Raw genomic sequence first — 264,438 nt, forward strand, 5'->3', positions numbered from 1 at the left:
ACCCCCTTCAACAACTCGCCACGGATCGACTTGGCCTTCTCATATGCCGCTGTTTCTTTTTCCTCTAATTGCTGGAATTCGTCACTCTCTGGGGGATGAACTGACTTGAGCTGGAAGAATGCATTTGCCATGAAGAAACAGGCAATGTGGTGCATTTCCAGAGCGGACCGCACTCGAGCATTCAAAGTCGATAAGCGGAGGTTTGCCTCTTCGTCGACTTCCTTCTCATTACTGACGGCTCCTTGCTCCTTGTTAACACCCAAAGACACACGTGCCTGATCATATTGTGTATGACATTCTCGAACGACGACAAGGGATTCGTTGTAGGCCTCTTGAAAAATTTTGAGCGCCTCTTTACCTGCCTTGGCGTTTTCTTTGAGTTGTCCTCTCCTTAACTTTGCCATGAGACGAGCACGCTGTGCCGTACGCAATTGACCCTCGTGCTGATCGATCATCACGTCCAGAACTTCCTCGACTGTGCGCAGGGGTCCGTCTGTCTTTCGACCTAATGCGCGCCTGTTGCGGCCGCCGACTTCGGGGTGCAAACAGGTTTGGCGCAGACGGGTCAGCCAAGTCCGCATCTTTTCCACCACTGCAGGTGATTCTGGGTCCCATTCGTCCGTCAGAGGCGCACCTGTACGATCAAGGTCCAGGTCTTCGCAAAGGTCTTGGAATAGCTGGGTATAGTGCTGTTCTTCGATAGGGGTAAAAGGGATGGTGATGGTGTGACGGTTCTGGGGCGGTAGTCGTAGGTCTTCCCGCACAAAGTCCTTTGAATGCCTCATTACGACTTCCCCAAGCATGTCCCGTAACAGCGGTCGATAGTACGTGACAAGATGATCCCATAGACGAGGGGACCGACACCACGGGGCATACCGGAGAAACAGCAACAAGCCAAATAGATCCCGGTGGCCCTTCCGCAGCGGAGTGCCTGTGACGGCCCACGCATGGTCCCGCGGGATAAGGCGTGCCACAGTGGCCGCCGCAGATACACCGCTTTCCACCATTTGCGCTTCGTCCAAACAAACACGCCACCAGGAAATCTGCGTCAACGGGCTTTTCGGCGGCTCCTCGCGCGTGTTTTTGTTCCGCAAGTTGCGGTCAGGCTTCTCTGAGACATAGTGGACCTCTTTCGCAATGACGTTGTACGTGGTCAGAACTACGTCCTGGTCAACGAGGCTTTCGAGGTACGATTCGCTGGATTTCTTGAAGCTGCTCAACCCTTGGTAGTGGTACACGCGTAGACTGGGGGCATGTTCCTGGATCTCGCTCTTCCACTGTTCGAGGATCGATGGAGGCGTAATGATGAGGGTTGCGGAGGACGGTAGCAACCCGGAGGGCTCCACGAGCTGCGTTGGTCTGGGGTGCAAACACATTAGAGCAATGACCTCCAGAGTCTTACCAAGGCCCATCTCATCCGCCAGAACTCCGCCTTTCGGTGCCACAAAATGTTGCCTGACAGCGGCCAGATCTGTAGACGCAACACCAAGGGCGTGATTGACAAAACAGGTTTCGCCGGAGCAAGTTATATGCTTCTCGAACCCATGCAGAGATTGATCGCTCGGCGTCCCTTGCCGGGCCTGAAAGCTCCCGTCCGCTTGCTCGGCCACGCCTTCTCGTGCAAGAAGCCATCTAACAGCACGTCTCTGGAAGGGAAACAACGTCGATTCCAGAGCCGGAATCTTGAGTTCGGCAGAATTGGCTTCAGACTTCTCCGGGACATGCACGTTGTCGTAGAACTGCCGGGGTTCCCACGGTACAAACACCGGCGAAATGGGCCTCGTCGGCGGCATATACTTAGCGAGAATTTCAAGTAGTGCCGGATCTACCTTATCCCTCAGGGCGACTGTGTCTTGCCACAGAATGGAGACCCCAAGTGTAATATCCTGACCGTCCTGCCGGAGGAAGGCATGGGCGCAAGCAAGCGGCAGTGCTGCAGGATGTTTGTATCTCGCCACCGAGTCGAGCTTCCTAGCATCTTCCAAAATCCGCATATCTTCGGGTGGCAAGTCCTTTGTCAAAAATCGCTTTTCACGAGCCCATTTTCCACCGGCGAATCCGATTTCATAGCCTCGTTCGCATCGAGTCACGTCCCGCAAACTGACTGCCAGGAAAGAGCCATCGGACCCAGTGGGGAGCCCCGGATCGGTGGTTATATCTGTGTACCTGGCATGAGCGAGCACGATATAGTCGGAAAACGGAGCAGGAGGAGTCGAGTCGGCGTCTCTGGATATTCGTCGTCTTTTCGAAGCCCGCTCCTCGACCTCCTCCATTTCCGTGCCCGCAGCGCGTGAGTCAATAGCGAGGTCGTGCGTGGTGTCGGTGGGGAGGCTCATGAAGGCGAGGGCGAAGGCGCAGGTCAGGCAGAAGATCGGAAAACTGGAGACTTCCTTTGTTATCGATAAGGAAGGCGAGCCGATTCACGTGGGCGGGGCGTCTCGCGTAATCACGTGATTGTCTACTAAGCAGGCACGGCGCGCCGCTTCCTCCGTGGGCGACGTGCCGGATTTCTGCCTCTGGGCGTAGGAATTCCGAGTTATGTTCCTGGTGCCTACAGTACTCCGTACGCTCCAGGCGCATAACGACGGGATGATACCTAAAGGGGGCAGGGGAACAAAGTTCGCCAGGCTCTCCATCGGGCGACGACGGCGCTGATTAGGCATCAGTTGGTGCCTCACTCGACCATATACCACGGAGGTGTTGCTTGCCTCTTGCGGTAAGCGGTGGCCTGCCAACTACCAATGCTACCCCGTGCTATTACTCGTACGAATACTACGTACTCTTCACTTTGATACTTGACTGCCTAGTCACGTCAGTATATGCCTCGGTACTCTTGGCGTTGTCGCCACCTGCGCCATTCACAGCTCAACGTCCCTCCTGCGATATTTTGCCACTTCATAGATACAGAGAATCTACGTGTATACGAGTGCCCAGCAATTTATGACTTCTTGTGCGCACGCTACACAAGGGTGTACCACTAGCCGGACGAGGAGCTGTCCTCGTCATCTATGATGCCTGCCGGCTGCCTCGGGGCTAGTCTCGAAGCAGGGCGCCCTGCTCTACCTGGCTTGGCCTTTGGTCCTCTCCATCCTTTACAAAAGAGAGAGTCAAGCAGAACCGGACGCACCTTGCAGCGGCGCATCCGGTGCCTGACTCGGGCCACCCGCATCTCTGGTTCCACCGTCCCTCCCTTTGGACTCCAGCGTTTCAATATGCTTCATCAACGATTGGTTGAAGTCTCTCAGCATCACGATCTCATCGGCCTGCGTCTTGAGTCGGGCTCTCAGCTGCTCTAGCTTGGCTTCACTGCGCAATCGGTGGTTTCGTTGTGCTTTCCTATTCTGTTCTCTTCGCTTCTATCAGGGAATCGGTGTTAGCTGAATCAGCCTTCAGACCAAGTGTCATGGTGGATTGCGGCGTGAAGTGGATTGCGACCGGCGAAAGCCGAAGGGTCAAGCGGAACTAACCTCCTTCTTGTCCTGTAGACACATCTTGCAGGGACTCTGCTGACCAGCGCATCGACTGTGGCCTGGGCATTTGGTCTCGGCGCTTGGACTCTCTTGAGCCGACGAGTCGGTCCCTAGCAGGCGTAATGACTCGCCAGGACTGCCGTATGCTTCCGGCGCGAAGTCAAGTGGACATTCGAGTGACGCTAGATCGTCTGCCAGGGTGTGAGGGACATTGCTCGGCATCACAGAGGGAGTAATGTGAATCAGCTGTAGGTTGTGTTAGGGAAACTCCGGGTCATAAACTCGGCACCGTCATCAGCCTCACATCAGAGAAATCGGTACAGATGTCCAATGCCATGTCATAGTAGTCCATTGTCTGCCAGTAATGCCCGGGAATGTAACAGTAGGAATTCTCGTCCGGACGTTGCTGTTGTGGCTGAGATTGCTGCGTGTACAGGTTGCTGGCGTGGAAGACGGAGACGAAGCTGTTCATATCTGGAGCCGTATCTTCAGATCCCTTCCCCAGCGCGTCGACTTTTTCTCGCATCGTCGACAAATGGCTAGTAACTGGGTGTGCTGTTTGGTCACTTGCAACACGAGTGAGTGCCAATGGATCGTACTCAGGCCGAGCAATGAGGGAGAAGATTCAATCTTCCAGACCAGAGGTTGTGCAGTTCGTGCAGAAGAGAAACGTAGCGGAGAGTTGTATTCTTGTAGATGCAATCTGCTTGAACAACTCGCAAATGGAACAGCAATGTGGTCAACTTAAGCAACGGCAGCCTCGTATTGCACGCGAATCGAGTCTCGGTGCGCGGAAATGCGACGCGCTCAACTCTTGGATGGGAGCTTTTCCGTGGAAGGAGATCGTGAGGTCGTGAGATCGTCGATGGATCGTGTGCAGAGGGATGAGGTTACGACGTAGTTCTTGGAGTTACGAAGAGACAATTCTTCCTGTGTACTGGATCGAGGTAAGAACTGAGTGTTTGATTAATCAGGATCCTGCATCAGATACGTAGCAAAGCGCCACTCCAGAGGAGACGTGGCGTCCTATTTGAGCTGCTGGCAAACAACAGGAAGCCGGTATGGATAATGGTGGATTGTGCCGAGCCACGTGCTAAGAAGCCGCCATGTTGAATACGGCCATGGCATGGAACGAGCTGGCGAGCTTGTCCTAAAACAACAGAAAATTCCTCGGGGGAGAGTCGACATGAAGGGTGGGTGAACCACGGAGTGTACTTGATCAGGCGTCCTGTCGAATGGCGTTCTTCCAGAGTATCACTGGTGGAGGACGGTGTCGTTAACGGAGAGCCGTGAACCAGTCGACCCATGATATCCCTGCTCTCCGCCCCCGTGTTGCAGGGCGGGATTCATGCTCTGATCAACCTTGTTAATTTACGAGAGAAGCTATCCGGAGGAGGTGTGAGGAGACCGAGGCAGCCAAAGTCGTTATTGGATGGAAGTAATACAGTGGATACTTGATTTTGAGCAGGGGTCGATCGAGAGCACCAACAGTTGTCCTCGTCCACCACTTCAACAGATGCACGGCGCTCATCTCCACGGTAAAATCTCGCCTGTCCGGAGCACCAATGCAGAGTGAAACTGTCGAGAAGGAAACGTCTTGCTTGCACTCAACCTCTTCGGCGTGCCACGTCCGCATGACGAAGATGACCTCCTCGGTTGTATTCAACACCATTCAGGAAACCGTGTTTGCACCACCTAGCCCTCAGACAAGGACGGGGACTTATCTTTTTTGAAACCTTGATCGACTTGTCCTTCATGAACAGGACACGAAATCCTGCAGAAAAAGAGAATGTGTAAGCGTGCCCGGCATCAACATGGTCAACAGCATCAGAGAGCAGCTTGGTCTCCAGACGGGATGCTGATTAGATAACGACGTGTGCGATGCAAGAGCACAGTCTTCACCAACAATATTCGCAAGATTCTGCAGTATGGCCTTCCAATGGTGCTCTCGGTCCCGAGCCGTCGAATTGGAGTGGTCAAGACAGGGTCAATATTGGTGGCGGCCATCTTCACATGGCCTAGCGCTCACCATTGGGATGCTTCGGTGTCATTGCTCTGCCTGGTGAGATTGCCGAACCCTTTGTGCGTGTTAAGGCCCCAAGTTTCGGGGTCTAGGTCAAGGGACAAGGGACCTTTCGTTTAGCTTAATGCCGGGCACCCAAGGCAGGGTCTCGAAATGACTCAGCCGTGCACCTCAATAAGTCAGCAATCGCTTGCATGCAGCTTGTCCTTGGTTCTTTGACCAGGAACATCACGTGGCGGCCGCGGAAACTCCGTTCATGGCGTCAGGACATACGGAGAGTCGAGTGTACACTTCATGATTGAGGTTGTATATCAGAGGCGATTCAATGTTACATCAAGTGGTAGTCGGTGTGGCTCAACGTGCTGCTTGTCGCTTGCAAGTATTGGCATTCAATGATGAAGACGAGACCTCCCTCATATCGTCCATATCCGAGCCTTGAAACCCCTCTTGAACACGGTATCTCGGAGTGCGTGGCACTCGTGTGGCAGTTTGTAAAGATGTATGTGATCCAGGGGATATTGGTCGGCTGATACTTCTCCTCGTAAGACCATTTATCATTTGCGCTCTCTATGCAGTGATGACTGCATTCACGTCGAGTGGGAGACGGGAAAACGCCATGCCGACAGTCCGGTGTGGAGGAAGCTACAGACCCGGATCTGGTTTGCTCGAAGAAGTCGCACACTCATCCCTAGGAGCCGTGGACAGGCGGATCAACGCGGACGGCCTGGGCTTTGGGAGGCGTAAGAATGGCGCCAGGTATCGATGCATGGAAAGATTGACGGTGGTTGTAGCCCAGTCCCAACCTATTGCAAAACAATGAAAAGGGAGCTGCTCCGGCAGTTGCCCACCAGTCATGATGAATGTGGAACCGCATTGCCGGGCCATGGACACAGCGTACCCTCCAAAGGCGCTTGAGAAGGCCCCGAGCACAGTAGCCCAACCCTGCGTCAGCGTCTCGTCGTCATTTGAATGGGACGCTACAGTTGGATGTAAGCTTCGGGAGACATCGAACGAAAAGGGTCGCCCTAGGAGAGCTCTGCCACAACCCATTTCGAGACACAGGCAGGAGCACACCATTGAAAGCCCCAGTAAAGTGCTAGTAAGGTCGGTTGATGAAGACAGTGTTCGGGTCCGCATGTGATGCTGTACGAGACTGCATCTGTTGCATGCACTTCTTGACGGGTGGGATGCTCAAAGATTGGCCGACTGTGCTCATACCATGACTTGTTTGAGAACGGGACATGGCCTGGTGTCGTGCCGGCAGACCGCCACGGTCAGTGGAGCAGCGCCAATAGGCAGCACCAAAACGTCAGGGGCGTGGCAAGATTGTTGACGGTGTGACAGCTTGTAGGTCGACTCGGTCTGCAACATGGAAGCCCTACCCAAGAACAGGTATCAACGACCCGAAGGTAAAATTAGCGCCTCCACTACGCATGGATTGACCGAAGGGGTCTGGGACTGGAGTGCGGTCCCAGCGTATTGTTCGCTGCTCGGGACCGGAGCCACATACGAGTACCCGGTAGGCTGTCTTGGAAAGAAGAGTCAGATCTGCTTCCTTCCCTAGCACCTATGCGTGGGTGGGCGCCTATCTCGCACGCGGCGTTCTCACGCGACGGATATAGATTGAGCGGCCTCGTTCGCGATGCGTCTGTTCTCCTTCGTTGCTGTTGATGACACTCCTAGGTACTCGGAAACGCTCACTTATCTGCGACTGCTGTGAGTTCTTCCCAGAATTCAGTCAGCACGTGTCTAGGCCCGCCGCTCCCTGCGCCTGTGTTCACAGGGGATTGACGACGAAGCTTCCTCGGGACAGCAATCAGCGACGAGGAGGACGAGTCCTGGTGTACTGAATGACAAACCCGGACGTCTCTTGATGCGTGATCGCATGATGCCAGGTGCTGGAAAGCGAAAGTCTCTTTCAAGGCCTATATTAATAATGGAGACTCTGGGTTTGCCCGCCGCCTTGCGTGGCTTGACCTTTGATGTTGTCATCAGACATATTACAAAGCCCCTCGATGTGAGGCTTTCCGCCATCCCTTCGACGGACGAATATGTTCTGCAATGCTAACGAACGAGACTCTGAGCTGAAGATCATCGTCTGCACGTTATTGAAAGCGCTAGGGGCCCAGTTTGTTGTTGCCTGCAAGATCGCCTTGCAAAGGTTCCAAATGTTTGCCACGCTGAGGCTGAGCCGGTTCAGCCCGGAACAATCGTATCGCCGTGTTCGGACGAGGTTGAAATAATCAACTCCGCGAAACTGATGCTGCTGCAGCATCTGCAGTATCAGGAGCAGTTAGGAAATGGTCTGTCGCAGTGTGCCTGCGTATTGTGCGGTTGCCACTTTGCAGTCCTGGATCAAGTTGGGGGCTACGTGTGCTACACGTCTGGAGTACGAATACAAGGCGTAGAAGTCGCAAGGGAGGCCTGGTACAAGCGCCTCGTATAATCAATCCATATCCACATCACTCTCTTCGCCATCGACATCGCCATTTGCGTCTGAATCGTCGTCGTCCATGTCATCATCACTTCGTTCAGCGAGCAAATCTTGTGTAATTTCGTCGTTGAGATCTCGTCCTGCGCTTCTGGCAGACTGCAGGGTCCTTCCAGTGTCAGGGGCTGAGGGATGCGCTGATGACTCGTGCGTCCGGCGTTTCTTGCCCGTGCCGTTCGTGACTGGCTGAGCAGGAGCTGCAGCGAAATTGTTCGGGGCCGCATGGTGGCGATGGAGACGGGCATGATAGACTCCCAGATCACGATCCCCACTCCAAACCTCCAGGCGTCTTCCCGTCCTCCTCAGGAGCCCTGCCCACGATTCCACTTCCTCGCCGTAATCATCGGGCTCGTACCCAACAGGGAGAGACTTGGCTTCGGAGTCGACGTTGGTGTCGCCAAACCATCTGCGGCCAAGCAAGCCGCCAAAGCCAGAACCGCCCCCCTCTTCTTCTTCTTCGCTGTCATATGTTGGAGGGAGCTCGCTGATTCGCCTGGCGGCTTTGAACAACCATCTGCCCCCCTGTCTGATCTGCCGGGCCTCTTTGAGGGCATGTCTGCGACGTCTCCTGAGCGCCCATTCGACTCGGCGCTGTCTGTGCTCCTCTAGCTCTCGCTGGTAGCCTGTTCTAGCCCTAGCCTTGGTGCCTGCTGTTCCGCCGCCAGACTCAGCTCGGAGCGTGTCAATCTCATTCTTGCCGCGCGGTGTGCCGAACTGACCGATGACTGGATGGTTAGTACCACCGGGTTGCAGAGGCTGGGGCGTTGCTCGGTACCGATCGACAGTGTCCGGTGTACCGGCATTGCGTCCTGCTTTGAACACGCTCCTTGGACCATCACTCTGTCTGGGGATCCCTCTGACGCGGGTCGGAGTGTTCTTGCCCCTGACACGCTTGTATCTCCCACGGCCGGGGTGAGGATCAACCGCCTCCCAATCATCATCGAGACTGTCAGCTTGACCTCCGAGCGCACTGGCCATGACATGTCCATGTGCATTCAGGGCTTCTGGAGCAGGAGACCGTCCTACACCGGGACTAGCGCGTGAATCGACGTCCGAGATCAGTGAGTCGTCGTCCGCGTATGCAGCACCCCTCTTTAGGCGTTTGAGAGCTTTGTGATCAGGGTTCCCTGGGTCGGCCATGACAAGAGGCGGGTCGTTGGCGTTCTCGGCCATTATCCGCTTCCTTTCTTGGGTCATTTTCTCGGCAAAGGCAATCTCTTCTGGAGGGTCAACGTTTTCAGCGTCTCCTTCTTCCTCCGTGATCATGACCAATTTGGGCACCAGCTGTGGTACGGTGTCAGGGTCGTCGGGGTCTTCATCGTCTCTGTATTCGCCCGGGCCGTATGGATTTCTCAGAGCATCTTCTTTGGTGAAGTTCGATTCGAGATACCACCACATGAGCCACAAGAATGCTCTCGCCCTACTTGCAGATGAGATGGTTGGGCGCATGGCGAGGTCGAAAAAGTCGACTTTGTCGGTGAAGTGTGTCTCGCTGATTCTGGGTGCAACTTGGGATAAGACGAAGATCAGGTTAACTGGATTCGTTCTTGGAACTTGCTTGGCCTTCAGCTCCTGAATGCTTCGAGGCTCAATGGTGTCTTCACTGGCCCCTTTCAAGATACTCTTTAGCCTGGGAGCGTCCTGTAAGGACTTGTAGTCTCTCTGGCTCTTGTACGCCTGTAGCGAAGGGATGGAGTGATATGTTCTCAGCTGGGCCCTCATCTCGGGGAAGAAGTTCAGAGTGGTGTTCATGCGGCCCACATTGACCAGGAGGCATATCATGGCCATGTTATGTGCAGCCTGCCTGTCAAACTGAAGCCTGTCTTTCAGAATCTTGCTCGTCTTTGAACTTCTGGCCATACAGTCGACGTAGATGTCGGAGAAGCAGCAGCCAGTCTTGCCATCACTGATCCGTGTGAAAACGGGTTGTGTATCCTCAATGACCAGCTGCAAAAACTCGAACTGGATCTCTTTGCGCCACAGCGGTGTTCCATCCGGCTTCTTAATATGCCTAACCTTGCTACCCGAATACACGGAGCCCACGGTGCCGTTGGCTTGTCTTCTGGTGCCAACTGCCGTACCGATCGTCCGGAGGTCTGACTCAGGTGTTGCTTCTGACTTCTTGGTCCTGGAGTGAGTGGCGGAGACGACGCTGCCCTCATCTTCGGTCCCTTCGTGGGGTTGCTCGTGTATCCAAATTGCGCCCTTCCGCGGTCTTGCTTTTCGACCTGAAGAGGTTTTCTGCCGGCCGATTCGACGACTGTTTGTTGGGGTAGAGCTTGCAGGGGCCCCTTCGACAGACTCGATCTGCTCGTGGTCAAGATCTACAAGACCAGGTTTCGTCTCGTCGGCTTGGTCGTCGATGGTGTCGCCGTCAGATGGCGCCGCGGAGGGCTCGCGGGACGTCATCCTGGTCAAATTTTAGGCAAACAGGCTAAATAATGGATAGAAAGGTAATAAAATCACCATAGTCGACGTGTCTAGCGAAGAGGCCATGCGCAACTGTCCAAGGAGAAGGAGACAGGCGTCGCGACTCCCGAAAGCGTGAGTCGCGGCTCGGAAAACCTGCCTCGCTTCAATCTGAAAGCTTTGCCTGATGAGATTCACCTCACTCTCACTTCATCCACGTGTCACGTTTGCTTTCGTCTCATCATGAGCCGCCCGGAGATTGGCGCATGTTAGACCCTGTGTGGATCCTGTCTCTGCTCACCAGTATACCCTCAGTTCGTATTCGTAAGTGCACAACCTTAGCGACTTGCCGACTGCGACCAGGACGTCTTTGCGATGCTTTCGCATTCGAGATGCGGCCGAGCACTAAACAAGCCCTAAGGTACGCAGAATGACCAATTAAAACAGTTCCATTTACTGCATGATCATTCCAAGGGCGCAGTGAACTGAGAGAGAGAGGGAAGTTCGCTTACACGCGGGTATATTGTATTATTTATGGTGGTCTAGTAGAGGCTCGTTGCCTCTTACTGCGAGTGAGTTACACAGCGTTCCGTGAACCTCGCCAACAATGCTCTCCCGTCCCTCACTCCCCAGCCCACAAGACTACGACGTTGACCTCGGGACCGGTTTTGTCACCGCGAGCCCCGCAGAGCTGCCAGCCTATTATGCACCATGGTGCAAGCTCATTTCAGATCTTCCCTGCCTCCTTGAATCGACCACCTTCCAGACAAAAGTCGACGAGCTTGAGCTTCTCAGCACGAGTCACCTCATCGCCCCGGCTCATTGGCAACGTGCGTATGTAGTCCTCGGCTTTCTGACTCAGGCCTATATCTGGCAAGACAAGACGAAGCCTTCAGAAATTGTTCCAGCCAACCTAGGCGAACCTTTCCTCCAAGTCTGCGAGTACCTTGGTATGAGACCCGTCTTGAGCTACGCTGGGATCTGTCTATGGAATTGGACACCACTATCTGAAGGTGGCCGCGTGGATACAGCTCAAGCACTAAGCGACTTTCAGAGTGTCACGTCCTTCGCTTCCTTTACTGGAACACGGGACGAAGACGCGTTTAATCTGGTTCCCGTAATGGTTGAGGCACAAGGTGCCAAGCTCGTGCCAGCGATGCTCAAAGCGATACTGGACGACCGAAAGGGCGTCTCGCAAGATCTAAGCTCGATCTTTGACATCTGTGCCACAACGCTCTCAAAAATGGGAGACCTCTTGGCTGTTCTGCACAAGAACTGTGATCCAACATTTTTTTACCAGAGGATACGCCCCATGCTAGGAGGTAGTGCTGGAGCGGAGGAGCGGGGACTCCCCGACGGCGTCACCTTGAGACGCAGTAACGGGCTCCACGAGATTGTCAAGTGCGTCGGAGGTAGCGCGGCGCAGAGCACTTTCTTCCAGTTTCTCGATCACATGCTGGGCATCCGTCACGAGTCCAAGATGCTGGTTGAGATGAGAGCCTACATGCCGAAGAAACACAGAGACTTTCTGGAGGCAGTCGAGCTATTGCCTTCGCTGCGGGATGTGATTGACCGGCACCCAGAGGATCCAGGTCTGCAGGCGGCCTTTCGACCAGTCATTGAGGCATTTCAACGCTTCAGGACAAAGCATGTCGCCGTCGTCTCGAGATACGTTTCCCTACCTGCTGCGGCCCAGTTGCAAGGCAAGCCCGCCATTGAGTCAAGAGGGACCGCTGGCTCACTGCCAATACCATTCTTGAAGCAGTACCGAGACGAGACGACTTTCAAACCCGCACACTAATACGTCCCAGTATCGGATGGACGCATGGGAGTGGCTCGTGGCAAGCTGCGATCCAGGTGATCTGTTTAGACGATACAGTCGATTGCACTCATCAATCTTTGTCGTTGGGTCCATGTACTTTGTCTCGGCGGTGCACTCGGCAGTGGCGGACGGTCAGACAATTATCTAGACACTACACTGCCTTCATCATTGACGCTCAGCCTCACCAAGTAAACCCATTCTGCCTTCTCTCAAGTCTTGGTGGTTTCAATCTCGTCGTCGTGAATACAGACCGTACCTATGCATCGCGGAGTAGACTTGAAGCCGACCATCGTTTCGAGGCGTTTACTCGGACTTAAGCTCCTTAAGATCGTGCACAACGGACCTGAACCTTCGACCATACTCCGTACAGCCTTTGACAATGATAGAGTTGACTTGTTCGACTGAGAACTACTCATTGTTCTCCAAATACCGAGGTCGAAGCCCGCAAGCACCGATTGTTGCATGCTTGGTGTCGGGCACAGCTTCTTGCTACTTCTGTTACGACACGCCCAATCTTCTGTTGGCGTGTGAGCTGCCATGGCAGACCTGAGTCTAGTGGTTCCGAGAATGAATACCAGTGCAGGTGCAGGTTGTCGGACATGTAAGGTTCGACGAATCAAGGCAAGAGAGTCTCTCGTCCCATCACTGGCTCCAAGTAACCAGATCAGTGCGACAGAGGTCTCCCGACGTGCCACAGATGCGTCAAATCCGGACGAGTATGCGTCAAGGTCCGTGCGACGAGCGACGACTTCGCCATTCACGTCGAAAACCGATATGCGAGTGGGGTGGTAAAGCGGCCCAGAGGTCCTCGCTCGAGGGTTGCGCGGGCGTTGGACGTCGACCTTCAGACCCGTGCCCTGGTATACTACCTGAATTACCACCTGCGCACACCGTCAGACGTGGGAAAGCTGGTGGGTAGTGTGCAGAACAGTATTTGTCAGTGGGCTTCTGTTACGAAGCACTCACTTATCGACTTGGCGATTTCTTCCATGGCTCTCGCCGTCTTTTCGCGAACCCAGCACCTTGCTGCAGCAGCGACAGAAGCTCATGAGAAGTACGACCAGTTACTGCGAACCGCGCAAGTCGCGCTGCCAAATCTGGTTCACCGGGATGTCGACGCTGCCCTGCTTGCCATCTTTCTCATGAGCCGGTACGAGGACTCTATGCACACCCCTGATGAAGTGCAGTCCGCTACAGCCTTCAGAAGCTATTCCCATCACGACGGCGCGACTGTCGTTCTGAAGATTTGGCACGAAAATCGTGTCGAAATCATGCAGCCGGCCTCGGACATCATCAAACATTCACGCCGCGGAATCATCAGGTCGTTCCTCTTGCGGCAGATGGCAGTGCCGGTCTGGATGGCAAATGGCGCGCATTTTGGCGAGTATGGGCCAGAACTCGAATACGACCAGCTACTTGTAAGGGTGGCCAGCCTTCGACACCAATTGAAGCACATCCTGCAGGAGAGACTGCTGCACGACCGTCGTAGTCAAGAGGTGTACTGGCGGGCGCGGACCCTGAACACCGACGCAGACACGCTGAATAAAGCATTGCAAGACTGGTCCTCACGGCTTCCCAGCACATGGTGTCCCCGACGACACCTCATCCCCGCCCACATTTCCCTACCCAGGGAACACTTCTTCTCTCCAATCGTTTACAGTTACTCGAGTGTTGCCTACGCACCAGTCTGGCTGAATTATTTCGCGACGACGATGCTGCTCAACAGAGCGCGGCTGAGAATTCTTGAGATCACTCGACCTTCATCGGATGATCTTGCTGGCGAGCAACAGCGTGAAGAGGAAGACTGCTGCTTGCAGATCAGGGTAATGGCGGACGCCTTGTCCTCGAGCATACCATTTGCACTTGAGAGGTTCGCCGTTGCACCAGCCTCCAAGACAGCAGAGGAACAGGAGTGTATTCTGCGTGAAGACGAAGAAATCAAGCCCTACCATGGAAACCTCACCGCGTGGCCTTTGAGCGTTGCCTCGAGCATCGGCGGGCTTGATGGAGGAATGAAGGACTGGTTAAAGGCTGAGCTGGTACTTGTTGGGAAGACAATCGGTGCCGGTGTACTTGTTTGCGCGATATCGGACGACTGGCTTGATCTCTGATCGCAGAGAATAGTGTCACACCGTGTACAAAGTAAAACATGTGGATTGTTTCCGGGACACTGTGTCACGTACGGTATGTAGTAAGATGGGGGCGGTTAGGCATGGATGGTATTGTGTACCTAGGTAACTAGGTATGATGGAACTGTCTCCTGTAAGATAATGACCGCAGTCACGTGCCTTGCGTTATGGCGTCACAACAGACACGGTACTGGGTTAATTTCATATTGACGGAGTTGACCCGATGTTCGTCCCACTCACCGTCTCTCTGACCAAGTGGACAAGTGGACAAGTGGGTGACAAGGTCCATGCGTAGTTGTGATTGTTCCGCCGCAGACAACATGGTCAATTGGATCCTGGGCGACAAGTTCTACCAGCGATATCCTCATCTAGACGGGGTGAAAGCTCTCTGGGAGACGAAATGGAAGTTCCCCTGCTCGCTGGGTGTCTACCCTTTCCACGACGGCAAGCTCGAAGACTTTGAGCCAATCTTCGAGAGCCTGATCAAGGGTAACGTGAACGATGCCTACACGGACAAATACACAGAATATTTCTTCCCTGTCGCTGGAAAGCTCACCGACGCAGCCATGTCAGCTCAAGGATCAGACCGCCTCAAAGCGGCCGCATTGTTCAAGCGAGCCGCCTGCGTCTACCGAATATCTCGATATCCTTCCCTCGACGCCGGCTCGGGAGTCAAGAGGAAAGCGTTCGAGTTGCAGAAGCAGGTCTACTTGAGAGGGGCGAGCCTGTGGGATGCTCCTATGAAAGAGGTCAAGATACCACACACTGCTGCCGAGGAGGCAGACGGCAAGGAGATCCCCCTCTTCGTCAGACTACCTAAGGGAGCGAGCAGCGAGCGCAAGTGCCCTGTCGTGCTGTTGATAACAGGTCTAGACGGTCATCGGCCAGATAACAGGTGCGCCACCCCAGGTTTTTGTGAGTGCCACTAACCTGTTCAAACTCCACAGCGAGCGCACAGATGAGTTTCTCGCCCGAGGCTGGGGCTGTGTCATTACCGAGATCCCCGGGACGGCCGATTGCCCTGCGGATCGCCGTGACCCGACGTCTCACGAACGACTATTCACAGCGATCCTCGACTGGATGGACAAGCAGCCCTACTTCGACATGCGGAAATGCATGGCCTGGGGCCTTTCCGCCGGCGGATACTGCGCCAATCGACTGGCACATACGCATCACTCGCGACTTGCCGGCGTGGTCGCCCAGGGAGCGGGATCTCATCACTTCTTGAGTCGAGAGTGGCTGGAACGTGTCGACGACCACGAGTACCCCTTCATCCTCAGCGAAGCGTACGTCGCCAAATACGGCTACAAAGACTGGGAAGAGATGAAGGAGAAAGCACAAGGCGATTACAGCCTGGTCACGAACGGCATCGTGAACGGTCCTTCCTGCAGGTTGCTTCTCGTCAATGGCACTCTGGACGGTCTCGTGCCGATCGAAGACAGCATGTTGTTGATGAATTACGGGAAACCCAAGGAAGCCCGGTTCTATGAAAACATGCTGCACATGGGATATCCACCTGCAAACGAGAGCATTTGGCCGTGGATGGAATCCGTCATGGCAACGGCTGCGGCAGTGTGAATAAAACAACATGAGCCACTCTAACACTAGAGCATGCGAGTTTTGCAGACTCAACTATGTGCAGTTGACTGCCTGCGAGGCTACGAGACTTCCACTCCAGGTCATTCAGAACCCCTGGGAGTAAAGCAATTCCCAGGCTCTCGCGATAAACACCTTGCTGTCATTGACGTGCTTGACCGTCCAGGGCGTGCTATTGGCAGCATGAAGCTCCTTACTGTCCATCCCGGCCAACCCATCGAGTTCATGAATGGCCAAGTACTTCGGGGGCTCTCCGTCCATCAGAGCGGTCTGTGGCCCAATGACATACCTCGACGACCGACGATAGCCAGGCAACTTGTGCAGCATGTCGAGGTGTTCGTCCTGATACCATTTGTGAAAGTCGGCCTCGTCCACGGGATCCATCTCGACCGTCACGCAAAACCGAGGAGCAACTTGAATGAAAACGCGTCAGCAACACAGTAACTTCAGGGGACAAGCCCCCACACCACTTCGCAAGGACACAGAACTCACTCTCACCCCGACCGTCCGGGTCATAATCTTGGATCAACTTGTAATTCCGGGCATGAAAGTCCCCGACCTCCGAGGTGGGTTTATTGGCCGTCCAGAGCCCGCTGGAGTGCCGCACACCGTCCAGATATTCCTTGGACCTCAACGGTTCCTCGAGATCAGTTTGGTACAGGACGAGGTATTTGCGCGGGTGGTGCTCTTTGGAGGCGAGCGGAAAGTCAAACGTCTCTCTGTACATGGCCGCTCGCACGGCCGTCTTGGTGTTGACTAGATCGGGGACCTGCAGCGAGGAGAAGAAGAAGAGTCAGAACGAAAATGGACTGCGACATAAGACCAGATATCTTACGTACATGTTCTTCCGTGTACCATTTCACCCAGAGGTCGTCGTCGACCCCCGACTCTGGCTTCGGGCGGGAATTGACCCACAAGAGGTACGGTTGAGGCATGATGCTTCAGCCTGATCGATGATCCTGCGGAGCGTAGCGAAGCAGTTATAAGATACTATGTCTGGATCTTTGTATGCACTAGCCTTGAGTCGCTTGTATTCATGTCCCCTCAAGCTTCCTTGCTGGGGTTACAAGGGTAATCGCAAAGTGGTGTCTCTCAAGGTAAACTTATACTTCCGTCGCTACATCTATGCCCCGCATTCGACTAGTCCGTAATTACTCTATACCCGAGGCAGTCAGTCCCCATTTTCCAAGCCTTGTCATGCCCTGTGTAGGATAATTAGCCCCCGACTATGTACCTGCTGTACTGTATTACAGCAAGTACCTAGGTGGGGATGGGTAGCGACACTCTGACTCTGGTGGGTACCTACCTAGGTAAAGACACAATGCTTACGCGCGCGTGACATTGGATGAACCGCGAAGTCCGTCCTGTAATGTACTGTACTGTACTGTACCGTGCGCGCGGTACTGTGTACCTACTGGGTGTAGTCCGTACACTGGCTGTCTATCACCGCTCGACGCACACGGGTGATCCGTGGTCGTGGACTCATACCCAGGATGTACTCACTGTGGACATTCTTAATCTACATACCTACCTAGGTACATCGGTATTAGTAGACTCTCAAATTCGATAGGTAGGCACGCTAGGTACGCACGGGACGCGAGTACGCCTTACGCCGACTAAGTGAAGAGGAAGTACGGAGTACGACTTAGGTATCGTGCTCCCTCTATTTTTTTTGGCATTCATCCATCCGCACTCATTACACGGACGGTTCGGGATACTGTAGGTCGAGCTCTAGGTCTAGCTCTGTGTGTGTGTGTGTGTGTGTGTGTAAGTACCGTGTCGTACCTACCGAGACATAATTCGTTTTGGTGGCCAAACGAGAACTCGTGCAGTATCGCCGTATATATAAATTGATGGTAACGCCATACTCGGGGACCATACTCACGGGTTACAGGGCGAGGAGGCCGTTGGTTGGACCACTTTCTGCGTGGGAATCAGTTCGGGAACGTGGAAGGAATGTGACAGGGGGGCGGAATCTAGGGTTGAACAGGAGGAGAGGAGGGATGAAGAGACGCTATGTTGTCAGAGCGACTTTGCGACGGGATGGGAGCGGGTTGTGGCAGGAGGGAAAATACAATAGAGTATAGTCGAGGTAGACAGGTAGATAGATAGGTAGGTAGTTAAGTAGATGGATAGATAGACGGCACAAAGGAGACTTGAGGTGTCGGGGGGAGGTTGTGGGTCTGGCCCAGGCGCCTTTCTCTTGCGGCGCAGTGGTCTCAACGCGTCCCCATCCTTCGGTTCGACAATGCTCGTCTTCACAGTCTTTCGAGTCCTGCCACGGTGTGCATTATCTCGACCGTGACCGTTGCTGGATGTGCTTGCGTCGCCGCCCTGCTTGCCGTTAAGAAGGGAAACTCCACGTCTGGGCATGTCTGTAATCTGTAGCAGTAGACGCCGTAACGATTCGGAAGGAGATTCGGGACGCCGAAGTCGCAGAAACGCAGCATGGTGAGGCAGTGACATTTTGCACCTTCACTTCCATCTTCGCTGCCAAGATTTTGAATAGCACGAGCGTCAACTTACCAGTGTGACAGAGAAGCATAGCCCACATGGATAGTGCACTTCTTTGGCAGCGCAATCCACATCACTACGCCGTCGGTTTGTCAGATGATATAGGGTCTCCTGCGCCCCTATCCTGCAAATCACCACTCATGTCCCGAGAGAACTCATGTCCCGAGAGAACTCATGTCCCGAGAGAACTCATGTCCCGAGAGAATTCATGTCCCGAGAGAACTCAAGGACATCTCAAGGCTACAGCAGTGACAACACTCACGCACGGTATCGATACACAATATGAAATTGCCCAGATACTGAGGACGCTATAGCTCCTCGGACAAAAAATGAAGTGCAAACAAGAAGTCGACTTTTTCTCCAGCATCAGATGTGCCTACCGGACAAGTATATGTTCAGACGGAGTGCGAGGCGGGTGAGACTTTCGCAATCTAGTGGTTTGGAGGTCAGGTCATCCAGGTTCGCTGCCACGACCTCATGCTCGTATATATGCCTCCATCATGAGGAAGTAAATCGTGGGACCCCGTGCGAGTGTCGTGGCCTATGCGAGAGCCAGCTGACAGCTCATCCTATTGAGGATGAAGAATGAGGAAGAATAGAAAGTGAGAGGGATCAAAATGAGAGGTGAGCGGAAACAAACGACAAGCGCTAAGAAGCCAAGCCCGCCTTCCCTTATTGGGTTAGCCTCATGTTCCCCTCCCCAGCTCGGTTCTTGAACTCAGCGTCCACATTACTGCATACGTTACAACCTCCTCGCCATCGGTCAAGCCCACCTACAATTTGCAATACTGCGCGATTCGTGGATCGGAGATTTGATTGACCGCAGCTCTGCGTTCACGGCGCCAAAATCCCTGCCGCAACCTCCACAGCCCTCGCCGACTTCAGCACCCATGAACTGGCCAGCGTCAAATTGCCGTCTTGTACTGCCTCTGTGACGCCAGGCCATGTAACAGGAGCATATCCCGTGTCCAAACCAGGCGCAAACGCGACATGCCTGTAGAACTCTCGGGTCGGCAGCCCACCTTGAGAAACAAAGCCACGGCTGAAGTCCCGCAACTTGGAGTTGATGATCTTGAAGTCCGCTTCCGTGGTGGAGTTCTGTATGAAAGCTGTGATTGCCGCGGCGGAAGCATTGAATGTCGCAATGGCGTCCTCAAGCGGAGACAAGTCCACCGAGCTGGTCGCGTTCTCCGACTCCACCAGGTCGCGGAGATCGTTCAGATACGACGTCAGGTGGATGCCGTAGTTCTCGACATTGAAGGGGATGATGGCGTCGTTGGCAAGGTGATAGACCAATATGGCCAGGTGCTGACCTACAGCCTTGTGCGTGGTGAAATAGGGGTCTCCAAAAGTCTTCATCCAGTGGAAGGTATCATAACTGGAGTGGTAGTGGTAGATAGGATCATTAGGGCCTTGTCCGGCACCAGTGTCCAGTGAGGCAATGCCGTTGTGTAAGAAAGCCACGTAGTCGCTGCCTGCCCCTAGGACGTCGAATTCGCCATCGCTCAGGCCGTACCACACGTCATACAGTGTGAGGTTGCTGTAGCCGTGATATGGATATACCACTTTCTGGAGGGATTCCGCGACAACATCGTGCAGTTCAGGGGTAGCAGATAGAGCGGGATCAGGTCCAGCGACGGCTTGATCGACATTGAGATAAGCGATCGCCGAGTCTTTCAGCCACGGGATATACTCCTCCACCCATTCAGTGCTGCCGACCGAGGCATACTCCTCGGCGTCCCAGCTCGCCAAGATGATGGTCCGCTTGGGCTTCCATCCGGTCTTGAGCAGTGCACCAAATGCTTTGGCCAGCTCGATCAGCACAGCTGACCCGGAGTTCGGGTCAGAGCCTCCGCCGACAATCCAGGCGTCCCGATGGTTGCCGAGGATGACGACTTCGTCCTGGTTGGTTCCATTGATGATGCCGATGCTGTCCCAGATCCAGGTGATTTCATCTCGCGCCACGTTAGAGAAGGAAATCGTAACGCCCGGGGCGGGGCCGGTCGAATAGGTCGCGTTGAGCTTGCCTACCCAGTTCGTCCGATTCACCGTCTTGCCATCGACTCCGTGACCGTCCAGAGCTTGAAGAAGTGGCTGCGCGGTTCTCCACGAAATTGGCAGAGAGGGTATTTGTGGTATGACAACAGACCGATCAGCACGCGGAGAGTCGAGTTTGGAAGCATAACCTGGCGTGTCGGGGTCGCCAGAGTAGGTGGACACAAACTCAACACTTCCGCGTTGTACATAGGTGGGGTTCCGTGCCGGTCCGTGAGGATATGCGGCGTAGCCGTTTGCTTCGGTGATGTTTCCATCGTCTGCCGTGTCGGTGAAGAGAATGACACCGATCATGCCATAGTCCTGGGCATTCTTTACCTTGAGGCCGCGGAATGGCCCTCCGTAGCGTGACAGGGCGATCTTGCCTTCTAATGGCACTCCCAATGCCCTGAGGCGCTCAAAGTCGACCTTCTGACCTCGCCCGACATAGACGTACTCGGCGCTCGCATTACCAGAGGGAGAATACCCGTTGAAAATCGGAACCCTGTTTGGATAAGACGTGACTTCATCTTCCGATAGCACTTCCTCTTCAAGCTGGGGCGTATAAGTCGACCCGTTGGCAAGCGTCGCGGTCAACGAATGCGACACCGGATAGTTTAGGTACACATCTACCTTGATCAATTATGCAGCTGGCGGACAGAGGAAAGGGACCTACAATATGAGGCTAAGCCGGAAGTGAATCCGAACTCGCTCCAACGATCGGCTGTCCATTGAGCTTGCGACTTATTCGTTCCTGCCAGATGTAGGCCGTGAGTATAGTAGTAGCTCCAGCTCTCAATAGTAGCATTGTCAAATGAGTTGAGTAAGATGGCCTCGTTTGGTTCGAGGATTGGAGGAAACGGGGCTTCCTGACGCTTCGAGAGAGCTTGACGAGGGTCAAATACTCGGGGATGGAAATGCTCTCCTGTATGAGCAAGCACCGAAGTTGCCTGAAGAACAAGCAAAGGGAGCGCTTTGTTTACCTTCATGGCGAACCATCAACAAGCATGCTTGGGATGAGAAGGTATACTTCCTGGGGAGCCGGAGCTGCCCGGATTATATTGCTACATGCTCGGACGAAATCATTGTCAACCTGCATAACGCAAACTGCGCTTGTAGGTGCTGCCTTCCTCTTGAAGTATGGCGACAGATCCCTCGCCAAGCTTCTGGTGGGAGAGATTCGACATTTTGATAGGTAGCAACAGATAGGTGCAGGGACAATGCAACACAAGTCGAGATGGTGTTGAAGCTATGCATGGTGATCATTCTTGGCTCTTGTGAGGTATATACCTCGCAGCGTTGCTCTCCACGTCATTGGAAAGGAAGCATCTTGCTGAGTCGAGTGGTCCTCGTATTCGCAGTTCGGAGAGTGCAGTTTCTCTGGGGGTGACAAGCTTCCCTGGCGGTGATGCTAGAGGTGGATGCGATGTTGTGATCTGCGAGTGACCTTGGGGTCGAGAGGGTACGGAGGAGGAAGGAGGAGGTGTAATGAAATGACGCCACTGCCGACACCAGCCGGAGAGAGCCGGTCGTAGCAGGTATCCACCCACGTGACTTGATGAGGCACCAGGGCACGTGCGGGCTACGGGGAAGTAAGAAGCAGCTGGGGTATGTTGCTCTGTACTCGCCCGTACCTTGATCTTGGCATCAAGCCACTCTGTCGACTCGCGAAAGGGGCTAAAGTCGCCTCATGTTGAACACTATGTGGCAACATCTTCTTGGATCTCTTTCGAATCTTATTCAGATCGTTTCCGAACGTTAGGCTTCAGACGACCAGAGTCATCAGCTACAGCAAGATTGAATTCTACGAGCCACCTGGAAGAATAGTCGACCTCTCCAGTCAGAGCTCGAAATAAGCATCGACATCTCTCCATCAGGTAACTTCGACCTTGGTACAATCACTCCACATTCTCGTACATATCATCCTCGACAGCGATGGTAGGCTGTTTTTCCTTCCTCTCATCATTTTGTCCAGCTTCTGATAGCTGCAGGCCCAAACTCCCGCACAACGCCGCGCCAATGAAAAACATGCCAAAGGCGTGGAGCGTCGCATGGGAAAGCCCGAGTCCGCCATCAAGAAGAAGGAGGTCAAGAAGAGCCCTGTCGGAGTTGCTGCCGTCGGTATGTTTGCACCCCTCTGCTTCGGGGCGAGTCGAATGGTGGAACCAAATCGTTGAGCAATGATGTTTTGTCCGCCTTTTCTTTTGCTTGTTCCGCGTCTGGACCATCGCGATGCTGACTGTTGAAAGTGCTGCTCATTTTCGTGATCGTTGCGCCCTTATTGATCGAGCAGTTAAAGGTGCTCCCGTATCTATGGAATTTGATCTTGGACATGTTGGCGAAGGTTGGCTTGGTTTCACGATGATCTCCACGAATGTATCTTCAGCCAGTGGCATCATGAGCGAAAGATTGGTTTGAATCTCAGTGCTGGGTCAGTCCCTGCTGGACTTGAGGAATACTTCGAGAATCATCAAGCGGGAGTCGTGCTTCAGAATGAAGGAGCAACCCTGACTTGCTTGCTCCAGAGTTTGATTCAGTATATGTGTACAGATTATTATTGCCCTCCTTTCAGCGCTTTCAGACTCGCGAGCGCTTCGAACAGCCAGTCTCTTCGTCCACTCTCTTTCTCTCAAGACTCTAATAAGGAATCCCATTAGTGATCAACTGAAACTCGTCATACACCCGGGTTGTCACGTTCGCCGCACTCTTCTTGATACACCCGAGCATAAAATCTGCCGCCTCCCTCTCGCTCTTCTCTAGGACAAACCGGTTCTTGAAATTCCGCATCGTCTCCGGTTTGAAGCAAGGCAGCCCGGAGTCCAGCATCAAACTCACCAAGTGACTCAACTTGTCGCAATAGGGACGAGATGCGAGGAATGCCTTGATCGTAAGTTCCTCGAACCAGCGGTATGGCTGCGACGTAGCCGGATCGTCACCACCCATCACCGCAATCATTTCTGGCGTCAACTTAAAGGGTGCGCGCTCAAATTTCACACCTCCAGGGGCGATGTCGAAGCAGAATCCAAAGTCAATGTGTAAGATGTGACCCTTGTCATCAACCATGATATTTCCATTATGCCGGTCTTTGAACTGCAACAGGTACGTGATGACAGAGTATGCAGCCATGGATTTCACAAATTCAGATCGTGCTTCTTGATATCGTACCGAATGCTCGCCACCGTATTTGGTGATGAAATAGTCGTGGAGTCCGTTGACGGCTTCGCGGCCGAGCATGTCTCGACTTATCGAATTGGGGAGCACGTCGATGACACCACAGCCAGGTGCGGTGGCGGTGACCCGGTAGGGGAAGACGTAGACGTCTAGGCCGACAGAGTTGAATATGCCGCGGAAGGCGGCGACCATTTGCAATGCGAGGAGGTCTTGCCGACAATCGTCTCCAACTTTGAAGATGGCACTCTGCCAGACCTCGTAAGTCGACGGGTTTGTGTCAGCCAGTTCGGCGCTGGAGATATCACTGGTATTCCTGCGACTATGGCCCCTCCGGGCATTCTTCTGAGTCTGCTCTTGTTGGGCTGACTCTATCAACTCGTTCATCTCCTCGGTTGGCGTTTCCTTCTTTTTCCGGATCCGGAACGTCGCCATGTACGGCGCCTTGGCATGGGATTGCAGAGGCTTGCCAGATTTGCGATCGATGCCTACTACAACACCGTCCGGATTACTGGGCAGGTACACGCCTACATCGACCTTGATCTTGCGCAATTCTTCCTCAATCTTCGCTTTCTTCTCTGGTTTGGATTTCTTGATGAATGGCTTGAGCTTGCCCGAAATGTCGGTCACTTCACTAAAGAACGCAAACTCTCGCTCAAAGAAGTCCTTGTCGGCCCCAGAAAAACTCGAAATCAGGCTGTCCATGACTTTATCCAGGGTTGGCTTCACCGGGTCTGGTATCTGTGAGTCTTCATCTTTGTAGGCATTGGCCTTGATGTTCCAGATGATCTGGTGAGCGAAAAGCTGCGAGAACTTGCCCGTCTCGATGATGTAGCGTTCAACGTAGCCTAGCGTATCATACCGCAGGCTCTGGACAATCTGGGGGACGTAGAAGAATGTCACATCGACGGAATGGCTCTCGACCGCTCTCATGGCATACTGAAGGATGAATGGATGGTTCCCAAAGGCAGGCATGAAGTAGGTGACAGCCTGTATAGGATTCACTGGGTTCCAGTATAGCAGATACTTTAATTGGAAGGACAGATCCGACGAGAGACCGTCTCCGAGCACTAAGTCCACCGCGTTGGCTTCGTGCAAGGCCTTTTCTGGCTGATTCAGGAGCAGGAAACGGACATCTCGGCGGGTCTGCTCATTCGTGAATCGGCTCACCAGCTGGATGGCCAGGGCAGGATCCTCCGCCCATGCGACACGGACGAACGCTGCGATTTGATTGTCCAGTTGAGCAGCCTGTCCGCCGTGTGCAAGCGGCGACAGCCAAACGCTGAGCCGCGTTACTTCGCTTGTGAGGAGTGCTTCAAGTAGCTCCTGCTTTTGTTGAGGGTCTTTCCTTGTAGCCGATGCTGGCAAGATGGGTCCCCGACTGGCCTGTAGCTGCGCCAACACATCTTGCATCACCCGGATCTCGGCTTTCAGTTGTAGACGGTTGCCGCCAAACGACCAACAAGGGGGCTTTGCGAACCATTGCAGACCGACCGACAGGATAAGATCCTTCAATTTCCACTGGGACAGTTTATTCAAGCATGTTCCTAGTTTAAGCATCCGAAGTGCAAAGAGAACCACGTGAAATTGAAGGTCGCGCAGAAGCGGATGTCCGTGAACATGAAGGAAGCCACGGAGAGTGCGCTCAAGCATCCGGATGAAGGTCCGTTGAGTATTGGCACTCCCCAGCCTGATGGCGTTGAAATGACTTTCAAAGAACTGCAGCAGCCTGAAATGCGGTGAAATGGTGTTGTGGGCCGTCTGTGCTTCCTTCTGCAGAGCCGCCCTGTCGGATGGAGCAAATTCTTCTTTGACATAGAATGGATCGATATGCTTGAACTTGGGATTGAAAATGCCCTGCCTCCGATCGATAGTCCTTTCCCAGGCTTGTGCGACCTCAGTCAGAATCCTCGGCTCCATTCTGATGTTCTCATGGATGACACCCAACCACAGCGAGATTCCAAGCTTAATGGACTCTTTGGTAAAGATTGCAAGAGGTATATTGACCAAGAGGTGCACAATCGCCGTTTGAGATTTCTTGCTTTGACAAAGGAGCGCTGCCGCACGCCGTAGCACATCTTTGACCTCGGAGTTTCTCACGTGTGCCTTCTGAAGTATTCTGTTCTGGAGATCAACGAGCGCATCATGTAGAATCGATGTCGAATCAGCAGCGGCCCGTCCCATCGACGACCTCCGGCCCGTCGCATCATCGATGTATGTGTTTTCTCGTTGATGATCAGGCACTCCCGTGAATCGATATTCCTGCCTTGTAGTGTACTGAGCAATGAAATCGGAGGCCATGTTAATATTGGCGGATTCGTTCTTGTGGTCAAGTGCGTTCAGCCTGTAATCCATTGGAGGGATCATTGAGCCCATTTCGAGAGCAAAAGACCTGCCCAATGAGATATGGCCATATGCGCCTGTATCATCGAATTCGGAGAGATAGGTCTGAAGGAGGCCCTTCACATCCAGAGGCGCCACCCCCATGACCATCGTAACCCATTTCCGAGCATCACTATGCAGATTTTGTTCAGTACGTCGGCGGAATGCGTAATCATCGGACAGCTCGACCGTGATCTTGCCTCTAGTGGAGGTCAGCGTAGGACGCCACTCGTACTCATCAGTATCAGCATCCAAACAACTCGACCACATTAACGACAGTAGCTCGAGCAAGGCGAACAAAGCCGATTTCTGGCACAAGGCCGAAGGTGCAAAGGTGATGATGTGGTTGGCTGCAGCTCTGGCGACTTCTTGCATTTTACTGCTTCGATGACAGCAACCACTGAGAATTCGAGCAAGTTGTCGTGAGACGTATGGAGCGCTGAAGTCGTCTTCCTTTGCACTAACAGCCTTTTGGGTGTATCTGTCCACGACCTTGTTGGCTATCGAGCTCAGGCACGCTCCCATATGGCTTGTCTGCGTGCTCGGGTCAACGAAGTAGTCCAAAATCTCTGCACAGCTCCCGGAAGAAGCGCGGAGACTCTCGACCAGGAAGACTGCATTCAGAAACACAACTTTCTGATAGCTCAGCTTGCCGATCTCGGATTCCTTGTCTGGTATGACCGCGATCAAGGCCTTCTTCTGCGCCTGCATATGCTGTGGATTCATGCCTCTCCTCAGTACCGTGTTGATTTCCACGTCCGACTCCAAAAGTTCCGCACGGTCGTCGTCCACAAGAGGCATTGAGTTCATTGCGAGAACTCGTAGCTCCTCGTAGTGTTGTTGCCCGATGCGCGACTGTAGAGTAATCCCATGCACAGCCACATTATACCAGACTTCCCTGGCCATGGCCAGGATATCAGTGTCTTCAGCAAGGGTGCTTTCTATTGTAAGAGCAGGTTTCCGGGAAGCCAAGATCGACAGAGGCTTGAGAAGAGGTGCTATCTCCTTTGCAGCCTGTTCCACCTCTGCGGATTGCTTGAATTCCCCCTCAACCACATCCCCCTTGCTGAGGATCCGTTCCAGCAATTGCATGGCATAGATCTTGAACAACGGCGAACGGTTGTCCAAGTTCAATGCCAGGTATTCCTGTGCGTTTCGGACAGCTTCTATAAGGGGAGTGTTGTTTTGGACGACAGCCTCGTGATGCAACCGCGTGTATAGCTTCAAGAGTGTCTTGAATTCGTTCTCTTTCCCAGAAATGGAAAGCTTTGCGGCTTCTTGGACAATGTGAGCATCCACCACCACACTGATCCTCCCGACTTTCTGTAACATCATCATCTGTACGAGTGCGATGATTTTACTGTCGTTGCATTCGGTAGCTATGACCACGATGGCATGGGCAACATTCCCGCACACCAGTGATGTCTCTTCGTCCCCACTCAATGACAATGAGATCACGCTTCCAGTCCGTAGCCGGGTGGTCGACGACATAGACCCACTGTGGCCGTTGGCTTCTGCGGTGCCATGGAGTTGATGGGTCTTTTCTGCGCCTGTTTGTGAACTGAGAACGTTTCCCAAGGAGTATATTGTTGTGATCACGGCATCTTGGGACAGCATGCGTAGAATATGTGATAGACTTTGTGCAGCGATGGTCACCGCATCTGGTCTCGAAGTGCCCCGGACAATAAATCTCAACAGGATTCGAGCATAGTTGTTCGCACCTTCGGGCACGTACTTGGCAACGACGGCTAGGCTCTTTAGCACAATATCCGCGAGGTCGGAATCTGTCATTTGGACTTGGTTTGCAATGGAATCTTCCAGCCATGCAGCGAGGTCTTCGGCATCCGCAATATCGTCATCGAGGACCAGGCAGTGCAAGTATGCCTCCAGTGCGTATGCTTTTACTGAAAAAGCTAGGCGTTGCTGCCACACGGAGCTCAGCTGTAGGTAGTCAGAGCCATCCTCCAAGACGCGCATTTGCTCAGTGATGGTATCCACCAGATATTCAATCATGTCGTCGGTGATACTGTCATCTCTGGCGCGATTAATATGAGTGCCAGCAATATACTGGTCGAGGATATCTCCGCATTGCACTGTATGTTCATCACAAAGCATTCTGGCGGTGCATGCCAGTACCAGCTTGACAAAACCTTTCTGCAGCATCATAGCTCCGACAGGTAATCCCTGGGCAGCAAATCTCCTCAAGTACTTTCTCCAGTCTCGTTCACCGGCCTCGGAGGAAGCCGAGTTTCGAATGGCTGATGAAGCAGTCTCGAGGGCTATGAGGAATCGCTCCGAAAGAGCTTCTTTTAGGTTCCGGATGAGCTCGACTCTCTCATAGGCAGTCCAAAAATTCTCATGGATGGCAGCGGCATCCAGAAACCCAATCAAGGATACCGTGGCCGCTGCGATCTCCTGAGTCTCGGTTCCTTGCTCTTCATCTTGTTCACCGACATTCAGCGAAGTCAGAGCAGAAGCTGACTGGGACCAGTTTTGTACATATTCTTTGATGCTAGCCGACACAGCTTCTTTCAGCGGAGGGAATCGGAGGCCGAGGACGAGGAGAGCCGTGGTGAGTTGGTACGTGAGAGCGGTCCATGGGGCTGGTCGGATTTCCTGAATGAATGGCGAGGGGGAGAATAGTTGCGAGTAAGACTCGGGAAGGTATGCCGTCAACTGTTTGACAAGGCGGTCGGCATGCGAGAGATCATGTAGGTCGTGAGCGCTGGCGCATAGGGCAAGCAGCACGTCAAACTCGCGATGGCTCATGGGCACCCGAGACGTGGGCGCGATCGAGCGAAGGACTCCATCAAAGATGCCGCCACCTCCCGAGGCTTTGAGCGAGGGCATCGAAGAGGTGAGTCGTTTGAAGTCGGCTTCTCGCGTCGACGACCGCACCGAAGAGAGGGCCGCGAGTCTGGAGAAGGCCAGCCGCCGCAGTCCTCCATGGCCGCTGTAATGATGTTAGTAAATCAATAGTAGGTGTGAAGGAAGCGACAGCGTACACGTCCATCTCGCCGTAGCTGGCCGCGTCAGAGCATAGGCGGCGACTTGGTAAGGCCACATTAGAAGTCACAGAAGAATCAAAGGAAACATGATGACGGGGGTCTCCACTGCGATCTTGTTGGCCTTGGCCCGAAGCGGCAATGCTCGTACGAGTTACCTCGTATCGATGGAGCTCATGGGGAGTAGAGACAATTCTATTGGGCGTGCCTATTAGCTGGGCTCGGGGCTACACTGTTCGTAGCTAGTTAAGCGGCCAATGTGGTCCAGGCTCCCCAGGCGCCCAGGCGCCCAGTCCACAGCACGTGATATGCTCACCAATTGCTGCGGCTGCGCTCCAATTGCAACTGCGCGTTGCGAACCTCCTCGTTTTTGAATTCCGGTCTCCTTCAACAAGCATATTCGTCTTAGCCCATTCTTCCGCTCGGACCTCAACGGCTAGAGAAAGGCACAAGCCAGGCTCAGAAGCTGGAGCGTGATACTCCAAGCCTGATAAGGCACGGATGGTCTTGGACCCGTCGAATTTTCCTTCGAAGATCCGTCTGAGGCCGAAGAGGTTGATCCGAAAGGTGCTAATCCGCCCTCGTTTACCGGTTAGGGGGGCATGTCTCCCAAGACGGAGAGGAGCAGCCTGAAGCGCAATAGAGTGAGAAGATCGCATCTTATGTGTCCCCTTGGGTCTGACACGGCTGGAACAGCGCAGCACAGGCGACGACCAGGAAATCAAAAAGCCTCGTCGTTCACAGAGAATCTCCTCACAGTCCCAGAAAGATCCGCAGCAGCAGACACCGCTCAAGAACCATTATCTACCTTCTCCCTTGACGAACCACGAGTCCACCGCCACCGAATACAAGGAGCACACAGCAACTCCTCCAGAAGGCCGACCAAGCCAAATCCGCCATGTCACGCCCCTAGCCTCACCGGCGCTTCCTCAGTCCTCGCCTCCCCAAGACACGCAGCCATTATCACAATTCATATACCCTCCGCGGGATATAGAACCTGATTTGACTGACGAGGATGGTACCTGGGGTTACTTATTCCCACTGACCGACAATGGCCATCGGTTACAGATGAAGCGGAGAGCCTTTTGCCCCGCCCCAGCAAGACCACTCGAAGTATCGAGGCAGACTGTCAAGAGCAAGAAACGAGGCAAGAAGGACCTGATTGAGGCAGAGAGTGAGTACGAGCAGGGGAAGAACGAGAAAGGATTCCCAGCCGGTGGGTATCTGATCGGGAGACACCCCGAGTGTGACATGGTCCTTGATATCCCGACGGTATCGAATCGACACTGCTTGATTTTCAACGAGTCGCGCAACGGTGATATGATAGCCATTCTTGAAGATTTGTCAAGCAACGGCACCTTTGTCAATGAAGCATTGCTGGGCCGCAACAAGCGACGAGAGCTCGAAGATGGCGACGAAATCACGATTTTGGACGAGGCGAGATTCGTTTTCCGTTACCCGAGAAATCGAGATTCTAGTGCTTTCAATTCGCGATACAGGATACTACAGCAACTAGGAAAGGGTCATTTTGCAACTGTCTTCCTCTGCGTGGAAAGATCGACAGGATTCAAGTTCGCGGTCAAAAAGTTCGAGAGACGAATGGGAGAGTCGCAGAAGTCGCAGACTGAAGGCCTGGAGCAAGAAATTGCCGTCCTGATGAGTGTCAGCCATCCAAACGTTCTCTGCTTGAAAGAGACCTTCGACGAGCTTGATGGAGTATATCTGGTCCTGGAGCTGGCTGCCGAAGGCGAACTCTTCAATCTGATTGTGACCAAGCAGAAGCTGACCGAGGCCGAGACGCGCAAGGTCTTCATCCAACTATTCCAGGGGACGAAGTATCTGCATGAACGAAACATCGTCCACCGAGATATCAAGCCTGAAAACATCTTGTTGACCGACAAGAACTTGTCCGTCAAGTTGGCAGATTTTGGGTTGGCCAAGATTATAGGAGAGGAGTCTTTCACGACGACGCTCTGCGGCACACCAAGCTGTGAGTATATGTCCTTCTAAACGGCCAGGCACTTGTTAACCGCTCTTAGATGTCGCGCCGGAGATCCTTGAGAACACCCGACATCGGAAGTACACCAGAGCAGTAGATGTGTGGTCACTGGGCGTGGTCTTGTACATCTGCCTGTGCGGCTTCCCACCCTTTTCCGACGAACTATACTCACGGGAGAACCCATACACACTTGCCCAACAGATCAAGATGGGTCGCTTCGACTACCCTTCACCCTACTGGGACTCGATAGGCGACCCAGCACTCGACCTGATTGATCGCATGCTCACAGTCGACGTCGAAAAACGCATCACCATCGATCAATGTCTAGAGCACCCCTGGACCCGAAATGCCGGTTACATCAACCCTGCAGATTCCCTTGACGGTCTGACCGGCCAAATGAGTGCATTCGACTTTTCGAAGCGGAAAATCCAGCGCGAACGCACCTTGCTAGCTAATATCAACGACATCAAAGTGAGCAAAGTCGTTGAGCTCAACGGCGGTCATCCGATTCAAGGTCAACCCAGCCACATTCCTGGCTCACCCGCTCATGTGAAAGTATGGGAGAAGAATCCAGCTGGTAAGAACGTCATGAGTTCAGCGGGGGCCAAGAAGACGGGTAAAGCGTCTAAGAATGAGGAGGGGATCGCGAGAGAGGAACATCCCGCAGCAAATCGGCAGCAGGCCGAGTTCATGGGCATGGGCGGCAAGGGAGATATGCAGTTGTTCGCCGACGATGTGACCTCGAGGTATCTCCCGGAAGAGGTGCCCAAGCGCGGGAAGAAGTAAGCACAAGCTAGCACTACCTCGGCGAAGTCGGCTTTTGAAGACACTTGGACACGACGATTTGGCCAGAACGAGTCGACCAGCATTACTGCCTTGGCGCTGGTTGTATAGCGCGATAACCGAACAGATATTCATGCTTGGATTCCCTGCAATCGATATTCTGCCACTCGTCCAGGGCGATTGGATGAGATGGCACAGGTCATATACACAGAACGTCCATGACAAGGCGATAAACACTGTATCTACGGAGTACTGTATATTCTTCCGAGTTCCAAGGACACCCAGGCGTGCGTCGCGTTTGCCAGCCGCCCACCCAGCCATAACATCAACCCACGGATCGCGGCTTGATCAGATTATCTGGCAATCGATTACTCTACCTAGGTATCTACCTAACCTAGGTAGTTATGCTGCACTGATTATCTACCACCTTACGGAGTACAGCTATAGCACAGCACAGTACAGTACAGACAGCACACTGCTGCAAACGGCGCGGCGAGCGTCTCCCGGGCCATACCTAGGTACGCATACCTAGGTTATGGAAGGAGTACAGGCAGGACTACGAACGGATGGAACGGGAATCGGAACTGGAACTGGAACTGGAACGGAATTGTCTAATACGGAGTATGCGAGTATGCTTGGATGGAGTGTATATCAAAAGTTGGAAAAAAAGCTCGGGCGCATGCACGTACGCACGCACGCACGCACGCGGTCAGTATAGGTAATGAATCGACGATATAGTCAGTACTAGTAAGGTATCGATTTTCGAAGCCGATGTCAATGTCAATATCAATTATCGTATGAAATAGTAGGTAAACAGAACGGTGTGCAGAGTTTCGATGGGTGAAAAAACATCCAGTGCTATCTACTACGTACTATCTACTACGTACTATCTACTGCGCACTCCGTGCTCCTTACCGCGAACAGCGACCTGTGTACAGGCATCATCACTCTGACTTTCTTCTAGGCCCAACTCAGCCCAGGCTGCCGCTGTTCCCGTGTGGAATGAATGTCGTGGATGGCACGGTACAGTACCTTTGATCGTGGACAACTAGGTACTGTAGCGAGCGACCGGGTCGCCGCCGGTTTACACTTTATACCTTGTATTCCGTACTTCGTACAACGTAGATTCGTCTCTGTACCCGCAGGTGGTTATCTGAGGTAGATGCAGTTACTCGATCCAACGGGTCGGACAAGGAAGATACTGTACTGTCTGTACGCATGGCTTGCGTAGGTGCCTGCCGTCTAAGGTCCACGTAGGTATGCAGCACGGGTGCTGGAGAGGTATTGCATGTACCGCCTGTACTGCATGTACCGTATGTACCGCATGTACCACATGTACCGCATGTACTGGACCTATGATTGTATCGGTCGTAGATATGGCGATCTTCAGGTGAGAATGGAACAGCGGCAAGGAATTCGAACGAGCGAGCACGCATGTGTGAACTCTCAACGTGGCCTATGCATGGCTCATCTGTACAGACAAAGTAATGCTCGACGCTGGGTTCCACGACGTGCAGGAGGTTGTAAAGATGACTCCACGACGGTAATTCCCCCCGGATGACAATGGTTCAAGGTCAAAATCAAATCAGTCGGTCTTGCGTCTGTGAATAGTCCCATTGTACGGAGTACCCACTGTATTAAACTCCCAACCTCGCTTGCTTCTATGCAGGAACAGCTCGATGAAATACTTTTCCACCCCCAGATCGCCCCAGCCCAAGCTCAATATTGCTTGCTTCTATCATTCCGTGCTCGTTCCTCCATCTTCAAATTGCCCATCATCTTCATCATCTAACTCTTCAATGTCGGGAGCCAACTCCGGCTCGTCTGGCATGATGAGTTGTCTGAGATCATAGCTCTGTGCCGGCATAGAACCAGGAGCATTCGCACTGGCCGTCCCATCCGGCGCTGGGATCGGAGGGAGGCGCACAGCACGATGAGGACTGACGATATCCGCGGCCATTTGAATTGCCAGAGCTTCATGTGCTAAACTTTGAGCCGCGGTACCTGCGATTGTCTGTGCAGCTGTCTGAACCCCCTCCTCCACGCGAATATCTGGTAGTGCCTGGGCTGCTAGAGATCCCGGGCGGAATTGATCTCTCAAGCGCTGGATGCGCCGGATCAAGTCTCGGGCCAAGGCGCCCATATCTTCTAGTTCTCGGATCTCATCGGGGTTGTTGCTCAATACGTCCGACCGTGACGCTGACTCCGGCTGCGATGAACTGCTCGACTCCGCTTGTTGCGGGCCTATCGCGCCAGGATACTGCATGTTTAAACTTGTGAAGAACTCGACCAAGCCTTCGATTGCTTGTTCTGTGGCCGAAAGATTCCCTGCAGCCGCCTGACTCATTCTTCTCTCCTCGAGTGGTTTCCGCATCTTATCCTTTCTCTTCTTCAGTCTTTTCATCGACTGCGACTGAGCCTTCAGGAACGCTTCCGATTTTCGTTTGCATTTTCCGGAAACCATCCTGTCCCAGCGGCAGTTAGGGCAGAAGAACAAGGCAGTACTAGTGGCAGGGGTGGTGGCTGGCATGATGGTCATGCTATTATCTTCATCTGTCGGTGGTCGTTGGCACCCTTTGCATGGACACGGCGGCTCTAGAGAGCCACTGCAGTCGTCACAAATGTAAACCTTGCATCCGACACACTGGTCTATGGGTGCTGTGCAACGTCTCCTGTGATCGCCTGGAGCCGTACGGATTGCTGGACAGAAAATTGCTTGGCAACCTCGCCATTTGGGTCCCGAGGGGATCGCAGGACGTGGAGGCCGTCGCGGTACGGAGTTAGGCTCAGGTGTCGCTGGGATGGAATGGGCCGAGGGTGCAGGAGACGTTGATCGGGAGTGAGGGCTGGTACTGTCCGAAACGGGTGACAGTGGCCGTGGCGGCCGGTCAAAATCTGCCAAAGCTGTTCGCAGCGGCGTCGCCGCGATGCTGGCCTCAGCAGGACGAAGCGGCTCCGCGGTATCTGCCACCACCTCGGAAACAGCCACTGGCACGACTGTGGACGCAGGCATTGTGGCGGCTCGCGCAGCCCTTGGAGTGCTGACAGTGCTCTCTGTTTCCATATTGTTTTGCTCTCGTGCGGGTTGCTTGCCTTTTCGTTGCTTCATCAGGGTCGCAAGCAACTTCGCGGCCGTCAGCTTCGACTTGTATTCCTGCTTTTCAAGCACGAGGTCTCTGTATCCGCATATCCTAGCTTTCAGACGATCACTGATGTCATGCTTGACACAGATAGGAGTGGCGCAAGCCTTGCATTTTATCTTCCAGTGACCCGCGTTGTGACAATCGTCGCACAAGACCCGGGGCACAGACACGGCAGGATGCTCTCCCGTAGCGAGGGTTGCGACCGTTTGGAACAAGCCATCGATGGACTGCCATCGGCCGCCAGGGCCTGGTTGGTTCGAAACATTTTCTGGTCCGGCTGGTCGGTCAGGGTTGAACTCAGGATCCTCCCATCCTTGTCCACGTGGAAGCGGCGCCGCTCGGATGCGATCAATGTCTCGAGCTGCATTGTTGCTGTAAGTGATCCCACCACCTCCGGAAAATAACGGCTCCGTGCAGCACCACCTGAACTTGAGATTGGGTAGACTGTTGGTATTGGCAAGCTGATTCGCATTGGTTCCTGCAAGGGATGGCAGATCTTGATCTTGCATGGAACAGGGCGACACAGCACAGCCGGGGGCCCACCAGAACTTGTTCCTGTCTTCCTCGCGAGAGTTCCTGTTTCGTAGATAAGGGCGGTCGAAGGCACAGCTGGCACACAGTGTCTTTCTACATCCTGCACAATGCATCATGACTGAACACTGCTCACACCGTTCCAATATTTGGGCGTCACAGTTTTGGCAAGTGATGTTCTCCACGAACTTCCGATGCGAGTCCCGCAGGTGCGTGGGAGTGACTTTCCCCTCTGGACCTGTCCCAAGGGGCTCACCATTCATACCTTCCTCATCGTACTCCCAGCTCCTGCAATCTCGTTTCCGCTTCTTGCTGGCTAGATTGCTGCCCCTTGGGTTTTCAACGGCTCCGAGCCAATTCCGACTCCTCCATAGACGGTCGTAAACCACCCACACTTCTCTCGGATCCTGTGGCATGCGCATCTTCACGTACCCTCGTCGGCGGTAGCATCGTGCCCCGGGTGTGGTGCACCAGGCAGTATCCGTCCAAATCCCGAGTGTGTGGCATGTAGTTACCAGTTCATGCGTCGGTTCACTATCGCTCTCTTTGCGCGCCAGACTGCTCGGGAGGTAGGGCCTCCTTCTGTGATGCCGACATCTGTAGGTGTAAAGACTCTTCAGAGCGAGTGTCTCGAAGCCGGGTGGGGGACCTTTGGAGTCTGGCGTGTTTCGGGCCAAAGCATGCATGGTTAGCCACGGGTTGATGTGGTATTTCAAAGAGACGTTCTTGCAACCCCGGACCGAGACGTGTAGAAGTGTCTCTCTCCTCAAGATAAGCACGGTTGATGTCAAGGTCGTCCCACTCACGGCGGTGTTGTCCAACTCAAGACTAGCTAGCCTCGTGCTGAAAGGGTTTATGACCGTCAGGATGATCTGGTCCAAGGCATAGTTGCTGGACTGCCTCTGCCCAATAGCCCCACTGGCCGTGATAGTCGTCGTGGCAGTAGCTGGTTGGTACAGGCGCCATGAAATGTACCGCCAAGAGGTAGGAGACCGTGCGAAGAAGTCTCGTAGGTAGGGTGAGGTCTGGTACAGGCGGAAGATGGTCTCAGTCGGAATCTGTGCAAGGAGTGATCGGAGGATGGGTGGGTTGCAGGTAATTAAGAGTTCGAAAGGTGACAGGGTCGTCCGCGCTGGCACTGGGTCCGGCAGCGATCCCGGGGTAGGACGTGTTGTCGAGGCCATCTCGAGTGGATTTGTAAAGGAATCGACTGGCCGGGCGTCGAAGATGTCGGTATCTCCGAACACATATTTTGCTTTCAATGAGACAGTGGGCGAAAAGAAGACGGCGGTGAGGAAGGGACAGCCTTGAGGTGCATCGACAGCCACAGTCTCGAAGCGGTAGCTGGTTGCCCGATATACGTGAGTGAACTGGATGAGTACGAACACGGCGTTTGAGTGAGAAAGGCGCAGTTCAGAATGCCAGCGAAGGACTCTGAGTCATGTGACGCGCTAGGTTCTTACCGGTCCCGACGCCCTGCACGATGCCTAAACTGGTCGGCATTGGTCGCCTAGACGCCTCCAAGCGGACTTGTCTTCCGGTGACCGAGCACGCCCAGCCAAGTCCGCAGGCGCCTAATCGAGACCTACGAATAGGGAGAGCTTAAGGATAAAGATACCACGGAGCACGTCCACAGCACTTCCTCTAGGATCTGAACCTCGACACAATCGACTGATCATAAGCCCTCATCCCTTCTCACCAGCACGATTCCCAGAGTCCTCGCTGGATACCTCAACAACTCCCTCACCCTCTCATCCCGATCATGCATCAGATACGTCGTGATAGCAGTGCACTCGGTCTTACATCTCACGCTCAGCCACCACTGTCCCAGCTCGCTCATCATCGCCAGCCAATGTGCCAGAATCAGCAACGCTCGTGTATCTCTCTTCAGCAGTAGACGGAGAAAGTCGTCTTCTACGACGGCAACGAATTCAACCAACTTGTTGAAAGTGGTCAAGCTGGGTTTCAGTCGCCGAACATACAGTAGGTGTTGCAGTGCTTCGTAGTAAGGGTTCGTCTCGCACGAAGATTCTGCTGTCACTTCGCAGATTTCCAAGAACAAACCGTGTGTCTCGTCACCGCCCTTTGGAGTCATGTAGTTTGGTGGCGGCTGAAATATTTCCGAGTCCATAATCACCGGGCTCCAGATGGATTTCCACATGACCTCCCCCAGTTGGCCTCGCAGTGCCTTGATTCCGTGTTGGATGGTCAACCATGTAAGGCATTCTCGCCGTGCTTCTGGCGGTGCGTATATGAAGCTTTTGCTGGGATCAAGTAAGGGCTCGTTGAGCATGAACTGGTGCACGCAGATCAGCATGACGGCAGATATCAGCCCGTCCATATTCTCCTTGGTAGCACCGTTCGACAGCTCTTCTCGAAACAAGTGCAGTGCCTTTTGCCAATGGTAAAACGCCGCCAACTGGCTTTGGGCATGTTGAACTGGATGTTGAGCCGCAGGAAGAAGATGACAGAGGTGGTCAGCAGACACTCCATTGATTGCATGCATCAGGTAGGGCGTTTCGAGAGCAAGCTCCATGGCAGGACCGCGAGATATCTCTTGCCCCATGTCCGATCCGATACAGCATACTGTGACCGTACCAAAATGATGGAATGTTTGCATAATTGGCGTCATCTGGTCCGGAACTTCTAGTGGGAACTTCCAAGGCAAGCTGCGCGTCAGGCTGAGCGGAGTAGAACGTCTTGAGCTTGACTGTGTGCTGCTGCCGCTCTCGATCAAGCAGTTCGTCTCGATGTTTTTCGTCAAAGGTTGACGAGAAGTCGTGTGGCGGGCCTTTGATAGGATGACACATTCCCTTCTACGCGGTTCCCCCTCTCTCTCATACGAGTAGTCACAATCAATCCCGCGATTTTGGCATTGAAAGCAGCCCCCGTTCCTGTTCTCATCGCACTGGAGGAAACAAGTTGATCAGCCTTGGCCTTGTATGAACAAACAGACACACGAACCTTGATTCGTCGCTGCTTGCAGGACTTGCACCCTGTCCGACTTTTCTTATGCGGCCTCCTTGTGTGGAAGGTGACCCTGTCTGGTGTGGATACGCCTTTGGACGCTTGAGACGTCGAGGCCAGTGTAACTTTGAAAACTGATTTCATCTTGATTCGCTGCCTTGTGCCGGCGCGCTGTCCCAGGTCTGCGAAAGGTAGCCCTGGTATTGTCCAGGCCGGCCTAGAACGCTTCAATCCCGGGCGCGGATTCTTGCTGCGTCTTTGAAGGTGAGAAAGGTGGAAGAAATGGGATTCAGGTCAATACGATATTTGCCATTCTGAACAACAGGCAGCCACTGTCCCTCCAGCTCCAGTCTCGTATCCCGACTCTGATACGAAGACGGACTATATCCGGCGGTGGGTTTCGTTCTCAAAAGGGAAATCATCGTATTCGGCTGGCAGAGTGTCCTGTGTTGACCAACCGAATCGGTGGATCCCGTCTCTGCCACGATCTAAATAGTCGCCGAGAAACCTTAGGGGCATAATCATGATGAATCGAGGTGCTGCTTCTGCTTCCAGAAGCCTAAGATACGCGATCCGTGCAATACTTCGACGCAGTTGCGCCTTCTATATATGCATCGATAGACCGCCCCCTCTTCCTGTTCCTGGAGATATGCAAAACCAGGTTGGACCCGACGCCATCAGATGCCCTCGCTATGCGAAACCATGTCTCGTCTACTTCAGCAGAGTTGGGAGAGCTCGTCACCCCAAGCAACAACCTTCGCTTGCCCGTTTAAATGCTCCTTGGAAGAACTCTTGCATTGCAGTGTAGTGGAAAATAATGCCGAAGACAACGGCCACGTGCCAGATATTGTGGCTGCATCCAACGTAGTCGAACGACCCGGGCCACCACTTCTCTGGGACTTGGCTGGCATAAATGAGTGCGCCGGTAAAGTATACCATCATGCTTTTGGCAATCGGCGCATAGAAATAGAAAGTCCACTCCGGGCCCCGAGTATAGTTCAGCTGGAGCACAGGAGCAAAGCCGGTCACAGCTAGAGTAACAAAAAACGTCACTCGGAACCAGGCCATGTCAGCTCGATTAAAGCTCTCTCGCCAGGGAAGGATGGCTCCAGCGACTCCAAGCACTGTGGTTAAGGTCATGTATATCGTCCTGGACACTGGTTCGCAATAGAAAGCCGTCCATTCACTGCTGAGAATGCTCGCGGCGACCAGAAGCGAAATGCCGGTATAGTCGACGCACGCAAATCGATCGTACAGGCACTTGTCTGAAATGCTGTTCATGGTGTGCCACATTGCCGAGCAAATCAGGCACTTGCAGGCAGCGGCGAAGAAACAAGCGGCGACCAGAACATCCATCTTGCTGGAGAGAGGAAATGCGGCCGACGAGGGATAGAAATAGAATGCCACGGCAAGCACAACAACAAGGCCAATGCCGTGTGACCAAATGTTGACCATCTCATTGTGAGCGTGGAAGACCGAGCCAAGGCATTCGAGCGGTGTCTTGTGGAAGCGGTAGCCCTTGAGGATATGGGGGTTGTTCCGCCACGGGATGGGAAGATCTTCGTAGTGGATGAGCCTTGTTTCGGCAGCGCGGGTCAGGGCATGTGAGACCGACTCGGCAAGAATGTCTTTTGCGCGCAAGGCTTTATCAAGGCCGTCCTCGAACATCTCCCTCGTGGCGTTGAGCGAATCATCGACCTTCTTCCACCCGGTCTCCAATAGTTGAGTCTTTGTCTCGTGCACCCGAGACTCCAATTCGGCCAGATACGACTCCATCAATCGCATGCCTTCTTGCGCCTTCTGTTCAAGGCCTTCACGAGACGGCATAATGTCGTTGTATCGGGTCTCGAGGGTGTCCACCAATATCAGGGCACGCTGTCTGGCAGCACCCCATAACAGCTCTCCAGAGATGGACGGCGCACACGAATCTCGGACATCTCTCAGCGCCTGGTAAGCACGCTCCAACTGGGCGTCGAAGGTTGTAAGACTCTCTTGTCGGCACTTTTCCAATCTGTCCAGCCGATTCCTTAACTCGGTGAGGAAGAGATCTACGCGGACATAGACGACGTCGGCGTTGCAGACGCTCGACTGCCGCCGGCTAGAAATCGCATTGTAGGAATGTCTTCTGCCTCGACGTAGCAGGCTTGTTCGTTCGTCGAAGCCGGACGGGCTGCACTCACGGCTGGTGGATGTAGCGTCGAAGGTGACCGTCTGTGTTGCGCACGACATCTTGTCGGACTGGCTCGTAATAACCATGCGGCAGCTTGTATGGTCTCCGACGACGATTTAAATCATGGAGGAAGAAGAGTTCGGCCTTGGACCACAGGAATCAATAGTTCGGTAAGAGGCGTCGATCGGCCGTCAGCGGGAGCTTGTCTATGTCAGTGGCGCAGCGAGCGTGTCGCGTGCGTGCCAAATCGGCAGACTTTTGATGTGGCAGGAGGAAGGCGGCCTGGGAGGGAGGAAAGCAGTAAGGACAGACGTGAAGAGTGAACAATATACACTACAATTACATGGAGCAGATATGCAATGTCAGTCGTCGAGTGGGGGAATGAATGAGAGGATACCACCGATGCGTTGGGAAGGGCACGGAGGGACAAAGTGGAGTGGCAATTCATGTCTGATGGTCAAATGTCAAAAACTGACATGCGGAAAGGAGGCTGGAGGATGACACCATCGGCGTCATTTGATTACCGTGTACGATGCCAATTATGTCACTGTGGCTACGGATGCACGTGACCAAAGTGGGTTTAAATGACAGCGGTCAGACCGAGCAGCAGCAGGGCGGCCGCTTTTCGGCCCTCCCACTGCGGTCATGCAGCATATCTCACATGCGAGGCTCGTCGAGTCCAATTGGTGCCCGTTCTACAGCATTCGCTGTCTTCCCGCAAGCACACTGGTGGACTTAGGGGGGGGCATGCTGGCATGTGCTCGATCTTCTGTCCACGGCTGTTTGCATTTCCTCACGCGTGCTGGTCATGAGTATTTCGGATTGGCTCGAGCATCATAATCTTGGGCTACAGTAGCTCTCAGATGACCCTCAGGAACGCAGCGATCCACGCTCTAGAATGCTCCCTCTGCGTCCGAGATCGCCTTTTTCCGAAATCGCCCTTGGATCCAGCAACGGTACATCTTGATGCGCCGCTGCCGGTTGACAATCAGCCGTCGGTCCACGTCCAAATTCATGATGTCGAATCCCCTCGCCCAGATCTCCTCGAGTTCCTCTTTCTCAAAGAAGTAGACTCTGGTGCCGTCTCCACGAACGTAGAAGTTATCTTCCATCCATCTTCCCGCCTTGAAGCGAACCTGGGCCAGATCCCCTCTCCCGTAATCTCTGAACAACACTTCTCCTCCGGGCTTCAGAACACGCCGGATGTTGCTCAGTGCTTGCTGCCACTGTTTCGGGCTGAGTGCGGAGAAAACGAAGATCATTATCACAATGTCAACGCTGCTTTCTTCAACCCCGGTCGGTAGTGTCTCTCCAGCCACATCCCAGGTCTCGGCCCTCATGATCCCACCAGAGTCTGCGTAATCTTTTGCATTCCTCATTGTCTCGACGGCTTTCTTGCTGAAATCGACTGCAATAAGCTTCAGCCGCGGGTTCTCGTTCATCCTCAGAATAGGAAACGCAGTGTTCCCGGCTCCGGCGCCTACTTCGAGAATGACTTTGTTGCCTGCGTCAGGGTCTGTGACTTCTTTGAGTACTGGAAACTCCTGCGCTAGCCACTTCCTATCCTTGAAAAAGGTACTCGTCTTCTGCTTGTAGAATAAATCCCACCATTTTTCTGGGTTGTCGTTGAAGCGCGCTCGGTCAAAGTCAGAGACGGGCGCTTCACGTTGTGCGGCATATTGCGCCTCGCAGAACTCATAGTGAGCAGCGTCGGGAACTACATGGTCCCAGGCATTGTACTGGAAAACATCGTCCTGCTCTGACAGATAGCGCTGCCCAAACTGGAAGGGGTCTGTCCGCTTTGCGTTCGTCGCAGGGTTGTGCGACAAGTGCGGCGGAATCGTCTCTGGGGTCGGTTGGGAATCGCTCAAGTCAGTGATATCTTTGATGCCATTAACTTGTGAAGCTAAGTCCAGTGAAGCGACCGCGTCCTCGAGCCCCCTGTCTGGCGCCATGCTTTGAAAGGTTCGAGGAGAATAGGATGTGAGCAACTTCAGAAATATTTCACCGTGGAAAGTCGACTCCGATTGGCTGCGCATCATGCACGATCATCCAAGATATCCAGACAGCCTCAGCACCCGCGCTCTCACTTCCTATCCTGCTTACGCAGCTCTGCACACACGGCTGGACGCTGATCCTGATACGAAGAGGCGCGACCATGGCAGTAGGGGATCAGATCAGAGATCCGAGCCTACAACCGCTGCTAGAGACATCGCGGGCGACCCTAGCAAAGACACTTTCCGTCCTCTCCTGGCTCGAAGACAATGCGACAGCCGCAACTCCCTCACCAGAGCAGAAGCTAGAACTCGCACAGCAGCAGAAGATACTGAACGCGTACCTGGCGAAATTGCGCGGTCAGCAACGGCAAGCAGCCTTTGGGGCACGAGCGACCAAACAAGAGACTGCAGAAGCGAGGCAAGAGGTTGACCGGCTACTCCTACAACTCCAGAATCTGTATTACGAGCAGAGACATCTGATGGGTGAAATCGGCGCCTGCGAAGGTTATGATCATGCCTATACACATCTACCCCTACGGCCCCTGGATGAGTATCTGGCTATGTTTCCCGAGCAGGCTGAATCGTCGGAGCAGGAGTTGATGCCACTGAGGATCGAGCACGAGAAGCAAGAACGAGAAAAGATGGAGCAAGAGAGGCTGGAGTTGGTCAAAACCAAAGAGGCGTTGGTCAAAGAGAATACGAGGAAGAAGGATGAACTCAAGAAGATGGATGAGAAGCTTGAGGGGATGATTGATGGGATGAAGCCGTTAGAGGAGGCGCTGCAGAAAGATCTATGAGAGACGACACCTTTGAGAGCTCGTTCGCTATCCATGCCACGGCGTCTCTGGCCAAGGAGACCTTCTCAGATCCCCCACTGGCTTACCGCCAAGCAACCTTCTGCAAGCTGAACGGGCGTTCCACATCTCGGGCATTACTCCCAGCAGTCTGTGAGGCGGACTTTAGCCGGCACAGTCAACTTTTCAGTGACAGACGATCCAGCACGCTCGAACTAGGAGATTGGCGTCACGTTTTCGATGTCAGGGATCTCATCGAGAATGCAGCTAGCACGAGCCGCCCACGGGTGCAAGGTACTCGCTCCCTCAGAAGCGGCGACGTGCTGGAAACTGTGGCAGATAATGTTCTGCATCATCCTGGCGGGCGAAAATCTCCGGAGAGTGGTCAGCGACCTACGAAGACGAGGGATTGGATGCCTCGGTGCATCAAATGTTCTACAACTACGGGGGTCCAGGTGCCCAGGTGCCCAGTCTACGTCTTGTTGAGCAGAGGACTGCGGGCTTTCACACAATATCAGGACATGACCGAGTCTGCAGCACCCGCCACAGGCGCCAAACGTTGAGACGCCGGTTGTCGAGACTCCAGCAGTGCATTCCAAGCAAGACCAGGGCTAGAGAGTGCCGCCCATGTCGGTTGTGCTTTTGGCTGATCACCAATACTGGTTTGGCATGGAACGATGAGCACTAAAGTAGCAGACTTGCTTACTTTTACCGTACTGTGTGTGTTTTTATGGCCTATGGAGAAGGGAGGATCATGTATTCATGCTCGGGTCCCATCTCCGTTATGAGCAATCTTGAACGGTTTGGTCAAGACGAGTGCCGGAAGCCGAACTGTCGTAGAGGAGTGAGAATGGTTCCGACATTGTTCACCATGGCCCAAGGGAATCACCGTACCGTTCCAACAACTCAGCATCTTTGATTTGGAACAAGCAAGTCCAGTTCTCGCCGATTTGCATCCTCTTTGTAGTCTTTTAATCAGCCAGATACTAGCCATAGATAGATCTTCTTACTACCTCACTAATCCGGAGAAAATTTTGCAACAGGCGGAAAGTATTGCGTAGACTTGAGAGACCTCAGCTTCTTTCATGCCCGCTACATGTTATTGCGCGCATTTATAAGTTGCAGACAACACCAGCTGCACCTTAAGTCAGCATCTGCTGCACTGAAAAGAACTGTAAGAACAGACTTTGCAGAATCTGAAAGGAAGAACTGTGTGAAGGCGTGTGTTGTAGAATTCTCCAGGTCATGTCGCCGTCGGTTGAACTCACAGCTTTCATCCCGCACCGTTTCTGGGGCTGAGCCAGGCAGGCGGTTTTGTGGCTGGGCGGGCAGCCTGATCTCAATTCCTCGCCTTGAACACAGCTGACAATCCTCTCTGATCTACCTTGGTGCTGGGAGCGGTCTTGCCTTGTGCCTGGCTCACGTATGTATCAGAAACACCAGCAATAATGCCTTCCATTTCCTCTCTCTGCTGCTCCTCCAGTGACAGGCCAAGCAAGCTGGAAGCGGAAACTCGTCACGCCCGCATCATTGCCGTCACGAATTACACAAGTGCGAGCAGCACTCGTCACCTTCCACAGCGCTGGGACTACCCACTGGAAGAAAACCCGCCCGCATACGAAGATACCGTCCAACAATCGTTGCTCGTTGCAGACGAGAAGCAGCCCATAGGCTTCCAATTGACCGTGGAAGCTGGGAATGGCACCCCTCCTCCTCCTGCCTCCCCGCGTTCCTCCGTCATCTCGATCCCCTCCACACGCCTGACAGACCTCACGGCGGCACAGACTGGTGAAACAGTGAGGACAAGCTGGCGCGAAAGTCTAGCGCTGGACAGAACCTCGACGAGCGGGAGTCTACCACCTTACTCTTACTACGCACGGAGGAGTTCGAGTCCGGCATCAACAGGCGTAGTCGTGGGTGAACGCGAAAGAGACGCCGTATGGCAACACCCAGTCATGGCGAGCAATTGGCTCGAGGTACTGAGCCAGGGTTCCTTGCCGCGAAATTTGCGGCAAAGAGACGATCGTCAGCCAACTGGAGAGAACACAACGGGAGCTGGATATGGCTGAAATATCGCCTGCTAGGCCCTAGCCTCTGTCCGGTGTTCCTATGGTTGTCACGACAAAGCCTCCTCGTACGGCAAGCTGGATCGAGATCGAAGCCTGATAAACAGCTCACAAGCCGGGGTTGTGCGATGTCTGCGTCGTGAATATCGAGTCTGTGACGAAAATCCCAGTTTATAGCCTCGTGGGCGCTCACCCAGTAACTGAAGTGGACACATTTCAGTCACCCGCCCGGTACCATCAGTGGCGACGGCAAGCAATCTACTGTCTGGCCTCCGAACCTTGATAGGCAGGCTCGACCATTTCAAGCTCCTTCATTACCAAGATGTTACAAAGAGCTTCTTCTATCTCCAATACAGTCTCTCTGCTAGAGGGCTATACTCCCAAGAGCAGATCTAGGTGGTAGCTTGCCCAGCTCTCTTAGCTGTACCCCTAATCGGCGCTTGCTCCGCAAACCGGGTCGGTATTCGAGAGGCATGCGACGGAGCGAGTGTCAATGACCTCTCCTTGACCACAGCTCTAAATGCCACTTCCAGAGAACGCTCGATTTCGCTGCGAGTAAGAGGAGCATGGCATTGACGCTTTCATGTTGTGAGAAGTGAATGAACATGGAGGCATCTAGAGGAACATTGGAAATAAAGAACTGCTCTCACTATCATTCAACTCTAGGCCGCCGAAGCCTGTAAACCGCGTAGGATGTACGGGTCGGCATTCTGATATGATTCTTCCCTCTGCTTCCTTGGCCATTTCTGCAATCGACACCGCCTTCATGAACGTGATGCGGGTATGTTGTATGGGCTCAAGCAACCACCAATAAATCGGTTCAGCCTCTCACGTCTCTCTACCCAGAATCCGGGGTAAAAGCGAGACAAGCATGATACTGTAGGTGATGACGTAGGGCGCCTAGAACATTTCGGTGATTTGCCGGCCAACGGCTTGTTAAGTTGCTTGTAGGCTCGAAGCCTACAGTCCAGGCGCTGGGCAGCCACTGGGAGCATGGGACGCAGAATCGCTACTACCCAAGCAGGGAATAAGCTTCCTGAACGCACATTCACCGTCGCAACCCAAGCATTTTCACCCATCTTCGCGGGGTTGCGAGTGATCGACAGTGATGAAGATCTTCCCCAGCAATCTCTGCCGTCTCTTCTTCCGTCAAGATGCGCCGGCCACCCCGAGCAAACCTCCTTCGACGCCGAGAACGTGGACGTGGTCATCGGCACTACAGTACGAGATCGATCGCAGTTCACGCCTTTTCGCCTCCTGCGCTAATGCGACGACACCAGTCACCGCTGAGGGGGACTGCGACGCATCGGACATCTTTCTTGGTCAAGGATGCCATCCAACGCCACGGCGTCGTCTAGCTCATACTCGTCAGCCGGCCAGGGAATCGAAGGTGGCTATGAGGGTGATAGCTTGACCCTCAAGGTCCTGATCGCCTTCTTCCTCGGCCTCGCCTTGTACAATGTGGTCGAACTGCAAGTTCTCATCTTCGGCACATTCGCCAAGTTCAAGGGCTTGTATTTCTGGAGCTTGGTCATCTCCGGCTGGGGCATTATTCCCTACTGCGTCGGGTTCCTCTTCAAGTACTTCTCGATCCTGACCGGCGGCGCACGATGGTTCTCGGTTTTCCTGCTCTCCATCGGATGGTATCCCATGGTGACAGGCCAAGCAATTGTGCTCTGGTCGCGCCTCCATCTCATTGTCAGCGGCGACAAAGGCGAGAAGATTCTCCGCTACACCAAGTGGATGATTATCGTCAATGCTATTGTCCTCCACATTCCGACGACTGTCCTCACTATCGGCTCCAACACCGACAGCCATCCACAAGCCTATGTCAGTGGATACAACGTGATGGAGAAAGTACAGATGTGTGGCTTCTTCCTACAAGAGGTCATCCTGTCGTCCATCTACATCGCCGAGACCATCCGCATCCTCCGCACTTCAGTCCAGGATAGCACAAAGAGACTGATGTATCAACTCATGGCCATCAACATATTGATCATTGCCATGGACTTGGGTCTCCTGGGTCTTGAATGTGCTTCCCTGTACATCCTTGAGACCATCACAAAACCAGCCTTCTACTCGATCAAGCTCAAATTGGAGTTCGCCATCCTCGGGAAACTAGTTCATTTTGTGGGAGGGAGAAAATCCTCACTTCCACTGACGAGAGATGAGAAGCGCAATCCTTCCGCCCTGAATGGTGAACCCGACATCTCCGACTTCGTTGACTTGACCAAAATCAACACCGACGTGACAAGGACTTCGCAACCGAAACGATCAAGTACACGAAGCAGGGCTGATGCTCGAGACATCGACCTCGATCTGGAGATTGCAAGGCTTGAGCATGTCGAGACGCTGCCGTCTCAGACGGGGATGCGGAATGGTGATATTGCACCTATGCGACAACGAAAACTCGAGACTTTGGAGCAGAACTACAAGGACGGTTGATGGTTTGCGATGTCCATGACACCGCTTTCATGCATGGATAGCAGAGGCGGTGGCGGCGACTGCTCTCCTACAGTCGAAACTGCGTCTTCAGAGCTCCGATTCAATTGCAGAGAGACAATTACGAGCGGGTCAGGCTACATCCTTGACTGCGATCACCCGCATAGCTGCTTCATTTCACTACGGTATGTGGCCTTCCGTATGATGAGCACCCCGACCTCAGCATATCGGTCTACGCAGTTCTGCCGGCAGCAATCAAGAACACACTGAGGCGCCACGTACGACTGCCGAACGGGGACATCAAACGTTCAAGTACCGTTCAGCAGGCCTGGGGATATTATCGAGCCACAGATGGCCAATGCCGGAACTTGCCGAGCTTGGAGCTTGGGCGCAAATGGGAAATGTCGACAAAGCGCCGCTTGCTCAGAGCTGGTGCTTACTTCCGGATTGAGGGGAATGGTCTTCCCTTTAGTAGCCCAGCAAAACCCAGTCAGCAAGGCCCAAGCCACAACGAATGCTTCTTTCAGGTCACTACAAGAGATGTGGAGGAGGCGAAATCGACCGAAAGTCATAAATTGGCTCTTCGTTAACGCCAAACGACAAAATCAAAGTTGAGAACATCGATCCTCAGGGCATTTCTATTCCGAGGACCGCCAGCGCCTCAGGTGTGTTCCTGGGGGATCAGAATGAACGGCACGTACTCCATGTTTGAGCCCCAGAGTTTAAATAGCGGTGAATCTGCCGGACCGCCAATTCGCACACTGGCCTTGGCCTCGGAACATCACACAACACTTCCGCTTTGACGGACACGCTTTTCCTTTCTACCCCAATATCAGACCTTGCTCGACTTTCGTCCCATACCCATGACGAAATCCCGCATCGATGCTAGACTACCCCTACGAGAATGCCGTTCGTTCGAAGGCAAACAAGTCGACATAGCCAAATTCCCCCTCCGCCGTGCCACATCCGCGAGACTTTGTCTCCGCATATTCTCGTTGTTCAGCCGAGCTTCCTGGTCTTCAAGGTCGGTGGGTTGATAACTGTTTGCGAAGCCGCCTATGTCACAGAACACTCCACGTTAGCCTTCGGTCAGCAACCTCGAAAGCGATTATCATGCCAAGTCTGGGTCTAAATGCGCAAACGCCATACCTATCCCCGTATGATAACGACCCTCGACAAGGACGATCCCCGGTGCCCAGCGATCATATAGCAACCGTGCCATATCCTCATCTTTCGCCTCTACGTCCGTGGTCTGGTCGACTCTCCTTGCGAACGAGAAGTTTCCCGTGCCGCCTATGCCTGTCGAATAGCGTCGGCCATAGCTGAACTGAGCGGCTGTGGATGCAGATCCGGAGTCAGAAGTCCACAGTGGGCGGCGTGCGTCTCTCGCTGATGCGTCGGTGCGGTTCCCTTTTGCTCAAGAGTCAGAGAACGTTCTAGACAGGAAGGAGGAAGTGGCGAATGCCGCATTATGTGCTAGGTGGAAAGACACAGCCATCATACCTGCGCCGCCACGTCCGAAATGGACATAGCTCACGTTGTCCTTGGTCTGGAATGTCATTCTGCGGTCGAGGTCCAATGTAGTGTTTTGGGATAATCGAGGCAGCTCGTCCACTTTGGACTGGAACGCCCCGAGTTGCGACTTGTATGTTGTGAGCACGTACGCGCTCACAGGTCGAAGGGCACGATATTCACAACGACAGGAGTGCAGCGTGGAGCAGAGATGCCGAGTCGTCAAGCGTCACCGACTTACTCGAGAGCGGGTGCTGTGTTTGTGTCTGTGTCGATGTCAACCCGTTACTCGAAAGAGCTCCCGAATAGAGTCTCCTCTGAGCTGATCTTCCCAAGCGACGGAGGCAACACCCTTATATTACCAACTTGTCTGCATGCGCGAACACCGACGGGTGAATTCGAAAATGCTAATTATCTCACACCGAATTGCATGGCACACCGCACACCATGCAAATCAGCGTGATGGGTGATGGATGGATCGACGGATCGACGGGCCTGCTCGACTCAACGGCTACCCTGCATATACTGGTACACTGCGCACATTTCGTTATCCTCTATCATTTGACTGGCACAACCCGCGTCCCAAAAATAAGGAGATCAAGGAAGGCAATACGAGCAGGTCAAGCCATCACGAGTCAGCCACGACCAATAGACAAGCATACGAGCGGAGCGGACAGGAATCCTGCGCCCACGTCCTCATCCTCATCCTCATGCTCGATCGGAGGATAATTACTTACAATGTATGTTGTATGTCCTTTGAGTGGATCGGGTGGGTCACGTGAGTATCTCACGAATACGAGTGGTTAGTCCTTCGTGGCATGGCGTGGCGTGGCGTAAGCTCATGCTCATGCATGTTACATGGGATCGGCAGAATGGGAAGTGCGTAGCAGTGGTAGGGCCACAGCAGTGGTAGCGCATCGGCCAGGAACAGGTGTCACATTGTAATCAGGGCATCAGCGGCAGTGGTGGGACAGCGATACCGATCGACAGTGGCGGGCCCGGGGAGTTCATCGAGATATGGACTATCAAAGACAGAAGATGTGGTGGCAGGAGGCATACAGTGAGTGTGCCTACCACTTACAGTTTCCCGGGGCGACAGGTGCTGTTCTCCGTAGCTAGCTGGTAGCTGCATTCTAGACTTGCAATCAATCATATTTTCATCAGACTAGATAGACACCCAAAGGTGCACTTCTAGCAGAAGAGATCGAAAAGGGCAGGCAGGCAGACAGACAGGCAGACAGGCTATTGCAAGCTCCATTTCCCAATGCGTAAAATCACTGTAAGACTTGCTTGCATGCATGCATGCCGTTGCAAGGCTCGAGAAGTGTGAGGTGTGAGTGTGAGGTGTGAGGTGTGAGGTGTGAGACGTGAGGTGTGAGACGTGAGGTGTGAGGTGTGAGGTTTGAGGCGTGAGGTCTGATCGGCCGCGGCGGCGGCTGAGCGTGAGATTCATCACCGTTTTGTGCGTCTGTGGCTCAGGAGTGTACGAGGTACGAGGTAAGTCACTACAGCTTGGTGAGCTCGTAACTCGTCCTGGTAATCAGAGTCAGAGTCAGCTTTCCGCCCAATCAGCCTTAGGATCAGCCTTGGCCCACTGGGGCATGATACATGGATACCTCCATCTCGGTCAGACGGGCGGCGTATCTCGTGTAGCGTCACCGGCGAACAGGGAGTGCCAGCGTCGCAATGACAGCTTAGAGGGGCTGCAATGCCTTTTGTTGTTTGTGCACATGTCTAGCGAACCAGAGAGAAGGGAAAGGGACGGAGAGTCATAAGGACTCGTATCTCGTAAGTAAGTACAGTATGGAGGGGAATCGGTTGCGTCGTGTCGCATTTGAGGTTGACTGGGTTGGATTTGATGGATATTACTCCATACCGTATCCGGAGTCGACCCAAGCGTCACGAGCGTCACGAGCGTCACGAGCGTAGGCTGCGTATGTAGACCATGTGCGCGTGCGGGATACTGTAGATTGCGGTGGCGATTGCGGGTTTGAAGAGTCTGATCGCTACAGCATCACCGGACTGACGAATTGTACTCTGTATGGAGCAGATTCCAGTACGAGTTCTCTTGATCTAGCTCGTACGTGTTCAAATGATATACCCCAGTTCGTGGTGCGTGCAAACAAGGGCATGAGGGCATAAGGGCACTAGGGTGATTGATACCTAGTTACAGACGCCTGCGATGTTCATTGGCTGTTTCCCCCTACCACACTGCACTTGCACGGGAGATGTAAGCTCAAAGTCAAGGTTTGGTCAAGAGATACTGAGCTTCTCCCTCGCAGGGGGGTGAATGTGCCGTAGTCGCTGTGTCACCTGTTTGCGTCTGTGGGCGCGCAGGAGGTGAAGGTGATAAGGGACGATCTGGTCATTGGCCCGTCCCTAGAGTAGATGCTGTGGTAAGACCTTTACACAGTACTCGGCAGGGGAATGTAGGGTCTTTGACTATCAGATGCGTGCCGTGTACTCGTATGTATGGAATGCAGTGTGTGGAGTGCTTGTGTCCCTAATTCCCTGGTCTTTAGGGTGACATAGATTGTACAAGGAGGCACGTTGACCAAGAGGATCTACCGCGTCAGGTACTGTAAGTAGGTATTTATATACCTACCTATGCTTGGTACGTACCTAGGTATGTGGTGTGCACGATCTCGCACGATATATCGCGCGCAAAGAGAGACGAACCTTGAGCTCCTGACTCCCCAGTCCTTGCATATTCATAGTCGTTACAGTAACTGTGCCAAGTCGACTCGCGCTTGCCGAGCACAGTGTTTGTCCGGTGCACGGCAGAGCTGTTGAGAAGAAGTACTATAGCTGACAGAATGTCCGCTCGGTGTGCCTCTTGACGCTCCTCGGTTTGGCTTGCTCCACATGCATGTGGGCACAGTATTGGGGATCAACCATCGCCCCCAGCCCACATGTCAATCAGTTGATATGCTGCTCGTATGGCCATAGACTCTTGGGAAGGTCAAATGTTTCCAGGCGTTGAAGGATTGCTTCTGTACGAGTACCGTGTTCGCATCCTGCAATGTCGCATCGTCGTTTACGCTTACTATAATCGCGTGCGCCTGCTCGTGCACCAGGCGCATCGTAGCCAGATCCGACTTGCTGACGGAGCGACCTTGGACGACGACGTGTCGGTCGACTTGGACACAACAGCACGAGTATATCGAGCACACGGTACTGTCTCAGTCGGGGCCAGAGTAGAATAGGTCGAGGCGGGCGGTCCAACTACCCAACGGTTGATGGGAGGAGGCACCAGAAGGAGATCCGGTGGATTGTCTTGATAGGAGTCCATGACCACCGTTGGTCCACCGTTGGTCGGCTGAGACGCCAAAAGACGAATGTGTACCTGACGGGATGCCCGGTAGTATGGTCAGAAACCCCTCGGCGGGAAAAGGACAGCCAACTTGACCACCATCTGCTTAAGGGACCGATTGAAGTCGATTCATACTCATGAATTGGAGTTTAGGTCGCTTACGTTCCACCACGAGTCGAGATGCATGGCTTTGTACTCTTCCTCCTCCTCGGGTCTGATGAAACCAGTATGATTGCTTCGTTGGTCTCCTGGCCTGCTATCCGGCTTGGTGTGGGCATATGCGAGGACGTCGAGCCATGTAATGACGTTGGGTAATATCACCACCGTGGAAGCAGAGAAAAGGAAGAACTTAATGTCAAAAGACAGTAGGGCGGCCTTCACATTGTGTTAGTGACGCGCAGCGACTGTAGCCCAGTCAGTTTATCTCCATGATGTCTTGAAGCCGTAGAAGTTCGTGCCAAGGCCAGCGGTGGCTGAACAGAGACGATAATACTGGTTTCGTTGAGTGCGTCGAAAGTCTAGAGGCTTGTCGATGGGCTGATGACCAAGAGGGGAATCGAGGTTTACCCATGGACCACCGAGACTTGCTTCGTTCAGTCAGAATCCAACACGTAGGCCAGGAAGACGGCTCATAATCCAACATGACCTTCTTTTGTCTCTCTTGGAAGTCATTGTTCTCTGGCTCCTGGAGATCGTAACCGTTACGAAGAGCCGAGTGTATCGTCCGCAGACGCTCCAAATGATGTGCAACTCCCGAATGAGACATACCTGTTACATTGTAAGCCAACGGCGAGATGATCTTGACGGTTACCGAGAAAGTTCGTCTCCTCTGTATAGTCGTGATCACTCATCCGGGGCTCAGCGTTCGCTCAAAGCCTGAGGATGCGGTGGCGGCAGACTGTCCGCCCTGTACTGAGAAACCGGGTTGCATGTCAATTGCCACCACACAACAGGTCAAGGTGGACATTCACGCTACCAGCCATTAGCTCGGTGTGACGCTAGGCGGCCAAGGTCGATGCCAGAGCCCGGACATCCAAAGTACAGTACAGGGACGGTCAAACAACCTCTGGTGATGTCAACCGCCTGGAATGAGAACTTCTTGCCACGGGCGTGAAACAACGTGCAATAGCCGTGCCGTGATGCCATTAATACCCGACATGGCTTACCAAGCTCGTACCTCGCCGGCTCACAGGTCAGTGCCCCTCGCCCATTACAAGCGAGAAGGATATGGCAAGGCTGCATGTTGTGGACGTACGCCGTACTTGCAGTAGTAGGATGGTTACCTCCTCTTCCCCATCACGCACCTTGATGTATCTCGACTCGGGCAGTCATGCCAGGCCTGCCCGAGGATGTGGTAGCACAGAAGAGAATGGTTCATGTGCGCATCGAGAGTCGAGCCACATAACTGTCCAGTCGCGTACAAGAACATCGAACTCGCCTTGCAGTGCATGGGCCGCGATGGCATTGACTTGTTGTGCTCATTTGCCGGAAATCAAGGATCTGTCGGCGCCGCCGGGTTGTGGCCAACTTCGAGGTCGGATCATTTCCAAGTTCCCCGGGCGTGCTTGCCTTGAGTCAAGTGGATGCTGGTCGATTGCATAGCACTGTGTAACATCGGCTACTCGGGGAAGCCTCGCAAGAGGAGGAGGGAGGGTCATAGAGAGAGAGAGCAGGGATTCGATGCAAGGCGCGGATATCCTCAACCGATTCCCCGTGCCGTGCCGCGTGTGGAACGCGGCTTGGAGATTCAAATCACCACTTGATCCAAGGTGCGAGTGGTGCGAGTGTGCAAAGAGTGAGTGATTGAGTGGGTGCTATCGATGACGCGTACAAAGGACTTGGTCTATACAAGGGCCGGTCGCGCTGTTTCTGTCGCTGCGTTTGTCGCTGCGTTATGGCTCGGAAACCTTTTCCATCGAACTCGGGTAGAAAGCAGATGACTTCGGCGTGACAGACAGCGGACAAGGGTAGTAGTCCAGGATGGCATGCAAGGTTCTGGTTATCGAAACTTTGTCGACGCCCAGGGCGGGTGCGTGGAAAGAGAAGACTCGATTGGACTTTCAGGTGAAGCACAGTACGTACAGGTAGTGCCTCGTAGAGGAACCCCATCGAAGACGCAGGAGGAAGAAACTGTGATGTGATGCTTCGAAGGATCTCGAGCACCGCGCGAGGCTGGAGCAGCGGCGGCGGCGGCGGCGGCATACTGTGTACGAGTACTGGGCGTTCACTGTACTCCGTAGCCCGGATTGACTACGAGGTACAGACCCTCGCCCTGCTTCCTCCGAGATTAGGATCGCTGAGTCCGACTCCCCACTGCCGCGATCGAAAGCTGCAGGGAAGATGCATGACTTTGAGGTCAATCCTCCAGGGAGGCTCTCCAATCTGCTTGAGGCCTTCAAGGCAAGGGGCAGCGAAGCCAAGCGCGGCGCCAGGGTGGCTTGCAGTGCAGACCGATGACCCTGTGGGAACTCGTCCTGGGTACTGAGTACTGGTTACTGGGCACAGGGCACAGGGCACAGGGCACAGGGCACAGGGCACAGGGCACAGGGCACAGGGCACAGGGCACAGGGCACAGGGGTCCTAGTACCCAGTAGTCACAAGTACTGGGGTACTCCGTACCGGCCCCCTCCTTGCCTGTCTCGAGCCAAGTGCATCTGCGGGCATACATTTCCGCAGTTCCCCTGGCGCCACCCCTGCCCGCCACCCCTGCCTGCCACACACAAGCAAACCCCTGGGTCCACCATTTCCCCCTGGGACTACCTCGTAGGCGGCCGATGTCATCCCACGCCAGATCGGTTTCCTCTTCGTTCCTCCTGCGCACACCGACGCCTGGCGCCTGAATAATGTGACACCGCAGTGCTCGCCTACACGGTACTGTTTGAGTCAGTGTTTTGGATCCTGTTTCTGAACGCAGGGGTCCCACGCCCTTGGTTGGCAACAAGTGTCTTCCGCTTACCCAGTACCGCGTACGCCAGCCAGCCCGGTGCGAGGATCTTTGCGCATCTGACCTGTCACTCTCGACACCACGGTTGACACATCCAATGCCGAGACACCGTGCTAGACACGACTACGTCGTGCGTATTGGGTACTCTGTACGGAGTAGATCTACGGATTCTCGGTGCTTTGGCCATAGACAGATAGCAACGTCTTACCCTTCTAGGCATGAGTAAGGATGCCGCTTTGAGCCGGACGTCCTCGTCTCGACCTACGCAGTGTGAACAAGTCCGCCGGACTATGTCGCTGTACCCAGTACATGTCGAAGAGCGTGACTCTGGGTCAGAACCCTGACCCTCAAGAGCACGAGTGTCGAAGTCGCCATCGTGTCGGCCCGGGGGGAGAAGAGCCGGCACCTTCCAACTACCTAATTAGTACGGATATAGAGTACAAAGTCGTTGGACTGTGGGCGGAGTACTGTGAATGCAGTAAGAGTGCTCCGTGCTCGGTACTCTGTACAGTCCAGTAGGGCTTAACGGGCAACTTGCATTGACCGACCCCGAGCGGCATGGACGGTCCGTGCCATCAGCTACATCGGCTCCTACAGTACTCCGTACCGAGTACGAGTTACTTGTCGTCCGTCGATGGAACATAACCCCATACCGGGTACTCGTCTCCAGACTCGGACGAGTGCTCCGTTCGTTCTATGGACCAGGGATCCAATCTTGACTTCGTCCGCAATATTACTACTGAGGGTCGGTGTTTCAGTGGCTTCGCGAATCGCCGGGCGTTCGCTTGGGCGGGAATCCGCCGTCCGAACAATCCACCGATCATCAATCAATCTGGCAACCAATCAGTCATACGAGACACAGGGAGAGTGCGCAGAAGAAGGACCTCGGTACGGATTGTACAGCAACTACGGAGTACTCGTAGTATGTAATTACTCCGTAGCTATGATTGAGCCCCTATAGCCAAAGGATGGCCCCATTTGTCCTGCCCAAGACTGCGAGCTCACCCGTCGCCATCGCTGTCTTCTGCACAGTACGGAGTACTGTGTGCGAGTACTGGGACCCAGTGCCCATTACTATGCTCCGCAGCCCTTGCACTATATTGCAGTGCTGAAGGCAGATCTGACACAGTGCCCGGCTCCATACAGGATACATCCGTCGCCGCGTGAATGGCCCTGCACTTTCTTTATCACTGTGGATTATACCCAGTACTCCGTACTGTGTAGACCATGTCCTCTTTCTGTACCAGACCGCTGACAGTGGTCGATCCCCGCCCGCGACCAGCAGAAGGACCATCCATACTCCGTAGTGTGCTTCATTTCCTCATCAGGAGATGTTCGTCCGGCACCGAAGGATGATTCCTGCCGCCCACGCCGCCTTACTGTCCGTGTACCCTCACCATGCTGAAAAACTGGCGGTCGGCTCCCAGGACCCCCCGGGGCCGGAGACCAGCTACTCAACGAGTACCGAGTACTCCGTACGGAGGAAAGACGTACCGATTTTGTCCTGCCGGCTTTGTAATGTGTACAGAGTCCTCGGACTCGGTACCTCGCCACTCCAGGGCTGACTGTGGCCGTGGAGCGCCTGAGCCTGAGCCTGAAACGCCCGTAAACGCCCGGCAGCGAGGATCATCAACATTATTACATACCGAACTTTCTTTTGTGCTTCTCTTCTTCGTCTTGAAAGAGAAGATTCTGGACGTGCTGACCCGCGTGGGTTAGGCCAGCAAGCCAGCCCTGGCATGCCCTGCCCTGCCCTGTCACGCCTCACGCCTCCCCAATCGCGTACGAGTACCGACGGGTACCGCCTCCTCTCATCTCGTCCTGGCGTTGAAAAGATGAAACCGAGCCCTGGCACCCGGCCTTGCCTCATATGCACTACCTCGTACTGTGTACCCAGTAAGCATCGGAAATCAATCAGGAAGTTCCAGGGCTGTTGTAAAGATCCGATTGGATCGTTCCTGACCCGGGGGGGCCCAGGTCAACGTCATGGGGAAGCAGGCCGCTCCCTCCGACAGAAGCAAGCGAGCAAACAAGCAAGCAGAAGCACCATCACCGGGTAATCATCATCAGCCTTGCATCGGTCGGTGTGAGACCATCAGACCCTCCCTGTGGTGCCTGGACCTTTGTCTTTTGTTTCCATGCATGGGTCCGGCGGTTGGCCGTTGATCTCCCATCTCCCTTCCTGTAGTGCCCTGGGGGGGAAGCCCAAGATGATGATCACCCGCAGACGAATCGAAGCTTCGAAAGTACGGAAGCTCAGTGAAGGGAGGGTACAGTAGCCTTTACTGTACCCCGTACGGAGTACTCGTACTCGTTACTCGGCGCCACAGTGCTTAGCAGTCACTTGCGTTGATGGGAAGGACCAAATCAAGTGTCGACTCCGTGCTGTGGCTCCGTGCTGTGGAGTAGACACAGGTCACCCGACAGTACAGTGCCGTACTCCGGGTTCCTGCTTTTCTAACGCCGCCCCCCGATATTGCCCTCATGAGTAATAGCCCTTGAGATGACTTTTGCTCTGATTACTTCGTACTGCGTACTTGCTCGCAGCGTTAGGGCGGCAGCGGCGAGCGTCGGGACGACTTGCCCGTTCACGGGTTGGTGCACGTTATTGCGCAGCGATCATATCACGGGTGCAAGGTAGGTCATTATGGTTGTCAATTGACACCCAGGCAGCCTGTCAGGTTTGCCAACCCTACAATCTCCGTGGAATAATAATAATAATGCGTCGCTCCCACGTTCGGCGGTTTCTGTCGCCGACGAAGCGCTGCGCGAACCGGTATGTGGCCGTGCGTGTATGTCCTTACACCATCGCGCGCGTGAATAATCACTTACCACTGCGCTATCATCCCTGGGTGCTTCATCGGAGCTCGTCCTGCGAGAGTAAGCCTGACAAGTGGCTGAATGCTCGCCATCGAAGTAGGAGAGACACGTTTGGCGCGCAATAGCTTCGGAGGTAACAAATAAGAGGACGTTTCATCTTGAGTGGACATAGCTTTGTACGAGTATACTGTGTAGAGTGTTCGTGGGGCGTATTTGTAGCGGTAGCCCTAAATCGGCATCGGCGGGCCTTTTGGATCTTCAACTGCAACCGCATCGGGTTGTTGCCCTTTCGGCCGTTCTCCTCCGAGTCATCCATGCGCTTCTGCATCTATTCCATTTCTCCCAAATAGGAGAACGTCCCCGGTGTGTGGCGTCGTGAAACAAAGGAAGACAGTGACAACCAGCACCTCCCAGCGCCATCGCTAAAGAAACGGAAAGAAACAAAGAGGACTGCACAACCCTCGGCTGGTAGCCATACACCCTGAACGCCGTACCCGCTATGTGCACCAATGTACACCTCGGACACCAAAAGCCGTGGGGAAAGATATAATCAAGTGATTGTTGTCTCCAATGGCCGAGAGCGCGGTGCTGTTGTACCCGTCGACAATTGAATTTCGCGTGTGCTGAATCAGAATTCGTGGCTGATAGAGATATGAAAAGATGACATGCCCTCGTGTGCAAGGTCGTGTCAAAGTCCCTGTGGCGGACTATTTTGTGATAGATTAAGCAGAAGCTGGCAGTCCTTCTCGAGTTGCCGCGCATCCCGGGCATCATCTCGTAAACGGTGCCTCACAACTGGCCGTGGCCGCCGCATTCTGATGCCTCTGCGAGTTCGGACGGGCCCACCCTCTTGGAGCATTTGTTTGGCTCGAGTATATGTGATGGGAGGGGGGTTGTTGGGACCTGAGTCGCTGTCGATGTCATGCCTGCCAGGGCGCCCAACATCGAACTGGATCCGAGGTATGTCGTCGCTGTCGTCGGATAGGTGTCTTTTCGATTTTGAGGCCGGTTGCGGGTCAGGATTCATTAGTTCGTAGAGATCCAATGCAGACCGCGGGGACTTTCGCGGTGGCGTCATCGGTCGGGGTGCAGAAGACGCTGCTTCAGACTGGGGTTCCAGGTCCAAGGTTGGTAACGGGCTGAAGGAGTGAGACTGTATCCGGAAGTTCATCAGGTCTTCGACGTGAGGCGAGGATGGACGACAAGGCTCCTCCAAAGGGTAAGTCGCAAAGCGATCATTTATATTCTGGAACGCCAACTCCATTCGTGCCATATGGTCGGCTTCAAAACCGCCGTTGCGGACTCCCAGCTGAGCGATGGCAAATTGACGTTCATGGGTCTGTTCAAGCATCGACGAGTCCGAGTACCTTTGCAGTTGGGTCGGGCCTATCAAGGCGTAGAAAAATACATTCTGCTCAGTGAGATCGGTATACCAGCCAGGACCTTGTTCCCTGAAAGTCGTCGTTAGCGAGAAACAAAGGGACGCTCGATAGAGCTGGAGACATACTGCCGCGTGAAAATGTCCCATGAGACCATCGTTCCGCGACTCAAGGTCAAATCATGGGATTTGGTCAGATTTGATCTTAGTAGAAGCCGTGGTCGAGGAATGGACTTGTATTATAGTCGCATCAGGCTGACATCAGGGAGCGTCGAGAACAAGGACCAAAAGGTGGGAGCATTGAGTTTCCCGACAAAGCAGGGGAAGGTTGCAGGACACGGTGATATGCCTGTCAGCCCTATCGAAATTTAGCAGGACCAGTGTTTTAGCTGATTCGCCTGGCTCAGCGTCCTGACGGAATCTGGTATTGGCCGACAAAACACGGATTGTCAGTCCTCGTTACAGTCGAATTCCAGACCCAAATACGGAGTATTCAAGAATGATCTGAACGAGGCTCGTTCGGTCGTGGAGCGGGAAGTGACAAGTGACGGATGGCTCGGGCGGATCAGAATCCGATGTCGAGCTGGGTGGAACCAATGGATGCTGACAGGGCTGGGCAGAACGGACAACAGCTTTGTCCCCCGTTCAGTCAGTCCAGGAGTGAAACTCGCTCAGAATGAGTAGCTGTGAGAGGCGCCGTTCGCAGGCACGGGTTTAAATTGACGGCCGCTGAGTAGATCCTAGGTTGGGGAGAGGCACGGGAAACATATACAGGAGTCGAAGCCACCAATGAACATTGGTGGCGTATGGAAGGCAGCGCAGACTCCAGGACTGCAGGAAGGTCGGCGCGTTCGATGGTGAGTGAGGATTGGAGGATGCAAGCTGAACGGTCTTCAGAGGTGATGCGCACTGAAGCTGGTAATGTTCTGGATCATCACAAGATGCAGGTGGCGATATCTGAGGATAAGATGTGGAAATCGAGGTACTATCGGACTGGGCTCCCCTTGTCTGACAGGCACATAGGCGAAAATCAGCGTCGGATTACTGAGAACGAGACAGTGGCCCGAAGTGACAACTCCCTCCAGGCAAGCAATGAGGAAGTTGCGGAATGTTGGGTTGATGGCGGAGCTCGCGCCCAGCTTTTGACAGCGGGCACAGCGGGCTCACCACATGGCAAGTTAGATTTCTCTTTGGCTTCTGATTCAGAAAAGGGCGAGCTGCAGTGCTGGGTATGGAGATCAAGCAGCTGGACGGGTACGCTTGGATGGGTCTCGTTCATGGGTATTTTGGGATGACCCCCATGACCATCGACTAGGGAGTCCACGACCATGCGTGCCGGGGCGGCTTTTGGTGGATTGCAGTGGGGTTCGGTGCCAGATGGTGCTGTACGGCCCGGAGCAGTGGATGGGGCTTCCTGGACGTCAGCGGTACGATTGGAAGACAGGCTCTCGACCAGGCCAGAAGGAGTTGGTGACAGTCTCGCGACACATTTGCGAAGAGCGCCGTTCCTCTGGACGATCGTGGAGAAAACAAAGATGCGCAGGCAGACTAAGCTCGAGATAGTCTAGCGGCGACTTTGAGCTGCCGCTTTGTCGCCCAAGTTGGTCTGGCTTGGGGGGCTGATGCAAGGAAGGAACCCACCACCGCGGAAGGGGGTTCAAGCGCCTGCAAGGGTTACCGGTTGCCCCCATCAACATTTTTTCAGTTGGCAATCATCAGGCTCGGGGGGCCTCCTCCTTAGGCCCCGAGGCCTCAGAGCTTCAGCGTTAGGGACCTTGCTCCCTAAGGCCAGCATCCCCGGTGCACCACACACGACCTTTTTTTCTTTCTGTCGCCGCTCCTCCCCACTTGGCCTGCCAGCCTCATGCTTCTAACACAATAGAGGCAAGATTCCCGCAAGAGGAGCCTCTCAGCATTGAAGTAAATACGGAGTAACGTAATTGATACTCCAGTCTTCTGTGACTCTTGGTGACTTGAAGCAACAAGCACGACAGAGTTTCTACGACACTTTGGCCGGTGGTAGCCATGTGAACTCTATGTGAGAGCCTAATTTCTGCAGGCTGGACACTGGGACACAGAGCAGGTGAAGGGGTGCGAGGGATCGGTGATTGGTACGAATGCACAGCGCTCGCGAGACAAATGCTCGGGCACCTCGAGCTAGCAGCCGGAAATGTCAAAACAGCGAGGTTCCCACTAGAGGGCTACTAACTCGTAAGGATTGTCTGACAGTCTTCTGGCAGATCACCCAGACTCAGCCGACCAGGCACGGCAAGTGCCGGACGGAAACACCTAGCCCAGTACCTAGTACACAGTAAAGGTTGCATGATCGAAGACGGGCCGGCCTCAGGTGCGGCATCGCTGTTCCAGTTTCAGAGACAAATTACTCGTGCCGTGAGCAGTGACTTTCCTTGAGGCGAATGAAGGCGCGGGCCTTGTTTAGCCAAACTCCTTTCGAGACGCGATCATCATTGGTACGGGGAACCAGGAGAGCCCTTCCATGGCCCATGGCAAGGAAACGTGGGCATGTGCGCATTATTCCTGCCTGGCAACCGAGATTCTTGGTTATGGAGATGGATCCAAACTCCTTCGAGCTGGAAGACTTCCCCACGATCATTCACGAGCTAAGTCTCAGATGCAGTTCATTCCCGCCGAGGACGCCACCGAAACGAAAGACGTATGGTCGCTGAGCAAGGATGGGCACCAGAGGACGGAACTGGGGACGGGGAGCGAGGAAAAAGGAAACAGGTGCCACATTATTGACGTGAAGCCCGAATGAATCTGTCCTCCTGTCGTCTGTCTGCTGCACCCCGTTGCCAACACACGACCAAGCAGATGTTCACCTCGCTGCGCGGAAGCCGGACGTCCCTGAAACCAGCGCAGAGAGAGGTGCAGTTGGGTCCTTTCGCCCCGCAATTTCTTGCAAGCCACATCCCTGGGCAATCGAGCCGACCACTCCTCCTGCTCCAGGACACACCACTACTCCCATCCGGGACATACCATAGTACTATCCGGCCGCCATCAGTACCCTGACAGGGGCGCCAACAGGCAGAGACTTGACACGTTCGAATTTCTTCGTCGACGCGCCGAGCGTATACGAAGCATGTTTGCCGCTTTGACTAGGAAGGAAGTTCAACGCGGCCCTGAATCTTCATGGAGTACATGTAGGATAGTGTCTGGCGACCGGCTCTCCAGTAGCGGTTGCAGTTCTGATGGTTCCTACACAGTACTCATGCGGGGAGCACGGAACACCACAGCACTGCGAATCATGCACTTTGCATCAGCGTGGCATAACATCCCTGACAAGTGACTTTGCGCAAAGTACGAGTTGGGAGAGTGCGATCTGACTGTGTCCGCTCTTCGAAGCACCTTCCTGCTGAACTTTGTTCTGCTGGACGTCTGCACTTGGTCAGAATCTGGCTGTGCAATGCTGGCAGCACAGGCGACCCCTGAATCCGAGGACTGCCCCTTGTGCGACCGAGAGGTCAACCGCGATGTTGGAGCGGCACGTGTGTTCTCTATTTTCTTCTCTTGGGTGACGAGTGTGACAACAGTATCGTGACGTCACACTCGCTTGTCCCTCATCTGCGAGTTAGCGCTGTGTTGCGTTGTCACTAACACGGTTGTAGCATGAGAAGCGAACGCACTACCGTCGTTAGTGCACAGTAAGAACTGGTCCCTGACTGTACTTTGTACAGCACAAGCCCTGTGGCCCTGTAAGTCAACTGTGAACCCGCCGGTATGCGGTGATAAGGCCGACATCCAAAATTGGGAGACTCCGATTCCAGGCTTACAGCACTGAACAACACACAATCAGGAATAGCAATTTGTCGCGGGAGATCCCCATTGAACTCGGAACGAACATATGCGGCGCCGAGGCCGAGAACTTCTGCCTTCCGTTGTCGCAGCCTGAATTGACCTGTCAGCAACACCTCAGTTGGCGGCCTAGTACCAGTATAGCGTCCTGATTCCTGGCTCACGAGCAACCTGAGGTGGGCCCCCTTCGTAAGGCCCGATGCCAGTCGCACAAACTTGCCGGTTCATCTTCCCCGCTTGTTTCAACCCACATCCTGTACGAGGGTAACGGTCCGCTCCAGGAAAGGCGAAGGCTGCGGATGGACGAGACTTTCCGGTGCCATTCCACCACGTTCAATATTCCGATTGTTTGCATCGACGGCAAGGCTGGCGACATCACCCGAAACCTGTGTGCCGCGCTACCATCACGCCTTGGGATAAACAGCGAGCAAAGCACCAGCAATGGCTGATGATGCTTTGCAGTCCCTTCAACGAGCCGTGTGGAAAGCCCGACTGCCTCTGCAGATAAGACTAGCCGCTTCAGAGTGCCGCACCTTTGATGGAGCAGATCCCTATCTGGTAAGAAAGTGATCCGGTGCTCCAGGTTTGTCGAAAGCCCGTCAAACCACGACCAGAGGTCAAGTACGCGGCGGACTGATTTACGTCTGCTAGATTTCTCTTCCACGCCTGTCGTACCTACCCCTGCTCCTTCCACGGCTGCACGCCTTCTTCTCGAGTTCCCTTATCGCCGAACCCGACTCAATCTCACCTTACGCTGGCTTCTTCACCTATGACGATGTACCCTTAAAATGGCATCTGCCTTTGGGCCTTCTCTACGATGTCTACGTCGCGTCCACCCAGGACGCCCGACATGACCACTTGACCCCGGCGCCTCTGCCTTTCAAGCTGACTGTGCATTTCACCCCGGACGATGAAAAGCCAATGCTTCCGGAGGCAACCCCTGTGGTGTTACATGACTCTTTTATCAACTCGGTCAAGGAGGCTGATTTTTTGCGATCTGGCACTGCAAAACCCATCATGACTCTCTCCGCCCAAGAGAGCAAGGCTCTGTGGACGTCGACTCAAGAAAACGACCTACCAACGTTCTCCAAGATTCACAGCTCCCTGGTCCCACCACCAGGGCAGATGCGACATATTCCCCTGCGACTCTACCTCCCGTCTGCGCCAGATCAGGACCCAAGCAAAGCTCAGATCAAAGTCCTCCAGTCACACGTTTCCCCCACGATTGCAGGTGCAAATCAGGGCGCCACGCCTGCGACCTTGCGAGGCGGTACTGCGGGACAGTCCCAAACACTGGGGACGGCACTGCACCAGTTGGCACCTAGCTTGTTTCCGTCTAGGAGGACTCCCATTCTTGCAACACCACTTCTGCATGGTGCACCAGTACCAATGAGTGCAGCATTAGAGGAGCTCGTCAGATGGGGTTGTTACGCCGATGGCTGGGTGTCTGTGGTTATAGCCATGCGCACCTGATATTCCACTACATAGTACTGCGGATAATCCAGGGATAGAGCACGAGTAGTGTGATATCTGACGCCTGCACTGCGTACACAGTACAGCGTGTGAGCCCCACCAACGTCATGCGGTGGCTGAAGGTTGACACGTGCTCAGCCACAATCCAGGTATCAGCCACATCAGCCTTGAGCGATGGCCTTCAACAGCCGCCCACCCGCAATTGACGTGTCAAGCAACTCATCACACGTGGTGCAGGAAAAGCATCTTGTCCTACCTGACAAAAATGCTCGTCGAAATGCTACTATAGCGCTGTCTAGGAGAAAGAGCCTGTCTTGGTAGCGGCCAAACTCGAAGCGTCGCTCCTCCGACTCGATCGTCAGCATGCCGCCTTTCCCAGGTGAAGAAACACTGGCTACAGTGTAAGGCGCAACCTTGTCTGTGTCTGTTACATGCGACCGCAGTCTAACTCTGACACTGTGCTGCCAGGTACGCCGATCTACATTCTTACTTCACAGCTCCCAGCCCTCGGCCTGCTCTCCATCGCTTCGATAAAGCGTCCTACTTCTATGTCTACTACAACTCCACCAGGCAGACCAGTCGTGTCGAAGCCGCGATCTATGCGGGAACACCTGACCAGACCGCCTTCAACGGCTTTCTAGACAACGTCAAGGTGATACACTCCCACAAATTCCCGACCAGAGTGACGCTGCTCGTCGATGGCGACACCACCTCGAACACTTCACCCACTTCTCCCCGTACAGCGAGAGATCCGGACGAATGGCGTCTTGCCAGTTCAGATCCACGAGATCCGGGCACCTCGAAATACAAAATACACACCGTCGACATCTATTTCTGGAACAATGACGACTCGAAATTGGTCCTGGACATCTTCAAGAGACTGCTCCATCCCAATCAGCTGGACATTGAGGAGGTCCAAGAAGAGCTGCCCCACCATGACATGGTGAGCCCGGTGGTTCAAAACCTGGAGAATGTGGCTATATCCGATCCGGCATACAAAGATTGGCAGTATGATCACGCCTCGGGACCTCATAAGCCCGTCCAGTCACCATCCCCAGCTGCCGTGACTAGCCGATCGTCCGCTCCCGGTCAAGCAACGTCAATCTCGCCTGCTTCAGCCGCTGCGAGTGCGGGAGGGAGATCATCCGCCAAACAAGCACCAGTGACAGACTATACGCCTTTAGCTTATAATCCAGCAGCGCCCGCGGCACCAGAACCGATTGCACATAGAGAGGACACCCCCCCTCCAGTCGACGCCGCCGACGGGACAGGCCTGACTGCGGCCGCCAAGCATGACAACCCATACGCCCCTCCGCCGCACCCACAAGCGTTCGGGGGTCCGCCATCGGGGGTTCCTGGCGCGTATGCGCATTATGGCTCTCCGCCACCGCCGCCGCCGCCCTCATTTGGGCCTCATGCGACCACATCACCCGCGCCGTCCTTCGGACCTCAGGCTGCAGCGACTGTGCCACCGTCCTTTGGCACTCAAGCCTCGTCGACGTCACTGCAGACTTCTCCCCCAACATCTGTGTCTACAAACTTCGCACCACCCCCAACAAGTGCAGGCTCCGACGGTAGCCGCCATCCGTCAATAGCTGCCCAGACATATGTACCCCACGGGCAGGATCCGAACTCTCACATCTTTGGACAGCCGCCAGTGCAGACCCCTGGCACACAATTCTACCAATCAATCAATGACCAACCGCATAAACCACTGCAACATGTACAACCACAGTATCCGGACTATCTGGCCGCCGGGCAACCCCCAGCTCCAGCCGCGCCTCCGCTGGGGGGATACTCTACGTACAACTATGGCCAAGCACAACCACCCCAGCCTGCTACAGGTGGCTACGATGTACACAACCAGGTCTACCGACCCACTGAAACGGAACATCAGACCCACCACCACAGCAGACCTTCGAAGAGTTCAGGTTCGCAGCACAAGCCCACGCACACGGAGAAGATCGAGAAGGGCATTGGCAAGTGGATCAAGAAAGTTGAGAAGAACTTTGCATGAGATAAGGCCGACCATTTCGATCATTTGACACCGTAGTAGTCGTGGTGACTTTGGCTTTCTGGCACAGATACACTCTGAAATTAGCAAGCGTGGCGATTTGCAAATTGCAATGTTCCCTTCACCCTCCGCGGCCAAAGCGATCATAGCGATCATCACTTCATCGTCTGTACCGTGCCCTCGACAGAAGTCTGGAGATCAGCTTCCAGCTCTTGACAGCCTGTATCTTCGACCTCTTCGGAGCTTTCCAAAGGGGATATATACCCTGGTAGGTTGTCCCCAACACTGCGGCGCCCACTCTGCCACTCTGCCTCTCTCACACACATCAGTATTCGCCACCACGAAGGAAGGTGTTGGAGTCCTGTTGGTGGTCCTCTCCGCATCGACGGCTCCTCCTTTTTGTAGAATTGGCGGTCGACGTGGATGACTGTCTAGATTGGTTGACACCACATCACACCGCGAAACTGAGCTTCTCAGAGGCGTCGTGATAATATACACAACCCGCGGGCAGCCCGGCGGGTCGGATACACACTAAAACGTGTGCCTCTGCGACGTCTCGCTTCTCAGTGAAATGTACAGTATTGAGGCTAGGGCTCCTCGCATCTCGCATCATCGTGGGAATGGGTCTTGGACGGAATTATCGATATAATGTTAACTCATTCATTAGCTTTGGTTTTTTGCGGATTCATTCCCTCTCCGCACTCCCCCCTGGCGTAAACGCGTTAATTGCGATTGCTGTGTACTGACGATAGCCCATCTGCGCGATCTGTCGTTGTTGAGGCTGGGCAATAATCATATGAGCGTGGCATGAGCGTGGTATACATTGGGTGGTCGCGCGGATAGTTAACAGTCACACTCAGGCCCGACTCGTAGCACGCACAAGTTAGGGTGACGAGTCAGTTTGGACATGCACCAGCACGTATGCACCAGCACGTAGACCCAAGGTTCAAGGCGTCGCGTACACAGTAACATTATTACAATCCATATATAAAGGTATATTTCTTATCCGCGTACCTCGTCGGATTGGTCTTTTCGTCCTCAATCTCCTCCAGCGTCATCCTCGCGAGCTTGGCTTTCCGTCTCTTGTTCACGGCCGCCAGGGTGAAGCGGTAGGCCAGGTACCCAGCCAGCGCGATCGCAATGAACGCCAACGTGACGTAGAATGGTCTATCGGATCGGACGGGAAAGGAACACAGTCAGCACGCCGGTTCCATACACATAGAGACTACACGCAGAGACAGACAGACAGAAGGTACAGACGGATAGACAGGCAGATCCTGTCTATGCCCACCCAGCATGGATATTATTCGCAAATGGACAAACTCACATCAGGTAATCGGGCGCGTATGACTTGCGAAACAGCTGCGAGCCAATGACGCCGGAGAGGTTGCCGAACCCGTTGACGCCGAGCACAAGGGCTCTCTTGCCGGGCTCGGGGGTGTTCCCGCTCAGCCAGGCCACCGTCAGGGGTGCGGAGACGTAGCTGCCGAACAGCAGGATGCAAAGACCGGCGTATTTGGCTCCGTGGGTTTGGGCCGTTACCGTGATGATGAGGCCGATGAGCGTGATTAAGAGGCCAAAGAAAATGTGGTAGCCTCGCTCCTTCCTATTGCGCAGAGGTCAGCAAATAGGTGTTGTATGTGTTGTGTGGTCATCGGATAGGCCAGCAGGAGACTGGGTCGTGTCTTGCTGTGTTCGATCGTGCACCTCCTGCTCAAAGCAATACTCGTGGTTCTGGTTATTGCTCACCTTCTATCAGAGCTGACAGCGAAAAGGTACAGTCCGACTGCCCCGCAGACGTACGGCGGCACCGACATCTGAGAAAAATCAGTTAAGCCAAGTCGAACGGCGCCATTCGAGCTTGTTTAGCAGACGTACCAGATTGGCCTCGATCGAGGAATACCCCATTCCAGCCACCACAAGAGGGAGAAACACCGAGAAAGCCTGGCCCGGCACACTGGCCAGGATGTTGAAGAACAGGACGTACCACAACTTCCAGTCCTTTGCCGTCTCGACTACATCCCTTTTATTCAATCGCTCATTTTCGAGGCCGCTGTCGCCGTAGGTATGTTGGGCGTACATGGCGTTATCTAGTCGCATGCGCTCTGCCGCATACGCGCGGTTCTTTTTGCTCAAGAACCATGCGCTGCCTGGGCCGAGAGGCATCCAGAACCATGCAACCAGGGCAATCACGCATGTAGCAACGCCCTCGATGATGAAGAGGTATTGCCAATTCTTGAGGTTACCGGTTTGGATGTGGAAGACACCGTAGGCTCCAGGAGTGTTAGTGATTGGTTCAGAGTTAAAAGGCATCCATGTACTTACCTATGCAACCGGAAAAGGCTCCCGCAACGGCGTATTGGCCGTAGAAGAGGCCGATGCGCACAGCGAGGTCGAATCGCGTGTAGAAGGTTGAAAGGTAGAAGACACCTAATACAAGGCACGGCACGAGCGCGTACGGTAAGCCTGCTGTCATCCGTGTACACCCCCAACGGGCGAGCTAGGGCGAGCAAACCTACAGCAAGGGTAAAAGCCGGCCTCAAAGAGCCCGATCAGCAGTCGTGTAGCAATGAGTGCACCTGGCGAAGAGTCAATAGCGATGTTTCTCCAACGGGCTGCGTTTGCTGACCTCGGCCCTTGACCCATGCTTGACAGATCGTGAGAATCCCCCAGCAGAACATGATGATAGGGACCCAATACTTGGCGCCGATCCATCGGCCCACTGCCGCCGAGGGAGGTTGAAACAGCACAAACGTGATGAAGAACAGGCTGACGGCCAGGTTCAGGTCGTCAGGATGGGCTCCAATGTCCGTCGTGAAGCCTAGACCGAAGTGATCATCAGCCGCGTGCGATGGGCATAAATGACGGGTAAACGTGGCTTGACCAACTTGACTTACCCTGTGTTTCGGCATTTCCCACGTTACCCTGCTCTGTCTTAGCACCCAAGAACTGTACCAATCTTGAGGACTCACCCGATCCAACCCATTGAAGAGGTACAGCAAGGATAAGAAGGGCAGGAGGCATATATCAAGCTTCCGATTCAAAGCCCGACTCAAGGCCTTCTCCTCCTGGGTCGCTGGAACATGTCCGGCTGGGAGATTGTCCTTTCTGCGCGGGTCTGTGTCAATTGTAGGAATGCTTGTTTCCAGGTGGTCTAGTTCGTGTTTCTCTGCCATCGTTTCGTGTGCTGGGGATGGAATCCCCTCGCAGAGTTTAGGTCGAGAAGATGAGGGTGAACGCGATCAAATGTCCGTTTTCGTCTGGAGCAAGTGCTCCTCATTTTATATCATCATTGTTGCCGTAACGGCCAAATTCCTGGTCGCGGGTACAGTAACCGTTGCATTGACCGATCTTTCGGTAGCGACATCCAGAGTGGAGATTATTGGGGTATAGAGCAGGCAAAACAAGTCAGAGCCATCTTTGAGAGCAGTGAATGAGACGCATCTCCCCAGGATCTTGCTTCGAGGCCGGAGAGAAAGCTTCTGTGCGGGGTGTCGCCCGGCGAAGATACCTTGGCGGACCGAGACCAGTTAGAACCGTTCTCATATGTCCGGCTAGGGTACCCTGAAGATCTGCACGGGCGGACGCCGATATACCCTATTGGGGCGAGGTTCAGGGTACTTTAGCCTGTGTGTACTCTTTTCTCTAAAGTACCAATCCATGCCCGTGGCAGAGTGAAGGCAGCCTCGAGTTGTTGACAAAGACTTGCTTGGCTCCCAGCACGGACTCACGATGACGGTACCAAAAAAGGATGCTTATGAGAACCGCCTGAAGACTCTCGATATAGGGTTCAACGGTGTCTCAGTGTCGACTGATCTCCGAGGGACGGTAACAGGTTCCTAGACATGTCTAACGGCGATGAAGCTGACAAAAGCTCCAGATACTGCAAATCAGTGCTTTCCACCCTAAGCACGGCATTGTCCTTGCAGAGCCATACGAACAATTTGATGGTACCAAATTTCGAGATACTCCATACGTACGTGAATATCGCTCTCGAATGCTAAGGTCAATGAAGAATGGTGTTCCTGGGTTTGGCCTGCGATTCGAAGGCGAGGTCCAGGATCTCCAGGTGGGTCTTGACGGTCTGGGTCGGGCGACAGTATCCTACCGCACGGATGGAGGTCTTGCAATCACGGTATTTCTGCGGGTCGGCGAGGACGGAGAGGTCGTTCAATCCGCGGAGATCAGGTCATTGGCCGACTCAGCGTGCAGAGTCAGCTTCATCATGGACTGCGGTATCAGTGTCAACAGAGCGTCATATGGACAACTCACCGAGGGTGGACCGATTCCAATTCCAAGATCGGAGAACAAATTCAACATCATCAGAGACAGGCAGGGCTTCGTCATCACCAACACACCATTAGGTGCACATCTGAGGGGATGGCTTGACGGCGATGGCCAATTAGTCGATACACAACACACCAGCCAAGAGGAGACCTTTGTCAACTCTCCGGTCGTCAAGAAATATACTGGCTTTCTAGAAATTCCGCCTCAAGGGACCCGTGTCCTATCAGCCAAGTTTATCTTGCAACCAGGAGTTGTCCCTCATGCACACCGGGACACAGAGTGCCCGCAGCGAGTCGGTTTGCCGAAGCTCTGGAAGACGCGGGAAGAAGCCGGAAGGTTCATCGTCCGCAGAAACCTAGAGTATATCCTTGGAAACTGCGCAATTCCTGTGCCACAGTCCAGGCAAGCGGTGTGCCTCTTGACAGATCATGTTGCTTTGCCCCTAGGGTGGATGCGAGACAATTAGTATGTATCATGATCCGTGGCCGGTCGTAGCTAACCAGTAGTAGTTGGCAGGTCCGGTTCCTGATCGACACCTACCTCAACCTCAAGAACTTGACTTGTCCAAGCAACGCAGAAGAATACGCCCAGGTGATTAAGGCGACAGTGAAAGGTCATTTGATCTGGATTTTCCGGTATGCGCAGAGGCCGCACAAGTTCTGGCACAGGTCGTACCTCACGACTGGCCGGCCCAAAGATGGGCCGGTATTCCAGCTTGACCAACAATGTTATCCGCTCCTCGAATTATGTGACGTGTGCGAAACGTTTCCAGAGGAGCGCGAGCTTGTTGAAGAGATTTTGCGATCAGACGCCGTGTCACAGGTCTTGGACTTGATCGAGACAAAACGGGATGCGCGAACTGGTTTGTTCCCAACGGATGAGACGCCGGGTGACGACGCAGTGGAACATCCCTTCCACTTCTCAAGTCACGTTTTGCTGTGGCATTCGCTATCAAGGCTCGCCAAGGTTGCTGCACAGTTCATGGCAGAGTCTGCCTTTGAAGCACGCCTGGCGACTCTGGCTATGGCTGTGCGTACATCGACGCTCGATCACTTCCTCTGTCCAGAGCCAGCATCAGGAAAGCCAACCTTCTCGTATCTGGTTGATGGCGCCGGTCAGCAGACATTTTACCACGATGCTAACGACCTCCCCACCCTCTTCGCTCCTTCTTGGGGATTCACCAAGACAGACTCCGAGAATCAAGCGTGGCACAACACTATGCACTTTGCCTTCTCGACGGCCAATGAAGATGGCTACTATGCTGGGGGAGCATTTGAAGGGTTAGGTAGTGTACACACGCGCAACCCCTGGACATTGGGATATTTCCAACAGTGGAGGTATTCTCAGATGAGCGGAGACCGCCAAGCTGAAGCTATCGCATGGGACAAAATATGTGGCGTGATGCTCTGGGATGGCATGTTTTCAGAAGCAGTTGACGGGCATTCCGGCGAAGTAACCAGTAAAGCATGGTTCAGCTGGCCAGGGTCGATGATTGGAAGCGGGCTGCTTGAAAAGGGCAATCGAGAGCGGTATCTCTGAGAGACTCTCTTGAGGCCCACACATGCGGAGTGATGATCGATGACATTGCGATCAAAGATGGTCGAAGCATCAGTAAAAGGAAGGTGAAAGGAAAGTGAAAGGAAAGTGAAGTGAATGGAGTGGCTGTATCCGCCGCGGAAGGAAAGTGTCCCGAGACTACAACCTCAACTTCCTGAGCGCCAAGCCCAAGTTCTAGACCTCTGGTCAGTTGTAATTAGACGGATGCGCATTCATGTCGAGGGCCGCAGACATTTGCTTGACTATCCCTCTTCCTCGTTACCGCTATGTCGAACGCGAATGGAGCGTCTGCCTGTCAACCCTCGTCGGAACAAGATTGCCCCAGAGTTGAGGAAGCGGGTTGCTCAAGCGTAAGGGAGCTCCGCCCAAAGCTTTTGCAGTTGTATTAGACTTACACGTAATCTCTGTTCAAAGGTGCAATAGTTGCAACGTCAGGCGAGCAAAATGCTCCGGGGGCCATCCATGTGAACGATGTCGCAAATCAGCGCGAGATTGTGTCTATCCTCAGGCCGAGCAGACAGTGTCCATCCCACGAAGGGAACACGATGAGCTCCGGGCCAGGTGCGCTCTTCTCGAGCAAGCACTCGCAGAAGTAATCCCGTCTGAGAGGGAAAGGGAGAAACTGCTCCAATATGCTCAAGCCAAGACCGCCGCTTCAGAACATCCTCCACCGAATCTCGACCATGACCTTACCGCAGAGAGTCAGCACCTTCGAGAAGGGCGAATATTGACGGACCCGGACGGCACCATACGCTATCTAGGTGAATCTTCCGGTGCCACTTTTCTGAACCATTTACGAGAATACATGGCAACCGTGTTTCCGCTGGCTTTTGAGGCAGCTTGGCCGGGGTCGGCGAACCCGGATACAACAGCTTTCATATCCGCGCTCGGCCGGTACCAGACCCACGACAGTCGCCCACTCTTGACCTCAGCTGTGGACCCTCTCATCCTAGCCACTAGAGAGCAAGCTGCGGCGATGCTTGCGGAGTTTCGAGAATCGGCTCAGGACGGTCGAGGCGCAGCCGGGTCTGGTGGCATCTACTACTGGGGGGATAGCGAAGCTGTCCTGAAAGACTACCTAGCTTATGTGGACGGGGTTAGGACACTCGAAGTGAACCAAAATGTCGTGGCTGCCAACGCCATGTTCGCCGTTGCCTGCCAGTTGAATTCAAATTGTGCGCCTGACTGGGAACCCGGCTTCGGACAGACCTTCTTTGCTAGAGCCAGACACCTGGTTGGGAACCCTCTTGATGCCTCGATGATCAACGATGCCACTGTGCTAGCCCTTCTGGGGTTTTACCTGCTGAATAGCAACCGTCGAGATGCCGCATATATCTACATCAGTGTGTCCATGCATATCCTCATCGTCCATGGAGTCCACCGCGCGTGGATGGTTGATGAACGTGGCAAACGGCTGTTCTGGACCGTTTATGTGCTTGACCGATGGCTGAGTTGTCTGATGGGAAGACCGGCACTCGTCCCAGATGAGGCGATCAAGTTGGATCTGCCTCGAGAAACCGCCAATTTACCACCAGCGGCCGGTCTCCGCGCACACGTCGAGCTTGCCAGGATTTCAAACTATATTGTCTCCAATGTCTATGACGTTGCACGCGAGGAGCCTCTCATGAGTACTCTGTGCATTCAGAAGTCTCTGAGCTTGTTGACGTCTTGGTCTGACACTCTTCCGACACCGGTGCAAGGCAGGGACGAAAACTTCAATAGCGACCAGGCTGTAGTTGAGCTGCACATGGCGAAGAATCAGCTCATTGTCCTCGCAGTGCGTCCTTTGCTCTTCATCAACGTCAAGACGGTCACTGCGGAAATGCTTCTCAATGCCCGAACAACTGGTCATCAGATATCAAACAAGTCCGAGCTCGATCTCTGCGCCGATGCTGCCAGACGCAACGTGCATCTCTGGAATACGCTACTGAGTTTGCAACGACCTGCAAGACTGTCTGTTTCGAGCGTCCACTATCTGTTCAATGCCGCTCTCGCATTGCAATTGTATCGACTCCTAGCCGATAACGACGCTCAAGGTGACTATGATGCAATCAGCTTTGTTATTTCTGTGCTTGGTGTGGACGAGGGCAGCAACAGGGCCTATGCCAAAGATTGCGCACAGGTGCTTGCAGATTTCGGATCGCTCATGAACAGATTAGGCAGTGTCGACTTGTCAAAGACAGCTTCCAGGGGAGGAGATCTTCGAGCTAATGGACAAGGTCTGCCATCTCATTCCGCCATTGTCCTGTCTTCGAGCAACGGGGCCAGCTCAACAAGCTACGCAGAGTCGTATCGCCACTCGCAAGTCAGCCCAGGGTCCACACATGGCGACATAGACGCCACACGATTGAATGCATCAACTACGTATGACCGCCGTGCCTACAATGAGTTGCTTTCGTGGCTGGAGACCGACAATCTGCAGCATCAGTTCGACTTTCCACACCGATTTGGCTGAATGATGCAAATCACCCATCTGCTCCAAGAGAGCAGATATGACAAACGATTTACCAGCTGCAGTGCTAGGGGCTCTCATGATTGAGACGCACTCCGCTGGATATCCACCGACTCGACGGTAATTTGTCCTCAGACACTGTTCGTCCGGAGCGGCTTATCGAAGGCCTGGACAGCATGGCTGATGGTCACGTGGACTCAGCCAAAAGACGTGTGCCACGACACCAAGCAAAAGACAGAGAGACACGGGTGAAGGGCTTATATAATCCATTCCTGTCGACGTCGGTCGCAAACCACCATCCCCATTGGCGTGCAGCTGTCCGCCTTAGGACTTAACCAGAAAGGGTAACGTGATGGCGGCTCTTGATACTGCTATAATAACACGCTGCTCCTTCAAACAAGGGCGGTTGCCACAGGACCCGCAACATAGGATATCTCGCCATGGCTCCAGCTCATACGCCAATCGATCGCTTTCTGCAAGGTATAAATACAGCCAACCTTGAGCTCATGTTGAGTGCCTTTGCTTCAAACGCCGAGGTCATCGACAATGGAAAGAGCTTCAGGGGGGATGCAATCCGGGACCTATGCGAACATGAAATCATTGGCCATCACGCGGAAGTCAGCGTTCTCGAACAGGAGCATCCAGGTGACGGCCGAGCCTACGCCCACGTTACCATTGACGGAGATTTCGGCAAGGATTTCGGCATCCACGATCCATTTGAACTGTTCCTCGCCGCAAAATTTGACAACGACAAGATTCAGCATCTCGAGATGGGTGACTTGAACCCTAAGAGACCAGCCATGCGTGCTGTATATGCGTCAGTCGGCAATCCAACCGATCCGTTGTCGTCGATCCGCGTTGACCGCAGGAACGTCCCAGAAGTGACGGAGGGATATGTCCGAGTCAGAATGCAAGCGGTAGGACTAAACTTCCATGACATCTTCACATTACGGGGTGTTGGCATGCACGAGATTCGCTTTCCAATGATTCTCGGCAACGAAGGTGCCGGTGTACTCGACGATGGCACTGAAATTGCAATCTTCCCCAATCTGAGTACCGACCCGGACTTCAAAGGCGACGAGACCATCGACCCGCATCGACACGTATTCGGAGAGCTTGTGCAGGGAAATCTGGCCGAGTATGCTGTCATACCGAAACGGAACGCCGTTCCCAGACCGAACAACCTAGACGCCGATTCAGCTAGTGTGATGGGAATTGCCTGGCTGACGGCCTATCGGATGCTGTTCAATAGGGCCCATTTGCGGGCCGGGCAGACTGTCTTGGTGCAAGGGTCGTCTGGTGGTGAGTCCACCCTCGACGCTACTAGTGTGATATGTGTCAGAAGCCTCGAGCTAATGTGCTATACAGGCGTAACAACGGCACTCATCCAGATGGGCTCTGCGGCAGGCTATCGCGTGTGGACGACAGGCCGCACGGAAGCCAAACGTGCTCTTGCACAATCGCTCGGCGCCGAGCGGACGTTTGAACCTCTTGCGAGACTGCCAAATCTCGTCGATGCCGTCTTCGACACGTCAGGAGCGGCAACGCTTTCTCATTCGCTGGCATCCGTGAAGCCAGGTGGCACAGTGGTGTCGTGCGGAATCCATTCGGAAGGCGGCTCCACAGATGTCGCAATCGACCTGATGCACCTCTTTGTGAACCAAATCTCCCTGACTGGAGTCTATACAGGGACAAGGGAAGAATTTGTCGACCTCTTGAACTTTGTATCTGCCAAGGGAATCAAGCCGTACATCGGCAAGGTCCTGCCTTTGGAGCGGGCAGGCGAAGGGCTGCGCGATATCTGGGAAGGCAAAACGGACGGCAAGATCGTCATCACCATCTGAACAGACTCCCACTTGTACCTGTCAATGGGGTAGATAGAATACAAGGGTGCTTCGCTTCTAATGTGGAAGGCTGATGCCCGCTGGTGCTGGTGATGCCGGTGATGCCAGAATTGGCTTAGTTACATTCGCACCGGCCCGGGGGAAGTCGGTGACAGCATCCAGCTGCTTATCGCGCCCATTGTTCTATTGACTCTCTGCCTCATTCATGCTGAATAGATCTCGTTGAATGCTTCTGGCTGGCCTCGGAAGCCCTTGCTTCCGGCAGCCTGTGGAGATAATTAAGCACAAGGCGCAAGAACCATTGTGACGCCCCGGCTCCAATATCACCAAGCACCTCCTTAGCTACGTCAATCCCGCAAATACTATCATGGCTCTCTGGACCGGGTTCCCTACGCGTATTGGATTGAAAGACATAGCAGAGTCATCACCGCCGCCTCGAAGGCCACTTACCTGCCGAGCCAAGAGCGACGACTTTAAGCGGAAGCTCTCATGCCGGTTCATCCTTCCCGACGAGGTACCATTGGGTGACACTTATTCCTGCCAGATTGTGGTCTAACTTCGGCAGATACTCGACAATGCAGTGACGCAGGACCACGACTCTGAACCAATTCTCCTGCAAATGCCATACGAGATCCTGCTGGCAGTCTACGACAGCGTGGCCCACGCGCCGTCCCAAGTGGCACTGGCGTTGACGTGCAAACGCATGGCACGAGCGGCGCGAGACGTCCAACTCTGCCTCTCACCCACTTCGGCCAAGTACGCGGGGTTTCTTCCGCGGGCTGTGTTTGACGTGCCGGAGCTTATGACGCAGCTGAAGCCATGGATGCCGCCAGAGCTCCGTCTCTGCAACCACTGTCTGACCAATCGACCCCGGCACGAGCAGTACTGGAACACCGTGGCCGGCTGCGAGGTGAGCAACTTCTGGATCACCAAGACCGGGTGGGAGTTTCGCGACGCCAGCTGGCACAAGCAGGTCCACGACATCTGTCCGGCGTGCCATGCTTCGTGCAGCTTGAGCGATTTTGTCGACTGCGATGGGTGTCGAGCTCTCGGGCGGCTTGGCGACGTGGATTGGTCGCGCGTGTCGGATTCGTGGCGGAGAAGGACCGAAGAAGAACTCCGGGCCGGTAGGTTCGCTACGGGGTCTTATTGAAACGCGGAGGGGTTGACAGTATGCCGACTGAAGGAGCCGAAGAACGAACGCCGGCCCCTGGCGTGCGGTCGATCAGGACCCGGTATCGAAGGAGCCGCGGCCGCAGATTTCATGAAAGTCCCTATGCACGGCCGCTCTGACGTCGAGCCATACTCTTGGATGGACGGGGTGTTACTTGAGCTTGAGATTCTCGAGGCAGTCAACGCCTCAGGGAGTGGATACCAGCAAGACTCTCAGTCGTTCGGCAGGCGGTCTTAGGCATCTGAACAAATTGACGCTCTGCTACACAAGGACATGGGCCTAAGATGGACCAATGGTCAAAATACGACCCGTGCTTTCATTAGGCCATGACGAAAATCACAGCAGAAAGCGAAGTGACTCATCTATGGAGGCAGCAGGGGCACGGCTCCGGTGGATCGAAGACTCTGGGTGGAGGTTCTGACGATGACACCACTGCAGCCTATACGCTCAATATCTGAAGCTATAGCTGGAGGGACGACTACCCGCTGTATGTTCTATAGCTAGGGCCCAGTAACCTTCGCGTGCCAGACGACACATACAGCCAAGATAGATCAAGATCATAGGTCTCTTCGAGGCGATCCTACGAAGAATACAAGGCGCGGCAGCAGACCGGCGGGATAGACGGACGGTTCAACATTGCGACCATCGGACAGGCTTGGTAAGTTTCGATCGGGCACGGAAGCGCGCAGGCGACGGACCGGGACACAAGATGATAGAGTACATTACTACGTAACACACATTATATATATTGCAAAGACCATACGTGTGATCAGGCCGGGTTGTATGTACCTGTACTGTGTACACTCCGTCCGAAGCCGAGGTCCGACAGCATTTGCATTCGGCTCTTACTGATTGACTGATTTGTACCCAGTAGTGCCGGTACAGCACTATATCCATCTGCCAGTCTACCGCGTGGTGTCTTCTTCTTCTACTTCTTCCCACGCAATACCCAGTACACGCTGCAGTATACATCGGTATATACGGGACACTTCGCTCCTGTGATGGCCAACATGTCCGGCCGAGATGAAGCAGCAGCAGCAGCAGCAGAAGCAGGAGAAGCAGAAACAGAAGTATTATCCCCCACGCCCCAAGCAACGCTCGACCACTTCAACTCCATCCCCTGGGTGGCATCACGGCTCTCAGACCAGACCTTTCGACCCGTCCACCTGTCCCGCACGCTCACGCACGCAGGAAAGGGACATACTCTGATGGCCTCGACATGGAACACCCCAACGACGATATCGCACATCTTGTCGACCTATCGCCCTCCTCTGACCACCAGCAATCAAAAGGGTGAGATACGCCGCTTCTACACCTTCGGGGGTGGCTTGAATGCGCATCCGAATCTATTGCACGGCGGCGTCATCGCCACGATCCTCGACAGCACGATGGGCAATGTGATTGGGCAGGAGTTGCCCGCGCACGGGGCCACGTATACGGTCAAGTTGACCGTCGAGTATAAGCGGCCCGTGACCACGCCGGGGACGGTGATGGCGCGGGCGTGGATCGTCGCGATTGAGGGACGGAAGGTCTGGGTCGAGGGTGTGGTCGAGGATGGGGAGGGGAATGTCCATGCGAGGGCTGAGGGGATGTGGTTGAGAGCGAAGGGGAAGGCGAATGGAAAGCTCTGAGAGGAGCTCTCTTATTGTTGGGATGGATGGAAACTACGCATTACGAGTGCGTGCATGGCCGTGTCACCTCTGCGTCCGTCTAGGACAGGACAGGACCGGACGGGACGAGGAGAAGATCTCGTGTCTGCTGTCTGATGGCCGCTCACCCGCTACCCTTGCACTTTCACCCGCACCCGCACCCGCATCCTCGACGGCTCTATGACTCCGCCCTGCTGAGTACTCGGCGCACCGATCCCAGCTACTGAGGCCTGAGTCACAGGCTCGTCAAAACCCCCGGCCTCCTGCATACCGCCTCCTCCATCCGTCTCTACCGCCAATCCGAATATAACCACCTCTATGGGTCGTCTGGTGGCCCGACTGCATCCATGTTGGAGTCCTCCGTCTCCTTCACCTCGTCGATGTGATATGTCGACCGGAGGTTCTGCATGAAGTACTGAAATTGCGGCTCCGACTGCGGCACCCAGAGGCCGCACACGGGCAGTTCGACCTTGAACTCCCATGCGTTGGGCTTGATCACCTCGCGGAACATCCAGTCCGGATGGTCCTCCCACACTTGGTCATTCTTGAGGTAATCGTTTGGGGAAGGCCACACGTAGAGGTCTGCACCCGTCTTGAGGGGTACTTCTTCGCCCGTCTCGGGATCGCGCATCTGAACTCATGTCAGCACTTGGCTCGGACTACCGAAATGCTCGAGCATAACAAGGGACAACTTACAGTGGGGTAGTCCTTGTAGTACGGGTCTTCGACATACACCCAGTCGCCGCAGCACACCGTTATCTCAGGCCACTTGGGAGTATTGATGGGCGTCAGGCACATGCCGTCCCTCTTCTCCTCGCAGAATTCGAGGTAGTTGGCCTTTGCCGCCAGGGCCATCCGTGGGCATGTGTGAGAGTACTTCGGGGCGTTGGCGTCGACAAGCACCGTTTTAATGGCGCATTTGTCGTCGTTGCAGCCGATCACGACGTCTTGGAGGTTGTAATCATCCCGCTCGTTGAGGGCAGCGGGGCGGGTGCCGTTGAAGATGCCCGGCCAGGTGCCATTAAGAATGGCGGGGTGGGTGCTGTTAAGGAACGCCGGGTGAGTACCGTTGAAGGGCAGGGCGGTCGATTCCTGCAGCGGGAGGAACGCCGCAACTAACACGAGCACCACCTTCATGAACATGGTGCCTCTAGGGCTGGTGGTGGTGGTAGTGGTGGTGGTAGTGGTGGTGGTAGTGGTGGTGGTACCTGAGCAAGTGGATGGATGGGTTTCAGTTGTAAAAGGAGACAACCTTAGTCAGTGTGACGAGGATGAGAACATACAGCACAAAGAGCAGGGAGACAGTGTCTTCAAATACTTTTTTCCCGATGCTTGAAGGTCCTCCCTCATATCCCAAAGTTCGGGCTACGGAACAATTTGTAGCTGCAGGTCCTCAGACACATCATGGCGGCGAATGGAAAAGAGTTCTTGATACAGGTACCTGCTCACGCCAAAGCAGAACCAGACATTGCTGACTTCGCTGCTCTTTGGAACTCACTAGCAGTAAGGCATGGTGGTGCCGCGTATGGATGACGGCAGCCTCTCCACCGCCATATCATTACACATGGTTTGACTGGACGATCGCCTGGAGTCAAACCATGACGAAAGCAGGATGGATGCTGTTCGAGGGAGAGGCACTCCTGAATGGCAGTACCATGTACATCCTTTGGGGACAGATGAGGACCTGGAAGGCAAAGAGCAACGTGCTTCAGACTTCGTACATAAGGCGCGCAGAAGTTCCTATGATCGACCGTAAATCTGTACGGCGGGCTTGGAGACAATAGTAGCGCAGCGTAAATTGCGACGCGCTCAACGCGTCCCCGTTCAGCATCCAGGTCACGTTCATGTCCATTCATTCCTCGCCTCACTACTGCACGTCCACATTTGGTTTTTGACTCCTGACATCCGCCAAACAATACCCTAGCCTGCGCGACAGGCGCCAAACATGGCATCGGTGAAGAATCTCCTCCGGCCATGGCAAAAAGACGAGAAGTTCGAGGAGCGGCGCAGAGTCCCGTCTGGCTACAACCCGCTCTATTCCTACCGTACTGCTCGCGGCCAGGCGAAACACTACCTGCAGCAATTCGCAGACATGTACTTCTTGCGCCTGGCAAAGCTCAAACCAGTGGTGGAAAACGTCGCTGCAGCCGACTGGAAGGACTATGAAATTGCGGGAGAAAAAGCACAACGGGTAGACAGAGTGCTTGATGTCCGCCAGGGTCAATTGTGCTGGGTAGTCGGGACAATCTACATGGACCTGCCGCTGAAACCCAACATCCTCGAGGACATATCGAAGGAACAGTGGCTTACCGGGCTGAAGCTGCAGCATACATATCTGTCACAGGACCGGGAAGTGCAGGTCATGCTGGAGGACGAATCTGGCCGACTCCGTCTGACTGGCCCGATGTTGAACAACAATCTACTAGTCACAGGCGTCATTGTCGCAGTCATTGGAACGGAGAACGCGAATGGCGACTTCGAGGTCTTGGACATACGTATTGCGGACTTGCCTAGACAACCCAAGCGATGGGAAAGAGACGAAGCGGAAGGCACGAAGATGGATGTTGATGAGCCGGCCAAGAAGATCGCCCTGGTCAGCGGCTTAGAGATGTCCGGCACAGACGGCGACGCGCTGCATCTCTCGCTTCTGTCTGAGTTTCTGCTGGGAGAGGCGCTGGACGAGGAGGATCGGCAAGCAGCCAGCAGGATATCCCGGCTGATTATTGCCGGGAATTCGATTGCTTCAGAGTTAGCAGATGATACGTCCTCCGACGATGACGAGAAACCAGAACACCGCAAGTATGGCTACGACGCAGCAGCCTATAACCCGGTTCCCACCGCTCAGCTCGATCGATTCCTGGCTGAACTTCTGCCTAGTATGCCCATCACCATAATGGCGGGTGAACAAGACCCAGCCAACGCGAGCTTACCGCAACAACCTATCCATCCAGCGATGTTCCCCATTGCCCGAGCATACTCGACTACCAACATCGCCGATCCCGAGGAAGAAGACCCAGGCTGGCTCGACAGCGTCACGAATCCCTGGGACGGCGACGTCGAAGGATGGCGTTTCATGGGAAACAGTGGGCAGCCCGTCGACGACATCCTCAAGTACATCGACGTCGGTGGGCCCGACGGCAATGGCGCAGACGGGCGGTTAGAGGTCCTGGCCAGCATGCTCAGGTGGCGGTGCGGAGCACCCACCGCGCCGGATACACTGTGGTGCTATCCCTTCCAAGACCGGGATCAATTCGTTATTGACGAATGTCCCCACGTACTCTTTGCTGGCAATCAGCCCAAGTTCGACACCACAATCATCCATGGCCCTGACGGCCAACAAGTCCGACTCATCGCGCTCCCACGATTCCGCAAGACTGGCGAGCTCGTCTTGGTCGATTCGGAGACCTTGGAAGTCGAGGTGGTGAAGTTCGACATTTATGACCCAGACCAGACAAACGGGTCGTGACGAAGGCTACTTAAGCTGTGCTGCGCGGCTCCGGAATTCTCCGCCTTATGGCACAACGAGATTTTCTGGTTACTTTTAAGTATTGACAGAATGCATTTCACAGGCACGTCCGTCTGATGCGATCGTGTACTTCGGAATACCTGACACCAAGATGGATAGATCGTTAACATGCGCATCAACGAAACTACCTGTAAGTCGAGCCATCGCGTCGCGACTCAAAAAGCGCTCTCGGTCTGAACATCGCTCTTTAGGCGTGTTTACGGAAAAAGTGGTCCTAGTACCATACAACGCGCACCATGTGCCCAAATATCACGAATGGATGAAAGATCCCGTAAGTCAGCGCCCATTCGACTCGACTGAATTTGACTGCGGAATACGGATTCTGACCGTCTGCGTCCGCGTCTACAACAGCAAATCCAAGAAGCAACGGCTTCAGAACCGCTCACCCTGGCAGAAGAGCACGCCATGCAACGAAGCTGGCGCAGCGACGCCGATAAGCTCACCTTTATCATCTGTCGACCCTTCCGTCGCAGGCATGCCAATCAGCGTAACGACCTAGCAGACCATGGTATCGTCGCCCCTGGAGGTAAGACACGCCTTGAAGATGAACTCGATGCCATGGTCGGGGACGTGAACCTCTTCATCTCGGCCGTTGAGGTAGAAGAAGAACGCCCCGACGACATAAACGAGATACACATACACAATGACCCGCACGCTGACTCCTCCGCCACCTCTACCGATACCTCGAGGCCCAACTCCTCGATCGCGATCGGCGAACTCGAATTAATGATCGCCGAATCAGCCTATCGTCGGAAAGGTCTCGGTAAGGCTGCCTTGCTGACCTTTCTGGAGTATACCGTCCGCCATGAGAGCCAGATTCTCGAGGAATTTCACCGTGGACGGCGCACCGCCCCTATAGGAGTGCCGACTCCCAGATCTGCGCAACGGGAAACAGCTGATGCAGCCAAAGGCGGCCCCAAGTTCGGCTACTTCACAGTCAAGATTGCCAGCTCCAATCGTGGGAGTATTGCCCTTTTCGAGGCGTTGGGGTTCACCAAGACGAGCGAACAGGAGAGCTACTTTGGGGAATTTGAGCTGCGATTAAGCAGGGAGAGGCTGGTTCGGGAGCACGGGGCGGAGATCCAACGGACATATGGAGAGGGATTGTACGAGTGCTCTTGTGGGGAGTGCTTGAGGCCAGAGGAGCCAGCGCCGTGATTGATCTTCCGCAAGGGCATGGCATGCAGACAGATAGTGAGATAGACAGTCACCAAAGATAACGATTCGGCCTCGTGCGAACTAGTCTTCAAGGCCTCCTTGACGAACGACCGTGTTGTGCCGTATTGGCCGCACAGGTGGCATTGGACACGGACATACCGAACGGAAGAGTACTTCGTCATGCAGCGGGCTTTGTTTCATTCCATTGCCATTGTAGCCCGAGAGTCATCCACGCGCGCATGGATAATGCAAGCAGCCTCTTCGATCCGTACATTTCGATCCGTACAAATTTGATCCGAGTAGTCACGGTTTTGTCGCCGATCCATCATCTCAAGACACTATCTGCGCGCAACCGAGGCCCGTACCTGCACCCGCGTCGCAAACACTCCCATACGCATAACAGAGGCAACAGATGCCTCTCGACCCTTCGATTGAGCAGGACCACATATGATCTGCTCCAGTCCCTGTAGCTGATTTCTTCACAAGCACCATGCTCGGTCGTTCATGCCGGTCGGCCGGCCGATTCGAACACAACGGAAAGATGAGAGGAACAGAACGCCAGAGCTCAGTTCTTCTTAGGCTTCTTGTTCTTCTTGCCGATTTCTTGGAAATCCATCGCTGCAAGTGGAGAGGAATCAGTCAGCATGGTCCTCGAGAGTGGGTTGTAATTTTCGCGTCCAGCCTCAAAACCGGAGCCGGTCTCCCGAGCGCGCAATGCGGAAGCCCAGTCCTCGCACTTTGGAGGAAAAGCACAAGCGCCAGCACAAACACAAACACAATGGGCTCGAATATTTCCATCCCTTCACTGCATCTCCTGTAGCGGCTTGTCTTGCCCTGTCCTCCCTTGTCTTGTCTTGTACCTCGCTTGCACAAGTTTCGTGAACCTCCACCTCCATGAAAGTGAACCCCTGCTCTTTGACCGCACAACCCGCAGGGTATGCCCTTCTCTCGCCCTTCTTCGCTAGACTCAACCCCGCGCGACCAATAAAACATAGAAATAGGAAAGCACCCAGGAACTTACTAGGCGGCAGACTCTGCTTGATCTTATCGGCCTTGTCCGAGTCCTTGAGGATGAGTGTGTACAGGAACCGCTTGCCACGGAGCTTCAACTTGATATCCTTGCTCTTGTTGGATTTCTTGAGACGGGCGCCTGAGGGCATCAAAGAGATCAGCATTGGTCCTGACACCTGAGGGCGAACCAGAGCGGCATTGGGCCAGCACAAATCAATCTGTAGAGGGGCAAAGAATCGCAGGAGAAGTGGTCGCAGCGCACCTTTGGCATCCTTTCTCCGTGCGATCTCGAGGAATTGCTTGATATCCGTGACTTCGGAGGGCATCTTGGCGTTGGTGTCGAGTGACTTGAGAGATAACTGGGCCAAAGAAATGCGCTTGGAGGGTGCTGTCTCTCACGATCGCAGGGTTGTCCCAATGTCGAAAATGCGATTGTGGGCGGTGTTTCTTCGGCTGATTTACTAGTGCCGGCTTCGGGACGGAGATAATTTTCCGTGCGGAAAAATTCTTGGATTTAAAGTGAGGCTCCAGATCTGGTTTGGCTACGAGTACAAGGACACCATCGTCGAGAGCTTCAATCCTGTTACTGTGTACGAGAACAGCTCATTCTCGGTTCAGCGAGCGGATGCATTGAATCAACTCAGATGGAAGCTATATCGAAATAGCGCAGACCAGCGCGCAACGCTGTGAAGGGTATCGTATTTCGTCAACATCTCCAAGTCTACCACCACATTCCGATCTGTGGTCCGATCGTCAACCAATATATCTCGTGTGACAAGCTTTCCAGGTGCTGGTAAATGCCATCTACACGGTGCTCGCGGCAATAAACCTGCACCGAGGCCAAATTGATTCCCGTTGAAGATGAACACTATTTCTTGCTCAGGCCTTTCAACCACTTGGGCATCTTCGATTTGGACTGGCCACCGTCTTCAGAACCACCGGTGTCCATTTTCCCCACATTGATTTTGACTCCAGCATCTTTGTTATCCTCGACATCGACCATGGTCACGTCTTGTACTTGCAATTCCTGGGCGCGATTCCTCAAGTCCTCCTTGAGAACAGACTTGGTATTGCGCGCCTGACTGCTGGCCTTCTGATCGTCCCAGGCGAACGTCAAAAGCACCCGGCCTTTGAGCTGGAGGTCTCTGATTATCCTCTTGCCACTATCGTCCGGAATGAACTCGTTCTTTCCTCTGATGCCGGGATTTCGCAGTAGGAAAACTTCCGACCGCCATCGGTCTTCCAGGCACTCTCGTACAAAGCTATACAGGTCTGCCGCAGTGTCCGATTGGCTAAAGGGCGTAACAATGGTACTTTGGTCGGGGAAGCGGATTTTGACCTCGACATCCTTCACTGCTGCCCATTTAGCCGCTTCCTCTTCAGCTTGAGCGGCCAGCTCAGCTTCAGTTTTCAGGCGGACGTTTTTGGAATTCTGTTGGAGCAGTTTCTGATGGACTTGGGCATGTTCAATTGTCGGCGTGTAATCGGCTTCGTTGTGAGATCTCAGGGCGGCTGAGGGCGTCGATGCAGTAGGAGGTCGGAATACAGAGATGGGACGACCGGAAGCTGATGTGGCAGTTTGTGATTGTGAGGATGAAGCGGCAGGCTCTTCCGGCAGAGTTTGAGAAGCTGGCTGTGGAGGGCCATCTTCGGTCCACTCTGGTTGCGTTGTGGCTGCGGCAGGCTGCGGTTCTGTTGCGGGAGCATTGGTCTGTGGTTGGGATGGTGGAGCCGCTGGCCCTTCGCCCTCAATGGAGTTGAAATAGTCTTGTATCTGGACCATAGCCTCTTCGAGCGGCGTCTGGGTCGCTCGGAAATTCAGCCTCAGTAATGCTGAACCGGTATTGAATCCCAATTGTGCCAACGATTTTTGGAGGTCTGTAAAGGACGCCAATTCTCTATTCATGATCTGAATTACCGGCTGTTCATAGTACAATCTGCCCGCGCCCGAATTACCCTGGGAGGTCGACGGTACTCCTCTAGCAGTAAAGTTCCGCAGGTCTGTACTGCCCGCCACTCCAGCCTCAAATTTTCTGAGTAGCTGCCATAGTGTTATTGAACTAGGAAACTTGTCTGTGAGTCTGGCGTTGGGAACACCTCTTGCTTCCGATTCAGGTAGTTGAAGGGCTATTGAGACAACTCCGGCGGATTTGGAAAGTTGGACGAGCTCAAGTTTCGCACCAGAGGAGAGTCCTGAGAGGCGGAGCGGTTTGGAAAGGTCGACTTGCTTGTTATTGTGTCTAAAAAGACCTGGTTAGAAACTTGACTCTTCGAGTCGTAATGAGAAGGAAACGTACTTTAAGCCGTAGTGAGCAGCATTAAGACCTAACTTCGCGCAGGCCTCCTCGAGAACCTCACTCAGGTGCTTCCCAGGGGTTGTCTTGATTTGCGTTCTTCGGGCGGTGGCATCGATAACCACAACATGCGACGCCATGTCAAAGGCTGAGTCGGGAGCCTGGTATGGTGGGGTGATAGCAGGTAGTCTCGATCGTAACCTAGATCAAGGCTGGTGTAAAACCGAAGGATATGAGAGACAATATCGGTGTTATGTTGCGACCGAGTGAGAAGATAAATGGAATAGTCTAGAATCACTTGCTGGTGTGGTGAGGCCGATCATGTTGATTTGATATACCAAACGCGGAGAAGCAGGCGGCGAGAGAGCGGTGGCATCCCACCTGCAGGCAAGCGCACGCCCGCGTCATTGCTCCCTGGTGCTCCTCGCTGGCGGGATTAGGTAAGACGCCCGCCTATTGGTCCTTGACCCGTTCTGGCGGCTGCGCTGGTAGGCTCCGTCTTGAGCCTCATCCGAACTGCAAACGCGTTTGCTGGCGTGCCTGCGCATCTAGTTCCTTGGGAGCGTTGTCACATATTCGCACCACCATCTCTCGTGCTCCTGTGATCCCTTGCTTTCTGGTTTCATCTTCGCCCTGATTGTTCTACTGCAAACTCGATCATGGTAAGCTTTCCAGCATGGCAACGGAAAGAGAGTCAATGCTAACCTCTTGGACAGAGCTCTCCGTTCGATATCAGTATGCTCCTCCATGAACCGAGCATAATCCTCTCTAACGATTCTATCAGATGGCGGCGCCTGTGTCGCGATGGTCGGTAAAGACTGTGTGGCCATAGCCTGCGACCTACGTCTCGGCCTACAAGCCCTTACTGTCTCAAACAACTTCCCCAAGATTTTCAACTATGCACCCTCGGTTTTCCTGGGCCTTACTGGTCTGGCCACGGATGTACAGACTGTCAGCGACACCTTCCGCTACAAAGTCAACATGTACCGGCTACGGGAAGAACGCAACATTTCACCACAGACACTGGCCAATCTAGTAAGCAGCAGTTTGTACGAGAGACGATTTGGCCCTTGGTTCGTCTCTCCGGTGCTGGCGGGTATCAATCACACCACAGGGAAGCCTTTCATTTGCGGTTTTGACAGTATCGGCTGTATCGACTTCGCAAAGGACTTCATTGTGGCCGGGACCGCGAGTGACCAGCTGTTTGGGACGTGCGAAGGGCTATGGGAGCCAGACTTGGTAGGGATATCTTCGCTGTCCCGTTGAGCAATCTGGGGCTGACTGAGGTCTTAGGAACCGGAAGATCTCTTCGAAACCATCTCACAGGCACTCCTGAATGCAGTCGACCGAGACGCTCTCTCCGGCTGGGGTGCGCACGTCTACATTATTGAGAAGGACAAGGTCACGAAACGATTACTAAAAGGCCGGCAAGATTAAGCAAAGGGTGTTTTCTGAGACCTTTACACAGATTCACACCATGACAAGCATTCGCAGGGGCGTTCTGGTATCTCTTGGCGCCGAATAACGTTGTCTTCGTGGAGGGAAAATGGGATTGCAAGAGAAAGGTCGATTAGGCACAGCATGACTTGGATTCCTGCCGGTTTTCAGGTTCTAGTCTTAGTCTCGAGCCCATCCTGATACATCTCCTACTGTATGCGCAGTCCCTGCCCGAAAGTACCACAGTAGACTGACCCGAACAAGCCTGTAATCTGTCACCGCGAATCGAACCGTCCTGTATGGGACCTTGTACACTATGGCCGATGCAATGTCGCAGTAAAAAGAGAGAAGCTTGTGGTATTTGAGAAGCTCATTTGAAGAGCAATCGATTACAATGCCAGACTCCTTGAAGTGCTTGGCCGCGCTTTACAAATGAGTCGGCGCTTGTTGAACTAAACGGCCACTTCCCTCGCTTTACCTCTCCTTGTCTTCTGCTTCCCTTTTACCTGAGTTCCTCCTAAACAACACGTCGATCCGGAGAGTGAGCGACGGCCGCCCTAACCCCAGCTTGAACCTGAATCTCCATCGAGCTCGGCCTCGTGCCCGCTCCCGTATAAAGCTTCCCAACCTGGACTGGCTCTCCAGCGAGGCTTTCCCTCCAGGTTGTATATCTGTTTCAGCTAGGCATTGTTCTGAAAGAGCTTTACAACCCCAATTCTTCCAGTACTCCCACTTTCTTCTTTGACATGGTCGGAAATTAACTGGTTTGTGAGCCTTGCTGCCCTGCTCGTCAATTTCTACTCGCATTCAAAACTACCTTAGGAGAACCGCGTCGTGTGCTCCTTCTGCACAGCATATATGTTCTGTTGATGATCAGCATACAGACCCTTTTCGTAATCTTTGTGTATCCCTTCTGCCCTGCGCCTCGAGTTGTGGAATCTCAGGAAATGAGGTGTCGATTGAAAACCACGAACTGATCGTGCTGGTATTACGGGTTCCGGCCAGCAAAAGCCAGAGTGGTGTTCAATCGTCGGTAGAAGTTGACTCGCATAGGCACAAGACCCCACCGAGTGGTTGACCACCGAAACGGGTTTTTCAGGTACACTGTGTGCTCTACGGAGTAGAAGCGGTGAAACGTCTTCCAATCGAACTTTGATCGCGAATTGCAGAGCTGTAATTTGTCAAGAAGTAGAAGGTGAGCCGAGGAAGACAAAATCTGAGGTGTAAGAACCCGAACTTCGCGTTGCTAAAGTCTGAAGTCAACACGACGCAGCCAAGCGTGGCCAACCTAATTCTACCTTCACCAGAGGACGGACACGGATTTAAGGACTGTGGCCATTTCTCGCTTCGAAGCTGCTCGATGGGCCGGTGCCGCTCATGATGAGAACAGAGCTTGAAATCATCATCAAATGAATCTCGATCTGGATCACTGAAGTAAAAGGCAAGAAACCCGTATATTCAATCTATGCGCGACCGCGGCAACAGCTACTCTCATGACATTCGCCTGCACCAAGGTCTCAGCAGTACAAGCGATCTTTCCCAAGAAATCCAAAATTCAGCGCCAAGCGAGCCTGCACGCGATGCAGCGAAAACGAGTCATGTCAATATGTAATGTTCAACAGCGTCCAACAGCATGAAAGCAATTTGAGTCGGGCTCATCCACCAGGCCGTATGGCTGCTGTGTCAATCGAGCTACAATTTCGCCTTCTTGCGACGCTCTTGGAGCAATTCCTCGCTGAAGAGGTTTTCTTCAACATCCATCACACCGGCCTTGACCATCTCGTCATCAACCAGTTCTTTCAACATGGATTCTAGGAAGGTCGTTTGTTCTCTGATGAAGGCCTTTGTGGCCTTCGTGTCGAACCGGTGGGCGCGCCTGCGCTCTCGGATCTCTCTTAGTTGTGCTCGGATACGTTCTTCCAACATCTCGAAGCGATACTCGGCATACTGCGAATAGAGCTCGGTGAGGTCGGATATCGGGCGGACAGTGGTGAGGACAGTGTCGTCTTTGATGAAGGCAGACTTGGGACGGAATGATGTCACCATCGAGATACGCTCAGTCGTGCCGAGGGCTCGCACCGCTTGATGTTCGATATATCGGCCCTGAAGGATGACAGCATGGCCCTGGCCTGTCAGTATACAGGTTTTCAAATCTCGGATGCGGGTCTTACCATGCCTGGTCCCCGAACTTTCATGATGTCCCCGGTCCCTGTCCGCAAAGCTGTTTCGCCTCCAATCATGTTGGTGCAATCACTGAGCATGGTGACACAGACAAATGGGTAACTGTCTGTATGCCAGTCGACAATAGGCTGGGCATCCTCGTCGTCTTCCCAGGGGCAACCCGAGACACCTTCGTCTGCTTCTCGATGGGACTTCTCAGCAAGAGCCTGCTTGACGGTCTCGATCTGTTCCTCGGTGTTGCTGGAAATGTTCATGTGGGCAATCTCTAGGTCCAAGGCCGGCACAAGTTCGACACCGGCAATCTTTGACACAATAGCGAGCACTTCAGGACTGCGCCAGACGTCATACACGAACGGGGCGTATCTCAATGTCTTGTCAGTATGGACCAAGCGGCCTCGACAAGGTAAACTCACTCGGGAGCAAACCCCCTCAGCTGGCACTTCGCAAGATTGCTGGAATACTTGCAATTATCCCACACAGGCTTGCTGAGTACCTCTGCTCTCATTGCTTTGATGGCTTCCGTTGTGAAGAGAGGGAAGGGTTCTGAGACGGCGATAGGTGAGACCCCTTTATCTGCAAACCCAATCTCCTCCATGGTCCATATCTTGTTGGGTGGTTGGAAGTTGAGATGCTTCGCAGGCTCAAATGTTGGGGCTTTTGGTGTCGTGGGAGCCATGTCGTCCAGGAGGGATGCTGGTCTTTTCCTCTTACCAGAACCGAAAGAAGCAGCTGGTTGGGGGAGAAGAACGTCTGCTGAAGCCATCGCTGCTGGTACCGGCTAATATACTTGGACGAAAGTACAACAATGATAGGTAAGTGGTAGCGGTGGCGTGCCGTATGCGCAATGGAAGGAGTGCAAACAGAGCAATCGCGCAGAATGATTTTGTCAAGGACAACAATATCACCAAACAATCTTCTACTGGATGTATTCACACACAAGGGAAGACAATCATATATCACAAAGCCCCCTTAGTCTCGGGCAGCAACCGAAACCCTCCCTAGGTAAGGCGTCATGTGGTTTGAGAAGGAGGCTCCGAAGGAATGCACGAAACGTCAGATGTTACCGCGCTGTCTACAGATTACGGTCAGTTGAACCGGAAAGTGCTCCCACCCGCAGTTGCTAGCTCATGAAATCGGAGCAGGCATGTAACTCCACAAGATAGGGATAAGGGAAGGCGAGGGAATAGGGCATCGTGATGCAGGTGAGCAGCCTGTCCTCAGCTTCACAATTCGTTCGGGACTTCGCGCATTCTTATCAGCAACTCCCATCATCAGCCTGCGGGTGACAAGGCTTGGTCTGGACGGCTCAATACTTGTGGAGCGCCTCGACCTCTCCGTGAAGCGAGGAGTTGCACTTGCAGGAAAGCTGGGGATGCCCGAGCTACGCTTGTGGGGACAATCAAGAGGCGAACAACGCTGGCGTTTGTCATGGATGGAAAATGTTGCTCAGTTTGGCTTAAAATCACTGCCCGTCGCTCGTCGCTCGTTGCCCGTTGCCCGCTCCATACTTGTTCGCCGTGTGCCCTCCGCTACGGACGAATCGATCTTTTTCACGTGCTTGTGCATATATGGACCAGCCGATTCGAGGTGCATGCCCCTCTTCTCTGCTTTTGTCGCTATACTGGCGCGCAGGGCGGACATCTTTAGATCACGTTGGCATGTTGGCATGTTGGCATGTTGGCACGTTGGCATCGTCTATCACCAGCACTGCTCAAGTTGGCCGGGGCGGTTAGGTGTCAAGATTGGGTACCGCAACCGCTGCAAAGGCCCCAGTTGGTGAGGTCCGTGTCGGTGTGACCCATGGAGGTTCCTAAAGGAGGTTGCCATTATTCACGCACACACGCGCAAGAGCTCAATACACGATAAGGGTCCTGGACGTGCATCATCGCCTCTTGCAATTATAGAGATGGACAACCCCGCCGCCCGTGTGGAATGGATCTATTCACCAAACACGGTATGGTCCCGGATATCACAAACGCTCCCAGCAGATACCTTCCGCCAGTTACATGCTTCGTCGTTACTGCTCTAAAAGTTAAACCTTGGGTTCGAACGTTGTCATGGATCACCCATGGCTTCGACCTTTAGGGGCATTGAAGGTTTCGTTCTGACGCAAGCCTTGATATCGACACGCCATCATCGCATCAAGAACTGCTCAGATATCAATGCATTTCGATGATCGAGATGAGGCGAAGGAGCAGACAGAGCACCAAATAGGGAATGCGCTACGTGCTCCAAGTCCTTGCTGATGGTCAACCTGGGATGTCTTGCCCTATCATTGTGCCTCTGTCAACCGCCTGCAGTGTAGTTCATGCGCAAGGGACAACGTCGATGGAGGAACGCGGGATTGGATCCGATGCACTGAATGAGCCGACTCTGCAGATACTCCTATTTTCGCTGCTTGAGCTGGCAGCATGCGCGTTGGGCAAATGTAGTGATACCCTCCGCCCTCCGACGAGGACCTGATTACGACTGCCGCAGGTCTCGAGGAGGTCTGGAGAGGTCACTGGAGCGCACAGAGGGGCAGCAAGGAACGACGGGGTGGAGGCTTATCGATAACAGCTCAATTCGGATCTAGGCAAAAGGTAGTTAGTGCATTAATCCCTGCCTCGCATGATCTGAAGCACCTGCAGCTACGCAAACCCATTAACCCAAAGTGTGTGTGTGTGTCAAGCAACGACATGGCTACTTCAGCGCAATCTCAGCAGATGGCTGGCTCAGATGCGCAGGCTGACACTTGGGAGAAGTCCAAAGCCGCGTTTCAATCGTACGGCCGTCCCGTCCCCCTCCATGTCCACGACCAGAACGCTAAACAGCAGCTTGCTCTGCAGGAAACGCAGCTCCGAGTACTACGACCCTTGCCAGGACTTCGCAAACAAGAGTATAAAGTGCATGCACCGGAACAACGGGGACAGGGACATGTGTCAGGACTACTTCAAGTGCGTACGGCCTACCTGAACAGCGGACCTGGCCCACTGGAGCAGTGGAAGTGTCAAACATAACAGACGGGGTCGAGCAGCAGGCTGACGCTATGCTTGCGATACAGAGCTTATCGCGATTGCAAGAAAGAATGGGTACGCCAACTCCAACGAGACTGCATCGTGCCGACACTGACAATGTCATCAGATGGCGAGACGGAAAGCAGAGAAAGGATCATGGTTCTCCTAAACGAACGAGCCAAACCTCCCGAATCCCTCTGAGTTGATTACTCAGGTTTGTACACAGCACAAATGATACCCTGTACAGATGCATAGCGTGGAGTTCGTGGCAACAATGTCGTGGTTGATGTGGCACGAGCGCCGCTTCTGCGCTGCGAGGCTTGTAAAACTAGGACAGAGCGATCAGAGCTGAGGCTATCTATCGTCCGCTCAACAACCTTTTAAACCATCAAGTACAAAGCCGCAACCGATTCTTCGTGATTTCGTGACTCCCGGACTGCGCCGTGCTTTTGATGGCACCAATAATTAAATCATTTTCAGCCTCGTCCACAAATTTCCCCGCATTCTCTTTTGCCATCTCACTCTCACCACTTCCCGACAAGAAGGGCTGATGAGCCCCGAACATGTCGGATCTGAGCGTGAGTGAGCGAAGGATACGCCCGATCCAAGATGCAGTGGCCAGTGAAAATTGGAAGCAGGCACTTCAACTGTGCGACAAATGGGCGAAGAAGGGAGAACGGTCTGACCGGTTTCTGGTAGTTCTAACAGCACATCGCAGGTTCGATCTTAAGCTGACAAGATTAGGCGGTGAAAGCCTCTGTGCTTGTCCAACAGTCCGACAAAGCTCAGCATGACCGAGGACGACAGGAGCTTCTTGATCTCTGCAAGCGAACTCCCCCAGTCACAGACCCGGAAGCCATCTATCAGCTGCAAAGGACACTCAAGAGCCTCTCCCTACACGAAGAGACTCCGAAGCTATGGGAACGAGCGGTTGCCGTTGGGAAAGATACCAAAGATCTCTACACGAGATGGCTGAACCAAGCAATAGCAGACAACAACTGGCGCAGTGCTCAAAAGGTGTGAAGAGATGATCAACGACACAAGAGAAGGGCGATTGGCTGACATGGGGCCGTCCGACAGGCCACCATGGGTTTACGAAACTCATTTCCAAAGGAACGACAGTATGAGTTCTGGAACATACTCATGTGCCACCTGATACACAAGCGAGAGGACATACCCGAGAACGAACGTATGCTGTTTGGTACGCTAGCATATCGCATGATTTCAAAGGCTGCCGAGGCTATACCCAAAAATGAGGTACGTCAGCAGTATCGACAGAAGTATTGAGGTCTCACTTGGGTGCAGGAGCAATCCTTGTCTTCGGCAAAGGCTATCTCGGACCCTGAGGAGATTGCGCTGTTGGTACAAGTCTTCAACTCCACAGGCCACGTCCAGGAGTCCATAAAGCTCCTACTAGGCGGATCTCTGAGCATCGAATCTCGCCTTGGAGCCAAAGATCCGCAACTTGTCCTGTCTTTGGTGCTCGAATCTCTAGAAGCGTCAGAGAACTGGGACGAAGCTCTGAAGGTGTGCCAGGAGCTGCTTTCGCAATCCGAGTCACAATCAGACAACCGTATCTGGGCCCTATGGCTCAAGGCACGATCTCACTCCACAGATCAAGAGTAAGCTTGCGAGATGGAACCTGAAACTGGTAGTGCTGACGTTGGCACAGCCTGCAAATACAGTCTGAAGGCACCCTCGAATCCATCTGCACAACTAGGCCAATTGTCCGCTCAGCATATATCGCAAAGTTGAGCTTGTTACAAAGTCAACGAAGCGACCAGATCGATCAAGATGCTTTGCTGCAGACATGCAGGGAGTACTCTGAGGCATACTCGGACAAGGCATTCTGCTTTGACGACTTGAAGGACGCCTTGCGACGACTCGATACACAACACTGGGACGAGTTCCTGCGGATTGCCGAACAAAAGCAAGGGCATTTGGGTCAACTGTTCGCGCTGAAGGTCGTCTATAGCTCGATACCCACTGCTGACTCGGAGCCGCCACATGCTCGAAACCCAAAGCTGCTATCTTTGGCACACAGGGCGTTGAAGCTATACCGACTGTCCATCTCCGAACCACCGTCGTGCCCTGAAGCAGCTCTTCTTGCAGCCTTGGCCATCCTGCACCTACAAATTCAGGATCCCCAACACCAGCGGGTCCTCGTCGCCGCAAGCATACTGGAGATTGCGCGGTCCAAATTTGAGGACTATTACATTTTGACGGTCCTCCTTGTTCGACTTCAAGCTCACTTGGGTCTACTTTCGCTCGCCATGCAAAACTTCACCAAACTCAGTATCAAGAACATGCAATGGGAAACAGTCGGTCATCTGATCTTGACCAGGATGTCCACCTTACATCCGGCCTTTAATGGCGGGGTGGGCGATCTTGAACCTCTTCTGGCTGCCGAGACTGGTGTCACAGTCCTTGAAAACGCGGACACGGCTCTAGTCCGAGGTATACGTGAAGGTTTGCGGTTCAACAGCTACTCGAACATCTACAACAGCGTCGAGATGCGATCCGACATCGAACGGAGTATGAACAAGCAAATTTGCGCCATTGAGGAACGTAGAGTGTCGCGATGGCGGGGGTCGGAATTCGACGACGCCACAGTCCTACCACCCACGGATCCCTCAAAGGCACTCGTGGACAAGAGAGATTACAGCTACATGCCCATCTATTGTGAGGACGACCGGCGGATGTTGGAATCATGCCACTGCGGCAAGCAGCCGAAAGAGGGCTGGGTCAACGCCATGGTGCTCTACGACAACGTTGCCACCTATCTCAAACAAGACCTGGACTCACACACAACCCCTGCAAATGCAGCGTACAAGAACGTCAAACAGATTCACGACCGATTTTCTGCAGACACATCCGTGCCCACCGAGCTTGAGAAGGAAATGACCCGCAGTGAATTGTCGACATTCGACGCGGCCATGAATATGGCACAGGCCATCATTCTTCTCACCGAAGGTCAAACAGTCATTCGCTCTGGCGGCCCCGACGCCTCAAAGTCCTTGCCAGATATTATCGCGCATATCAAGTCATCGTTAACAGCCAACCTAGACGACCGTCGTAAAGATAAGAAGACCAGCGACAAGGACGAATCGAGCATTGCAGGAATGTATATCCCCTGGTGGAACGACTTACATACGAGCTTCTCCGAACTGGAGAAATTGCAAACCATTTCCTACTTCCTGACGTGGATCTCGAGGAAGTTGCAGAAAGGTGGCGGCAAGGCCTCCAAGACCCTCCTCGGGACTGTGACCAAGGCATCCATCTCCGAACTCCAGAGCCTTGTCGCCGAGCTTGAAGCCCAAACCCACGCTCACGCGCGCTGGATGAAGTCTGAGATCAACGAGCCCGGCGTTCTAGGCAAGCTCGTCGATCTCGGCATGGCGCGGCCAGCGAATCCAGATCTTTCCACCGACGCCACTGCCGAGGAGGACAAAGATGGAAAAGGCGCTTCCACTTGGATGTGGAATGAGCTTAATATGGGACCGGAGTGGGAACAGCTGATGGAGAAAGTTTGCGATGAAGCTACCATGGAGACCATCTGCGGGAGATACAAAGAGAGCTGGGACGATGCACTGGATGGGATCTTGACGACCAAGGTACGGGTTGTGAAATGAAGTGAAGTGAAGTATGCCACTTTGCAGGGGATCGAATTCAATCCTTGCATGTAACAAGCTAGAAGCTCAGACATTCACACTGAAGAGTTGAGTGGTGGGAGGTGATAGGTAGATAGGTAGGTAGCCAGCCAGGACGGGAATTGATAGAAGATGATATTCTAAATCCGTTCCATCCACGCTGCATACCATACATATAATCTACCTAGGTACGGTGTGTTAGTTGATTGATTGATCGTATGTATTGAGCGTCGAGTTTAGCAAGTACGTTAGGTACACAGACCTGCTTTCTAGGACCAGCACCAGAACCAGAACCCCTATCCGTCACAAAAAGTACTCAAGTGACCTGAAGATCCTGTAAGTGATTGTACAGTTCCTGGGAAATCGGTACAAGGATGAACTGGCAATGGACCGCTCCCATCTATATTCCTTGTCCACTTATCCCTACCAGTACTGAGTCAGGCCATCTGACGGGAATCAGGCCTCTTCACCTGCAACAAATTCACAATCCAGTAATTTACTAACTTGAGAACTTTGGTAGCTCACGTCTCATGCAACATCAAAAGTTATATATACATATACCACCCCTATACTCCGTCCTCTGTACATGTCCACAAACTACTCCGTACAACTCCGAACATAACGGGATAGGTCAGATTTCCATGCCACGTCGCATCGAGAAATCATACGCCTCCTCCTCCTCCTCCTCCTCCTCCTCCTCCTCCTCCTCCTGCCCCCTCGCCAGTACCCGCGTTCCTTGCCTTGGCGGCCTCTAGCGCGCGTTTGATGCGTTCTTCATGGCCCTCGCCTCCGCCCACCACGGTCGCCTGTATGTCCCTGACGAGCCTGATCGCTTCTTCCGGCCCCTTGGTCACGGATGCGGTCCTCGCGTTCATCTCCTCGATCAGCTTGCTGTCTTCCTTTGCCTTTTCTTCCTGGAGCTTGGTGTACACCGAGGAATCGGCGTTGGCGACTCGGGCCTCGGCGACCGAGACGTTGTAGTCGGCCTCGTTGAGGAGGATGTCGCCTTCGTTGGAGAGGCCGAGGAGACGACGCGAGTCGTTGGTGATGGAGTCGAGCGTCGAGTGCGCGAGCGAGAGGGTATCCGTGGCGCCGTTGGCCCCGTAGAGGATGTCTCTCTCGTCAGAGGAGCTCAGGAGTGCGTCGACCGCTTTCTTCAGCTCTTGGAGCTTGGAGAGGACTTCGTCGGTAAAGACTTGATTGTCGCCTAGGCCGCGCACCGTGGCCCGGTCGAAGCTGTCCATCAGCTTGTTGGCGCGATCGTCCTTGCCGCGGGCTTCGTGCAGGACGGCCATCTTCTCGGCCACGACAAATTCTTTTTCAAGTTGTTTCACGCCTTGGACGTTTCCGTTCGTGTAGAGGATGGTCAGTTCGAGATGTTTCCTTCTCCGCTCCCTTTCCAAGTGTGCTTCGGCGAGCTTTTGGTGCCTGATTTCGATCTTGTTGAAAAGTGTCAACACGCAGGACATGATTTCCGTCATTCGTATCGGCTTCTTGTCGCCGTTCGGAGCTTTGAAGCAGTTACTCACGGCCACGCTCTCGAGGTCCAAGACATCAATAGCCATGGTGTAGGCGCTCATCAGCTCGGCGATCTCCTTCTGCAGTCTCTCCGTGACCACTACAAAGACCTGGCTTGTGAAGCTTTCCAACTCGGCTTGGTCCTCGTGATATCTTTTTTCCGCCTCGGAGAGCTTAAATTCGGCTTCGAGCGCACCGATATCTGCGTAACCAATCTCATTGTCGTTGAATAAGGCATCGATGTGGGCTTCGGACTCTCCTTGGCGCTGTTGTCGTTCAGCTTCTTGTTCTTTGCGGACCAGGCGATTGGTGCGGTCCCATTCCACCACAGCCTCATGGATGAACGAGAACTGGTCTTGAACGGAGTCGATTTTGGACCTGACAATCCTGAGCTTTGGGTTGGAGCCGCTGGAATCGATAGGGGTTGGAAGGTCATCCAAAGACGGAAGAAGGGAGCGTAACGCTGCCACTGCGTCTTTGACAACGTCTGCTGGTTGCTGTGGTTTGAATGCCGGTGCCGCCGGGGTGCCCACTCTCATGAACGGTGGCGGCTCGGGTTTCGCTGCCGCAGTTCCCTTGTTGTTAATGCCCCCTGGCGTTATGCTACGTGGTAATGGTGGTGGCGCAGAGCCAGGCGTGATCTGTCTTACAGCCATACTCTGCTTTCTGATCAAGCCAATGAACGCCTCCTCGTGTTCCTTTCTACCGCTGCTCGAAGAGGGCCTCATTGGAGCCAGCAGCGCGGCATCCTGAGCAAGCAGGCGACCCGACCCGGCCTGTGAATGACGGAGTGAGGAATATGCCTGGTCGGCCGGCCGTAACGAAGACGTCTTCGTTTTCTCTTCTTGGACACCTGCGCTATAACGGAAAGGAGTATATACAGGCCGCGGAGGTTCGAATTTGATAGGCGCAACAGGCTTCTGGCTATCTTGGTTTGGCCTCGGTGAAGCCTGAGCTACCGGCGGCTCAGCGGCAACAATCATTGGCGCATTGACGCTTGGTGAGGCCGGTTGAGGAGTGATGTAGTCCTCGATAACCATAGGGGCGTCATTGCTAGGCGATAGGGCGCTCTGCGCTGTCTGACGTGAATGTTCCTGGACCATGGTGCCAATCGCTGGCGGCGCCGGCGAGGTCGTTGCGGCTCTGGTCGTGATCGGCCGACCACCCGGACTATACGCTTCGTCATCGTCACCCACTTTGACTTTTGTCATCACTGGTCGACCGCCGGGACTATATGCCTCCTCGCGACCAGGCGCTACGACCATTACGTAGCCGTCATCCTTCGACTGGGGGCGGTCCTCGACGGGTGGTGTTCTTACAGCCTGCGGCGGGAGGGCCGGGACGGGTGATGCAAGTTTGGGGGTGTCAAGTTTCGGGCGTTCTTTCGAGATGACGGTCGGCTGTGTGGGGGCTCGCGGAATGCTGGCTGGCGGCTGGGTTGGCGATGGTTCAGGCAAAGCAGGCGCTGGAACTGGGTCAACAGTCTTCGTAACAGGATCGTTGAGCTGGTCGACAACGTCTGGTTTCGCGGTAGCGGGAGGCAAGGCTGACTTTGGCAGCACAGCCTGGATGTCGGCCAGGCTGGCGGCCTTCTTGACCTCCTTGGCCGCCTCTTTCCTCAGCTCAACCCCGTAAAGCAAGCTTCGGAGCCTGAGCTCTTTGGTCACGAAACCCTGAAAGATATCAAACTTCTCCTCGTCCGTCTTGGCTGCTGCCTCTCTCCTCAGCATGACGGCGTACCTCTTTAGCGATGCCTTGAACTCGGGCTCCAGGTCGGCGTAGGGGTCGACTGATTTTACATTGGTCGAAGAAAGTCCTGATTCCGGGTTCGGAACCGCCGGAGCTGATGCACGCGATTCTGGTCGCGGAGTAGAGTCTGGGACCGGGTGTGGCTTCAACGGAGTGTTCCAGGCTTGGATGACGCTGTCAATGTTACCTGCGCTCTCGAGGCTGTCCGACCGGGCGGGAATGTCACTGGGACGTTGACCTGCGGAAGACGGTCTCCCGTCCGCAGTTGACTGCGATGGGGTCGGACCGTAGCCGGCCACTGGTGGTGGAACCTGTGTGTCCTTTCGAGGCGTAACTGGGCTTGGAGCACCAATCTCGACAGGATAAGTCGGTCGAGCAGGTTCTGGCTTCGGTGTCTGCTGTAAAGGAGCCGGACTGGCATGGGTTTGTGGAGGTGAAATAGGGCCCTGTGTCTGGTAGAGAAGGTTCGCAGGGGGGCTCGTCGGTGTCTGGTCTGGAGGCGGCGCATTTGGATCGTAGTGCTCCCAGTCCGAGGGTCCTCCGAACCCTAGCACCTGAGTGCCGGCAGGTTTGTCATGTGGTTGCTGAGGAGAAGCATTGTAATGGTTCTGTGCTGGGGCTGTAGATTGTTGCCCATGTGGCGCGCCCCAAAAGCCGCTGGTTGACTCTATTGGCGATACCAATGGGCCATCAATCGTTCCAGACAGGTGTTGCGGAGGGAGTGCCGGAGGATAGTACGTCGGCCCTGTCGTTTGTGGCGGTTGTGCATTCCACGAATTCTGTTGCAGCGGAACAGGATCGTAGTGATGGGATGCAGGTCGGTGGGAGTATTCTTGATGAGGTGTGCTTGTCTGACCAGGATGCGCCGCCTGGATATGAGCTTGGTATTCGGGAGGCCGGGGAGGAGGAGGAGGCGGCACTGCATTGCTTGTGTGATAAGGGTCGTTCCATCCCGAGTATGGCTGAGAGTGGTCATGCTGGTGAGGCTGCGGACTGAGCCTGCCTGTTGCTGACGTCGGGCGAGGAGGTAGCGCAGGCTTCGTCTCTTGCTCTTGACCTTGACCTGAAGCCGCCAATCCTTGGTTGTATTTCACTCCCCAGTGCGACGTGTCCCACTGCGGCTGCGGAGGGTATTGAGATTGAGATTGAGGAAGGGGGAGGGGTGGAGGTGGTGGGAGAGGTGGTCCGAACGCGTTGGAGGGAGGAATATTCGGGTAGGCAGGAGAGATTGGGCTCTGCAGTCCTTGTCCTGGGATCCTAGGATCTCCCCATCCATGTCGTCGTGGAGGGGCTTGCCATGGTGGTTGCGGCGGCCCTGGTGTTTGCTGGGGGTATCCGTACGGCGGCTGGTTGTATGGATTCATCGCCTCGACGCACACTGACGTCCAAGGTCCCGCGCATCGGAAAGCCCGTTACCTTTCTGCTGTGTCAAGGTTAATCGCGTGGACAGGACACACTACGCATGCACGAGCTGAAGATGCGCAATTGTCTATATTTGGGGGCTGCGAAGGCTGAAGCCGAGCCTTGGGGGCGCGGTCTCTACTTGTTCACGTACGACCACTTTGGGTCCGATTCTCATTTGTTTTGATAGAGACAAAGCTACTTATTCAGCAGGCGTTCGCGTCTCGAAATCACCCGCTCAGGTCAATAACAACTCGCCCCTGTAATTGTCCCTTGTCCATCTTTTCAAATGTCTCGGTCAGTTTACTCATTGGTTCCACGGTGAAGCGCGTCTTGACGATACCCCTATGCGGCAGTGTAAGCAGGTCCGTCAGCAAGGCGGCGTGAAAATTGAACTCACCTTTTTGCAAAATCCAATGTCTCAATTGCCTCTTTTCGGTTGCCCACTGCGCTGCCAACAATCTTCAGCTCCGAGGCAAGCATGGTCGCTGGGTTGGCCGTGGCAATTGGCACCAAGGGCCCTTCAGGGACGCCGACGCAAACCAGGACACCTCGGAATTTAAGGAAGGACAATCCTTGGGCATAAGCGGCGTTGCTGGCAGTGCACACCACCACGCCCGAAGCGCCACCCCCAGTGATGCCCTTGACGTCTTCCACGAGCTTCTTGGTCCCCTCGTCGTCGCGGCTGTATTTAGAGAGATCGAGGAATGCCTCGGCACCGCACTCCTTGACTAGCTTCTCTTTTTCACCCATGTCAACCCCAATCATGCGGAACCCCATGCCTCGAGAGCCAATCTGAAGGGCAAGATGACCCAGCCCACCGCCGCCGCCGGGAATGACGACCCAGTCACCGGGCCGAACTCCCTCGTCGATGAGCTTCTTCAGCGCTACGTAGACAGTGACACCACCGCAGAGCAGGGGAGCCGCCAAGTCGCTGGGGACACCATCCGGGATGGGAGTCGCATAGTTTGCGGGGGCAATGGCGTATTGTTGGAAGGTGCCGGGATAATAGTATCTAGCACGTCAGGATCAACTTTTTCGTCTGAGAGTATCAGGCTCCATGATACACACCCTGAGATCTTCGCCGAGGTGCAGGATGCATCGACTCCCGCCAGACACGGCTTGCAATTTCCACACACGTACGCGAGCCACTTGATGCCGACGCGATCGCCGACTTTCAAGCCAGAGGATTCAGCGCCGCTACCCAGGGCTGCGACGGTACCGACGCCTTCGTGGCCGCCGACTTGGCCTTTCTGTGTGGGCGCAGGAAGCATTTGCCACGCATTGCACATAACGCCCATGTCCTGTTCGGGGAGCCGCATCGTGAGAACCACTGTCGTCTACCGAGAGAGCTCCATGAAGCACTTACCGAGTGGCAGACTGAGGTACGTTAGTGCTTGTCCTGATGTAAAGGCGAAGACGGAGTAGCAGCTTACCTCCCGAGTGAGTCAAGTTCACCAACACCTCTCCAGCCCCAGGCTTAGGTGTCTCAACCTCCTCGATCTTTGTCGAGATGCTGCCAGGGTTATCGTACACCAAGGCCTTGTGCCTAGAAGGAATCTGGACGGAAGCCATGTTGAGAGCACACGGAAGCGAATTTCTTACAGAAATGAGAAGGGAATGACCACACAGGTGTTTTGCAGAAAGAATCAGCAGACGAGGAGGGAGGCGAACCGCGGTACTGGCACAAGATAAAAGACTCGAGCGGACGCGTCTGCTGAGGAGGGGTAACGATCAGCACTTGCGGCCGTGTCATTGAAGTATGCTGTATACGGGCCACCTCAGGCAGATACACACGGAGCAGTGGCGCGGCAAATACCCAGCCGCAGGACGATTGATCGGATGTCAACTGCTCGACTACCATCTCCGGGCATGTCGAGTCAGTGAAGGTCTTTGAACATGGTACAACCAACGAAGGCAAGCACAAGCTCCGCAAACCAGAGGACGAGAACCTCGGATTCATGTTGGAGCATTCTAGATGAGGAGAAGCCAAGCGCCATGAGCACCTACCCCGCGTTTTGATGATGAGATGCCGTTGAGTCGGTGGCTGATGAGCGGCAGCATCAGACGCCGAAATGTATCCGAGCTCAATGAGTGATATTAGGAGGCAGGTATATACCAGAAGTCACCCAAGGAAATGAACAAACCAAGTGTGTGAGCTGGATAGATAGATAAACCACAAGCAAGGATCCGAACCACACACACGTCAATCTTCAACAACTGCTGTACCATCAACGCCACAGAAAAACCAAATGATGGGGACACGAATGCCGACCCTTGAGACTGATCATCAGACAGACGAGGCCGCCGCTGCACATGCTGCACTGAGCAAACGACAACCAGCCCGCCCGTAGCCCCCGCTGATTGAATGCCTCCAGTAACCCTATAGTGACCGAACGAGGTTTGAGAGATCATCGTGGGCGCGCCTGCCACGTGACATGCGATGAAATCCAGTATCGGCTGTCCCATTATTCCCGCATCAAAGCCTGGAAGCGATTGAGGTAGCCGCGTGGAGCACCGTTCTCAACCAGTAGTTCATTGATTCCACGCATCAATGTTTGCGCCTCCTCAGTCCCAAGGCTTCTAGGCCATTTCTCTTGAACCGTCTGGAGCGCATCGAGTATGAAAGGGGTGGTAACGTTTCCGATCAGTCCCTGGTATAGGGTCGGGACTGTTTCCGCGCCTGCGCTGGCGCTTGTACCCTCCAGGCGTCCGCTGCGTCTGACGAATGGGACGTCGGTGGATCTTCCACAGACCTTCCTGAACGTATCGAGCAGGATTTTCGCGGCGTTGTACTGACTCCCGGTTCTGGTGTTGATGTCGACCTCGACCTCGTCTACAATCATCCGGATCCCGTCGCATATTTCAAGCACCTGCACACGGACCTGGTTGACCGGTCCAGGAGGAGCGGAAAATAATGCATCGTAAGCCTCGAACTGTTCTTCAAACCGCCTTTCTACCTTCTGCTCAAATGTCAGAGCTCGAATAGCAGGCCCATGCATTCGGCTGAGCAAGGTCCATCCACCTGGGTCGTGACAGCACCATTGCATCAAACTCGCTTTCAAGTCATCGTGAATCGTCCATTCACTGCTGCGTCGATTACCCTGTTCGGCCGTGATCCTTTGTAACGTTTCGTCCGAAAACAACTCTGAAGGGAGGTCTCGAGGCTCGAACGATGCAATGATGTCTCTCACGATAACCTTTCTCTCCTCCAGTGTCGTCCTGTCAAATCGCATGTCCCCCTCGATCCTCTGGTCAGGGCTATCGTCGGGCAAACAGAGGTTTGAGAACTGGAGAGTGGGTGTAGACATCGTTGGGAATGCCTTCCAAAGACTTGAAGACTCGGCTCTTTAATAGTGATGGGAGCCCGGCTCCATGATGTTGGCAGCAGAGGACCGCGTAAAGTAGATAGGCCACCGGGTTGAGGGGGGGTCCGGAAGTCACTAGTAGCCATCACCCCATTGACTTGCAGATAACGTAGGAGCACTGCCATCTCCGGCCGGTCACGAATGACAACGAGAGGTGTAGACAACCGAGCAGCAGCAGTCTGAGGCTTCGCAATGGGTCCAGGCACCCGTATCCGGTCGGTCCATCCTTCAAGTTGTCCACTTCCCACACTCCAAGCCACAAAGTGAAGGTGCAAGGCTTCTTTAGTGTGCCCCCCGCCAGTTGTTGGCCAAGATTTATCGATTGAATATGCATGCAAAGGCATTCCATAGCTGGTGGTTTCGACATGGGGTTCGGTGGAAGCGAGTGGGGTGCGGGAGAAGCGTTGTTGCTTTGATTGACACAGCTATTCCTCCAGTCATGGCGTCACAGACTGTATGGCCTCACTGTCAGATGTGCGGCATGAGCGTTTCGGAGACAGCGATAGCGGCGCTTGTGCTCTATTGATTTCAGCAGAATCGTCGTACTGGCCGTGTTCGAGTTCTCTGCGGCCTTGGCTCTTCCAGTCAGACGTGCCCTTGTACATTGCAGCCGGGTGTTGGCAGGTGACGGCGATCACGTGACGGACCACTGTCCGGCGGCTTCTGTTGCAAATCCATTGGATGCTGATCGGTGCACCAGCAGGTCGCTGCGGCCACTAGCGCTCTCGTACTCGCTCAAAGCAGTTGTTGAAGACCCCAAGCGCGGCGAGGGAGGGAGGTCATGTTGTGGTTGCAGACAATTTTATCGACCGGGGCGTCGATTCCGAGGCGAAAGGCCGCTTGAAAAGCCTCAGCGACCATTCACGAAGCCGCCTTTCGAGATGTCGGGCATCATGACCACACCAAGGCAGACTCAGGCGGAGGATTGAGGGGACAAGGTGCAGCTGTTGCGCCAAGGGTACGTAAACCGAACGTAGCAGGGGTGTGTGATTCCGTTTCTCGATTGTTGATCTTGATAGACGTGATCCAGACAATAGTCCATTGAATCCCATTCCAGAGGGACTCACACCTTCCTCAACCGGAATCCCGCATCAGCGGCATTCTTTAAGCAATTTGTACCCTTCGAAAGTTGTAGTCGCGGGCCCTTTGTGTACCTGATGGTCTGTAGATTTCTGCATCTGGAAAATCAGCCGCGAAGTTCTCACCCGTTTGACTCCGGATGGTGTGCCGCACTGCTTGAAGGTGATCGTACCGCAACCCAGCTGCAAGCTAGGGATTTCTGCATGATCCACTATGTGACCATACAGTCCCGGCCTCTATCTTCGCTCCAGCAAAGAAATGGTGGTGTCTCTTCTTTCTGCCTAGCGCACGACGGTTGAGCGACCTCAAGCTATACGACTGCCCTGAGGTCACTTGGATCTCTGTACATGGCTTGCCGCAGTACCAAGTAAAATGTTTGGCAATTGGTTCGCTAGAACCACCAGGGTTCGCGCTGCGTTCCGGCCCTCTCATTCCGCTGCGACTAGGCAAATATGTATCCGTTTCGATGCGGAACTATCGCTCGCCTCTTGAAGAGAGCACATCCCAAAAAGGCGAGTGCGCCGGATCAGGTGCATCCAGGCGACCGACTGCCTACACATTGGGTCCGCACCTGGCATCTGTTCTGTCAGCTCCGCATTACATCCGTTCGCTGTGCTGTGACGTCCAAGCGGGCTGCTCGTGATGTGGGAGGGCTGGACGCAGTGGTAATGGAGGCCTAGATCATGTTAGTGAATGTGAAAGGAAGGCTCGAACCAAAGTGATTACCAAGTCTTCGCGTTGTGCCTCTCACGCGCATGAAAGAAGCACTATCACAAGCCACTTGCTTCGGTTAGCAGAGGGATATGTGCAGGCTTGCAAACCCGAGCAAGAGTATTCTGTGGTATCCCTGTTATCCTGTGTCGCGAACGAGCTTGATCAGTGGTGGTGTTGCGTTTAAGCTGCTGCAGAGCAACCTTGCCCACGCGCCAATGTCAAGGGGAATTCCCGGACACAGCCCGCGCTCGCGCCACGAAGCTGTCGAGGAAACCAACCTTCGAAATAGTCACGACCTCGATCCATGTGCACAATTATGTCATGGCATCAGCAGCAGGAATAGGCGATTTCGAAGCAACGTGTTCGTGATAGGTGCCGATCCCCAGGAGCGACCTGTAGTGTGGTGGTTCATGTGTCGGTTCCCAGATTCGAGACACGCGCATGCAGTGGGTGAGTGGGAAGCAAGAAAAAGCGGGAGGAGCGATGGACTTTGGCTTGCGGCAGCAGCGGCGGGAGCCACTTCGGCAGCAGCCCGATCGGGGCGCCAATTAGACGGCCAGGCGCGCCCCAGCGACAAACTATGACGCCTGACGAGGACGCTAGCGTCTGCCAGCCACAACGATTCTCGGTGGGATGCAGCTCTCACTGACTCCATATGTCCTTCTTGACAGCCGGGACTCGATAGTCTTAAGGTGTCGCCCAGCCTCCTCGACGCTGTTGTCGTTCACCTTCATCTTACCGGTTGATCTACTGACTATATCCTTTCGACGCTGGAAACTTCTTCCCGTGGCCTTAATTCTGCTTTCCGCCCATTCACATCTCTGTGAGACCGTGCTCGTGCAACCCCGCACGTGCGGCATCGGGTTCTGGTGGCCATCTGGCTGTACAGCGATATCATCGTAGCAGCTCTCCCCGGCACAGGTCATCTCAGAGTATCTCAAGATGCTCGGAGGCCTCCTTTTCTCCTTTTGGAGGATCGTGGAGATCGTGACGTTGATTCCCATCATTGGCATGCTCGTACGTTGTCTACTGTGCCTCAGTTGATGCTGAACTTCAACTCACTTGCGATACAGGCATGGTTCGTCGACGGCTTCAATGACAACAACCAGCTCACGCCGTCCTTCATCCTCGTGCTCTTTATTGTCTCCATCCTCGCCTGCGCATGGGCCATTGTAACCCTTGTCCGCCTCGGTTCGACGCGCCGCTCCGCCCTCTTCGTCTCCTTCATCGACCTCTGTTTCGTTGGCGCATTCATCGCAGCTGTCTACGAGCTTCGAGGCATCAGTGACGCCGACTGTGCCAATTTCTCCACCGGGTCTATCTATGTCGATCTTGGGCCATTCGGATACTACGGCAGAAACAGCGGTTCATCATGGGCACTGCACCTCAACAAAAACTGCGCCATGCTTAAGGCATCATGGGCCTTGGGGATAATGAACACCATCCTATTCTTCTTCACCTTTGTCCTGGCTATCTTCTTGCACCGGCACGAACGGGTTGTTGTCACTAAAGAGGTCAGACGGTCGAGACACAGTAGCCGCAGAGGCCACTCACGGTCTGGATCCCGGAGAAGCAGCAGCCGCCGTCGATACTACGTCTAGACGAAGTGGCGTTGACACATCACCGGTCCGCTCGTCAAGTTCGAGAGCGGCTCGGGAAGAGGGGGCATGACTTGAGTCCTGGAACATAATATAACGAATTTTCTTGTGCCATCACCATTGAGCTCAGGCTTGCTCTGAAGTTGGATTATGTCAGTGTGTTTGCGATAGCGTGGTGCTCCTTCTGAGATGGGGTTGGAACATTTGGAAATGAGCTACAGTATAGCACACCCGCCGTGCACGACCTATACCTCGATCAATCGAGTATTGCCAAATCAAGAATTTACAATCTCACGAATCTGAATTTGCTCGTCCATGAAGATGCTCTCTTGTCACAATGCAGAATCCGTACTGCTCGTAGCACATTCACTCGTCGTGCCACTGGACTTTGTTGGGAAGATTTGATCCACGCATGTCCGCATTCTTCACGTACTGCGACAAGTGGCGATCTCTCAACGATGATCTGCAGAGCGATACAGAGGAAATAGTGCGCTAGCCTCACCACCAAGCTGGCCAATGGACTTATCCAAAGCCCACACGGAATTCCGAATCCAGAACCGGGTATGTGTAGTAATCTCTCCTCCTTCCGCGAATTGTCGACTTGACAATGTCACAGTCCTCGTTTCCATTGCTGCGGGCACGACGCCACCGCTGGTCGAGTTACACTTTGCTTCCCTTCTCCGGCACCTGCTCGACGATCTCGGCGTGTCCAACCTCGATGCTCTTGGGGTCGATCGCGACAGGATCAATGTCCTCGTGGTGGACGACTTTCTCGACAGCGACGACGGCCTTGTCGGCGAGGGCTTTGTCCTCGAACACTAGAGGGTGGCAAAGTTAGCAGGGAACAGCGGTCAGTAGGTCAGTAGTGGGGGTGAGAAAACTCACGGAAAGCCAGCTCCTCCAACGTGCGGCCCGCGGTCTCCGGGAAGAAGAACCACACGAAGCAGATCTCGAACGCCAACCAGCAGCAATACGTGATCAGCCACTTCCACGAGATGTTCTTCAAGCCGATGGGGTTGACGAACGTGGTGAAGAAGCCGGCGCACCGGCCGAAGAGCTGGAAGATGGCGATGCCGCGCGACCGCTCGGCGAAAGGCCAAAGCTCCACCAGGTACGTGTACGTCAGTGCGTTGTAGCCGATATTGTAGCACGGGGCGTAGAGGAAGATGAATGCGATGGTGGCGGCCCCGGCGGCGGCGTTGGAGCGATTCTCCGCCGTGGCCGCGAGAGACTGCTGCATCGTGATGGTCCAGCAGATGTAGACGACGAGCAGCGAGCACGTGCACGCGAGATACATGGTGCGGCGCTTGAAGCGCGTGACCAGCATGGCGGCGGTGAAGGCGCACACGAGCGACCAGCACGAATTGCCCAGGTTGATCTTCTGCTTGAAGATGCTCTCGGTGTGGCCGATCATGGCGAGCAGGTCGCCCAGGTAGTACGAGATGAGGGTGTTGCCGGACCATTGGGTGAAGAGGCCGAGGAAGGAGGAGAGGAAGACGCGGCGGCGCATGCCCGCCGTGGAGAAGACGGAGAGCCAGGACTTCTTCGACGCCTCCAGCTCGAGCCGGATGGTGGTTTGCATCTGGGCCATTTCGGCGCGCACAAACTCCGACTCCCGGTCGCCCTCGGCGTGGTACTTCACCAGGATGTCGTAGGCTTCTTCGCTGCGATCTTTGGTGACAAGCCAGCGCGGACTCTCGGGGATGAAGTAAACGAACACGATCTGCAAGAGCGAGGGCGCCATCTGGAGGAGCGACGGGATCCGCCACCCCCAGTTGCTGGCAATGCTGTTCGTGCCGAAAGTGATGCCCGCAGCGGAAATTTGGCCGATGAAGTAGGAGACATTAAAGAGTGAGGTCAGCACGGGGCGTTCCTTGGGGTAGCCCAGTTCGCCGATCAAGGCAGAGCCGGAGACGATGCACGTCGGGATGCCGAAGCCTAAGATGATCCGTGCGGCGATATACATGCCAACTGGATTCAAGACGTGGATCAGCGAGCTGGCTTCATTGCGGGAAGCTAGGATGGTTTCGAAAATACGCACCATTGCGGGAGAAGCCTTGAACAAGAGCTCCAACGATCATGATACAGGACCCCCCAAAGATGGAGCCTCTTCGCCCAAGCAGATCATTGACGATGGGGATGAAGGGCAACGACAGGATGGCGCCAAGTGAATATGCTGCGGCGATGATGCCTTTGAGTGAGCCTTGCGGGTCGCCGAAGTCTAGATTGCAAATTAGCAGCTCGTTCGTTACACGCTCCTTTGCGAGTTACACACATTCGACCCATGATGGCACAATCTGGAGGGCGTTGATCAATTGCGAATCAAATCCAGAGGTCAACTCAATACCCATGCAAGTCGGAAAGAGCATGAGATATAGGTATCGGAGGTTGGGTTTCTGATACCATGGCACTTTATCCTCCGCGGCAATTCGAGTGAGAATGGGGTCGGAGGCGCCGATCTCATGGGTGGCTTTCTTGAACAGCTTCGTAGTGGTAGCCATTTTGTCGAAGTGGCGCGTCTGAATGCTGTCGTTCGTAAGAACAGAGGACTTCTCTCAGCAAAGGATCGGGGGCATGCTGGTTCTTATGGGCATTGTGTGATAGAGGGTGCCGAAGAACAGCCGCCAAAACAACGTGGTGGAGGCGAATCCGTCCTCGTTTGTCGAGAATTGACATATCACCCGCGGCATGGCATTGGAAGAATCATGGATTTGCCCGTCACGGTGGGAGACCTGGGTGGAGCTTGTCCGGCGGAGAGGGAGAATCTGGGGTCGTTTGCGGAGGCGTCAGAGACGCGGGCGTCGATCGTGGACCACGTCCAATGAATTGGGTTACACTGACAAGCGACAGCCTCGTTAAGGGCCTCCGGGAGAAGGTCGACTGTCAGCCGAAGGGATTTTGACCATAGCCTGTGTTTGTTGGTCGAATGATGACTGACTGATTTACCGGCCTTGTGGTTTGAAGCCAACCAGGAGCCAGCTGCCATTTCGGTAAATAGATGGCTAGAACTTTCCTGTCAAAGACAGCGAGCGCGAGGGAAGTAATGGGTGATTTAGCCTCAAAGCTCCAGCCAAGCAGGATAAATGTCATGCCAAGGTACGCTTGCTTAAACTCCGTGCTGGAATGGGATAGCGTCGGCAGAAGAGGTTCTCAGGATGCCGTAAATTGTGATCAGTAGAGTTGGCGGCGTGAGGTTGTCTCTCGACCAGAGCTGTTCAAAAGCTCGCGGAGTCCCGGTGAGGCTGAGAGAGGACCTCTGAAACCTGAGAATCAGTCGTCGGAGAGCGGAAGACTGGACATGAACTGAGTGTTTAGTAACGCTATGGATACGGCAAAGCCCAGCCTCATCGGAAGACAGCAGACTAGCCCAGCCTCGTCGTTGTGGTTGTTGCTCTCATTACAACGGGATCCCGCCAGGTCCAGCGTCACCCAACTCCGCAGGAGGTCTGGCGCTTTAACATCGAGTTGATCGCCTCGCGACAGTTGCCGCGGCATCTATATCTCCCTCCGTGCCGACTAGGTGTCGTGGCGAGGATGGTGACTGGCTGAACGGCATCGCACATTGAGTAGATGTCGGCAGAGTCATGGTCACCATGTGCCTGTGCGCAGATGATGAGTCGGGTGTTGCGAACGGATACCAGAGTCGTGAATGACAGCATCGAGAGGATCCGAATTCGCACGACTCGCAGAAGCCGGAGGAGGACGAGAAAATTGTAAATTCTCGAAACAGGCACTTACCGCTCAGAAGTTGCGGGGCCGCGAAGAGGGCTCGCCGGTACCAGCCAACACCATCAACGTCCCTACAACTTGCTGCCAGAAGAAGATGACGGTCACCCGAACCTTGACAGTGCAGTTGTGAGATAACGCGAGACGCCCGCACCAATCACGTCTCGCCCACTGCTGATCGGAGATGGCCGAAGCCTTTGCTTTTCCTCACATCTTCTTTTTGCCTTCCTCACTTCATCCCCGCTTCCAAGCACTCATCACCGTTCGTACTCGTACATCGTCTATACTGATTTGATTGAAGGCTCTCCCTGTGACTGTCACTTCTCTGACTATATTGACGACCCTCCTGTCCGCTCAAGGGATCAATGGGTGCGGCACTTTCCTCGACATCAGCTCTGAGCGATCGGCGGGCGAGACAGCGATGGCCGCCCTGACAAACATCGACGGCACGGCTTCGTCATCCCGGGAAGAGCAATGCATGGCAGTCGTCGACCCCAAAACGGGATACATCACCAATGTAGATGATATACGTGCTGCAGAATATCAACAACTAAAAGATACGACTTACCTCGACCATGCTGGAACCACAGTATACTCCAAGACACTCATTGAGAACTACTCGAGAGAGCTGACATCTAGTCTGTTCGGAAACCCACATTCGGCATCGGCATCCTCGCAGCTCTCGTCCCGGCGGATCGACGATGCTCGACTCCAAGTCCTCCGGTTCTTCAATGCCGAACCTGATGAGTTCGATGTCGTCTTTGTCGCGAATGCAACCGCGGCAATCAAGATGGTGGGGGATGCATTTCGAGATCACGAGGGTGGGTTCAGCTACTTCTACCATGCAGAGGCGCATACGAGTCTCGTTGGTGTGAGAGAGCTTGCTACTCGAGGCACGACTTGCTTCAACAGTGACCGAGAAGTCGAAGCCTGGATAGACGGTCTCGGAGGTGGCGATTCCACAGGTAACCAAAGCCCAGCCTTGTTCACATACCCCGCGCAGTCGAACATGACCGGTCGTCGCCTGCCGTTACGCTGGACTCAGAGAACAAGGTCTGCCCGAGAAACTTCTGGACAGGCTGTATACACGCTCCTTGACGCCGCAGCGCTCGTCTCAACATGCCCACTCGACCTATCTGAACCCTCGACATGCCCCGACTTCACAGCCCTGAGCTTCTACAAGATCTTCGGCTTTCCCGACCTCGGGGCCTTAATCGTCCACAAATCATCAGGAGATATTCTCCAACGACGCAAATACTTCGGTGGTGGAACGGTTGATTCTGTCGCAACATTCGGTAAAGACATCTGGCATGCAAAGAAATCTTCGCTGCACAGTGCTCTTGAGGATGGAACCGTGGCCTTTCACAGCATTATTGCTTTGCAGTCCGCGTTGGATGTTCATAAGAAGTTATATGGAAGTATGGCAAATATCTCTCGACACGCCAATCACTTGGCATCGATGCTGAGGGAGCTTTTACGCGAGCTGAGACATGCAAACGGGACCCAGGTCTGCACCATCTACACCGAACTGACCGCGGAAAGCTCGTCGCAGGGGCCAGTCGTCGCTTTTAACCTCAAAGATAGTCGAGGCAACTACATCTCTATCTCGGAAGTCGAGAAACTGGGTGTAGTGAAGAATATCCAGTTTAGGACAGGCGGTTTGTGCAACCCTGGAGGAATTGGATCCCATCTTGGCCTCTCGAGCGAGGAGCTGCGTCAGAATTACGATGCCGGACAACGTTGTGGAGGTGAGAACGACATCATCAATGGCAAACCCACAGGTGCCATCCGGTTGAGTTTCGGGGCAATGAGCAGTATGAAAGACGTCGCCACATTCCTTGACTTCATCAGAGAATTCTATATCGATCTCAACGGACCGTCGCAGACGCTGCAGCCGGCAACAGCGCATTACTCCATCCATCCGAACTCGGAAGGCTTCGTGATTGAGAGTCTCTCGGTCTTCCCCATCAAAAGTTGCGCAGCCTACAAAATACCCCGTGATGTGGCCTGGGAAGTCGGTGGCAAGGGACTCGCATGGGACCGAGAGTGGTGTCTCGTCCACGAGGGGACGGATGTCGCGCTGAGTCAGAAGCGTTTTCCTCGGATGGCGCTTATTCGTCCCGAGATCGATCTGCCCAAGCGACTTCTGAGAGTCTTCTTCGCGCAAGGTGATACAGGAAACCGAAAACAGCTCGAAATCAGCCTCGACTCGGCCCCCACGCGCACGGGGCTTGTCAAGCCATGTGAAGCATCGATCAACAAACCAGCAAATGTCTGCGGTGAGGAGGTCGATGTGCAAGTCTACACGTCGGCTGATGTGAGTGCTTTTTTCACCAAAGCACTGGACGTTCCATGTACACTTGCAAGGTTTCCAAAAGGGGGCCCGGTGAGGCGAGCGAAAGTGCGGGTGCCTGGTCAGCACGCAGGGAAACAAGCGACCGAAATAGGCAGATCCATTGCCCTGTCGAACGAAAGCCCGATTCTCCTTGTATCACGCTCCAGTGTCAATCGACTCAACGAGCAAATCAAACAATCGAGTAGTGGCGGTGGCAAAGCCGTCACGGCCGACTCCTTCCGCGGCAATATTGTCATCGCTCAAGAGCTGCGAGCAGGTCAAATGGAAAGCCCGTACGTCGAAGATGATTGGGAAGGTCTTCAGATAGGAGAAGATCCGAACAATGTCTTTGACGTCTTAGGGCCATGTCAGCGATGCCAGATGGTCTGCGTGGACCAGAAGAGTGCACAGCGGCGACAAGAACCTTTCACCACGCTAGCCAAGACGAGGCGAAGGGAAGGGCGAGTCTGGTTTGGCATGCACATGTGCTTGAGGTCCGGCGATGACTTGGACGCGACACGTGATCCCCCATGTTCGCAACGAGCCAGCGTAAAAGTGGGAGATAGGGTCACGCCATTAGTAACAATGGACTGAGGAGGAAGTTATACGCGTACCTTGTTTCAAGTGGGAGCCGGCGACTCGGCTGCGACATAGACAGCGATCAATGTGGCAATAGTCTGACAAGAAATATATGCGGTACAAGACACTGTTCACGGACGATGAATAGTGGCCGTACGGAGTATGGCGGAATGGACTGTGAATGTGTATACCCCCAAGACCATTCAGCTGCCTGCTCGTTGTACTCCGTACACAGTCAGTGGACTTGGCTGGTAGCCTACCCGTAATTATCGGTGACTCGGAGTCACCCGAGCTTCTGTCAGACCGTCTACTTTGAACAGAATACCCAGTCGTTTCTCCTACCTGGGTACCTCGACGCTGCCGAGATGTCGGACAGGCATCCTTGCTGTTGCAAGACTACCGAGTACTCCGTACCAGTGAGATCAATGCATCTCAGATCTTGCCTTTGCCGTTGTCTGAAGGGTTAACCCCTGTTGCATTCTGTTGCAACAAGGATGCAGTCGTGTTTTGCATGCCGAAGTCGCACATCGTATTTCGTACTGCACCAGAGCGAGGTCGACTCTCGAGTCAAGGCAGGCCTATGGCTTGGAATCCGCCACATTGTGGCAGAATCCATCGCATCCTCTGTCAGGCTCTCTCTGTCCACATGAACGCGCGCTGCACCTCACGTCATTTTCGCCTTGTCCGTTCTAAACCTGCCGTGACGCCACCGACTGTGTATGCACCCCCTCGACTTCGAGGTGGCCCGTGACTGAGCAATCAGCGCGCCGCTCACTGGCTGCGGTTCATAAACCCTTCAAGCTTCCTTCGCCAACCTGGCTGAGGATTCCGAGCTCGTCTGGGGTTCTAGTCGGCGATTTCGGGATTCAGTTGAAACCGGCAGTTTCCTCGAAGAGGGTTTAGAGCCGGAGGGCAGGGGTTTTGGCGAGGTCAACCAGCCACTGGGCATTGGAAGCTCGACTGGGTGTGGCCGGGGTGCTGGTCTCCGCTAGGGTGCTGTCGCAAACCTTTTTTGAGCCCCACGAGCGAGCGAGCGTTTACGTAGCTCAGGAAGGGGACCGTGCATTATTATTGAGGGCGCCTGATAACCACTGAATGAATATAGTGCCCGTATGACAACAAGTCCCGCTGTTCGCACAATTCCAGCCCCAGAGTACCGTCTGCGCGTCAGCCACGCCGGGCGGCGGAGTTGTAGCTCGTTCATTTCACGTGCCCAGCAGAATGCATCGAACCAGGCAGCGTCTCTTTGAGTCATGTGCCCTGAAGCGACATAGGATTTCAGTACAAGGCAGGCACTCCGTACACGATAGTTTCTCAGAAACCTGCTTTTGGAGGCGGAAGCAGCGCTCGCATCGACGACAAAGGACGGCAATGCAGATCCTAACAAGAGGGGTGGGCTCGGGAAATTTGTGAGACTCGCGTCAGGTGTCAGCCACATTTCCAGCAAGTGAAGACTTATCAGCCACTTGTTGGTACCTGGGAGCCTTGTTCCTTCGGGTTTGTTTCAGTAGTTAGTGAGACGTGGGGAGGCTCGTTAGGGATAAGTGCACGCCACCGCACCTGAAGAATGGAGACTCGTCGCGCTGAGGCCCCGGCGTGACCCAAAGGGGACGGCGCTTGACGATTCGGGCAAGAGTATACAGCTTGAACATGGAAAGGTTCGCTCTGGGTACGGAGCACGCAGCCTAGCGGGTAAACCAACAGGGTGTTGAGAAGGTGCGTGACGCTGGCCAGCCAGGCGGGTGTGCTGCTCAACGGGCGCTGAGGGGGAGCTGAAAGACAAAAGGTTGACGTAGATTGGTGGGCGAGCGCCAGCGCCGAAGCTGCTGGTTACCAACCCCCCCATTCATGGCGTCACTGGGAATTGACTCACCCCGACTAATATCAGTGAATGACCGACAACTGAGAGTAAAAGGCGTCAGGGACACGGCCATGCGACTTAAACAAGTGCTCGTATTTGACGAAGCAAGCCACGTTACTCTGTCGGTGCAAGCGATCTGTGAGCATCAAGCTGCATCCTCGTCAAGTGTAAGCGACCTCCAGCAAGCCGCACCTACGTACTCGCACACCGTGCGTCAGTGCGCCTGTTCCTGGCAAGCGTCACGGCCACTGGTGAGTGAGTGTGGTGAAGCACTGCCACTTTGCATGGGTCTCTCATATCCATCGGGCACCCCCTTCACACGAATCATCAGTCGCTGCTCACTGCTGATCGAAGAAACTGTTGATCTTTTCGCGTGCCACATCGAACGGCAAACTCAATCAAAGATCCTGCCGTTAAGCCCTTTGCTGAACCACCCTGCCCACGGGCCTGTGGTTGAGCGGTTAGCTTTCCATCCAATATTTAGCTGTCCCGGGCTGTTAGCCCCGTGCGAGCGCCACCTCTGTGCCTCTATTGCTGAGATCGTCGTGCTGCAGCCAGGCACATCGAAGCCTAACTTCTTCTCCAGGGAGCTCTGATCGCGATAATTGCGTATCACGATTCGTGCGTCGGCGCCATCCTTCCTCTTCCACGCTTCCTCCTCTCCTCCGGCTTGCCTCTCCATCATCAAGCCAGCGACGACCCCAACCCATTCCGAGAGGGTTTACCCACTAGGATCGTCGCAGTGCTCTCTTAGTGGCGTAGCACAGACCAAACAGCTTGTGAGCCACTTTCTCCACTCTGTTCGAATACCTCGTCACTCGGTTCAGCACCATCGAGGCCCCGTCTCCATCATTTTCTCTCTTCGCTCAACTCCCATTCACAGTGCTGCGAAAGTAGTCAGTAATCCTCATCAGTCGAGTGGGGGGCGTTGCCAGGCTTGAATCGACGACGACTACAGAGGGTCTCGCTGCTCGCCATCTCATCAGATCAGCCGCCCAACACAGTCGAGAATTTCCCGTCATTTCAACTCGGCTATCCTGTGTTGAGATCGCACCCGCCACCATTTACAACCCTCGCCTCGCTTCTACCATCGTTTCGTCTCGCCTGTCTCAGCGCTTCAACACCTTCCTTCGTCCTTCACGTACACGATTTCAGGACCTGAGTCGCAGCATCCATCCTCCCTACAGCGCAGATTCCGAGCACGGGTCTGTCGCATCCACTCAGCGCGCGCATCCCCAACGGTCTTCCACGTCGTCAGAATCGTCCTGCCACATCTTCGGCCACTCCCGCGCCTCGAATTCCGCTCACTCGTTCGAGTCGTCGCATAGAGACTGCGTCATTCCAAAAAGCCTCAGCCTTGGCCTGAGGGACTGCTCTGCGACTCACAATACACGACGAAAGCCTCGAAGATTCCCTGCTGCGCGGTCGCTCATTGCTGCAGAACATGCTGCGCATCACTGTATCCCAATAAAAAAAAAGAGCTAGGAGAGGAGCGATTCGAGCAGGCGCTGTGATCTACAGTCTGCCTCCAAGACAACCCGCCTTGCATTGTGGTGAGGCTGAAGACAACGCCCTTCGCAATCAGCCCGCTACTTTCAGCTTGGGCCCCAACCCTACTCAACCCATGCTACTACAGCAGGTATGCTATACTCTACCTTATGTAACTATGTCGCAAAGCCATCTACCCCATCTCTACCTGTCACTTTCAGCCGTGGCCTTTGTCCTGGCCGCGCGCAGCACCCTCTTCACGCATCGGAGATGCGACGTTCGCGTTCGTGGACCTCCAACTGACTCCTCAACCAGGGCACAAGTCACCCAAGCTACACCAGAAATTGTTGATGGCTGAGTTCAGTCCTGATCCTCAGATATCCCCAGGGGATTCTAGTCCGGCCTCGCCCACATTCGTTAAACCGACAAGCTCAGTGCAAGATTCATCCAAAGCCAGAGTCAGCTCTCGGGACGACTTTGAGGAGTCCTCGCGACCCGGAAAGAGGCCAAGGCTGGAGAGCCCTCTCATGACTGCTGCTGCCGCCCTTGCTGAAGGACAACAGAAGTCATTCCGTACCACTCCTCCACCATCGACCGGGACGAGTCCTAACCCTACCCAGCAAGCCTTGAGTGCCCTGATGGGCGCGAGTTCAAATATTACGAGCAAAGCTGAGCTACACTCAGATGCTCCCTTCGACCCCGCGACCACTATCAGTGAGCCACTGGCGGTAGTTGCGGAGAATGTCCAACAGCCGTCTGCAGGCGCTGGCGAATCGTCCGGGACCGGCGAGAATCATGCATTGACCAGTCCCACCAGCATCTCCAGTATTGGGACCGTAGGATCGCTCGAAGGCGTGGCGGGAGTTTCGGGGATGACCACCACTGTAGGCAGTCCACTTCCGATCGAGGAAACGGTCCGTCAGGTCGTGAATGCTGCCGAGGCAGGCTCTACCTCACCGACTGATGTTGCAAAAACAGGAGCGTTGTCTTACCCGACTCCGTTCTTGCAACCAACACATCCCGAGGGCGGCAGACGAGGAATGAGCTTGCCTCATTCCGGCACACGACAAGGTACAAAATCTCCCTCCAGCAAAAAGCACAGATGCCCCTATTGCGCCACCGAGTTCACCCGTCATCACAATCTGAAGAGCCATCTGTTAACGCATAGCCAAGAAAAACCCTACGTCTGTTCGACCTGCTCATCACGATTCCGCCGGCTACATGATCTCAAGCGGCACACCAAGCTCCATACCGGTGAACGACCTCATATCTGCCCGAAATGCGGCCGCAAGTTCGCTCGCGGTGATGCCTTGGCTCGTCACAATAAAGGTCCCGGTGGATGTGCTGGGCGGAGGGCGAGCATGGGTAGTTTTGGTGGGGACGAAGAAGGCGAAGCGGATGAGGCCATGGAGGGCATCATGTATGACGAGCCGCCCAACATGGACGATGAAGAAGGGAATGAGAGGCGGCCCACACCTTCGATCCGCCGTCAAGCACCATCAGGAGACGACAGTGTCGACGAATCTGAGCCCGCGGCCCGGATTCCAAGCACGTACCCCCCGATCCAAGGGCGTCCTCCAGGCGGCATAGCCGCAGGCTATTTCGCACCTCGGCCCGGGTACAGTCAATCGAGTGCGGGACCGAGTAATGCTCCGGTGGCGGCCTCAGTGGCACCCGGAACGTTTGCTTCGGTGACCGGTTCCTCCACCAGTTCGCGGCCCTCCGCTGCAGGCTCCGTCTTTGCTCAAAATCCAATGACCGAAAGTCCGAAACCACTGTCCCCTGGCCAGGCGCAGCGACCGGGCGCCACCGCCAATGATGGGCGCAACCGGTCACCAAGCACGACGTTCTACCCACAGCCACATCCTCGGAGTACTGGTTCCGGGTCGTCCCTGAGTGTGCCTCCGGGTGCACCGCAGTTGCCTCCTCCTCATGCGCCTCATGGGCTGAACCCTCCAGATCCGAGGTATACCTTGCCCAGTCAAGGTGGCCCAGCTCACCCACCCACTCAGCCTAGCGGGCCACCTACTCACATGAGTGGTAGCGGTCCTCTGTCCTCGCACAGTAACAGTCTGTCGAGCCACGGTCATTCTGGTCATGGAAGCGGTGAAACGTCGAATCCCATGTTCGCGCAATCTGACAGGATCTGGGCATACGTGACCACGCTGGAGCAGAGAATCAATAACATGCAGGAGGAGATCAATTCTTTGAAACACCAGCTTGCGAATGCTACCCAACACCAGCAGCAGCAACAGCAACAGCAGAGGATATAGGATCTCCAACACAGCGGAGCAATTCAGCAACAACGAATATGAGATGTCCAGTATGAGACGGAGCACTCTGCGCAACAACAGATACGGAGATTTTGCACATGATAAAGAGAACTCTGAGCGGCAACAGAATCCGACAATGGCGCAAGATACTGCCGGCAACAACGAATATGAGATGTCGACTACGACGCAGAGCACCTAAGCAACAACGATTTTCCGCTCGCAACCAAAACGAAGAAAAGTGCATATGATTACAGGGCAGGTGTGGGTTGAAAGCAAAAAGGGGAAACGCAAGGAAAAGTATTGATATGGTATTCAGCCGGGCTTGTTCGTTTCTCCCATTCTACTTTGGGCATTGCTATAGATACCCCATATTGCATGCTTCCCACTATTGTTCAACATTTATTTCATGGGGGCCGACTGCGGAGTTGCCGGACAGGCATTGTCGCATACTGGTGGTGTCTGGCGCCGGGGGATAATGCAGGGATTTGACGGTGAGGAAGGTGAATGCGATGACTTGATGGACCGTGATGGGGACGGACGAGTGGGCGCTGTGATTTCATTCTTCGATTCAGCCTATGTGTATATGTACAACAAGAGCTATTCTACGTGAGCGGGAAGCGGACACCGGGCCACACGGGAAATTGCATTTCGTACTTATTCTGCCATGGCAGGGCAAGACGGCCGACGGCCGAGCAGCCAGGCTGACTAGCTGTGTAGAAACAAGGAAACACTGCCCGGAAAACCATCCATGCTTGCTTCCGGAACAGGAGTCGAGAGTGTGAGGGCTCCTTCCCCTGGTGTTTGGTGGTCCAACTGTATCATTTCTTCCGCAAGCGCCCCCCTTTTCTGCTGCAACGCAACATGTGAAGACGCATGGCCGCGCTGTCCGAGCCTGGTCAGAGACATATCACCACCTCTTTCTTCCCTCGATCCTCGTCCTCGTCGCGTCCAAAGGCATGATCCTCCCAGCACACAAAAGTCTACCTGACTCGGCCAGATGGTAGGTAGGTATCTACGCATCCGCATCCACATCCACGTCGGTCGAATTACTCAGCTCCTCAAACCGGTGGTAATTCTCCTCGTACTGCTCGATCTTGTTCATGACGGCCTTGTACGCGTCACTACCGATGACCACCCTCAACGGCGGGTTGGGCATGATGGCCAGCTCGTACATGGCGCGGGCGCCCTTTTTGGGATCGCCGGCCTGTGTGCCGTGGCGGGCGTTCATCTGCTTCTCGGCGTCGAGATGATCGTACGCTGGATGGCGTTTGGCGAAGGTCATGGAGCGGCCGGCCCAGTCGGTTCTGAAAATGAAAAGGGCTGTGAGTTAGTACGAAGTACTGTCCGAGTAACTAGCTGAGTATGTATGTGTCTGCGTAGCTAGTGATGCAGCCTCAAAGGACACATACAACATACACAGACTACCAGTACTTGAACGCAAACTCAAACGCAAAAAATTCAAACAGCAGCGTACGCACCTGAAACCACCCGGTTCGACCAAAGTGAATTTAATCCCCCATTCGGGCTTGACTTCGTGGCTCAGACTCTCGGTGAAGCCCTCGACCGCCCACTTGGTCGCGCAGTAGGCACTGAACAGCGGAACGCCCCTCTGGCCACCAATGCTCGTGACCTGCTGGATCACGCCGCCCGGAGGGGTCTGTCGGTCGCGCAGAGTGCTCAGCGCCTCTCTCGTGACGTCCAACAGGCCGAAAAAGTTGATTTCGAACTGCTGGCGGATCTGCGCGTCGGTGTATTCCTCGAACGCGCCGGCGAGGCCATAACCCGCGTTGTTCACCACGACGTCGATGCGGTGGAATCGGCGCAGCGTCTCCGCAAAGGCCGACTTGATGGACTCTTTGTCCGTGACGTCGAGCCGGAGCGCCAAGAAGTTGTCCGGTGTGGTGTCCTTGAACTGGAGCGCAGATGGGTCGCGCGCCGTGGCGGCCACCGTGTCCCCGCGGTTGATGACTTCTTGGGCGTAGTCGCGGCCGAAGCCCGTCGAGGTGCCGGTTATGAGGAAGACTCGGGGCATTTTGTTACAAGGTCCTCCGTCGTATGGGGTACGGAGAGTACTTTGTATTTCTCGGCGTGTCCCACCAAAGAGAAAGGGATGAAGCTGGAAAGAAGGATGCTGGTCGACGGTCGACGGTCGACGGCCGATATCGAGCCCCGGATGCTCGACTGTGGCAGATGAATACGAGGCTGCAGTTCAACTGATGTCGAAAGAAGTCTATCGCTACTCGAGATGTCGTCTAGAGGCTTGTGTGTTTCCTCTGTTCCTGGGGGGTCTCCGTGGTGGGGGGGTTCTTCTTACAGGATGTACTGGGTACGCTGCTAATAATGACTCCAAACTCACAAAATGGCCCCCTGGTCTGGCTGGGGCCTTTGCCTGTAGAGTAGAGAAAATAGTTAATCACCTTAGTGCGTACCTATATAGCGATTCTGGACGCCGAGCTGCTGAAAGTGAAACGTTTCAGCTAGAGAACTTTGTCCCTTGAGTATTTTTTTTAATCCTCAACGTCATCAAGAGACGTCGACCGCGTTCCTTACCGGCGGGCCGACGATGATAGTTTTCGGCAGCAGCCCACAATTTAGCGAGTCGAGTGTGTCTAGGCTCGCCGGAGCTACTGTGGTAGACTATGTACGAGTAGGCTCGGGCCCTCGTTCGGAACTCCATGGGGGGCACGATTGCGTGCGCGCGGCCTAATGGGACAGTTACAAGAGCAGATGTATGCAGCGTTTTTGAGCGCTCGAGTAGAAGGGTCAAGGAGGAATCGAAATGCGAAGATCAAGAAGCAAGACAAAGGACAGACTTCAGTTCCATTTCGCAGCAGGCTTATAGGTACTCCGTACTTACAGTAGTACGGTACATATTGCTAGCATCTTGTACTTGTAACTGGCACCCCGCGCGTCGACCCCGAGGACACCCAGCATCCTTGCACGGGCTTGTGGTCTCTGGGCTATTTAGCTAATCACCGAACGCCTTGTTTGGTCGGCGGCTTGGCCACGCTGGAATTACGAGGCGTCGTCGACGACGGCTGGACACGAGGCCAGCTGACGAACACCGACAGCCCGGCAGCCCCTCGCATTGCAGATGAATGACGGGAGCTCTTTGACAGCTCTTGTTGCCCAGTTGCTCAGGCTTCCAACTCAACGTCTTGCTTTGAGACTTACGGCCCACGTAACGCTCTTCAAAGAACGCATTCTGAGCTGAGAGGAGAAACCACGAGTGGGGGGTCAACTGAAGGGTCGAACTCCACGGCGCACTGCTTGCGTCGAGCTGCGTCGTGTCAAGAGCTTCGCTTCTCCTGTCCCTCTACTGCAGGCGAGCCACCCGTCGCGCGTGGCGGCCGCGTTGCTCAGCCTTGTCTGGTCCTCTCGACGACGTGCATGCGCAACAGGCGAAAGAGCCCGACGACGGGTCGAATCAGGTCAACAAAAGGAAGCTTCTCTGACTTGATATCAAGCCTTTCGAGCCGCGGGCATACACATCGACAATAATACCCACGCGCCCAACAGTGGCGCCCTGACTTTAACTGTCTCGGCCTTGTGCAAGGCGCCCCCTCTCTCTCTCAGCAACGCCCGCCATCATGTGGCACAATGCGCAAGACGTCCATCGCCAACAGAGCCCTCCCGGTGCGTACCACCATCACAACCACCACCACCACCACCACCACCAACAAAACACCATGAGCGACCAGATGTCGGTATCGTCCGCAACCACCGGCGTGGCCAGTAATCAGCCCGGTCATGCTCAATACCAGAACTACAATTACCACCTGAATCCAGGTGTCGGTCTCAGTGCCAGTGCCAATGACGGTGCTTATCCTGTCCAACAACAGCCTCAAAGGATGGAACCTCTCCAGAATCACTACAACCAGCCCACATACTTCTACCCGTCCAGCCACATCCACAACCAAGCGATTCCGCTACATGCGCACCCTCTATCCCAACATCCACCCACACCGTACATTTCTTCCCCGGCACCACCACCCTTCCAACCACAGTCACCCCCGTCTTTAACGTCGACGCTCCTCGCGTCCTCGCCGCACCAACTCTCCCTGGCGACACAGCACCCCTTCCTCCGCATCGCGGGCCAAGGCCAGCTCCCCAAATTGACGCTCTCGCGCTGGCTGTCGCAAGACCGCCTCTACGCGCAATCCTACATCGGCTTCATCGGCAGTCTGATCGCCCGCGTCGACCTGCCCTACACGCACGTTCCCGACAAATCGACCTCCCTGCGCTGGCGGCTCGTGCAGTGCCTCACGGCCGCGCTGCAGAACATCCACACGGAGCTGGCCTTTTTCGCCACCACGGCCCACACGTACCGCTTGGACTTGGAGGCTCCCTCCCCTTCGTCCTCGTCCTCGGGTCGCGTGTTTGCCCCCGAACCCGCCACGAAGCAGTACATGGATCTGTTCCGCGCGTTCTGGACCGACCCCAGCATGACTCTCCTCGAGGGCATGGTCGTCCTGTGGGCCACCGAGACGGTGTACCTGCGAGCGTGGACGTACGCGGCGTCCTTTTTGAAGAACGGGACCTCGTCGAGTCTGCTGCCGCTGAGCAAGCAGCTGCAGAGAATCGAGTTGGACGACGAGAAGGACAACGATAGAAAGTCCAAGGCCCTTTCCGACGGCGTCATGTCCGAGTTGGAAGGCAGTGAGGTCAACACGGCGTTGAGCGGGACGACTACCGGCATCGCGCATGACGAGTCGCAGCAGAATCAGAAGCAGCACTATCAGGACGACGACAACGACGGCCAGCAGCGCCACGGTCACGGTCACGGTCACGGTCACGCTCATACGACGGATCTCGACGGCGGGGCGCTGCGCCATGCCTTCATCCCCAACTGGACGAGCAGCCAGTTCGAGGGATTTGTCGCCGAGATTGCCGAGTTGACGGATCTCTTGGCCGAACGGGAGGACGCGGTCAATAGGAAGTTGGACTTCTACAAGGCTGTGTGGAGACACGTGCTCGATGTGGAGAGGCGGTTTTGGCCCGATGTCTGATGCAAGATCTATCTTGAGTCAACACACCCAAGCTGATTTCTCCTCCTCCCCGCAATCCTGTGGTGCCGATGCAGATATCGTGGAATGGTTGAATGGTGGAACTGCTCCGGCTCCTCAAGTCAATTCCGACGACATTCTGGTGTCTGAAAACCCACGTCGTCGGCCCAAGGTTGCAGTGCATGGGCTCGAACCAATGTCCATCCGCTTCCTCTCCCTTCTTCCACGCTTTCTTCCCTATTCAACAACGGTGTCGTGTGGCGACGTGGGTGCTCTCTGGAGGCAGAGAGAACAGCGGCGATCTCTTGTATAGTCTTTGCCCCTGACGTGGGGCTTCTGACCCTAGTCTGGCTGCGTCTCCTCGTTAAATGACGGCCACAGTACCAGGCCATGCCATGCATCTTGCACCAGTGCTAACCTCATTACGTATCCCTCAAGGACACGTATACAAGAACAAGGACAGCGGTTGTTCATTGAGCACTCCTTTTCGGACACACATACATCTTGCTGCCGCCATGCTCTGCTTGGGTGAGGACGGAATTTGGGGCCGGGTGATTCGCCTGCTCTTGGGTTGTCGCCTCTCACGTTCGGAATTAGATCCACGATGCTGCTTTGCGCGAGGTCGATCTTGGGGTGAGCTAGACTGCTTCGATTTTGCCGGGTCGCCGGCTATCTGTGCCTCATCTGTCGCGATTGCATATCTGGTTGCTTGCCGTGTTTCGAGCCAGCCTTGGTCGCTGTTCATGTCCTACTCCAAAGGCTCCAGCTGCTTTCGGTCCAGCATTAGGATGGCTTTCCGAGTATTTGGCCCGGAATTGCGGAGCCGCTGATATGTCGTCGTCATCATTTTCAAGGACGCGGCATCTCGAATTATAGAACTCGTTTCATAGATTGCCCATAAAGCCGCGCAATATCCAAGGTCAGCGGACGCAACCGGCAGTGCATGGCAGCGTAGATTTCTGAGGCACTCAAGTAGTCTGGTCATATATTCACAGAATTTATCCTCGTATGACCCTTGCCGAATCCTCGAGATGGCGGGACATTATCCGAGTGCCACAGTCCCATAACGGCACCCGTGTCGGTGACCCACTCTCTGGTGGCATGGACCGCAGCTTTCGCCATGCCAGTATTCTTCCTCTTGTGGCCCTTTTGGAACCCCACGCCTTGTCTGTCGCCTGTGGCGTACTCGGACCCCATACTTGGTAGGACGTTCTCGCCTGCGCTCAGACTTACGAACAGCGCAAACGGCACAAGCCAGACGCACAGCCCGAAGTAGGATGCGATCTCGGTGAAAGTGGGTTGATCATATACGGGTGTTGAGTACCAATCCCTACGACTGCTCGGTGGGGCTCCCCGGAAGCCTCCGCCTCTATTGGTGGTGTCGCTAAAGTGTCTGAACCAGAGCCAGTGGTTGAGAATGACAAGTCCGCAACTGGAGAGGAAGAAAGGATCGGATAGCTTGACGATCGGAAAGTGTCGGAGATTCGTCGCGTAGACGGCGTGACTCCCTACTCCCAGCAAGATGAGATGCCAGGGGAAACCATCGACCAGCCAGAGGAGTAACTGCGTGGCGATGACGGCGTAGATGAGTCGCTTCAAGAGTTTCGCGCTGAGGACGGAGTGTTCTTCGACGAGCTCGGAGAGGTAGTAAAGGCCCGACGCGATCGAGAGGGTCAGGAATGCAAAGCCTAACACGAGGCCAGCGTAGCCAAGGAGGGGCAGAATCCACATGGTCGTCGTGCAGGATTCGACAATGAGCGCAGAGCAGAGAAAGTCGGCAGTCACGGCGAGATGAAGGAACCGAACGCGAACATGACCTTGGGCAGGAAGGGAGGTCGAGGTGAGCGCTGAACAGCGAGCGTGTCACGTACCAGTGATTTGGAAGTGAGGGCCGACTGAGATGCGACTGAAAATTGAATCCCCGTGACGTCGATTAGGCGCGTTGCAAGGGTGAGAAGCTTGGCATGTTCGGAGACGCACAGACACGAACACGACGTTTTATTAATTAGGTTTGTTAGCAACATTAGTTTGGAGCCGCATCGCGACGCCCACTTCCCGGTGGATTCTGTTACAAATAGCATCAGACGGGGAACTGCCGCAGTCGTGAGGTTATTTCATCGACAAGCGTCCACGGAAACAAGCCTCATGAGAGTCAAGAAAGACAGGAATGTGGAGAGGAAGCATACTACCGCTGTCTAAATCGCAGATGTGCTGCATACGTGGTCTGACCAGGATCTCGAGCTTGCCATCGGAAGAACCGCCCATCCTCGAGTTTTTGTGCAGTATTGTACATATGTTCATCGCCCTCTTCTTTGGAACGCCTTCATATTCTCGTGTCAGGACTTGATTTACCGACCCCCGCTGCTGCGGCTACTCCAGTCGCGATTGTCAGTCGTCTGGTCTTCATACTCGACTCGGTAATCGATTGAGTGCATGATGACGCCGTCTGTAAGGCCCTTGACGCTATCCGACGTGCTGTCGGGTTGTCGGTTGCCAGCACCGCGCGACCGATTCCTCGCGGTGTTGTCCCTCAGGACTTCATCATCGTCCGGATCATGGCGGCTGCGCACAGTTGAGGTGATCTCTGCCTTGCTTGTAGAGGACAACCCCAATTTTGTGGCAAGTTTGCTCCCCATTCCGCTGCCCATGGCATATGTGTTGCTATTTCCTAGGCCAGTCTTGCCGCTGGAATGCTCCAATTCAAAAGGCTCAGATATGGTGATAGCACTGAGACCGGCCGCCCAATCAGCGAGGAAGCGTTTGATCGAGGGAATGCACGCCGTAACGATGGACAGGTTTAGAGCACAGGAGGTCCAAACAGAGGGCACGACTGCGTGCCAGGGCCGATCCTGCGGGTTCGAATGGTAGAAGTTGTCGTACGCGACGATGGAGACTGCTGTGAATACGGGCGTGCTGGAGACATCCGGTCAGATGATGTAGGAGAGGAAGCCGGAGGGCACTTACATAAGTCTGATTGCAAACAGCAGAACCACCACCCAGCGCTTCGTAGCCGAGACCTGCACTGACCGCATCATGACCGCAGGCAAGAGAACGATCCCCACGTCGGTTGCGATATCGACAGTCCTCAGCGCTACCTGCATTGCGTACTGGTCGATGCAGGTCTCTGGACCCGAGCTCGGGCCGAGTACCCAACGATCTGGCCCAGAGCACTGAAAACCCAGTACAAAGACGCCGGCTACCGCCCACACAGCAATGAGCCCCAGCATCGCATAGCAAGCCAACATCACAAAGCGGAGAGGTTTGATCGCAATGACGAGCAGAGTCACTGCTGCTTTGGCGCCGGCTAATGCTAGAATGAGAAGAATGTTGGAGGCGAAGAACAGCTGAAATACATCAGCACCAGCTGTTGGGATGGGTGTAAGACCGCGCCTACCTTGCTCAACTCGGCAATTTCGGAATCCTGGAGATCCTCAACATGTCGGCCCAGGCCATGGTCCGTGGCAACTGCCAAAGTTATCGCCTGGCCGAACGCAAACACCTGCGCAGCTATTAGCCAGAGACAAGTCAAGATTCAACTTCTGGTCCAAGCATACAATTGATACTACAATGGCCGCATCGTTCAAGCCAAAGTTTCGGGTGGTGGCAAACCTAGTCCAGAGCTTGACGACGACTGTCAACGTGGAGATGATCAGGAGCGTGACTGCGGTGGCCAGTGCGACAGGACCTCGATTGGTGGCCGTGATATCTTGAAGCGGCGGAAGTAGTGGTTCGTAAATGCCACCCTCACTACCCGACATATTGAGAGATTTGGGTGGGCGAGATGGCTATGTGTTACGCGCCCGAGAGTTTTGTTAATAGAGTAGCAGTCGATACCAAGGGAAGTGATAATATGGTATATCTCTGCAGATCACTCTAGTCTCGCGATGGATTCTGGGTCGACTGCCCAGGAACCACGTTGTCATGAAGACCTCCCCGGTCGACAGGGGGCTGGAGACTTCGACGGAGTCCCAAAACGTGTGCTGAGGACATGCAGTGGCCGTGGAACGCACATAGGAGCAAAAACTATCCCCTGCGGGTGTCAGGAACGTGGCATGATTTTGCAGACGAGAACGCCATCGCACACGGGATTCCTTTGTTTCTCCTGGTGCGACGCCATTGATTGACTTACCAGACCTGGCTTCCAAGCTCCCAACCTCGTACCCTGTTGGCTCCCGGCTGAGGTCGCTTGGCTTTGACCCTTCTCCGATGGCGCACAACTTCAGTTAGCGAGGCCTTGGTGCCTGGAGATTGTATCGTGACATTGGCTGAAGCCCGGATCGCCTTGAAATGCCGCGCTGATCGACAGGCTCTCCTCTTGTTGAGCTCGGTGCTCCGTGTTGATGCAGGAACATCCAACCGAAGCGATCTCAGGTGCAACGAAGGTGGTTTGGCCTTAGTTTCCAGCCTGATTGCTGGCTGCAGCCTCTCAGTATGCGCAAGGGCCGTTCGTCCTCGCCAAGGGTCTTGGGGTGGCGCGCAATATGTCCGGGCAGAGTGAGGCATACTGCTGAGCCTTTCCTTTCTGGACAACTGGAGCATGTCTTGACGCGAAATTGCCCACCAGTGGCACCGTGTCGAGATATTCCTTCGCCCCAAAGGCATTGGCCCAGACCCGCTGTCCCTGCAAAGGGATGTAACTCGCTAAACAAGGCTCGGACATGTCTGGTCGCGCTGCTCGTCAATCCCGCGCAATAGTCTTTCTTGCTGCTGATCTCTTTGTCTCAAGAGACCGAGAAAGGGTCTTTGTGATAACGACGCTGCGTCCTCGAATCTGATTCGAGGGCTGTGTTAGTACGTACAGCAAGACCCACGCAGATAGCGACAATGCAGATAGCCCAGGCCTGTTGCTCAAGTGTTCCAGGATTCAAAGGAATCACACCCCGGTCGATAGCAGCGCGCTAACGGAAAAAGGCGGCCCCTTGACAAAGGCCCGGGGAAAGCTCAAAGGGTGGTTGATCCACCAGGGACGACAAAATGGCATTGCTTCGCTTGCCAATGGCGGCTTGGTAAAAGCTAAGGTCACATCTGCAAAAGCATGTGGCTCAAGAGGACCCTCAGCGCTCCTGCCATCATTGATCGTCAGCTCGTGTTGTCGACCGTCAGATCAGGACCACAGAGAATGAATGCGACCGGCCAAGACTGACCACTGGCTCTGTCATGGGAATTCGCGGAGAGCACACGGTGAAATCTAGGTTGGCACGGTTGGCAAGACTGGACGACACTGACCGGGTGCTGTTTCGCTTCTCCATGGTGCATTTGGCGCTAGACAAACGCGGAAATGGATCGGCAGTCGCGGAACTGAGTTGCGCGTCCGGATGTGGCCGCTAAGTGCTAGCGGCCCGCGGCACGCTAACCCCATACGGACAGACTCGGGCACTACTGTCAATCAACTGCATCTGTATTCACCAATAACGGCAGTTGGCTGGGGCTATTTCCTGGGTACCACTGCAGACCCTGTCGTCTCTTATCATGCAAACCACCAAAAGTGATCACAGCCAGTTCGGGGTATCGCTGCATTGGCCTTAGAACAGCTTGGTCTTGGCCCGACGTCTCGCGCAGCATCTAGCTCACGCCATCCCGAGTGCTCGAGATCGGCTGGCGCTCGTTCCGTCTCAGTGTAACAGTCCATGGTGGTGGGGAACATCCTGGCCTGGCTCGACTTCGATACGGACGAGTAGCAGAGACCAAATGACCGTGGTACGCTGCTCTGTGTCCTGGGTAGATCGGTGTCAGGGGCGTACATGCCTCCTTCCTCACCGTCAAATCTTCCAAATCTTTCTCCGGGCGTGGCCATTCCATTGGCGGGATTCCTCCATTCCTCCACTGCTACTTTGTCTGGGCAAAGCTGCGTGGCTCTTCGTAGCGAAGGCACTATACGGATTACCGATCGAGCCATTTGTTTTCAACCTGCTGGCCGTCTTATCAACCTCGCGGCGTCTCGAACATCTCGACATCCACGTTCCGCAGCGCGCCTTGCTTGGCCTGCCTTGGATTAGACCCGGTTTTGGCACGTTGGCCACGTTTTTTTCAGGGGGACTTCGGCAAGCATAACCTGCAGCTCGACTCTTGTCACTCCTTCTTCTTTCCTTCTCACCCCTCAGTCCTCCTGTTGCAATCCAGCTGTTTGCGCCAGAGTCTCCGCCCAAGATGGAATCCCACGAGATGCTGCCCGTCAAGACTGCTCAGGTCAACATTGAAGACGAGAAGGGCCAGTTTGCGACCCAGTATCCTGGCCACAGGACCGACGAAACCAGGAACACGTCAACACGAGTCCGAGTACGTACGCGGGGTAGAAGTCAATTGACAGATTACTGACCACATGGCAGAGACTCTTCAGCTTTGCCCAGATCTTCTTCTTCGCGCTCAGTTACATGTCATCTTGGGAGGCCATCTCATCGTGCGCCCGATCCTCTGTTGTCAAAGCCAGCAAATGCTAATCGTACTCAGAAACATTGCATTCTTCTTCTGGAATGGCGGTCCTCGCGCTCTTTCGTTCGGCTATTTTATCGTCATCACGGGCGTTATGTGCCAGGTAGCATCCATGGCAGAGATGGCTTCGGTACAACCCATTGCAGGTGCACAGTACCACTGGACTCATTACCTGGCGCCCCCTGCGCACCGGAGATTCATCACATGGATGCAGGGTTGGATCACATGGTTCTCCTGGATCTCACTGTTGGCGGGCGTGGCCAACATTGCTGCGTTGATGATCCAAGCTCTGGTCATCGCAAGCTACCCAACTTATGTCCCTCATGGCTGGCATGTGACCCTGATCATCTACGCCTTGCTCATTGTCCAGGGCTTGATGAACCAGTTTGCCTTCTGGACGATTCCGTGGATTGAAATGTTGTCCGGGCTTCTGCACGTTATCATGTGGATTGTGTTCGTCTCAGTTCTGGTCACGTTGGCCCCCCGACACAGTGCGGACTTTGTCTTCTTGGAGAAGTCGGCCCTTTCCGGATGGACCAATGAATACGTCTCCTTCAACTTGGGCATGCTCACAGCCACCTGGGGATTTGTCGGTAAGTAATCTCGTGTTCAAGTTCAGTGGATATGCTCTGACCTGGAGACACAGGATTCGATGGAGCCGTCCACATGTCTGAAGAAGTACGAAAGGCGCGACATGCAGTACCGAGAGCCATGTTCTGGAGTATCGTCATGAACGGTGCCCTTGCTTACGGCATGGTTCTTGTCATCCTGTTTTGCTCTGGAAACGTCGAGGACCTCCTGTCTTCGGGATACCCGCTCCTTTTGATCTGCATCAATGCGACCCAGTCTGTCAAGGCCGGTTCGGCAATGGTCGGTCTGTCGATGATTGTCACTCTGGCTTGCAACTTGGGCAGCATTGCATCTGCATCTCGACTGACCTGGGCCTGGTCTCGTGACGGGGCGTTGCCTGCATACTTTGCGAAAATCGACCCGAAGCACCGCATTCCTGTCCGATCTGTCTGGCTACCAGTGTTCATCGTCATGCTGTTGGCTCTGCTTAACATTGGCAGCAGCATTGCATTCAACGTCATCGTTGCTCTGTCGACACTTGGCCTGTACCAGTCGTACTTGATGGCCGTTGCCTGCATGCTGTGGGCTCGGTGGGACAACCGAGTCGAGCCCTCTGGTTGGTCTCTCGGTCGCTTCGGCGTCTACATCAACATCTTCGCGGTCGTGTACTCGGCATACATCATGGTCTTCCTCTGCTTCCCATCTTTCCTGCCGGTGACGGCTGCGGGCATGAACTATGCACTCCCTATCAACGCGTTTGTGCAGCTGGTGGCGCTTGCGCTCTGGTTCCTCTGGGCCAAGAACAACTGGAAGGGACTCAACAAGAACGTTATTGACGCTGTGGTGGCTGATTCGGACAGAAATACAAAGGATTAAGAGCCAGGAAACACTGTCACAACCGTAAATCTGGGAAACTCACCTTTGCATCTGGATTCTCGCTCCAGCACACACCCTCCTTTGACAACCACTTTGCCGCCACTTTTGGTAGTCTTTTCGGGCAAAAGTTGGACTTGGCGTTACAATAGGTGGACAACTTGCTTCTGCTTGTCAGCATAGAACGCGGATATTGTACATAAAATAGAGGCTTTCAGCCTGTACGAAAGACCGTTTGCGGGCGGCCCAAGTACCCGTACTGCGGCCACAAATGACAATCCGCCTTCCCATCATTGCTAATTGCATTGATGGTATTGGTGCCAACGGTTGAAGTAAGCCCAACTCGCATAGACACTGCTCGTAATTAGCAATGCCTGGAGTGAAATAACGGAACGAACTTATTCCGGCCAGAATGCTCCATTCGCCCACCCGCTCGCTACACAGTATCGCTACGCGGTGTTTAGTTTAACCGAGGTTTAGGGGTTGATAGCCACGAAGTAACCGGAATTGGGCTACGGAGTACAGAGTGCAGAAACATCCAGTACGAGTAATCGTAATGACTGAAGTTACCAGGCAAGCCCACATTGTCATTATGATCACACAAGCTGAACGCCGCGACAGACCCCGGACTGTGCACAAGTAACCTGCCCGGGGCCACGAGGCTGAGCCTGAGGCCGTGTGCGGTGAAAATGCTGACCTGACGAGGCTGAAGCTGCCCAGCGTTGATCCCATCCCACTTTCATCGGTCTCTCGTGTGGAGAATGCGTGAAACAATCTGGTCCGCTCCACAAAAATTTATTCCCCCGGTCGTCTTCCTTCCCTCGACGTGTAAAACTGGCGCAAAATGTACGCTGAATAACACACATTACTCCATTTTGTGTGCCACTGGCACTGCCCTCGAGCTGCAGAGACTACAAGTCCAATCTTGCCGTCCTTGATATTCCAGCATCACGGTTCAATATGTCGCGTCCTGAAGACCTCCTTCCTCCCGATCTATACTACGATGACACCGCGTCGGCGAAATACACGACGTCGTCGCGCATCCAGGCCATTCAATCCTCCATGACGCACCGCGCGCTGGATCTACTTGACCTGCCCTCCCCCTCGCTTGTCCTCGACATAGGCTGCGGCTCCGGGCTGTCGGGCGAAATCCTCTCCGAAGAAGGCCACATCTGGGTGGGCATGGACATTTCGCCCTCGATGCTGGACATTGCGCTCCAAAGAGAAGACGTCGAGGGGGATTTGTTCCTCGCGGACATGGGCCAGGGAGTGCCCTTTCGGGCCGGCAGCTTTGATGCGGCCGTGTCCATCAGCGCGGTGCAGTGGCTGTGTAATGCGGAGAGCAGCGGCGTCAGTCCCGAGGGCCGACTGCGCAGGTTCTTCGACGGCCTGTACGCGTCGCTGAAGAGGGGCGGGAGGGCGGTGTTGCAGTTCTATCCGAAGAACGAGGCGCAGCGGACCATGATTTCTCAGGCTGCTGTGCGGGCGGGGTTTGGCGCGGGCATCCTGGAAGACGATGGTGGGACGAAGAACGTCAAGACGTATTTGGTTTTGAGCGTCGGTGGAGGAGATATCACCGAGCGGGTGAGGGGCATGGACGGTGTCGATGTCGAGGATGGACGCCGCATCAGGGAGGCCAAGATGGCCATGAAGGGCAAGGCCTCTGCCGGTGATGTGAAGGGTAGTAAGGCCTGGGTGTTGCGGAAGAAGGAGAAGATGAGGGGCAAAGGCAAGGCAGTCAAGATGGATTCCAAGTACACGGGCCGCAAGAGGGGGCCGAGGTTTTGAAAGAACGATACCCATGATTGAAATGATGAGATGAGATGATATCACGAGGATATGTGGCGCCCACCAACCTTGGGTAGACCGAGAGCACCTTCTGGCCTCGAACTGAGACATCCGGGTGACACTTGGACAGCCGGGGGGGCAATGCAGCGAAGCTATGTCGCCAGCAACAGCACTCCATCCGACTTTAGTGTTTGGGAGAGACGAACGCGACAGCACGGGTCGATCTACGCTTACGCAGAAGAGCAGCATGTCCCGTGGGCAAATCTTATGTGCTTGCTGAATGCTCCAGCATTGGTATGTTCGGAGATTGAAGGCAAGACCAGGCCAGAGCACAAGACAAGAGTGGAAAGCCAGTGCGGCAGCATTAACTGCACTACCTTGCATCGCATTGCAGTCAGGGATGATCCGCCCGCTGGAAGACTCTCTACTCGAGCAGGCGAGCAAGCAATTCCAGTCCGCGCCTCCGAAAAACCCTCCTTTCCAGCAATTCAAGCACCCTCGAGCAATCCAACACGCCCGGCTTGAGTACTGTGTATGTATGTGCCTGATGCTATCAGCCACCATGTCTGTCGTCGCTCGTGGTTGCCTCGGCTCCGCCTCTCCGCGGCTCCTCTCTCATCCATTGATCACAATCCTACCAGTCCGCCATCTTGCACTGAGGGTAGGTTTCATTCGGTCTGGCTCTGAGCCTTCGTTGCCTCAACTTCACCACTATCTCTGCCACCAGCAGGAGCAGGCAAAGTAGTCTTGGACTTCTTGCTTGGAGTCTCACCTCCATTGGTCTCCTTATCCTTCTTGGCGGGAGACTTTCTCTTCTTGGTTGGAGTGGTTGTGGTTCCGGTCTTGGTACCTGGAGTTGCAGCTGCACTTGCTCCTCCAGCACCGCCCTCACCGTCTTTCAAGTCGACGATCTGATCATTCACAAAAGCGTAGCCCAAGCTTTCGACGGTTTTGCGGAATTTCTGCTGACTATCAAGGCAGGGCGGTGGTCAGTATGATGTAGAGACCGAGACAGCAATATAGATAGAGAGAGGGAGAGCGATAGTGACAGAGAAACGGATCATCAAGGGAAAGTCAGTCCATTCAGCTCAACTCACGCGTTGTCCGATCTCGAGATACCTTCTTCCGCCGCGATGGCCTTCCAATTCGGCTTCGACATCTCAGTGTGCTTCAGCACGCGCATCACGAAGGCCATCTTCTCTGCGACCTTCTCTTCTGTTGTTGCCGTCACCATGATGACTGGGGTAGGGGCGTGGTCACAAGTTGAAAGACAGATAGGATGTTGAAAATTCTGACTGGGAGTCGATTGAGAGAGTGCAGGTTTGTGTCTGAGTGTGCGATGGAGAGAGATAGGATAAGAGGTGAAGGTGAAAGAAATGGAAGATCAGCAAGCAGGCGAAGCAGAATTTGATTTCAGTCACGGCAGCTTCAGCTCATAAGGTAGGTCTCCGGTGTTGGCGGTGTGTGTCCAAGCCAATATTTATCTGTGTGATAGATATTCTCCACCCTTTCCTTCAGTGTCATCGTTCATCCACGCCGTGTTCTCCTTTGCGTCCATGCATATTATTTTCACAGTGACCGTGTGCTAGAGTTAGCTTGGTCCGTCTCGACCTCATTGCCACCACCACCATTTCATAAGAGGTACACAGTAGGCATGGCAGGCTTAGACTTCCTCATCTGCAGCCTCGGCCTTGATCTCCTCCTCACCGTCTCCATCGCGCTTCGAATCGCCAGCATGCTGACTTGTCTTTCTCTTCTTGACGCCCGCCTCCTCGGTCGCATCCTTCTTCATAGCCGATTTTCGCTTCCTCCCTTGCGGAGCTGGAGCCGGAGCCGGAGACGGAGACGGAGACTGAGTTGCAGTCGCAGCCGCAGTCGCAGTCGCAGCGGAATGGTTGCCGATCGCTTGGTCCTCATCCGGATCCACGATCTGGTTGTTCACGAGCTTGTACCCTGCTGCCTCGATGATTTGGCGGAACTTGCGCTGCCTGTGTCGGGCAAGTCAGTAATTAGTTAGTCAGGTAAAGGTAGGTAGGGTAAACCCAGGTGGAGGGAGCGAAAGATAAGGGTTTCTTTCCGACTTACGCGTTGCTGGTTCTGCTGATTCCGGCTTCCGCAGTGATGATCTTCCAGTCTGGGTTCATCTCCGTGTTCTTCAGCACCATCATCATGTAGTCGATCTGCTCTGCGTTCAACTCCGGCATGATGACTTCTGCGTAGTAGTTAATGATTCGAGATGTGGGAGATAATGGAGATTGGATGTTTGAAGAGCTTCGAGGTGGGAGAGGGAGAACGTGATTGTAAATGGCGAGTGAGTTGCGTATGAATGCGGATGTGAAGGTGGAAGTGAAATTGAAAGGCTGAAGGCACAGGTGCAAGCACAGGCACAACAAGATGAAGGCAGTGTTCAATCAATGTTCAGGATTGTGATTCCCAACGATCGGACAAACGTCTGTTGGCTTTGGTGTTTCCTCAGCTCCAGCAGTGGTGTGCTTTGATATTCATTCAAGAGTCAAGATTCGTGACATGCACAACTGCAAGCCCTGTGTTGGTGAGAGTACGCTTTGATCCCCAAGAGCGTTTTCATCTCTTCGTCATTCCTCGCCCACTCAAAACAACACTTAATGGTCGCTGAGCATTTGCCTTAGGCCTCTTCATCTTTGACCTCCTGCTTGACCTCCTCCTGGGCGCTGTCGCTAGCAACTTGAGTGAGCTTCGTCTTCTTGCTTGGTGATTCTGTGGCAGTTTCGTTGCTTGACTCGTCCTTGGCCACCTTTTCTTTCTTGGTAGGGGACTTTCTCTTCTTCGTCGGCGCTGCTGTCGCGGTCTTTGCTGCGTCCTCGGTGCCATCCAACTCGACAATCTGATTACCATTCACGAGCTTGTATCCTGCTGCTTGGGCGATTTTGCGGAGCTTGGCTTGACTGGGGGTTTTCGGCGTGTTAGTGGTCAGTCGTGTGTCACTTGGTCGAGATAGCAGATGAGGTTCCTCTTACGCGTTGCCAGGAAGGCTGATTCCGGCCTCGGTCGCAATCGCCTTCCAGTCTGGCTTCATGTCCGAGTTCTTCAGAACCATCATCACAAAGGTGAGCTTGTTGTCTTCGGTTGACGCCATGGTTAGATGAACTTGAGACGTTTGTCTTATGCTGTACGTGGAAAATTTGAGGAATGATGTGCACAATAAGTTAGGTTCAAGCTGAAGAAGTGAGAGGTGATGGTGAACGAAAGAGAAGGTGAAGCCCCGAAGTCAGAAAATCGTGAATTTCGAGGTCCGGCATCTTTGATTAGGCCGCTTTCTTCGAGCCTCCTCCTGATGTGCCTCACAAATGCGACCGGCACCCGTTCGAGTTTCAAATTCAAAGAATGCTCAACACCTCTGTTTTATGCAAGAGACAACGACATTTTGATACCAGCCCAGCGCCAACAATGAGGTATGCAAAACAACTGAGGAGTAACCAACCAGAACAACATCAACTGATGGCATGTATTGTTCGCCGGCTCAAAAAAGTCGGGTTGGCTCAACCGTGTCCAAGAAAGCCATGCTCACCGTCCTCATCACTTGTCCTTTCTCTCGAATTGACTGTTTGTAGGTATCTGTGGCTCCGAACTTTCTGCTCCTGAAGGTTCCTGTTGTTCGGGGTCGAAAGGGACGATCTTCTTCTCCCCTTCTCCTAGGTCGAGGACGATGTTCATGCCATTCTCGTCGACGCGCACGCCACTTCCCACCTTCACATCCTTGGGCTGGACATCTGAGTCCGCAGGCGGCTCTTTACTTCTTTGCCACCCCGTCAGAAAGACCTTACTCCCCGAGATATCAAACTTGGGCAGTGGGTGAGCCTCGGTATTGAATACAACCGTATCGAGCGGGAAGAAGTCGTCGTCTGAGAACAAAAGGTAGAAATACTTGAGCGTCTCGGCCAACCAGAAACTCTCCATGTTGTCCCTCCGTCTTCGTTCCTTGACTGGATTCTCCATGACGGTGTCGATCGAAGTGTATGCATACACTTTCCCTTCGACCTCATCAACCACTTTTGTGTGTTCGCGGAACGCTTCAAACATTTCCCATCCCCATTGCCGGTATTTCCTATCCTTGGTGATGCGATACATGTAGAAGAGCGACTCGACCGTCTCGGGTCGTTGGAGGTTGTGCACGTCGTTCGTATGAATATCATAGTCGGAGCGCCATGGAGCATCAGGATCGTCTGTAAGATCCGCAGACTGTGGTGGCGACCAGTTTGGATCGACGTGCGCTTGCCACTGCGGAGCAGGATTGTCCACGTGGAAATAGGCGATCTCAGGCGCAAGACCAGTCGGCGTAACTTTGTACATGCCCCAACATGTTTTCATCAATTCTTCGGCGAGTTTGAGATCTTCATCTTGTTTGGCTGTCCATTGGTTTCCGAGTCTGGCTTTGGCTTGCTCGACTGTTTGTCCACCCGTCACGGCCAACGCGATCGTTCCTGGCATGAAGCACACGAGATGGTCCATTTTGGCTGTCAGGGGAGCATAAAGGCCGTTTTGCCTTTCTGCAAGGATTGTCAGTGATGCCTGCTTGGAATAGGTGATCAGGTGTTTCTTGATGCCTTGGAGTGCCTCTTCCCACATCTCCAGATACACGGTCTCCACGCCACCAGTTTGGAGGTATTGTTTGATCAAATATTCGTAATAGCTGTCGCCTCGAGATCCTAGCCGTATATTGTTGCCCCGAAACTCGCCAGTCGAGGGATATATGTATATTGGTAACAGACCATCTTCGCGCTTTTGGGACTCGATGACCTTGATAACGTGCTCCGCTTTTTGCCAGTAGATCGGCTCGCCTGTGATCTTGGCGAGGTACTTCATCTCAAGCTGCAGAGTCGCAGCCTCGGCGGTGGAAGATGCGCCTGCGTCGAGATGCGAAGCCATGCCCAGGGAGGTATTGAGGTTCACAGACGCATAGGGTATGCCTGAGGGCGATTCATAGGCGCCCATGAGGCGGTCGGCAAGGTCAGTGGCCTTCTCGATGTAGAGATCTTCGCCCGGTTGGTTGGCGTCATCGTCACGTTGCGGCGCGAGGTGTGGGAACGTGGTTGACATATAGTAGGCGGAGAGCAGGCCGCCGAGCATGCGGATGGTGGTTTCAAAAGTATTGACTTCGTGGTCCGCTGTATAAGAGAGCGAGGTAGAGATCCATTCTCTTGCCTGCGCCACGTGCGAGGTCAGGTTCATCATCATGGCAGTATCCAATGCGTCGACAATGATCCATCCCATTCCGCCCTCGACCATATTCTTTCCCCTGCGGGACAAGGGATTGTACTCGTCCATGCCCCAGGCATATTTCTCGTAGCCCTCCCATGATGTCTTGAACACCTCTTTCACCGCCTCCCTTTGCTCCGTCCAGTCCTCGTCATGGAAGAAGGGATGGAGATGGTCCGCCGGGTCATAGTATTGTCTACTGCTCCCAGGTAACCAGCCCATCCACCAAAGCAAGAGTAACGACGCAGAGCCGATCAAAACCAGCACTCGCTTCCGCCCCAGCAGACCCCTGCCTTTGCGCCGACTTGACGGGAAATGCGGCTTATCCTTGTACATCGGAAGGCCTTTGGTCTCGCCGAAGATGTCGTTGATCTTGGATGTGATGGCGCCCGGCGTTCCTCCTCTTGCCTGTCCATTACCACTGTTTTTCGGCCGCCAATATGTGTCTTCGTACGCCCGTTGAGTACCGGTGAACGACGGGACATCGTTGGGAGGTTGGAATGACATGGGTGTGTGAGTCGGATTTGCCTAAGGGCCTCATTGAACTTGAGTAACTGGCAGGCGAGCGGAATGAAGAAGAGCTTGTTCAAGGAGCGCGACAGGCCTAATAATACATTATAACAGTTCCAAAGGGACCGAGAAGCAGTCTATTGTATAGTCGCACAGGTCTAAGTTAATGTGGCTTCGCAGGAAATGCGACGCGTATGGGAGAAGTGGCCTGTCTCTGTCTCCCTGCGAAACTTGAATCCCTTGGCCCGCAACAAACTGCGAAACCTGATTCGTAACTTTCACAACTTCCAGCTCGACTGGGACTAATTACCCAGATATCCCTCATGCTTGGACCACAGAAAACGTGTTGTCTAGAACGCTCGAAGAGCTCATTTTAAATGCGCCATCTACATGTAACAAGGCGACAGCGGTCCAGCACGACAGACGAATTGCGTCTGCCCAAGCAGCAATAATGCAAACTGAATGGAGCTCACGAAACCGCTCGGTTCGCGGGTCATGCGTCTCGAGGCCTATGACGGGCAGATTCCCTTGTGTCTATGTCTTCAGGTTGGTGACTCGTTAACACCTGGCTGCAACGCCGCCAGTTCCCGCCTTTGTCGGTTGGATCTACGATGGCGCGAGAGACTCGAGAACGGCATGATCAGGAAACTGCAAGTTCGATGCAGACAACGAATCCGGCCCCGGCGATAGCTTCCTGTGTCCGACTTTTCGACTTCACACATAGAGTGGTGTAGCATCCTCTCTGGTGGGTTGGGTTTCTTCTCCCACAGAAACGGCACAGCAGATCATATCTGGTTACCGCTTGCCAAAGTCAATCAAGGCGTGCCTTTCAATGGTTGCTCAGATAGGGAAGCTGATTCTCCCTGGTGGCAAGTACTGAACCTACCAATGCAGCTTCGTCAATCAGACCAGTTATCACCAGCCATTGTCACCAAGGCCAAACTTACCTGAAGCCGGCGCAATGCTCAACAGATCTAGTCAAGACAGGACACTGATTGAATTACGACTTGTCACTGACGCACAATGCACGAGCATCTTTCTCAGTGGGTCCTTTGATCTCCTGAACTGATAAGTTCAGGATCAGGCTGGATGTGTCCGACAGCGCCTGCTGTGCTACTTGCGGTCGTCCTCGTCCAGTGGCTATACTTGAAGTAAGGGCTCTGTGTATGCTTGACTCCTCGGTACCATCAAGGGCTTATCCCCCTTTTGAAGCCTTCATTAGGACCGACAATTCACCGGATTCATGATCAGGAAGTTCGATGGCTCTCATCTACACTTCTATCGCTACGATGCGGAAAGATCGTTACAGCTCGGTCTCGACCTGGTCATCGCCCACTCGCTGTAGCAGTCACGACCCTGGCTGTCAACTTTCAAGGAACATGCCTGGCCAGCGCACGGCCACGTCTCCCTCGCATGGCCCAGCAGAGGTAGCGCCCAGCTTAGGGCTGGCTATGGTGCCGCAAAGACGGCTTCCGACACGTCATCATGGCAAGCCGAAGGGCGAAAAGATCGAACTCCATGGACGCACGGCAAGCGGCAAGACTTGCTTACTGCTCGCATTCTTAGGTCTTCGGAACCACCCTCAGGCTCCACCAGTATTGATGACCTGGGTCTCAGATCTGTCCCGCTTGCGGATATCCAAGCGCGTGTACTCGGCACCTCACAAGACACTCTGCTGGTCCAGGCATAAGAGAGTTCGTCTCAATGTGGACCCAGGCGGGAATGTACCGATTCTCTGTTGCTCTCCATCTCCCGAACATTGGTTCTGGCGAAGTCCGGAAAAGAAAGCTGGACGCCGTCCTCACTGGCGACCGTCACAGATCTCCAACCTTGTCATTCAATTCCTGGTACTCCAATACAAGGAAGCTCGTTTAAGAGATCTAGGATCTTAATGCTCTACTCCAAACCCGCTCTCCACAGCAACTCCAGAACCCTATAGGCGACCCGGGGCTTTCATGCTCTTCACATTATTATAATTAAGTCCTCATTGGGCGCCGCTTTGCTTTCTCACATCCCCATACTCCCCATCCCCGCGTTTTTCCCCAGGTCACCTCGTATTGTCCCGAGGACGACCCAAATGACTACACGCTCTTCATCAAGCTGACGGAGTTGGTGCGGACTTTGGCGGAGAACCAAGACTGTGCACATGTATCACTTGTTATGAGGATTTCCATTGGCGAAGCTGCAAGATTCCCGGTCCGCGACCCCTCAGACGCGGCTTGCTCAAAACGAATCCTCGAGTCATGCTGGCTGCAGCGGGGGAGAGCCGGATGGCAGTCTGGCTGCGGCAAGGCTGGAATCGTCTCGTATATACGAAGACCTTCCCCTCAACCATGGGAACTTGGTACTTCACCGCCTTGTCGGGCTGAACCAGCTCTCCAGCCGTACATAAGCAGACAGTGTCACCGAGCTCGCCGAACAGATCGTGGGAACCACACAAGCACAGCCATTGACTTGATTCTTGCAACATGGCGATGCTCAGCTCCGAAGTCACCACTCAGGTCGCCGTCGTCCTTCTCCCTCTACTTGTCATTTACTGGCTGCTCTACCCGTGGTACTTCTCGCCCCTACGAAAGGTTCCAGGTCCCTGGTGGGCAGGCTACACCAAATGGTGGCTGTGAGTGTACAAAATCTTGACCACGTCCTCTCTCTGCTGTCTCCTCATTCAGGTTTGGACACTAACGACGAAGCAGCGTATACAAGACCTGGGCCGGAGTGCGTGCAAAGACCATCCATGAGCTCCACCTGAAGTACGGACCATGGGTGCGAGTCTCCCCCAACGAGATCTCGACCTCGGACAGCAAGGCCATCACCGCCATCTACGGCGTCAACTCGGAGTTCACCAAGACCGAGTTCTATCAGTACCAGCTGCGCGGCATGACTGACGCCAAACCTGAGCTCTTCACCATGGCCGACCGGAAAGCACACGCCAAGCGACGCCGCGAGCTGGCCCATCTATTCTCAATGTCCACCATCACTGAATACGAGGACATTATCCAGAGAAACGTCCGCGAATGTCTGGACCTCATTTCCGCAGAAGGCAAGGAAGGCAAAGCCAGCAACCTCTACGACTGGTGGCACTACCTGTCCATGGACATTACATGCGAGCTTTGCTTTGGCATGGGCTTCGACATGCTCCACAAGGGCGCCGTCAACCCCTATATCAAAGACATGTACGGGTCGCTGACCATCGAGCCCGTTCGATGGCACTTTGGCTGGCTCAACAAATACGCCAGCTACGCGCCATTCAAGTTCATCCGCGACGCCGAAGCCTGCAGCGTGCGCGGCTACCAGCGCGGCACGAAGATGGTGCACGAATACAAGCTGAAGGAGAACAAAGGCCGCGACAAAGACCTCCTCCAAAAGATGATCAACGCGCGGGACGAAAACGGCCAGCCCCTCCCCGACGAGGACCTCAACGTGCAATCGACAAGCTTCATCTTGGCCGGATCCCACACCACCTCGTCGTCCCTGACGTGGATCGTGTGGCGCATCCTCAAGAACCCGGACATCCACCGCAAATTGAACGAGGAGCTCGACGCCGCGTTGGGCACCCACGACCGCAAAGCTGTCCCTCCACATGCCAAACTCGACAACCTGACCTACCTGAATTGTATCATAAAGGAGGGTCTACGCATCGACACCTCCGTCCCCGGCTCGACGCCCCGCTACGTGCCCCCAGAAGGGGCCGTCATGGGCGACTACATTCTCCCACGCGGCACCATCGTCTCCGTCCAGGCGTACACCACGCACCGCGACCCGGACGTCTTCCCCGACCCGGACCGGTTCCGGCCCGAGCGCTGGCTCGACGAGACGGCCGAGATGCGTCACTTGTACATCCCCTTTGGCGCGGACGGTCCGCGCAAGTGCATAGGCATTCACCTTGCGTATATGGAGCTGCGTGTCATTTTGGCCGCCCTGTTCCATCGCTTCGATCTCAAGTTCGCGGGCGAGGTTACCGACGAGAGCATGGATATGCATGAGCTGTGGCTGGCGGCGCCAGTGGCGCAGAATTTGAGCGTCATTGCGACGGAGAAGGCGTAGCTCGGCTTGCGCTGAAGGCCCTGCGATGCTCACGCTGCGCTGTGCTGCGCTGTATGTATGTGATGGATGCGTGAAATCGGGCGTTCTTTCCCAGAGTGAAGGATAATCATAGTGAAGGAAAGGAGAAGATATTCGGTCGTAGCAAAAGAGCGAGAGTCATCGATATACGGACGCCGACTTCGCGATCGACACCGACACCAATACATAGTGGATACAGACACGAACCTGTTCGGATATGGGGCATCGATGTGGCGAAACGGTTTACAGCACCTGTACGGAGTAATGATTCACTGAAATGGTCGATTTGGAGACCGAAACCGAAACCAAAACCGATCATATTGTTCGGGGTTCTTTCGCTCGTTCGCTCGTTCGCAGCATGAATTGGTTGGTCATCAAGGTCCGCCCGCCTGCTCAGCACACGCGGCGTCGTCATCTTCTCCCCTTCTACTTTTACAGCGTATACCTGAAACTGGGGCTCTTGTCGCCCATGTCAGCGAGCTGCTCATCCGAGTACGACTCGGCGGCACCGCTCTGCTCCCTCTTCTTGTTGATGACGCCGTAGGAGATGCGCAGCGTGATGACAGCGCCCAGGCCCAGCACCACAAACATGATCTCCAGCCCGTGGCCGAGCAGGTACTTTGGGGCATCGACGCTGCGGTAAAAGTTGCTCGCCATTGCGCCGCCGAGGTTTCCTGGCCGCACATTGATCGCATTAGTCTTTTTTTCTCATCGCCCACAGGAAGGGGGAACAGGGATGTCGGAAGATTTCTCTCACCTAGTCCGATTTGCAGCGCCATGCCCGCGGAGCGCTTGTAGCTTCCGGCCAGATTGTTCGCGATCCACGTGACGTTCCCGGGGAAGGCCGGGTAGATGCCGCAGGTTGCGATGAAGACGCCGGCGTAGACGACGCCGGGGATGTCGCCGGCCGCGGAGCCGGAGATGGCGACGATGAAGCCCACGAGGATGGCGCACATGGGGACGAAAATGTACGGCCAGCGCGAGGCGCCGCGCTTGGTGGCTCGGTCGGACAGGTAGCCTACCACGACGGCGAGGATGGCGGCCGTGATGTAGATTGGGATGGTCAGCAGCTGGGCCGTCGTCGACGTGTAGCCCAGTTCTTTGATGATGGTCGGAAGGAACAACGATATGCCGTACAGGGGACAGACGATGCCCCAATACATCAAAAGTGACAGGTAAAGTTGCCAGTCGGTGAGGGCTGTGCAAGGTTGGCGTCAGTATATGAGAACAAGAGAGAAACGAGAAGGGAGAAGAGGAGAGGAGGAGGAGGAGGAGGAGGAGGAGGAGGAGGAGGAGAAGGAGGACGAGGACGAGCAGCTGCTAATTAAACTTACCCTTCCGAACGAATTTCCATTCAAAATGGTCGCTCTCGGCAACGATTCTCCCGCTCTTCTTACTGCCCTGGTACTTGAGTCGGTGCACGACCCAGGCCTTCTCCTCCGTGGTCAAGAAGGAGGCAGTGTCGGGGAAATCGTAGAGGAGGAAGAATGCTGCAAAGGCAACGGCAACGGTCAAAAGACCCTCGAGGATGAAGATCCATCGCCAGCCCTCTTGTCCGGCGACTCCGTCCATTTTGGCGATGGCGTAGGCGAGCAGACCGGAGAAAGCGCCTGCTACGCTGGCCGCGCTGAAGAAGAGACTCTGGCGGAAGGCAAGTTCCTCGGTGCAGTACCCTGATTGGAAGATAGCGTATTAGTGTTTGGAAAGTATCAAGGGCAAGGAGTCCACTCACACATTGTCAGGTAGTAGGCGACACCGGGGTAGAGGCCGGCCTCAGTCACACCAAGGAAGATGCGCGCAATGAGGAGGCCATGGTAGTTTTGCACAAGGCCCATCAAAGTCATGACCGTGCCCCATGCGACCATGATAGCTGGAAGCCAGACAGAGGGTCTGAAGCGTTTGAGGAGCAGATTCGATGGGATCTCGAAAGCGCAGTATGTGAAGAACTATAACGCAAGACATGATTAGATTGCAACGTGGGGAAGGACAAGGCTTGCGACCGGGGTCGAGACTTACGAAGACAGTGGCGCAAAGATTGTACTCCGAGCCTGAAAGGTCCAAGTCGGTCTGCATGCCTTGGATTTTCGCATCTGTGGTGATCCGTCAGTCGGTGCCATTCTCCACGGGACAAGGACCATTGCTTGAGACACAGCATCCGCGCTCATTCGAGAGCGGGGGGAAACTCACTTCCAATGTTCCCTCGGTCGAGGAAGGAGAGCAGATATAGGATGGCAAGCATCGGGATCAGCCGCAAATCCATCTTCCGCAGGACCTTTTTGGCATCAACCATCGAGGTATCAACCCCTTCTCCCGTCCAGTTTGGGTCATGATGCTTGGAATTCTACGACAGCGGAGTAATGTGTCAGCAGCGGACATGCAGCCAGGAGTAGTCGGGGTCGGCGACCGAGGATCAGTTACATACAGCATGATCATACACGACATCCTTTTCGCCCACAGACGTTTTCTCTCCGCGTTCCTCGGCCATGGCTGGAGACGGTGGGGTGTATGCGAAGTCCTTGTGCTGCTCCAAGGATTGATGGGACAATGGTTGGAAGAGCGCACAGGTAGGGCAATTGACGATCGAGGGGACCAGCACGCGCTATATAGGCAGGCTCATGCTTCCGGTAATTGAAAGGTTGAGATCATGGATTTCAGCCTCTGACATGTGCCTAGATCTCCGGAAGCGAACAACCCTGCATGGCCTCCGCGTTTTCTCCGCGTGGCTGCGGAGGTGGTCCCCTCATGGCAACCCCCCGTCGGGCCTTGTGGCACAGGGGTTGGGGGTGATCTCTCCGGCACGAGGCGCTCAGTGGCGGAGAATGGAGCCCTCAGAGTCCGGACCCGAAGCGTTCGCTTGTCATGCGCTCTAATTGGGCAGAGTTCGTGTTGCATCTCCTGCTCAACCAGACGCGACGCGCGAACGGCAAAACAATATGGTCCCGGATCCGGATGCAACGTGACGCATGTTCGCCAAGTCGCTTGTCGTAAGGCTATTCGTATTCGGTAGTGCTTCGAATGCTTCGCTTTGGCGGAACCTGCCGCGGTGGTCTGCGAAGGCAGCAGGGTAGTTTGCACCGTCGTCTCAGTAGAGACAACGTTGCAGCCGCCTTCGATCCGGTGCTGTAAGAACACTGGGAATTTGACCGGTTCAGGTCCATGATGACTGGCTCCAAGGACAGGAGAATGCGCCAAAGACGCCCGAGCGACCTGCTTGGTATGTCTTGTGAAGGGTACAGGGAGAACGGAGGAGCGCTGGACATGATTGAACCCTTGTCTTTCTCAAAGCTGTCACCGACTTGCTTAGAACTCGTGTCTTCACGCGACGGTGATGCTCGAGTGCCAGCTTTTGTCCTTTTGAAGTTCCTAGGCTAGTCCTAATCGCGTTAGTCAGATCTCATCATGACGTAGTATCAAGACGCGCAACTTTGCAATCAAATTCTATAAGTCTCGATCTTCACGCGAAACCAGCACTTGTATATAGATACTCACCGTCTCAGACTCGGCCACGAGTCCTTGAACAGGTGAGCAGCCTCACGCTATGGCGTACTCAGGAGGGTTGCCGCAATGTGCAGGAAGCGCATCGCGGTCCTGAGCTTGACCTAGCTTCGACAAACAAAGTCACCACATTTTCCCATGAGTCTCACTGCACGGATAATGCGCGAATAACCTCGAGAAACTCTCTAGCAGACGACACGCCGCCACCATTGACTGCATCTTTTGAGCCTCTCTGCGCTTACATTCCGTCTTGCTGTGCCGGCATGGCAAGTGGGCATGTCAATCAGGGGTGCGTGGTTACCAAACTCTTACGCTTGGTTACCATCACCTCCTCCCTCTCGCAGTACCGATCAGATGAATTTTCCTCACTGCAGTGTTTGTTGTGCTGCTCACATGATAGGCCTCATCCCATATCACATCATCTAAGGTCCTAGTATGGGCAGTCCTGGGGTAAAGGCTGGTATTGGCATGAGCACAACACACTGACACATAGATGTACTTTTACTGGGCGAGAATGCAGGGTCAAATGAACTCCATCCTGTCCGTGCAGGCGACATGAATGAGGATGGCACGCAAATAGCCGCGGGATTGCATCAACTTTCGAGCTCGAGCGAGTACTTCGATTCTCATGACATACAACGTGAGTTCGTACACCACGAAGTACTCGTCTGTGACACCGTAGCAACTCTGCCCTCGCTATGGGCCACGTCCTTCCACTACGCCCGATTAGATATTATGTACTGCGCCGCGAGTTTCATCTTGATTCGCCATGCCGTCGATGGCAAATTCCCACGGAATGGCACTCTCTGGCTATTGAAATGTTACGTGTTCGTCGTGGCGAAAGACACTGCTGAGCCGACGATGGCAAGATTCACCACCGCTCTTCGACATCACGGATAAAGTTGAGGCTGCGGCTGTTCGGCCGCTTCAAACTCAGCCAGCGTCGTCTGCACGGACTTGGAGACTTGAGGGAGCTGGCTCAGGGTTTGCTGCAACGTGGAATGTAAGTTGGTGTACGCGTCCGCGCTGATCTTCTCGGCCGCAAAGTCCCTGTCGATAGCGTGCTGCATGAGCTTCACGGCGGCGACGACGTGGTGCGGATACGGATCGATCGCGACGAGAGGCACGGTGATGCTCGTTGCTTGCTGTGACTGAGTCGGCGGGTCGGTGGCATCCGGATGCCGCTGGAGCTTCAGAGTGTATTTGTTGTTCAGACCGAACGCGAGGCAATTCATGACCCATGTTTCGGCGTCGACTCGCTTCGCCGAGAAGAGGGATAGGAGATCTTCTCGCAGCGTTGCCGTGGCGATGTCGGTGACCATCAGGATCGCGAGGTTATAATGGAGCATGAGATCATCTGCGGGCAGATTCAGCACACAACACAAAAGTGACAACAAGCGAGAAGACTTACACCAGCGAAGTCGCGTCTCTTGGTTGAGGAACTGGATTCGTCTCTGGCATGCGATGAGCAGGTCTCGGTACGTGATGTTGAATTGGTCAATCGCACTGGACACCGAGTTGAATGCCCTCAGCACCTCTGACTCATCGTGGCCGTCTCGCAACGACTCCTTCAGATTTGCCGTCAGTTTCCAGACCAACAATTTCCAGGCCGCGCCGGCTGCGATGACCTGGTTGGCTCTTTCATCTGTTATTTCAACGTCGACGTGGTTCCAGTCTCGGGCCGATTCGTGGAAGATGCCGATGCAAGCCCGGACCATACGCCATGATGGTTCAGACTCAAAACCGAAGAGGCCAGAGGAAAGCAGTGGCCTGCAATTCAAGGTCAGAGAAGCAGAGGTGTCGAAAGTGAGTGCAGCCCAGTAGGCAGTGCTTTCGGCGATGATGAAATTGGCGGTCGCCAGCGAAGCAGGACTGGCACCAACGGGGCGGTTCGGAATCGTCAGATTGACTCGAGTCCCGTTGAACTGAAGACTCCTTTGCCGGGCACGGAGCGTCTGGATTTGCTGAAGGGCGGCGTGGACACAGACCTGTCCGGATACCCCCTCAAGCTCTTCCTCTTCACAAACACCTACTGGTATAGGCGTCAAAGCAAACAGTAGTAAAGCAAGCATTGATCGATAAGACGGCCTGTTGATGACCTTCAACATGTCGTTATGTGCACGCCGCCATAGGCGACAAACGATGTCGGCCAGAGGAAGCCCGGGCAATGAGCTCCGATAGGTCAATGGGAGCCATCGAGCGGCGAAAGACTGGATGGCATGGTCAAGGAACTGGTCGAGCTGCGCGTCCCTCTCGCTCCTGGCAGGATCGCGGGGAGTTCCTATACCGGGCACCGTCCCCGAGCTAGCTTCCTCTTCGTCAATATGTCTGTCGAGTTGGCCACAGGTTCGACGTATGCTGATTACCCCTGCTAAGCTCTGTTCTCCAAAACTGCTATTGTCAGACGTGTTGACACCCTGAGCTTCACCAACGGTAGACCTACGCAAAAGGATTACTGTGTCGGCCCATCCACGAACCGAACACCGTTTCGAAAGCCGCCTCGTATATTGTGTGAAGCCATTGATACTGGACGGGGTCCGTCTCCTCTGTGGTCAATGATCGTGTGAAAAGAGTCTGCGGTAGTTGGTGCGAAGAGAAGCTCCATTCATAGCTGGTTTCGCGTGGTCAGACCAAGCTCCTGAACCCATGGCTTATCATACCTTCTCGAACGATCACGGATGACGGTTTCCGAACTTTGTCGAGTTAGGGTAGGCGACGAGTCGCCGTCAATGTTAACGTTGATGTGGCTGTCTCCGTGGACTGGCGACTGCTGCGTTGGCGTCCGAAGCCGACGGCTGCGAGATGTTCCATCGACACTCTTCCGATGGGCGGACGAGCCTCCTCCTGTGCCCGGCTTCAACCACTGTCAAGATCCAGACCCAGTCAGAATCGTATCTACGGTCAAGTGTTTGTCAAGGGTGTGTCCCCACCTCGAATGTGCATGGCAAGTGCCGATTGAGGCATCTGGTACAGGATACCAGCTCATTGTGATCCACTCGGTTCCGGCGCGCTCTGCCAGCGTCGCACGCGACTCTGGCTCGTCGACATTCGTCACAACTCGAGAACTGGATTCGGCGGGGAATTAGATCGCTTTGCGACATGCCATTTGAGACCTCGCCGACCAACGGACGACGGGCTGGTGTACAAACACATGGTGGAGATGGGGAGAAGGGCAGAAAGTGGAAAGGCCGTAGGTAGAGAGTGCGGCTTGACGGCGCCTAGACTCGAAGTCGCTACAGTTGCCTGATACATGTGCTTGGGAAGAGGAAGGAGAGCGGGCAGCGGGGGAGCAGCGCGGGGGATGCTTAGGCTTAGGCTTAGGCTTAGGCTTACCTAGGTAGGCTTTAGGGCGTCTCGGGAAAGACCGTGGCGCGCCTGACAACAGCCCTGCGAACTATGTACCTGGTATCTACGCAATGGTCGAGGGTGGACTCTGTCACGATTTCGAATAGCTATAAAATCCTTGTCCGCTCTTGACGCCGAGTCGACCGTCTCGTACGTATCGCTGCAGATACTCCCGCGGCTCTTCAGGGATGTCTCGACGCTTTTCTGCATAATGCTCCTCAATGTTGAGTACGACATCCAGACCGACCACGTCCATTTGCTCAAAGGGACCTTTGGGCGTCTTTAGGACGTCCTTGAATATGGCGTCTATCTCAGACGGGGTCGCCACGCCTTCTGCTGCCGTGAGCAATGCTTCCCTCTTGATTGCTGCCCAGATCCTGTTGTAGATGTAGCCCATAGAATCCTTCTTCACGTGGAAAGGACTGAACCCGTGCTCCCGACATTGCTGCATGAGAAGTGGAATAACCCCAGGATCGGTATTCTCATGACCCATAAGCTCAATGGCCGAAGTCTCCGGTGGCCAGTATGTATGGGCGCTGAGCACCCTACGGGCGTTGGACAGGCTCAAGCCCTCGATGATTTCCGAAATGCTGTGACTGCTCGAGTTCGACGCAATGATGGCGTCCTTTGGTGCCATCTGGTCGAGTTGAGCGATGACCTGTCGCTTCAGCTCCAGCTTCTCTGGGACGCACTGACACGAGATGTGGATCAGCTATACTGCCAAGCTCGACGGAGTGGCTGATTTGCACCTACCTCGACAATCAACCACGTGTCTTGGAGTGCTGTGCGTAATGAATCTGGGGTAAAGGTCTTGATGTCACCCCATCGTGCGTCGGGCCTTTGGGAAGCATCTCTCAGGCCGTCGATATACTTCAGGCTGTCGGAAAGTTGTTTCTCTTGTGCATCAATGAGATGAACAGCTCTACCCTGGCTTGACCACTGTCGACAACACACAGCATCAGCTCGGATTCAGCATAGATGCAGAACGATGCAGGTGAACCTTACCATGTAGGCTAGACGCCGGCCTTGCGTCCCAGCCCCAAGAAGGGCGGTTGCCCTTCCCATCGCCATTGGTAAAGCACCGAGATGTTGTTTGAAGCATGAATGATCTTACAGGAGTTTGGCCATTCATAAAGCCTGAACACGACTGCCTCGGCTGTCCACCGCCCTGGGTGGCTACGGCATTACAGTCTGGAGAGAGGGTCCAGGATTGCATCACCTGCGTTGGCGCCAAGTTTCTCGAAATGAGTCCGGATCCGAAGTCGATTCCTGCACCGCCTTTGGGGTGCCGTCTCATCGACTGGGCGGACCCTGAAAGAAGCGAATTACACGGAGTACGGCCGGCACAACGGTGCAAGCAACAAATCTTTCCTGCCGGAGAGTCAACAGTTATGGAATCGGCTAGCACCTGGTCTAGAGCTTTACCTGGGGTCCCCATCCCCAGCTGCCCAACAGACTGCTCTCCCATCCAACACCGAATAGGAGACAATAGCCTCAAAATCTGATGGTTGGCTGCACAAACCCGCAGAGAGCATGAGGTCAACAAATCCTGAGGAAATGAATCTGGACGTACCAGAGTAGAACTCCACCTGACAACACACCTTGATTTTGAGAAGCGCAGCCACGAGAAGCCGTCTTGTAAGAGGATCGCGCAGGCAAGCGAAGGCGCATCTCTCCCAGTACCAAAGTAGGGAGGATCAAAATGGCCAGTCCCAGATTGGTTCAAGACAGGCAACAAAATGATATGTCACTCGAAAATATAGCATACCCCGTAACGAGCCACACTCCATATAACATAGCATAGCCCCGAAGGCGAGGCTCAGAGCTGGAACCACGGCTGTTCTCGCATGCCGTCGGGTTCAGTAGGAACGCACGCGCCGAGCTAGTACACCACGGGGGATCTTGTCTGTACAAACTCACCGGATACCGTAGCAAGCTGATCATCTCGCCAACGGTTGCATCAAGGCCCAAGCATCCCTTCCTAAGCCCGTGACAAATCAGTGCGTGTTCTTTCCAACAAGATCATGGCACCACCAGAGTTCTGTGCTAGCTCATCTGCGCCCACGACGGAGCCTAACAGTGGCGCAAACAGACCGAACAGATGAATAACAAAGCCCAAGCCATCCAAAGACGCTGGCCAGGTGATACCGCGGAACACATAATGGCAGAGTTCCTGTTCTTGAGATCTCATCCCAGGCAGTCGCCGAATGTCGCCCAAAACGGCTCGGCAGGTGCCGATGGTCGCCAGGCATTGCATCGCTGGTTCCTTAAGTACGTTCCACGCTCCTTTCAGGGCTAGCACAGAGCATGCACCTGTCATGGATGCGCAAGGGGCTGGACCGACGGGCAACATTGTGGTCCAAGCCTAGTCCTGCACCACCGATGGTGTGTTGGATATCGCCTGCACAAGAAGGTAGTCTCGAGGAGACTTCATGCTGTCCGCACTTTGCCTTTCCATTTACCACATTTCCATCTCTTAGCCCCAGGGACGCGCCATCAACGCTTGTGTCGCGTGCAACTCGTCATTGAACGATTCTCGCGAGTTCGTTGAGCGACAATGCGGACGGGACTCTGCTACTCGGCTTGCCGTTGCTTGTCTGAGGAGAGCCTCGTGTCGCGTCATTTAAATCTCACACATAAATGAGGCGAGATTTAGTGGAAGAAAAGGGAAGTAAATAATAGTGAATACAGGTGATTCAACTCTTTTCTTGCAAACCATTCCCTATACTGAAATACGGTAGAGCATGACAGCGGCAAACGCGCGTCGTTGGGCGAACCACTTCTCCACAGGCGCAATCAACACCTTCCATTGTCACAATGCTTCCGCGCCACCACACCGGTCTGCGCACTGAAGGCATCTTGCACCCAAGCCCATGATCGTCTTGACTCAAGCCACGAGGACTTGCAACTGATTCGTCTCCAAGCGTTGTAGGCACGGACTCTCTCTGGCTCGTAATGTTCCAGAGATGCTTGTACCTACCCTCGAAAAGCCACGACGTTGGGCGACCAAGCGACTGTTACCACGACTCCAGTGACCATTTCGGCGACAACGATGATGATAGCGTCAAGAACAGGCGTCAGTCGCTCTCATTCCTTCTCACCAAAAACGGGTATTGCGTGAACGCCACAACGGCCATGGCTCGCTACGTGCCACAGCCGTCCACAGATGGCGTATATATCTTTGCAGCGACCTACCTCCGTGCTTGTATTCTATTTCTCGTCGGACTGCCCGTTCAAGCCAACAGCCCATTTCAGCGCTCGAGTCGTCAAAAGCGGCCGCCTAGACCTTGCAAGCACTGTGGCTCGCCGCTCATGGCCCGCCCTTCAGCATGAACTAGTGGACTTCTCCGACTGACTATCCGATATGACTACGAGAGTACTCCGTACATGCAGAGTAGGTACCTATTCGTCCTTGTCCCCATGTATGTGGGTCTGTGTCACACACACATCCAACTTCGATTCCGTATATTTTGCATCGAGGTAAGAGACACATCCAAAGGAGTGGATCGAGATCACGGTGCTCTCTTCGCTACAAATCGACCATGGCACTCAACAACGAACAAACCCTCACTACCATAACACGGGACGAAGACGTGCCGAGATTTGCGCAGGTTATCTGTGCGGCGTTTTCCAACGACGCCCTCAATCGATACCTCTTCCTGGGCCGTGAGTCACGGCCAGACCATCCCAAACTATCGCAACACGACCTGCGGGTCGAGTTCTGGATACCGCTCATTACGGACCGGTACAAAAATGGAGGCATTTTGGTCCAGACATACGACTTTGCGGCAGTGGCTTTGTGGTAAGGCTAAGAAAGAAAGAAAGGCTTGGGTATCCCCAACCCCAGGTACCCCCTATCGAAGGGGCAATGGGAGGGCTTGACCAAGTGCTCGACCATTCCACTGAAAAGAACGATAGGCTCCCTCCAGGCACCAAGAAGCCTGTCCCTAGCGGTGCTGTCTCCGAAGGAGCGGCTGAGTACCGCGAGAAGTTCGACGCGCTGAAGAAAAAGTACATGGGCGACCGTCCTTATTGGTATCTCAACCTCATTGGCAGATCACCCTCCAGGCAGGAGAAAGGTGCGTATGCTTGCTGCGTTCCTCGACCACCACAGGGCGAGACCGGGTACTTTTCCGCGACTAGGGTGCCGAAAGTGTCGCTGACTCTCTTGCGCCCTCTCGCAGGTGCCATCCGCGGCTTGATAGAACCATTCGTGCAGAAGGCCCGCGATCAAAACGTCCCGGTCTGGCTGGAAGCCACCAACCCACATGCCAAAGGGGTGTACGCCCACTTCGGGTTCCAAGTAGCTGAGGAAGTGCGAATAGGCCAAGGAGTCGTCAACGCCGAAGGATGGGCCCAGCAAGGCGGAGAGGGGGTCTTACTTTGGGGCATGCTGATAGAAGCCTAAGTGGACCTTGGAAATTGTGACTCGAGACTCAAGATCTGGGGTAAATGGTGGCATTGCACTGCACTGCACTGCACGGTAATTAGTCAGATCGCTATCCTTCCAGCGCCTGCACGACCTGAGCCCATTCCTCCGGCACGTACGCTCCAGGCACGACGCCGTCAAATAGACTCGCCATCACGACCCGATCTTCTTGCTCTCCTTGCCAAGGCTGTCTGCCATGTTGCGCGATGATATTGTCATACACGAGAACGTCGCCACGCTGCCACTTATGCAAAACGCGAATCTCATCCGTGATCTCGGCCAACCGCGCCAGGTATTCCTCGGGAATCGGCGTCCCATCGCCGTACAATTGCTCTGTGGTGTTCTTCCTCGCATCTCCGTCGCCATCATGGGCTGCCAGAAAGCGCTTATAGTACGCAGCGAGCCCGGTGAACAGCGTCGGGAGGTGCGTCCCCGGCTGCGTGCGGATCGCCGGTAGCCTGTGGGTCAAGACAAGGCTCCCATCGTCGCGCCACTCCCACGTCGTATACTGGCCTCGACCGTACCGGGCGATCTGCGCCTCGATCTTCGCTCTGCGCGTGGCTTCGTCATCTCCGTCCTGGATCTCCTTGCCAAACGCCTGCCGGAGCGTCGACCCGCCCGCGTACTGCACCTCGGGCTTGTACGTGACTTTGCTGAGGATGCCCTTCTCGGCCAGGTTGGCGATAAACTCCGGCATCTCCTGCTTCGCGCGGTGGAAGAGCTCCAGCGACGACGAGATGGGCGTCTCGCCTCCCGTTTCGGGCACCCGGTGGCCGTAGAAGAAGATATACTCCGGCGCGTGCGGCACCTGGGGCGATTCGTTGTGGTTGTAGATCTGCACCTCCTTGGGGGCTTCGTTCGCGGGCGCCACGTTCGGCGCCAGCACCGGCCGACTGACGACGATGCCGATGATCTCGTGGGCCGTCCAGCCGAACGCGTGCGCGAACCTGCTAAAGTCCTGCGCGTCGTGGATGGGCAGGTCGCGGAAGAGCAGCGTGCCGTGACGGGCTAGCTTTTGCGTGAGAACGCCTCCTTGCGGCTGGGATTGTAGAAACTTGACCGTCTCGATGACATTGTCGAGCGTGGGCTCTGCGCCGGTGATGGTATCGGCGGCGGTGCAGGGCCTTAGTGCTAGAGGGGTGACTGTGTTGGCCGGGTGAGGGCTTCCAAGGACCTTTTGGTTGCTCCGAGGCAGGTCAAAGGACTCAAAGGCCACGAGGTTGGACAACGTGGCCTCAATCCTGAGTGCTTGGTGTGGGAGTGATTGTACAGAGGTTGCCATGGCTGTGGAATGGCCCGAGTCTGGCAAGGTAGGGTGAGAGAGGAGAAGAAGATCTCGGTTATGGATCTGGAAGATGTGCAGGACCACGATAGATGTCTCTTCCCGTAGCTATTTGTCGTCGAAGGATGAATTAGTAGTTCGTCACTTGCCGACTGCGCTGCGCTCTGCTCATCGAGTTTTCAGTCCCATATACCTAAACCACCGCGATGTACTCGAGGTCGCAATGGTGTCATCGAGGGCGAAGATCACGAACGACAGGACGAAGCCGGGTAGATTGGCGTCGATACGGACATGCACGCTCTACTCCGCTCCTTCCAAGCTCCCTGAGGCTTCAGGATTGGCACCAGTTGTTGCTTGTATCGGCGTTATGGAAAACCTCAGCTCACTATATCGTGTTGTACAAGTAATGAATTGTCGACCTATGTGTGAGGTATTGTGTTGGGTCAGACATACTTGGATGAAGAGACTGCGTATGGTCACACCACATACTACTACGGTTGTCCTTTGCCTTGGCATGCCCTGGCCGTCAGCAGTGACCAGACTCTACAATAAGATTCAACCTTGAGGATCCGGAGAGACAGATGAACAACATGAAACAGGACGTATAAGCAGAGTGACATTGCGATTGGGCTGCTAGGTTGATGACAGATTGAAGCCCCTTATTTCGAAAACGACGGTCGGATTCTCGATCCTGTATATCGAACAGCCCCGAAAAGAGGCAGATCTGTCCACGCACCGATCATTCAGACCTCCACTCAATGCAAGAAGGGATATACTTTCTTGAACGACTCCCGCTTCATCATATTACCCAACCACTCCCTCGTCTTGGGACCGACCTTGAAATCAGGTACCGTCTTGCGGATCAGGTTCTCCAAGCTGCCGAAGTCGTCCAACTCTTTCGCACCAGCGCCGAACATAGCATGAGCCAGCCAGGGCACGATGTGAAGATCCGCAAATGTCAACTCTGACCCCACCGCATAGGGTAGAACAATCAACGACTCCAACTTGTCCATACCCGCGGCGAAACCACGGTAGGCTTCCTGGCTCTGCTGGAAGAACTGCGGGTGGCCATCAGACGAGACGTAATGGTGGTAAATCGCGCCATTCATATGGCGACGCGCACTATAGAAGTCGCTGTCCGGGATTTCCTTGTGGTACTTCTCCAGTGTATCCTGGCGTTTCCGGAGGAAGTCGTTGAACGGACCTTTCTGCTTGGCCTGCATCTCTTCGGCGTCGCGTGCCATCAGGAGAATGATATTGGTGCTGACTTCGGGACTATGGACGAGGTCGACGAGCTGCTTGACCGCACGAGAAGTGGCATCATCTTTGGCTGCCAGATTCAAACCCGATGGTCGCGAGTCGTTGAGATAAACAAGGATGTCCGCACTTTCGCTGAGAGGCTGTTCGAGCGAAGCGCTCGTCAAGGATGGGATTGTCCCGTTTCGATTGATCTTGACATAATCGGGATGGAAATTTCCGGCACCCACTGCGCAAAGACGACACATGTCAGTACTGGCTCGAACACATGCCACAGTTCGGTGATCGGGCTGATTCTTACTCAGATCAATGTTTTCCACTTCGTACTCTTTTTCATCGTAGCCCTTCTCCACGAGGCCGAGAAGAGGAACACCTGCCCACTGTGAAGCGGGGGAGGAGTAGACCTTGAAACGAGGCTGTCCTTGGTGCATGTTGGATAGTGGTTGAGGCGCTGTATACTGGAGAATGGATCGCACTTTGTCGTAGGCCCAGCACTTACTTGCTTGTTGAATGATGCTCGTCTTAGCCGGGCCATCAAACGCTTTTATGCCGGCGGTTCACGCACTCCGTCATAATCGACATTCCAAGGGCGAACTGCGTACATTCTGGTAATTTGCTGGCCAGATGGAGATTCCTGTCACAAGGCTGCATGTCGCTTGGCTGCCGCTGACTAACGGGTAGCGAGCATACGATTTTACTTGGCGTTCCCACCAAGCGGCCGTGGATTATGGAATCATTCTGGACGCACAGGAGGACTTGCTCGGAATCGGATCAAGTTCGTGGAAATACATTGTCATGGCTGATTCGATCAATCCGTCCAGGCCGCGGGTGTACACCAGAGGCAAATAGCACCACATTTTCCATCGGTGAGCTCCAAATACGCTCCACAGGGACTGCTGACATAAGAATGCGAGATCCGAGATCACTGCAGGCTCCTCGGAGAAAGATGGACTTGTCGAAACCGATGCTGAAGGCTTTCAAATCAGTGCTGTTGAATCAAGGTTCGGACGAAAAGCGTAGGCGTAAACTCCCTCATCGGGGATTCCGTGATCAAATGAGAGACCCAAAAGCATGCTATATTCTGTGAGAATATCGGGATGAGGAGATTCGAGGTGCTTCGTCTCAAAAAAGGCCTTTGACACGATGAGATCGTATCGCATGAGGCGTTATAACTTGCCTTCGTTTTGTGTACCCCACACTTCGAACCGGGCTTTTGCGAGTATACTCAGTATTGTCACTAGGGCAAAACACGTCGTCCATGGAGAAGAACCTGCTATCCGTTGACTTATGCTCGCGTTGTGAGGGGAGATATTGCTGTATCATCGACGTTAGCTATTCTTAGGAAATGCTGCATCTTGTCGTCGCGGAGAGCGGTTCTAGGCTCTTTGTCCACGCAAATGTCGTCTTACCACTGGTGGATGCTATGCAGATATAGTCAGACCTCCTCGAACAGGTGAGCGTATCCTTTACGGTCATCGCGCAAGAGAAAGAATCTCGATTGGGCTCACACCGCTCGTGTGAAGGAGGCTCATCAGTCTCTCATACCCGGCGCGAGACACCTTGATTTAGAAATCAAGCAAGAGGAAGCTCGCCAAGAACCGATGTCTCCTAAGAACTGAGAACGTCGTCAAGCGCGAGACTTGCCTGTGACGAGCCTGTTGTGAGTGACGTTTGTTGGAGGTCTTTGAAATTTCTTTTCGAGAACCCCATAATTTAAGCTATATCACGTGACCGGGGCTTGGTCAAAGCTTAGCCCAATGACGTCGATCTTTCACAGGCCCCTCACAGGCCTTTACTGAGCTGGTCAACGATTACGTTGCCCCCAGATGGCGATTTGATGTTCCTGCATCTTATTCCAAGTTTGACCTGTTGCCGGCTTCGATACCGCATGTGGTGCCACAGGCCGCGCTGAATGGGAAATTCAAGGTAGGCGAGAATGATGACTTGTTCTTGAAAAATGTGGGGGAGCTCGTGAACCTCAGCTGTGCCATCTTGCTTTGTCCTCACCTCTTCCATCTCCACCATCGACAAGTTAACTTTCCTTTCCGACTAGCCTAAGCTATCTACCGTGCTTGTCACAACCTGTTCTCACCAACTCCTCACCCATTCGTGACATCTGACACGCGCTCAAAATGTGCCGCTGGTTCGCCTACATCTCGCCTACCGAACCCTGTCTCCTCGAAGACGTCCTGATCACGCCGCAACACTCCCTGTCCAAGCAAGTGCACGACCACTACCTCCCCAAACTCTTCTCTCACGTCCCCGGTGAACAAACCACCAAGCAAGAAATCACACTACGAAACCGCCTGAACAATGTCGACGGCTTCGGCATGGTCTGGTACACGCCATCCCGCTCCGGCTTCATCACCGACATCGAAGGCAGTCGCCCAGTCGTCTACAAGAATGCCCAACCGCCGAATAACGACGCCAACTTCCACAGCATCTGCGCGGGCACCGCGACGAAAGGCCTCTTCGCGCACATCCGAGCCGCAACAGGGACCAGCGTCGCGGCGATAAATAACCACCCGTTCACATTTGGGCGGCACACGATCATGCACAACGGACTGATCAGCCACTTCACCGACATCCGGCGGCCCATGCTCGATCTGATCGAAAAGTCGGCGTACGAGAACATCCACGGCACGACGGACTCGGAACACCTGGCAGCACTGTACATGACCAACTTGACCAAGAATGTCGGGGACGGCACGACGAGCTGGGAACGACAGTATCAGCCCACGGAGATGCTGGACGCTCTCGTCACTTCCTTCCACCAGGTCATCGCGCTCCAACAGTCCACGCTGGGACCGCAAAATGTGCAAGCCTGTTCCCTGAACGTATGTTGTACGGATGGGCAGCAACTTATTTCAGTGCGCCTGCGCAACCACGCGGTCGAGAACCCTCCGTCATTATACTACAGCACCACGGCGGGGGTGACGCTGAACAGTAAATACCCGGACCATCCCGACGCAGGGGTCGGGAACCCCAACCCGAGTAAGAGCGCAGCGGAGCATGGCAAACACGTGATTGTGGCGAGCGAACCGTCGACGTATAAAATCGAAGAGTGGAACGTCATTGAGAAGAATCACGCCGTCTTGGTGGACAGGGAGGGGAATTGTACCGAGCAGAAAGTGGATATGCCCGAGGAATTCCTGGCGCAGGCGGCCACGGGGAAGCATTTCTAGATTCTAGATTCTAGATTCGAGAGTGAGGACTCCCTCCGACATGTTGATGCGCGGACTGCCCTGGACCATTGCCACGGTGATGAGGTCGGGAGAAAAGTCGAAAGGGACGCACCCAGGACGTGCTCATGACCTTGCAAGTATGTACAGGTGCTTCTGCAAGTTCCAAGCGTCGAAATCCTCGGTCACTCCAGCTACATGTTGAGATCGAATCAAGTTCTGCGTTACTGTATCACCTACAGCACATCGGGCGCCACTTAAGTCGGGTGCGTTTTATGTCTATCAATCTAACAATCCCTTGTTTATTTTGACGGATGCACGCATCGCATCAGTTTCTCTGCCACGGGCTCCCATCTCAGACTTGGACACAGGGCTACAGAGGTACCGGTTGCTCAGATTTCGGGTTTTAACTACTGGACTCACCTAGGACTATGCTCTGGCCACGACATGACAAGACATTGGAGTCTACAGTACGAGGTACAGTATGTACTGTATTATGCAGTACACGGCACGGAGTTCATGCTCCTACTTATTTAAGGCTTCATGATTCGTGCTCACCAATGTGCAATGTGCTATGTTTGATGTTGATACTCAATGTCCAGTATTCAATGTCCAGTATTCAATGTCCAGTATTCAATGTCCAGTACTCAATGCCTAACGCCTAATGCTAATGTCCAAATTCGATACCTAATACCTAATGCTTAATGCTAATGCTAATGTCCAATGCAATGTTCAATGCTTGATGCTTAAAGTTACAACCCTCCCTTCATGCTTCGATCAACACGACCCCCAACTACGATACTGTGTACACGCTTCAAGACCTCGCGCACGCATCACCCGCGACCAGCTTAATGGGCCCCTTGCAGCCCACAGCGTTGGGCTGTCCGGCCCCGAACCACCAAATCTGCCAGGTATTCATCGCCGCCTGTTGGGCGTTCTGACAGGCATAGAAGTTGTTGACGCCGCCGTTCAGCAACGCACCCTCGGGTCCGAAAGAGAAGCCCGACGTGGTGACGCCCTGGGGAGCGCTGCCGTGGGGGACGCTGAATCCCACGGGCTGGGTCTCGTCGGCGATGATGTACATCTGCTGGTAGCCCGTGGGGCTCTGGTGGATCGAGAGGAAAGAGACGCTGTTTTGGTCGCCGTCGTCGAAGGCGCCGATGACCAGGGGCTCCGCGTACGCCTCGTACTTGATCTGGCCTATGTAGGCCGACGTGTTGGCGTACGAGACGCGCAGGGTCTGCAGGGAGTTGATGTCGAAATCGTCGCTGTCGAGGTAGAGGCCGATGTTTTCCGTGCCAGTGGTGGTGGTGGTGGTTTGACGGGCGTGGATCGCTTTTGGAGCTGCGCTGGCACCCAGTGCGAAGAGGGTGATGACGCCCGCGAAGAGCGATGAGGCGACCATGGTGAGTAATTCAGGAGTGAATCGTACGAAACGTAAGGCGACTTTGACTTATTGCGACTTGCGGTTTACGAGTAGTGAGAGATGGGTCCTTGGGAGGGGAGCTTCAGGTTTCGAAGGTCGATGTGCAAGATTGATGAGCTTGTTAAGCAAGATACGAGAGATGTCCAATTCGTGGCGAGTGAGTGACGGAGTGAGTACTTGCAGATGAGTGACGAGTGAGTACTTACAAATGAGCCGTCGTGAGGACATTATATGCACTGTACGAGTTACCTACCTTGCACGGATCTGCAGTACATGGTACCCACGTGTGTCCTGCGAGCCCACAGTTGCAAGTCACTCACGAGTGGTGTTCTGTACTGGGTCCTGGGTACTCGGACTGTGGCACATGAACCATCACTGGCGTATGTTGCGCGGCTGAGGTGCCGGTAGGATCGAGGCTTGCATGCCTCAGGTAAAGAGCAACATCAAGAATTTGCCATTGAGGCGAGGATCGTCGCTGCCTCGCATCAGGCGAAGCGCGTGACCTTGAGCAAGTTGGTAAGCTTGTCTCCCACTGTTGGGCACAGCCATTTAGCGCAGGTCAAGGGTTTGATTGGGCGTTGAATGACGACGAGAGAGAAGAGGAGGGCGCTTTGAGGCGAAGTCAAGCTTTCAGGAAGCTTGCGCAGGCTTGGTGCTACCGTCGGCTTTCGGCGCAAACGCCACTTGACGTAAGCTGGGTGAGGCATAAAGCTGTTACACAGTACTCCATACTGAGTACTGTGGTAGGTGGCTGTGAGGTTCTCGGTACCTGAAAGTCGACTAAGTTAGCCATACGAGGTAACAGGTAAATTAGCCAAGGACGATCCGCAGCTTTGGCCATGCAAGTGGTGTGAATCTGAGATCCAAAGTCCCTTGGCAGTGGCATGAGCATGCGTCCACCTTCTGGTGCCTCCACGAATCGGTTATCACGGACGATCCCAGGATTATTTATAGCTTCGCAAGTGACCAAATGTTTCATACTCGCACGAGTCGCATACCCAGTACCTCGTACGAGGTACGAGTAGTGTGATGTACAGCAGTTCGACGTCATCCATACCCACTACTGGTGATGCACTGCTCCATCCTCCACAAATTCACTCTGTCTTGTCCCAGTCTCACACCACACCAGAGGGTAGAAGGTCTCCCACAGGCAAGGCAGCCTTGTGATGCAGAGATTGGCCTTCCGGTGGCCGTCCGAGGCTACCACATCCTCTCCAGCAACCCATTAACCGCTCCACATCTCGCCATCGAAAACAGACACGGCTCCAAGGTGACATTCAGTCGTAAAGATGACATACTCTTCATGGGTGCATTCTGACCAAATTGTAGAGTCCCTGCTCCAGACCAATCTTACACTCACTGCATCACTGTCTCAATCTGCTCCGTAAGTCGAGCACCCTTCTTCTGCACCTTGCCAAGCAACCTGTCATCGGCAATGGCCTCTCTCCAGGCTCCACCACCATGTTTTTCTGTCAGGAGACATGCTGCTGTTGACAGAGATTCCTGCTCCGCGTTGAGCCCTTCCAAGAGTATCTTGTGCTCATGCTCGAGTCTTTGATTCCAAGCGTCCGTCAGAGTCTCGATGATAGCTCTGCCGCCGTGAGCGTACTGGTCGACTTTAGCCTGGATGGCGTCCTCTTCTTCGCCGAAGCGGAATAACACATCCTGCAGAAGGGTCAGTAATCATGGGACTGAGGGGATCGCACTCACATTGGTGATGTTGACTATGGCGGACAAAAGAGCTCGCTGAGAGCTTCGAGCATTTACCTTTCCCACTACGAGACCGTCCCTGTCCCCAGCGTGTTCTTTCCCGCGGGAGATGCGAGAAGGAGACGCAGCTTTGGACATGTCATCGCCTGAAGCTGGCCCCTGCCTGCGACCTGGCCTGGTCCAAATTCCTGAGCGCTCTTCAGGGCCAGACTCCTCTTCGTTCACAAGCGTCATGCTCCCATTGCCGAACCTCTGGGCCCCATATTCCATTCTCCAGTCCCCATCGTTGCGTGCTTGATGAGTTGACAAATCTGCGTGCAAATCGAGACGTGTAGAGAATGATGCAGGCGTGGCGGGTGGCACGTCGGATTTTTGGATTTGCTCCTCAGCGGCAAGCGGCAGGGTCAGTCTCTTCTTCACTCGGACGGGCCCGGCATTGATAGGCTTGACTTGCTCTTTTACTGGTGCTTCGGCAGCTCGCGTCGCTCCCTCGACGTGTGATTCAGGCCAGGATTTGCGAGCATGACCAGGTTTACTACTGACTCTAGTGGGCAGTATCATCGGTGGAGGAGGCGGAGCCATTGAACGGGCTGTCCTTGATGGAGGCGATGTGGCAGTCACCCTGCTAGAGTCTTGTCCCGGACGTGCAGGGGAATCGTTTATTGTACCTGGCTTTACTACCGATGTGTCTCCAACGTGCAGTGCGCTTTCCGAGGCCGCATTTGAGGACCGAGGAGGAAGTTGGGTGCGCCCCTTCTCGTACTGAAGTACGATATCATAGTCGCTGCTCTTGTTCGCTGAAACTGCTTGCCTAGGGGACATGGAAAGAATGCCAGGAGCAGTGCTAGTCCTTTGAGCCTCTTTCCAGGTGTCTGCATGCTTTGTCGGCTCAAGTATATCTGCTCTTTTGGATATCTGTGTGAATGAAGAAGATCCGATGGACGAGATCCGGGCTTGACTGGTCTGGTCCACCGCAGCTGACTGACGAGCCGGTCTAAGCTTCTGCGGGTTGATAACTTTCTGAGCCGTAGGGTACTCTTCATCCAAGATGGCGCTGAGCCCGATAGATTGACGAATTGCCGATCGGGAGACTAGAGGTTCCTTGGCTCTCTGATTGCCTTGGCTGGTTGCATCGTCATCAAGAAGCGGCGTCTCTGCCCCTAGGATGGTGGCATCAGGCTTGCGCGATCGTTGACATTCAGGACCTGGTGGTGACTTTCCACTGGCCCCCTGTTCGGGCTCAGATGCAACATACTCTGAGGTTTCTTGATCGTAGGACTTGTCGAAAAAAGACGTGTCGTCTGTGTCAATACTCTTCATCTTCGAGGGATCATCTTCATCGTCTGCTTCTACCTCAGCAACCTCCTTCTCACAGGGATCCGCTTCTCGTGGAGATCGGGGCTGTGTCTTTTCAATCTCCGGTGACTTGAATTTGCCTTCTGAGATCGAAAGCTCTCCAAGATCATCAACATATTCCACATGGATGTCGTTGGCAGCATCGTCCGGGGGAGGAAGCTGGGAGTCTTCTTCCCAAGGGGCGCTCTTAATGGCTTCTTCAGCATTATCGACCTGGCGGATCGGATCTGGAGGTTCAGGCCTCGGTTGCTGGGCACGCTGATCCCTAACCTGAGTATGTTCGTCATCGTCAAATCGTGATGCTTGGGGCTGTCCATAGCTTTTGTCCGCTGAGCTTCTGAAAGTAACTTCTTTCCGAGCAGGCTTGCTTTGCATAGCCTGGTTGGCCGGTCCTTGTGGCCCAAAATGCACTATTGGGGTCTTTCGCAGCAACTTTTCGCTCGCCGGTGGAATTGAACTTTCGCTTAGACGCTTTGTATTGCGTTGTGGAGTAGCCTTTGGCTGGGTGGAGACCTGTTCGGTGAGCTTCTCCCTTGTGGGGGTCTGCTTCTCCCTAAGCATCGAAGTATAAGGGCTTTTCGCCACGACGATCCGACCATCTGATGGATTCCGTATAGGCGCGTCGTCTTTTCCAAGCGTATCTCCCGCTACAGCAGATATTGGCTTTGAGGTATTCTCCGAGACAGGCTGCGTGGCTATGATTTCCGAAACAGGAGGCGCCTTCTCCGAAACAGTTTGCTTGTGCATTTCTCTAGGCAGTTGGGCCGGTGGCTTGTCTCTCAAAGTAGGTTGTTCGTTGGCTGAATCCTGCAGAGGATGCTTGTCTCTAGAGCCAGCTTCGTCGTCAGTGCTCTCTCTGTCGACCATTTCTTGAAGTTGCGACTCGACATGGGTCATGAACTCAAGTTGCGACGCTTCGGCAGCAGTCCTAAGTATGCCCTTGCTGATTGGAAGTGAGTCTTTGGCCGTCTCCTCGACGTTATCGGCGTTGTGTATCTCCTCAATCCCTTCCTCAACGCTAGTCTCTCCGGGTGTAACATCTTCTTCGCTTTCATCTGAGTTCTCAATGTACTTGGGTGTTTTGGGAGCTCTTCTCGCTCGGCTCGAGGCTGCAGTCGGTTGTGACTTCTTCTCTCCAGGCTCTTTGGGCTTCGGCTTGCTGTTTGGCTTCTTCTTGCGGCCTTTCGGTGAAGCCACGACTTGAACAGCACTTTTCGTCTTCTCCCCAAGACCTCTGACAGCCGTTTTGCCGGGACGCTTAGTGGCTCCGGTCTTTGCTTTCTTTACAAGACGGGTATCCTCGTCATCCGTAGGTGGAAGGTCAAAACTGACAGCGTCCGAGGCTGGCTTGGATGGCTTTTGAAACTGTTCGCCCTTAGGGGTGGTGGATTCTTTGTTCGCTCTTCGCTTGAGACCCGTCTGTGCCGTGCCAGCGCCGGCCTTGGAGGCGTCTTTCCCAGCCCCAATCAGTCGAGCCATGGTGTCTTTGAGTGTTCCCTTCTTACGGCTGGATATCTGTGTGTCTGGGTTGCTGCTGGCTTGCGTAGTGGCGTCAGCAGCCTTGGATCTCTTCTTCGCTTGGTTAGAAAGTGAGCTGCTTGCTGGCTCAGCATGGCGCTTGCGTTTCGACTCGGACCCCGGAGAGGCAGGCGCTGCACCGCGAGCTGATCCATTGGCAGCCGTAGAATGGCGGGTCGGCTGCTTCTGTGTCACCGCTCCTTCCGCAGGGTCGGCCTTAGATGGACTGCCAGGCAGATGCGACCGTCTCGAACCTGACCCGACTTTGCGAGGCAAGTCTGTCGCTTCCTCCTGGGAAGCACGCAAGCGTTCGATCAACTGGCGTGAATTTGGGGCTTTCCTCAATGCAGGTGTATCTTCTCCATCTCCAGCTCCTATGCGAGACAGAGCCGTAGCTGTCTGCTTCTGTGATAGACGGTCAGTTGCTGAGTCGCTCTTCTGCAGATGACGCAATGAAATATCGCGTAGAGGAGACGACACTTCGATCTCAGAAGTGCTCATAGTATTCAAGGCGCGACCCTCATTGTGACCGTCATCTTCAGAAGTCGAGCTGACATTGACGATCGCAAATGACTGCTTCCTAGGTGTCCAAGGAAATTTGGGCGCACTTCCTGGTGTCCTGTTGTCGCGGAGTTCTTGAATGGATTGTGTAAAGCTATCTATGGCCTCTTCGTCGCAGAAGGTAATCGTCAGGCTGTTTATGGCACTCCTGGATCCGTTCACAAATCGATCACCTTCATCTCTTGGGTATTGAATCTCCAGGATCGTTGACGATTTCGACTCCGAGGCGATGCAATTGACGGACATGTCCTTCGTCACTGGAACAGATACTAGAGTCATCATGCCTGTGTCCGCGGCTTTGGGCGCCAGAAACGATATTTCACTCGTCACGGTTGCCACGAATGGAGAGGGACTCTCGAAGAATTTATTGCCGTCGGACTCGAGGCGTTGGACCATGAAAATTCGTTCAGGCCTGCGATTTAATCAGTGCGAGTCTCACCAAGTTTGAATTACAGCATACTCTTCAACAAAGGCTCTCGCTAGATCAATCTGGCTGAAGTGTTCGATCACCTCGCCCATCCACTTCGAGTCCCCCACTGGTGACAGTGGGAAATGTTCAACAATCTTGCGCAACCCTGGAGATCGCCCGAAAACCACTCGTTCGGTTCCGTTGTAGAGCAGTTCGCGGATGACATCGGCAACCAGTATCCGGAGGAAGTGGCTTCGGTCTACCTCGAGGATGGTCGTTAGAAGTGGGCTATTCGAGGTCAGCGCACGACACATTCTGGGTTGCAGTTCTTGCCATTCCGCCATTTCCACGATCTGATCTCTTGCCGCAAAACTGAAGTGAATCAAGACGGAGAGGAATTGTGCTAGCTGCGTAACGTTAGTTCGGCGACACCTCTAAAGGGGGTTCAGTACTCACCGTCCAACGCAGTTGGGCTTCCTTGTCCCTACTCACCAGGTGGCGCAGTACGCAGGCACAGAGCTTTTTTCCGATGTAATCACCTTGCTCCCTGACCTCGTTTGGTGTCAGGTCAGTGCCATGGATGCATGACAAGACAGAGGTAAGGGTGTCCTCATTCTTGTACTGACGAATGGCGTCCTGATCGAGTCAGCCTGACTCGAGAGTACAAACGGAAAGCCACTGACCATGAAGACATACAACAACTTGCTCTGCACGACAGAGTACGGGAAATGCAAGACGATTGACACAACCGAATAGAAAGATTGCGAATCAAGCCGGACAATATTCTTGTAAGGTCGGCCATTTTCAAGCAGCTTTGCCAGATCACGAAGCAGCGAGCTGTCGGTGGGCCGAAATGGTTGCCTGAAGGGCGCAATAATATCCTCTGGGATACTGCGGGATGTGCATCAGCAGGGCGGTTTCAATGAACTGATCGAGAGGGCCTCACCTCACTGTTCCCTGATGGCGGAAGCTCTTTCGAAGATACTCCACAAGAGCAGAGAAAGACCCTTCCAACTGTGACGGATGGCCGGTGGGATGCTTTGAAGCGGACATCTGAGCGGAGGGTGAAGCAGTAAAAGATAGCTAGCAGCGTTATGCTGGCTGGCGGCGGTGAAGAAGAAGTGAGACCAGTTGAGAAAAGAAAGCACCCAGTCTAACGAATGTCAAGCAATATTTATCTCAGCCACCCTCGATCTTTTGACATATTCCAAAATACACGCGAACACCAACTCCAGCAATATAGAGCGTGATGGGAAGGCTCATTTCTTCATGGACTCAAAAGATCTTATCACACGTATGTTTTGTCACACCACTTGTTCAACCGTGCTCACCGCACCATACTTGTCCCCGCGTCTCTCGATCAAGCGCTCTTTCTCATCAAGCACTGAGCCACCGCTGACATACCGGTCATCATCTTCGTCGTCACCGATCGTCCTCTCTCCGTCGCCAAAGAGCTCCTTGAAGAACTGGTCGTAGCTCGCCCAACAAGCCGTAAACATAGCGTTCAAGAACTCGGCAAACCACTTCGGATACGTGCCGTCCGGCTGCAGAAATATCGCCGCCGCTCCTCCAATGAGGAACAACAAGAAGGGGGACCACACGCTCAAGAACACGAACGACCCCAGTCTCTGTCTCGTGGTTGTCATGCGGAAGGGCCTAATCTGGCGCAGAAATGCCTGATACTCCAGCGGCAGTCCATGTTCAGTCGCGCCATCGGTGATCAACTTGAGGTACCTCGCGCTGGGCTGCGCATAGGAATGATCCGGCCGCGATAACTTCGACGGGGCGAAGAGCGTGTGCGCCTTGAACGGCTGTCCCGTCGGCTTCAGCGGCACGTCTTGACTGGGCTCACCGCTCAGGGCAAAGCAATCCACCAGCACGTCATCGTATCCCGACCCACCTCCTTCTGTTGCGATGATGTGCACGAAGTCCTCCTTCGTCACTTCATAGACCACGCCCACGAGCCCCTTGGACCAGTGGTCTTTGTGGTAATCCTCCGACTCGAGGGTTTCGTCTCGACGTCGCACGTTGCCAAAGCACGGTTCCGTGTACGGTATACCCGGCAAATCGAAGGTGAGGGACAGAGCCGGGACCACGACGTTGACCTGTGAGACCGGCCGGATGCCTCTTTTGCCCCGAAATGTTTCGGCACTCAGGTTGGAGCCGTAACCCAGATATAGAACCGTCTCGTCACCGTCACCCTTGCCATCGCCATCGTCGTTTCTTGTGGTGGTCTCGTCGAGGTGCAAGAAAGGTCGGTCGTCAAGGGATTGTTGCTGCCTCGCCTGCGAAGTCACCGGAATGGATTCCGCCGCACGCGTCCGCGGAGGACGGTGGCCTGAAAGACTGAAGGAGTCGAGCCAGAGCTGTAGGCTGCTTGGAGCTTGTCCACCATTCGTGTTCTGCATGGCTGGAAGTGTATTTAAGCCCGAGGGGCACAAGAGATCGCAATGCCTGGGCCAAATTGCGCCATCAGGTTTTGTTATGCTTGTTGATTTCAGCGTCTTTGACACTGGTGCGACTCCGTACTCCGGACGGAGCACTTGTACGGAAATAGTCTCGGCCGAGTGATTTAGTGCATTCTGCGGGTTGATAAGGAAACACCGTCCACCAATGACGGTATTGCAATGACTTTTGTGCAGAGAGGGCTTCCAGATGCCGCACAGTTTCCGAACACTCCGTACATAGCCTCTGGCGTGGACCACCGTATTCGGGCCGTAAACATCAGACGTTTGGATGTATATGTACAGCAGTCTGCTATCTGACAATAGCACTGTGTGTGAAAGACAAATGAATCGCCCACCCCGTCAAAGGAAACCGCTCATGAAGCAAAAGCCATGCTCTTCTTGATCTCAGCAATAGCCTTTGCCGGATTCAATCCCTTCGGGCATGTTCTCGAGCAATTCAAAATGGTATGGCATCGATACAAGCTCATGCTGTTTTCCAATGCCTCCTTGCGCTCAGCCTTGCGCTCGTCCCTTGAATCAGCGAGCCAGCGATAGGATTGAAGAAGAATGGCGGGCCCGAGGTACTGGTCGCTGTTCCACCAGTATGATGGGCAGGAAGTCGAGCAACAGGCGCACAGAATGCATTCATAGAGACCATCCAACTTCTTTCGGTCCGCCGGTGATTGTCGGTTCTCCTTGCCCTGCAACGTGTTAGCAGATTTTCGACGCCGCCTCCCGGGTGTGCTGGCCACTCACATCTGGTGACTTCGTGTCTCGTTGCAAGAAGGGCTTGATCGATTTATATTGCTTGTAGAATTGTGTCAAGTCGGGCACCAGATCCTTCACGACGTATGTGTGCGGCAAGGGATAAATTCGAGATTCCTTGCTCGTATCTGTGGGGATGCGGCCTGTTCATCGTGTTAATTCGAGGCTGGTGCTGCCATGCGACCTCGATACTTACACAGGCAAGCCAGAGTATTGACGCCATCGATGTTCATGGCACAGCTACCACAGATACCCTCCCGACAACTTCGGCGGAATGTCAGCGTAGGATCCACCTCGTTCTTGATCCGAATCAGCGCATCCAGCATCATGGGACCGGTCTTGTTCAAGTCCAAGGTGTAGCTTTGCATCCGAGGCTTCGAGGTCGGCTCGTCTGGGTTCCACCTGTAGACATGGAATGTCTTGATCTTCGCATCCTTGTCAGGTCTTGGTTCTTGCACGGTGCTGGTCTTTGATTCGTTAATAGGAGGCCGACTGGCGCTGAGATCGTAGGAGCTTTCTTTCGTCACGGTGGCATACGATCGTGCGGCGAACGAAGGTCGGATTGCAGCTCGTGCAGGCGCAGCCAGGCGCGATGCTGTGCGAAGAGCGGCCATGGCGGTTGTCGGGGCAGCACTGGAGCTGTAGCGGCAACGTGGTCGATAGAGCGCGCGGGGAGTGTTCGCTCGAAGACTGTGGTGTGGATGAATTGAAAGCGAAGAGCAGGTGGCGTTCAAGGTCGTCTATGATGCTGTGGACCTCACAGCCAATCACGAGACTGCGGTTTGAAATGACCGCGCGAACTTTGCCGAGGGCGTCTTCCGAACCGCCGGTCTCCCTGCTTCATGCTTCCGATTGCAGTCAGCTCAAGCACCAGGCTTCTTTGTTGTGTGTTCACCAGAATCACCAGAGTATGTTGACCGAGAAAGACGTTCTAAGGGAAAGGTTACTCTATATTTGGGCTGGATTCACGCCTTGACCGTCCATAGAGTGTCGGACATAAAGAATGAAAGTCCACCTTAACTACGGTCAACTATCTGCAGCTAGATCTCGATGGTGCTGGCTGGCCTTGTTGTTCGAAGCTTCCCTCCTCCTATTGATCACTGCTTAATTTTGACAATTGGCATGCAAAATCCGGGTCTATGTCCGACATGGTCAGCAGTCTACCTAGGAACTTCCAACGCGTTGGGGAAAGCGAAGTGAATACCTCGCGATATTAAAGTAGCAGATGGGCGGCCTTGCCTGGCTGTGGCCTTGTGAACTCGACAGCATTCTGACCGTCTCAATCTTGGTTGACAGCTAGCTGACTCTCTTGCAGCAATGCCCGCCACATCCGAAGCGCCAGTGTGGTTCATCACCGGCTCAAGCGCAGGGCTAGGGCTTGCACTCACCCGTCATGCAATGGCACAAGGCCACACGGTCATTGCCACCTCTCGCAATCCATCCAAAACGCCAGAGTTAGTGTCTGAAGTCGAGAAGAGCGGCGGCAAATGGGTCGCCCTCGACACAACGCAGCCAGAAGAAGAACTCAACAAGACGGTGCAGCTCGCAGAGTCTTTCTTTGGTCGAATCGACATACTCGTCAATAATGCTGGTGTGTGCGTGCTCGGAGCTTTGGAAGATATACCCTTTGCGGACACCGTATATCAAATGCAGGTCAATTTCCTTGGCCCACTGAGGATCATGCAAGCTGTGCTGCCAGGGATGAGAAAACGAAGATCAGGCGTCATTATGAATGTCTCTAGCGCCCAAGGTGTCGCCGCGGGTCTCGCCTGTGGTGTGTACGCAGCAAGCAAAGCTGCACTGGAAGCAGCATCCGAATCTTGCAGTCTGGAGGTCGCGCAGTTTGGGATTCGCGTTCTGATTATTGTGCCCGGGGCATTCAGGACAAACTTTGGCAAGTCGGACGTGGGCAAGCAGATAACCCCGTCGGAGGAGTATACAGGCAGCCACCCGGTGAGTGCCAGACTCGATCATATCACCAAAATGCCCAGCAGTGCAACGGGGAGCCCGGACAAGGCCGCCAAAGTCATGTTCGAGGCAGCCACTGGAGAAGGCGAGGTTGGCGAGCTCATCAAGAAAGAGAAGCTGTTGCGAGTTATCATTGGGCCTGACTGCTGGAAAGTGGTGGATGGGAAGATCCGCGAGCTTCGAAGGACGACAGGCCTGCTCGTGGATGTTGCCGCAAGCACCAATTTGTGAAGAGGAGATTTGGGCTGCCGTGCTTCAGCAGAATCATCAGAAAAAGGCCTGGAAATAGGCATGTCAAGTGTACGCTTCTCGGCTCTCACAGAGGAAGGAATGGAACTTGGTGGAGTCGTCAGTAGTGACCCGAACCGTGCAGAACTGGCTGTGATTCGCGAGCAGGAGCAGACCGCAGTGTGATCACTATCTCGCCCGCCACGAGGCGCCTCGAGCAGTACCTGCCTTCCGAAATCGATGTATGGTTGCGACGCCCATTGCTTTACTGAGGGGTTGACATGCCGGTACCGGGCCGTTCTACAAGTGCACCGTTTTCGAAGTCTCCCCCACTCGATGTAACCAAAGACGGTGCCTTAGTGGGCAGCGGCTTCGATACAGTTCTCCTCGGGCCCGACGAAGACGCAGTAAGCGCCGCTCTTCAATGTAGTGAAGTACGAGGTATTCTGGAATGCAGGTATACGTCCGGAGGATCGTACCCGATGTAAGAATCTTGAAGGGTTGACGGCATGCTCGTCTCTTTACAGTAGTCATCTGCCGGATCCTGGCACCAAAAAGTGTGGTGGGGTTGGGTAGGTGAATCTGGCAGTTATGGGAAAGTCCGTACTCCGTGCGAGCGAAAGCCCGTGGCTTTGGGATATTCTCTTGACCGCTGAGCTGCCGTGGACATGTCCTCCGTAGCACAGACAGAAGCCTACCTGGAGGATGGGACAGAAAGAGCGGCCTTCTTCTTGGGGGACAGCCAGCCAGCTTTGAGCAGTGGCACGATGAGACGTGGAGGCTTTTGCGTCGATCTCATGCGTCAGTACGGACTGTCCAGGCAGCCAGCCAGCTGCACGCGGACTATTCTTCGATCAGCCCGGGATGATGACCAAGCTGGACTTGCGTGAGCCCTTGTACACAGTAGGTGCCTTGCGATGGCATCCGAAGCGAGATCTCCAAACCACAGACCCGTTGGTCTACTTTGCCCCCCTTGTGGAGCCACAGTCGGTGTGCACTTTTGCCCCAAATTCCACATTCCGCTTGGCGTATAGTCGCCTCATGGTCACTACCATGGCAGACGCGAAGAAGTACGAATACTGGGGTATACGATCGTAATCCAGTACGAGTGCGAAATGCCGCAGAGGATCGGGTTTGGTGGGGTCTTGTTCAGGGCACATCGCTTGGGTATTGCTAAGCTCTGGTGGCAGCGAGGTTCCGGTTGCTGTGTTGGGGCAAATGAGCGGAGACAAGCTTTGGCTTAGGGACATTTTTGAGATGGCGCCAGATTTTCAAGCGCCCCAGGCCGTGGTTCAGTGCATGCCAACAGCCCGCAGCCCGCAGCCCGCAGCCTGCCTGGAGGAATTCCCCCGGGCCGCCCAATAGACGTGGCCCACTGGCTAATCTGCGGTGTCCCTATTAGCTGGCGCCCCGAGCCCGCATCCACTGTTCTAGGCCTGCAAAGCTCGCTTGAGGCCGCTTTGCCGCAAAGCCGCTGCTTCAACTTCCATTACGACAACACCGAGGATGTTTTCGCACCTGATCCCGGTTGCCTTCCAGCCATTAGTTGCCGGCTCTATGTCCTTCCGTCACGGTCTCTCACGCCGTGTTGCTACATATTCTTTGCCCCACCCCACTTTTGGTCCGTCACTTCATGATGGACTGTCTGCTCGGCTTCGTCACCCATTCTCTGTTGTTATTCGTGTGCTGATACGGCAGCGGTCGCCATGACGAGTCCCGACGATGAGAAGGAGCTCGAGCGCGCCATCTCCCAGAACAACGTCGAAGAGCAGGACGTCGCGAAGAGGAGCGAGCCAGTGCAGTACTTGGAAGTGCCCAAGGATCTTCGCAGGGCAGGGCGAGGGAAGAGTCAAGACAGCACGCGGCTGGAAAAGATCGAGTCTACGGCCACCGACGCGACCGAAGCCAGCTCTGCCGCTCACCCGCCGGTCGAGCCAGAGAAGGCACCATGGCGCTACCGAATAAACCCTCTCCGGCACAACCCACCGCCTATACCGGAGGAGAGGGCCGTGTCCCGAGAATACAATGCAGGTTTCTTCAGTCTGCTGACATTCCAGTGGATGAATCCTCTCATGACCACCGGCTACAAGCGGCCCATCGAGTTGAACGACATTTGGCTGGTCAATCCTGACCGGAGTGCCGCCACGATGATGGACAAGTTGACTGCCTCTTTCAAGCGTCGAAATGCGCGAAGAGAACGCAACCCTCTGATGTGGGCACTTCTCGATACCTTCCGGGGCGAATTCATGCTGGGCGCTGTTTGTGCCCTGTTTTCTGCCCTTCTTCAGGTCTTTTCACCTTTCACTACCCGCTATCTGATCCAATTCGCGACAGACGCATGGGTCGCTGACAGGACTGGTGGCCAATCTCCCAGTATCGGCCGTGGCATTGGCCTCGTCATCGGCATCACCTTTATGCAGATATGCCAAACAATGTCCACCAACCATTTCCTGTACCGCGGCATGATGGTCGGAGGAGAATGCAGGGCTGTCTTGATCAACGCCATTTTCGAGAAATCCCTGGTCATCTCAGGTAGAGCAAAAGCTGGGGGAAAGGCGCTGAAAGGCGAGGACGTGCCTGAGCAAGCGAGCGACACGGCGGAAGAGAAGCCGAACCGACCGGCTCTTGCTCGCGCCCTGTCCAAGCGAATTCACCCCAAGGGCGGTGCGAAGACCACGCCCGACAAAGGAGCCGGAATTGCTGGGGACGGCACTGGCTGGAGCAACGGCAGGATCGTCAACCTGATGAGTGTCGATACCTATCGGGTTGATCAAGCGTCGGGGATGTTCCACATCCTGTGGACGTCACCGATCCAACTCGTAGTGGTACTGGTCGTGCTATGCATTAACATTGGATACAGCGCGCTAGCAGGCTTTGCTCTGCTTGTGATCACCCTGCCACTGTTGACCAAGACGATCAAATCCCTGATGAAAAGGAGAAAGAGGATCAACAAGATTACCGACCAGCGGGTTACGCTCACCCAAGAGATTTTGGGCTCCGTTCGATTCGTCAAATTCTTTGGCTGGGAAAGCAGCTTCCTTGACCGCTTGAAGGAACTTCGGAAGCGAGAGATCAGAGCCATCCAAATATTGCTCTCCATCAGGAACGCGATCAACGCGGTCGCCATGTCAATGCCCGTGTTTGCGTCCATGCTGGCCTTTATCACGTACTCGTTGACCGACCACGGTCTGGCTCCTGCGCGGATCTTTTCCTCCCTCGCCCTTTTCAACTCGCTGCGAATGCCACTCAACTTGCTTCCTTTGGTCCTTGGGCAGGTCACCGACGCCAAGACAGCCCTCGAACGGATTCAAGAATTCCTTCTCTCGGAAGAGCAGAAGGACGAAGTGGTTTGGGACGATGACATGGAACCGGCCGTCGAAGTGCACCACGCTTCATTCACATGGGAACGGACCGTGACACAGGACAAGGAGAGGACAAACACATTCCAGACCAGATTTGAGCTTATGGCAGCCAAGAAAGCCGAGAAGGAGCGCAAGAAGGCTCAAAAGAAAGCCGACAAGGCCGCGAAAAAGAACGAGAAATCGCCCAGTGCATCCAACGAGGACATCGCCAGCGAAACCACCGAAGTGGAGCCTTTCAGGTTGCACGACATTGATTTTGCCGTGGGAAGGAACGAATTGATTGCGGTTATTGGGACTGTCGGATCCGGCAAGACCTCTCTCCTGGCTGCTCTCGCGGGAGATATGCGCAAGACAGGCGGCAAGATCAAGTTGGCGTCCTCTCGCGCCTTTTGCCCGCAGTATGCGTGGATCCAAAATGCTACTCTGAAAGAGAACATCATCTTTGGAAAGCCATTCAAAAGCAAGTGGTACACAGAAGTCATCAATGCCTGTGCTTTAGAACCCGACCTCCAAATTCTCCCTGCTGGGGATCAAACCGAGATCGGCGAACGAGGAATAACGCTGTCGGGCGGTCAAAAGCAGCGGTTGAACATTGCACGAGCCATTTATTTCGATGCCGACATTGTTCTGATGGACGACCCACTCTCAGCTGTGGATGCCCATGTTGGTCGTCACATCATGGACAAGGCAATCTGCGGACTTATGAAGGACAAGTGCAGGATCTTAGCCACTCATCAGCTGCATGTTCTCAACAGGTGTGACCGGATCATTTGGATGGAGGACGGCCATATCCAAGCCATCGACACTTTCGACAATCTGATGAATAGGAGCGTTGATTTCCAGAAGTTGATGGCCACGACTGCCCAAGAAGACGAGACCGCTCTCGCCAAAGCCAAGACAACGGAAGAGGAAGAGACGAAGCCCAAGAAGAAAGACAAGAGGGGCAAGCCGGCCGCTCTGATGCAACAGGAAGAGCGTGCCGTAAAGTCAGTCAGCTGGTCCGTCTGGGGAGCGTACATCCGGGCATCGGGATCGCTGATCTTCTGGCCGTTGATTTTCATCTGCCTCGTGCTCTCGCAGGGCTCCAACATTGTAACCAGCTTGTGGCTGAGCTGGTGGACCAGCGACAAATTTGGCTTCTCGACAGGTGTATACATCGCTGCATATGCCTGCCTAGGTCTTTCTCAGGCAATCCTCTTGTTCGCGTTCTCGACCATCCTGTCGACCAGTGGCACCAATGCCAGCAGAGTTCTGCTCCAGAAAGCGATGACCCGGACCCTCCGAGCTCCCATGTCGTTCTTCGACACCACGCCTCTTGGTCGCATCACCAATCGGTTCTCGAAAGATGTAGATTCCATGGACAACAGCTTGACCGATGCTATGAGGATGTATTTCCTCACACTGGCCATGATCACATCGGTCTTCGCGCTGATCATTGCCTACTTCCACTTTTTCGCCGTGGCTCTCGGGCCACTTTTTATTCTGTTCTTGTTCGCTTCCAGTTATTACAGGTCATCGGCGCGAGAGATCAAACGACACGAGGCGGTGCTGAGGTCCACCGTCTTCGCTCGGTTTTCCGAGTCCATCTCAGGTGTTGCATCTATCCGAGCATATGGCTTGCAGGCATATTTCACGACGCGACTGCGCGACGCCATTGATCAGATGAATTCTGCATACTATCTTACCTTTGCCAACCAGCGATGGCTGTCGACACGTTTGGACGCCATTGGAAACATGCTTGTTTTTGTCACCGGCATTTTGGTGGTGACGGATCGTTTTAACGTTAATCCTAGCATAGCGGGCTTGGTTTTGTCGTATGTTCTGGCCATTGTACAGATGATCCAATTTACAGTGCGACAGCTAGCTGAGGTGGAAAATAATATGAACGCCACGGAAAGAATCCATTATTATGGTACTCAGCTGGAGGAAGAGGCACCGTTGAAGGCCAGAGAAGTGCCAGATAACTGGCCGCAAACAGGAGCCATCACGTTCAGCAAGGTGGAGATGAGATATCGGGCAGGACTACCACTGGTCCTGCAAGGTCTGGATTTCCACATCACAGGCGGCGAGCGGGTTGGCATTGTCGGTCGGACTGGCGCTGGCAAGTCATCCATCATGTCGGCGCTCTTCCGGTTGACCGAACTGTCCTCGGGCCAAATCAAGATTGACGATATTGATATCTCAACCGTCGGGTTGTATGACCTGCGGTCTCGATTGGCCATTATCCCGCAGGATCCCACCTTGTTCCGGGGTACCATTCGATCGAACCTCGATCCTTTCCACGAGCATTCCGACATGGAACTCTGGGCTGCGCTTCGAAAAGCAGATCTCGTAGGAGAAGAGATGATGGCCACTGAAAAGACCGATGGGAAGGTTGATCGGCCCGATACCGCGCAGACTGCCGCAACGTCAACATCGAACGTCAACCAGCCGCCCGGTCCGAGTCGAATACACCTCGACAGCCCCGTCGAAGAAGAAGGCCTGAACTTCTCGCTCGGACAGCGACAATTGATGGCGTTGGCGAGAGCCCTTGTCCGCAATTCCCAGATCATTGTCTGTGACGAAGCAACCTCTTCCGTCGACTTTGAGACCGATGAAAAAATTCAGCGCACGATGCGGACAGGATTCGCTGGGAAAACAGTGCTATGCATCGCCCATCGACTGAAGACCATCATCAACTACGATCGCATCTGCGTGATGGACAAGGGCAGGATAGCGGAATTGGACACCCCTATCAATCTGTTTGAGGCGGGTGGCATCTTCCGTGGTATGTGTGACAAGAGCCATATCGTAAAGGAGGATTTCTTCCGAGAGTCGTAGCAATCTCGCCGCCCTGGCACCAGTTGTCCGTCTGGTGTAGCTAGGCTCATAGGACATAGTACACGAGATGCCTTTAGATTCCAGTGCACTGAGCCGACAACGAAATGCCCTTCATCACATGAATTTTGCTTCACACTGACTCTCGTAAGGGTGGAGCTATGACGGCGACGGAGATGCGGTGGGACAGGGAAGTTGGCAAGTGAATTCCAGATGTGGGCACCGTTCAGGAACCGAAGCCACTTTCGGCCGCGCCACGAGCCGTGTCTGCGCCCATGAATGGGCGATCATTGAATCTTGGCTGCGTGTTGTTGTCTCTCGACGGCGGGGGTGTGCTTCCGGGTTCAGACCCTGGCGTCTGACAGCTCCTCCAAGTGAGTATTCCAGCGAGCTGCAGTTACTCTCAAGCGTGGCTTCAAGGATAAACCGGTACTCGTCCAAGTCATCTCGAGTGCCGGTATCTTGCATCAGCGAGCGATACAAGGAAAGGAACCCAGATCACCGCCGCAGATTTCGCGGTTAAGCGTGATTAGGCGGCAGGTACCCGAGCCTAGCGAGTGCTAGTGGGCGCACCACGGCCAACGGCGGCGGGGCCTGTCGATGCAAAGACCGGGGCTTCCCCAGTCTAATGCCCACATTCAGCCTGCAAATTCAAGGTTTGAGAGGCCAGGCCTGTTTGATTGCACCTCGGATTCAGCTCCAATGGGCTCCGGCACCACCTGGCGTGGCTGATGAATGAGCTGGATGAGTGAGCTCATCAGGGAATGAGAGTCATGGAACCCTCGAACATGGCCCGGTAGGTACTCCGTACATATGTCTTAAAGTTCTTGCCACAGGAGCACTCGTAGGAAGATCGAGCTCAAGAGCAGCTTCCGAGACATCTGCCACGCGTTACACGAACGTCAAACGTCACATTGCAAGCGCTTGCCTCAACCGCCCTTCGGAACCGCAGTCACCTACGAGGGAGCAGTGATAGACAACGTGCCTGCCTGCCCGCCCGCCTCATCTCGAGCACAGATCTTCTGTGCTTGCTTGAGACCCCGACTCAATCAAGCTCACGAGCAAGCACGACTCACTCTGAACTCTACACACATTCTCTTCTGAAGCAAGGGAATCTCTCACTCCGGCCGGGACATCCTCACCAGTTTTGACTCGTTTTGGTCAACATGGACTCTTAAAACCCTCACTTTTGCCTTTTGGCAGCGTTACTCGTGATCCTCCTGCAGAGGTTTATTGCTTCAGCGACCACATCGCTACCACCTGTAACCGTCCAGCTTTGAATCTGCACAAACAAGACGTCCACGATGACCACCACAACCGATGCTACCGAGCTCACCGAGCAAAAGCCTGCCGCAACACACGAACATCCCACGTCGGAGTTTGACCCCTGCAGCAACGCTAAATTCACGTCACCCTTCTACCTCTACAAGCACGACTCCCCTCGTCCGTCCTTCGACGTCGCCAAATCACAAGACCCCGCTCATGTGTCGGTTAATGACCTCAAGGACCTCGAAGCCGGCTCGGTCAACCTCTCTCCTTCAATCTCACAGGAGAAGAGAGATGCCCAGAATGCAGCGACGACGAGCAGACTCACGTTCTGGAAGAGACAAAAGCAGTGCATGACAAAGCCGAAACAGAGAGGCTGTGCGTGGTTCTCGAGACTTTCTCCCCGCCAGAGAATCGTGGTTAAGATCTTGATTGGGCTTCTCATCATTGGTGCAGCCGTGGCAATTGCCATCGGTGTCAGTATCAAGGTTGGTGGAGGAGTGTACAAGAGCAACAACACAACCACAGAGATTGGTTGAATATGTAGTGGTCGATTCCTTGAAGCATACAAGCATGGAGTGTGGAGTACGGCGGAAGCCCCATAGCCGCAAGTACGGTGGTGTCGCCGAGGTTCTTTAGCACATGGGTACTCGAGGCATGACGAAGGGTACATTTTTTGGTGCACAGGACATTCGGGTTAAGGTTTATTATTTGTGAATGAAGATGCTACTGCAGCTCTCCCAAGGAGCAAAGCAATGCGCATGGCCACTAGACTTGTCATCATGTCGAGTCTGAGCGCGGCAATTCCAAGAATGTTCTTGTCAGACTTTGTATCATGCCCATTCTCCAGGACGTGCTATTCAAGTGTTAAGAGGGACAAATAGTGTGCCAGTCCGTGACACGGAGGATCGAGGATTGGTAGCACCGTAGGGAGTAGAGCACGGGAAACTACGTATCGGCATGTGGGATTGGCCGTACTGTTGTAGACGATTCTACGGTGGGCCGTCTATTCCCCGGACTGCAAACTGTAATTTTTCTGGATTTCGACTTTGTCGAGCAATACCCGTACCCCATGAATAGCGATATCAACGTCCTCCCAGACAACCCGCCGTGCGACGGCGATCTTGTTCTTCCGCCAGAGAGGTCGACCCTGACCGTGAGTCAGAATGGGGCTCGCCGAACCGAGAAAGTAAGTACGGGGTACCCATTTAGATTCTCCGAGCACCAAGTCTAGATGCAGCGCAGCGCAGCGGAGGGCAATGCAAGACAAGGGCAAGGCAATGAGATGAGATGAGATGACCCAAAACTATTGCCTTACTCCCCTCGCTCCGACCATCGTCTCTTGCCCTTCCTCCCTTCCTCCCTTCCTCCCTGGCTCTCTCTCCCCCACCACTACGCTAGGTCGTCCTCTAACGCCGTCCTTTCTTGCCACAGACGCCGTAAAATCGGCCACGACCCTCGCAACCTCGCCTGGTCGGAACAGTCCGCCGGCTCGTCCTACGGTCACCGCCTCATGACGCAGCAAGGGTGGACGGAGGGCCAGGCCCTCGGGGCGCGCAACGTCGTGTCGTCGTCGACCACCACGTCCTCGGCGCGCTCGGGTCCTCGCTCCGGTCTGGCCACCGACGCGGAACGTCTCGCGGCTGCGCGGGTCGGGGTTCTGTTCAAAGACGATAATCTCGGGTTGGGGGCCACGAGACGCGCGGGGGGCGCCGCGGACGTCGAGGCGCAGAGGACGGGCTTTGATGCCTTCCAGGGCTTGTTGGGCCGGTTGAATGGCAAGGCGGTCGACGTGCATCGCGGGGAGGAGGAGGGTAAGAAGAAGAGAGAGGAGAAGAGGTTGGAGATGTTCTTCCGCGGACGGTGGGGTGGGATGGTGTTTATAAAGGGCGGTGTGTTGGTGGGGAATCAGAGGGAGACTGAAGAACCCGAAGATCTAGAAGAGAAGGAGCAGGAGGAGGAGGAGGAGGAGGAGGAGGAGGAGGAGGAGGACGTTGCACAGGATGTGCAAGAAGGCGTGGATGAGACGGAAGCACCTTCGCAAGATGAGGTTGATGGGAAGGTCTCTACGCAGAAGCAGGACCAGGACCAGGATCAGGACCCCGACCGCGACCAACGACGACGAATCAAGGCCGCGAAGCAGCAACGCAAAGAAGAAAAGCGGAGACGGAAGGAAGAGAAGGCCCAAAGAAAGGCGAGGCGAGAAGGCCGTGACGCTGCCGCCGCCGGCGCCGCAGCAACAGCAACAGCAGCGGCGTTGCCTACGCATAGGTCTCCGATATCAATATCCCATCCGCCGGACGAGCCCGTTTCATCTGCCCCGTCGGAGGATGATACTGCAATCACGACGACAGGGGAGAACAAGATCAAGATCAAGAAGAAGCGAAAACTCAAGCCCGAGCCGGTGAATGGCCTGGTCGAATCCGAGTCGTCCAGACCGAGTTCCCCGAGTGTGCTGGCCCTGAAGAACGGGCGGCATCTCCTCCGTGGGCGGAACATCCAGGCGAAGAAAATGGTGCTCGCGGACGCGAAGGGCTTGGATCAGATCTTTATGAGGTGAAAGGATGAGCGTGGTGTGTCTTTATGAGGTGAACGGTCGAGTGAGCGGGGTGTGCTATTGTGATATTGGTATTTGCTTATCATGCCATTTCGTGTCCACGACGGGAAGCGTAAAGGACCTCGTCAGTGATATGGGATAGAGTAGAATAGATTGGTCTTGATAGATTCTGTTCGATCCAGTTCTGTTCGATTTGGTATGGGAGCAGTGGTTCTGGTAGGGAGCTACATACGGGACATGCTGTGATTCGAGCTGTCGATGGCGGTGGCGCCGGACGATGCAGGCACCTTTTTTGTTCCAGTCTTCGCTGTGGGAGGGTTGAAATGTCTTCTCTGGGATCCATCTACCGACGCTCATGATGTCTCCTCCAGGATCTATCCAGCGAGGCTCACGACGTCTTTTCCGGAAACCATCCACAGTACTGATCCACTTCACTGTCTCATGCGGGCATGTCGCCCTCGAACTTCTGTTCGGCACCCGGGGCTACTGTTTTGATGGTTTCATTACCGGCAAGAAGGATGGGAACATGTGTAAGTGCGGTATGAGAACGATGAGCATCAGAACGGAGAACGTGTAAAGAAAGAGGACTCGAAGCTGACTAGCCATGATGGCCTTGATCTCCTCTGGCCGCTTTCAACCCCGTCGTCTTCCTGTCGTAAATCTTCACGGGATCACGGCTGACCACAACTTGCTTCTCACCTGATTGTTGGTTGATTTTATAGATGACTAACGATCTCCCAGTACGAGCCCGAGGAAAGGGCTCCTAGGCTGTAAATGTCGTGAAGTAGTGTTGAAGTCTTACCTCGGGGTGCACGCCCTGCTGCTGTAGGTGGCCGTAGATATTCCACTCACATGCGTTGTCGGCTGTGCTCATCGAGACTTCTTCTTCTTCTTCTTCTTCTTCTTCTTCTTCTTCTTCTTCTTCTTCTTCTTCTTTGATTGCAAATTCGAAGGCGATGGAACAGGACTTTCCTGCCGTTTGAATCACTATGTGAAGGCACACCTCGCTCGTTACCGCTCGCAGGACCCTGATCCCGCAGGAGTATCGGGTTCCGGAGTCGAATGTTCGCGCGCACGAAATCAACGTATGCACGTACATAATAACCATGCCGAGGCGGACTCGGGTACCAGACGCCAGCACAGGGAGGAGGATACTTCGAGACGGCTCTCCTAGCCGAGCAAGACGTCGCGCAACGCATGTAGGTCGGTCATCCCTGCAAAGACGGGGAAGATGAGTTCGAAAGCAGCAAGGTCTGCATTCACACTGACTTTGAGATCTTTGCACGGCTGGATGACCGTCGATTTGGACGTGTGGTGCAGAACGAGCCTGATGTGGTAGTCTTCATCGTGTCTTCGCTCGCCGTACGGTCTGTACTCGACCAGCGCAACGGGACGCGGCCATCGTAACCGTGGATCTCCGTCTCAGCCTGAGTTTGAGTCTGAGTCCAACGTTTGAGCTTAAGAATCCCAACCTTACTCTGTGGTAGCGCCTGTCTCTTTAGAGTGTATTGATCCTCCACGGGAGAGAGGACTGACACGACCAAAGCAAGTCTGGCGAACAATAAGGCAAGGTGGCGATACGGACCTAGAAAGCGTAGAGCATCGTCTCCTTACCGGTTATTGGTCGCGATAATGTGTCAATCGTCTGGCCGGAAGATCTGACGCTAGATAGCCTCGACGATGGCAGCAGGATCAATCATGGCGAGACTAGGGAAGTACATCCTGTGACATGACTATGTCATCGCGTGGCGGCGGAATATCTGCGCAAGACCTGGTCAGCACTTCTGTCTGCCGAATTTGCATACCGAAATGCAATGGCCGACCTCCTCTTCGAGCTGCATATCGTGTCCCAATCATTCTCATATTCCGTAGTCAGAGCTCACTATCCGCCCCTGTGGTCGAGATCGTCAATTTCGGGTTCGCGAGAGTGGTAACCTTTACTGGCGCGGACCAGCCCGCACCGTTGCTTGGTGCCCGACCACAGGGAAAGACCTCAGAACGGAATGCCTCCAAATGTCTTGGTGGTCCCGATCCGTGGTCAACAGGGACAATCGTGGCGCGGACTGTGCCTGCCGTGAGGCTCGCCTCGTTCGCGGGTCCGAAAGACGTGTTATTGCTCTTGATACATTTGGAGCTAGTATGAACGGCGGCATGGGATGTTCTTGTATCGAGTGCAGCAGAGAAGACGGGTGAATGTCACGCCAATTGCTGACGGCAGGACAAACGTAGATGAATTGTCATCGGAGCCCGCCCCTCTCAAGCGTTTCGTGCTCAACTTCAGCCTGTTCCGGGAGAACGAGCATTTTATTAGATGCAAGGGACTTTAACAGGCCTCCCAGCAGTCTCGGTCCAAGTCTGCCAGAGAGTGTACGAATCGCTTCAGGAGTCGAAACCTGGGCTCTTTGCTTAACATGATGTTCCGGGTGCCTGAGGCAGTTTGCGGATTGCGTCCATCTCATGAGTCAAGAACCCACATGTAGCCAGGAATGTATGGACCACATTCTTCATGACGGCTGCGCAAAGGGCGGCGTGGAATATTCAGGGCTTCGAACGGCAACGTGGATATACCGGCCTGGTGGCATATATCATAGCGAGGTCGTCCGAACAAGATTTCGGTTTGGAGGACGTGAGGAAAGATGTTGCAGTCCATAGGCGTCGCGGTCCTATGATTCTTGCTCTGCGAATGAGGGTGTGGCTTTTGCGTCAGAAAGCGACGCTGAGAGCGAAACAGCCTAATGCGGAATATTTAGTCGAGAGCGAGCTGTTCAAAGAATGCCGACTTGGGAAGTTAGCGAGGACGGAGGCCGAGGCTTGCTCTTTTACCGAATCCCGTCGCCATGCATATTCCGTGTCTCTGCAGATGTGAGGCCAACTATCTGCCAATCACCGGTGCGAGACGGCAGTAATACCTGGTGTGCCTTACCACATTGAATCCATCAGCTCCGCTCAGATCAAGTTGTCATGAGGAGGGAGGATGGCACACATGAAATATAAGCTGAGGGTTTTGCGTGAACAGTGAGCACCTAGGTGGCCATGACCAGAACTGAGTCTTGAAATCAAGCAATGGACCTGCTCTCGGTTTTTCATCCCGCCAGTGCTGCCCAGTGCGCCTTGCTGGTCGTTTCGATTGGCATCACCCTGCTGTTTTCTTTCCTCGTGCTGAACAGCAGGCAGGCAGGTCTTTCCCACATTCCAGGGCCTTTCTTAGCCCGATTTACCGATGCCTGGGCCTTGTATATTGCCTGGAGAGGCATCCATTTCCACAACAAGGTCCATGTGCAGCGTGGTCTGCAGGCACGTTACGGGGACGTTGTCAGGACGGGGCCTCGCTCGGTCACTGTTTTTGATCCAGCGGCCGTGTCGGTGATCTACGGAGTACGATCGAAGTTGGACAAGGTAAGTGGCACTGTCTAGTCACAACAACAAGTGTTGACACAAGTGGTGATACTTAGGGCAATGCCTATGTTCCATTCCGACAGGCTGGGGTGACGACCAGTCTGTTGAGCATCCCAGATGAAAAGACGCATTCGCAATACCGCAAGCTCGTGTCGAACGCCTATTCGATGACTTCGCTGAAAGGCTATGAGCCGTATGTCGATGACATGGTCAATCGGTTTGTCGAGGTTTGCGACCAGCATGCCTTTGCAGGTAAACCGATGAATTTGAGCTTATGGTGCCAGTATTGTGCGCGAACAATCCGTTGGGGAACCGATCATAGAAATGCTCTGCTGACATCTTGAAGATTGCTTTGATGTTGTCTCCAAAATCACAATGGGTATGCCGCTCGGGTCAATGAAGGGAGAAGGCCATGATGCGTATGGTCTCGTTCAGAGGGTTCGCGCATTCGGATTCTACTCCGGCTTGGTCTCGCAAATGCCATGGCTGCACAAGATCCTCCAGGACAACCCGCTCATGAGGAAGACTCGTCCATCACCGTTTATGAAAGTTGTTGGCGGAACCGTCCAAGCCCGGCTGCGAACCCCAGATCCTGAAGACCAGCCGCGACCGGACCTGCTTTCACACTTCGTCGCCACACATGCAGGCTATCCGCGTCTTATGGACGAGAAGCAAGTCCTGATCATGACCTCTGGGAACCTGATTGCCGGAGGCCTCAGCCCGTCCGCTGCTTTCGATGAATTGTGTCGTTATCTCGCAACGCATCCAGACTCTCAGGACAAGCTGTACGGTGAACTGCGGCAAGCTCAATGCCGTCTGCCAGCCTCGTATGATCACGTCAAAAACCTGCCTTATCTTGAGGGAACGATCCGGGAGGCCTATCGCCTGCACTCTTCGACGTCATTCAATCTGCAGAGAGTAACGGGTGCGGCGGGATTAGAGCTTCCTAACGGTGTGCGGATCCCACCCAACACGAACATCGGTTGTCCCGCCGGCGCGATCAATCAGGATGTGCGGGTCTATGGCGCCGATGCCGATGAGTACAATCCCGAGCGTTGGATGCAACGCGAGAACGAAACGATCGAGGCGTACCTCGAGCGAAGGAAACTCATGGAAAGGACCGACATGACTTTCGGGCAGGGATCCAGGGCTTGCATCGGAAAGAATGTCGCTTTTCTCGAGTTTTTCAAAGCTGTGGCCACTCTGATGGCTCAATTCAAGGTCCGTCAGCCAGTACTAAGCACTCCTGAGGAAGTCTTGAATTTCGCGGTGCAGGACAGACTACTGACCATGACTCGAACAGTTTGAACGTGTTGGAGAAGTGAAGAGAGGTGAAGTAGTGGTTAACGTCGTGCGTAGGGAGAAGGCGTAATGTGCATGAAGGTGGTGATTCGTCCATACTATGTACCATTGCGTGCATTGGGCAGAGCAGTCGCTCGCGTTTATGTTCGCCGGATAAGAAACCGAATGAGTCCCAGCACGAGACAATCGAACATGATTTCACTGTTATAATGGCTGGCGACTCGATCTTGTCAGGTGCCGTAACAACGCCACAGTCAGTCGTGAGGAAGGTATGCAGCTTGAGATGGCGGACGATTTCCAAGCCCTGCTGACGAAGGTCGTAGCTGATGAAGATTGAGGCAAGGAAATCAGCAACGTAAACCATTTCTTCTGTTGTCCGAATGTTGATAACAGCCTCAAGGATGAGAGACTTCAGCTCCTTGGTGATAAGATCAGTCTTCTGCTGCCTGTGGTAGATGGCGATCAGCTGTTGAAGCTGCTTGAGGGTCTTCGTCTGCGTATATTCATGCTGCTTGCGGGAGCTGAGATACTCTTGAAACAACAGAGATTCGGCCTTTTCGACCGTTTCCTTGGTCAAGGTGGTCGAAGTCTTCGTTGACGTGATCTGCTTGATATAGAGCTCCTTCACCATGCTTCTCGATCGTTCAACGATTTGGACAGACGCAATCTCAGATTGCTGAGACACAGACTCGAAATATCGGATAGATTCGAACCTGAAAATGACACCAATTAGCTAGTGCGGATAAGGGGCGCGGCATTGCATGTCAGAAGAAGCAACAACTCACCAATATTCCTGGCTCTTAGCGCATGCCTCGGCCAATGCCTTTGTCGTGGTGACTGAGACGACACTCTTCTCTCCGAAATACTTGAAGCACGCTTCGCGCAGCTCTTTCAAAATTCTGACATGCTGATCCACGTCGAGTTTTGTTTCTTCCATTGCAATGAAATATTTCTCCAACAAGCCCTGAACGACAGCAGCGTCGGCGAAATACTCGTACTGAGGTCCGAACTTGATGACTAGCTCAGCGTTAGCGACAACAGACAGTACCAGGGACAGAACAGAGTGGCGGGGTGCTGACACTCGCGATCACTACTTGAAATGACTTACATGTCGTCGCGATCGACTTGAAATGGACCAAGGCCTCTGTAAGCCGTCGACTCTCATAGTAATGCTCAGCAACGATGACCAGAGCGCGGAGAGCATCTTTCTGGCTGACCAACTCGCCTTTGTTGACAACATTGACGATCTCGAGGTAGTATTCCACCCAATACCTGTGAACCAGATGATGAGTCCGGCAAGTATCGGCAAGTGCGTAGAGCAGCGTCGTGGTTTTCTTGTCGCTTCTGCCGTAAACGTTGCGATAGTCAATCAGTAGTTCTTGGTAGAAGCCGATGACGCGGTCGTGAAGTCCCTGGCGCTTCAAAAATGCAAGGTACAGGTCGGAGTATTTGGCCACAGCAGGATTGTCAAAGCTGAGTGCCTTGTGATGAGCTCGGTAGAGCCTGAAGTAGATCTGCTCCGCTTGATCCAGGACCTGGTTGAACTCGTAGCATTCGGACAAGCGCAAGGCAAGCAGAACACATTCTGTCGAGAACTTGGTGGGCAGCGTAATGCTCTCAACGGAGTCGTCGAACAAGGCGGGCCAGCCTTTCTTCAATGTGCTTTCCAGCACTGTGATAGCCTGGGCGTACCGTGACTGCTCCAGATAGATGGCAGTGAGGGATTTCGCCTGGGAAACAGTTAGCACCCGGAACGGCGAAATTCAATCCGTGTCGGTCTGGGTGAACCTACCAACTCGAAAGTGGAATGAGTAATCTCCGTGGAGCGTGTAATGGTATGTTCAAAGGCCTATGTTTGTGGTTAGCAACGGACTTACAGTGCTGCGGTAGCGAGGAATCAGGGAGACACCCGAAAGGACTCCCTGGTCCATGACGAGCTTTCACAGCCACTCACCTCCCGTATTGTGATTTCCGTGGACTCGCTGACAGTGGTAGTCGAGGATTTGATGATCTCCATGGAAGTAGAAGTGATCTGCTCCTCGATTTCTGTAACAATGCTGGTTTCGCTCACGTTCTTGTAATAGGAGAAACACTTTTGGTAGACGGACAGAGCAACCGTGTGGAGCTTGACGGTCTTCATGATGAGAGCGATCTCCTTCAGCAGTCGGACGACAGACTCATACATCGAGAATTCGCTGTGCTCAAACTCCTTCCAGGCGAACAGCAGGACAGAAGACGCCTCATCAATCCGCTTTCTGGAGTGAAGGAAGCGGGAGTACGCCAACATGAGCTCGAGCTTCTTCTGATGCCATTCCAGAGTTCTGACACTGGAGCAATGCTCGGTCAACCTAGTATAATGTCAGCCGCATGCAGTGGGATCGGCGCACTCGTCAGACAGCGCAAAGTGTCAAGGAGACTTACTTCCACCACAACTCGATATAGAGTTCTTCGGCCTTCTCAAATTCCTCTCGCTGGATCAGATCCGTTGCACGAGCCAAGAGACTCTCGACAAGGGCCAGGTTGAAGGTTTCGGAGGTTTCTTCCTGATAACCGGCAAACAAGGAACCTTGAAAGGTATCGATAGGTTCTCTCTCCTTGTGCTTGAGAAGCGTTACATCCAAGCTGCGAGAGACTTTGTCGCCGTTCTCTTGAGGCAGAGCCTGATCATCGACTTCAACAGATTTCGTCTTCTCCTTGAATTCCGCTATCTTTTCTGTCTCGCCAATGAATTCATAGAGCTCGCGCAATTGCTTGTAGACTGCGTGTACCTCTCTTGACGAGGCACCGTAGCGGTACGTATACGCCGAGACGAGCAGCCGCAAGGTCTCCTCGCGGTAGGTTGTGACCTGGGAGCGTTTCTTGGTCACCAAACTCTCTGTCACACGAAGTAGGCAAAGGCAGAGCTGTACAAGGAGGTCGTGATGGGATCCCAGGCTCTTTGCCGCCGTCCGAATTGATGTGATATACCAGGATGCGGCATCATGGAATCGGAACAACGTAGTCTCGTACAATTTCGCCACCACAATTGTTGTTTGCAGGACTGATGGGTGGTCCTCGCCAAACAGAGTCCTTCGGACGCGGTATGCAAGGGCATGAAACTCCACAGCTTCGCTGGGAGACGTTTCTGCCCCCCAGGCCGCTTCTTCGAGCAGAGCAAGAGTGACGGTATTCGGCAGAATGCTGCCAAACTCTTTCGGAACCTCCACATCACCACTACTCTTCAAAAGTGAAGACTGCTTGAAGTGCACAATCCAGTATCGAACTGTATACTCCAAGAGCTGCCGTCCGTGCGAAGGGCGATGGACTCTGTTCAGGTCCAAATAATTCAGCGTTGGCTCCTGATCTTCACGGAGAGAAGACTTTGCATGGATCAAAATGCGGGCCAGCAAATCCTTGTGCCGCTCCCTGAACAACGACAAGTCTTTGGACTTCTCGGAGGCTGAGATCAAAGCTGCCTTGATTGCGGGATGTCTGATGGCTAACAGGCCTTCGCCCTTCACGCTGAAGGGCGAAATTGACTTGAGGAGGTCGGTTATGTTCACGCTCTTGCCGTCCATTTCGAGACGGCTGGGCTGGGCTTGGAGCAAAAGCTCAACCTCGGAGAGCAGCAATGGTCTCTCCGCAGCCAGAAGAAGGGAGAGCAAGCTCTTGCCCTGTGCGGTGATATTCATAACCGGCACCAACCGCTCGACCACGTCCGGGATTGTTTTGTGGCTGGCAATAAGAGTTTGCACACCTTCATCCAGGGTAGCATGAATCTTCTGATACATAATGTATTGAGTGGCGAGCCAAGCCCAAAGGATAGAGCCGTCAGCAGCTGCCGCCAATTTGTCCACGGTAGCCTCCTGGGAAAACTCGTCCTTGTCGGCAAAGCCGCTGTGTGCGACCAGCTCTTGACGAATTATTGTCCGGATGTCGTCAAGTACAACATCTGCCGAGAGGTTGATATGTTCCGACTTCTTATGAGGTGTGTCAAGCGGCTGGGAGAAGCGGATCAATCTCAATGCAGGGACCTTGACAGCCAGGTCGTGGAGTCTGTTGGCGACACTCTGAGCATGTTGTTTCTGGCCAATGATTTGATCCAGGCCGTCGACAACAAGGACCAAGGTATTGTTCTCGTCCTCGCTAATAGCTAACAAGATTCTCTCAAGGGCAGACCAGAGGATCTCCTCATTGAGGTGCTGAGGGTTGGACTCTTTGAATTCCTGGTACGCATCGGTTAAGGCTTTGTAAAGATGAATATCTCCAATTCGCTGAGACAGGGCTTGCCACAAGATCGTCTTCAGCAATGCAAAGGAGGTTGCCTGAGCGGGAACATTGCTGTTGAAGAAGAAGCTCAGAGGGAAAACGAGTTTGCGGCCGATGGGTCGCTGAAGTCGATCCACGGTCCAGTTTGCCAAGGTCGTCTTGCCTGCGCCCGACTTGCCCTCGACGACAAGAGAGCTTTCACCATTGCGGATGAAATTCGTGAGGTAAGTCTGGAACCATGTGCAAGTGAATTGCTCTGGTCGGCTGGCAATGTTGATGTTGTTGCTGGCGAGAAAGGCAAGAACTGTGTCCTGTGGGGCAAGCCATCCCTGGAGGGCTTCAAGGACATGTGTCTCTTTCAAGCCACTGGAAGTTAAGCTGAAGCTCCACATGTCCTGAGACGTCTGGGAGACTCTGGCACGAAACACGTCGATGGAGGAGCCGAAAGTGGAAAAGATGTCGAGGCTGGTCGAACTTTTCGTTCCATGGACAATCTGCCAGAAAGTAATCGCCACGCCAGTCACAATGGACAAGAGCTCGGAGAACGCCTTGGAGAGGTTGTCTGCGATTGGTCTGGAAGCTGTGATGATATCGACTCGTTTTAGAAGCGGCGACAACTCGAGGCCGAACTGGTAGAAGAGGTTGAAGACGGTTTCCAGGGCAGGCGCGTTTTCGCTGCCAAGCTACTTGATTGTCAACATACGTTTGTTGCTGAAGAGAGAAAGCCACAGCCACGGAGAACAGTCCGCGGTCTAGGAAAACGGGAACAACATACCTCCAACAGTAAGAGACATTGTCCGAAGACAAGGTTCGTAGCCGCGTTGATCTCAGATTCAAATGTTGAGATTGCGGTGTTGAACCTGTGAACCTGTTCTGCGAAGTGCTGGGCGGCGATAAGAACTCGATCCCAAGAGCCGCCCTTGTGCGGGAGCCTGATCAATCTTTCGTCCCGAATCCAGTCCAGGAGCCCAGCGATAGAGGTATCGAACGCGTACCCGCTGAAATTAGAGCCGAGAACACGGTAGGCATGGCTGCGAGAAGTCGCCAGCTGCTCCTTCACTTGCTCGAGGCCGCCGAATGAGGTAGGCCCATCGGTGCCGGAGCGTGGTCGCTGCCCAAAGAGGGCCGATAATGGCTTCACGGAACCAACAGAAACTTCAGGCACATCCGGAGGGGCGATCGCAGAGTGACTGCCACCATTGACTCCGTTCGAGACGGAAGACGAGGATGTGTACTCGAAGCCGTTTGCAGAAGAGCTGCTAAATTTCCGGAACGAAGACGACGACATGGTGAATTGCTTCTCGGGCTTGACAGCCGATGAATCTTGCCCTACATGAATCGCCATGGGTTAGCGCTCCAAGTGTCAAGATGGGAGGGAAGAGTCTTATACCAAAGGAATGTCTCAGCAACCCGAGCATGGTGACGATTCAGCAAAGTCAAAACCGCCGGGATTACAGCTACTTCCACTGTCTCAGACACAAGAGTCCGATTGCGGGGATCCGGCTCCGTCTGTGAACAGAGCTATATACTCAAATGGCGAGCTGCCCCCCTTACCCTGGAAATGATGCAGGTTAACTCGCTTATCCAGGTTCTATGCTCCCATGTGGAGCCCCCCAGCTCCAGCAGGAGGGAGGCTAAGTTGTGCCAATGGACGTCATGCATTCTCCTGTCTGCCAACTCTTCAGCTCTCTTGTGGAGCTGGATAAGGGTAGTCGAACATAAACCCAGGTAATGGTGGTTGGCGGCGAGCATCAACAGGTCGAAGAGGATACCACCACGACAGAATGAGGACGAGATTTGCTGCTGAGACGCAAGCCACCTACCTCACCGGCACCGCCGGTCGAACAGAGGTCCACAAGGTCGAAGAGAATCAGTAAAGAGCCAGACCATTGACATGCATCCATACTGCCAGCTGCATCGAGGTACGTAAGTCGGAGGGTGTGGAGGAATATGCCAGTCGCTTGCTGGGGTCATGAAGTCCCTGCAGAAGATATCAGCCGGAGTCGCTAATGGACACAACACTGTACATGTGGGCTCCGTCCGCACGCACACAGCCCGTGACTTGCTTGTCACTCGTCCATTGTTGAGCAGCTGGGTTGCGAATAGATTTGCGACCCGTCACGTATGCCATTCCCTGAGCTGATGGACGATTTTGGAAACGGCTCGCGCTCCAAGATGCTCGTTTGACTGTTAGTCGTCAACCCCAGATGGAGACATGGCTGTTCATTCAGGCTGTGGAGCGATGCGAGGACGACATATCGAGCAACGTCGACTACTTTCACTACTGCACAATTTTAGTCAAAGTGGGATCGATACGAAGATTCCCCTCACCTGAGTGCGAAGTCAGGCACACCTATTGTGTTTGCCCACTGCATGTGCTGTTTGACTGGCTCACAGAGTCATCTTGTCGCCAACCGACCGTCCTTGGATCGGTGGAAGGTTCAGATGAGAGTCGCAGATCATAGTGGAAGATGCACAATGAGGTACGCATCGCCGGAAATGTAATGAGCAGTCGTGTTGGTAGACGGTCAAGGACGGTGTTGGTAAAGTTTCCTTCGGAGCGCGAAGGTTCGGCTAGTGCTGCCGGGCTTCCGGAGACAGCTAGGTTGACAGCCCCCGCGTAGAAGGTTTAGCCTAAGGGCCTACCACACAGGGAGGGCCTGGGGTGCCTACCCAGGTGTGCCCAGTCAGGTCTCCGGGGGCCCCCTGGCAGCACCCGCATTGGCTGAACGGCTGTGCCCGGCATGAGCCCTTAGGGCGACGGTCATGCCGATTCCATCCTCTCCCCGCGTCCACAAGGGTTGCGCCATCCTGCATCTGGCACTGCCAGCTGTCCGGCCTCGTCGTTTCTGGAATGGTCGTTGCGCAGTCACTACGTAAAGCCCGGCACGCCATACCCTTGTTGATCTCGTCTGCGAGAGAGATCGCGCTTTGGATAAGCGAGACCAGTTCCGATTGGTAACCTGCTCATCACGTCCTCGAGGGGGGTCCCCGAGCTGCTTTCGGCGCAGCCACCACGACCTTCAGCTTTTGACAGGAATCGCTCAGCACGTCGATAGCCACGGGCTAGGCGTGGTCCAGAACCGCTCTACCGTCGAGGCCCTTGCAAACGGGCTTTGGTGTCACCTTCAGCGGCTTGGGACCTTCGCATGTGGGTTGGCATCGCAGGAGGCAGTCGTCTTCAAAAGTACAAGACCAGCATGTGCTATTCTGGATCAGCCATGTCCACCGTCGAAAGCGGAAAGAGCAATGATCCCCGAATAGGCTGCGATGTGGTGATCGAGAGCTCTGTTGACTCAACTCCGTCTTTGTTCGGACTTCGATGGATTCTTGAGCCATACGCATGCTGCACAGTGCCCCGCTACTCCGTACACCTGCCTAAGTGGTCTACCCTGCATTGTCCGTCTCGACATCTCAACGATGTCTGCGTGAGGTCAAGAACAACTCACTTTAGACCGACTCATTCGCTGATCCGCACTCACAGGCATGCGGCCCGCCTGCTCACGACACCGGACCCCCCAGAGCTCAGACCCATCATATCATCTAACAGGGTACGTAACTCAGTATGCTTCCGGCCGTGGAGCGTATGCCATGCCTCCCACGAAAGCAATGTTCTTCAAAGCTGTCGCGATAGGACGGTCATATACTAGCTCAAAATCACGCAGTCCAGCTCCACCACTCTCATGAGCCCACAAAGTCAAGGCCAACCAATTGGTCCCCTTGTAATTCAGAATCCCCTGCGGCACGGGATAGCGTGTCTGAGGCCCGATGTGATTGACATACTTGCCGAACTGAAAGCCATTGACGAATAGCTGGGCCCTATACGGCACGGGAGGCTTGGTGTCGTTTCCAAAGACGAATGACATGGGGACGTCCCAGCCAGTGGGAATGTTGAGGTCAAAGGATGTGCTGAAGAACCCCACACCGGGCTCTGTGACGCCGTCCATGGGAGAGCGATTTTCCCATGACTGGCTCGGCGGGGAAGGGAGATGCCACCCTTGTCGTTCAGCATACATGGCTCCTTCGTTCAATGGGCCTCTACTTCGATCAGGGTAGTCCTCGCCGCCAAGGTTGCCTGTCAGTTTCCATGTAACAGCGGATTTATCATACCCAGCGAGTGCATAGTCGAGGATCCCGCGTGGTGTCTTCATTTTGTCGGTCCCAACGACCCCAGACTCCTCCATACCCATATGGTCGATAAGGACTGTTATGTTGTGATTGGCGCCCAGCCGGAGACCAGACAAAGTATAGGTCGCATTGGTGTTGTTCTGAGTGTTGACCCCTGCATAGGAGCCCACAAAACTATGATCAAGCCAGATAGAGTGGCCGAAAGCCCAACCACCTTGAGTGTTGATCGAGAGATTGGCAGTCGTGTCCTTGGCGGTGAAGTGTCCACGATAGATGAGAGAGCCGGTATGATAGCCGTAGTCCGAAGCATAGAGGGACGTGGGAGTTGTTAGGTTCCTGACCGTGTTGTTGCTGTACGCGAGATTGGCAGGTGCCCAGCTAGAATCGTCGTAGCTAGGCTGGATCTCTGGGAGACTGTCGGCGAACTTCCAATCCAAGCTCTCAAGAGCGGGGATAGTAAATGTCGGCACCTGGTAATTGATACACGTCGACCAGTCTCCTCGCGCGTTCATGCGGTACTGAACGGACTCGCCATTGATATACAGAGCTTTGGAAGACTCGGGGACCCCGATGACCTCAATGGCTGTAGTGCCGTTCACATCAACAGTCAGGTGAAGCTCGCTGCTTTGTAGATATACTTGTCTAACCAGGTAGCCGGCCTTGACGATGATGGAGGCGTTGATTGACTCGGTCGTTGTAAAGGGGCTGCTGGCTCCGCTGCCGGATACTTCAGGCACCCAGTAGTCGTAAGCGGAGGATTTATCTGCATGATCCCGTCAACTTTCAGGACGGATTCAGCAGACAGACACTCATAGTTACCTAACAAATAGATTTGGCACTGCCCAACTTGCACAACGCGCCGAATCGGGGAAGTGTCCCATGTGATAATGGCGGTAGATCCGGTCTGGTTTGTCGTGATAGTTGACGGCTCGCCTTCGATGACTGAAGGTGCTGATAACGTTGTTACAGCAAGCTCATGGCGCTCCCCTTCATCTCCGTACACTATGAGAACGGTACGGTTGCCGAAGATCTTCCAGGTGAATATTTCCGCAGTGGTGTACAACAAATTTGTACCACCAAGATCATAGTCGGCAGCATGTACCTTGGAATCTCGACCACCGAGAGTCAATGAGCCACCAAGCTGAGGAATGGTCAAGTTCCCGATACTCGTCGGCAACAACAATCTGTAGGATGTTGAGCTTAGACTGGAGTAGTTGTAGTCCCTGACGATGTAGAAGGTGGTTGCGCTCCCGTTGCTCGCGAGAGACGTCACTTTGAGATCAGACGTATCGGTGAACACCGACGTCGTATTGATTTCCTGCGGAGTTGCAGCCAAATAGGCCGGGGATGCCTTCACAAAGTTGGCCAACAGCTTTATCTCGGAGTATTTCTGCCTGTCAACTTGTCTGTTCTCCGATATCGCAGCTGCATAGTCGTAAGACGTGTAACCTCCGGGGTGGCCGAGACCGCCCCAGTTCGTTCCACCGAATATCATGTACAGATTGAAGATCTTCACCGCCGATGCAAGAACGTTCTTGTAAAAGACCCGAACAAACTCGTAGTTGACCAGAATCTCGCACTTGGCGAACCCTGGCCCTCCCCAGGGATCGAAGGAGCCTCCCTGGAATTCATTGATGCTGTAAGGAGTCGAAGGACTGTTGTTAAGATGTGTTTGCCAGTAGGTCGTAGGAAGGGCTGCATCAGGCCACACCGTCGGATGCGAGCAGTCGAACCCGAGAGGGTAGTTATCGTGCCCGTAAATATCCACCTGCCCAACACCAGTGCCTGGAGCATTGTGTCCAGAAGCACTCGCGTCATTGCTGATCATGGGCACCACCACACCAGCAGAATGAGCTTGGTCTATCACGTCCTGCATGTATTGTCCGTTTGGAAACTCGACCCCACAGCAAGCACCAGTGTACTCGTTCTCCGGTTGATACAGGATGACTGGCCCGCCATTTGTGATCTGGGCCGTCGCAATGGAGCTGGCAACGTTCCGAATGTAACTGCGCAACATTGTCAGTCTTGGTTCTGTCTGGGATAGAATGACCTACTTCTGTGTGGCTGCAATGTAATCTGAATCAGTCGTCCTCAGTCTGCCACGCAGCCTCGCAAGCCAGCCTGGAAATCCGCCACCTGATGCCTCTGCGTTGATGTAGGGACCAGGCCTGGCGATGAGATAGACCCCCGCCGCAGTGGCAGCATCGTAGAATGGTTCGAGTGCGAGGACGCCCTCGGCCGAGAAATTGCCTGGCTTGCCCTCCAGCAGGGCCCAATCGAGATAGTACGAAACACAATTGAACCCGAGAGCTTTCACTTTCTGGAAAATGTCCACCCACAAGGCCGGTACCGGGAGGCTGAAAGAGCCAGGAATTAGTTGTCCTCATTCTGTGGCTGCTCCAAAAGGGGCTCTGGAGAAGTTGGTAGCGTACCGAAAAGGATGAAATTCACCACTGAATATCATGACCCTCTCCCCCCGGATGAACAAGGACGTGCCATCCCATGTCACCTATGCGATGTCAACACTGAAACTTGAGGCTTGGCTCGGGACACGTACGATATCCTGCAAAAGCTGCCGCTTCTCAGGATTCGGGTGCTCGATAATCCTTAGCCGACCAACATCCTGAATTGGGACCGCAAGGGCTGCAGCCTGGGCAGCCCACCAGATCAGAGTCCAGACAGTTGTAACCCTCATAACCGCCGGAAGATGTAGCGCATATGCGTAACTTGCTCCTATCGAGGTGCCCAACGAGGGGTTCTAATGGATCCTTCCCACCGTCTCATCCTATATATGCTGCGCTCCTGATCTCCCCATCACCATCATGTGTGACCGCGTCTCGGGACATCTTCATCGCCGCAGAATGCGGGGGAAGCTTCGTCTGCAACGTTGTGTCCACTCTGCCTGTATACCTGCAGTATTGGGAAAGGTCGCGAAGATCGAGCTAAGCTTCAGCTGTGAGGCAGATCACCCGAGAAGCATGCTCGAGGGCTGAGAACCTCGCTTGAAAGGTCGGGAGAAACGGAGACCGATATGATGACGACTTTGTCTGCGGAGAAGCGTAGATCTCCTGAGGTAGAGCTTCGGTGTAATGTACAACGAACACAACCAAAGAGGAAAATGGCCGGCGGCTGCAGGGGTGAGTGCAGAAGAGTCGTGTCAACGTCGGCCACTGCGCATTCCAGCGATTGTAATGTATCGCCTGTGCCGAAGGGGTAGCACAGCGTAAATAATCATAGGCCATAGGCATTTCTGTGCTGTAGCTGGGTGCGTTCCGGCAGCGCGCCTTGTCAGACACCACAAAGAAAGTCAAGATACCCCCAAATAACCCTGTACTTAATTGGGTATTCTGAGTACGGGATACTTGTGATTCCCCAGCGGAAGATCGATGCTCGTGAAAGGGGAGCCATGAAAGGAAAGGATATAAATGATAGCAGGAGTGCTATGGAGAAGAGGAACAATCACACGGGGCAGAGCGTCCCGCTTGTTGGCACACGTCTCAAACAACTGGCATGGCTGCTCCCCCACCAATTTAGGAATAGCACAATTCGATAGTCGTTGGGCTCGTACTACCCCAGATTCCACTGTCCGTTGGCATGCCGAGTAGATTTGTGAGCGGACCAGTCCTGGACATCAAGATCGCCGTCTCCGTGGTCGCATCAGCAGCAGCAGTGGACCCTCAGATCAAACGGACCCAATATTCGGGACAGGCAAAGCGACCAACTGATGTCTAGAAGACAGTGCCCCTGACCTGCTCAATCCTAGCAACATTGATATTCTTGATCACGAACATCCACAGCAGTGACAGGCCCATGATCCCTGTCCCGGCGGCCAGCATCCTTGTCTGCGCATATCCATAAGCCTCCTGAATGCCTCGTCTTTCGGGGCTGCCGACCGCATAACTGAGCTGCACATCCAAGCTGTTATATATATCTTCCAGCTCGGTCAGACTGACATTCGGCACGTGCCTCTCCAGAGCCTTGTAGAACGTATTGGTCCATATCGTGCCGGAGACGGTATTGCCTATAGCACCGCCGACGTTGCCGACCACATACAAGAGGGCAAGCACCGCCGCAACATGTTGATGGTCTGATGCTGCTAGGACGGCAACCTGTTGGACAATGATAAATATAGATCCTCCAATGCTGATGAGAATCTGGCACATGACCAGGTATCCGACACTCTGATTTGGACGACGGAAGTAGATCATCAGGCCCTGGGAAAGGATATACAGCGGCACAGCCACGAAGAGCAACCATTTGAAGTACCCTGTCTTGCGGATCAGGACGCCAACAGACAGCAGGACGAAACCAGAGACGACGTCAAACGTGCTGGCCACATAGCCGGCTTTGGCTAGCGAGAGGTTGTTAACCACCTGCAAGAAAGACGTGAAGTAGCTGGCCCAGCAGTAATAGGAGATTTGGTACGTTACGTCGAGAAGACACGCGCCGACGACGGTTCGGTTCGCTAACAGGTTGACGTTCAGGAATGGCGCTTTTGCAAGGTATGTTTCGTAGAGGCCGAAAAGGACCAGAGTAATGAAGCCGACCACGATCATGGCGATAATGTAGCCTGTGCTCCAGCCGCTTGGTGCCGTGTCCGCCAGGGTGAAAGGCAAGAGGAAGACAGTCAAGCCGGACGCGAACAGAAATACACCCGCAGCTGTACGAGGAAGTTCAGTTGACGTGTATCTTGGTTTCGAGGAAAGCGATATCACCTACCATCAAACTCCTGGACATAGTACCAAACGTTCTGCACCAAAGTCCGGCCGCTCTTCTCTCGTAATAGCAGACCTTGCCTTTGCGCCTTCCGCAGATTGATCTTTAAGACAAAATACAGAGGCGCCGCCACGAACGGCAAGATGATGGAAAAGCAGCCAAAGCCCCAGCGCCAGCTAATATTGTAATAGAAGTCGTCCGAAGCCTTGGGACCAGCAAATGCTGTAATCATATAAGGAGAGCTTGTAAAGGCGTAGGCTAGACCTCGGTTCTTCAACTTCGATGCGTCGGCCGTGATGACATCGATGCTGTAGATCATGCCTCCGAACCCGATCGAGTAGAAGACTTGCGCCGCGCAAAACGTCGAGAGGCCCGTGCCGGCAGCCATCAGGATCAGACCCAAGGTGGCAAAAGCGACCATCAGCAGAAACCCTTCAGCCCGACCCCAAATATCCAGCATTTTTGCGAGGGGGATGTAGACTGCGGCACTCATGGCATTCGAGACAATGTAGATGACTGTCAGTAACGAGTGCGTCTCGAAAGAGCTTGTCGCGAAGGGGACCAGATTGTACAGAATCGAGGACTGGAACGCATTGACAAAGTAGAGCAGCCACATGCTGTAGGTTGAGAAGACAGTCAGCAGAATATCCATCATGTCATCGCATACGGGTCAAGTATGCGACAAGCTAGGATGACACGTACAGGATGAAGACTGCGATCAGGGATTGCTTTGACCAAGTCAAGGTCACAGCTTCGACGTCTTTTACACCTCGCTGAGCATCTTGGACGGGAAGCTTCGCTAGAGCTTCAGCAACAATGTCATTCGTAGCGGCGTCTTCTGCACTGGTCGTGGCAGGCTGTTTCTCGTCTGCCGCTGTACTTTCGAGAGGAACGGTCTGTACAGAAGTGTTGACGTCGTCGGTTGTCGTTCGCCGGAAGCCAGGTCGGAACCTGGAAAGTGATGCCATCGCTATCAATGTCTTTGTCTCACTGTGGCCTGCGGTGGTGGTAGGGCTGCAAACCCGGAAGAGGAGACAGCTCGAGTCTTTGTAGACACAACAACCCTCTCGTTAGCTCCTGCAGGACCCAGCATAGAGTCGAAAGGCGAGGCATATGCACCGAGACCCGTCCAAAAGCGGAGCTCAAGCTATGAGCGTCACATGAGAGCTCGCGCGCGGAAGCCGTGCACGCCATGCGAATGGGATAACCCGATGTCGGAATATCTGGTACGAGGCACTACACTAGGTCCAGTCCAGGGTGGCGCAAACGAGCGGGTGTCCAGGGTAGCGGAAGAAGACGGACAACGTGGAAGAGCGAGCTTCTCTACTCAAGTGCAGGTGGTATTGAGCAGGGGGTGAACAGGGGGTGAAGCGGGAGTGAACAGGTTGTGAATGGACCTTATCTTCCACGCGATAAGATTAGATCACATGTGCCGTCCCATTCGTCCCACTCCAGGCGGGGCGGGCAAACTCTGACGGATCCAACGGCCGAAACAAGCTCCTAGACTTAGCGAGACAAGATGAGCTTGAGCTCTGGTTTGTTGGTTCTCGCGAGCCAAGGTGAAAATTTTTCATCTAATCAGATTAGATTCGTTCGCGTACGCCGCAGTTGCACTCGGCGCATTCGCTAGCCTCTCTCCTTGAACTCTCGGAAGCGTGCGCTGGGTGAGTCGGATCGCCCTGCAGAGTCTCCTTTGGCAGACCATTCTCCTGTGTATACTGAGGTACAATTCAGTACAAGCTTTGGGCCGAAGGGGACTTGATGGACACCAGTCCATAGCGGCCAGAGAACCACTGACGGAAGGCTCTTCTGTCGGTAGCAAGTAAGGCTTCCCGACCAAGGAATGCACTCTACCGCCACTGGCCACAAAGCCCTTCCTCCGCCTTGCCTAAAACAGGATCGTTTTCAGGCTTGGGGACTGACCAGACCCTCTCGTATTCACCTCGATTCTCGCCACCTGTAGCGAAGTCCCATTCCCCTCCGCCTTTGGGATAGGCGCCAACCATTGTGAAACCGTCCAGCTGAACATTTGCCAATGTTTCTCTCACATCTGATCCTTTGGTTAAGATATGGTGACCGTCGCCAGGAGTCAGCAGCTTAAACTCAGTCACTGGCGACGTATCGAAGGTCTTATGCGCTGTCCCTGCGGGAAGGATGAAGACGTCGCCGACACCAGCTTCGACCTCGATCCCGCCTTCCTCTCTGCCATGGCCATGAGTATTCTCTTCCATGTCGTCTGCTGTGTCAGCAACCCCGAAGCGGATTTTGGCGGTACCGGTGAGGACGGCCATGCATTCATGGACTCCAGAGTGGTAATGGGAGGACTGTGTTGGGCCGTAGCGGAATATCCATTGTGTCTCCCAACCATTTATTGAGAAAAGATCGTGCGCCTTGATGGCTATACTGTCATCGCAAATAGTTGCTGATTTTGAAGACAAAAGGCCTGGGTAATGGAGCAGTGGTTGTGGTGAGTTGGGGACAAGAGATGTAGGGGGGAGATGATATTTCTTTACTTCAACCATAGTGCTTTTACTGCTGCTGTCGCTTTGCGACTTTCTGTCTGGCTCAAATCGTAACCAAATTTGCTAATTATACTTTTATCGAGAAGGGCTTAATAACCTGGAGTCTTTGGGTGATGAACCACGCCCCTTGGTGACCGACGTGTAGACCCTGGCGGGAAGGTTCTTGGCGAGTGTGGAGCGCGCCCAATGAAAACGCATCTATGACGCTGTTTAAGGGAAGGCTGAATATCGCAGCCTTGTGCTTCCGGCCTCGTGCATCTGCGCGTCAACAACGAGAAGCAGCCTGGATATTAAACAGTGCTTTGGTCGCTTTAAATCTCTTGCGATTTCATTCTCAAAAAAACCTCTTCGCGGTCCGGGCCTCTTCTACTGGGGTCAGTCTGGACAATGCCCGTAAAACCACTCTCCTTCAAAGGAGACAAAAAACCTAGCAAGAAGCGCAAGCACCGGACCGACGATGACAACGTCGACGTCTCCAAGTCAGTTGCCGCTGCCGAGACCGCCGATCCATCCGCCGAGGACGAGACGTGGACAACGCCCGATCAACCGTCGGACCTCACAGGGCCAGTCCTGCTGATTTTGCCCACTATTCCACCGACCTCTCTAGCGTGCGATGCGCACGGCAACGTCTTCGCCTCGCCTCTGGAAAACATTATCGAGAATGTACCGGAAACATCTGAGCCGCATGATGTGCGACAAGTCTGGGTTGCCTCAAGCGTGGCAGGCACCGGCGAAATCAGTTTCAAAGGCAGTCATGGCGGCTACTTGAGTTGTGACGCTCTGGGTGTGCTCGGCGCCCGAAGGGAGGCAAGAGGTCCGGAAGAGGGATTTGTCGTTGAAGATATCAGCGAGAAAGAGTTGAAGGGCAGAGTCCGATGGAGGGTTAGGACTGCCGCGAGCAAGAAGGAACCTGGCGAGCAAGGACGGCGGTATCTCTGTGCTCTCACGGAGACGAAGGCGAATGCAAAATCAGTCAACATCTCATTACGCGGTGATGGAGAGGCTGGTTCAGAATCTACGCATCTCATCGTCAAGATGCAGGCGCGGTTCAAGCCTCGGGTGCAGCAGAACAAAGAGACGAAAGCAAAAGAAAAGGTCAGCCGGAAAGAACTCGAGCAGGCCGTCGGTCGAAGACTCGATGACGATGAAGTCAAACGCCTGAAAAGAGCTAGGAAGGAAGGGAACTTCTATGAGGAGGTCCTAGACGTCAGAGTCAAAGGCAAGCATGATAAGTTCGCTAGTTGAGAAGCTCGTCGATGAGACTATCACTAGCTCTGACTGAAGCATGCCTGCTATTGCAAGGCTGCCCCAAACCAACCAAAGGGATGCTCAGAAACAACGCAAGTGTACACGTGTCCGCCAAAATTTTTCCGTCATCACATCACAGCCGTACAACAAGAGAATCTACCCTGAGTCAACAAGCCAAATTTGTTCAGAGACGCCAATCGCTATGCAAAACTTGAGTTCGGGACAATGTCATTGCAAATTCATGGTGAATCAGAGGCTAGGGAAGACTCGGCCAGCAACGCGGCGCCCTTCACAATCAGTTAGCAACCGATCCGGGATTGAAGCAGATGCGGGGACTTACAAAGAGGTCTCGAAGCCTCCGCCACGCGCCCCTCATCAGCACGCTGCTGGTAATCACGAGCTTGTCTGCGGGCGATTCGGTCGCGCAACCATGCCCGCCTAGCAGAAACGCCCTGGGCACGTACTTCGGCAGGCACTTCATCCTCGGCCGTGGCCATTCTTCGGGGAGATGGCATCGGATCCATCTCTGTACCCGCACTCCTTTCCTGTTCGGGTGATATATGAATATCTATGCGTGGCGCCGGTGTGGGAATTGAAATAGCGCGTAGCGCACGGCCTCTCATCACCAGGCGAGAAGCTGGGGTGGACACATGAAGTGTGCCACCCCGCTGCTGCACCCGCCGCATTAATCTCTCTCTCCTCACCATGATGTTTGTTACTTGGACTGGACAGTATCCCGCCGGAAGTGAGGATTTCTTGCACAACGGACAAAGCGAGCTGTTGTCGCGTAGGAAAGGATCGATGCATTCCGGATGAAAGATGTGATTACAGGGGAGTTCGCGGACAGTTGTTTCTCCACTGACGAAGTCGTCCAGACAGATCGGACACGTTGACTGAGCGAATGCGACTTCATGAGTTGCGGCAGCCGGGCCAAGGGCGCTTTCGACGTCTTTGATGTGGGACTCGGCCACCTTCTGTGTCGTGGGTCCGACAGCATCACTCGTTCCGGACTCGCCCGGCTGCTTCGTAGCATTCCCGTTGTCGTTCTCCGGCTCCGGCTTGGCCGTGTAAGTGTATTGCGGCATCTTGTCCAATATCTCTTGTGGTACTTGCAACCTCTTGATGCCCAAGGACTCCAGGTTGACCTCACCGTCGGCGACTCGGCGTTGCAGCACGCGTCGTTGTCGGCGTTGGATCATGTGCATGATAACCGAGCTCATCAAGACGACTGCGAGGAGGATGGCTAGGACGATGATCAGGAAGACCCATAGCGACGGTATGCCCGCCCTGGTGTGGATGGCCATTCGTGCGTACAGCCTAACGCTATCGTGGGGATTGTAGATGGTGATCAGATCCTCCCCAAATGGCACTTCTGACATGTTGCCCGAATACTGTGCCAATTCATTCAGAAGAAAGGACCCTAGCATTCCAGGGATCGCATAGACTGGGTATCCATTGATAGACTTCCATTGCCCGCCGTCATGCAGAGTCCAGGATTGGTCGCTGACAGGAGGAGGCAGTGCGCTGGAATTGTCAGGGTGGAAGAAGATTGCTCCTCGGACCTCGTCTGCCCGCATGACAGACAGGTAAGAACCGACGCATTCTGGCTCTGTCCACGGTGCCAATGCAATCAGAGGATAATCGCCCGTGGGGATCTCAGCCCGGGTCGTGACATTTGCTGGGATGAGGGCTCTGGTGGAGTTGCCACAGGGACTCGAGGGCGGAAGATTGGGGGTGTATAGAAGGCCTTGTATGGCATCGTAATGATGAGGATTGTTGGGTGACAGGGTGCGAATAAGGCCCGATGCTCTCAGAGCAAAGCCGAGTGAGTCCTGCCCGCCAAAAGTCAGTGTGTGTATCATCGGACACCCATCTGATATCCCTACATTGACTATTTGCGCTCGATCTGAGGGGTCGTATTGTGGGTTGGGAAGCACAATTGCGACCACACCGAAGTCCTGTGCAGCTGTGGAGCGGGTAAGCACCTATTGCGTGAGACAGAATATAAAGCTTGGACTCACACATGGCTCCAGCTACCGAGTAGTCCAAAACCAGAATGAAAAGTAGTAAGTAGTCGAGAATTGCGCAGGCTCAATCGGCCGTGTGCATGATCACGAAGATGCGACCGAAGCGTTACTTGGTGCGAATCCGTCGGGAAACACGGCTATGTCTAGAGAGCTCTGAATGATCCCTCAGACAACTCTTGGACCGTCATGAACGTCCTGGGACGAAGACTACTCACACAGGACTGCCAGCAATGGTGAAAACTGGTAGAAATGTTCCAATACCGTGCAAGAAGCAGTGAGAATATACAGAGTTCGGAGTTCGGTGTAGTGACGACCTCGATCTCAAGGCAAAGATGAGGGATCTGCACCGCCTGGTGCGGGCGCTGATACGGGCGTGGGTGGCGGCCAGGATAGTGCCTCTTGAGGGACTCCGCCGTGCCATGGTTGAAGCGGCTATCCGGGGCATGTTTCTGCGTGTCTCAGGCTGCACAGGCCTACAGATGCCGGCTAAGCTCGCTAACCGGGCGTGCCGGGGTTTAAATCGGGAGGTCGGGTCTTGGCCTTACGTTCAGCCCTAAAAGTACAAAAAAGGGCATGTTAGCCGAGCTTGGCACATAGTCGTGCCTGCGCCCGCGTCTCTGAATGTCGGTTCGATGAGTACTGTGGTCAAAGGGCTAGGATCCGTTTTGGAGAGTGTCATTCCGCCCTCACTGTCGACGAACTCTGCTAGTGACAACGAGAACAACTGCCGCTGCGAATAGAATCAAGGACCCGGCCATTACGACGTAAGGCTCGAGCGTCTTCGCGCCTCCGAATGACGCCCCTCTCACACCATCGACGATAAGACAATATACCTTCGAACATGCCTCCTTTAGGAAGCGCCAGTAAGAGTAAGAACAAGATGCGAGAAGGGCAACGGTCTCGAAGTCGGAACACGACGCCGAGCTCTGTGCTCAGCGCAGGTACTGCTCCTCTTGGACCGACGACGACACCTCTTCTTGAACTGGAAATGTCCAAACTTCTGGTCCCGGCGAAGCCCAATTATACAGAGATTATAGATCACCTCGAGACTCAAGGCTCGAGGCTCGAGCCCAGGTCGCTGAATGACATCATTGATCAGTTGAAACATCTGAGCGATTCGGCCGAAAAACGCGCCGAACTGTGCGAGAAGGCTATTCGTGTGATCCATGAACAGAAGAAAGACTTGGAATCAGACCAGCAGGATCATGACCGCCAGGCAGAGCAGGCTCGCCGGGCGAAGGCACGGAAAGAAGAGGCGACCTCTCAGAAGAATCTGAAGGCGAAGAAGCGAAAAGACAGACCCGAGACCTATGATAGTGTGGAAATCAAGAAAGAAGGTATGTCTTCTCGGTATCCTCATGCCTTGGCGTTGAGCCACTGAGCCACTGAGTCACTACGAGGTCTCTCCCAGCACTCACTGACTAAACCTGTCCAGATGAGCCCCCCAAAACGAAGCTTGGGCGTGCCACATCTGCGCCCGTAGACAGTCCTTCACCATCGAAGAAGACAAAGCTCAGTCCTGGCACATCATCATTGTCAGAGGTTGCCGATTCTCCCGACGCTGCTGCTGCTGCAAGCGCTCGCGCATCGCCAACCAAATCTGATGTGTCCATGTCCGATGCCGAGGAGAACCGTGTAATCCACTCGCAGCCTTCGATACCTCAGCAGGGTTTCTTTCCCGACCCTCTGGCTCCAGACAAAGTAATTTACCACATTCGAGAGGTCACTCCCGGAATGTCAGATGCAGAAAAGAAAGAGATATACCAAGTTACCGCGTTTCCAACAAAGGATTTGAGTGATCAGATCGCAGGCACGCCTCCTGACAAAGACTTCAGCACCGCCAAGCCAGCCAACCAGATCGCTGCAAGCACTTTCCTAGCCTATGTTGAGCCATATGTCCGGCCTCTCACCGAAGAGGATATCGCATGGCTGAGAGAAAGGGTAAGTGCACGAGGACAGTTAGTATCTTGGAAGTGCTTAGGCTGACCTTGAGAAAGGGTGACCGCACGACTCCCTTTCTGGCAGTACCGCGCAGTAAACGCTCCTACCAGGAGATCTGGGCGGAAGAGGACACTGGGACAATATCAGTGGAAAGTGGTGACAAGCTCCCACCCAACCATCCACGAGGAAATCTTGAACAAATTAACGACGACAACCTTGCTACAGACCAGGTTTCAACCGGCCCATTGGCAAGCCGCCTTCTGTCTCTGCTCAAGTTCGAGCACCGATCACCACCCAGTGACGTCAACGGTATAGGCGATATGAATTCATTTATGGCTGATGGCAATGATACCATGGACCTGGATGGACTTACCAACGGCCACGACCCGACGGAGAAGCCACTGCCCCCAGCGGCTGCTGTTGCCGATCAAGCACCGTCGAAGAATACCATCTCGCAGCGCCTAGATTACATACAAAGCGACGAACGGATTAAAGGTGAACTCCGCCATCTCGGCTTACTTGGACAGGATGAAAATCCAGATTATGACGCTCACCATGACGACGACATTAGTGAGAGGTTGCGCCTGCTACAGGCTGAGCTTCGTCGAGTCATGATCATTAATGGGGCTCGTAAAGCCCGCTTGCTGGATTTGGCAAAAGAGCGTCTTGCCTTCCAAGAATACAGCACTATTCACGAAGATCTGGACAGTCAGGTACAGCAAGCCTATCTCAAGCGCACGCGGACGCTGGGCAAGACCAAGAAGGGTGGCCCGGGCGCCAATAAACCGAAAGCTGGTACCCACGGTGTCGGAGCGCCTGGTACAGCAGTGAGTGTTAGCAGAGCGAGAGACATTGGCGACTCTGCGCGCATGCTCATGGATCGGAGAAAGCGCTGGGAAAACTGCATTGGCCCTGTTTTCAAGGACATGAAGCACGGCATACCAGACAAAGGCACAACTTTGTGGGATCCGAAGATCATGGAGGCTTACGAGAAAGCCGAGCTGGAAGCACTGGAGGAAGAAGCAGAGTGAGGCAGTCTTCCAGTCGGACACTGGTGGGGGTATATCGAGAAAGAATGGTGACTAATCAACATCAATAAAGGTGGCATGCACGTGATGACGACCAAGAGGGTGCCCTGTCCGTGTCCTAGGTGGAAATGATTAGCATGAGCAACAGTGCTGTCATCGACGGCAACAGCATTAGCACATCTGCTCGATGGAAACAATGGACAAAGCCATTTTGCGGCGGTTCTCACGACCTGAGCCAAAGCGTGCGGAAACAATGAATTTGATATTCTCCGAATCCGGCCTACAGCGTGTTGTTTGGCGACCCGGCTCTTTGAAGCTGAAAGAACATCAGTGCCGCGGCCTCGGCGAGGGCGAAATCCTGCAACCGTGCTGATCTGAACGAGTACATCAAACTCGTACACCCCCTGCCTGCGGCGTTTGTGCTGTCGCTTCAAGCATTTGGCCAACACTAGCGCAGCGGAGCCTACCGTATCTGCCAACAGCATGGCATTAGACAGCTTCCAGGTGGACTGGAATACAGGTGTGTTGCAAAGCTTCTTCCAAGACCCGACAGAGCGACAGGTGGTTCCGGACTCTCCAACCAAACACTTTTTCAGTTGGCACGAGAGCAGCTTTCGGGGTCGCAGAAGACTCATTGGTGATAGATTCAAATACCTTTTCTTCTCTTCCCTGAATTTGCCTGATGAGGAGGAATGGATGTTCGAGCGGCCCATGGGAAAAGGGTCGTTCGGCGCGGTCGCCTTGTTTTCGAAGATGAATGAACGGCAAGAGCGAACAGATGTGAGTGACCGTCCCAACTCCTTCTGGTGCACGACTGACAATCTTCTTGTTCAGGCCTTTGTGTTGAAGGTCACTGAAGCGAATCCCGAACAATTTGTCCCCGCGCAGTCGAAAAAGTCGCACCTGACTCATGAAGCCGCGATTATGGCGCAGACAAATGAGCTCGATTCAGACGTGCTCGTACGTCTCCGGCAATATCGAGTTGACCAAAATTACTGCAGATACTATACCGAGTTTTGCGAGTTCGGGACTTTGGAGTCCCTGCGACTGAGATACAAGGCGTGGAAGTAAGCTTCACTACGGGATTGACTTTCTTCCTCGTCGCCACTACTGACACGTTGACCGCAGCAAATATTTTCCCGAGCTCTTCCTGTGGCATGTTTTCCACTGTCTAGCCAAGGGATACCTTGACTTTGTCAGGACCAGGTGGAGAAGCCTCAGAAACTTGGACTTTGGAGAGCAGGTTGACGGGCAATATTTTCTGCATAATGACATCAAGACGGAGAACATCTTCCTTGCCACAAATCCCTCCAAAGATGAAGACACCGTCTGGTATCCGAAATCCAAGATTGGCGATTTCGGACTGGCCACCACTACAAACGCTGGCGAAATAAACCGGAACCATGCCAAGGCCATGCAAGCAGGCACACCGTGTTGGCAGCCTCCGGTAAGCACACATCATGATCCGTTCTGGCGCTGGCCGTAGGCTCACTCGATCCAGGAACAACGCATTAGTCATATGAAGGACTATCGCCACTACTATTTCCACGAAGACGTTCACCCGGATCTGAAAAGGAAGGTTGGACTCGACCGGCGATTCCACCGGATCCGTCAAGAAGCGAACATTTGGGCCATTGGCGCTGTCATGTGGAACCTAGTGACTCTGGATGAGATAGAAGTACTCAGTGACAAGGTCAATCGAATCCTGTACGGCGGCACTGCGGCAGCGCGCGCCTTTGACGGAAAGAACATCATGAAACGGCCAGATCCAGTGATCAAGCAACGGTATAGTCCTAAACTCTGGGACTTGGTGTGCGAATGCTTGCGAATGAAGCCGGGCGACCGACCACCGCCTAGTCGTCTGCTTTCGGAAATTGAAATCGGCATGCGTGACTGCATGGAGCGGGAGCAAGCAGAGTACCAGCGGACCGGCGACCTAGCGCCACTGTTGGTGGCATTTGAACAGAATCAGATCAATGACCTACCAGACGGTGGTGCAAACTTTCGCAAAAATCTGGATTTCTGGTCTTACTTCGCAGAACATCTTCTGTGGACGCCGAGACAATGGGGCCCACTATGTCCGCCAGATGCGCCTCGTCATATCAACTTTGAGGCTGATGGCTTGCCGAGTCCATTGCGTCGAAGACAAGAGCGGGAGTGGGAAGAAGCACTTGAACAGAGAGACAGGAAGAGGGCTGCGCAGGATGCTGGCGAGCCGCTGCCTATCAGTCAATCACCGACACAATCCGAAGCCGTTCAGAATCAAGCAAAATCGCGGCGTTTCAGCAAGTCGTCCGACCGAGAGCAGCAACCGCGGAAGAGGACGAGGTTGGCTTGAGGACTCTCCAAGAGCTCCGAAGAGAGTCGGATCGTTGGCGTCTAGGACGCCACCGAAGCCGGACTTGTTCATTGTGTGCTTGGGAATGGGAAACAGGGTGATCGTGCCACCAAAGCCACCGCATATGAAGGATCTTTTCGCGCCTGAAGCGCTTTTCGACCATGATGCACGAGGCACTTGGACTCTACGCACCCGCTGAACGGCATCCCTTGCTAGATCACCAACTGGCCGCATTCCCTACACCTTCAAGGCGAGACTGTTCTCCTGCCGTCGAGAATGATCATGCTATCGACGACGGTGCCACTCGGATGAACCCCGCTCTCAAGACGGCGTTATAGGGGAGTAGTCAAGGCGGAGACGGACGACGGATGCGAAATCGCAGATTGCCAAGGTCGTGGAGGCTCCATACCTGCTCGTCACAGCCGTACACTATCGGCAGACATGAGCACAACAGGCGCACCACAGCAGTAAACAGCTGCTTTTGTTTCTTTACATAACCTTTCCACAGTCACGAATGACATCGCGTCACTGCGGGCGGCATTCCAGCCCTTCGAAGGCAGTGCCTGCGGCTTTTACTTGAGTATTCTGGCGACGGTCATCTTTCCGTTCGCTCTCGTGGCCTCGATGTACAGTATGGCGGACGACTTTCGCCCCGGGAAGTCCTACTTCTGGATCTTCTTCACCGTCAGCACTCCACTCACGGTCGTGATCATCTTTTTCCTGGTCTTGAACCAGAACTGGGAGTACTGGCAGGACCGTGGCTGGCTGGTGTTGAATATCAGCACTCAACGGCGGGCTCCCCAAGCAAGACAACAGCATGTAACACGGTCGAAGCATGGGGAGCTCCCCTTGTGACGCGTTGGGAGGTGGTGGAAGATGCTTTGCATGTCAGCCAATCGGGGGTTGCGCATAGGGAGGCCATCTGACGGCAGATGGTGATTCGTCAAGGGGTCGTTCCGTTATTGTATTCTACCTTCATCATATTGTACCTTGTAACGTTGCCAATTCACTCACACAGGCAAGAAACTGAGCATGTTGCCGACTCTACTTACGGCCCAGCTTGTAACCTCCGTTCGGCTGAGACCAGCCAAGCCCTGATATCATGATTCCCGTCACAATCGACCATCTCCCCTTCGTCCTCATAGCCCTCGGTGTCCTGCTGGCCACATACCTGCTCAGCTTGTGCACCTACAGGTTGTATTTCTCACCGGTCGCACATATTCCCGGCCCATCACTAGCCAGGATCACCTATTGGTATGTGAGCGGCGCCCTCATCTTGTGATTAATTCCAATCCGAAGTCCACTCATCGCATCCCTGCTGCCGACCATATCTTACACTACAGACATCCACGGGACGCTGACCGAACAGCCAGGTATGAATTCTACTACGACGTCCTGCTGAAGGGACAATACACGTTCAAGATCAAAAGGCTGCACGACCAATACGGCCCTATCATCCGCATCAATCCACACGAAGTCCACATCCGGGACCCCGATTTCTACGAGGTCGTCTACGCGGATGACTCGCGCTGCAAGCGGGATAAATGGTCATGGTCATGTCGACAGCATGGTCTCCCACTCTCGACTCTCGCAACGGTGGGCCACAACCATCATCGTCTCCGGCGGGGTGCGCTGGATCCGTTCTTCTCAAAGGCCAGAGTACAAAGCCTCCAGCCGGTCCTCGAGGATGTCGCCCGAAAACTACTCGCTCGGTTTGAGGAGTTTCAGATGCTCGGGGATCCGCTTCCGATATCTCTGGCGTTTGCGACTTTGACCAACGGTATGCCTTGCCTGTCGGTGTGACCCGCCTGGCCGGGACCTGGTCAATTGTGCTCTGAAGGATCAAGCTGATCGAGCAGAGTAGATATCGCAGAGCAGTACGTCCTGGGCCGGAACGACAAGCGGGCGCTGGCGAGAGATTTCGATCCCAGCTTCTACGAGGCGTCCCTCACCAGCAGCACAACGGGCTACCTGACGAAGCATTTCCCTTTCATCACCAAGCTCACGCAACTCGTGCCAGATAATCTTACGATACTGATGAAACCGGCCACGGCGTCATACGTCAAACTCCGGCGGGTGAGTGGCAGGGCAGGTCCGGGTTGGCCTCCTTCGACCCTGGAGATTCAATCGATACCTGCACAGGCCTTCACTAACACGTGTGAGCAGGATATCAAACATCAGATCGAACAGATCGTCCGCACAGAGCACCGTGGCGATGATAATGCTAAGAGCGATACGTCCAAGCCGTCATCCCACCAGCACACCCTGATCCATGAGATCCTGCGCAGCGATCTTTCATACGCAGAGAAATCGCCCGCCCGAGTATATCAGGACGTCCAAGCAACCGTCACGGCTGGCACGTTGGCAACGGCGTCCGCCCTCTCCTACACGCTTTTCTCCCTGCTCTCGCACCCACGGCTTCTCCAGCGTCTCAGGACAGAACTGCATGCCGCGATGCCGAATCCTACAGTATTACCGTCCCTCGCTGTGCTGGAGCAGCTCCCTTTCTTGACAGCCTGCATCAAAGAGGGCCTGCGCCTCAGCATTGGCGCGAGTTCGCGCCTTCAGCGCATCGACCCTGTCAACCCGATCGTCTTCACGGCGGACAGGACGGAAGGTAAGTCATGCACCTACGTCCTCCCGGCGGGGACTCCCCTCTCCATGACGGGTCTGCTGGTGCATTTCGACAGGGATACATTTCCCAATCCAGGTGCCTTCGATCCAGATCGCTGGCTTGGCTCGTCCACTCCGGACAGGTATCTCGTCGCATTCTCCAAGGGGACAAGACAGTGCGTGGGCATCCACCTGGCGTACGCGGAGATGTATATCGCACTCGCCCTGATATTTAGAATCTACGGCTGCAGCGAGGTAAGAATGAAGGGCGACCGTGGATATTTGGAGCTGTTTGAGACGGAGGCGGCTAGCGATGGCGATGGCAATATCGACATCGTAGACGCGGGCGGTATTTCTTCAGCTCACCAGAAGCGAAGCAGGGATATTCGAATCAAAGTCGGGCGCTGAGCTGTGCAGTCAGGAGACTGAGACTAAGATTTCGATGTGGTGTGGTGTGGTGTGGTGTGGCGTAGCGTGCGCAAAGACGGCGTCGCATAGGATATCAAACGTAGCAGAAATGTCAGAGCATGGATCGCGAGAGCGAGCACGCGGGCGCGCGCGTGTGTCATTTCTGGTCGGGAGTGCCTGCCCTAGACGACTGATCTGCTTTATAGTCAATCCCACTTCTACCTGGGTACACGCCTAAGTATATGTACCAGCCACTTCGTCCGCCGCGCGATCTCCATCCGCGCGTCGACGCCCTTGCCGGTTCTTCACCTGTTGAATCAATCCATGTTAAGAGGCCACCACCTCCGTTGCCGTTGCGGGTTTTCCACTCGAGCTGGCGGAGAAGCCACAGGCGGCTTCACTGCAGAAATCATTTGTTTGTTCGTATGCCCTGTGTGTGTATTAACAGACGGATCTATGCAGCAGATCTAAGGCACATTGCCATGTTGGGCTGGGGCGTCAAGCAGCCCAATAGGTTGAACCCTTGGCGTCGACTCGTCGGTGGTTGTCTGTATCGGCGTTGAACTTGGCATACATAGCACCACAACTCGCGTAGTGTACTTCATTGATGGTTACACTCAGTCACCGTGGACAGCGCCGGGACGTGCAACTAGCCAGTCAGTGAGAAGGCGGTTCGGAGCACCAAGTTGCAGTTTGATGATGAGGCTCTCGTATTTGCATTCTGTGGCACTGTGGCACTGCTGCAATCGACGCCCCTGGGTGGCCCCCAATAAAAAGGCGACTGCACGGACTAAGCCAACTATACATAACTAGTAGATACGAGGTATGCCGAGAGCGCTTAATTCGATTTCGACTAATAAGAAGGGTCAAAGCCGTATGATCCAATGGGACAATCTCGTTTTCGCGCTGGACGCAGGAGCGCGAATACTCCCGTACATGATGGCACAGATAAAGCAAGCCATCTACCGAGCCCAGGGGAACAAGGACGAGGCCGGACCTTTGGCCAGGCGTCTGGTCCTTTGGCCTGCCGGGTTCAGCACCTGGCCATGTCACCCTCGTCCCATAGGGATTGTCAGGAGCAATTTTCCTTACCTTGGCGGCTTGGCTTCTTCCAGAGTATATTACTTCGTGTGCGGGAGCACCTGCAACTCAGCCTGATTAGCGCTTCGTGACCGTGCTCGTGCCTTCCTCTGCCGAGTGTTTCTTTTTTGCATCCTTGAATCGTCTGCCCACCGGGTCCAGGGAGCAAGATAGAAAGATCTGCATCTTTTCAGCCTTGTGCCGACATCCACCATGTCTCTACCCTCGATTGCTGGGACCAAGAAACATCGCGTAGCGAGCAATGAGGTCAACGAAAACCTGCCACTTACGCGCACAGGCCACAACAACATGCCCTTGGAGGTGTTCAATATTAGCAGATCCGCACATGAGCTGCGGCTTGGTAGACCCTTGAGGCGGTCACTTGAGGTGAGGTGGAACCACTCCACTTTATTGGAGGCCAGGCTGGACTGATTGACGTTCTTGCGGGACAGATGGATTCCATTGACGTGTTGTGCTCGGGCCGTAGGTTGAAGAGCCTGCTCGGATACCGACGCCATGAGTGTATCAAACAGATCCACTGGGATTTGGACAGGACCATCGCTGATGCAAATTTGTCCCCCCTGGATAGAGAGCATTTCCAGCCGTATGCGGCCAATTGCCTGGAGATCCTGGAATGCTGGAGTTACGACGGCGTGACAACTGTGAAGCGCGACCATAATTTCAGGCTGATGCGTCTGGACGATGACAGCCAGCAGGTTAAACCAGATGAATTCAAAGCCAGGCTAGAGCGCTGGCTCAAGAGGCAAGGACAATATCAGGCGCTGAAGCCAAAGGGGGCTGGGGCTTTGAAAGGTGGCATTCGGCTTGTGATGTGTGACAGACCCAATGCGGCGGCGCGAATGACTATCAGTCGAGATGCGTTCGAGGCAATCGAAGCAGAGTTTCACATGCACGAAGCAACGCTGCCGGCATTTCTCAAGGAGGCAGGAAGTTTGTTAATGCATAGAGTAACCGGGCAGAGTGAGGAGACGACAAAAGTCCAGATTGTGTTGAAGGTTGCGCAGCACATGGAGATTTCGAATTGCCTCCTGTCGCTCACGTATGACGTTGCAAGTAACTGGACCGACGCCTTCATTTGCGGCGACGGCATCATCTTCGAGAGAATATGCGACAGAGGCCACTGGGGCCTGGGAAGACAGCAACAGCAGCTGCTCGCACCCTTGATATCGCTTCCAGACTTGTGGACGAAGCCTCTGCTCCTACCAACCGTGGTCTTGCATGTGTGCGAGAGACGATTACTGAGCTTGCCGGTACAGCAGAAAGCGCGAGGGTGACATGGAGGATCGCCTGGGCGTGACATGGGTTGACTCGCCACGTGATGGCCGCGAACAACCAATTTGGCCGCTGGATATTGACGTGAAGTGGGCAACGAGGGAGCTGCACAGTTTGCTGCATCGGGTGCAGGGCATGCTGGAGAAATCGGCCTGGCAGGCTTCATTCGCCAGCTGGCTGCTCAAAACCGAGGACAAACTGGTGGCAGACACAAGCCTCCAGCAAAAAGCGGCATCTGGGGAATTGCGAGGCGCCGTCGAGAGCATCGCATCGGGCATTGACAGTCTGCATGGATATCTTGAGACTGGGGCATTCAGACTCCAGTCCCAGATTGGTCTGCTTTTCAACGTGGTTGGCCAGCGGGATGCATTGATTAATTTCGAGATTGGCAGTTCGGCAAAGCAGGACAGCATCTCGATGGCGACTTTCACCTTCATCGCAGCTATATTCTTGCCTCCGACCTTTGTTGCAACACTGTTCAGTATGGGCATGTTCGACTGGTCGGACGGTGATGGAGGCAACGGCCACGTGTCGGACAGTTTCTGGGTTTTCTGGGCCGTTGCTGTGCCATCGACTGCCGCCACGATTCTCTGCTGGTACCTCTGGTATAGACATGCATATCGAAAATGGCAAAAGAAGTTTGGTCGCCATCGCCCGGATGAAAGAGCAGGGACGGATGCTGTGGGAAGGTGATGGAGACAGGACATTGAAAGGGAGGCACAAGGAGAATCTTCTTCTTCAGGCGCAAAACATTTGTCCCAATCCGCAGGCGCATCCAGACCACTTCAGTCTAATCCCAGAAGAAGATCGGGCGTGAGGACTGTGCCACCGTAGGTGACAGCAGGGTAATTCCCAGCAAAGTCGATCAAAAACGTTGAACCGGTCCTTCGACATCTGGTCCAAGCATGCTTCTCTTGAGCCAGACGCTTCTCCAGCTGCTTCATCCGCTTTTCCATTCTGGGCAATTGGACTCTCGCGCCGCATTCTTTGCAACATGGACATCAGCCTCTGCAACCTTCAGAGCCCCAAAGTATTTTTTGCAAAAGTACGGCCCATGCGCTCACCGTCCCGCTGCATCCTTCTCAGATTCCAATTTCTTCATCAACCGTCTGCAGCCTGCTAAGTGTCTCCAGGGCTACTCGACAACCTTGCCTGACAGCCTTCTGGTCCTTCTTCCCGAGCAAGTCTGACGTCTTCACATTCTTCTTGATGAAGAACTGTAACCTCTTGACGAGCTGTGGCGTATCGGCGGCCGTCCGCTCCAGCACCTTAACCAACGCGGTCGGTTGCGCCTCGACGAGGATAATTGCCACCATCAGCTCGACAAACATGATTGTCCGTTCCTTTGCAGACAGCAGATCCAACACTTTTAAAGCACCCAGTGGTATTGCCCCGTCTAGTACTAGGTGAGCATAGAGCCTGGCCAGATTTGCAATCTCAGTCATGTCGACGTCTTCGGCTTCCTGATCTTCCTCTCCGTCATCAAGATCGGAGGTTTCGCCTAATCTTCTGAAAAAGCCCCACAATGCAAATTGGAAGGCCTTGCGCATTTTCTTGTCGAGACATAACTTCTTGGCCACGAGTGTGTAGTAGTGATTGTAAGGCTTCTCTCCAGCAGCGCAGCGAAGAAGGACCCTTGGAATCTCTTGCTCTTGGTTGCGCTTCAAGCGAAGTTTCAGAATTCGCATATGGCCGTCTTGATAGTCGACGGCGGAGAGTAAAGCAACGAAGATAGAGCGCCGGATATCTGTATTCATACCATACTGGCGAGAGAGAGCTAGCAGGTCGATTGACTCGTCGTCGACGTCTTGACCTGATGCCAGAATCGAAGTGTTGGTGATATCTTCCGGTACTGCTGCGGGCTCATTCCCTTTCCAGCTTGCTCCTACCAGCCACCACTTTCCCTTCTTGTCGCTGTTTTTGATGTCATCTCTGGTGACTCGGAGCGGCTCCAACGCTCTCACATTGCGCTTGTCATTAAGAGAGCCCAGGACCTTTCGCATCAGTGTAATGTGCTCGCTGGAAAGACCTGCGTTGTTGGTTGCTGCTTTCATTTTGTTGTTCTTGAGGTCGGTAATGGTCTCAATCATGAACTTTGTACGTACGCTCATCTGCTCTCCCGCCGAGTTCATGCGGGCCGTCTCTTTTTGCATTAGTTGAACAATGGATTTGAGGGACGATGGGTCATCTTGCCGCAACTGGGGGCCGCAGTCCCGGATCAGGCGCAGCAGGAGCTCTGTATTGTTCTCGCTCAGCCGTCCGAGTAAGAGGCGGATATAGTCAAAGATAATGGCGCTGCCGATCATGTGGAATGTGAATAGGTTGGACAGCAGACTGATCAGGTTCGGTGCCTCTTTTCCGCCAGTGTCGTCGTCGCGATACTGGTCGAATCGCGCCACTAGCTGGGACAACAACTCGGCACCAAAGTCGACCCCCACGACCTTGTACACCGCCGTGGCGAATGCAGCATGAAGGATGACAAAGGTATTCTGGAGGGCGGATCGATCGCACAAGAGCGTCAAGAGAAGCTCGATCAGCACGGTCGTGACATCCTGCCGAGGGTTTGATTGGTAGACTTTCTCGATCTCCCCCAAGATGGACACCAGATTCGCTTCGGACAGCTTGTTGAGGTGGCCTTGCAGGTGTCGTTTCAACCTCTCGATGACTGCCCCTTCCGAAACTTGTGCTTTTCTCAAAGACGGCGGGATATACTTGGAGGTTGATGCGCTAGGAGTGACTGGCGGCACGTAAGGGTTTTCACGAGGTTTCTTTGGCTGAGAAGGAGGGGACTCTTCATCCAAGTCGAATCCGTCGAACGATCCTGCTTCGTTTTGTTCCATTTCCTCATCTGAGATCTCGTCCTCGATATCCTCGTCCAGGTCAGCATCGATATCGCCTGCGCCGTCGTCGTCTTCGAGAATATCTGTCTCGTCGTTTTCATCGATGTTAAATCCTTCCTGCTCTTCGCTCTCACTCGCACTTGCACTGGCGCCATCTTCAACGCCACGCTCTTCATCAACGACAATTCGCCGTCTCTTGCGTTCTAACCATCCCTTCCCTTCGGATTTTCTCTTCCCACCCCTCTCATCGTCGCCCAATCCTTCAAGAAGATCATCCAGCCCATCCTCGGCATAGGATTTGGGAGTTTTGTTCTTCTTCAATCCGAGTTTCCTCTCAAGGGCCGATATTTCTGCCTCATCCTGTGCTGCTCGATCTTTGAAAGCACGGGAATTGGCATCGAGGACCAGGCCCGGCGAAGACGATCGCGAGCTACGAATGGAAGGTAAGTCTGACGGCGTCGGGGAGGGTGATGATTGTTTCAGGGACTTTTTGAGAATAGATTTCGGTGCATTCGGTTTGAGTCGCGTAGGCTTCGCAGGCCTGGGTTCTGGGGCTGGCTCGTGTTCATCATCATCGTCGTCGCCGTCGCCCGCATCATGCTCCGAAAACTCCTCCTCCGTCGCGGACGGTCTTGAACCTCGTATACGCTTATGCTGCCTCTTCTCGACACGGGAGGCCCTGCGCTGATCTTTCCTGCCTCTCACCGAACCATATTGCCTGCGTCGACCGCCTTCACGCGAATGTCCTTCAATTCCTAGTTCTTGCCGTAGCGCAAACGGCAATTTGACACCTTTTCGAGACCCGCCGCTTTGACGTAGCATCCCTCTCAGCAGCGCCCCTACCTGAGGCAAGTCTCAATAAGCCGCCCTCCGTGTAGGTGAGTATGTGTGTGGGAGTAAGTTCCATGTGAATGGTGCGCCGCCACAAGAAATTATCTCGAATGCGGAGAATCCGGCCGAAGATATGCCGTGAGATATGGCCTTCGTGGGCCTTTATCCCCACCATACAGTCACCTACGAGGCACGTAATAACGTGCAGACACTGGTGCAGAGCACAAACATATACACGATACATGTCAAGAACGTCAATATCAATGTCCATGTCCCACCTGCATTGAGCAACACTCCCGTCCTTGGGGACAATCAAATACCCACCAAAATGTCTCCTCAAGAACGACTATCGAACGACGAGGTGAGCTTTCTACCTCCCATCCTGAACTGAACCCGCTCGATTCGGCTCGTCTCGTCTTGTCTCATCTCGCCAAGCGGGAAAAAACAAAAAACAAACTAACGACCGTCGCCGGTGGTGGTGATGTACAGTTCCTCGCCCGCCTCAGCACGCTCCTCACCTCTACGCACGCGCAGGCCCACGGCTCAATCTACCTCACCCAGAAACCGCTTTTCGCAGCGGCCGACCCTGATTCTGCATCGGCTGCTGCCGCCGACTCGGCACAGATCCTCGTCCGTGCAACCAACGGCGTGGGCAGACTCCAAAAGTCCACCGCTGTATCCAAGGCCTCGAAACCGAAAGCGAAATCCAGTACCCCGGTCGCGGCGGCGGACACGAAGCCGAAGATCAGGTTCGCGACCCTGGTGGCGATGTCGGACTTGGAGTCTTTCTACACGCGGTATGCGGACGTGTGCAAGAAGGGGATGGAGGGGTTGAGGAAGCGGGACAAGAAAAAGGCAAAGGAACGCGCAAAGGCGAAGAAGAAGGGGAAGACTGGCGCGGGGGCGTGAAGGTAGGGGAGGTATTGTCGATTGACGGGTTCGGGGATGGTAGACCATAACGAACAATGTTTGATGGGCGGCATATGCAGGCAGTCAAGCATCTACGAGACACGCAGGGCCACTTGACCAGGCCTGGGTCGGGTTGCGTGCGCTGCAAGTGGCGGTGGGAACACCGTCACTACGACAGAAGAACAAGACCAAGTCCCGGAGGCGGTGGGGCACAGGAACATTCAAAGGCATGAATATTCTGGTGGTATCATCAAGGCTTGTATGTCGTAGAAAAGGTCCCCCATCACACTATGCAAGCCTCCACCAAGAGCCAGATGTTACAAGCAAGAGACGCCGCGCTTAGATTATCAAAACTCAACCTGAATACGATGACCGTGTTCACCATCTCATTCCGGAGCACTAATCCAGATCGAAGATGGAATCGGCGTCCTGGTCCTTCTCCGCCTTCCTCCGTGGTGCCTTGGCGGGAGTTGACTCGACACTCTTCGTTCTGCCCCTAATCGGCACACCGAAATCGTCCTCGTCTTCCTCGCTGTCGTCCCGCGGCTGAGCAGGCTGGTCTGGGAAGCTCGTCCTCCGGCGGTGGACGCCTTCCTCTCGTTCGCTGGGTCTGCGGAAGAGGTCGCCACTGAAGAGATCATTTAGTGTCGCCCCGCTGGCTATCCGTGCGAGGATGTGTACGAGTAACACGACCGCTTCAATGGGCTTGACGAGAGCCACGTTCGCAGCCTTTTGCAGGAATTGTGCTGTGAATGGCGAGCCATAGTTTGGGTTTGTGGGCGAGGTGGACGGAGAGTGAAGTATTGCGGATGGTGGAAGAGGGGAAAGCGATCGCTTCGCTAGTAGACGACGGCGTAGGTTTTCTTTGATGGGCGACGCCGGTGGCGTGTGCACTTCGGTCCAGGACGAGTCTGACATGGATGATTGCGCAAGTCCTGGTGTTGAGTCGCTGGTTGACGGTCGTTGTTTCTGAGGACTCTGCTCTGACGCGATGGTAGAAGCCGTTATTGTCATCTCTGACAGACCTCTTTGGTGCTGGTGGCGGTTCCAAAAAAAGGGAGTAAAGCCTTCAGCATGCTCTCGCTTCTCGAAATCCGTGGCTTGGACTTGTTCATCACGCGTATCCTGACTTAGGGAATCGGTGGTGTAGAAGGAATCCACGCTCGAGACTCGACTGAGGGCATCGTCGCCGTCGTCAGCAGTGATAACCTCGTCAGGTCCGGACTCCCTTTTTTCAGGATGCGTTTCGCCCATTGTTCCGGTGCCACTCTCACCGACCATTGGCACCATGGGTTCGATTGATTGGGCTTCTGGGCCGTCTTCGGCGGGTGGTGATGCCGCTGCCTCTTTAACGTGCTGCTCGACCGCCCTAGCGACAGATGTCTGCTCCGGACTGTCCACGTTGCTTCCTGCTTCCTGTTCTTGGTCCACTGCCGAAAGAGGTCCTTCACGTTCGACCTCATTCTTTAGGTCTCGCGGCGCTCCTTGTGGAATCTCTTCTTCGGATGTTGTAGCATCTAGCTCTTCTGCCTCGGGTGGTATTGACGGCTCTGTGGCGTCAGTATCAGGCATTCCCGAAGTCTCGGTGGCCGGAGGTTCGACAGGCTGAGGTAGCGCGTCGTCTTTCTCTTCAGGTTGATCACCTCCGCCTGTCGCAACTGGTCTGTCTGGAGATTTGGATTCAGAATTATCCGCCCGGTCTTCCAGCTCCGAGCCATTGACTGCATCCTCATCCGGCTGCTGCCGGTGGTTTGTCTCCTCTCCCGGCAGGCCGTCCTCGCTGGAGCCGCCTTCGCGGTCCCTTTCGTAAGCATCCTCGCTTGAGAGGACACTGGAAGGAGTGGAGCACCGATAGTTGTTTGCTTCCGGCCGTGTCCTTGACGAGCCTCGACTCGCACTATAACCATAATCCGATCCTCGCCGACCATACGTCTGAAGAGGGCTAGGCTCGTTCTGTGCTTGAAAACTCCAGGCTCGTGAATTCTTCGTCTTCCTCAACGGTAGAGGGTCGGTATTCGGGGTTGTGGGCTGAGGTGGCTGCCGCCTCTTCCAAGTACCTTTCCTCCGAGGTGTGATGGCATCGTCTGGTAAGTCCACGTGGAAAGCGCGCTTGAACGGGCACGGTGTCCGCTCGAAACGCAGCACCTTTCCCAACGCCGCTTTGAACTCCTCGACCTTCTGCTTGTCCTCTTCTGTTTCCGTTGGTAGCTCGATTCTGTAGTACATGAACTTCCCTCTCCGCAGTACGAATTTGGATTCTCCGTCAACACACCAGCACTGTGAATTGCGCATTATGGTATGGATGACTTTCTGGTCTGCCGACTTGAGGAAGTGGCTTGAGCCTCGGACTTTCTCAATCCTTATGAGTCCGCTGGTAGCTAGCGTCTCGGTGCGCGACCGCCATGGCAGGGTTTCAACAGCGTCGATGGGGTAATCGGCGTCGGGCAGAGTATCTTTGCTTGGGGTCTGAATCGAGTCTGTGGGCGGCGAAAAGGCTATGATGCGCGCGTTGGGGTGGGAGAAGAGGATATCGGCGTCGGCATCGGATCTGTCCAGACCTGCTCTCTCATGAAGGGAGAGCTGTCGCGAAGGAACAGTAAACGACCTTCGGTAACCCTGCAGCGGGGGTCGCTCGCCGTAGGATGTCGGTGGTGTGGCCATGCTGCATGTTTGGAGACAGCATTGGCCTGGTGAAGCGGAGATTGAACGGCGTCCCGCGTTATTTGCGGTAGGTTCGCAGCATACCCTGAGTATAGTTTATACTGGGGGTGTATAACAGTCGACTTGCACTTCAACAAGCTAGCTACATATTGTCACTTCCCGCGTACAGGCTGCGGGCGGTTGCGTTGAAGAGGGAACCAGCGGCCGAGCGAATCATCCCTGCAGCCTTGGCGACAAAGCCGGATCTTATTGGGCCGGTAAAGGACATGGACGTATCCGCGACTATACCGTTTTAGCACCCTATGTCATGCCGCCTTACTTTGCTTATGCTGTGGTGCAGAGAGCCGAATGCGCATCGACAGAAAGCCGTCAAACAAATGTATTGAATCCTGGCCAAAAGCAAAAGTACAGCCACTCACGCTGGGACCTCGAGATAAACAATCTCGACATCGCCATCAGACCTCATATGCACTCTTTCACATTTGTCAGACCTACCACCGTTGCACAGAGACCCAGATGACGTGAGGTCCGCTGCGGAACTTGCGTCTCCCTCGCTCGGTCATCAACCATGCCTTCAGCCAAGTGCGCTGGTACGGCCCTTGCAGGCTTATGAGTTCCTCGATCACTACCGCAGAAGATACGATCTCAGGACACCAAGCGTAGATGTTCTGGGAGTTAGATCTAGACACAAGTTTGCAAGCCGATCTCCACAATGTGGAAATCGGAAGCGCGAGAAGCACAAGACGGCGCAGAACAGGATTCCATGTCTCGATAATTCTATGGACCAAACGCATCCAGTGAGCACCCGGAGACGATCTTCGCTCAGGTCTATTTGCCGCAATACCCTCCATCGACAATTAAACATGCTCCCGAGGTGAAGGTATTTCCTGGAGCAGCCAGGAACAACATCGCGGGCACCAGATCCTGAGGCTCTCCCCACCGCTGCATTGGAACTCGAGCCATGAGGTAGTCCACCATCTTCTGATCCCCTTGGTATTGCGCTGTCATGGAGGTTTTCATAAATCCGGGGCAGATCGCATTCACCTGAATACCCTTGCTTGCCCACTCATTGCTGAAGGCTTTGGTCATCTGTATGACGGCACCTTTGGTACTCGAGTAGACGCTGGTATTGAACCCAGCTTGGTAAGATGTGACGGAGGCTATGTTAATGATCTTCCCCGGGCGTCCGAGAGAGAGCAGCTTGCGGCCGAACTCTTGCATGGAGATGTAGAATGATTTTACATTCACCTCTAGGAGCTACAGACAGGTAAGTATCCGGGTAACGCTGGCAGCAACTCACTTACCAGGTCAAGCTCCTCATCAGTTGCGTTCTCGCAGAGATTACGCCGCATGACGCCAGCGCAATTGATCAGTATGTCGGGCACTATCCCGGCGTTCCATATTGATTGATAGCATTCTCGGAGGCTCTTTGCGTTTCGCAGATCGCATTGGAACTGCAACAATTTACCTCCGACGCCATCAATCTTCGATTTCAGGTCTGAGGACGATGGGTCATTGGGCAGTTCAATGGACACTATCGTCGAGACTCCCGCTTGAGCCAATCCCAGGGTCAACGCCGACCCAAGCCCTCCTGTCCCTCCTGTCACAATGGCTGTCTTGCCCTCAAGCGAGAATATGTTGCTAAGATATTGCGCTGCCATATTGGGGCGTGTGGGCTAGAGGAAAACTACGGTGTGAGAAGGTTGTCGATGGTTTGCAAACTACACCGATACCATACGAAGCATTCAGGAACATGCAAGAGATCAGGACATTGTATATTCCCCAGTCATCTTACCATTACCGAGGGCTCCTGAGCAGGCCGGGGTACTATTCACCGTGAGGGGAATGGTTTTGGCTCGATCGTCAGTATTGGACAGCTCTGTATGCGGGGATCCTGTCAGAATGTGGCAGCCATGGTGCCATGCTCGCCTCGACAAAGGTAATACCAGCACCAACAACCCCGCGCGGATACCTCCCCCTTATGCTCACCTGCAACTGTCGAAGAACTGGTCAATTGCGTGTTATCCGTATTGCAGAAGAATGCGCGGTGCTTGATCTACCATGGATGAGCCTCACCTGACTTCCCAACAGCGGTTGTCAGTGTGCCTCTATCTCTCTACTCCCATGCCAGGGGCCTTCTCCATACGCCGTCTACCATGCGTGTCTCAATGCCAATTGTGATGCTCGAACATCCTAGGCGCACGAAAATCTCCTCTTGCGAACTCCAGGATTGAGGGACAACCGACTTATTTCTCAAGGGAGCTCTATGTGGCAGAATCCTTGATTTGCTCTGCCTGGACCTTCTTTTCTTCCTCGGCTTGTCGTTTCATCTCCACCTTCTGCCACCGCTTCTGCCGCCAGCCCATACCCCACCTCATCTCGGCGCATAAGAGGCCAGTCCCGCTCGCCATCAGCAGGCCCACGAAGATGAAAGACCAACCCAGCCCCATGCTTGACAGCATGCTATCAACAGTCGCCGCGCCCGCAGCCCCTAAAAGGCAGCGAAGAAGGTTTGATGCTGCCGAGGCCGTAGCGACACTACCTGGGTAGATATCGGAAAGGAGCGTGCTGATCGAGTTCGAGGCAACTACCACAGAGAAACCCAAAATGAATTGCAACACGAGCGGCACCGCGATCGAGGCCCTTCTCTCGAGTGCCCAGCCATAAGGCAGGAGAGCCGCTACCTGCAGTGCTTGGGCAAAGAACACGGCCTGGAGGCGAGCGCGCTCGATGGGGAAGTCGCGAAGATCGTCGCCGCGTTTGCGATCGACCGTACGGCCCAGTTTCCGAGCAATGCGGCTGTAGTTGCGGTCGAGAAGGTGGCCGTTGCAGAAGGCGCCAACCGCGGCAGCTGCGCCCAGCGGTCTCCAAAGTCTTTGTCAGCACCGAGAAGACTCGTGAGGAATGGAGCTCGACTTACAGGAAACACAGGCCCACTTGCAACTCGTTCAGTCCGTACAGCCTCGGAAACACGGCCGGCGTGCTCGTCATCAAAACCAAGTTACTGAACATCATGAGGCCAGAGTATAAGATGAGGCAAAGCGCATCCGGGTTCATCAGAATGAAGAACGACTCCAGCGGATTCGGAAAACGGAGCTTCGTCCCCCTTTCCCTCGCCAGCAGGTCTTGCCGTGTGCGCTCATAATCGTTCCTTTGCTGCGGACTCATCATCTTCAGCCGGCGCCGGGAGTCCAAGTATTGCACTACGGACTGCCTCCACCACTGTTGTGGGACGATACTTCCGTCATCGACGATCTTCCGATGCGTTTCGGGCATGAAGATGATATATACGACCAGATAGCCGCCACTGATGATGGTCAGGAACCAGAAAACAGATCTCCATCCCAGGAACTGCGTCAAGAGGCCGCCGATGACTGGTCCGACAGCCGGCGCCGTCAGCACCCCCGCTGCCATCGGCCCAAGATACTTGCCCCGCTCTCCCGTGGTAGCAATGTCTGCAATGACGGCGTATCCGAAGGAGATGGTGCCACTGGAGCCCGCGCTCTGCAGACACCTCAAGACTAGCAAAGCGGCATAGCTGTCCTGCAGGGCAAGACCGATGTTTGCGGCCGTATAGATGGTGAAGGTGAGGATATATCCCAATCGGCGACCACTGGCGTCGGAGAACGTGCCCATAAAGCTGGGCGCGAGGCCCTGGAAGATCATATACGTTGTGATCGAGACATTGATCAGACTCGGAGACAAATGATACGCGTCTGTCAGGATCGGCAGCACAGGGAAGTATATCTGGCCGGAGAGGGGTGAGAAGAACGACGCCATGGCAGTCATGACCACGATAAACCACTTGGCCCGAGGGGAGAAGGCGGTATAAGCCTTCTGGCTCTGGCTCTGGCTCGGACCATGGTTGCTGGACTCTTCTAGAGCATCTGAGTTCTGAGCTTCAATGTCATTCTGCGTCGATGCTTTGTCTTGCGAAACAGCCGCTTCTTGCGTAGATATGGTGATGGTGTCGCTGGCATTCTTGTGATCGGCACTTATCGCTGTATCGTGCTCGCTGTTCGTTCCGGAGGAGTGTTTGAAATCCATGGTACTGGCCATTATCATCAGGTCGCATACTGAGGCATTCCAAGGCTGGTTGAGAAGGAGTGTCTCTTCAGGATTCGAGCCAGATCGGCGGGCTGGCTAAGGTGCCGATGACTGCCATCTCCAAGATATGTCCTTTTAACAAGGCCTGTGTCCTACATCCCACCGCTTGACCAGGGGAATCATTCGTCTATACTCTCTAGTCGCTCCACATCGGCACCGGCGAGGTGGATATTCGGGGGGCCACATGATGCCGATTTAGGCAACACCGGGCCGGTACCGGGCAGCAGCCGTCCACATTTCTCAGCCGTTGCACACCGTCCTTTGCACAAAATAGGAGACTGATGCAATGAGCCGGTTGATCAAGATCCAGATTGGCGGTCACCGACTGCGATTACAATATGATCCCTAAGTCCCGGTATGTGTATAACGCGAGATTCCGATGATACTCCTGCCCCTCTGTGCTCCACATGAAGCTGGACATGTCACACTTTCATTTGTTGGATGCACCCTCTCAGGACGAAGGAGTCAACATCCAGCACATTAATTTCCAACAGCACAGAGCGGGATCAAGCCCGGCGTTGACGACCACACATATCTTGAATGATTAGCGAGTGGGCAGGTTATTGTGACTCTCCGGTAGGTTCACATATAGAGTGTGCACACTATGGTCAAGATTCCTCCGCTGTGGCTACTTCTGCGCTCAGGGTGTGGGCACAGCCTTTGGTTCATCCTAGTTTAGGTCTTGGATCAACAGCTCAGCCCCAGCCCGGACGTGAAAGCGTGTGCAAGTCACTTTCGGACGCTAGAGAGCGTTGCTTAAGGGCGAAACCAAGCCGCGTCGGGATATCGAAGACTCCTGTCAGTTTGTGGCCCGAATCCTTAGATTGTAGAAAGAGTCACGAAGTTGCATAGTCAAGGGGAGGTCTAACATACGATCTCTACGAGTTAGTCCATGTCGAAGATGAAGTACTGAGCCTCCACTGAAGGTGCCCCTACTCCGACCCAGCCTCGCTTAGCAAATCTCAGCCTTGCGGAAAATGGGGCCAATGACGTAGCAAGTAGTCGTCATCTCTACTCCGTAGTCGTAGAGTAGAGCAATTGCATCTTGTTCATTGTTAAGTCGTGTGCTCTCAATTAGAGCTCACCTCCTGCCCGCATCACGCTCACTCACCGCGAACACCGACACTGCGTGTGCACGCACGTCCCTTGAGATGTCCAATTTCGATCCTAACGCCATCCTCCGAGGGGCTCAACTGACCTTCGTCGGCGCCCACCGCGCGCTCCAAAACCCGGACCTCTTCACCACAGACCACTACCGACAAGCCGCGGTCGCAGTCTGCGCAGGCCTCGCCATCCGGATAATCCTCAACATCCCCATCTACATGGTCAAGGCATTCATCTGGATAATTTCCATCTTCGTCAACCTGGACCATGAGACCTGGGACGACACTTTAATCGGCGGACTGGATTTCATCTCGCGCTCCGTTCTGCAAATCCCCTTCTTTCTCATGATGGTCATGAGCTCCATCACGCCGACACTAGACAATCTGTTCATGGACTCCCTCAAATGGGTCGACACGACGTACGTGCAGAAACACAAGTCAGACGACCCCTCCACCTTGCGCGCCATGTACTACCCCACCCTCCGAATGTACAGCACCCACGGCGAGCGCGAGAAGAAAGAGCAACGCTCCCTCCTCGACGGCGTCGTCCTGTTTCTCACCAAATACGGCCGCAGAGCCGCCATCTCGCTGGCCGTCTACCTCCTCACGTTCATTCCAGGGATCGGACGCTTCGTGCTTCCTGCCGCAAGTTTCTACACGTTCAACAAGGCCGTGGGTCCGGTGCCCGCGGGCATCATCTTCGCGTCGGGCCTGATCATCCCGAAACACTACATGGTCCAGTTCCTGCAGACGTACTTTTCGAGTCGAAGTCTCATGTCGAGGCTGCTGGAGCCGTATTTCCACCGCATCCGCTTCACCAAGCAGCAGAAGCGCGTCTGGTTCATCGATCGCTCCGGCGTGCTTTTCGGCTTCTCCGCGGCCTTTGCCGTCATGGTCAAGATCCCCCTGCTCGGGGTGCTGATATACGGCATCGCCGAGGCGAGCACCGCGTATCTGATCACCAAGATCACGGAGCCGCCGCCGCCGCCGGGCCCTGGAGGCGTTGCGGAGAAGGAATTCATCGAAAGTGAAGTCCGGTGGAAAAACAAGCATCTGTTCCTGAATCTGCCGCTCGACAGACTGGACGAGTTCAACGCGCGGATGGTGGGCGCCGAAAAGGTCACCAAGAGTGACGTCCCGGAGGTGCCGAGACAGAAGTTCACTTGAGAACGAACAAAAATGGGATGGCATGGCATGGCATAAGATGGGAAGGTTGTCTTTTCTTTGACGCGGACGTTCTGGTCTCCTTTCCACATGGCCCAGCTCGCTATGCACCGACCTGGGCGGGCACAGATGTTTCATGGGACAAAGAAGCCCCCTCCCTCCCTACAGGCGGAGGGGAAAGTCACACGGGGATATCATTTTCTTGCGGTGGTGCTAGAACGATGAGGGCTGGAGCAGGGCGCAGGACTGGTGAGAATAACGAGAGTGTGAGCGAGAAATGAAAAAGAGGGAAAGAATGAGAGAATGCGGTCCGATGCAATTCGATGCAAACGCTGTGATTGGCAAAAGACAGCACCATCATGACTCGCTGTTTCTATCCAGTAGATGCTGCCTTTCGAATGCGAGGGTTGATAACACAGCCAAGTTGGAGGTAATGCGCTCCTGAATTGAGACAGTCGACGCTCCTTCGTGCTCGCTTGCTCTCGCTCTCGCTCTCGCTCACTTGAAAACCTTCAAGTCAGCCTCTTTCAACTTGCCAGCACCGACCAGTCCGCCGGTCGTCTCGGCGAAAACCTCCTTGACCTTCGCAGCGTCCTTGCCCGCCACGTTCAACTTGGAGACAAGATCCGCGAGCTCGTCGGGATCGACGGCGCCCAAAACTTTGTCAACATCATTGAGGGTATCGTCAATGGCCTTGGGGCTCGGCTCCCCTTCGGCAAAATAGTTGACGTCCTTGGCCGCTCCTCGCACGACACGCTTGTTCTTCTTGACCGCGTTCTTCGCTGCCTCTTTGGCCTTCTTCGATTGCTCTCTGTCAGTCTTGGCCTTCTCCTCCTCTTCTTTCTTCTTGCGCTCTTCTTCTTCCTTGGCCTTCTGCTTCTCCTCGGCCTCTCGCTTGGCAGCAGCTTCCTTCTCCAGACGCTTCTTGTTCTTATTGGCACTCGCGGCTTTGCGGAACTTCTTGATGCGTTCGTCGTAGCTCAGGCAGTCGTCGACAAGTTTGCGGAGACGAGCAGTATCCTCGGTCTTGCGCTTCCGTCGGGCATTGGCGTTTTTCTTCTCGATGTGGCGCTTGTGGTCTCTCCCTTCGTTGTCATCGGGCACGTCCTCGTCCAGATACTCGAACGTGCGCCAGCTGTCGAAGTTGTACCAGAAATCGTAGAAGGCCTCGACCTCTTCTTGGGTAGAGTTCTCGTCGCCGAGCATGGGCACCGGTGTCGTCTTGCTGAATCTCGCCTCGCTTTGGAAGACGGGGCTCCACTTCTTGTAGAAATTGCCGGGTTTCTGCATGTCTTTCTTGGTGGGCGGTTCCACGTCTGCGGCTTCATCGACGGAGTCCCATTGACGGCGCTTGACTGGGTCTGTGAGGATCTCATTCGCGCGCTGGATGCACTTGAAGAAACTGTCGTTTTCGTCGGACTGGCCGGCCGCGGCTTTCTTGTCGGGGTGATGGCGCAGGACCTTCTTGCGGTGAGCTTTCTTGATTTGCTCATCGGTGGCTTTGTAGCGGTATTTGGAGAGGCCGAGGACCGCGTAGTGGTCTTGTCCCTGTAAGACCGAGCGGTTAGCTAGTGAGGAGGATGTGAGATATCAGTTGCGCCTCACCTTCCAGTCTTTTGCGTCTCGAGCAAGCATCATTGGATCTTCTGGTTCGCTGATCTCACCGTCATCGTCGTCTTCGGATTTCTTGACCTTGGACAGGGCTTCTATATGGTTGTCAGCGCCGAGGATGACGGCGCAGGATATATCGAGACTCACGAATACGGTCGTCTTCGCTGAACGTGCGTCCATGACGCTTGCGACGCGCGTAGGCAAGGAAGGAGGCTCCATAGGGCTCGATCTTGCGCATCACTGGCGGTGACAGTTTGCCCAATGATCGAAAGTTGGGGTTCTCATCGCTGTCGCCCTTCCAGTCCGCAGCTGGAGCGGGGACGAGCTTCGTTTCTGCCATTTCTAGAGATTCGAGTTTCCGAGTCAGGTATCTAAGGGCCGCCGAGTGCGGATCAGGTCCTGATTGTGGTAAGGTCCAAAAGGTTTCGGGGGAATGTGAACATTCAGGTTCAGGATTGGCATCGCCAGAATAATTTTCTGGGAGAGGGTCAGCCATTTTTGATTGGCGGAATGTGTGGTTCGGATACGGAAGAATGTAGTTCCGACGTTGGTGAGAGATCGTTAAAAGAGCGAGATTTTCCGTTCAAATGAAGCGTCATCGCAGATGTCGCTGCACAAGTTGATGCAAACGGCGCCTACCAACAGTCCCAGGCCTATTGAGTTTTGCACACCTCGCTGCGACCCGGGCTGACAAGTCAGTCCAACTCCATTGACAGTCATTGTACAGACTGTTGGTCACGGCACCATCTCCAACCTCAAATCCACTGAACATCCCGAGTTTTTCACGACCAAACCGCGCACCCTTGTTCACCAAGCATCATTTGCCCGTGGAACAATGGCACTATCAGCATATCGACACCTCCTACGAGCCACGCGCATAGCATTTCATGAAGACTACTACTTGCTTCATGCCGCGAGAACTCAGGCACGGACAGGCTTCGACAACTTAAGGTCCTTAGATGCTGATTCGGAGGAAGCTATCAAGGGGATTCAGCATGCGGAAGGCGTGGCTTCAGTATTAAGGCACAATATTGTGCAGGGGAAGAGGGTGGAAGGATCGGATGTGATAAGTATGTGTCGATAAGACCGAGTTCTGAGCACACGACTAAAACAGTACAGAGCTCAACATACACCGTGACACCGAGCGAGGCGACAATGACACAGTCAAGAATCCATTGGCGCCAGGCGGAAAGGTCAAGGTTGGAGGCCTACGACTCCTGAAAGAGAACGGTTTTCGTTCGGCCTTGTGTACAACATCATGATACCCAGTGATGGCTTGCTATGCCGTTTCATATTTTCCCGTAACGCCATGCTGAAGATGTACAACAACATCCACAAACTGGATCAATCAATCCCCGGCCAAGCTGGCATATTTAGCCTCTCCTTGACCCGGCGGAGGTGCAACGACGAAACTGGCAGTGTCTCCGTCTGCACCAGCTCCTTCAATTAGAGCTTGTTGATCTCCGGCGGCGACAGCTCTCTGACCACCCTGTTGCTGCTGCTTGATGGCGGCGGCCTGGTCTCGACCTTCCCTGGCCCATGCCATTCGCTGGTCCCTATCGGTATTGTCCAGTGGCTTCGGTTTACCCCATTTGATCCGCAGCGGACATCCTTGGATGACCGCTTTCCCTTGGCAATGCGCGGCGGCGGCTTCGGCGGCTTCCCTGGTGGCAAACTGTTATATGATTAGCAAACAACTCCTGAATCAAGAGGGCCCGGGGACTGAGTAGCCTGACATGGGCTCTGGGAAGGACTCACGTTGATAAAGGCGCAATGCGCACGATGCGAACAAACGATTGAACGGAGCTGGCCGAAAGGGGTGAAGAAGGTACGGATGGCATGCTCAGGCAAGTCATCTTCGACGCCGGTCACGAACAGTGATGTAATGTTGGGGTCGGCAGGGGGTAGCCAGTCCTCTGGCTGAGGCGGTCGAGCTGTGGTGACAAGTCTGGCTCCGCCCGGGCCTGTCTTGGTCCCTCGCTGCGCAGCAGCTTTTCTGGAGTCTGCAGTTCGAATTGGTCCTGGCCCCGCTCCATAACCACTTTGTCTCTGCTGCTTCGGTTGTTCTTCGGACTGAGTACCTTCTGCTTCCAGGCGTCGCTGTTTCTTGTAATATGGCTCGCTGTTGGCGAGTCTCCGGAGCAGATCTCTTGCCTTCTCGTCTGTCTTCTCATATGCTTCGACCGCGCCTCGACCCTCCTCAATCTCTTTCTCATGTTCCTGCGCATAGAATTGACGGTTCACATCGGATTGCGGTCCTGGAGCCACCATCTTGAGGGCGGCATCTCGAACAGTGATGGGCAAGCCGAACGATAGATCGAGCATACAGGATTGACAGCAGTTCTTGAGTCGCGCGCACGTGAGGCAAATATTTGTTCGCTTCGTCCTTGCCGTCCGGTCGGCTTTCCACCGAAAGACCGTGAATGGGCGTGTGCAGATCTTGCATTCAGCGCCATGTTCCTCCTTCAACATCTGAACATAAGGGTTATCGGGTAGGCAGTTTTCGCAACTGGATGGGAAGTCGGTCGTCTCCCAGCCGGACCGATTCAGATCTTGCTTTATCTGGGGTGGCGCCATGTTGGCACAGTTGCAGGTAGACTGGCGATCAATGTATACGGCAGTGGCTGGCACCGAGCGACACTGAGGTGAGTCCAGATATTTAGGGATAACAGCACCCGGTTGCTAGCGAATGGTGATTTTTAATATGACGCTGCAAAGACAAAACCGGCGGGGCGCAAATGCCAGCCTTGCACGAAGAGGAAGGTTAGCCGAGTCTTCACGTGCCTTCGTGGGAGACGACGAGAGATCTCGGTGGCGTGAAGGATTCCAGATCGCCAGACTCGGGAGTCGCCATTCCCATGGATGTGCCCCTGCCAAGACCGGGCTAGTGCTCGCAGAAACCCGACATTGATTGGTCCGTCCCAAAATTTTGGACTGGACATCCGGGTCGTTCGTTGTTTTCAATGCGCTCTGCCTCCAACACCGCTCATTTACTACTGTAGAATTGCTTCACAAACCGCTTGTCGCTCTCTATATCGACGCTTGAGTCACCAAGTGCCTTCTAGACCAGTTACTTCCCCTTCTCTTGCCTTCGTCTCCAGAACGTTATCGCCGTCTCATCATGGCTCCCGCCGCAATCTCCCCCGTGGTCTCCCTCGAGCAGGAGGACCACGCCCGCGATGCCGCCTTCAACAAGGCTCTCCATGGCAGATCATCTGAAGCCACAGGCGGACTGATGGCGATGCGCCAAAAGGACAGAGCTGCACAGAAAGCCGCCGTCGACGAGTACTTCAAGCACTGGGACAACAAGGCAGCCAAAGAAGAGACAGAGGAGATTCGAAAAGCCAGGAGAGATGAATATGCTACCTTGACAAGACAGTATGATCCGGGCCCCTTGGTATGACGTATACTCGCACTGACTCCCGCTAGTTATTACAACCTGGCCACTGATCTTTACGAATATGGCTGGGGGACGTCCTTCCATTTCTGCCGCTACGCCTATGGCGAGTCTTTCTACAAAGCCATTGCCCGGCACGAACACTACCTAGCGCTAAAGATGGGCATCCAAGAAAACTGGCGTGTGTTGGATGTCGGATGCGGTGTTGGAGGGCCAGCTCGAGAAATTATCAAGTTTACGGGAGCCGACGTTGTGGGATTGAATAACAACGACTACCAGATCGAGCGGTCACTGAAATACGCAAAGAAGGAGGGCATTGCGGACAAGTGGTCCGCCGTCAAGGGCGACTTCATGCAGATGTCTTTCCCCGAAAACAGCTTTGATGCAGTTTATGCCATTGAAGCTACAGTTCACGCGCCCAGCCTGCAGGGAGTTTACGAGCAGATCTACAGGGTGCTCAAACCTGGTGGCGTTTTTGGCGTCTACGAATGGCTCATGACTGACAAGTATGACAATAACAGTAAGTTATCCATTCCCGAAGGTTGTCGCCTTAAGAGCAGATCCTGACGTGTTCGCAGACCCGGAGCACCGAGAGATCCGACTCGGAATCGAGCAAGGCGATGGTATCTCCAACATGGTCACCGTCTCCGAGGGCTTGGCTGCTATTAAAGCCGCCGGCTTCGAGCTAGAGTTCCACGAAGACCTTGCAGACAGACCCGATCCCATCCCATGGTACTGGCCGCTCGCCGGAGACTGGCGATATTTGGCCACCATCATGGATGTTTTCACCATTGCCAGGATGACGTGGTGGGGACGAGGCCTCATTCACAAATTCATTGGCCTGGGTGAGACCTTGAAGGTGATGCCTCAGGGTACACAGAAGACGGCGGACAGCCTGGCGTTGGCTGCTGATTGTCTCGTTGCCGGCGGAAAAGAGAAGCTGTTCACACCTATGTACTTGATGGTCGCACGGAAACCCAAGGTTTGAGCTGGTTGGTATAGTTGCTGATTTTGCGGCGTTCTGGTGGACGTGGAAAGGTATTGTAGACAGAAGTAACCGCTCGAGGCTGTCATTGGCCGTTGTTAGCTAATTCAAAACTGTACATACTCGTAATTTGTACGAAAGGCTTGCTGTTGGCCCGGACAAATCGCATGGGCCCTGAGAGCGTTACGAGTGCAAGGATGGTTGCGTGTCTCGTCCACGAGTAACTCTCGCAGTACGAGTACGAGGCAGTCTGTCGCCTCGCATCGGCATGGAAACTCTTGTCAGCGGGAATAGACCGAGGAACGAAACACGATAGGTCGGAACATTGCACCGCCACTGTTATTCCTCCTGTGGCGACAGTGCTTGCGTGTATCGAGCACGAGGTACTCCCTGTGCTTACCTTAGTTGTCATGCAGGACATGCAGAGATTCAGCTGCTCGCCGCTCGAAGCACAGATAGTAACCATTCTGTGGTCCTACTCGTACTCTAATAGCAAACGGTGCTTGCAATATCTCAACGTCTTGGCTCCGTGTTGCTGTGATTAAGGATTACGCTGTCAGCGAAGGAAGCTGGGTGAAGTCACCACGAGATGAAAAACATCATCCGATTTGGGGTCCAGGGCGGGTGCCAAGCGAACCACGGTTCCTTTCGGTTCGTCGAAGCGGCTGATACGAGCACATAGTAATCTTCTGAGTCGGTGGTGGCTCTGTCCGTTTTGCTGCGGTAGGGGGGCAAAACTGCTGAAACAGACTGTGCAGGAAAGTGTCCAGGCGTCAACCCGCTGCACTACGAAGTTCTCCCACAGCCGCAACAGAACTGTAGAGCTCTCTGCATCAAGAGCATCTTCTCCTCACCACCTCAGAAGCGATTCTCAGGGTCCAGCAAAATAAGAAGTTCCAAGCTCTCAGAAGCTTTGCCAGGTGGAGGAGCTGAAGCCAAGGCTGAAGCAAACGATGATCCGGTGGGTTCGTAAGGAGCCGCCGAGTGGAATCTCAACAACATGATTCGTGCTCGGGCAAAGTTATTCCCCAGTAAATCGCCCGCTCTTCCGGCTTAAAACCTGGTCTATGTCATCGTTGTCGCAAAGACTCGACAAACGTGGGCCCCGACTGGCTGCTGCTGTGGCTGTGACTGCGTGTCGCGTCGTCTTCGCTGGCCAGTCTCCTGGGGCCAGCAGCTCCCCTGTGGTGAGGCGCAATCCATGAGATGCGTGATGGTGATCGGTTTGTATATCTTGGAAGTTTCATACTCCTGGTTGCGTCAGCGTCTTCTATTCCTGCTTTTGTTCTCGTCACCGTCTGTCCTTCCTTTCCTTCATTCTCGTCGCTATTTTTCAAATAGACTCATACCCGAGAATCCCTCGTCTACTGTCCATACTCCGGCGCCGCCGCCGTCGTCGTCATGGGCAAGTTCGCTCTTGCTCTCGGGGCAGCAGCGCTGTTTACCTCGATTGCGCCCGTCATCGCAGCGCCAGAACCAGCCACGATTGGTTTCAAGTTTGAGAAGAAGCGTGTGGCAGCAGCAGATGCTCCCCACAGATTGACTCGGCGGCAGACCATCTCAGTCGGCTTGGACAACGAGATCCTCCTCTACTTCATCAATTGTACAGTCGGCACTCCTCCTCAACCCTTCTCACTCCAAATCGATACGGGCTCGTCGGATATTTGGTTCCCTGCCGTCCAGGCAGACATCTGCCAGCAAGATCCTGACAACTGCCCCTTGGGCACCTACGATGCCTCCGCGTCCTCGACCTACGTCGATCCCGACCTACCCGAGTTCCAGATTCAGTATGTCGACGGCACACAGATCGCAGGCGCATACCTTTCCGATGTCCTGAATGTTGGTGGGACACAATTGACAAACATGACCATGGCTGCCGCATTGCAAGCCAACACTCGAGGCATCGGCATCATGGGCATTGGGTTTGAATCCGGCGAGTCGTCGGCCGTGCTCAATGGCTTCACCTACCCCAACGTCATCAATGTCATGAAGAATGAGGGCAAGATCAACACTTTGGCGTACTCGTTATGGCTGGACGACCTCGACTCGAACACCGGAGTCATCCTGTTCGGCGGCGTCGACACGAACAAGTATCACGGCGATCTGATCTCTCTGCCCATCCAGCTGGACGAACAGACTGGCACGATCAGCTCCTTCACTGTCGCCTGGACTGGTCTGACTGTCCACGGAAGTGGCCAGACCTCTGACTTCTCACCAAGCGACCCCCAGCCTGCCATTCTTGACTCCGGAACCACCGATACTCTCCTACCCGATGACATTGCCAACAGTATCTTCAATGTAGGTCTCTCCAAAAATGCTTGCCCCCCCTTCCCGCCTCTGTCTTGCTTGCTGACACCGAACCAGGGCGTTGGAGTTTTGACCGATCCCCAATTCGGAAACGTTGTCAGGTGCTCGCTCGCCGACGATGACTTGACCTTCACCTTCACATTCGGTGGTGAAGGCGGAGCAGTTGTCAATGTGTCTCTTTCCGAGTTTGTGACTCCTCTGCTCACAACAGACGGCTCCCAACCGACCTTCGACAATGGCGATCCCGCCTGCTCATTCGCCATTGAAGCCGCCGGCGACAATCCCATCCTCTTCGGCGACTCCTTCCTCCGCAGCGCCTACGTCGTCTACGACCTGGAGAACGCCCAAATCGGTCTCGCTCAAACCAATTTCGACTCGAGCAAGGCCGACAGCAAAGTCGAGGTGTTCCAGGTCAGCAGCGGCATTCCTAATGTCGTGTCGACGGCGTCGGCAGCGACTGTGGCACAGAGTTTTACCGGTATCCCGCGTATCACACAGTCGACCGCCACGGCGACCGGCGAACTCGGTGGAGGTACTAGCCGGAGCGCGACCTTCAACTTGACCCCTGCGACGGCGACCAGCACCTCGGGATCCGGCAGTGGAAGTGGAAGTGACTCGGGTGACTCGAATGCCGCCAAAGCCAATTTCCGTGCTGCCTCTATGGAGACGACCAGCATTCTGGCTGCTGGTGTCGTGGTCCTTGGCTTCGTCTTTGGTGGCGGCTTGATGTTGTTCTAGAATGAAACGGCCACAATGCAGGCTGTGTACATTTAAAAGGCCAGAACATGTTCGGAACCGGTTGTTGCATACGAGGGACTCGGACATATAACCTGGACATAGCTTCCCATGAAGGTTGGATCGAATTGGATTGGTATGCTTGATGCTTCTTGACGCATGAGTGAGGCGTGCATATACGATACGAAGGACTCCGACATATAACCTAGTCGTAGCTCCCCCCCCCGAAGGTTGGATCGAATTAAATTCGGATGCTTGGTGCATCTTGACGCATAGGTGAGGCGTGCATACCTATGTATATGACGAAGTGGCCATGCATGCGATACGTATCGAATATGTAGGATTGCAGACTACGACGCGCTCCGAATGCCAAAAAAAAAAAAGCGAGAAGAGGTATGGTAGATGTGACGTATAGGGAAAGGACAACCAGGGGTATTAACAGGGTCCATACGGTGTAATTTGGAGTCCTACCTACATACCTAGGTATTCGTGCAGTCTGTCTACGTTTACCTAATGTACCTGCGGTTTTACGAGGTATGTGTGTGTATCCCACCTGGTCACGCTCACGTGGGACGCACTGTGCCGGTGTGGGTGCACTGCGTGGGTGTGGGTGGGTACTTTTGCTTCTTCGTTGATTCGGGAAGACTGTGGTACATAGGTAGGTAGCTAGAACCAACGGTCTACCTCTGTCTCCTTTTTTTAAGCTGCGTGTCATTCTCATTTAGACACTCTCTCTTCTCATGCTATCAACACACCCCCCCGTCGTCGTCCTCATAGCACTCATCTTTCCTCGTGGACCGTGTCGAGCGGACTGTGAGGAAACGCCGATCCATCGCCGTTGACGCTGTTCGAACTATCCACCGCGGTCAACCAGGGCATTCTCCTTCGGTCGCCCTCTCCGCCGGACTCGTCTCCATCGACTTCCACCCCGATCTCGTTCCCGTCGGGGACCCTGACGTCCAAGAGCCTTTCGGCGTTCTTGTACGCTATGGCTTCGAAGTCTTGGTCGTTGATCATCCCGCTTCCGTGCAGCGCGTGCATGAACTTCACGCCGTCTTCGTGCGCGCAGAAGGGGTAGTCCACAGAGTACAGGACCTTGTCGGCGCAGCACATGTGGATCAGACACGCCATGGGCGCGAGGGAGAACATCCCGGCAGTGGTGATGTAGATGTTCTCATGCCAGACTTGCAGGAGATGACGCCGTGGTTTGGACTCGGGAGGCCACGTCTTCTGGACGAGCTTGTGGATTCGGTCGATGAGAAAGGGCAACGTTTCGCCCATGTGCCCGAGCAGGAGTTTCAGGTGTCGGTGCCTGTCGAAGAGTTTGCTCGCGAAGAGGCGCATGACGTGCAGGGCGACTTCGCTGTGCCAGTGGAAGCCGTGGTTGGCGAGGAAGTTGGACACGTTGGCCGAGTAGTTCCCGTGGAACTCGGGCGACGGGGTGCTTTCGGTGATGGGTTGAGGGATGGCGTGGAGGTAGACGGGGACGTCGAGCTTCTCGTGCGCGGCAAAGATGGGCCAGAAGAATTGGTCGTCATAAAACCGCCCGTTCGCGGTGTTGTCAATTAGGCTGCCGACGAATTTGAGTTCGGAGACACATCTGTCGAGTTCTTTTACTGCTTCTTCGGGATGGAGCATGGGTAGCATTGCGAAGGCGGCGAAGCGGTCCGGTGAAGGCGAGGAGTTGATCGCTTGATATAGTTCATTGTTTGCCGCTGTGCAGACGTCTGGCGGCACAGGGATCGTGTTGGGTCGATGTGAGATGACTTGTAGACTCACACGACCGTTATCCATCGCCTGGAGACGTTTGGGGCCGACTTCGCGGAGGGAGGTCATGATATGGGACATTGTATCCGGTAAGCTCGTCTCAATGCCTCGAGACTGGTAATAGTCTACCACAGCCTGTGAAATGAAATGCTCCTCGAGCGTAATCAGAGGTACTTTGGACGCCATTGCCGATGCGATCAATCGCTGGCAGAATGATCAGAAATGCTGTTCTGAAAATCGGCTGATGTCCAAGTCGTCGTCAGCGTGTTGAAGTTGAACGTATGATGGCAAATTGTCATCGGAAGGTTTAGGAGTCGATTCCGACCGGCTAGAAATTCCGGGCTCAGGTCGACGGCAAGTGCGACGAGGGAGCCGCTCGACATGACAAGCGAAAAAGCAAGGAAGAAGCCATGGCAGCGTGAGGACAGTGATAGATGAACGGCCTCGCCATCCACGCTTGACCCCGCAGCAGAGATAGGACGTAAGCCCGCGCTCTGGAAGGCTAGAAACCCCATTCGGGAAAGTTGAGCAATGAAGATGGGGTTCGTATTGCGGTAACTGGGACAGGGCTCGCGGTTAGTCCAATGGGAAGAGAGGGATGGCGTGACGCCAGGGCAGAGTCAAGAAGGGGTAAGGCCGGCGACAAGACGCTGAGGATTGGTCTTGTCGGGCTATTCGCGGGCTGCGGAGGAGGTGGCGAGGACTGAACCGAGGACTGCCGCCTACGGCGTAACGCGCATGTTTAGACCCAGGCATGTGGTTCATAAGGCCTCAAAGCAATGGAGATGGATGGCGGAACCAGAGACTTGCCAAGACCCGAGCAACGGTGGTCTGAAGGAGGCGCAGAGAAGAGACAAATGCAATGGTAGAGAGCCCATGCTACATTGAGAGGTACTTTCTTGAGGCAGGGGGCCAGAGGTCAATCTGGGCACGAGACGTTCATCCCACAAGGCTAGACTGTCTTGCAAGGCATCCACAGACAAGCTGTAAGTGATCGCGAGGCTGATTCCAGGGCTGAAGAGGAAGATGGTCGTTGAAGTTGAGATAAACCGTTGTTTTAGTGACATTTTGACGTGCGTTGTGAGTGGAGGAAGCGTGATTGAGCTTGGCGCGTTCACTGCACTGCGAGCTGAGCGGCCGGAGGATGAAGGACGGACAGGACCCTTGCTGTCCAGGGCTGAGACGCTGGGTGGACGCTGCTGTCCAGACCACATTGTTATTTTCTGAGGTTGTGAATATCTTAATTTCCTGTCGCTTCTTCATTTGACGGCCGTTACAAACACTCCCTGCGCCGTATCTGCGCCCCAGACCCCCAACAGCCCCCAAGCGAGTGAATTGCGCGGGGCGCGGCCCTGTTTCGACGTAACAATTCCAGGCACGAGATCATCCGCGGTCACTCCTGTGAAGGCTCCTCCTCTCCAACACCCGCATTTGCTACCTTCGATCCGTGCGGCGACTACAACTCATTGATGGCCTCCCAAGGAGGCCTCACGCGGCGTCGCGGTGCGGGAGGCGGGGCGGTCACTTCACCAGCCGGGGACGACGAGCCCACGAGTAGCCGTGTCACGTCTCCTGTTCCGAGGCAATACCCCGATCGCTCCCCCGAAACTGCCTACGAGTCGAGCGAAAATGGGCACAAGATTGCATATGACCCGAGAGACATCAGCGAGAGCGCCGAGCGGAGTAAACAGCCCAAGCTCACGCTGATGGAAGAGGTCTTACTGCTGGGACTGAAAGACAAGCAGGTAACAAGAGAAGCCTATGCTTCGGCGCGGTCAATGCTGATGGTGGTCACTTAGGGCTATCTGTCATTCTGGAACGACAACATCTCATATGCTCTCCGAGGATGCATAGTCATCGAGCTGGCATTCCGAGGCCGGGTCAGCATGCAAAATGACTCGTCCAGACGGCGGTTCCCCCTTTCGGACCGAATAATTGAGGTCATCGATGACACCCTCACCGGAGAAGTCTTGTTGGATGAGGCTCTGAAGATGATGAAGTCGAGTGAGAAGATGAGTGTCAGCTCGTGGATTGATCTCATGAGCGGTGAGTCTGTACGTGCGCCGTAAATCGGCCCCCGGCTAAGATTGTGTCCAGGCGAGACGTGGAATCTCATGAAGATCGGCTACCAGTTAAAACAAGTTCGCGAACGCCTTGCCAAGGGGCTTGTCGACAAAGGCATCCTGCGTACCGAGAAACGAAACTTCCTCCTTTTCGATATGGCCACTCACCCCGTGGTCGACTCTGCCGCCAAAGACGAGATCCGCAAACGCGTGCGCAACGTGTGCTCCAACCGAACTGTCGTCCTACCTCCATCGCAATTTTTGCCTGCTGAACTCGACTTCAGGATGCTGAGAACCGTCAGCATGGTTTGTGCTGCATATGCCGCTAATGTCCTTGAAAATGCCCTGGTGACCATGAGCCACGAGGCACGAGAAAGAGCCTTTGCGCAGGTCGATGAGCTATTGGCGGAATACTCGCAGTGGCCTTTTGCTAAAAGAGCAGGAGGACAACAAGGTATAGGGGCAAATATTGGGCAAGTGATCGCAGACGAAGTTGGGAAAAATCCCGACAAGGAATTACAACTCGAGGTGAGTTATCTGGCCCTATCTCGTGAGATTCCAGGAGGCCCGTCTTCGATCCCACTGACATATTTCAGGTTGTTGCTGCATGTTTGAGCGTCTTCACTCGACTCGACTCTTTGTTATAGGCTTGGCCACGAGGGGAGCTTCTCGGACGGTATCCGGTCTGCCAGACGGCTTCGATTGTATCTACCATTTCGGAATGCACGAATGCTCTAAAAGTGGACTCTTATGCTCGGGACTTCTGATCCAGGTATGAATGGCTTTTGAGCGGGAATCTAACCGGTGACTTTGGCCACGCGGGCGTAATGGTTGGGACTTAGCAGATGTTGCTCAGAGTACCACAGTTGGCCTCCATGAAGGACATTGCACAATTTAATGTGATGTCAGCCTCCGTTTGCATCGGATCATTGCTCCATGAATGGACTGAAGAGAGAACCACCCTTCAATCTATTATGTCATTGCGCCGAGGTCTTTGCCAAAGTCTTGACAGCGATCAGTCCTTTCAGTAAAAGCCACAGTTCTTCACCGGACGACGGCAACAAACCTGGTACACTGTTTCATACCCAATGATCGAATAACTCTTTCGGTCCATTTGAAAACAGTCTCATCTTGCGTGGCTCTATGTAGTAGGTTCTTCAAGCAACAGTTTGATCTCAACTCCAGCCGGCTAGAAGCCTGCTGTCTGTCCTACGCATACACCTGATTCTAAAAAAGCAGAACCAGTCTGATTCAACAACCTCTTCGACATGCAACCATTTGTTACAACCCCCGACCAAACACCACGTTTGTGGTGATGGCGGCAACGTGAATTCGCTCCTCCACCAGCGACGAAATCTGTCCCTCTAGCACTGGCGCGCCAACGGCGTTATTGCTGTCCTTTGCGATAAGAGGAGGAGAAGGAGGCCATTACAAATCTCGTGTCATCTGCCGCGGCTATGCTAGCGAAATGTCCGGGTGTGTGCTGGCCGTTCCTCAAAGAGAAGTGAGAACAATTCTTTCTTCACGGGTCTTTACCATCAGTGCTGTAAATACAGGGTCTCCACTCGCTGATGCAGCTACGAGGCTGCCAATCAAGTATGTACGCGAACCCCCCGGCGGCGAAGTGCTCTGCTCCTACTTGCTAGCAGGGAAGCACATGGATCCAACTTCAGCAGAAATGCCCGATACAAAGTGCAGTCAAGCCAAGGGGATCGAGGACGACTTTCTTCGACGGCGCCATCGCTGCCAATAGCACTGTGCAGGCGGACAATCAGAGATGAGGGGACCTGCATCGGAGGAAATCCCCCAAGTCGACATGGCAAGGAGTAATTCACCCAGGAGACCTTTCAGGTAGAAAGAGGACAACATGTTTCCAAGCATGGGGATTTCATCGTGCAGTATGTGCTGTCTTTTGAAGATTGCCATGAGTCTTTGGCGCGCGCCGTTGACTTTCAATCCCGCTTTTCACCAGCAACCTCACTTTCACCCCTTCATAACCGCGTATTTGTACGAGAAATCGTCCTTCACTGAGCAAACACCGCTTGTTATGCGTAATAAGCGCCCAGGTCGGATCTTACCTGTTGTCTCGCTCCGACCCGCACGTCAAAGGTGCGCCGCCACCTCTTACGCGACCAGCCTTCTCCCCCTGTCTCATCATCCCCCGGCAGGCAGCTTGTCAATGTCCAGACATGAATGCATTGCCGCCGTGCCACCTGCCATGCTGAATGGTCCCTCATCGTGACCCTCCGACGTCACGTTTATAGCACACTTGATCGCCTCAAGCGCGAATTCAACGCAATGCGAGACATGTTCGTATGGTGCCTTGGTGCTTCCATATGCAGCGTAGATATAGGCTGATGGAGCCAGGCTACGCAATGGAGTTGGTGCAGCACGGAAGGTACAGTACGAAAAAATAGGTAAGTTCCATGTCGGACAGATTTGACTCCGAGTGCCCGTGGACGAGGGAGTGACTCGCTTTTGGTGCGGATGATTCTCAGAAGAGTCATTCTTCACTGTGGCCAGAGGTGTTCCTGGCCGGAGCCCGCCTGAGAAGGGGTCGTCCGCGCACAGGGACATTCCGTTGGTACCGCGGAGTTTCATATCAATGCTTCAACGGCTGGGGTGACGCGAATCGAAGGCCGGGAGATTGAATGGGCGTGACGTTCCTCGGGAGACTCACAACTTGAGAGGTCGTGCCGTATGAGTGATCCGACAAATGCATCGTATGGTATCTGCTTGAGTAGGCAGTGGTACAACATCACCACCAATATGTCGACCAACTCATGCATGAGACAATTCTACGTCGAATGCTTGCGAGCGGTGATATGTCTGGAATGGCACCCAAACAGAAAAGAATCGCTTCTCAAACATCAGTGTGGACGACACGCAGTGGTCGTCTCGCATGGTAGGCGTAATCTCACCCACACGAAGCAGGGTGATCAGTATACGCTCGAGTGCATTCGACATTGGTCCAACCGTCTTGGCCGAAATGTGGAGGTGACGGCCAAGAGGGAAGTGAGGGATCTGGACAGGAGGAGCAGAAGGGTAGATAGGATTATAATCAGCGCCAGGAGCCTAGCTCAGGAAACGTGCATGGCGTCGATACGCGGGGGCATAAAAGAAACGTCTCAAGGGTATAAAGTTGGAACGAGCCAACAACGTCAGTGAGAGCATATGAGGTTTGCCATAGCTGATGAGACTGCGTAGGCTCTGCTCAGCTAAATAGCACGTGCGCTGAATGCTGAAGAGAGCCCCAGAATCTGCCAAGCGTGGGCAAAAAAGGTATGTCTTAACAACGGACTTGAGCCGACTAGAGATATTGTTAGTCCAGAAGTCACCGCATTCGTGATTTGGCTTTAGTACTCACAGGCGGGACCTAATTACTGTCAATATTGATGCCTAACCCCCAGGTACAGATTGCAATTACTCGAACCCGCAACCTTGAGGTTGGTCTTGTCTAAGAGCCACACGCTCTACCGATTGAGCTCTACAACATGAGTCAGTGAGCCGAGTCAGACCCTGGATGATGCTCATCAAGGTACTTACACCCCGGCAATTTGTGCGTGATTTTGAGGCCAGATTTTGCCGTTCCCAAATATGTCCTTGACATGGTTGTGCGGTGGGTCTATGGAACGGATGTTCTAGGAACTTGGACGAGTGAAAGCTTGAGCTCGGCGGGGACATTGCATCAGCTCAACGGAGCAAAGAATTGAGCCGAAACCATTTTTCAGAGAGGACGCTCAATAGAGAACAAGGCGCAGAGCCCACTGGGAGTCATGTCACCATATTAGGTACCTACTGTTGACGATGGAAACAGTGGAAAGGCAAGGAGCAGAGGCTGCTGGGCGACAACTTGATGAATGACGAATGACGACAGCGATCATGCCAAGGCGCCACTCGGGCGGCCTTTGCCGCAGCCGACGGCTTAGCGCTTTCTTTTCCCCCCCGGGCTCTTTGAAACTAGGTACGAGTACTCCGTACCGAGTACACAGTACGAAGTATGGATGTTCATTGAGTGACACGTCGAGAGAGCTTCGAGACTTTGCTTCGTCTGTCTGCTGGTGGACTATCTCGTGGCTAACCCCTCTCCATGCGTCTCCCCGGCAAGCACGATTTCTCCAGCTACTGTGTACAATGTGTCCCACCTCCAATTCTAGGGCCAGCAAAAGGCTTCGATACCATCACGAGTGGGGTCTACTCTACGTCAGGGTCTTCACTACCAGGGTTATAGCGGGAGAGAGGCGACATTTCTCTACGGCGGCCGACTCCTTCCACCACAGCACCTGGGTTATAGCGGAAGAGAAGGCACTGTAACGCTTCTCGACCGAGCGTACAGCAAGTTCTATATTGATTTTCTCAGCACAGGGCATGTAGCAAAAGGAGCGTAACGCTTCTCAATAGCAGCTGATACGTCTTCACCATATGTGGGGTCAAAGTCGATTTGATCTATGCATTTTGGTGCTGGTCTATGGCTTCTTGAGTCTCACGTTTCCCCCTCACACCATTGCCCCAGCACAGATACTTCCTCATCTATGGTGGCCAGGGCTCCGACACGCCGAATAATGTGAATGATGCGAACCATCACAAACACAACTAACGATGTCCGGCTAAGTCGTGCAGACGAATGAACTTCCACCCTCTAAACTTGGAAGAACCTAGTAACCGCACTTGGCCTTCGCTCGACCAGGCTGGCACGACGCTCTGCAACATTCTTGGCATCATTCGCTGCGATGATTTCTTCTCCCGTCTCTGGGTGGTCCATCATGGACTCAGTGTGCGGAAAGAAGCGGTTGAAGATCCAGTAGAAGACGCCGGCGGCGACGAAGGAGTAGACATAGCCGATGGAGAAACTGTTAAAAGCATAATGTTAGCGTGGCTCCGGTTGGTGTGCGCTTGACATTAGCTAGTGCCAAGCATTCCGGGGAGCAAGGTATTCGGGCGTGGGGTGAAGGAAAAGGAAGAGGCTCACAGGTGTTGACCGCCCAAAGAGACACTTGTCTTGCCATTGCCCGCCGCAACGATATTGTTGACGAAGCCGGGAAGTGGGGGAATGCAGCCGATGAAGAAGGCGACAACGGCGCGCCAATTGGTAGCGAACTTGGGTGAGTAGCGGTAGATGCCGTGGAAGTTGTACATGTCCGGTACGGACACGTTACCGCGTCGGACGATGAAGTAGCTGCGGCTGAGTTAGTGCTTATGAACGTGGTACCTGGGCCTTGTTTGGAATTTGGGGGAACGAACTCGGTCATAAGAATGGATGTCATGGGTCCCAGGAAAATGGTGTAGCCGCCGAGGAAAGCAAGGAACTTTGCAGCTGATGCGAGAATTTTCCACTACGGTTCTGGTCAGCGAGGCCGTGGTAGCTTTCCGAAGAGACAGGCAGACTTACTGGAACAAAGGCCCAGCTACCAATGACAGCGGCTAGCAGTTGGCCACGGCGGATGTTGATGTACTTGGGACAAAACGACATGAGGTCGTTGGCAGCGCTTATGGAATTGGCCGAGATATTGATACCGAGCGTAACAATGATCAAGCCGATGGCACCAAATGCGGCAGCAGCACGGCCACCGTGAGATCCCGATTCCATCCAGAGACCGATAATTTCGATGGGATTCCAGATAATGTCGCCATATGCCGACTGGGCGGCCGCAGCAGTGAAGATTCCAAGCAAGCCAACGATAGCTGTGATTCCGAAGGATGAGCAAGACCGCTGTGAGAATTCCCGATGGGGAACTTACTGAAGATGAAAGGTATGACGATGGCTTGCACGTTCTGAGCGCTGGGTTTGTTGGCGTACCTCGAAAAGTCGGCAATGTTCAGGCCCAAGGTAGCGTAGTTTCCCAGCACTCCGTTGAGATCTGGAAGGGAGCACTCTGCGTCAGAGGGGGAGCGAAGGATGGCGAGGGTCAAGCACGACTCACTGGCGAAGAAAGCCCACGCAAGGGTTGAACCGCCTATTTTGTTGCCCTCTGTGATCACGGTACTGTTACTGATAGTGCCGCCGGCTCTGCGCAACGTGTCACCGAAAATGGCAAAGAAAATTATAGGTGCAATAACGCTCTTGAAGGCAAAGAAGTATTGGACCTTAGTGCTGTTAGTCGGATCCGTGAATCAGTGGGACTGCAAGCTGCGGAGCCATACCTTAGTGTAAGGTATGCATAGGAAGGGAAGCTGAAGCAGAAAGTAGAGCAAAAAGCCTATCATTCCTCCCGTAGTGATGCCCTCGTCGGCGGGTATATGATTGGGGATATTGGCAAAGCTGGGCCAGATTGCTGTGAGTAAGACGGTCATACATTGACCGCCAGTCGTTGTTTGGACACTATGTACAGTCAGCCTCTGGGTGCAATGAAGTCACTGCTGGGATACACTAACCCGAGCCACACGATGGCGAGGACGCAACGAGACAAGACCACGAAGTAGCTGAAGTAGTAGCCAAAAGGCATGCGTGACAGAACGGGGAACGGAGTGTGAAGCTATTCGGCATAAGCTCAGTTCAAGCGTTTGGAGGCACAACCTACGATAGCACCCATTCTCCCGTTGACGGTGATGACGAGACCCATGATAGTATTGCCCAGGACACAGGCGCCGATGGCCATTTTCCAGCTGAGGCCGACGGCGATCATAGAAGAAGCTGCGCAACCCAAGTCTCAGAATTGTTGCTCTCTCTGACTCAACAGACGGATCACATCGCGAGGCACTTACCAACTTCCCAATTTGAGACGGCCCACGCGTCGGCCATCCAATACGCGATGTACGCGCCCCAGTTCCATGTGCGCTTTGATGGAGGAATCGGGTCGAAATCGGCATTGGAGGCGCTCTTTGTGACGGCAAAGCTGCTCTCCTCTTGACGGACCTCAAGGCTGAAGTGCGGGAAGCGTCTCCTGAAGTTCGACACGTGACCAACTTGAGCAGGCTCGACGACGGCGGGAGCGAGATTCTTCTCATTGTAGTAGTCTTTTTCGCCGGAAGCCATGTTGGGCGGTGGTAGGAGTATACGTTGAAGTCGAATCAGTGCGGACAAAACTCAGTAAGCAGGGAAGGTGCTGAATCATATTTGAAGGGCTTTTGGTGTAGATATCCCGATGGCGCACAGTGGCGTCGCAAGCCTTCCTGCCCGTGCCTTGTGTGCTGATAAGCTTCGAAAGCCTCGCCCAGGGCTATCAAGCCTATGGCAGACGTTGCTCTCCAAGATAAGGGCTGCAGGGACCAGTAGCTAAGAGGGAAAATGCAACCGATAATCAAGATAAGCGAATAGCAAGAGCGCGGAGATAAGGCGCAATACGTAAGGTGGATGATCACGAGGAAATCCTTCGTCGTCACCAGCGGCCTAGGCGCCCCAGATCCCCACGTTGAACAGACTTGCTTCTGTCAGACTAAGAGATATGATCACCATTGAAGGTGCTTGAGATTTGAGAGGGGCTGCGGAGTATGGAAGAGGGAGCGATGGATACTGCGGGTCAAGTGTCGATGAAGGTGGAATTCACGTGCTAGTCACGTGCTAGTGGAGGTGGCTGCAGCATCCATTTCGCTCTCACAGCTTCCAGCTCGACCCCGTCAACTTGCTAAAGCGAACTTCGGTGTTGCTGTTGAAGGCATGGACTTCTTGTTGGACTCATGTGTGGCGAGAATCAGCCGCGGAACAGTGCCATAGCCGTTGATTTTCAGGCGGGGTAGACGTCGCGAATGAATGCTCAACCACCTCCTTGTTTACTTACCGGTTACTCATTGTCCCAAACACGAGGCACTGGTTGTCCTTTTGCACATCATCATTGTCCTCGAAGCCAACGCATACCAAGAGCTATTGTTCCTCTTGCCGATTCACACAAAGGCCGCGACCCACTGAGCATACACCAGAAGCCGTGATACAAAGAAGCCTTCAGCGACCCAGCACACCTCAAGATAAGAGTCGCCTCATGCCCAACAAAGTCCTATCACCATGTCATATCCAATTACCGCAAAATAACCCTCCCACAATCTGTGCTTAGAGACACGATCCAACTGACTCTATTACCTAGTGCTATATCTCCGATATCTTGGAACGGAACTTGAAACCAAGCCGCTACCATGTGCTACACCTTCGTCACTCGTCCGTACTGTCCTTGCTGCTGTGAATTTGTCAAGAACGTCAGCGAAGAAGAGATCAAAGAACAGATCTGCCCTCTCCACGCGCCTTGCAAAGTCCGATTGCAGCGTCCATTGCCCCGAAGTCCGCGGGTGGAAGTAGTCAAGACTGTCTGTGCCGACTGCAGCTGGAAAAACGCAAGGGAACTCTTCGCCTTTTCTACTGCAGCCGATCGCCTTGGAACTGCTGATTCGAACCTTTGCAGCAATACCAAGGCCTCCCTCCCAGAGAAGGAATCAATCCTCAGAAACCCCATTAGTGCAAATGGTTCCTATGTGGGCTTGCAAGCCGATGAAAACACCCCCGATACGTTGGCCGTGGAAGATGATGCAGACTTTGAATCTCGAGGCGCCTCCTATGTGGGAACCGAGCTGATGAGAGAACTCGGCGAGCAGAAAGAGCAGCCCACGAATCCCGCGGAAAACCATTCTTCTGCGCCCTCGGTCGCCCACAGCTCTTCCCCAAACTTGAACCAGGCATCATGTCATTGCTGCTCCTTGCCTCAAGCAAGCTCTGCCCGCATCGAATTTATCCCTATGGGTACCGGCATGCCAGGCGCACCGACAATGCCCAAAGCCGACCGCATGAAAGCCGCCGCCGCCGCCGCAAGGGCTGCATCGAGACCCCATCCTGGCGCTCCGGGATTCACGCCAGGATCAAAGGCATCACCTTCGCCACCAAAAACTGCTGTCCCGAGAAGACCCAGTCGTCCCTACTCCACGGTTACTCCGCCCCGGCCACCACCACACCGCCGACACCAGCGCCAAAACACCCTTCCTACCACCCCTCGCTGGTGCTAGTGCTCACAAGAAGGGAGCCCTTACAGAATTTCGTAAGTGAGAATCTGGTGAATCCATCCACCTGCCTAAGCCAAGCTACCCGAACGAGGTAGCGCTAGCGGTGGATAAAGGTAAGTCAGCTCATCCCCTGCCTAGAAGGTGAGGTGTGATGTCTCCTCTGTGCCGTACATGATCCGATCAGAACCAGGACACCGCTCCAGTAAGTATTATACGCACATGCACTCCGGAGTCTGCACAGGAATAGGTCAATCTTCACAATAGAGCCATGATCTGGATATTGTACCGAGACGTGCATGCCGCAATCCTCCGTGCCCCAAGGTAAGGAAAGTCATCATTGTACTGGTATTTTCGTCATGAGACGTCTTCAGACATGGAAAAGATGAGATTGTCGAGAAAGAAGAGTTCGATTCCTGGTGTGTGTACTCCGTATTCCGTCTGTGTTAAGATTCTTGGCCTCGCTCTGTTTGAGATTTTGCAATCAGTCCGGGATATTCTGCGTCCGAGTCTTAGTGTTACGTTCATGTCCCGTTTCGAAAGGTCCATGTATGTGACCTCTGTGATAGAGAACCACCCGAATGCAAATATTAAACAGACACGAGAAGAATTGAGACCGGCAGATCGTAGGTATCTCGAAGCGTGTTACTATATGGTACATGCAACAACTGTACAGGGTCACGCTCGAACATCCAGCATGTCATACCAAGTTGGTATTTAAAGGCGGTGGCACAACCTCGTCCCTGCCCTACAGAGAGCCAAGAGTTGAAATAATCTCACTTCGCGTCGGCATCCGCCCCGTTCGAGTTGTCAATGTCCAATGCTGCCATTTCCTCCAAGGCGCGCAGTTTTCCATTTACCAGGCTAATGTCATATGTCGCCTCACCCGATTGGGCGGCCTTGAGTTTCCTCAGCCTTTGTCCCTCTTTACCTGCGTTGCCCAGCACTCCGCCTATTAGGGCAATGGACCGGAATGAGTCGTCGTTCGCAGGGATAGGATACGTCACCCATGTTGGGTTCGCATCGGTATCGATGACTCCAATTGTAGGGACGTTGAAGACTCCACACTCGTGTAGGCATACCTGGTTTTCAATCGGGTTCAGGCAGATGACCAGGTCGGGCCGCATGACTTGGTGATTGCCTCTGGAGAGGAGATCATTGTATCTGGTCAATTCGTTGTCATGAACGTCCACGACTTTGACGGCGGCATTGCCTAGAATCTGTTGACCATTCGTCAAGGAGCCGGGGACCCAGCGGTGGAAAATGTGGTATCCCTCCGCGAGCTTCGCTGAGTTGACGATTATTTCTTCCATGCCATCTCTTGTGCCGATGAACAGGATGATCCCGCCTCGCTCAGCGACTGCTTGGACGACCTTCGCAGCGCGCTTGAGATACGCGTATGTGATGTCCAGAGATATGATGTGGATTTCGTCTCTGATGCCAAAAATGTAGCCGCTGTTGGAAGGGTTCCATAACGAGGTATGATGACCGAGGTGCGTCTGATTTGCTAGTAGCATCGGGAGGGTTAGGTCGTCAGCTGTCGGAGGTCGGCGAAGGATCGTGGATGGGTCGTAGGTTTGCGAGAGGTGAGTGCCCCCCCGGTGTGCTTTTTGGATGGACCTGCGATGTCGGTTTAGGTCTTTGAGGCTGCGGAAGGGGAGGGAATCGGGCGTGTTCGCGGGTGACGTTGTGGTTGATATCGACTTTGAGGCAGGCGGTCTAGCAGCTGCGTGGGCATTGACGTCTGCTCGAAGGGAGCTAATTTCTTCTTGCTGCGAGTTGATCATATCCTCGAGGATCCTGGTCGCGGGCGTCGAAGCGCGATCGACCGTGTCGAGGATACTCGAGACATCGTCAGGGTGACCTGGTATCCGAGTCGTCCCTTTGGGGTCTCTTTCTGATGGTCGGAATATAGGATTGTCGTCTGAGATGCTGGTCGCATAGGCTCGCTTGAGCCCCCGGGACGACTGCGCCAACACTGTGCGCCCTAGTCGAGTTTAGCTCGAGTCATACATCGCTGTGAGCTCAACTTACCATGGCGGGCGCAGAACTGTCTAATTATCATGGTTGCTCTCTGTCGCAGCAATCCGAATAGTGTGTCTAGAAATTCCGTTTCGGTTGAAGCTGCGGTTCGAGAGGTACAAATTCTCGGCTAACTCGCCAAATCGAGCAACACTAGTAGGAGCCTGCACTAAGGAACATCAACTGCGGACTTCTTCAGTCTGTTCTCACTTCCAACTCAGTCATCTTTCATCCCACTTCCCTCGTTACGCAGCTTGTCAAACGTCCGGCTACAGTTGTGACTACACGTTTTCAAGCCAGGAGCTTCGCGTCCTTCACAGCCACGCGGATAGGAGCTTCAGCATGTCCTCCGTGTGCTTACCGCGTGGGTGCAGTGAGCTGAGCGACTCAGGTTCAAACACGGAAGCCCCTTCCTGACCTGTAGATCCGGAATATCTGCTTTCCGCTGCACAGTCCCGCAAACACGAAACAAACTCCCCATACCATCACGGTTTACGGTTTGTTGCCTTCCAATTTCTATATCTAAGTAAATGCAACGTGCTGGACGTCACTTACTATTATGTTTGGCATATGTTTGATCCGTTTGATCTCTCGGATAGACACCGTTGCCAAGATCCGGGCCCTCAGGGCAGTGAAGAAGATGATGAAGATAAAACTCCGACATACTTCCCCGGCCTTGCTGCTCAACCCTCCAGCTTTGACCACCAAGCCAGAACGGCACTGACACAAGCCTGCAGCTTGAAAGCTCAGCAATGGAAATGGTACGTGACCTACCTTGGGTAGTGTTGACGCTAAAAACTGATGTCATCCTAGGAACGACCACGCCGCAACTTCAATCCCAGGAAGACTCGGCGATATGGACGGCAAACCTTTGACCCAGATTACCTGGTCAAGTACAGTCCTAAATGGAAGTATTGTCGTCTTTACAACTTCCCATTCCCAGGCGCTCATTGGCAACCACGGATGCGAACGATCGTCATCTCGGTCGACGGCGGCTCTCGCGGCAACAATCGAAGTGATCCCAAGTCTCGGGCAGCTTACGCAGTATACTTTGGTCCAAATTGTCATCGTAATGCACACGGCCTACTTCCTCCGAACGTTCCACAGACGAGTTCACGAGCCGAACTTGAAGGAGTGCACAAAGCTCTTGAGATTGTGCAGGCCATGAAGCGCATGGGGGAGATGGATGGCTGGCGTGAAGTGATCATCAAGCTCGACTCGGACTATGTCGCGAAAAGTCTCTGCGACTACATTTGGACCTGGGAGCGCAACGGCTTCATGACCAGAAAGGGCACGCCTGTTGAACACGGAGAGCTCATCCGAGAGATGCACGCAACCATCACCCAGATGGAGAAGGAGGGCGCTGTGCGATTCTGGAGGGTCGGCCGCGAGTGGAACAAGGAGGCGGATGCCTTGGTGAACCAGGCGCTCGACGACGCTGCTGACAGTGGGTACGGGAGTGGTAATTGACAGCAAACAGAAAGTCTTACCTGGGGAAGATTGAGTGTGTTGTGGTGTGTTCGTGCGGCAGCAGTTTGCATAGCGGTTGGGGTCTTCTATTAGTGTGTTACTGATTTGGTGATGGTAAGCTTGGAGAGCGGTTTAATTAGGCTTATTAGTTTGTTGGGCCTGTTTCGGTAATAATGGCTGTGTAAAATAGGTTCACCGGCAACATGGTTCTACTCCGTCAGTTGGCTGGACTTCTCTTGGTGTGCCCAATACTGGAAGGGTGGTGTGGCAGATCTTGGCAACACCAAGAGGATTCTGAGTTTTAATTATGAGGCTGATCGGTGCATGTGGCTGCAGGTTCCCAGCGTCTCCCAGACCCCTTTTCCCTCGCTTGGCCAAATCTCCCGAACGACGGGCGGTCGCACGCCAAGCAACCCGCCGCTTCTTGTTTCGTTGCTGGTCGTTCCTTCTCAAACATCCTCTCTCTCTTCCTCTCCTCCCACTGGCGCCTCTCCCCTGGAAATTGGCTTGGTCGTGTTTCGCTTCTGCGCCCACGAGTCTTGTTCGACTTTTTGTCCTCCAAGAGCTTTCCCTTCCAAGCTTCAGCCTGCCCGCGGCCTTGAGTCGGTCATGCTCGTGTCCTGCCTCCCTGGCCTCCATCCGGTCACACAAGAGTCTATTTGACGCTGCCTATTGGTCCAGCCCAGCCTCCCGACAGCCCTCCCTGCAAAACCTAGTTTTGCAGACAAGAAGTTGTGACCGGTGTCTCGTGGGCGCAATTTTACACATGCCTTGACCTGTCTATCCGCCAGCTCAAGATCACCCCAGCAATGGCTAGTCAGACTGACCAGTCCCGTTGAGGCCGCGGCGTTCATCCTTTGGTTTCTCGCAGGAACCAAGTGGGCTGCAAAGGTAGATCCCCTGCCCTCGGTCGCCAGCCGATGTACCAGCCCAGACTGCGACGCTGCGTCTGGCCCTCCAATCCACGTACTTATCACTCTCCCCAGGCCTACGTGGACGTCTGCTTCTGCTTCTCGATGCCCCAGCCCTTCTCTTGTCAACGTTGGAATCGTTGATACTCTAAAGCCCCTCATTATTATTATCCTTCTTGTGCAAGCCACCTGCAATTATTACGTGCGCGTTCTCTCTTTACCTTCAGTTCGCTTTCGCGGTCGCCAGCTACAGAAGACAAAAATACAGTTTCGCTCTCTTGAGAAGCATCACCCTCAATTCAACGCACGAACCAAGTATATCCACCACTTCGAACCACTTCACAATGCGCTCCTTCGTCCTCTTTGCCGCCTTGCCACTCCTGGCCTCTGCCTGGACTGAGCACAAACTCCTCACCCGTGCGACTGGAAACGCGACCGCTTGCGAAACAGGCGACAAAGTGTGCGGCGCATTCTGCATACCTGGCACTTACACTTGCTGCCCTGATCTGGAGGGAGGATGCCAAACGTCCAAGTCCGTGTGCCAGGAGGGAGACAATGGTGTCTATGGGTGCTGCCCAATCGGTGAAATATGCACAGGCAACGGAGGTGCAGAGTTCTTGGACGACTCCTCGGACGACGACTCGGGCAACGACGATAACGATACATCCACCGGAGGCTCCTCGGGTGATATAGAATCGGCATCTGCTTCTAACGACGCGCGACCTGTTGTCCTCAGCCAGGGTTTGATGGCTGCGGTTGTCGCGGCTGGTATTGTCGGCCTGTTATAATGGATTCCATGATTGGTTTGCGCTGTTTGGTCGACAGCAGTATCAAGGCGCCCCTGCCGCGATATGCACGAGAAAGGCCGACCGTCATGTTGTAGCGTTGAGAGGTGTCTGGCCGTTTCCACAATTTTTGTATTGATATTCCCCTATTGCATACTGGAGCTTCTACGGAGAGGACGAGGGGTTGTGATGTCAGGCGCCACGACGATACACACTGACATGTTCATATATTGAAATCCCGTGGTTTCATGGTGCATACAATTTTGCATCTACATAGTTTACTGTCTTGGAGATGCAGTATCCCACTTCAATGTTTGGCCTATTGAATGCTTTTGCCACTGCGCACTTCAATTTGCAGCCGTTCACCAGTGTCTCTGTCTGCGTAGCCATGCAGTGTGATTGCAGCGGTCGACCCGATCTCAGGCACTCTGCATCCAAGAACTGGCTGTAGTTACAGTATGTAGGCGCGCATTGAACACGTGAAGGAGCGTGTCATGTGATGAGAATACAACACGCTATCACGTGAGAGGTCTTCCCGCCACTTGCCCCCGTCTGAGGTATTGTTGGGCCACGGCAACTGCGACCCGCCCTGCCCATTACTCAACTCAGTCTGACTGTACGGAGTACGTTTTACACCTCTTACGCACCTCTTACACACTCATATCCATGCCACAGTATCTGATGCGGGTAGTGGGTTATCCCGCTCATGCTGCCCACTGGCCTGGACCCGTCCCTTCCCCACGTTCCAGTACAATGCCGGAGACATTTGTCCGAGGTTGGAGACGGCAGATCTCGCGCAGCCAGGTTCTCCATATGCAGTTGTTGGCTGCCATGCCAGCAGTCCGAGGTCCCAGATTCAGTCCTCTGTACCGATCTTGATCTCGAAGGACGGAGAGATACTCGTACACTGTGACACGACCGTGCTTTACTCCCCAAGCTTGCGTTATACGAGCCTCAAAATGACGACCATGAGAGCGGCACGATTCTACGGCAACAGAGACATTCGCGTCGAGGATGTGCCTCTTCCTGAAGCGGGGCCGGGCGAATGTGTCGTCGAAGTAGAATGGTGCGGCATATGTGGCAGTGATTTGCACGAGTACGCCGCGGGTACGTATTCTTTCTAAACCTGCCCATCATGTCAATGAGAGCATCCACTGACAGTCACTGGTCTATCACAGGACCGATCTTGATGCCGACGGTCGACCCGAAGACTGGGGACCCGAAACCAATCACTTTAGGGCATGAATTCTGCGGTCGTCTCAAATCCGTCCCCGAGGGGTCGAAATTGAAGGTCGGCCAGGCTGTCATGGTCGACCCGCACTGTATATGCCGACAGTGTCTCTGTTGCACTTCTGGAAACGACCAAATGTGCCAGAAGCTTGCCTTTCTAGGAGGCAGCAACAAGCTTGGGGGCGGACTGTCCGAGTTTGTTGCAGTCGAGGAGGCTCATTGTCTGCCCCTGCCAGACACGGTCAGCCTGGAGTATGCTGCGGTAATCGAACCCCTGGTGGTGTGTCACCATGCCGCCAAGGTCGCGGGCGTCAACTTGAAAGGCCTGGACGTGTTGATCCTGGGTGGAGGACCCGTGGGCAGTGCTCTGATTTCGATCCTCCGGGCGCACGAAGTGGGCAGGATCTTCTTGAGCGAGCCGACCGCGAAACGAAAGGAGCAGAACAAAGATGTCGTCGACAGGGTCATCGATCCACGCTCGGAAAAGGTTGGGGACGTTTGTCGAGAGCTGACTGGTGGCAAAGGTGTGGATGTCGTGTTTGATTGTGCTGGTGTGCAACCTGGACTGGAAGCCGGGTTCGATGCCCTCAAACACTCGGGCACCTTTGTCAATGTCGCTGTCTGGGAAAAGCCGGTGAGTCTGGTACTTGGAGGACGCGGCTACCCTCATACTGACACTGTGTTGCAGATCCAGATTCAGTTCCTGATCTTCTTCTTCAAGGAGATCAACATCAGGAGTTCCTGCTGCTATAATGAAGAGGATTTCAAGGAGGTCATGGAGTTGATGAGCAAGGGTGAGTCCGATGCTGTCCCACCGGTATTTTCGACTGCTAATCGCATCCAGGTGCGTTCAAAGGATATGAGCGAATGGTGACCAGTCGAATATCACTTGAAGATACCCAGTCTAAAGGGTTTGAGGAATTGATCACCAACAAAGACGATCAGATCAAGATCCTTATCTCTCCGAAGGTCAAGTAGACACCTGTAAAGAGCTAGCTAGGGCCGTTCTCGGCGGCGCAAAGATCTAAATCGCTAGCCTCAGTGTCTTCCTTGGCCGTTGCGGTTCATTCTCATCTTCCAATGCTACCCGCTGTTTCGCCTCGAAGGTCCAATTGCCCCCACTTCGGGATTCCACATGACCCAGGTACGCCATACGCGGTCGGTCGCTCTTCATCACTCGAACCATGGACGCATGGCCCCAGAGAGCAAGCATGCCTACAGGCGGGAAAGCTTGGAAGCAGGCGGAGAAGCGAATCGGCATCAAGGAACAGACAGTCTACGAAAGTGATGACACAAATCAGCCCAATCAACAGCTCTTTGAAGCGTTCACGATATTTGTGACTGACATCTCGCATGCGAGCCAATGCTAGCCGATTCATAAAAGGACACCTCCATCTGAAGAACGTCAGCGCGAATACCCGAGCCCCAACACATCAGACTCACCAATCTCAATCAACTTCCCAGTGGTGTAGTCGGCGCGAATCGCATACAGATACGCCTCAGCGATATGTTCAGGCCCAGCGACAAAGCCGACGGGGAGCTTCTGGCTGGCCGCGTTGAAAATCTCGACCTGCTCCTCTGGCGTCTTGCCTTGCTTGTCCCACAGAGGCGTCTTGACCAGACCCGGCACCACCGTGTTCACGCGGATCTTCTTCTCCGACAGGTCTGCCGCCAGCCCTCTCGTCAGAGAGAGCACCCCTCCATTGAGGGCACCTCCGATCGCTGCATTCTTGCCGGGTTTTATCCCGGCGGTGCCCGACGTCAAGGTCAGGGAGCCTCCCTGGCGCACGATGTCGTATTTCATGAGGACTGTTTCGCGTCGGTGAGCGCAGACTATAACACGTGGCTTTCTTTGCAACGGGATGACTGTAACACGGGCCTTTTCTCTGCAAGTGTGTCTGTACCTTTACCTGTGGTGACGGCGCCCCAGAACTTGACACCGAACAAGTGCTTCGCGTCATCGAGACTCTGATCCTCCAACTTGCCTCGGATGATGTTGTCCACCGCCGAGAACACGACGTGGTCGACCGGTGCCAGCGACTGAAGCGTCTTGGTGTAAGCTGCCTCGTCTCGGACATCGCTGACCACGCCCTTGACGTCCGGGGAGTTCGAGCTCAATTGCTTGAGCGCGGCGTCGAGCTTTTCCTGGTTCGACGAGATGATGGTGACTTTGGCGCCTACGTCGAGGAGCGCCGCGGCCGCACCATAGCCGATTCTAGAGACAGTCGGGGTGAGTACGGGCGAACCCGGGGAGAGGGAAGGGCTGCTAGTGGTGCTGGGGATTTTGGACTTACCCTGTACTCCCTGCCACGACGATGATCTTCTGACCCTCGAGTTTCTCTTTATAGCCCATGGCGGGCGCGTCCAATGTTGTG

General features: G+C 54.2%; 102 protein-coding genes across 102 annotated transcripts in view; 50 read left to right on the top strand and 52 right to left on the bottom strand.

Moving 5' to 3' along the window:
* Positions 1-2,336, bottom strand: part of G647_01700 (uncharacterized protein) — a gene marked incomplete at both ends in the record, with an annotated part of 4,392 nt that extends 2,056 nt beyond the window's left edge. Inside the window, one exon of the mRNA XM_008725099.1 lies at positions 1-2,336. This exon is cut by the window's left edge and continues 2,056 nt beyond it. Within this exon, the coding sequence (XP_008723321.1) occupies positions 1-2,336 (2,336 nt within the window).
* A 771-nt stretch (positions 2,337-3,107) lies between these two features.
* G647_01701 (uncharacterized protein) lies at positions 3,108-3,692 on the bottom strand (the record flags this gene model as incomplete). The annotated part of the gene is made up of 2 exons (XM_008725100.1): positions 3,108-3,356; positions 3,468-3,692. The coding sequence occupies 2 exons, from the start codon at positions 3,690-3,692 to the stop codon at positions 3,108-3,110; spliced, it is 474 nt and encodes a 157-aa protein (XP_008723322.1).
* A 4,247-nt stretch (positions 3,693-7,939) lies between these two features.
* On the bottom strand, positions 7,940-10,393 carry G647_01702 (uncharacterized protein; the record flags this gene model as incomplete). The annotated part of the gene is made up of 1 exon (XM_008725101.1): positions 7,940-10,393. One exon carries the CDS (start codon positions 10,391-10,393, stop codon positions 7,940-7,942), a length of 2,454 nt encoding a protein of 817 aa, XP_008723323.1.
* A 607-nt stretch (positions 10,394-11,000) lies between these two features.
* Positions 11,001-12,194, top strand: G647_01703 (uncharacterized protein; the record flags this gene model as incomplete). The annotated part of the gene is made up of 1 exon (XM_008725102.1): positions 11,001-12,194. The coding sequence occupies one exon, from the start codon at positions 11,001-11,003 to the stop codon at positions 12,192-12,194; it is 1,194 nt and encodes a 397-aa protein (XP_008723324.1).
* A 1,010-nt stretch (positions 12,195-13,204) lies between these two features.
* Positions 13,205-14,326, top strand: G647_01704 (uncharacterized protein; the record flags this gene model as incomplete). Its single annotated transcript, XM_008725103.1, has 1 exon — positions 13,205-14,326. One exon carries the CDS (start codon positions 13,205-13,207, stop codon positions 14,324-14,326), a length of 1,122 nt encoding a protein of 373 aa, XP_008723325.1.
* Positions 14,327-14,664: 338 nt separating this feature from the next.
* G647_01705 (uncharacterized protein) lies at positions 14,665-15,922 on the top strand (the record flags this gene model as incomplete). Its single annotated transcript, XM_008725104.1, has 2 exons — positions 14,665-15,239; positions 15,292-15,922. 2 exons carry the CDS (start codon positions 14,665-14,667, stop codon positions 15,920-15,922), a joined length of 1,206 nt encoding a protein of 401 aa, XP_008723326.1.
* A 105-nt stretch (positions 15,923-16,027) lies between these two features.
* G647_01706 (uncharacterized protein) lies at positions 16,028-16,875 on the bottom strand (the record flags this gene model as incomplete). Its single annotated transcript, XM_008725105.1, has 3 exons — positions 16,028-16,353; positions 16,433-16,709; positions 16,780-16,875. 3 exons carry the CDS (start codon positions 16,873-16,875, stop codon positions 16,028-16,030), a joined length of 699 nt encoding a protein of 232 aa, XP_008723327.1.
* Positions 16,876-19,288: 2,413 nt separating this feature from the next.
* Positions 19,289-21,477, bottom strand: G647_01707 (uncharacterized protein; the record flags this gene model as incomplete). Its single annotated transcript, XM_008725106.1, has 2 exons — positions 19,289-21,117; positions 21,165-21,477. 2 exons carry the CDS (start codon positions 21,475-21,477, stop codon positions 19,289-19,291), a joined length of 2,142 nt encoding a protein of 713 aa, XP_008723328.1.
* Positions 21,478-22,476: 999 nt separating this feature from the next.
* G647_01708 (uncharacterized protein) lies at positions 22,477-22,617 on the top strand (the record flags this gene model as incomplete). The annotated part of the gene is made up of 1 exon (XM_008725107.1): positions 22,477-22,617. A coding segment is annotated over one exon (141 nt), but the record flags the coding sequence as incomplete, so codon positions are not given.
* A 508-nt stretch (positions 22,618-23,125) lies between these two features.
* On the bottom strand, positions 23,126-28,888 carry G647_01709 (uncharacterized protein; the record flags this gene model as incomplete). The annotated part of the gene is made up of 1 exon (XM_008725108.1): positions 23,126-28,888. One exon carries the CDS (start codon positions 28,886-28,888, stop codon positions 23,126-23,128), a length of 5,763 nt encoding a protein of 1,920 aa, XP_008723330.1.
* Positions 28,889-29,645: 757 nt separating this feature from the next.
* Positions 29,646-31,828, top strand: G647_01710 (uncharacterized protein; the record flags this gene model as incomplete). Its single annotated transcript, XM_008725109.1, has 3 exons — positions 29,646-29,687; positions 29,740-31,033; positions 31,083-31,828. 3 exons carry the CDS (start codon positions 29,646-29,648, stop codon positions 31,826-31,828), a joined length of 2,082 nt encoding a protein of 693 aa, XP_008723331.1.
* A 1,735-nt stretch (positions 31,829-33,563) lies between these two features.
* G647_01711 (uncharacterized protein) lies at positions 33,564-36,683 on the bottom strand (the record flags this gene model as incomplete). The annotated part of the gene is made up of 1 exon (XM_008725110.1): positions 33,564-36,683. The coding sequence occupies one exon, from the start codon at positions 36,681-36,683 to the stop codon at positions 33,564-33,566; it is 3,120 nt and encodes a 1,039-aa protein (XP_008723332.1).
* A 491-nt stretch (positions 36,684-37,174) lies between these two features.
* Positions 37,175-38,035, bottom strand: G647_01712 (uncharacterized protein; the record flags this gene model as incomplete). Its single annotated transcript, XM_008725111.1, has 1 exon — positions 37,175-38,035. The coding sequence occupies one exon, from the start codon at positions 38,033-38,035 to the stop codon at positions 37,175-37,177; it is 861 nt and encodes a 286-aa protein (XP_008723333.1).
* A 1,169-nt stretch (positions 38,036-39,204) lies between these two features.
* Positions 39,205-40,695, bottom strand: G647_01713 (uncharacterized protein; the record flags this gene model as incomplete). The annotated part of the gene is made up of 1 exon (XM_008725112.1): positions 39,205-40,695. One exon carries the CDS (start codon positions 40,693-40,695, stop codon positions 39,205-39,207), a length of 1,491 nt encoding a protein of 496 aa, XP_008723334.1.
* An 834-nt stretch (positions 40,696-41,529) lies between these two features.
* G647_01714 (uncharacterized protein) lies at positions 41,530-42,591 on the bottom strand (the record flags this gene model as incomplete). Its single annotated transcript, XM_008725113.1, has 1 exon — positions 41,530-42,591. One exon carries the CDS (start codon positions 42,589-42,591, stop codon positions 41,530-41,532), a length of 1,062 nt encoding a protein of 353 aa, XP_008723335.1.
* A 203-nt stretch (positions 42,592-42,794) lies between these two features.
* Positions 42,795-43,430, top strand: G647_01715 (uncharacterized protein; the record flags this gene model as incomplete). Its single annotated transcript, XM_008725114.1, has 1 exon — positions 42,795-43,430. The coding sequence occupies one exon, from the start codon at positions 42,795-42,797 to the stop codon at positions 43,428-43,430; it is 636 nt and encodes a 211-aa protein (XP_008723336.1).
* Positions 43,431-44,875: 1,445 nt separating this feature from the next.
* G647_01716 (uncharacterized protein) lies at positions 44,876-45,496 on the top strand (the record flags this gene model as incomplete). Its single annotated transcript, XM_008725115.1, has 1 exon — positions 44,876-45,496. The coding sequence occupies one exon, from the start codon at positions 44,876-44,878 to the stop codon at positions 45,494-45,496; it is 621 nt and encodes a 206-aa protein (XP_008723337.1).
* A 1,326-nt stretch (positions 45,497-46,822) lies between these two features.
* On the top strand, positions 46,823-47,938 carry G647_01717 (uncharacterized protein; the record flags this gene model as incomplete). The annotated part of the gene is made up of 1 exon (XM_008725116.1): positions 46,823-47,938. The coding sequence occupies one exon, from the start codon at positions 46,823-46,825 to the stop codon at positions 47,936-47,938; it is 1,116 nt and encodes a 371-aa protein (XP_008723338.1).
* An 829-nt stretch (positions 47,939-48,767) lies between these two features.
* On the bottom strand, positions 48,768-49,496 carry G647_01718 (uncharacterized protein; the record flags this gene model as incomplete). The annotated part of the gene is made up of 3 exons (XM_008725117.1): positions 48,768-48,991; positions 49,085-49,345; positions 49,439-49,496. The coding sequence occupies 3 exons, from the start codon at positions 49,494-49,496 to the stop codon at positions 48,768-48,770; spliced, it is 543 nt and encodes a 180-aa protein (XP_008723339.1).
* A 9,716-nt stretch (positions 49,497-59,212) lies between these two features.
* On the bottom strand, positions 59,213-60,060 carry G647_01719 (uncharacterized protein; the record flags this gene model as incomplete). The annotated part of the gene is made up of 2 exons (XM_008725118.1): positions 59,213-59,975; positions 60,032-60,060. 2 exons carry the CDS (start codon positions 60,058-60,060, stop codon positions 59,213-59,215), a joined length of 792 nt encoding a protein of 263 aa, XP_008723340.1.
* Positions 60,061-64,156: 4,096 nt separating this feature from the next.
* G647_01720 (uncharacterized protein) lies at positions 64,157-65,188 on the top strand (the record flags this gene model as incomplete). Its single annotated transcript, XM_008725119.1, has 2 exons — positions 64,157-64,273; positions 64,367-65,188. 2 exons carry the CDS (start codon positions 64,157-64,159, stop codon positions 65,186-65,188), a joined length of 939 nt encoding a protein of 312 aa, XP_008723341.1.
* A 363-nt stretch (positions 65,189-65,551) lies between these two features.
* On the top strand, positions 65,552-67,205 carry G647_01721 (uncharacterized protein; the record flags this gene model as incomplete). Its single annotated transcript, XM_008725120.1, has 2 exons — positions 65,552-65,589; positions 65,657-67,205. The coding sequence occupies 2 exons, from the start codon at positions 65,552-65,554 to the stop codon at positions 67,203-67,205; spliced, it is 1,587 nt and encodes a 528-aa protein (XP_008723342.1).
* Positions 67,206-68,176: 971 nt separating this feature from the next.
* Positions 68,177-70,378, bottom strand: G647_01722 (uncharacterized protein; the record flags this gene model as incomplete). Its single annotated transcript, XM_008725121.1, has 9 exons — positions 68,177-68,369; positions 68,530-68,808; positions 68,952-69,019; positions 69,081-69,475; positions 69,528-69,632; positions 69,722-69,781; positions 69,832-70,023; positions 70,100-70,127; positions 70,175-70,378. The coding sequence occupies 9 exons, from the start codon at positions 70,376-70,378 to the stop codon at positions 68,177-68,179; spliced, it is 1,524 nt and encodes a 507-aa protein (XP_008723343.1).
* A 556-nt stretch (positions 70,379-70,934) lies between these two features.
* On the top strand, positions 70,935-73,028 carry G647_01723 (uncharacterized protein; the record flags this gene model as incomplete). The annotated part of the gene is made up of 3 exons (XM_008725122.1): positions 70,935-71,030; positions 71,083-71,898; positions 72,006-73,028. The coding sequence occupies 3 exons, from the start codon at positions 70,935-70,937 to the stop codon at positions 73,026-73,028; spliced, it is 1,935 nt and encodes a 644-aa protein (XP_008723344.1).
* A 297-nt stretch (positions 73,029-73,325) lies between these two features.
* G647_01724 (uncharacterized protein) lies at positions 73,326-75,501 on the top strand (the record flags this gene model as incomplete). Its single annotated transcript, XM_008725123.1, has 2 exons — positions 73,326-73,396; positions 73,470-75,501. 2 exons carry the CDS (start codon positions 73,326-73,328, stop codon positions 75,499-75,501), a joined length of 2,103 nt encoding a protein of 700 aa, XP_008723345.1.
* A 437-nt stretch (positions 75,502-75,938) lies between these two features.
* On the top strand, positions 75,939-77,342 carry G647_01725 (uncharacterized protein; the record flags this gene model as incomplete). The annotated part of the gene is made up of 2 exons (XM_008725124.1): positions 75,939-76,800; positions 76,867-77,342. The coding sequence occupies 2 exons, from the start codon at positions 75,939-75,941 to the stop codon at positions 77,340-77,342; spliced, it is 1,338 nt and encodes a 445-aa protein (XP_008723346.1).
* A 367-nt stretch (positions 77,343-77,709) lies between these two features.
* On the top strand, positions 77,710-78,753 carry G647_01726 (uncharacterized protein; the record flags this gene model as incomplete). Its single annotated transcript, XM_008725125.1, has 3 exons — positions 77,710-77,856; positions 77,908-78,469; positions 78,515-78,753. The coding sequence occupies 3 exons, from the start codon at positions 77,710-77,712 to the stop codon at positions 78,751-78,753; spliced, it is 948 nt and encodes a 315-aa protein (XP_008723347.1).
* Positions 78,754-79,526: 773 nt separating this feature from the next.
* On the top strand, positions 79,527-80,147 carry G647_01727 (uncharacterized protein; the record flags this gene model as incomplete). The annotated part of the gene is made up of 1 exon (XM_008725126.1): positions 79,527-80,147. The coding sequence occupies one exon, from the start codon at positions 79,527-79,529 to the stop codon at positions 80,145-80,147; it is 621 nt and encodes a 206-aa protein (XP_008723348.1).
* Positions 80,148-80,481: 334 nt separating this feature from the next.
* G647_01728 (uncharacterized protein) lies at positions 80,482-81,308 on the bottom strand (the record flags this gene model as incomplete). Its single annotated transcript, XM_008725127.1, has 2 exons — positions 80,482-80,796; positions 80,862-81,308. 2 exons carry the CDS (start codon positions 81,306-81,308, stop codon positions 80,482-80,484), a joined length of 762 nt encoding a protein of 253 aa, XP_008723349.1.
* An 802-nt stretch (positions 81,309-82,110) lies between these two features.
* On the top strand, positions 82,111-83,631 carry G647_01729 (uncharacterized protein; the record flags this gene model as incomplete). Its single annotated transcript, XM_008725128.1, has 1 exon — positions 82,111-83,631. One exon carries the CDS (start codon positions 82,111-82,113, stop codon positions 83,629-83,631), a length of 1,521 nt encoding a protein of 506 aa, XP_008723350.1.
* Positions 83,632-83,782: 151 nt separating this feature from the next.
* On the top strand, positions 83,783-84,849 carry G647_01730 (uncharacterized protein; the record flags this gene model as incomplete). Its single annotated transcript, XM_008725129.1, has 2 exons — positions 83,783-83,962; positions 84,043-84,849. The coding sequence occupies 2 exons, from the start codon at positions 83,783-83,785 to the stop codon at positions 84,847-84,849; spliced, it is 987 nt and encodes a 328-aa protein (XP_008723351.1).
* Positions 84,850-85,414: 565 nt separating this feature from the next.
* Positions 85,415-86,186, bottom strand: G647_01731 (uncharacterized protein; the record flags this gene model as incomplete). Its single annotated transcript, XM_008725130.1, has 2 exons — positions 85,415-85,467; positions 85,871-86,186. The coding sequence occupies 2 exons, from the start codon at positions 86,184-86,186 to the stop codon at positions 85,415-85,417; spliced, it is 369 nt and encodes a 122-aa protein (XP_008723352.1).
* A 542-nt stretch (positions 86,187-86,728) lies between these two features.
* Positions 86,729-88,294, bottom strand: G647_01732 (uncharacterized protein; the record flags this gene model as incomplete). Its single annotated transcript, XM_008725131.1, has 2 exons — positions 86,729-88,100; positions 88,158-88,294. The coding sequence occupies 2 exons, from the start codon at positions 88,292-88,294 to the stop codon at positions 86,729-86,731; spliced, it is 1,509 nt and encodes a 502-aa protein (XP_008723353.1).
* Positions 88,295-88,958: 664 nt separating this feature from the next.
* G647_01733 (proteasome component PUP3) lies at positions 88,959-89,591 on the top strand (the record flags this gene model as incomplete). The annotated part of the gene is made up of 2 exons (XM_008725132.1): positions 88,959-89,393; positions 89,448-89,591. The coding sequence occupies 2 exons, from the start codon at positions 88,959-88,961 to the stop codon at positions 89,589-89,591; spliced, it is 579 nt and encodes a 192-aa protein (XP_008723354.1).
* Positions 89,592-91,283: 1,692 nt separating this feature from the next.
* G647_01734 (uncharacterized protein) lies at positions 91,284-92,535 on the bottom strand (the record flags this gene model as incomplete). Its single annotated transcript, XM_008725133.1, has 3 exons — positions 91,284-91,715; positions 91,763-92,135; positions 92,186-92,535. The coding sequence occupies 3 exons, from the start codon at positions 92,533-92,535 to the stop codon at positions 91,284-91,286; spliced, it is 1,155 nt and encodes a 384-aa protein (XP_008723355.1).
* A 1,915-nt stretch (positions 92,536-94,450) lies between these two features.
* Positions 94,451-94,937, top strand: G647_01735 (uncharacterized protein; the record flags this gene model as incomplete). Its single annotated transcript, XM_008725134.1, has 4 exons — positions 94,451-94,536; positions 94,601-94,708; positions 94,816-94,843; positions 94,896-94,937. The coding sequence occupies 4 exons, from the start codon at positions 94,451-94,453 to the stop codon at positions 94,935-94,937; spliced, it is 264 nt and encodes an 87-aa protein (XP_008723356.1).
* Positions 94,938-95,331: 394 nt separating this feature from the next.
* On the top strand, positions 95,332-98,400 carry G647_01736 (uncharacterized protein; the record flags this gene model as incomplete). Its single annotated transcript, XM_008725135.1, has 5 exons — positions 95,332-95,463; positions 95,513-95,785; positions 95,849-96,025; positions 96,074-96,390; positions 96,441-98,400. 5 exons carry the CDS (start codon positions 95,332-95,334, stop codon positions 98,398-98,400), a joined length of 2,859 nt encoding a protein of 952 aa, XP_008723357.1.
* A 680-nt stretch (positions 98,401-99,080) lies between these two features.
* Positions 99,081-103,049, bottom strand: G647_01737 (uncharacterized protein; the record flags this gene model as incomplete). The annotated part of the gene is made up of 1 exon (XM_008725136.1): positions 99,081-103,049. The coding sequence occupies one exon, from the start codon at positions 103,047-103,049 to the stop codon at positions 99,081-99,083; it is 3,969 nt and encodes a 1,322-aa protein (XP_008723358.1).
* Positions 103,050-103,316: 267 nt separating this feature from the next.
* Positions 103,317-104,661, bottom strand: G647_01738 (uncharacterized protein; the record flags this gene model as incomplete). The annotated part of the gene is made up of 5 exons (XM_008725137.1): positions 103,317-103,431; positions 103,487-104,101; positions 104,158-104,390; positions 104,456-104,466; positions 104,523-104,661. The coding sequence occupies 5 exons, from the start codon at positions 104,659-104,661 to the stop codon at positions 103,317-103,319; spliced, it is 1,113 nt and encodes a 370-aa protein (XP_008723359.1).
* An 893-nt stretch (positions 104,662-105,554) lies between these two features.
* On the bottom strand, positions 105,555-106,397 carry G647_01739 (uncharacterized protein; the record flags this gene model as incomplete). The annotated part of the gene is made up of 1 exon (XM_008725138.1): positions 105,555-106,397. The coding sequence occupies one exon, from the start codon at positions 106,395-106,397 to the stop codon at positions 105,555-105,557; it is 843 nt and encodes a 280-aa protein (XP_008723360.1).
* Positions 106,398-109,190: 2,793 nt separating this feature from the next.
* On the top strand, positions 109,191-109,849 carry G647_01740 (uncharacterized protein; the record flags this gene model as incomplete). Its single annotated transcript, XM_008725139.1, has 2 exons — positions 109,191-109,265; positions 109,322-109,849. The coding sequence occupies 2 exons, from the start codon at positions 109,191-109,193 to the stop codon at positions 109,847-109,849; spliced, it is 603 nt and encodes a 200-aa protein (XP_008723361.1).
* A 657-nt stretch (positions 109,850-110,506) lies between these two features.
* Positions 110,507-112,347, bottom strand: G647_01741 (uncharacterized protein; the record flags this gene model as incomplete). The annotated part of the gene is made up of 4 exons (XM_008725140.1): positions 110,507-110,664; positions 110,732-111,817; positions 111,888-112,067; positions 112,122-112,347. The coding sequence occupies 4 exons, from the start codon at positions 112,345-112,347 to the stop codon at positions 110,507-110,509; spliced, it is 1,650 nt and encodes a 549-aa protein (XP_008723362.1).
* A 1,646-nt stretch (positions 112,348-113,993) lies between these two features.
* On the top strand, positions 113,994-116,501 carry G647_01742 (uncharacterized protein; the record flags this gene model as incomplete). The annotated part of the gene is made up of 1 exon (XM_008725141.1): positions 113,994-116,501. The coding sequence occupies one exon, from the start codon at positions 113,994-113,996 to the stop codon at positions 116,499-116,501; it is 2,508 nt and encodes an 835-aa protein (XP_008723363.1).
* A 3,684-nt stretch (positions 116,502-120,185) lies between these two features.
* Positions 120,186-122,108, top strand: G647_01743 (uncharacterized protein; the record flags this gene model as incomplete). Its single annotated transcript, XM_008725142.1, has 1 exon — positions 120,186-122,108. The coding sequence occupies one exon, from the start codon at positions 120,186-120,188 to the stop codon at positions 122,106-122,108; it is 1,923 nt and encodes a 640-aa protein (XP_008723364.1).
* A 1,012-nt stretch (positions 122,109-123,120) lies between these two features.
* On the bottom strand, positions 123,121-124,140 carry G647_01744 (uncharacterized protein; the record flags this gene model as incomplete). Its single annotated transcript, XM_008725143.1, has 2 exons — positions 123,121-123,412; positions 123,587-124,140. The coding sequence occupies 2 exons, from the start codon at positions 124,138-124,140 to the stop codon at positions 123,121-123,123; spliced, it is 846 nt and encodes a 281-aa protein (XP_008723365.1).
* Positions 124,141-125,797: 1,657 nt separating this feature from the next.
* Positions 125,798-127,117, top strand: G647_01745 (uncharacterized protein; the record flags this gene model as incomplete). The annotated part of the gene is made up of 1 exon (XM_008725144.1): positions 125,798-127,117. The coding sequence occupies one exon, from the start codon at positions 125,798-125,800 to the stop codon at positions 127,115-127,117; it is 1,320 nt and encodes a 439-aa protein (XP_008723366.1).
* Positions 127,118-128,095: 978 nt separating this feature from the next.
* G647_01746 (uncharacterized protein) lies at positions 128,096-128,845 on the bottom strand (the record flags this gene model as incomplete). Its single annotated transcript, XM_008725145.1, has 1 exon — positions 128,096-128,845. One exon carries the CDS (start codon positions 128,843-128,845, stop codon positions 128,096-128,098), a length of 750 nt encoding a protein of 249 aa, XP_008723367.1.
* A 617-nt stretch (positions 128,846-129,462) lies between these two features.
* On the bottom strand, positions 129,463-130,872 carry G647_01747 (uncharacterized protein; the record flags this gene model as incomplete). The annotated part of the gene is made up of 4 exons (XM_008725146.1): positions 129,463-130,027; positions 130,079-130,458; positions 130,509-130,613; positions 130,669-130,872. 4 exons carry the CDS (start codon positions 130,870-130,872, stop codon positions 129,463-129,465), a joined length of 1,254 nt encoding a protein of 417 aa, XP_008723368.1.
* A 2,389-nt stretch (positions 130,873-133,261) lies between these two features.
* G647_01748 (uncharacterized protein) lies at positions 133,262-134,989 on the top strand (the record flags this gene model as incomplete). Its single annotated transcript, XM_008725147.1, has 4 exons — positions 133,262-133,390; positions 133,441-133,511; positions 133,562-134,136; positions 134,190-134,989. The coding sequence occupies 4 exons, from the start codon at positions 133,262-133,264 to the stop codon at positions 134,987-134,989; spliced, it is 1,575 nt and encodes a 524-aa protein (XP_008723369.1).
* Positions 134,990-135,946: 957 nt separating this feature from the next.
* Positions 135,947-136,774, top strand: G647_01749 (uncharacterized protein; the record flags this gene model as incomplete). The annotated part of the gene is made up of 1 exon (XM_008725148.1): positions 135,947-136,774. The coding sequence occupies one exon, from the start codon at positions 135,947-135,949 to the stop codon at positions 136,772-136,774; it is 828 nt and encodes a 275-aa protein (XP_008723370.1).
* A 668-nt stretch (positions 136,775-137,442) lies between these two features.
* Positions 137,443-138,008, bottom strand: G647_01750 (uncharacterized protein; the record flags this gene model as incomplete). The annotated part of the gene is made up of 2 exons (XM_008725149.1): positions 137,443-137,743; positions 137,872-138,008. The coding sequence occupies 2 exons, from the start codon at positions 138,006-138,008 to the stop codon at positions 137,443-137,445; spliced, it is 438 nt and encodes a 145-aa protein (XP_008723371.1).
* A 429-nt stretch (positions 138,009-138,437) lies between these two features.
* On the bottom strand, positions 138,438-138,942 carry G647_01751 (uncharacterized protein; the record flags this gene model as incomplete). Its single annotated transcript, XM_008725150.1, has 2 exons — positions 138,438-138,762; positions 138,860-138,942. The coding sequence occupies 2 exons, from the start codon at positions 138,940-138,942 to the stop codon at positions 138,438-138,440; spliced, it is 408 nt and encodes a 135-aa protein (XP_008723372.1).
* A 476-nt stretch (positions 138,943-139,418) lies between these two features.
* Positions 139,419-139,889, bottom strand: G647_01752 (uncharacterized protein; the record flags this gene model as incomplete). The annotated part of the gene is made up of 2 exons (XM_008725151.1): positions 139,419-139,698; positions 139,771-139,889. 2 exons carry the CDS (start codon positions 139,887-139,889, stop codon positions 139,419-139,421), a joined length of 399 nt encoding a protein of 132 aa, XP_008723373.1.
* A 440-nt stretch (positions 139,890-140,329) lies between these two features.
* G647_01753 (uncharacterized protein) lies at positions 140,330-142,516 on the bottom strand (the record flags this gene model as incomplete). Its single annotated transcript, XM_008725152.1, has 1 exon — positions 140,330-142,516. The coding sequence occupies one exon, from the start codon at positions 142,514-142,516 to the stop codon at positions 140,330-140,332; it is 2,187 nt and encodes a 728-aa protein (XP_008723374.1).
* Positions 142,517-144,987: 2,471 nt separating this feature from the next.
* Positions 144,988-146,563, top strand: G647_01754 (uncharacterized protein; the record flags this gene model as incomplete). The annotated part of the gene is made up of 2 exons (XM_008725153.1): positions 144,988-145,136; positions 145,213-146,563. 2 exons carry the CDS (start codon positions 144,988-144,990, stop codon positions 146,561-146,563), a joined length of 1,500 nt encoding a protein of 499 aa, XP_008723375.1.
* A 450-nt stretch (positions 146,564-147,013) lies between these two features.
* G647_01755 (uncharacterized protein) lies at positions 147,014-148,871 on the bottom strand (the record flags this gene model as incomplete). Its single annotated transcript, XM_008725154.1, has 6 exons — positions 147,014-147,255; positions 147,339-147,779; positions 147,916-148,254; positions 148,314-148,527; positions 148,598-148,671; positions 148,769-148,871. 6 exons carry the CDS (start codon positions 148,869-148,871, stop codon positions 147,014-147,016), a joined length of 1,413 nt encoding a protein of 470 aa, XP_008723376.1.
* Positions 148,872-150,966: 2,095 nt separating this feature from the next.
* On the bottom strand, positions 150,967-152,597 carry G647_01756 (uncharacterized protein; the record flags this gene model as incomplete). The annotated part of the gene is made up of 3 exons (XM_008725155.1): positions 150,967-151,433; positions 151,488-152,515; positions 152,554-152,597. The coding sequence occupies 3 exons, from the start codon at positions 152,595-152,597 to the stop codon at positions 150,967-150,969; spliced, it is 1,539 nt and encodes a 512-aa protein (XP_008723377.1).
* Positions 152,598-153,512: 915 nt separating this feature from the next.
* Positions 153,513-154,492, bottom strand: G647_01757 (uncharacterized protein; the record flags this gene model as incomplete). Its single annotated transcript, XM_008725156.1, has 3 exons — positions 153,513-154,112; positions 154,175-154,360; positions 154,427-154,492. The coding sequence occupies 3 exons, from the start codon at positions 154,490-154,492 to the stop codon at positions 153,513-153,515; spliced, it is 852 nt and encodes a 283-aa protein (XP_008723378.1).
* Positions 154,493-156,963: 2,471 nt separating this feature from the next.
* G647_01758 (uncharacterized protein) lies at positions 156,964-157,829 on the top strand (the record flags this gene model as incomplete). The annotated part of the gene is made up of 3 exons (XM_008725157.1): positions 156,964-157,223; positions 157,340-157,500; positions 157,606-157,829. The coding sequence occupies 3 exons, from the start codon at positions 156,964-156,966 to the stop codon at positions 157,827-157,829; spliced, it is 645 nt and encodes a 214-aa protein (XP_008723379.1).
* Positions 157,830-157,920: 91 nt separating this feature from the next.
* On the bottom strand, positions 157,921-159,132 carry G647_01759 (uncharacterized protein; the record flags this gene model as incomplete). The annotated part of the gene is made up of 1 exon (XM_008725158.1): positions 157,921-159,132. The coding sequence occupies one exon, from the start codon at positions 159,130-159,132 to the stop codon at positions 157,921-157,923; it is 1,212 nt and encodes a 403-aa protein (XP_008723380.1).
* A 755-nt stretch (positions 159,133-159,887) lies between these two features.
* Positions 159,888-160,820, bottom strand: G647_01760 (uncharacterized protein; the record flags this gene model as incomplete). Its single annotated transcript, XM_008725159.1, has 2 exons — positions 159,888-160,618; positions 160,691-160,820. 2 exons carry the CDS (start codon positions 160,818-160,820, stop codon positions 159,888-159,890), a joined length of 861 nt encoding a protein of 286 aa, XP_008723381.1.
* Positions 160,821-162,521: 1,701 nt separating this feature from the next.
* On the top strand, positions 162,522-163,574 carry G647_01761 (uncharacterized protein; the record flags this gene model as incomplete). The annotated part of the gene is made up of 1 exon (XM_008725160.1): positions 162,522-163,574. The coding sequence occupies one exon, from the start codon at positions 162,522-162,524 to the stop codon at positions 163,572-163,574; it is 1,053 nt and encodes a 350-aa protein (XP_008723382.1).
* An 811-nt stretch (positions 163,575-164,385) lies between these two features.
* On the bottom strand, positions 164,386-164,976 carry G647_01762 (uncharacterized protein; the record flags this gene model as incomplete). The annotated part of the gene is made up of 1 exon (XM_008725161.1): positions 164,386-164,976. The coding sequence occupies one exon, from the start codon at positions 164,974-164,976 to the stop codon at positions 164,386-164,388; it is 591 nt and encodes a 196-aa protein (XP_008723383.1).
* A 1,377-nt stretch (positions 164,977-166,353) lies between these two features.
* On the bottom strand, positions 166,354-170,895 carry G647_01763 (uncharacterized protein; the record flags this gene model as incomplete). Its single annotated transcript, XM_008725162.1, has 3 exons — positions 166,354-166,662; positions 166,708-170,554; positions 170,603-170,895. 3 exons carry the CDS (start codon positions 170,893-170,895, stop codon positions 166,354-166,356), a joined length of 4,449 nt encoding a protein of 1,482 aa, XP_008723384.1.
* A 960-nt stretch (positions 170,896-171,855) lies between these two features.
* On the bottom strand, positions 171,856-172,959 carry G647_01764 (uncharacterized protein; the record flags this gene model as incomplete). The annotated part of the gene is made up of 1 exon (XM_008725163.1): positions 171,856-172,959. One exon carries the CDS (start codon positions 172,957-172,959, stop codon positions 171,856-171,858), a length of 1,104 nt encoding a protein of 367 aa, XP_008723385.1.
* Positions 172,960-173,372: 413 nt separating this feature from the next.
* Positions 173,373-174,377, bottom strand: G647_01765 (succinate dehydrogenase [ubiquinone] iron-sulfur subunit, mitochondrial; the record flags this gene model as incomplete). The annotated part of the gene is made up of 3 exons (XM_008725164.1): positions 173,373-173,699; positions 173,755-173,906; positions 173,960-174,377. The coding sequence occupies 3 exons, from the start codon at positions 174,375-174,377 to the stop codon at positions 173,373-173,375; spliced, it is 897 nt and encodes a 298-aa protein (XP_008723386.1).
* A 703-nt stretch (positions 174,378-175,080) lies between these two features.
* On the top strand, positions 175,081-175,962 carry G647_01766 (uncharacterized protein; the record flags this gene model as incomplete). The annotated part of the gene is made up of 1 exon (XM_008725165.1): positions 175,081-175,962. One exon carries the CDS (start codon positions 175,081-175,083, stop codon positions 175,960-175,962), a length of 882 nt encoding a protein of 293 aa, XP_008723387.1.
* A 1,703-nt stretch (positions 175,963-177,665) lies between these two features.
* On the top strand, positions 177,666-182,141 carry G647_01767 (uncharacterized protein; the record flags this gene model as incomplete). The annotated part of the gene is made up of 1 exon (XM_008725166.1): positions 177,666-182,141. One exon carries the CDS (start codon positions 177,666-177,668, stop codon positions 182,139-182,141), a length of 4,476 nt encoding a protein of 1,491 aa, XP_008723388.1.
* A 1,301-nt stretch (positions 182,142-183,442) lies between these two features.
* On the top strand, positions 183,443-183,943 carry G647_01768 (uncharacterized protein; the record flags this gene model as incomplete). Its single annotated transcript, XM_008725167.1, has 1 exon — positions 183,443-183,943. One exon carries the CDS (start codon positions 183,443-183,445, stop codon positions 183,941-183,943), a length of 501 nt encoding a protein of 166 aa, XP_008723389.1.
* Positions 183,944-184,917: 974 nt separating this feature from the next.
* G647_01769 (uncharacterized protein) lies at positions 184,918-185,964 on the top strand (the record flags this gene model as incomplete). The annotated part of the gene is made up of 2 exons (XM_008725168.1): positions 184,918-185,454; positions 185,545-185,964. 2 exons carry the CDS (start codon positions 184,918-184,920, stop codon positions 185,962-185,964), a joined length of 957 nt encoding a protein of 318 aa, XP_008723390.1.
* A 3,060-nt stretch (positions 185,965-189,024) lies between these two features.
* On the top strand, positions 189,025-190,665 carry G647_01770 (uncharacterized protein; the record flags this gene model as incomplete). The annotated part of the gene is made up of 3 exons (XM_008725169.1): positions 189,025-189,357; positions 189,414-189,645; positions 189,704-190,665. The coding sequence occupies 3 exons, from the start codon at positions 189,025-189,027 to the stop codon at positions 190,663-190,665; spliced, it is 1,527 nt and encodes a 508-aa protein (XP_008723391.1).
* A 134-nt stretch (positions 190,666-190,799) lies between these two features.
* G647_01771 (uncharacterized protein) lies at positions 190,800-196,195 on the bottom strand (the record flags this gene model as incomplete). Its single annotated transcript, XM_008725170.1, has 8 exons — positions 190,800-190,885; positions 190,972-191,372; positions 191,445-191,676; positions 191,768-192,389; positions 192,452-192,508; positions 192,614-193,007; positions 193,081-195,590; positions 195,683-196,195. 8 exons carry the CDS (start codon positions 196,193-196,195, stop codon positions 190,800-190,802), a joined length of 4,815 nt encoding a protein of 1,604 aa, XP_008723392.1.
* Positions 196,196-198,467: 2,272 nt separating this feature from the next.
* G647_01772 (uncharacterized protein) lies at positions 198,468-201,730 on the bottom strand (the record flags this gene model as incomplete). Its single annotated transcript, XM_008725171.1, has 5 exons — positions 198,468-199,798; positions 199,855-201,041; positions 201,090-201,392; positions 201,468-201,544; positions 201,593-201,730. The coding sequence occupies 5 exons, from the start codon at positions 201,728-201,730 to the stop codon at positions 198,468-198,470; spliced, it is 3,036 nt and encodes a 1,011-aa protein (XP_008723393.1).
* A 1,033-nt stretch (positions 201,731-202,763) lies between these two features.
* On the bottom strand, positions 202,764-204,719 carry G647_01773 (uncharacterized protein; the record flags this gene model as incomplete). Its single annotated transcript, XM_008725172.1, has 3 exons — positions 202,764-203,695; positions 203,755-204,368; positions 204,454-204,719. 3 exons carry the CDS (start codon positions 204,717-204,719, stop codon positions 202,764-202,766), a joined length of 1,812 nt encoding a protein of 603 aa, XP_008723394.1.
* Positions 204,720-205,601: 882 nt separating this feature from the next.
* G647_01774 (uncharacterized protein) lies at positions 205,602-206,042 on the bottom strand (the record flags this gene model as incomplete). Its single annotated transcript, XM_008725173.1, has 1 exon — positions 205,602-206,042. The coding sequence occupies one exon, from the start codon at positions 206,040-206,042 to the stop codon at positions 205,602-205,604; it is 441 nt and encodes a 146-aa protein (XP_008723395.1).
* Positions 206,043-206,660: 618 nt separating this feature from the next.
* On the top strand, positions 206,661-207,518 carry G647_01775 (uncharacterized protein; the record flags this gene model as incomplete). The annotated part of the gene is made up of 1 exon (XM_008725174.1): positions 206,661-207,518. The coding sequence occupies one exon, from the start codon at positions 206,661-206,663 to the stop codon at positions 207,516-207,518; it is 858 nt and encodes a 285-aa protein (XP_008723396.1).
* Positions 207,519-207,770: 252 nt separating this feature from the next.
* On the bottom strand, positions 207,771-209,546 carry G647_01776 (uncharacterized protein; the record flags this gene model as incomplete). Its single annotated transcript, XM_008725175.1, has 4 exons — positions 207,771-207,808; positions 207,862-209,353; positions 209,408-209,487; positions 209,543-209,546. The coding sequence occupies 4 exons, from the start codon at positions 209,544-209,546 to the stop codon at positions 207,771-207,773; spliced, it is 1,614 nt and encodes a 537-aa protein (XP_008723397.1).
* An 843-nt stretch (positions 209,547-210,389) lies between these two features.
* G647_01777 (uncharacterized protein) lies at positions 210,390-212,520 on the top strand (the record flags this gene model as incomplete). The annotated part of the gene is made up of 3 exons (XM_008725176.1): positions 210,390-210,885; positions 210,984-211,489; positions 211,546-212,520. 3 exons carry the CDS (start codon positions 210,390-210,392, stop codon positions 212,518-212,520), a joined length of 1,977 nt encoding a protein of 658 aa, XP_008723398.1.
* Positions 212,521-213,000: 480 nt separating this feature from the next.
* On the top strand, positions 213,001-214,855 carry G647_01778 (uncharacterized protein; the record flags this gene model as incomplete). The annotated part of the gene is made up of 4 exons (XM_008725177.1): positions 213,001-213,297; positions 213,352-213,584; positions 213,646-213,964; positions 214,019-214,855. 4 exons carry the CDS (start codon positions 213,001-213,003, stop codon positions 214,853-214,855), a joined length of 1,686 nt encoding a protein of 561 aa, XP_008723399.1.
* A 633-nt stretch (positions 214,856-215,488) lies between these two features.
* Positions 215,489-215,710, top strand: G647_01779 (uncharacterized protein; the record flags this gene model as incomplete). Its single annotated transcript, XM_008725178.1, has 1 exon — positions 215,489-215,710. The coding sequence occupies one exon, from the start codon at positions 215,489-215,491 to the stop codon at positions 215,708-215,710; it is 222 nt and encodes a 73-aa protein (XP_008723400.1).
* Positions 215,711-215,957: 247 nt separating this feature from the next.
* On the top strand, positions 215,958-217,876 carry G647_01780 (uncharacterized protein; the record flags this gene model as incomplete). Its single annotated transcript, XM_008725179.1, has 4 exons — positions 215,958-216,109; positions 216,229-216,635; positions 216,717-216,931; positions 217,022-217,876. The coding sequence occupies 4 exons, from the start codon at positions 215,958-215,960 to the stop codon at positions 217,874-217,876; spliced, it is 1,629 nt and encodes a 542-aa protein (XP_008723401.1).
* Positions 217,877-219,169: 1,293 nt separating this feature from the next.
* On the top strand, positions 219,170-220,251 carry G647_01781 (uncharacterized protein; the record flags this gene model as incomplete). The annotated part of the gene is made up of 2 exons (XM_008725180.1): positions 219,170-219,343; positions 219,379-220,251. 2 exons carry the CDS (start codon positions 219,170-219,172, stop codon positions 220,249-220,251), a joined length of 1,047 nt encoding a protein of 348 aa, XP_008723402.1.
* Position 220,252: 1 nt separating this feature from the next.
* Positions 220,253-220,942, top strand: G647_01782 (uncharacterized protein; the record flags this gene model as incomplete). Its single annotated transcript, XM_008725181.1, has 1 exon — positions 220,253-220,942. One exon carries the CDS (start codon positions 220,253-220,255, stop codon positions 220,940-220,942), a length of 690 nt encoding a protein of 229 aa, XP_008723403.1.
* Positions 220,943-221,331: 389 nt separating this feature from the next.
* G647_01783 (uncharacterized protein) lies at positions 221,332-223,911 on the bottom strand (the record flags this gene model as incomplete). The annotated part of the gene is made up of 1 exon (XM_008725182.1): positions 221,332-223,911. One exon carries the CDS (start codon positions 223,909-223,911, stop codon positions 221,332-221,334), a length of 2,580 nt encoding a protein of 859 aa, XP_008723404.1.
* A 337-nt stretch (positions 223,912-224,248) lies between these two features.
* G647_01784 (uncharacterized protein) lies at positions 224,249-224,829 on the top strand (the record flags this gene model as incomplete). The annotated part of the gene is made up of 2 exons (XM_008725183.1): positions 224,249-224,281; positions 224,410-224,829. 2 exons carry the CDS (start codon positions 224,249-224,251, stop codon positions 224,827-224,829), a joined length of 453 nt encoding a protein of 150 aa, XP_008723405.1.
* Positions 224,830-225,228: 399 nt separating this feature from the next.
* On the bottom strand, positions 225,229-227,490 carry G647_01785 (uncharacterized protein; the record flags this gene model as incomplete). Its single annotated transcript, XM_008725184.1, has 1 exon — positions 225,229-227,490. The coding sequence occupies one exon, from the start codon at positions 227,488-227,490 to the stop codon at positions 225,229-225,231; it is 2,262 nt and encodes a 753-aa protein (XP_008723406.1).
* Positions 227,491-228,318: 828 nt separating this feature from the next.
* G647_01786 (uncharacterized protein) lies at positions 228,319-229,151 on the bottom strand (the record flags this gene model as incomplete). Its single annotated transcript, XM_008725185.1, has 2 exons — positions 228,319-228,747; positions 228,795-229,151. The coding sequence occupies 2 exons, from the start codon at positions 229,149-229,151 to the stop codon at positions 228,319-228,321; spliced, it is 786 nt and encodes a 261-aa protein (XP_008723407.1).
* A 603-nt stretch (positions 229,152-229,754) lies between these two features.
* On the bottom strand, positions 229,755-231,537 carry G647_01787 (uncharacterized protein; the record flags this gene model as incomplete). The annotated part of the gene is made up of 2 exons (XM_008725186.1): positions 229,755-230,355; positions 230,411-231,537. 2 exons carry the CDS (start codon positions 231,535-231,537, stop codon positions 229,755-229,757), a joined length of 1,728 nt encoding a protein of 575 aa, XP_008723408.1.
* A 1,211-nt stretch (positions 231,538-232,748) lies between these two features.
* G647_01788 (uncharacterized protein) lies at positions 232,749-233,867 on the top strand (the record flags this gene model as incomplete). The annotated part of the gene is made up of 1 exon (XM_008725187.1): positions 232,749-233,867. The coding sequence occupies one exon, from the start codon at positions 232,749-232,751 to the stop codon at positions 233,865-233,867; it is 1,119 nt and encodes a 372-aa protein (XP_008723409.1).
* Positions 233,868-234,362: 495 nt separating this feature from the next.
* Positions 234,363-235,815, bottom strand: G647_01789 (uncharacterized protein; the record flags this gene model as incomplete). The annotated part of the gene is made up of 3 exons (XM_008725188.1): positions 234,363-235,412; positions 235,470-235,570; positions 235,623-235,815. 3 exons carry the CDS (start codon positions 235,813-235,815, stop codon positions 234,363-234,365), a joined length of 1,344 nt encoding a protein of 447 aa, XP_008723410.1.
* Positions 235,816-236,310: 495 nt separating this feature from the next.
* Positions 236,311-236,686, top strand: G647_01790 (uncharacterized protein; the record flags this gene model as incomplete). Its single annotated transcript, XM_008725189.1, has 2 exons — positions 236,311-236,545; positions 236,595-236,686. Coding segments are annotated over 2 exons (327 nt in total), but the record flags the coding sequence as incomplete, so codon positions are not given.
* A 137-nt stretch (positions 236,687-236,823) lies between these two features.
* G647_01791 (pre-mRNA-splicing factor slt11) lies at positions 236,824-238,052 on the bottom strand (the record flags this gene model as incomplete). The annotated part of the gene is made up of 2 exons (XM_008725190.1): positions 236,824-237,150; positions 237,234-238,052. The coding sequence occupies 2 exons, from the start codon at positions 238,050-238,052 to the stop codon at positions 236,824-236,826; spliced, it is 1,146 nt and encodes a 381-aa protein (XP_008723412.1).
* Positions 238,053-238,596: 544 nt separating this feature from the next.
* Positions 238,597-239,860, top strand: G647_01792 (uncharacterized protein; the record flags this gene model as incomplete). The annotated part of the gene is made up of 3 exons (XM_008725191.1): positions 238,597-238,853; positions 238,905-239,392; positions 239,451-239,860. 3 exons carry the CDS (start codon positions 238,597-238,599, stop codon positions 239,858-239,860), a joined length of 1,155 nt encoding a protein of 384 aa, XP_008723413.1.
* Positions 239,861-241,258: 1,398 nt separating this feature from the next.
* On the top strand, positions 241,259-242,902 carry G647_01793 (uncharacterized protein; the record flags this gene model as incomplete). The annotated part of the gene is made up of 2 exons (XM_008725192.1): positions 241,259-242,155; positions 242,222-242,902. The coding sequence occupies 2 exons, from the start codon at positions 241,259-241,261 to the stop codon at positions 242,900-242,902; spliced, it is 1,578 nt and encodes a 525-aa protein (XP_008723414.1).
* Positions 242,903-243,679: 777 nt separating this feature from the next.
* Positions 243,680-244,852, bottom strand: G647_01794 (uncharacterized protein; the record flags this gene model as incomplete). The annotated part of the gene is made up of 1 exon (XM_008725193.1): positions 243,680-244,852. One exon carries the CDS (start codon positions 244,850-244,852, stop codon positions 243,680-243,682), a length of 1,173 nt encoding a protein of 390 aa, XP_008723415.1.
* Positions 244,853-246,135: 1,283 nt separating this feature from the next.
* G647_01795 (uncharacterized protein) lies at positions 246,136-247,376 on the top strand (the record flags this gene model as incomplete). The annotated part of the gene is made up of 4 exons (XM_008725194.1): positions 246,136-246,411; positions 246,466-246,720; positions 246,769-247,257; positions 247,326-247,376. The coding sequence occupies 4 exons, from the start codon at positions 246,136-246,138 to the stop codon at positions 247,374-247,376; spliced, it is 1,071 nt and encodes a 356-aa protein (XP_008723416.1).
* A 3,992-nt stretch (positions 247,377-251,368) lies between these two features.
* G647_01796 (uncharacterized protein) lies at positions 251,369-253,702 on the bottom strand (the record flags this gene model as incomplete). Its single annotated transcript, XM_008725195.1, has 10 exons — positions 251,369-251,579; positions 251,699-251,905; positions 251,971-252,062; positions 252,119-252,411; positions 252,468-252,587; positions 252,651-252,813; positions 252,871-253,048; positions 253,102-253,202; positions 253,248-253,360; positions 253,432-253,702. 10 exons carry the CDS (start codon positions 253,700-253,702, stop codon positions 251,369-251,371), a joined length of 1,749 nt encoding a protein of 582 aa, XP_008723417.1.
* Positions 253,703-254,793: 1,091 nt separating this feature from the next.
* G647_01797 (uncharacterized protein) lies at positions 254,794-255,651 on the top strand (the record flags this gene model as incomplete). Its single annotated transcript, XM_008725196.1, has 1 exon — positions 254,794-255,651. The coding sequence occupies one exon, from the start codon at positions 254,794-254,796 to the stop codon at positions 255,649-255,651; it is 858 nt and encodes a 285-aa protein (XP_008723418.1).
* A 770-nt stretch (positions 255,652-256,421) lies between these two features.
* On the bottom strand, positions 256,422-257,710 carry G647_01798 (ribosomal protein S2; the record flags this gene model as incomplete). Its single annotated transcript, XM_008725197.1, has 2 exons — positions 256,422-257,632; positions 257,680-257,710. The coding sequence occupies 2 exons, from the start codon at positions 257,708-257,710 to the stop codon at positions 256,422-256,424; spliced, it is 1,242 nt and encodes a 413-aa protein (XP_008723419.1).
* Positions 257,711-260,392: 2,682 nt separating this feature from the next.
* Positions 260,393-260,836, top strand: G647_01799 (uncharacterized protein; the record flags this gene model as incomplete). Its single annotated transcript, XM_008725198.1, has 1 exon — positions 260,393-260,836. One exon carries the CDS (start codon positions 260,393-260,395, stop codon positions 260,834-260,836), a length of 444 nt encoding a protein of 147 aa, XP_008723420.1.
* Positions 260,837-261,792: 956 nt separating this feature from the next.
* G647_01800 (chlorophyll synthesis pathway protein BchC) lies at positions 261,793-263,041 on the top strand (the record flags this gene model as incomplete). Its single annotated transcript, XM_008725199.1, has 4 exons — positions 261,793-261,940; positions 262,012-262,706; positions 262,758-262,857; positions 262,908-263,041. 4 exons carry the CDS (start codon positions 261,793-261,795, stop codon positions 263,039-263,041), a joined length of 1,077 nt encoding a protein of 358 aa, XP_008723421.1.
* Positions 263,042-263,438: 397 nt separating this feature from the next.
* G647_01801 (uncharacterized protein) lies at positions 263,439-264,416 on the bottom strand (the record flags this gene model as incomplete). The annotated part of the gene is made up of 4 exons (XM_008725200.1): positions 263,439-263,458; positions 263,507-263,872; positions 263,974-264,278; positions 264,358-264,416. 4 exons carry the CDS (start codon positions 264,414-264,416, stop codon positions 263,439-263,441), a joined length of 750 nt encoding a protein of 249 aa, XP_008723422.1.
* Between the last annotated feature and the right edge of the window lie 22 nt (positions 264,417-264,438).

This window comes from Cladophialophora carrionii, assembly GCF_000365165.1.
Source record: "Cladophialophora carrionii CBS 160.54 unplaced genomic scaffold supercont1.1, whole genome shotgun sequence".
NCBI lineage: Eukaryota > Fungi > Ascomycota > Eurotiomycetes > Chaetothyriales > Herpotrichiellaceae > Cladophialophora > Cladophialophora carrionii.